The 243,793-nt window shown below is 39.8% G+C and overlaps 1 protein-coding gene across 1 annotated transcript; it reads right to left on the reverse strand.

The window, feature by feature from the left end:
* Positions 1-37,425: 37,425 nt before the first annotated feature.
* LOC126474722 (intermembrane lipid transfer protein VPS13B) lies at positions 37,426-243,407 on the reverse strand. The gene is made up of 26 exons (XM_050102201.1): positions 243,207-243,407; positions 217,301-217,435; positions 213,544-213,721; positions 213,321-213,426; positions 208,889-209,073; positions 202,638-202,741; positions 201,301-201,562; positions 195,516-195,712; positions 170,430-170,636; positions 164,701-164,839; positions 147,944-148,061; positions 147,237-147,379; positions 122,897-123,069; positions 113,780-113,971; positions 108,637-108,793; positions 102,757-102,891; positions 88,310-88,575; positions 85,164-85,433; positions 73,263-73,418; positions 72,790-73,006; positions 69,035-69,242; positions 68,474-68,792; positions 58,379-58,597; positions 55,887-57,728; positions 47,343-47,711; positions 37,426-42,641 (listed from the first exon to the last, which is right to left on the reverse strand). Exons 2-26 carry the CDS (start codon positions 217,385-217,387, stop codon positions 37,566-37,568), a joined length of 11,325 nt encoding a protein of 3,774 aa, XP_049958158.1. The 5' UTR covers positions 217,388-217,435; positions 243,207-243,407; the 3' UTR covers positions 37,426-37,565.
* Between the last annotated feature and the right edge of the window lie 386 nt (positions 243,408-243,793).

Raw genomic sequence — 243,793 nt, forward strand, 5'->3', positions numbered from 1 at the left:
CTGAGCTAGTTCACAGTGCCACCCTCAGATGGCATTCCACCCCCACCTATCGCTCCCTCCCTCTCCACCCCTCCCAGAAAAAATTAGCAGGAAAAAGATTCACTCTATACTGGAGAGGAAGGAGCTCATGATACAAAATTCGAATCAACATCAATACTATATTGGTGAATGTCTTTACTTAATCGATTCACAGGAGACAGGCCTCCACAATTTGAATAGAGCTCATATCTGCACCCCCAACCCCGATTTTCACGATCTAATAACTGTAAGCAACATCTACCTCTCTTTAGAATGCATCATCAGATTACCACTAAATCATGTCTTGTTACAACATCTCCCAACTGATCACTCCATTTACTTTTCACAGATCCATATCAGTTTAGAAGCAGATGGTTCTCTTTTACAGGAAAAGATGATAGATGGCAGTCTGGTTGTATGTACCCCTATTATCTCAATGGACATACAGAATAATGTTGTTGATATTAAGTAGGAACTGTTCTGTAGGATATTTGTTAGCTCACAGCATGGATGTGATTGGTAGAGAGTACAGAGAAGCACATTGTAAATACCGTTTGTTAGGGTTTAGAACACCTAAGCAGTCCTGTAGTTGTATATTGCAGTCCCCCAGCTGGTAATATAATGCTCTTTAGCTAAGAACACTTTATGAAAGTCTGCAAGGTGGCTGCTGATAACTTTGGGGTCACACCTGGGCTTGTGATCCGACATGTATAAATTTATTACTCTACAAACTGATTAAATAAAGAATTTGCATCAATATATTATTGATTTTAATTTTGTGTCATGAGTTCCTTCCTCTACAGCACAGAGTGACTCTTTTTCCTGCCAATTTTTTCTGGGATGGGTGGAGAGGGAGGAGAACTGAATTTTATAAATAAACAGTATGCAACTGACAGTGATTTGAATTCCCTATAGTCAGATCCTTCCTCTCCAGCACACAACCCTTTTTCCAAAAATTTTCAGGTGGGGGAGGGGAGGGGTAGTAGGTGTGGGAGAGGAGGGTTGGGGGATTTCCCAGAGGGGCAGGGGTGTTTAATTTGTTGATTTAATTAATTAGTCAATTAATTTGATATCAAAGATGTTCCTGTATAGATGAGGCGATTTCCCAGAGAGATGGGGGAGGTGGAAGGGGAGGGGAAGGAGTAAAGAGTTTCTCAGAAGAATGGATTATCCCCAATCAAGTTTGCACCTGCACGTATGTTTGCCCCTGAACATATGCAACCCACACAAACAAAATGTCTCAGAAACCCTATTGCCTTACTACTAAAAGTTGGTGAAATTTGGGTTTACTGATATTAGATCGAAACTAAGGTTCAGTCGTTCTAGGGGAAGTATTCTGGATCGACAAGACCAAAACGCTAGCACAGGTGCAGTCGCATGTGAAGATTATGCTCTCTGTGTTCTTCGATTTTAAATGCATAGGGAACCGTACATTTCTGGCAGAAGGTCGAACGGCCCATACGGAGTACACTACACAACTAACAATTAAAAAAAACGGAGTTGTTGGGAAACAGTTCATGGCTTTTCCGCCATGATAATACATCGGCTCACACTTCGTTACAAGTTCACGAAATTTCGGACAAAACGACGACATAGCCTATACGATTTTTTTCTATTCCCAAAAATAAAGCAAACTTTGAAGGGCCATCATTTTACAAGCGCAGACGAAATTAAAACGCACCTGTGAGAGAGCTAAAAGTTATCCAAAAAGAATGAGGTCCTGAAGTTTTTCAGGAACTTGCTTCTTGTAAAACACTAGCATAACTGTGAAGGATGTAATAGGGACTATTTTGAAAGGAACAGCACTCTTGCATTGATGTGCACGTTTAAATAATTTTTTTCCAAGAAATAAAAATTACCATTTTTTCTGAACACGTCTCATAAAGGTGAACATACATAAAGATCGGTAGTTTCTTAAAGGAAGTTACTTTCTGTATCGACCTCTTTTTAATTCTGAAATAATTTTATTTATAATCTAGCTACACTGATGGAAAAGAAACAGAACACCAAGGAGGATTGTGCAACATAAATGAAAGCTACTGAAGAGGCCCGGAGTGATTTTAGATTTATTGCAGTACAAGAGAGATTGCACTCCTGCCACCATTTTTAATGCAGCATTTTCTGCCATTTTATCTGAGCACCACGACTATGTCGCTGTTTTTACGGATGGGTCGAAACAATGGGATTCCGTTGGTTGCTCTGTTGTTTTTCTGGATCGTGTCCTCAAGGTCCGACTGCATCAGACTTTTACTGTACACTCCTGGAAATGGAAAAAAGAACACATTGACACCGGTGTGTCAGACCCACCACACTTGCTCCGGACACTGCGAGAGGGCTGTACAAGCAATGATCACACGCACGGCACAGCGGACACACCAGGAACCGCGGTGTTGGCCGTCGAATGGCGCTAGCTGCGCAGCATTTGTGCACCGCCGCCGTCAGTGTCAGCCAGTTTGCCGTGGCATACGGAGCTCCATCGCAGTCTTTAACACTGGTAGCATGCCGCGACAGCGTGGACGTCAACCGTATGTGCAGTTGACGGACTTTGAGCGAGGGCGTATAGTGGGCATGCGGGAGGCCGGGTGGACGTACCGCCGAATTGCTCAACACGTGGGGCGTGAGGTCTCCACAGTACATCGATGTTGTCGCCAGTCGCCAGTGGTCGGCGGAAGGTGCACGTACCCGTCGACCTGGGACCGGACCGCAGCGACGCACGGATGCACGCCAAGACCGTAGGATCCTACGCAGTGCCGTAGGGGACCGCACCGCCACTTCCCAGCAAATTAGGGACACTGTTGCTCCTGGGGTATCGGCGAGGACCATTCGCAACCGTCTCCATGAAGCTGGGCTACGGTCCCGCACACCGTTAGGCCGTCTTCCGCTCACGCCCCAACATCGTGCAGCCCGCCTCCAGTGGTGTCGCGACAGGCGTGAATGGAGGGACGAATGGAGACGTGTCGTCTTCAGCGATGAGAGTCGCTTCTGCCTTGGTGCCAATGATGGTCGTATGCGTGTTTGGCGCCGTGCAGGTGAGCGCTACAATCAGGACTGCATACGACCGAGGCACACAGGGCCAACACCCGGCATCATGGTGTGGGGAGCGATCTCCTACACTGGCCGTACACCAGTGGTGATCGTCGAGGGGACACTGAATAGTGCACGGTACATCCAAACCGTCATCGAACCCATCGTTCTACCATTCCTAGACCGGCAAGGGAACTTGCTGCTCCAACAGGGCAATTCACGTCCACATGTATCCCGTGCCACCCAACGTGCTCTAGAAGGTGTAAGTCAACTACCCTGGCCAGCAAGATCTCCGGATCTGTCCCCCATTGAGCATGTTTGGGACTGGATGAAGCGTCGTCTCACGCGGTCTGCACGTCCAGCACGAACGCTGGTCCAACTGAGGCGCCAGGTGGAAATGGGATGGCAAGCCGTTCCACAGGACTACATCCAGCATCTCTACGATCGTCTCCATGGGAGAATAGCAGCCTGCATTACTGCGAAAGGTGGATATACACTGTACTAGTGCCGACATTGTGCATGCTCTGTTGCCTGTGTCTATGTGCCTGTGGTTCTGTCAGTGTGATCATGTGATGTATCTGACCCCAGGAATGTGTCAACAAAGTTTCCCCTTCCTGGGACAATGAATTCACGGTGTTCTTATTTCAATTTCCAGGAGTGTATTTGATGCAGAATTTTCTGCGATCTTGCGGGCACTGGAGCAGATGAGATATTCTTCCTGTCCTAAATGTCTTATCTGTTCCGATTCACTAAGTGCCCTTCACTCATTGCAACGTTTGTATCCAGCAGATAAAATAGTCCAGACTATCCAGGATGCCCTCCTCCAACTACAGCGATTGGGGAAGGTGGTGGCTTTCTGCTGGATTCTGGGCATGTCGGCATTGCTGGGAATGAAAGGGCAGATCTCGCAGTGAAGGAGGCGTGTCTCAATCCATAAGTGTCTCAGTGTGGTATATCCCTGCACGCACTCACCTCACCGTTGAGCTCCCGAGTCATGCATCGTGGGAGGATGAGTGGCTGGAAGTGACTGACAATAAGCTCCGTATAGTCAAGCCCACAACGCGTGTGTGGTGTACTTCCTTTCAGCCCCGTCGACGGGACGAGGTTCTCCTCACTCGGCTTCGAATAGGCCACAGCCCTATGACGCATGGCTTCCTGCTCCGGCGGGAGGACACTCCAATGTGTGGTGCTTGTGGCGTCCAGGTCACTGTGCGCCACGTTTTATTGGATTGCGTTTTATTTTCTGACCAGCGAGCCGCGGCTGACTTGCCAGCGGACCTGCCATCTCTTTTAGGCAACACTCGGACGAATGTGGTTAAAGTTTTAAAGTTCTGTGCCATGTCAAATGTTTTTACAAAGATTTTAGGGAGAGGATCTTAATTTGCTCACTGTGTGACAAGCTCGCCCATATTTTATGTAAGTGGCCAGCCAATGACAATTTACTGTGGCATTTTTATTGCTATGTTTTCCCTTTCCTTACGTTTTACTTTCTTATGTAGCATTTTCCTTCTTTTCCTGCTTTCTTTGCGTGTGTGCTTCAGTTTTATTAGGTCTGCCCACATTCGTTCTCCTTAATGTGTGTCAGGGCGCTGATGACCTCGATGTTGAGCGCCCATAAGCTCCAACACACACACACACATACTCTCTCACACACACACACACACACGAAAGTTGACAGACATGTTTCTACAGTTGAAAGATGGTGTCTATTCAAATTTCGCGCCAGTCGCGTAAGAATGGCACTAGTAAAGCCAATATGAGGCTGCATATCGGTTTCCTTCAAATATACGTTGTACCGGTCGTGAGCATTAGCTTCTTTTGAGATTGGATGTGGTGAGTTGATGTTAGTCAAGAATGGCTTTAGGGCCATTATCATCACCTCACTTAGTTTGAATGAAGTCATGTAATAGGGCTACGAAAAGATGGGTGCTCCTTCTATGATACTGCGTAAAGACTTGGCAGGAAAATAGCCAATGTACATGATTGCTGGCAGCGGTGGTCACGAGGATGAATGGTCGCAAGGTGACTGCTCTCTGGATGGACACGTATCATTACTCAGAGGGAAGATCACCTTGTTCGGCATATAGCTCTGGTGCACCATATTGCATCTGCAGCAGCATCTTCAACAGTAGTTGGCACCACAGTGATACAACGAACTATTATAAATCGGTTATGTCAAGGACAGCTCTGAGCCAGACGCCCTGTAGCATACACTCCACTGACCCCCACCACCATTTGTGACTTCAACGTTGTCAAGCAAGAGGACACTGGAGGGCAGGATGGAGGTTTGTTGTGCTTTCTGACGAAAGCTGGTCCTGCCTCTGTGCCACTGATGGACATGTGTTATTAGGAGGAGGCCAGTTGAGGGCCTGCAACCAAGCTTGTCTACATTCTAGACATACTGGACATACATCTGGAGTTATAGCCTGCGATGGGATTTCGTATGACAGCAGCAGTACTCTCGTGGTTATCCCACACAACCTGACTGCAAATTTGTACGTAAGTCTGGTGATTCGACTAGTCGTCCTGCCATTCGTGAACAGATTCCAGGGGGTGTTTTCCAGCAGGATAACTCTCGCCTACATACCGCTGTTGTAGCCCAACAAGCTCTATAGAGTGTCGACATATTGCCTTGGTCTGCTCAATCACAAGATCTGTCTCCAGTCGAGCACATATGGGACATCATTGGGCGACAATTCCACCATCATCCACAAACAGCGCTAACTGTCCTTGTATTGACTGATCGCGTGCAACAGACATGGAATTCCGTCCCACAAACTGACATCCGCCACCCGTACAAACAATCCATGCACGTCTGCATGCTTGCATTCAACATTCTGGCGGTTACACCATTTGTTAGTGTACCAGCATTTCACATTTTCAATGACTTATCTCACATTTACAGTAACCTGTGATCTTGCAATGTTTACCACTTACACCTAGACAAATGTATTCCCAAAATTTCATTACACTACATTAATTACCTTTTGGTGTTGCAATTTTTTTTTCCGCCAGCGTATAAGCTAATTTGCCGTCGTTGGTCGTTGTCAGGTTATATCATACCAAGAGCTTTGTTATGCTTACAGCGTGTTATGAGCCATCTGGCGTTGTGAGAAAACCAATACATGGTGGCGTCACCGATAAGGATGGCTGCACCAACGTCGACTAAAAATTAACCGCGGTGATGTAGGCATTTAATAAAGCGATCAGGCGTCCCGATTTGGAAGAGCCAATTTCGATTTTTGAAGTCCAGTCCCCTTTTCCTCATCGGGCTCCGCCAGGAAACCTAAATGTTCTAGTTTTTTGAAATCGAATCAAATTCTCGGCCATGTGAGGTTTCACGACCTAACTTTTTAGGTTTCTAGCATTGTAAAAATATCTATACTTTACTTCAATATCGTATCTCTAACGTTCCATCATGCTCCTTATTATAAAATGCGTCCACACGATCTACCTGATGATTCGTTCAAATTTAAGTATAGTATAATTATATAGTGACTGGGAATGTGCTTAAGTTTTAGATAATGTTCGTTATTTTATCATTTTTCGTTGTAGCGTTATTGCATTCTGAGCTGTGAGCAGTTACAAAATTAGTCCAAGCTTCGAGTCCCAGAAGTATGGTCATCTTTATATTTAACTCTGGTCAAAGCAAAATTCGACTGCACCAAACTCGGTTAAAGTCGACCGAGATCGAAGGCTCATAACCGATCGCTGTTAAAATAAAGTAAATATGTACTGTATTGAGATGGCGGCGCCTTTTGATGTTTTAAACGACACAGAAGATGAAAAATGTTATGTCCTGACCACAAAAACCGTTTAGTGTACTCGCAGAAAGGGGAAATCCTTTCGAAGATTACAGGGACAGGAAATTTTATTTCGTCTTTTAAAAGAAACAATGTGATGGTTATCAGGTCGAATAAAGAGGTAGTTGCAATTTTCTACTTATCGGACTAACCCTGTCTCGCCCATGAACAAACTTCTCATAGCATCAAGGGCACATGCAACTGGTGCATGTAATGTGTAGTTATTGGTAATAATAGAACAGCACAAAGAATTATCAGTGATGTACTGAAGATCATAACAGCAGTGTTTTCACAATACATAAAGTTACATTCTTGAGCAGAATTACACTCCGTGATATTTGGTTTCAGTGTACTGGATGGATTTCCTACAGTATTGTATAGCGGATTTCACTGCTGCGGCACAGTGATGGTCTATCAAAACCTCGTCGTTTTGATACAATTTGTCGTGGCTAAATATCAAATAATAACATTTGTACTTACAATCTTTACAAATTGAATACCGACTGGGAGAAATAGCTAACGTGCTGATGCTGTAGCTTAATTGAGTGTGTCGTGAGCTGTAGCAAGTTCATATCCACTTCCGTCAAATTTGTTTTCTGGAAGATTCTAGGCCTTTCTTCTTAATTTAATAGAAGCATTACCTGCAGTAGTCGATATTGTGTATTATAAATGATGTATTTACTGCAATTCTTGTTGCAAAGGTCAACGACCCAGTGGTCATAAATCTTAACGTAGCTCTCAGTGTATGTCGCAAAGTAAACACATTTACACATTGGATTTTTTGTTACTATGCAACTTCGTGTAAAATGCATATACCATGGTTTTATGGACTGACTCATGTTTGTGTCTTGTCGGTAAATATCTTTTTCGATGATGAGTAGCTGCGAAAAAAACTCCTCTTCCATTCAAATGAATTACGAAACGCATCTCGATCTTGAAATCTATGTGATAAAATACGTCAGTGCAACAACGGGAATACGGACATAGCGCGTGCGCAAAGTGACATTGGACACTATAGTCAGTTCAAAACCGAAAATCGGATGAAGATTCAATTGAGTTAACGAGTAACTTTGAGTTAACGAGTAACTTCTACTTGCCTGTATGTCAGATCGCTGTACACCATTATTCGCTGTTCAAGCCATTGACGAGTCCTGAATCTTCGTAGTGCCACACCAGTTCACGTTTGCGTTTTTTTTTTTTTTGCATTCTAAAATTTTCTCCTTACAGCTGATCAGTTCTAAAAGGATATCAGTTTCACTGAGAAACTAGACCTCCTTTCCTTGTTCTCCATAGCGCAGTAACAATAGCCACGTTACGATAACAAACTGAGAAGTGTGCGCAAGTTCACAGACAGCGATTAACATTATCTTTGCGTGTATAATGAGCGCTATTCATAGTAACACACGGATTTAACATCGGTTTTGCTAACCGGCATTTAACGTTGGTGCAAGGCATCGAGCTTTAAAATGATCACAGGATCCTCAGTTATCTTGCTTTTTAATCGGTGTTGGTGCAGTCTGCCAATATGTTAATAATTGAAAAAGTTTCACACGAAAAATACGGATAGCGACTGCATTTGTCGTGGGTAAAGAAGCAGAAGACTTACCCACTGTGCAGTAACAGCCAGAACTAGATATTAAAAGACATCTTGCTGTACATCATGAGCTACAAGTAAAATTTGTAACACCCAGACCGCCATTCGGGCATATCAGTGGCATATATTCTATACGTCTATACAAAAATGACATGTATGTCAACTATGGAATCTTTATGATGTTAAAATTGAAGTGGATCTCTGTGGTAAACAGGTTGTCGTGTCTACATATAGCTATCAAAGGCTACACTACCACACTATGATGTGCTCCAAAGCCGTGTCCAATACGACCAAGAACTGTGATCACTTAGTGTTTGAGAGCTATACAGTGAAGTTACAAAAGCCATGGGATACCTTCTAACATCGCGTCGAATCTCCTTTTGACCGGCATAATGCCGCCCTCGACATGGCATGGGCTTAACAAGTCGTTGGAAGCCCCCTGCAGAAATTCTAACCCATGTTGTCCACAATTATGAAAGCAAAAGTGTTGCCGGCGCAGGACTTTTTTCATAAACTGACCTCTAGATTAAGTCCCATAAATGTTCGATAGGATTCATGTTGGGCGATATGGATGACCAAATCATTCAGTCAAACTGTCCAGAATGTTCTTCAAACCAATTGCAAACAACTGTGGCCCAGTGGCATGCTGCATTGCCATCCATACATATTCCATCGTTGTTTGAAAACATGAAGTCCATGAATGGCTGCAAGTGGTCTCCAAGTAGCCGAACGTAACCATAGCCAGTCAAAGATCCGTTTCATTCGGTGTAAACACAGCCCACACCATTATGGAGTCACCACCAGCTTGGTACAAATGGCTCTGAGCACTATGGGACTTAACATCTGAGGTCATCAGTCCCCTAGACCATAGAAGTACTTACACCTAACTAACCTAAGGACATCACACACATCCATGCTCGGTCGCGCGGTTCCAGACTGAAGCGTCTAGAACCGCTCGGGCACTCTGGCGGCTACCACCAGCTTGCACGGTGTGCTGTTGACAACTTCGGTCCATGGATTCGTGGGGTCTGCGCCACACTCGAACCCTACCATCAGCTTTTAATAAATGAAATCGGGACCCATATGACCAGCCCACATTTTCCAGTCGCTTAGGGTCCAACCGTTACGATCATGATCACAGGATAGGCTCTGCAGGCAATGTCGCGCAGTTAGGAGAGGCACTCGCGTCGGTCGTCTGCTGTCATAACCCATTAACGCCAGATTTCGCTGCACTGTCCTAACGGATACGTTTTGTGGTTATTTCACGGATTATTGCTTGTCTGCTAGCACTGATGACTTTACACAAAGGCCACTGCTCTCGGTCGTTTAGTGAAGGCTGTCGGCCATTGCGTTGTCCGTGGTGAGAGGTACTGCCTGAAATTTCATATTCTCAGCACACTCTTGACACTGTAAATCTTGGAATATTGATTTTCCTAATGGCTTCTGAAATGGTTTCTCACGTGTCTAGTTCCACCTAGCTTTCCACGTTCAACGTCTGTTTATTCATGTCGTGCGACCATAACAAGTCGGAAATCTTTTCGCGTGTATCACCTGAGTCAAATGACAGCTTTGCCCTGCACTGTCCTTATATACCTCGTGTACGCGATACTACCACCATCTGTACATGCGCATATTTTTATCCCACGACTCGTCAGCTCAGTGTAACGGCCCGTCCACACGCAGCGACCTGTCTGCGCAGCTATCTGCGCAAATATCTATGCACGCTATAGATTGCTGCGACTGTGTTATGTTCACACGACACAGGTTCCAATCTACTGCTCGCACGTCATTTGTCTCGGTGTAGAAATAAAAAATCTAGTGGCAAGTAACTACTCTCTCGTACCGTAACCTCGAAGTTTCTCTTACTCATAAATGGAGGAAACCATTGTGTTGAAAAACAAATTACCAGAAATAATCCACTCAGTGGCTGCTTAAGAGAAGGTAATTTTGCTCTTAAACCTACATCATGAGTTGCAGGGCGAACTCGCAGACTGGCGTAATTATTTGAGGTAGGATTTAGAAACGTATAATTATCTTTTAACGCTCACAGCCGATAGTATAACATGGAAAAGCTTGTATGGGGAGAGCAGTTTCTCTACATAAGCCGCTGACGGTAATGTCGAGATTCTTGGCAATAAGAGCTACAAGGATCTAAAATTTGCTTCTGCAATTTCGAAACAAGCATTGAGTGAAACCATAGACCCAGTTCTGAAGGATGATTTCATGAAGGCAAGAAAAGTACCGGTACCTCAATTCTGACAAGTTACAGACGATATTTTTACAGTTTTAGACGTGTCTGAGACATAGTATATTCATGCAAGTCACATACGTGGCCAACGGTATACAGGGCGAGTCACCTAACATTACCGCTGGATATATTTCGTAAACCAAATCAAATACTGACGAATCGATTCCACAGACCGAACGTGAGGAGAGGGGCTAGAGTAATTGGTTAATACAAACCATAAAAAAATGCACGGAAGTATGTTTTTTAACACAAACCTACGTTTTTTTAAATGGAACCTCGTTAGTTTTGTTACCACATATGAACATATAAACAAATACGTAATCAGTGCCTTTTGTTGCATTGTAAAATGTTAATTACATCCGTAGATATTGTAACCTAAAGTTGACGCTTGAGTACCACTCCTCCGCTGTTCGATCGTGTGTATCGGAGAGCATCGAATTACGTAGGGATCCAAAGGGAACGGTGATGGACCTTAGATACAGAAGAGACTGGAACAGCACATTACGTCCACATGCTAACACCTTTTTATTGGTCTTTTTCACTGACGCACATGTACATTACCATGAGGGGAGAGGTACACGTACACACGTGGTTTCCGTTTTCAATTACGGAGTGGAATAGAGTGTGTCCCAACATGTCAGGCCAATAGATGTTCAATGTGGTGGCCATCATTTGCTGCACACAATTGCAATCTCTGGCGTAATGAATGTTGTACACGCCGCAGTACATCTGGTGTAATGTCGCCGCAGACTGCCACAATAAGTTGTTTCATATCCTCTGTGGTTGTAGGCACATCACGGTACACATTCTCCTTTAACGTACCCGACAGAAAGAAGTCCAGAGGTGTAAGATCAGGAGAACGGGCTGGCCAATTTATGCGTCCTCCACGTCCTATGAAACGCCAGTCGAACATGTTGTCAAGGGTCAGCCTAGTGTTAATTGCGGAATGTGCAGTTGCACCATCATGCTGATACCACATACGTCGACGCGTTTCCAGTGGGACATTTTCGAGCAACGTTGGCAGATCATTCTGAAGAAACGCGATGTATGTTTCAGCTGTTTGGGCCCCTGCAATGAAGTGAGGACCAATGAGGTGGTCGCCAATGATTCCGCACCATACATTTACAGTCCACGGTCGCTGTCGCTCTACCTGTCTGAGCCAGCGAGGATTGTCCACGGACCAGTAATGCATGTTCCGTAGATTCACTGCCCCGTGGTTTGTGAAACCCGCTGCATCGGTAAAAAGGTAGAACTGCAACGCATTCTCTGTTAATGCCCATTGACAGAATTGCACTCGATGATTAAAGTCATCACCATGTAATTGCTGATGTAGCGACACATGAAACGGGTGAAAGCGGTGACGATGCAGTATGCGCATGACACTACTTTGACTCAGTCCACCGGCTCTCGCAATGTCCCGTGTACTCATGTGTGGGTTCATGGCAACAGCAGCTAACACACCAACTGCACCCGCTTCTCCTGTGACGGGCCTGTTCCGGACCCGTTTGCGTGCTACGACCATACCTGTTGCATACAGTTGGCGGTAGATGTTTTGCAATGTGCGGCAAGTTGGGTGCTCTCTGTCCGGGTACCGTTCTGCATACACCCTGCAGGCTTCAGCTGCATTTCGTAGACACTCGCCATAGATGAGTATCATCTCCGCCTTTTCAGAGTTCGAATACACCATGGTCACAGTTCCTACACAGACGTCTGGTAACACGGTGTACTACAGTTGGTCTGCGTGCGGAGACGAATGCAGAATACACTCCTGGAAATGGAAAAAAGAACACATCGACACCGGTGTGTCAGACCCACCATACTTGCTCCGGACACTGCGAGAGGGCTGTACAAGCAATGATCACACGCACGGCACAGCGGACACACCAGGAACCGCGGTGTTGGCCGTCGAATGGCGCTAGCTGCGCAGCATTTGTGCACCGCCGCCGTCAGTGTCAGCCAGTTTGCCGTGGCGTACGGAGCTCCATCGCAGTCTTTAACACTGGTAGCATGCCGCGACAGCGTGGACGTGAACCGTATGTGCAGTTGACGGACTTTGAGCGAGGGCGTATAGTGGGCATGCGGGAGGCCGGGTGGACGTACCGCCGAATCGCTCAACACGTGGGGCGTGAGGTCTCCACAGTACATCGATGTTGTCGCCAGTGGTCGGCGGAAGGTGCACGTGCCCGTCGACCTGGGACCGGACCGCAGCGACGCACGGATGCACGCCAAGACCGTAGGATCCTACGCAGTGCCCTAGGGGACGGCACCGCCACTTCCCAGCAAATTAGGGACACTGTTGCTCCTGGGGTATCGGCGAGGACCATTCGCAACCGTCTCCATGAAGCTGGACTACGGTCCCGCACACCGTTAGGCCGTCTTCCGCTCACGCCCCAACATCGTGCAGCCCGCCTCCAGTGGTGTCGCGACAGGCGTGAATGGAGGGACGAATGGAGACGTGTCGTCTTCAGCGATGAGAGTCGCTTCTGCCTTGGTGCCAATGATGGTCGTATGCGTGTTTGGCGCCGTGCAGGTGAGCGCCACAATCAGGACTGCATACGACCGAGGCACACAGGGCCAACACCCGGCATCATGGTGTGGGGAGCGATCTCCTACACTGGCCGTACACCACTGGTGATCGTCGAGGGGACGCTGAATAGTGCACGGTACATCCAAACCGTCATCGAACCCATCGTTCTACCATTCCTAGACCGGCAAGGGAACTTGCTGTTCCAACAGGACAATGCACGTCAGCATGTATCCCGTGCCACCCAACGTGCTCTAAAAGGTGTAAGTCAACTACCCTGGCCAGCAAGATCTCCGGATCTGTCCCCCATTGAGCATGTTTGGGACTGGATGAAGCGTCGTCTCACGCGGTCTGCACGTCCAGCACGAACGCTGGTCCAACTGAGGCGCCAGGTGGAAATGGCATGGCAAGCCGTTCCACAGGACTACATCCAGCATCTCTACGATCGTCTCCATGGGAGAATAGCAGCCTGCATTGCTGCGAAAGGTGGATATACACTGTACTAGTGCCGACATTGTGCTTGCTCTGTTGCCTGTGTCTATGTGCCTGTGGTTCTGTCAGTGTGATCATGTGATGTATCTGACCCCAGGAATGTGTCAATAAAGTTTCCCTTTCCTGGGACAATGAATTCACGGTGTTCTTATTTCAATTTCCAGGAGTGTAACAACAGCAGCAAGCGGTACATGCGGACACTGCGACAGCTAGACCAAACCACAACAGTGCACTACAGCCACACTCGTAAACACGGTCGTCATCGTAAACATGTCCCTGCAGATGCTGCTCGCCGACCGTGGCCCGTGTTTGTTAAAACACGCAACTGGACGTCGGAGGTTTCGAGCGTCAACTTTAGGTTACAATATCTCCGGATGTAATTAACATTTTACAATGCAACAAACGGCACTGATTACGTATTTGTTTATATGTTCAGATGTGCTAACAAAACTAACGTGGTTCCATTTAAAAAAACGTAGGTTTGTGTTAAAAAACATACTTCCGTGCATTTTTGTATGGTTTGTATTAAACAATTACACTAGCCCCTCTCCTCACGTTCGGTCTGTGGAATCGGTTCGTCAGTATTTGATGTGGTTTACGAAATATATCCAGCGGTAACGTTGGGTGACTCACCCTGTTTGTTTCTAACAAGGAGACCTTCCGGTCTCGAAAATTCAGTTCACAGGTTGGTAATGCACTTCAAGGGTGTCCACTCATATAAGTCTTACAGCGAACTATCCAGAAAATTCCGAGAAAAAGCGCTCTACAGTTTTAAGTGTAGCTCATACGCACCTCTTATACGGTCAGAAGTAGCACTTTATCGTACAGATGAAACAGCTCGGTCAGCAACGTCTTAGATCATGCGCCTGATCCGGGTTCGAACCTACCTGCTGGCTCAATTTTATTTCGTTTTGTTAATTGTTTTAAAAATTATAAAACTATTAAATGAAGTTAATGATCTAAAGAGTCGTCACATAGATCATAAGTAATTCTATTTTGTTAATGAAATGGCTGTCACAGCTACATAAAATGTGAATTGCACTCGTCAACACTTTCTTTTGAAAAAGTTGAATAACTTCAAATGAATTTTTAATGGAGATAAATTAAAGCCTTAATTACTGTCATTACAATGTTATTACAATATTGAGCCATATTATAAGCTACGGAAACGTTATAAATATTGATTGTAAATTCGAGGAACCGATGTCTTCGTGGAATAGCAGAGTATAGCTGTTGCCCTTTGTATACACAAACAGGCAGACGGTCAGGAAGTGTCAAGGCCCGCACGAAACTAGTCGAGCAATGGGCCTTGCATGCTACAGTGCCGGTTCATTCCTGACTTTCGAAGAGGTTGGAGCGTTCTGTACTGTGAAATATTGTCGGAATCTTTACAATATTGTGAATTAAAGATGTCTGTCAATGAAGACATCACGAAACTGTCAGAAGCTGCAGTTTCATTATACAATGAAGTGTTGAAGGTAATGTTAAAAGACGCGATTGTTTATAACGAAAGCTTGCTTGCTGCAAAAAATTTTATTGCATCAGAATCTTCAGCGTCAATTTCTCGTGAAACAATGTTGATCGATGAAGAAATTTACAGACGTACTATCGAAATGTTGGCTGAAAAAATGCTTGTGACCGATGATGAAATTGCTCACGAACATGAAAACTGTGAAGTTGAACCTTTAGAAAAGTACGAAGACCACAGCTCATCGGATGAAAAAGACATAAAAAAGGAGGCAATCAATTTGATAAGTATGCAGCAATCAATTCGTGGACGTATGATAGTTTTGTTGACGCCCGAGAGAATTATCAGCAAATGACTACGTGGAATTTACAATAGCAGCACATCAGTTAACAGATTTTGAATTTAAAGCTTCTCTCAGCTGGGTTATTAGATTCAAAAATAAGCACGGAATTCGTCAGCGAAAAGTGACAAGATATATTTAAAGCACAGAAACGGTGACGATCGAAAAAATCTTGGCTGCAGCTGGCACTTTTCGAACAGGGACGCTAAAATTGATACTGAATTTCAACAAAGATTTTGTTATCAAAACTAATCAGACAGCAGTTTTCTTCTCAATTTTTACGATTCACTGAGAAAAAAATTAAATTTTGGTTTTTGCTTGGGTTCCAGGATTTCAGTATCTGTCGGGGTACAACAGGACTCTGGCTGTAAAAGGAAGCAATACTATTTTCGTCAAAAGACACGACATGAACAAAGTGACGCATATACATACTGCTCAGTATGCTCTCTGTCTGGAACCATCCTAACTCAAGTGTTTGATTGTTTACAAGAGGCAAACTGTAACTTTGATCCCCCAGTTCAAAAAACAGTAAAAGAATATGAGCAAAATTATAAAGACTTTGTAACAACGTCTTCCAAATCTGTGACGCTAACGACAGAACTTATACTGACTTTCTCAACTGGTATTTGATGGCTTATGTTGGGCAAGAATGGTTTCTGTTGGTTATTGACTCTTGGGTTGGACAAGCAAAGCCTGACTTATACGACGAAATCTTTCAGGATGAGGATAAATCACCTACATGTACAATTAAAGTGGATCTTCCGAAATGAACTCCAATTGCTCAACCATGTGACATGTACACACATCAAAAAAAGTTTTGCATCACCCTGGTTCCGACAGTTGCAGAACCTGCACAGAAAATTGGAACAGAGATCAACATAAATATCATTTCCGCCCTTCTTATTGATCATAAAAACCACACATTGCATGTTGTATCACCATACAGCGAGGCCTTCAGAGGTGGTGGTCCAGATTGCTGTACACACCAGTATCTCTAATACTCAGTAGCACGTCCACTTGCATTGATGCCCGCCTGTATTCGTCACGGCAAACTATCCACAAGTTCATCATGGCACTGTTGGTCCAAATTGTCCCTCTCCTCAACGGCGATTCGGCGTAGATCCCTCAGAGTGGTTGGTGGGTCACGTCGTCCATAAACAGACCTTTTCAATATATCCCAGGCATATTCAAATAAAATGTTCAAATGTGTGTGAAATCTTATGAGACTTAACTGCTAAGGTCATCGGTCCCTAATCTCACACACTACTTAACCTAAATTATCCTAAGGACAAACACACACACCCATGCCCTAGGCCCGGATCAGCCGCACAGTCCATGACTGCAGTGCCTTAGACCGCACGGCTAATCCCGCGCGGCCCAGGCATTTTCGATAGGGATAATGTCTGGAGAACATGCTGGCCACTCCAGTCCAGCGATGTCGTTATCCTGAAGGAAGTCACTCACATGATGCGCACGATGGGGGTGCGAATTGTCGTCCATGAAGACTAATGCCTCGCCAGTATGCTGCCGGTATGGTTGCATTATCGGTCAGAGGATCGCATTCACATATCGTACAGCCGTTACGGCGCATTCCATGACCACAAGCGGCGTACGTCGGCCCCACATAATGCCACCCCAAAACAGCAGGGAACCTCCACCTTGCTGCACTCGCTGGACAGTGTGTCTAAGGCGTTCAGCCTGACTGGGTTGCCTCCAAACACGTCTACGACGATTGCCTGATTGAAGGCATATGCGACATTCATCGGTGAAAAGAACGTGATGCCAATCCTGAGCGGTCCATTCGGCATATTGTTGGGCCCATTTGTACCGCGGTGTATGGTGACGTGGTTGCAAAGATGGACGTCGCCATGGACATTGGGGGTGAAGGTGCGCATCATGCAGGCAATTGCGCACAGTTTGAGTCATAACACGACGTCCTATGGCTGCACGAAAAGCATTATTCAACATGGTGGCGTTGTTGTCAGGATTCCTCCGAGCCATAATCCTGGTGGAATGACTGGAACTGATCGGCTGTCGGACTCCCTCCGTCTAACAGGCGCAGCTCATGCATGGCTGTTTACATCTTTGGGCGGGTTTAGTGACATCTCTGAACAGTCGAAGGGACTGTGTCTGTGATACAATATCCACAGTCAATGACTATCTTCTTGAGGTCTGAGAATGGGGGTGATGCAAAACTTTTTTTGATGTGTGTTTTGACAGACAAGTAACAAATCTGATAAAGTGCATACAAAATTGTGCTTATGTTATTGAAACTAATAGATAAATAAATTCTCGTGAATACTGCATAAAAATACAATCAATAGCCCATCATTAGCTTCTGTCATAACCAATTTTTAAGGCAATAATCCCATATGCCTGGTATGCTTCCAGGTTTTCTGAAGAAAGGGAAGTTTTCAGGTATGCCAACGAAGTATGTTTTTCAACAGATCTAAAAAAAAAAAAAAAAAAAAAAAAAAACCTTGTTACTGTAAACCAGCGTCCTTCATAAATTGTGCAAGACGCCAAAAATGTTTTTTTCCATGTTTTCCTGACAATTATCATTTTGGTGCCAGGTGCTTGTATATAAAATACAAAATTGACAAATGAAAATGATATTGCAAAAAATTTATATAATTGAAACTCCACCCAGAATTTTGTGACAGTCGTAATTAATTTACCCCCATTAAAACGCATTTGAAATTATTCAACTTTCTTTCGAAGTGTTGATGAGTGTAACTCACATTTTAAGTAGCTGTGACAGTCATTTCATAAACAAAATTATTTATGATTAAATAGATAATATTTTATCCCCCCCCCCATGAACCATGGACCTTGCGGTTGGTGAGGAGGCTTGCGTGCCTCAGCGACACAAATAGCCGTACCGTAGGTGCACCCACAACGGAGGGGTATCTGCTGAGAGGCCAGACAAACGTGTGCTTCCTGAAGAGGGGCAGCAGCCTCTTCAGTAGTTTCAAGAGCAACAATCTGGATAATTGACTGATCTTGGTTTGTAACATTAACCAAAATGGCCTTGCTGTGCTGGTACTGCGAACAGCTGAAAGCAAGGGGAAACTACAGCCGTAATTTTTCCCGAGGGCATGCAGCTTTACTGTCGTCCTCTTGGGTAAAATATTCCGGAGGTGAAATTGTCCTCCATTCCGATATCCGGTCGGGGACTACTCAGGAGGACGTCGTTATCAGGCGAAACAAAACTGGCGTTCTGCGGAAGAATTAATAGTAGCTGCCTTCTTATCCCCATCGTTGTATTTCCTACAAGTAGGCCTATGTCTGACTCCTATATATTTCGATAACTTCGGCCATTACCCGTCTAGAACACCGAAGCGTATAAGCCGTTTTAAAATTCACTATGCTCACCGTCTCCCCCTCCCCCCCACCATTTTCTACCCCATCTCTGGCCACCTCCTCTCCCCCCCTTCTCACTGACCTTCAACCTTGTTTATTGTTATTGCAAACTAAACCTCGACTGGAAATTAAAGTCACTTAAAACCAATGAGTAAATCGGTCTGGTATCACAATATACGGGGTATGAGAGAGACCTCTCAGCTACTGGTAGCTTCAACGACAGTATTTCGCATGGTTTTAATCTGAGAACGGGTGAGTTTAAGACGTTTTGGACGATTCGTTCTAATCGTAAGCCGCTAAGCCATAAACACATCTATAGTCTCTTCCGTTAAAACAGTCTGCGAAGAATAATACGAAACAGCAAATTGTTGTGAAATTAAATGATGTAAAAATTTATATTATGATCTGTACTTAAAATTGACTGCGAGAAAGAAGATCTCCACCAAACATTTTGACAGCAGAGCATTTTTTTTCCTCGCAGCCGATTCTAGCAGAAAACCTGCACAAAAGTATGGCTTCGTATTACTGAAAATCGGTGAAGAACTTTTAAAAACTTTTGGTACCGTTGAACTACGACTTGTCTTCATATAGTAGTAAAGATATATCATTGTAATAAAACAGAATAGTATCCTGTCTTTCCTTATACCACTGAATAAAATTCCTGTTTTTCCTTGTAAATAGAATACGAAGATTTACAAAAAATTAATGATTGTGGGTTTGGTAACGTGCTCGTTACCACAGCACCGGCTGCATTAGCTGTATCGCAGAGTGCGTCCGTTTAGTTCGATGAAATTTGAGTTGAGTAATTTTCAGGCAAAGATTGCAAAACCATTTCCATTGTCTCCAACACTGCGGTAGGCATTTCGCAGCTAGGCGCAAAGAAAATGTGTGCTTCTTGCAAAACTACTACAGCGGAGTCGTTTGTTTTGAAGCATTTATCTAAAATTTCTTATTTGGACGCAGGAGATATGGAGTGTAACGTAATGATTCTGAAGGCTACATACCTAGCGACAAAGTAGCGCGCCTTTGTATAGTAGCCTACGTCGTTGGCCCACACCTTCGGAGTCCATTGCACAACGCGAACTCCCGAGAAACTGCTCTCTGTTCGTTTAATTTGTGCCTACTAATTAAATATCATTAAAAAAAGAAAAAATTAAAGGTAAACATTAATGGATGAGAGCTCTATTTTCACAAGCCATTACCGTTGTTTTGACTTTTCTCGAAAAATTAGAACTAGAAGAGGTATGGGTTTCTTTTTCTTTATGAATATCCCTGCAGATTTCGAAACCCTTTGCCTCTGGCTGGAGAAAACGTTTCGAAAGAGTCCACTGTATTTAGGAAAACTATTCCAACCTCGGTCATAGCCTAACAATTACACTCCGAGCTAGCCAGTGGTGACTCTTTCAACAGCCCGAGGAACGTATTTAGAATCTCGAAACAAACGATCTCAAGTGTCGTCCTAGAAACCTCACTTCGTTGAAAGGCTTGGCAAAGGTAAGAATTAATACTACTTTTATTGAAGTACATTTTAATTACGATTTTTAAAAACCACAACTTTATTAGCTATATTTGTGTTTATTACTTGAAACTGTTTAACAACACTTCTACAGTCTGGTTATGGGCGGTCTCTGAACTTCCTTCCGGAGTACTACAACGCTGCGATGTATATAAAAAAAGATGAGTCAGTAGAGAACGAGTGACTGCAACTTGTGCTATAGGATGCTGTTGGCCATCCTTCCATTAATACTGTATCTCCTTTCTAATTTTAGAGAACCATCAATTCCTTGCTGGGCTAATGCAATTTCGATGCAGGTTCTTTCGCAGTTTCGCACTTTACCTGCAATACGCTCTCCGTAAAATGTAACTTAATCTCTGAATCGGACCGCCTCTGATAAACCCCTTCATATAGTTGGGTATTGACAGCCTTCTGGATTGTTCTTCCTGCAGAAGGGGCTCTTCTGCTCCGTCATCTCGATCTTTTCCTGTTTTGGTTTCGTTGTTAACTTTCTAAGGGAAAACAAAACTATTTTTCCAGTTTATTTATTACTACTCTTATGTATTTAATAATGTTTTATTCTACGTTACGGCCTTGTATTTATTTTACTTTCAGATGACGAAATCTAACTCTGAATGGACAGATATGGCAAGACAGTTCTCAGTGAGATGAACCCTCTAGTTGTGTGAGTGTGCAGATATTAACACATGCAAGATTGTGGCCCCAGAAAATAGTGGCAGCATACATTTCACTTATAGAGGACTCTCCATTTATTGTGCTTCCTGGAGTAGGTGCTGATGTAGGATGCCAGGGACGAATATCAAACAGTGATGTTGCCTGACAAGAAAACTGAAGCACCCAGAAGGGTGGGAGGAAAGTAAATGGAACTTCATGGGTCGAGACGGTTTGTCCTGTTATTTCTGTGATTACAAAATAGAGCCAAACACCTTGGCAGTATGACCCCTCTTATCAGTATGATGTTGCATCTCCTCTTGCCTGGATGCACCCATGCACCCACTGATTCAGTTTGGAAGGGTGTAAAGATGGTTGGATCCTGTCCTGGAGCATGGTGACCCACCAATGTCATATATGGTCCTCGAGATCCTAGGTGGGAGTTGGCATATGAGCTAGTGCCATGAGCTGTTTCCACTAGGAAGGGATCTGGGAGTACCTCAACATAATGCAGATAGTTCATAGAGGATAAAGAATGTAGGATGTGGGATGATGTACTGCTGTGCTGTCAGAATTCCATCAATCACAACCAACCGTGACCTGAAGTCATACCCGAAGGCTCCACACACCATGACGCCAGAAGTAACAGCGCTGCACCGCTCCTAAATGCTGGAAGAATGGGTGTAGTAGCGGTAGCAGTAACAGAACTGCATTTTATCGTTGGAAACATTGCGATGCCGGCCGGTGTGGCCGAGCGGTTCTAGGCGCTTCAGTCTGGAACCGCGTGACCACTACGGTCGCAGGTTCGAATCCTGCTTCGGGCATGGATGTTTGTGATGTCCTTAGGTTAGTTAGGTTTAAGTAGTTCTAAGTTCTAGAGGACTGATGACCTCAGCTGTTAAGTCCCATAGTGCTCAGAGCCATTTGATGCCGTCCATGTTCCCCATCATGGCACCACTCTAAACTCTGATGTTTGTATTGTTGTTTCAACAGCAACCTACTCATGGAATGCTAATTCCCTAGTCTTGCTGCTTCTAGTCTCCAACAAATGGTGTGTGATGGCACAGAATGTTGCAGGGATTACGATGTGCTCGTTGTACAATTCGACGACTCCCATTGTAGATGGATGTGGTCGATCACAGCCTTGACAACAATTATTACTGCCATCATGTTCCCATGCAGTCCAAAACTGGGCCGCTGTCACATTCCAGTGCCCCCCACCAAGTGGATATTGCACGATATGACCAGCTGGCTAAATAGAGATGCACAGTGCAGCACCTTGCAAACTCTGTCATTTAATGATTTCATTGTTGTATAAAACATTGTCGGCCTTCTTGCACAGCAATTCAAGGTAAAACCTCAAGCTTTTGACGATTACCTCCATCGTCTTCATCAGGGGCAACTGCGTCAGTAATCACCGAAAGGTTGAGGTTTCACCTTTAACTGACACAACAAGACGTCCAAGAGTGTTTTATACATCAGTGCCGTCGTGAAAGACTTCAATTTCGTATACTGATAACACTCTCTCCACTTTCTTCACAGTGATCACTCTTCATCTGAAGCTTTTCACGTCCTTTACAGAATATACACTACCGGGTCTGGTAACAATATAGCCGCGCGGTTTGAGGCGCCACGTCATGGACTGCACCGTCCCTCCAGGCGGAGGTTCGAGTCCTCCCTCGGGCATGGGTGTGTGTGTGTGTGTGTGTGTGTGTGTGTGTGTTGTTCTTAGCATAAGTTAGTTTAGGCAGTGTGTAAGTCTAGGGACCAATGATCTCAACAGTTTGGTGCCTTAGAAATTCACACACATTTGAACAACAATAAAGATGAAGAACTCTAATGCACTCTGGTGCCCAGTCTACCAATACCTGTTGTACAGAAATGAAACTCTAATGCGGTTGTGATTATAGTGGCTCCATTATTGGTGGATTCCGACGACGACCGACATTGGCCAGAGATAGCCAATCTTTTCAAATCAGTGCGCTATACTGCATGCGATCTCACTATAGCACATCTTATCTCCCGAACGTACAGACTACGGATGACAATTGGTGAAAGTCAGCTCAGTTTGTTTTCTTCGATCGAATTGACCAACATTCTTGCTATGAAATATGGAGCATGAGACACTCATAAATTTAGTCTAAGAAAAAGTTTGTAGCATCCTGAGGATGAAAAATCATCATTGGGAGATAGTTTGGGATCTATGGACTGAAATCACAGGTTTATTTGAACCTCGAATAGGCAAAATCTTTATTGAAAATTTTGGCATAGATTATAACTTCAAAAAATAATTTCTTCAAGTGAAAAGGGTGGCTATCTCATATGCTTACAGCTACGGTACTGATTCTTTTTGTGGAAAGTAGTCATTAGTTGTTTGCAAATTATTATTACTGCTTACTGGTAGTAGGGTCATAATATGAAGTGGTTTGTAAATGTGGTGTATGGTATGTTTTCCAGTTGTAAGTGCTGTAGGTTATTAGAGTATCTTATGCTACATTTTGTGCTTGTCTTCCATTCGTGTGCTAAATGACAGCCATTGAAGGTTAACTGATGTGTGTCTGCACAATTTTAAACAAATACGGCAGACGTATTTATAACTTGCTTTACTAGGTCACCACAAATTGTCTCGAATGTGTAACAGAAAGTTTCTCCCATCATCTCATATATTCATAAAACCTGTCAGGTTATTCCGAGAACTAAGGACAGAGTGTATAGTGCTCACCACATTCTTTACGAGGCAGAAAAGCACATGCATTCAGTGTCTCTTTAACAGCAGAAGTCACTATGCAGCACTCGTACCCCATAACAGTGGCATCATGGTCACCACCCCACCCTAAGTGGTTAAAATCTAACTTACTTCATGTATAGAATAGATTCTAACCTAACCTCCTTTGACCCTGCCAAAAACTGATGGAGGAGATCAAACGCACTATGACCACACTATCAGCCGATGTTATTGGGCGACCTCTGGTGACGATGTCTGACAACCGTTGTTGGTGCCATTATGAACGCAGCCTAATACTCACCGATGCTGTGAATTTGTATGAAGTTACATTAACATCTGATGATGTGTTTTTGGAGCTTAACTTTTTGTCAAGCAATGTATACAAATTTATCTAAAGAAACGGTGGAAAATAAACTAAATATTCTCCCAGAAAAAACTTTGAAAGGCACATCCACAACTGTTCCATATGTATTTGTTAAGATGATGCCTTTGCGCAACCCACCAATATGAAGAAATCTTGTCTAGGCCAATGACTGTTATCTGCAGGAAGAATTTTCAATTGCAGACTGTGTATAATGGAACGAATATTTGAAAACATGTTTGGTATCACATGTTCTAAATTTTGAGTAATCTTGAAATCTATTAATCCCCACCTGGGAAAAGTGGAACCAATGGTTAATATGTGTATTTAATTACACTAACACAACTTCCTAGAAAGAAATTCAGTGTCAAGTAGCTTTTATACTTCTCCAGGATCATTTGATTAGGAAAATGTAGATGGAAATCTGGTAGATGGACAGTGGAGATCTCAATTAGCAAATGGTCTAATAAATTTGAAAACCATTCCTGTCTGAGCACTTACTGACACGCAGAAAATATGAGATGCATTCACAGGTTAACGGTACCTTAACCTCCAACAGGAGTGATCCCTTGGCAAAACGGACAATGAAAGTAATTGGCAATGACAACTATCTATCCTTTTTATTTTCAATTATGAGTTCTCAATTTTCAGTGAGGATACATAAGTAATTGTTATTTAGCTAAAAACAGTTTAATTAATTGTTAATAAATCTATAAATTATTTCATACAGCTCAGATTTAAAAAAATGTCATGTTCTTTCCTAAACATTGAGAACATGGACTATAAAGTATTTTGTGCTTTTCTCATTCTGCAAATGGTTCTTAGAAAACTGTCTAAAGTTATAGTCGAAATGAAGTATTCAGAAGTAAGTTTCAAATGAACTAAATGCAAGGATTAAGTCTGCTATAACATGTCTCTCTTTTTCGGCACAGAATATTGACTAATTATTGGCATCCTTTTTCAATGTTTGGAATGAAGAACGAGAGATACATTCACGCTCAGTGAAAAGGGGAATGCAATGTACGAGTTGGGCTGTAGGAACTAAAGCAAGGGCACCCATGTTCGAGGGCAAGGGTGTGGGATGTGGCCTGCCCCCCTCCCCCCCCCCCCCCCCCCAAACACTCATTCATCTCCCAAAATATTAAAACTACTCCATACCCTCAATGTTACGGTCCCCCCTTCCCACTCCATCCAATAAGCTATCGTATTGACGCACTTAAGCTAAAGAAAACATAAAATTGCATTTTCTGTTTTACACATGTTGTAACAGCGCAATCTAAAGTAATATATTAGACAAGAGGTGTTCAACCTTGCTTACTTGGGTCACATTGGAATAAGATGTGTATTTTTGGGTTGCATGAAATATACTTAACATTAATGTTAACGCAGAGGATAACGGGATGGACCAGTGGAAGAACAGGATTGTGCCTTTAGTTCATTCGCGAGTAAACAAACTGTAGTTTCACATTGTCATCGGCAAAGAAATCAGGTGGCAAAGATTAGATAAACACCACCAATCAGGGTACAAAAGGATTTATTATATAACATGTGGTCTTAATATGTGGATGAAGGAATATTAATTTACTGAAAATATATACATATAATTTTCAATGAATTAGAAACAACATTTACATACCATTTGTAAACATATATAACTAATATTTGTTAATATAGTCACTCAGTATATGGAACTGTACAAATTCCGAAATAAAATAAAATATATTATTTTGATGGCAGTCGTATCAATCTTCATCGCAAACTCTATGCTGGCTTCCCCTGAATTCATGCCTTGTAGTAAAACCTGTGATAGGAGGTGAACAGACCAGTTTGATTTTTTCGGAGAAGCACCACCTTTTTTTTACTCATACAGTTTCTTCTGTTCTCTCCTGAATAGTGAATTGTGTATTTTTTACCATGTACTGTTGTGACACTTCATATTTTTTGCATGAATGCTCCATAAATTCCTCCTTTTTCTTCTCTTTTGTAGTCTTGGGATGTCACATCCCACAGACATGGGTGGGATGAAAAATCTCCCTTTATTTTCATCTCCATGGCAGGCTAGTAAAAACTGACTCAGAAAACATACTTACTACAGTAAGTTCTGCAACATTCTTAAGTGTTCCCCATTTTGATGGGGAATCTCAGATTCGCTTCTTTTATATCATGACAGTCATGGAAAATGAGAAAATGTCTCAGCACAGCCCTGAAACTTGGCCCACGACTGGTTTAAGGATAGTTCAGTTATATAGTATACTTGAAATTCATTACAGTTTGTAATTTTTCAGATACCATTGTTGTGTTCAGAGATCAGGTCTGATATACAATTTCCTTTTGTGTTCTGCAAAATAATGACAAAATAATACACAATGCATAGAATAAAAGCGAGTAACTCTGGAACATCACAAGAAAAAAAGAAAACAGGAAAAAGAAACAAAGGCACAATAAAATGCTGATAACTGATCGGAATAAAGCAATAAACTCCCCACACTGCCTAGCAAACTATGCGAATGAGCATTTTTTGAGTGCTGCCGAGAAGTTACAGCAAAAATTCACCCATGCATAATTAAGCAATAAGTACATTGATGTTACCATCAACCAAAGAGCATCAAGTTAGTACAACTGTACAAAAACTAAAAAGTCAGTAGGCTTAGATGAAGTACTAATATGTGTACTAAATCAATGCATCTAGAGTATACAAGTTCCCTAAAAAAACATAATTCCAGAGTATTTAAAACAGGCAAGAGTTGTACTGCTGCTAAGGGAAAGGTAATGCAAAAGTCAGAGAAAATTGCTGGCCTATTTCCCTGCTTTCATATTTCTCAAAAATAACAGAATCAATTGTGACACACAGATTAATGAATTACTCAAATAATACAACACAGTCTTTTAAGTGACTCAGTTTGATTTCCAAAGTAGTGGAAGTGTGGAATCAGCCACCACAGAATTCACAAAAGTGTTCCTTGCCACTCTTAACAACGATCAGTGTATCACAGGTTTATTTTTTGGCAAGGCTTGATCTATGACAGTATGTGCCAGTAAGCCTTATTGGTACCTCTGACAAAAAAAAAGGCTAAAATAATGTTTTAAGGTATTAAAAAACACGCTCTGGAAGGTTACGGAGCTGAAACCTCTCTCTCTCTCTCTCTCTTTACAAATCAAACAATGTTTGTAAATCTTTCTAAGGCTTTTGGAACTGTTGACCACAAGTTTTTACTAAATAAGCTATAAGCATTAGGAATATGAGAGGTAGTTAATGACTGGTTCTGATCATGGTTCTGAACATACATATAGTACAAAGAGTAGAGATATCACATACCACAAATAAGTCTTAAACCTTTAGTAACACACACTAATATACGAATTCCTCAATGTAGCATTTTAAGACCAATACTGTTCCTGGCATACATGAATGACTTTCCCTACAGTGTTAGCCATGGGGAAGAAGTTCTCCTTGCTGATGACAGTAAATGTTATACCCACTGAGAAAACAGAGAAAGCAAATGAAATCATCAATTAATTTTGCAGTTGGTCAAAAACAAATAAGGTAACATTAATCATAAAGCAAACATATGCCATGAATTTAATTGGAGAAGGTAAATGACAGTTAAATGTAGATAGCATCTCTATCAGTGGTGTGCAGTGACCATACAGATAGCTGAAGTACTTAATATTATAATTATATTATTGTATTATTAATTATATTATCATATACAATTAGATATTAATTATAAATATAATCCCTTCTGATTCCACACTGATGAAACTGGCCCATTAACAAGAAATGACTACTACAACTAAACAACACAGATTTTTTCAATAGAGATTTAAACCATCTAATGCAGTTTATTTAGTTATATTAAAAGCATTTCTTCAAATAGCCATTGTTTTTATCTGCCTCATTTGATTACACCTTCCATGTTATATCGCAAAAAAAAAACAGCAAAGCAGTGCTCCTCTAATTATAGAACACTATTGTGATCTTGAATTTATTAACTAAATTCTCCAGAGCTACCACTTTCCCCAGTTACACACTTAAATGAGACCTAACCACCCTAACATTCCCCCACTCTAGCAGAATGTCATCCTTCCAACTACATCATGTAATTTACAATAATTCTCAGTTATTGCTCCATCCATCTCAGTTGCACATTTTTAATGAGATTACATGTTTCAGTCTCTCTGGATCATCTTCAGATCAAAGTATTTTAGTTGTGACAGGAACCCAGCTTATGTACTCAGAACCTCATATCAAGAGTACTCTGAGATGCAGTTCTGAGAACTGAAGACAGGTTCCTGATGCAACTACGCAGTCCTGAAGATGATCCAGAGTGATCGAAACATGTAATCTAATTAAAAACTTGCAACTGAGATGGAGCAACAAATGAGAATTATTGTAAATCTCTACACAGTTGCTGAATCTCTCAAGATGATTATGTCAACTATAGTATCTCATGTAATCCTTTGCTTCTACTCAGTCCGCTTCTATGTCACATGATTCACCTTTTCATGACTGTTTCCACAGTAAAACTTGTTCAATATGACCACTCCTTACAGCACCACCACCTTTTATAAGACCAACTTGCAAAAACTATCTGATCCACAATTTGTACCATCTGATGTAAAATAACTGTTCGGCTACCCATGTTTGCGTGATGACCACTACAATGCCTGTAAAAAATAGAAAGTTAGTTATATAGTTTCAGAGATAATTTGGATGATTTCTACCAAAATGATGTCAAACAAGTCAGTCTAGAGGCTAAGCAAACATGATTTGCGGGCATTTGTACGTCTGTGTCCCGATCATTTAAATAACATCAAACAACACATTGGTTTAGGTTGGTTCCGGCATTTGCCTGAAGTGATTTAGGGAAATAATGAAAAATCTAAATCAGGATGGCTGGATGCAGGATTGAACCATTGTCCTCCCAAATGTGAGTCCAGTGTGCTAACCACTGTGCCACCTCGCTCAGTACATTGGCTTACATTCAATGAAAATTAATGTAGCCTTTGTTACTACTCATTTATAAGTGAATAAAAACTCTGCCAAAAAAGAAAACATATTTATCTACTATACCGTCATTTGACCAGTGCACAGATTTCTATATGGAGGGGATAGTAATACAAATACCTGGAATAGAGAAGCAACTGAAAGACTTGAAAACAAATTAGTCACTAGATCTAAATGGAAAACCAATTCATTTTTATGAAGTGTAGTCTATGGCATTGGCCACTTACTTAGCTTGCGTTTAGCATGAATCTCTCACCCAGCATAAAGACCTGGGTGACTGGAAAAAAGTACAGGTGACTCCTGTACGTAAGAACTATAAAAGAACTGACCTACAAAATTACAGACCCATTTCCTTAATATTGGTTAGCAGCAGAATGTTTGAACATGTTCTCAGTTCAAATATGATGAAGTTCCTTGAGATGGAAAAGCATCTGTCCACAAATCAGCAAGGTTTTAGAAAGCATCGCTTGTACAAAACTCAGGTTGTCCGTTATTCATACGATATTCTGCAAACTATGGATAAAGAGCAACAGGCAGATTTCATATTCCTAGATTTCTGAAAAGTGTTGGACATAGTGCCCCACTGCAGACTGTTAATAGAGGTATGAGCATATGGAATAAGTTCACAGATATGTGAGTGGCTCAAAGACTTTTTAAGTAATAAGACCCAGTATATTGCTCTCAATAGCGACTCATAACTGAGTGACTGTAGGATGGTACAAGAGGGTTTAGACAAAATTTCTAGTTGATGTTATTCGGCACCTAGCTCTAAACGTAGAAAAACTTAAGTTGATACAGATGAGTAGTCAAAACAGTCCTTTAATGTTTGAATACAGCATTAGCAGTGTGCTACTTGACACAGTCAGGTCAATACCACCAGGAATTTCTCCTAAGAGACATCAGGCACATTTTCTATGGTATTTCAGAAGATATTTGCAGTTTCGTTTTTGCATTGCATAGCTGGAATCATCCCAAACTATTACTGTTCGTCACATCATTTATGACGCCCAGTGACAACAGAGTGTGTCATTTTATTTCCATTGGGTGTCAGTTTGTTTCCCCATTATACCAAATTAAAATTTAAATGTGAATTTCACTTGCCCACTCAATAGAGCACTCCCAAAATAGTCTAGTCCAATGTTCATTTTATCGATATTTATCAATAGGGACAGGAAACACAATGTATATGCAGCTATCCAGCAGCGATCCAGTAGTGCTGAATACTTGGCAACAGGAGACAGTGCAGGCCAGAGCAGTGCTGTCACTGCTGGAGTACTGGTTATTCTTTGTGTTTTACTGTTCCTGTTAATACATATCAATAAAATGAATATCAGACTAGACTAACCAGGTACCACCTTATCAAGGGACCACACAAAACTTCACTTTAAAAATCATTTTGTTTGTAACAAGAAACAAAATGATTCTTTCTGCTTACACTGTGCATCACATGAAAGGTGCAATGAGCACTATTTGCTAGGGCTGACTACAGCTGCACAGAGCAAAAAGGAAATTTCAAATATCTACTGAAACACCGGAGAAAATGTGCCTCACGACTCTTAAGAGAGACACATTGTATGTCTAGGGGTGCCACTGTAAAGGGATATGAAATAGAACAAGTATGTAATGGCTGCAGAGGGGAAGGCAAATGGTTGACTTTGGTTTATTGGGAGAGCTTTGGGCTGGCTGGTTGATTTGGGGGAGGGGACCAAACAGTGAGGTCATCAGTCACATAGTGTTAGGGAAGGATGGAGAAGGAAATCAGCTTTGTTCTTTCGAAGGAACCATTCCGGCATTTACCTGAAGCGATTTAGGGAAATTACAGAAAACCTAAATCAGGATGGCCGGATGAAGGTTTGAACCATCATCATCCTGAATGCAAGCCCAGTGTGCTAACCACTGCGCCACATCGCTCAGTGGAGTGTTTTGGGAAAGCATGGTTCATCTGTAAAGGAGACCACATATAGAATATTAGAGCAACCCATTCTTCAGTACCTCTTCAGAGTACTGGGATCTCCAAAAGGTTGGATTAAAGGAAGCCATTCCAACAATTCAGAGGTGGGCTGTTAAGATCTATTACCAGTTGGTTTGATTAACATGCACATATTACATAGATGCTTAGGGAACTGAAATGGGAATTCCTGGTGGGACGACTACAATCTTTTTGAGGACTACTATTGAGAAAATTTAAGAGAGAACCAGCATTTTCAGCTGAGTGCAGAACAATCCTACTGCGCCAACATACATTTTGCATAACAACCACAAAGATAAGAGAAATTAGGGCTCTTCAGGAGGCATATAGACAGTCATTTTTTCTCTTGCTCTATCTGCAAGTGGGACAGGTTGGGAAATGATTAGTAGTGGTACAACGTAACCTCTGCAATGCACCATATGGTGGCTTGCAGAGTATGTAAATAGATAGAGGTATGACATCTGTTCAATAAATTCTGGAACATTGCTCACAAAATTTTTCTACACTTACCTTTTACTTACTGTACATGATTTCTTTCGAAATACTCTCCTCTACAACTGATAAACTGGTAACCATGCCATTTCCACTTCTGAAGGCAGTCTTGGTACACCTCTTGCTGGACTGCATGAACTGCCATCTGCGAATTTTCTTTCCTCGTCTATCGTTGTAAATCTTTGTTCTTTCAATGGGATTTTCAACTTTGGAAATAAAAAAAAGTCCACAGAGACCACATCTGGAGAGTACGAGGATGAGGCAGCACAATGATTTTGTTTTTTGTTTAACAGTAACACACCAACAGGAATGAATAAGCACATGCATTATTGTAATGCAAAACTCGCAGGCATTGTAACACAACCTGATTATACCACTGATTTACAGTTGGGCACTGTGGCGCAAATTCATGATGAACTAATCCTTCAAAGTGAAAGAAAACTAGCTGCATGGATTTGACATATGGCGTGACCTGATGAGCATTTTTGGTCTTGGAGAACCTTCCTCAACCCACTCTGAAGATTGAACCTTGGTCTCAACATCATAAACATACACCCACCTCTCATCACCAGTTATGAGTCTCTTCTTATCTTGTTGTCATCTGTGCGATCCAAAAGCTCTTCGCAGATTGCAAGGCAAAGGTCTTTCTGGTCTTGACTCATGAGCCGTAGGACAAACATGGTGGCAACATGACACATTCCAGGACGTTGTGTCAGGATTTTATGACATAGTCCAACAAAAACGTTGCATTTTTCTGCAATCTCTCGGACAGTCAGTCTTTGATTGGCATGCACAATTTCGTTAACATTTCTAACATGAGCTTGACATCAAGGGGCATCCTGAATGAGTGTCATCTCTAACTTCCATCCGGCCATTCTGAAACAATGTGAACCATTTGTAACACTGAGTGTTGCTTAAGCACTCATCACCATAGGCTTTCTGCATCATTTGATGTGTCTCTGTAAAGGTTTCCTTGAGTTTCACGCAAAATTTCATGCAGACATGTTGCTCTTCTCAAAACTCATGACACAACATTCTACCTAATACAGATTGAACAATAGTTAACTGACATACAACAATGAAACTTCTGTCAATTACATATTAAGCACAGGTGTGTGCAGAGATGCCAACCGCATTTCGCACCAGCAGACCACTGGCCTGAACTTACGAATGTTTCAGAATGGTTTGAACAGACTGTGAATATTACTCACATGACCAATGGTTAATGAAATATTTGTCTCTGGGATAGTAAGAGTTGATCAAAAGAAATGATTTCACATTAGATTTAAAATTCACTTTGCTACCAGTATGATACTTTTTTGTTATTGGGCAAATGATCAAAGATTTTTGAGGCTGCGCCATGAACTACTCCTGGAAGCAATGAAAGCTTTAGTGATGAGTAACAAAGGCCACTTTTTCAATTAGTCTTGAAGTTGTCAGTATAAGTTTTCTTATCATAATGCAATGGATTACTTATGATGATATTCATTATGAAATACATGTGAGGCATATTTAATTTGAAAGATGTATGGTTTTCTTTTTCACAAAATAATGAAAATTTGAAACTTCTGTCATTTCCCAATGTAAACCCTCTGCAACCATACAAAGTATTCTCAATGTCAACTCGAGATTATATGCTCACTGCAAATACCTTTTTAAGAGTCTGTTTTGACCACTGGCAAATTGCTGACGCAATAACAGTACGACTGATGAATGTGTGATCTTTCACCATTGGATAAAGCCAAAAATTCCTAGAAGCCATGTCAACTGAGTAAGGGTCCTGAGGAGCCACTCCATTTCTTTGTTTTCATGAAGAAACTCCTGTGTTGTGTTCAGCTGATTTGTTGGTACACTGCCTTGGCAAAACAGCACACATTCAGCCTCTTTGAAGTATTTTGCCATTGAATGCACAGTGTTCACATTTATGGCACCATAACCACACATTTCATTCAACTGATGTTTATAATTTCAATGGGTGTCAGTCTCTCAAGCACAGGAAGCCAATGATTACTCACTGTTTGTACAATGAAAACATCACCATTTGTAGCACCAAAATAAATCCTCAGTGTCACTGCATCTGCTGTAGTATTGTGTGCCATACAGTGTTACCACTTGTGTTCTGCTTACAAAAAGAGAGTTTGAGTATTTGAAGTTAAACTGTATGCGCTCACAATCCTGAGAAAGAAAATGAGACCTTAGAACTCAAACACACCTTGTATATTGTGAAGATGCAGTTAGAATGCTAAATTCGTTGAAGAGGCTCCAGTTAGATGGCTGTGAACACCACATATCCTCCCCAACCACTTCCGTGCAATCAGTACTTTCTTCCTAAGTGATGAGGTACTCCAGAAAATTATGTTGTAGATATTAATATGCAGAAATCGATTTTGTTTGTTTTCAACACTAGGAATTGCATAAATACATTACTGAACTTTGCTGTTTAAGAAGCGCAATAAAATGTTACTTCCAGTCAAACTGACATCACTATGTATACTCAAGAAAACTGCAACCTTTTACCCTACTGAATGATTTCTTTTCATCTTTTCATTAACTGTTGGTTCTAGTCTGTTCATTGTTAGGATCTGTATACGCTGTCCCCCCCCTTCCCCCTTCCGCCCAGAATTAGGGGAGAGAACTATTGTAGCAAATTACTTATTAATTCTTTGGAAAGATCATTATTAATGCCTTCTGTTAATTATAGCACATGAATCATCTGCAGGAAGTATCAACTTTGTTTGATGTATGTAAAAAAATAAGAAAGAGCCTACATAAGCAACACTCATTATCGCTTTGTAGAGTGCAATTGTAACAGTATACAAACAATGTACCTACTTCACTCTTTGGAAACTGATGATTCTTCCATCTGGCATGAGTTCCAGAATGTTGCAGTATGCGTTGTTAAACAGTATATTCTTGGTTCCAGTCTACACTCCTAGTGTTCCCATATTGTAACTTCCTCAACTGCTCCCTACCAAAATTCATTTCCACTGTCCTCCCATAAACTATACTTTCTTTGTTTAATCCCTTCGAAATGTCTGTAATTTTTTTACTTATTTTAATTGGTTATACTGTTAATTTCATTCTCCTTCCATTAAAATTGTGCCTCTCACTTTCCATCTCTTTCCTTTCTTCTGTTTCCATTCTTCCCATAAAGTACTAGTTTTCCCTTTAGTTTTAGGTCATGCGTATGAATAAATGAAAAGATCCAATATTGTTTGACTACAGGCACTGGAATCAGTCACAATTGTCAAGTATCTAGGGGACTTTGGAGCAATTCAAGATAGAAGGGAATAAATTGTGCTACAGGAAAGACAGGTTGCCAACTCAGATTGAGTGGGAGAACTCTGAAGAAATGTGTTTCATAATGATAAAAACACTCCACTGATTAATTCCTGAGATGTGCTCAATAGTCTAGGATTCTTTAGTAGGAAGGATTAATAGAACAGATGCAGAATATTGAAAGAAAAGTTTTGCGCTTCATCACATGATAGTTTGGTCGCCACAAGAGTACCAAAGAAACGCTGCATAAATTGTAGTGGGAGAATCTATAAAAAGACATTATGCATTGCAGAAGACCTTACTCACAAAATTCCCAGAACCCAAATTCTGAAATACGTTAAGAAACATTACTACTTTCACTGTACATAATGAGTAATGACAAAACGGTAAAAATAGAGAAATTTGGGCATTACAAAAGCTTACCAACAATCTTTCTTCCCATGTACCATCCATGAACAGCATACAAATGGGAGACATGAATCTGGTACAATGTACAGGATAATAATGAAGGCATGAAACATTTCAAAAAATCGGTACAGATAAATGACTATGTACAATGTAACAAATGATACAGTATGTGGAAGACAAACTCTCCAAGTTTTTTGTGCGAAATGTGTTTTCTGTCTCTATCCTTCATCACATAGCACACATCTAATTGGTAGTCCAATTCTGCCCATACCCACTTCAGTATATCAGGAGTGACAGTAAGAACAGCTGAAGTGAAGCAGTGTCACATGTCTTCGAGTTTCTGTGATAGAGGTGGATCATAAATGTTATCCTTGATGTAGCCTAACAACAAAAAACCTCAAGGAGTAAAGTCCGATGACTATAGAGACTCCCACAGTAACACCAGGTCAGAAGCAGCAACACAACTCATCCAGAAACATGGCAATGTCTCATTCAAGAAATCCCATACACAGCTGTGGACAAGAGGTAACATCTTGCTGAAAGATGAAATCCCTGGTGTCAGCTTCAAGTTGATAAGTGAGCCACAATTGCAGCATGCCGAGATAGGTGAGACCGTTGAAAGTTCTCTCAGAGACGAGGAAGGGTCTCTTCGTATCTTGTAAACTGGTGATGTCTTGTGAAATCTGTCGTGAAAGATCTTTGCACCCTCACTACCAGTCACCAAATAGCAAATTCTAGTAGCACACAAAATGCTTTGTCTGTCTGGCTCCCCGCCATTTTCAACAACTACAGTCAGTGGTGCCCCTGTCGGCAGTTCTCCAGACTAACTTGTCAGCACCAGGTAAAAAGCCCTACAACTACTAACTGTGAGAGTTCATAATTCACATACTGCATTATTTGTTACATTATGTTAAGTCTTTTACCTTTATATTTTAAAATGTTTCTTGGACTTTATAATTACTCTGTGTATCCTCTACCATACATCAACTGGTGGCTTGCGGAGTACAGATGTCAAAGCAGATTTCTGCACAGCAGTTTCCTCATTTGAACTGTTTTAAATCTCTTCCAACATTTGTCTAAGATTTGTCAAATGCACTTGATTTTAAAATCTCTTCTCTTAGTCTTTTTTCACTTATATTTTCTTTTCTATACTGCAAGGAAAATTTTAATAATTTTGTCTCATTACTTAATTTTCTACTACAGTGAATTTTAGATACATACATTTTAGTGCACTCATGTTTCTTACTACACTCCAAATCTATGAGGGTCATCATTTACACCTCTGGGATTCTCTCCTTTGTATTCCCAGAAAGAAAAGAAAGATATAAAATTATAAACAGACGACCAGTTGCAATGGATAAAGAATTCTTTACCTAGGTTTCAACAAATTTAAATTTGTCTTCTTCAGAAGGTGGCAATTTTACATTAGTATGGGCTGATGTATCATCGTCGTTTTTACAAATGTCTGCATAGACCCATTTGTCAAAATTAAAATATAGCCCTAAAAATAGGGTTTGTCACATAAATATAAATTAGTACATGGATGTTGCAGAGCAGTCGGTTGTGAGCTCTATTTTTAGGGCTATATTTTAATTTTGACAAATGGATCTATGCAGAAATTTGTAAAAACGGCGATGATACATCAGCCCATACTAATGTAAAATTGCCACCTTCTGAAGAAGACAAATTTAAATTTGTTGAAACCTAGGTAAAGAATTCTTTATCCATTGCAACTGGTCGGCTGTTTATAATTTTATTACGTGGAACCGTTGCTGTTGTGCAGCTATGTTTAAAATAAAGAAAGATATTTTAATGTTTGACTCAAAGACTTGAACTTCAGTATTTTTCCATCATAAGCAAATAGTTATGACAGGTGCATCCTTACACAATAATGAAATATTCATAGATATATTAATGTGTGGAGAGAAAAGATTTCAAAGCATTGAAAATCTTAAAGTTATTTTCATTAGTAGACTCCTGGTTCCCTTGGCATTACACGTTCTCAAACAAATGAACAAATATAGTATCCATGATGATCAGCACATAATTGCAGAGTTCCAACGGACAAAAATTCTTGTCAATTTAGGAGATTAACTGGGGAATCATGGGCTCCCTTCTATGAAAATAGTCATGCACAACTTATATTTTGTAAAAAAATTGTATTAACAGAAAATTTATGTTACAGTAACAAACAACTGGCAAAATTTAATATCTTATAATACATCACAGTTACAAACTTCTGAGACAAGATGGAAAGCACAGACAATTATTCCAAACTTCTTTCACAATACTGGAAATCCTCTTCCTTGACACTGTCTTTTAATAATAGTCAAAAGTGCTATTAAATAATCTCTTTGCTGTGGATTCACAAAAAAAGTTAAGACAGTCTGGAAGGTCCGAGGTTCTACTTTTACAAAACCACATGAATTACTTGAACCTGAATCTGATGGACTACAATCACTGGCACTTGTCACAAGACCACCACTTTGTCTCACAAAATTCACAACCCTTGCACGAGATGAAGTATCTGTCTCTATGGAAGCAACAGGATGCTGGAAACACAAACTTATGAGAGTCGGATCATCAGATTTCTCAATAGTGGTGAGTTCTGAAAGTGAGAGCACTTTTTGTACATTATCCTGTTCTACATTTATTAAGAAAAGAGCATGGACAGTAAGTAAGAGCGTCACAGCTTCCATGTCAGCATTTTCACTGCGTTGCACAGCTTCAACAACATAGAGGAATGGATGCCTCACATCTGACACTAACTTCCAACTGTATTTAAGATGAGAGTTGACTCTGCCACAAATGGGGTCTACTGAAGGCTGATGCCGAATTTGCAACACTGTTGACCACCCAGTACCATGTAGCAGACCTTGGCCTGCAAGGGCAACAAAATCTGCAGCCCCACTAAGAGGCTTAGTAACAACCCCTACAAGCCCTCTTCCCACACTTGCAGCTATATTTCCACCAAAAATCATAGACTGTAATGGGTGGTGCGCAATCCCTCCTACTGCACCAAGTAAACTTATTCCTAGTCCTGTCAGACCTTGAACTACACCTTGTGTTAGTCCTTGTGGTGGCTGCCTCCGTCGTTCTTCTGTGCGTTCCAAGTGTTCTGCATCCAGGGTAAGTCGATCCAAATTTCGAGCTAAACTTGCAGCCAATTTTGTCACAGAGCTAAGAGTACCTGCTGTGACATGCTTCATAAGAGAGGCTGAGCCATGAGTAACACCTGCAATAAATGCCCAAGGCCCCTGGAAAATGCCTTGATAGGGCATGTTGACAAAGTCCCAAAGACCAGAGCCTACAGTGCGAGCAAAGCCACCTGGAGTTCCCAGCAATTCCAGTGAACCTACAACCCAACCAGCACCAAAAATGGCTCCAGACAGATAGTGCATTGTCAAAGTGTGTCCAAGTCGATATGGTGTAGTAACAAGATAACGGTGTTGAAATGCAGTGAAATGGAGTGGAGAACAATCCAAAGCTACATAAAGTGGAGCTGTCATGTGAACACTTAGTAGCATAGATAAAGGTTCAATAGTGAGAGACTGTAATTGAATTGGAAATGCAATCTGCTGTGCTTGGAATTCAATTGCTTGTGGAATTGGAATTACTGCCAAGTGAGAAGACTGTTGTGTAACCCTATGTTCTTTCTCTGTGAAAAATAAGCCTTTATTAAAAATGGATACTGTTTTATCAATAAGCTTTATTTTAAGGTTGTCTTCAATGTACAGGCTCAGAGGTCCAATGGAAGTTCTTAGACTTTTTGCAGTCAGATCACCAGTGAGTTTCTTTTCGAGAATAGCAAACACTTTTATGAGTGCATACTCTTCAGTCTGCTTAATCAGTACACTAGCTGGGACACGTAAATTTGTAAAGTGGATCATCTTAGGTGCCTGGCCTATCAGTATGACTGGAAAATCAAATCCTCCAGATTTAAACATCTGGTTATCAAGTTGCATATCCCCAATGTTGAAAGAAATATGCCATTCATCTTGTCCTGCAAAGCTTTTTTCTGTTTGGGCTGAGATACATACATTGTCTAAGGTCAGAGAAAGTATTTCAGATGTTATTGTACTTGTACTTGGTAAATCCTCAGTCAATATAATATTCAGTCCTTTTAGAAAGAGTGACAGAAGAAAACTATTTTTAGGGCTAGTATCAGGTTGAACATCTTGTGCATCACTGCATAATGGCTTTAAAGCTTGTTCTGAATTTATACGTCTTAAACATTTTGATTTTTCTTCCAATGGAGTAGATATATTGAAAGTAGTATCAGAAGTACTAACATTTAATCTGTAACTGTCCTCACCTTCACTGTTAGCAGTCGCCACTTGGACAGGAGAGCTGCCATCTGATATACTTCCAGTACCTTTCTCCATGTGTGTTTGTATTAATCTTATGCGTATGTCTCTAGCCGATATTTCAACATGGCTTACAGTATCCACTGTGATATGCAATGTGTGACAGTGAAATTCTGAGTGCACTCTAACATCACCATGGTTGGGGAGATACAAGAACTGTTCCTGTACTTCAATAATATCGAGACCCTGAGACCACTTTGGAAGTCCTTCATTATAGCAAGCAAATACCAGCTGTGGCATAACAGTTGGCTTAACTATGTTTGGAAACTGTTTTGATATGTAAGGAAGACTGTAGAATGAAGATTTGTTTGGGTGGACTTCACATAACCAATCAATGTGTGATGCTTCAAAAACAACACTACCATCATTTCCCACTGTTCCTTGTGCACAGAGAAGTTTGAAATTGCATTTGTTATGAATGATCATCTGAGGATGTGGATCACAGTGTACATGTAGAAATATTTGGTCACTAAGCACCTGAATGGAAAGAACAAAAGCCTCATTCATTTCTTTGCATTTGTCATCTGCTTTCACAGGAACTGTAAAGCTATGACGGCCAAATTGTTTGATTACTTTGATTGGGCAACACCATCCGCCACCCTTGTTGAAAGACACATAGTGATTTATTTCATCTTCTCCACCACCAACGAGTGTCCATTCAGTAACTGGAACACCTCTACTTTGTGGTCCTTGTGGTTCAGGTGGAACAACAATGTAAGATTGAGCAGCATTATGAAATTCTGACATACTGATTTTTTCTTTCAAAAGCAGACAAGACATTTGGAGCTCAAGATTTGTGTGGTTGCATACTATATAGCTGGGTCTTATATGAAGTATCCTTATTTCATCAGTGATGTCAGATTTCAGATTTGCAAAACACATCACTTTGCTTTGTTGAACTGGAATCTGTGCATGACCTACACTGGGTATTACACCAGAAATGTGTGGCATATAGAAACTACTAATTCTTCCTCGTTGTTCAAGTTGAAGAGGACAGGAGCAATGCTCTAGTGTTCTTAAATGGAATGACAGAACAAATGTACTTTCCATTTTAGGGGGAGCTACAACTCCAATGTGTGGAATATTACAAATTACAGAGCCTTCAATTATCAAGCTCACTGTACATCCTAATGTATTTACTATTAGTGCCCATGGTTGAACATCTACTAAAAGTGTACCAGAATATGGACTGTGAAGTTTATATTCCACCTGAACATGTGTCTGTGGCTGCTCTGCAGTTTCCCAAGGAAGTTCTGCATATTCTTCACCAACAAATGGCCAGCAACTGCCCTGTTTATTGTGTACTGTGTCTAAGATGACATCTATATCCACACCTTTTCTAAGGGTGCTATTAGGAAACTGTTGACGATCTACCATAGTGTATGATAATGGTACATAAGGATCAGAAGGCAGAATACTGTTTTCAAGCTGGAATGTTAATTTGTGTGTATGTTCAATAGTACCAGGGCAATATAACTGCTGTTCATCTCCTTTTCCTTTTATAATTGATTCAAGATGAACTTTTAAACCTGGTGTATCAACAAAAACTTTTGCTGGTAGTGGTAAATGAGATCTTATCATGAATAATGGAGAAAGTACTGCTAAAATTTTACCACCATTCCCAATTGGCTGTCTTATAATCCTACACCATACACTGAGAAACTGAGTTTTATCTTGCAAGGGAACTTTAACTAACCAAGGCTGGTTTGTTTTTACATTTTCCTCCAATGGAATATCTCCAGACCATAAACTTTCAAGACCATGAAAACGTATTCGTAAAACAACTCTTTTACCATCTTCTAGTAAAACAGAAGGAGCTGTATCTTTACCACAAACAAGAAGGGATCTAACAGGATGCATGGGTGCATCAGCATCTGCGACTGGCAAAACTTTACATTCAAAATGTTCCACTAAAAGGTTCGTTATTATTAATTGGCCTGATATTACAACCTGTTTTTGAGTAGCTGAAAGTGAGGTTACCTTCACAATCAAGCTGAATTCTCTCTGGCTACTTTCTGTAACACAGCACAAATTAGTACCATCTCTGTCAATTTCAAATGGCTGACTCCACACCCAACCACCATTCTCTGTTCCGACATGCATCATTTGCCTGGCTTTGTGAGTGCGCCAGGCATACATGTGGCACTGTCTGCTCCCAAGCAAAATATCTTCATCTGTCATTGCTTGACCAAATCTTATGGACTGCATCATATCATTACAAATTACATATCGACTAATTATGATACAGTTCTGGCTTTCAGGGTTATCAGCATAATTTCCTGTCCAAAGCTGTGAGGAAATACCTAATGAATGACCTATGGATGGTCCAAGCCTAATATTAATGGGACTCATAACAAGTGATGCTGTATTACTATTTCCAAAATTTATTTGGAAGCTTGTTCTAAAAGGCTCTACAATGCATTGTTGTGTCAGATATGCAAAATCAACTGAATCACAACGAATGCTGCTAGTAAACTCAAGAGAACTATGTTCTGAATTCCAGTGGCAGAAGAATAGAGCTGCAGTGTCTAGTAAGACAGAGAAAAAGCGCTGCGTAGAAGGAAAATTTCCATCCCATGTGAATGCCTGTAGTGGTACTGGCATCATTTGACATGGACTGTCTATCTGGAGGTGATTATATAAAGAAATCTGAATAGAAGTTACATTCACAGCAAGCTGAATATGTGGAACAAGTTCTGGTGAGAAGAAAGAGTCAACTCTCATGCAAGCTGCGAGGGAATGAGGTGAAATAGTGACATTCTTGGCAACTAAACTATCTTCATCACCAGTTTGAAGTATTAGTTGCACTCTCCAAGTGCAGCTAACAACAGGATGTGAATCTTCAGGTAACTTTAGCCGACAAATATCTGATTCAGATAACTGAAACTGTGAATGTTCTTGGTAGCTGTTACGAGCATCACTCCAATATTGTAATGAGCAAAGAACCTGTTCTTTGCAGTTAACACTCTCTTCGTGAGAATTGCTTGCCATCTGTAAATAGAATACAAATATAAATTACCAAAACAATAACAATAATGAACTTCAGAGACTAAAATAAGTACTACACAAACGTATCAGATACACCCAAGTAACAGAAATTGCTGAACATTGTGCATCTCAAAAACTGCGAGGGCATTTTAGTTCCCATTATCAGCCTAAATTGCCAGATGCAAAAAGAGTCCATAATTGTTCATATTTACAGGGTGCCTGGGTATTATAGGTACAAACAAAAGGGACAAGTAGAGAAAAACAAAACAAGCAAATAATCCTAAAAAACATAGTCCAGAAACCAACAGTTTCCTCAATATGAAGTATTATGACTGAATACATGAACACCTTATAACAGAGTCCTCAAGGATACAAACTGCAGATATGTACTTGAAGATAAATACATTACAGTAAGTGTTGCACATGACCGCAATTCATGTGAACACAAGCTTCAGCACATCTCCTTATCAATGTTCGTACAAGTTCAAAAATCCTGGCAGGTTCCAAATGCATTAACAACCACCCACAATATTTTCTTGGTGTTCATGAACACTGTCAACATGGCTGGAATGCTCCAATGCTTTTAAATATCCACTCACAAAAATTACCAATAAGGGAGCTACTGAGAGGCCATGTTGTTAGTGAGCCACAGCCACACTTGCTGTCTAAGGTTTGTGTTACATATTCCTGAACAGACATATGACCATTGCATGGACCACTAATGCTATCTCTCACTATAAGGAGTATTACCCAAGGTCACTTTTTCCCAAAAACAGCTTAGGCATCCTTGTTTCAGAAAATGTTACCCTAAAGTCTTCATGAATGAACACACATTCAGCCTGGGGAAAACATGTTTGTTCACACACAGCTAATTCAACATTGGCTACAAAAGGGTAGGAAACTGTTTGGATATCATGTGCTGTCTTCCCCCCTCCCCCCTACACACACACACACACACACACACACACACACACACACACACACACACACACACACAAATCACCTGTTGCCAACACAAACATTCCTGGTGGTAAGAAACTCAGTTTCCCACTGTACTATTTTTTTTTTTTTTATTTTATTATTTTTTTTTTTTAGTTTAGAAATGTTTACTTTCAAGCTCATCATGGATATTAACTATTGATACCTTTAATAAACAAGTCAACTGACTAGGGGATTTTTCCTAACCTCACAAAAATCACCAAGATATGAACAGAATACTGGCAAGAAGCAATTCAATCCACACCAGTTTAACTGACTCAATACTTGGCAAGAGTATGACTCCATCAAAAGGAATTTTTCTTGTGTCCATGTAACATGCTAAACAACTTACAGCAGGGCTTCCAAAAAGTGAGAGCCACAATAACAACAGTAGCAACTTCTTTTCTATGAAGTGTTGAGGAGAATGGATAGAAGGAAACAAAGTCATTGGGACCTTTCTAGATTTTAAATTTCTGATTCTGTGAATCATTCAACACTTATACAAACATGAACTCATGGTATAAGAGGCATTCCGGTCCAAGCTACTGGAGATGGTGGTCATGTCTGCGTGAGGTGTACTTGCTTTTGTGAATGAATTTGTGTGTGTTTCCCTTCCTGATGAAGGCTGTGGCCGAAGGATAACATACATATGTCTTTTAGTTGTGCCTGTCTGCAACTTAACATGTCATCATTACGATAAGAAGCAATCTAGCTTTTCCTTACATTGCTGATATGTACATTAGTAGTCATAAAAACGTACTTCGTAAATCTGAACTATAATATCTAATGTGTTTTTTTTTTTTCTGTATGTGTTCCACTATATTTGTATTGCAATTTTATTTAACAGAATTTTAAAAAGTTCACAACAGTACATTGTTGACAAGAAGAGAATAATTACACAGTGTCAACTGGAGCAGTGATGAAGTGATATTAATGCACTTAAAACATAAGAAGTCAACTGCAAATTTGTTGTCTTCATTTCTGTATTTATATATTTCTCCTTATGTACTGCTGTAAGTGTAATTGCATTACATTATCTTCTCAACATGTAGATGGATAGCTGCTAGACAGATAGTCATGATGGTGATGATAATAATGATAATGATGATGATGATAATAATAATAATAATAATAATAATAACAATGAGTGGAAGTGTGATTGTTGAAGTTAAGGTATACTGGTTGGTTCAGCCAACTGGATTATATGGCATGTTTCATTCCCAAAAATCTCCTGTACCATACAGAACAGCACACATCCCTACAATGAAATAAGATTTGGTCTTTGGAATAAAAGTGGTAAAAAACAAGATGAAGCATTAACTCTCCTCTCCATTGTGGTCTGGGGTGAGATAATGACTAAGGTGGCAGGAAAAAAAAACTGGAGAAGACAAGATGAAAGCAGTGGTATTCACAGATGACTTGATGATCTAGGGAAATTGGGAGGAGGAGATTCATGAACAGCTGTATGCTTGGGAAGGAACTGTGGGACAGTATGGAATGAAATTTAGTGTTAACAAATGTGACATCCTGTTTACAACTAGAAAGAAAGATAGAACAACTAGGGAATATGGATTGGAGGTGAACAATTTGAAGAAGATAGAAAGCATCAAGTACTTGGAAGTATGACAGAGGAAAATAGAAGAAATGAGAAAGACATCAGTGAACATAGTATACAAGCAGAAGCATTCCTGTGAAGTTTCAAGAGCCTGGTGGTTCCTAAGTCAATAATTCCAATAAAGTCAGTGTTTTCTAGGGGAAAAACTGTAAAATGTCTTGTATAGCCACAAAAAATGCCAATCAGATATATTTTGTTGTTCAATCCTTGCAACATTTGGTGAAGAGGTGTATTAAGTGCATTCTCAAACAAGCAACACTTTTGAAACGGAAACTGTGTTGTACTAAACACATAAAGCATCAACATGGGATACTATTTTAAATATACTACAACCCCAAAAATTTGAACAGCTAATATCAGTGATGATATCTCTCCTATCACATTTCATATAAAGATGATTTACAATGGCATGTTTTGAACTAAAACAAAAAGAATGACACGAGACAGTGATGAAATATACACTGAAGAGCCGAAGAAACTGGTACACCTGTCTAATTTGTGTAATATCTGAAGTATTGCTGGAGGGAACTGACACCTTGAATCCTGAAGGGTTGTCCATAAATTCATAAGAGTTCAAGGGGGTGGAGATCTCTTCTGAACGGCACGTTGCAAGGTATGCCAGATATGCTCAATAATGTTCATGTCCGGGGAGTTTGGTGGCCAGCAGGAGTGTTTAAACTCAGAAGTGTTTCTGGAGCCACTCTGTAACAATTTTGGATGTGTGGGGTTTCACACTGTCCTGCTAGAATGGCCCAACCCGTCAGAATGCACAATGGACATGAATGGATCCAGGTGGATGCTTACGTACATGTTACCTGTCAGAAAAATCCCCACTTCATCGCTACCCCAGAGATAATGTATCCCATCACTCGTGTGCCAAATAAACTCACTTAAATCTTGATAACCTGCCACTGTAGCAGCAGTAACCAATCTAACAACTGTGTCAGACACTTGTTGTCTTATATATGCATTGCCGATCGCAGTACCATATTCTGCCTGCTTACATATCTCTGTGTTTGAATATGCATGCCTGTACCAGTTTCTTTGGCAGTTCAGAGTCGATTTCACTTAATGTTTTACAATACATCTACAAAACATTGGAGTAATTTACAGAGAAACAGTTCCAGCACCACATGAGCTTTTATTTTTGAGAGAATTTAAACTTTTCTTTTTCAGATGGGTTAAAAGGCATGACTTATTATTGATGCACAGCAGGCTACTTGACAATTACTGAACAAATTTTTGGTCTGTGTGTCATTAATCAACCCCACTGATATCCATGAAGATTTCTCTGTGCTGCATGGTAATGCGTCTTTTATTTAAACAAGTTGTCTATTATGATAAGACGGTGTATGACTACACCACAATGTATGCATTTATTTTTTTCTTTGTGTTTCAGCAATGAGGGCATTATAAACCGCATTTCTACTCTCTTTCTAAAGTTTTTTTTAAAATTTGCAATCCACTTTTCAATGATTGTTAAAAATAATGAAAATGCCATTTAAACTCAGTTCTCCATCTCCACACCTTTCATGGGCACACAATATCTCCATTTTCAAAAATGTTTTATTGGTTACTGGCAGAAGGAGCACATCTATCTTGCTCTTCAAATTTCCAATGTTTTGAGGGTATAGATTTGCGTTTGCAGTTCACTCTTAAACATTTTAGGTGTTTTCTATTTTCTTTCAACAGCTGATTGACATCCTTGTATAATGGGCAGATCCTCCTAAAATGACCTGCCTCAACAGTGAATTCTACTGATCCTCTCTGATTCCAGTGTCTTGAGAATCCCATCCCTCAAAAGAGTACAGCAACAGAAATCAGTTGAAGCTGGGTTAGGTTCCATAAAATAAAAATGGTAAATACAACAAATGACTTAAAATCTTTTGCGGCGTACAGTTTAAATTTCACTGCATCCTCATTTCTAAGTTTAGTCTCTGTGAAAATGACACAATAAAATTTCCCTGTGTATAAACTACAGTAACTTTAAACACTACCTTCCCCCTCTCTCTCTCTCTCTCTCTCACACACACACACACACACACACACACACACACACACACACACACACACAATAACAATGACTAGGATGTAAGAAACAGGACACTTACCTTGTAAGGAACTGGAAAAATATCAACTCTAGTCAATGTGCGTGGTTGCGGATAACGCCAAGCCATTGTTGGTGGGTTACTCCAAAATACTATCTGATATGGGAGGGGCAGTTCTTGAGCAGAACGAGAACCTTCAGCTGCTTCTACAAACTGAAAAGCTCCTGCACGCAAATCATCCTTATAGTGTTGACTCGATACTGGTGACATACCAAAATACTGTTCATTGTGTTCACTTCTAGTTGGCACAGGAGAATCTTGTGACATATTTTGTAGTAATGGCTGATATTCATTTATCAACAACTGTAAAATTTGTAGATGTTCAGGCCCAACATCAATTAAAATAGAATCTGAGTTAGCTGTTACCTGAGCCTGAAAAAAGAGAGTGAAATAAAATAGAAAACCATGCCGATCAGTAAATCTTATGGCAACAAAACAAAATGCTACTCTCAGAGCACATATAAAAATTTCCACTTTCATATGTCAACTATCAACATCCTCTATATGGCAAAATAAATTACTTAAGTTCAACAAATGGCAGGATAACTTAACCAAGGCTGTAAGCCCCCAGTAGATTCAAGTAAATCTAAACATAACACAGAGTAATTCTTTGAAACAGCTGATTGACATCCTTGTATCATGGGCAGATCCTCCTAAAATGTAGTTATTATGGACTATAACTGTTGTGATGAAAGACTGTTAGCCAAAACTCAAATCTGGCAGTGTTTCGTATCTCAAAAATGGAGATAGGACTGTTTGTACAAGTAGCACATATTTCAAGGATGAAAAGCCATTCCACTCCATTCCCAAACTCATTGGTAGTGGTACAGCAACCACAGTAATGTTATAGAGAGAATTCTGTTGTGGTAACAATAAAGATGCATTTCTTAGTTCTTCATTTGCACAGCGTTTCTCCTGTATTAAAAGGCACCTTCAGACAATCTCAGAAAATTACAAAATCAAGTACAAATATAATGGCCATATACAATAATTCTGAAACAAGACCATGAAAAATATCAACAATGTAGGAAGAGACAGACTGCTACTTACCTTAAAGAAGACATATCAAGTTGCAGACAGGCACAATTAAAAGGCACTCACTTACAGCTTTCAGCCACAGCCTTTATCATCAAAACACACACATGCAATATCATGTGGGATGTGGGCAGCAATCTGGAAAGGGTGGGGAAGGGGAAGGGATAGTGATGTATGTGTGGGGAGAGAGAAGGATGCTGTCTGGTGGGGTGCACTGGGACTAGACTGCCAACAGGCACAGCATCAGGAAGTTGTTGGGCATGGAGGGTGGGAAAAAGGAACAAAAAAGGAGAGGACTGCACACTCCACCAGACAGCATTCGTCTCTCTCCCCCTTTCCCTTCCCCTTCCACACCCCTGATATTCCTACCTGGAGTTCCCATTGTTTGAAAAGTGTGTAAAAATTCTTAACCCTACAACATAAATGTTACAGATCTTAAATTGCCTCTGGAAGGGGCAGGGGGGAGGGATGGTGGCTAAAGAGCGTACTAGCTCCCATAGTATGCAATATAAAATTTAACACTTACTGGACTATGGGCAATCAATCATCTCTTGAAATGAAGAGGCAATCGCTTAAAATTACACCAAGGAAAGAATGGGCCAAGTGCATGTATACCGCTAAAATAAAAAACAATGCTGATGGTCACAATTTGTACCCAAAACAACATAAGGTCATATACAAGATTATTACCAATAGCCATAACAGAGAAAAAGGCAAAAGGCTACCTTGTTAAGATTTACAGTAATGTAGCTATAACGAAATCTAGACCTTTCGCTGTTTACAGGTGTTGATACACACACCACAAGCCAACAATGGTAATAAAACAGAACTCACATATGGTAAGATAAAACGTGATTTTTTAGAAGTCTAGGTTCTGTCGGCAGCATAAAAAGTCCTATGGAGAAGGAAAACAATGTTGTTAAAATATATAAACCATGACTTTATACAGTAGGAGGTGGCAAACAGTCTGAATGTCAAAAAACCTAAGACAAAGACATAATTTGACTTACCACATGGAGACAATGTCCATTAAACACAAAATAGGGCCTGTTTACATCTGTCATACATGAAAAACCTTACGTGCTAGCATCGGTCTGAATAGATGAGAACTAAGGCCTATGGTGTCATAGTACTGGAAAGCTCACTAGGTGGTGACACTACAATTTCTAACTATGCAAGGCTGTGTGTACATAATTAGGAAAAATACCCAGTGCCTGAACCTTGATGGTTGTCTGTATATTATTACTCCACAGTAGTTGTATGGTTTGAAAGTAATGAACTCTAGAGCCCCTGCATTATAAAAACTCATATAAACGGTAACCCAGGTGGATTAATTGTCAGCAGTATCAGTAGCCTCGCTTATTATGTCTACAGATTTCTTCTTCAAATTTTAAAGGATAACATAACTTCTGAATTAGACTACTCTATACACAATCTTTATGTGTTGACTGCATGTTTGTGTGATCATGTTTTTCCAGAGGTTTGCCATCTTATTTCTCGTGATATCAAACACCTGTATGTGAATGTCCTCCTAAGGGAATCCATAGCTATTATTCGAACATTCTTGTCTGAGAAAGAATCGCTCCTAATGGGAGAAATTAACAATGTCATTACTCTCTTAGAGGTGTTCATATCCCAAAATTACTTTTCATTTAACAACTTTATTTATAAACAAGAGGACAGTTTGGTGATGGGGAGTTGCCTTTCCGGATTCCTCACCGAGGTCTGAATCATGTAGAATCTGAGTTTTTCAAATGGGGGTCTCCTCTTAGCAAGCAGATCATCCCATATAAAAGTTATGTTGATGATATTTTCATTCTCTTCCAGGGTAATGAAGGCGACATAAACCACCTCACCGAAAAGTTTATAGCCTACATCCAAAACTAACATTTATACACAATGTCATGAACTCCGAGGGGATCTTGAACTCTTTAGATCTTTCTTTGCCACTCATGGAAATAGAATTTTCTTCGATATCTTTAGGAAGCCTTCCACCGGTGTGTCTGCTATACCTTCTGCCTCCAATAATCCAAGATGTTACAAGCTTAGTTATTTTTGAACTGCTGTTGTAAGAATTTGTGAGCTCTCCCTTTCTGACAATGATATTTGGAAAGGATTGAACAATCTATGTTACGTAGCCAGAAAAATGGATACAGCCCAACATTCGTGCACCAGTTACATTCCGAAAGCAAAAATGCCTTGCAAACATGGGCCACTCCTCCTCCCCTTACTTCTGAGGCATGTGAGGTTAAACAAGTTGCGATTCTGTATTTAGGTCCTTTTTCTTGTCATTTAGCAAAGCTATTTAAACAGACTAATGTCCAAATTGTTTTTTCGCAGTGTAGCTCGATTCAGTATACTCTCTCCCATAATGAGCAACCCACTAATCATATACTTTGGAAATTGGGAGTTTATAAAATTAGGAGCCTAGAATGCCTGGCTGAATACATCAGACAGGTGGAGAGGTAATTTACCGTTAGATTCAGTGAACAATTGCTAACAAAAAAATTGCAGATTAGAAAATATTCCCCCTTTGCTGAACATCTAAAAGCTTCAGAACATTAGTCATCTAGTTTGAAAAATCTTATAATCCTGCATGTAGAAAATAAAGGATGAAAATTAAATTTGCTTGAGGAATTTGAACTTTAGAAATAAATTCAATTCAAATCATCGAGGCTTTTAAACAAATACTTATTGTCGAAAAATCAGGCATTTTTTGATGCTATGATGCACATATTCAAATGTGTTTTATGAATTTATATTATTTCAGACATTGGGCAATTTTCCTGATTATTTACACATAGCCTTCCATAGTTAAAAGCCTTAGTGTTGCCACCTGGCGAGCTTCCTGGTACTACAACACCACAGCCCTTAGTTTTTGTCTACTCAGACTAGTGCTAGCACATAAAGTTGTGCATATATGACACATGTAAACTGGCCCTATTTTGTGTTTAAGGGGAATTGTCTCCATAAGATAAGTCAAATAATGTGTGTGTCTTAGCTCTTTCAACATGCACACATTTTCCTTCCTCCTGCTGTATAAAGTCGTGGTCTATATATTTTAACAGTGTTGTTTTCCTTCCCCATATGACTTTTCATGCTGTTGACACAATCTGTATTTTTAAAAGTCACATTAGATCTTACCATATGAGAGTTCTCTTTTATTACCACTGTTGGCTTGCAGTGTGTGACCACATCCCATAAACCTTCACAAGGTAGGCTTTTGCCTGTTTCTCTTTTATGGCTATTGCCAATAATTTTGTGTATGGCTTACACAAATATTTCACCACACTCAAAAGGTGTTTCTGTGTTACATTCCTCCGTGAGTGGTTTTGGCAATATGAGCATTTGCAGAAAGAAGGTACTATATCTACACTACTCTGATGCATGCCTCTTTTTTTTTTTTATTTTTTTTTTACCATATGCAGTATTCAAAACTGGAGTGTGCATAAGATTCAGTGGTGCACTATATTCGGATGCAAACCTGAATCCATCATTCACTGGCAACATAAATTGAAATTTAGGTATTGTTCTTTACGGCACAATGCATTGTTTTAATTCTCAACTTTGTTAAATTATTGATGAGGAAGTCCCAAAATGGACGGCAAGCAGAAAACATCATATGATGCTACTTTCAAGCAAAAAATAATTATTGATGCTCAAATTACGGTATCAGGAGGGCGGAAAGAGAGTTCAATGTAGAACCCTCTGCCACGCATTTGAGTGTGAATTACAGGGTATGCATACAGATGTAGATGTAGCTGCAGCTGAGAGAAACATTTGCTTATGGAAGAAAGAAAAATTGGCATTATTTACAACTACTACTACTGGAAAGAAATTCACTGATTATGGCAAAGGAAGGCATCCTGATGTTGAAGTAAAAGTTTTGGAATTCATCCGTGAAAGGAGGAAGAATGAGCAACCTGTGACTAGTGACACCATGAAAAACAAAGCAAAAGAGGAGGCTAAATTTTTAATATACTGAGGCAAGAGTTTAAGACTGGTTGTGGATAGGTTGATCATTTTATGCATTGGCAGATTATCTCTGTGACACTGTATAATAGTATGCCAAAACTTTTACATGTTTTTGAGAAAAAATTTCAAGGATTTCAGTGGTATGTCATCACACTTCGTAAAGAAAAGAACTTTTCGATGGACCAAACAGGCAACATTGATGAGATGCCAATTTGGTTTGATACACCATATAATTACATGATTGATGAGAAGAGGACAAAAAAAGTTACCATAAAAATATCAGGATGCGAAAAACAGTGCATAACTATAATGCTGGCAATTACACAAGATGAGTATGAACTTCCTCTTTCTTAATCTTCAAGTGGAGAACAAGCCCCAAGATCCCTAAAAATGAAAACCTGTTCCCTGATCATGTCATCATTTGAAATCAAGAGAATGGGTGGCTGACTGTAATGCTTGACTGGCTCTGAAATGTAAGGAAACTCCACACTGGTGGGCTTTCCAAACTACCATCAATGCTTTGTCTTGACGTATTTTGTGGTCATCTCACTGATGACATAGAAAAGATCCACAGCCTAGCCACTGAACTTGTTAATATTCCTGGAGGAATGACTTCTGTGTTAGAACCCCTGGACATTAGTAAACCTGTCAAAGGTTGTGTTCAGGAACCATTAGAAAAATTTGTGAATGAAACTGTGAAACGACTGACAGGAAAAATTAAGCACACTGCATCCCACACATGCACACTGGGTTTCTGCTGTGTGGAAAAGCACTGACGCACCAATGATATTAAAATCATTCAAGAAATTTTGCATTTCAAATATTCTGGATGAGAGTGAATCTTTTTATTTTTATTTTCATTTTTATCTTTTTCTCTTTAGCAGAAACAACTAAGGCCATAATCGCCCTTGGTGTGGAACACCAACACTGAAAAGGAGTTAAAAGCAACTACACATTACATCCAATCAACAGAAGGAAAGAGAGCAAAAACTAAGGACTTCCCCTTGGAGAAAGATCAACAAAATATGTCATAGAGACAGCAAAGGTCCCTAACCAAAGATTAAATGTCCTTTGCCATATTGCTAAATGTGATTGACAGCCCGTGCATCATTCACTAAAACGGCCAATAACTCAGATGGCAAACATACACTGGAACATAAGCAATTAAAAAAAGGGCATTGCGTTAGGAAATGGTGAACTGTCATAAGGTGATGACAGTGCACACGAAGTGGTGGGGGATCACCACGTAACAAATAGTGATTGCTAAAATGACAGTGCCCAATATGCGACCAAGCTAAAATGATATCCTTGCGACAAGAGGGCCAAGAGGAGGTTGGCGAAGCCGTTGAGAGAGGTCTAATTTCCCAGAGCTTGTTCCTGCAAAGACAGCAACACAGAGATCATCTGAAGGAATGCAAGAGCTAGCAGGCCGAGGTAGGAGGACTGCAACCTCGGCAACAATGTCAGCAGCCTCATTTCCCATCAGACTGACATGGCCAGATCCCACATGAACATCACGGTGGATTGTTCAACAGTGAGCAAGGTGAAGCCTTCTTGAGCCTGTTGCACTAAAGGATAGACTGTGTACAGCACACAGAGGTTCTGAAGGGCACTGGGAGAACCAAAGCATATGACACAATCAAAAAGCCTGTGTCACCAGATACAGGGCGAAGTGTTCTGCTGTAAAAATTAAGCAGTGTTCTGGAAGCTGATATTGAAAATGGTCAGTATCAATGATGAAGGCACACCTGACACCACAATCGGTCTTAGAGCCATCAGTGTAGATGAAGGTGCCATCGCTAAGTTGGGTGCAAAGCTCCAGGAATTTATGGCGATAGATCAAATCCAGAGTAGTGTCCTTGGGAAGAGAATGAAGTTCAAACCGAATACAGGCTCCTGAATGAAGCCAAGGCAGTGAAGGGTTCACAGCTGTTGGGCATGTGGCAGGGAGTGTGGAATTAAGCTTCCAGAGCAGTAGCTGATAGTGAACTTCAGGAGGTAAAAGAGAAGAAAGGCATGCCCCATACTGGTGGGAAAGGGAGTTATCAAAAACTGGGGCATAGGATTGGTGGCTGGGCATGTAAGACAAACAGCATGCGTATCTGCTGAGGAGGAGATCATGCCAATATGACAGTGGTAGTTTGGCAGTTTCTGCTTAGACACTCTTGAGCAGGCTAGAGTAAAAGGTACCAGTGGCCAAAACGTATTCCACAATGGTAGATTTTGTTATGACGGTGTAAGATGGATGGACATGCAGATGAATAAACAAAACATCCATAGTCTAGTTTTGAATGGACAAGGCTTTGGTATTAACAGAGGAGGGTGGTCCGAACCATTCCCCAGGAAGTACTGCTTAGGACACTTAGGACATTGTTTAAAAATTCCTGAAGGAAATGGTGCAGGCAGCCTTGGAAATTAATTTAAAGGATCTGTCCACTTTTGCTAATATGTCACATCTTTTTAAGTTTTTTTTCTGTTTACTCAATGAACTAATAAAAATGTTCCCAATTTCAAGAGACCAACCAAGAGACAAAATACTAAATGAAGTTTGTAATGGTTCCATCCAGTCACTGCAGATAAAATCCCGTCTCTTGGTTTTCATTTGCATGACAAATTGCTATACAAAAAAGCAGCAACAAGCAATGATATTATAATACTTAAATGCAGTGACTGAAATATTTATGTCATATCAATGTATCGAATGGCTTAAATCTGTATATCACATCAATACTGTGTAACACACTTATCCTGGAAAGAAAGCACACTTATCCTGCATGTCACCTCTTCTGGATGGCACTGTTCTACTGACCAATCTATCTGAGCACACATCCTGAACTCATTTAATGATCCTGTTTGCTACTGCATTTCTCTTATGGCTTCAAATGGCAGTGTGTCCACTGCTGATATAAGCCTAGTACATCTGTGGTTGGGTACTATACAAAACCCTTAGCAAAGCATGAAGAATTGTGTGTCCACTCATATGAAGCCTTGTAACAGACAACATTTTTCATCCGGTGTCTAACCTTAGGGTGCAGCAAATCAAGTCTCTGGACTACAATTTCTCCATAGGTGCTGGTGCTGCGGCACCACACTTGAGAGAGCAAATTGTATAATGTCTTAGCATAATTATTATTTTATTTTATCTCTGAATTGAGCTAAGGTGACTTTTGTAGAAAAATGTCTGCAGAAGAAATAAACCCTGATTTGAATTGTGGTGCTGCTCACAATGTTAACTTGTCATGACAGAACACACTGGAATGCAATCACGTCTTAATGTTCAGAATTAACTACTTTGTATGACATACTGAACAGTAAACAGCAATATGTTCTACTACAAAAGATTCACAGTAATGTTTCTCATTCACTGATCCATTTTCAGAACTGTTGATAAACAGAATGTTCTGCTTACAGTATGTTTCTTTTTCAAAACTGCACATATATTTTTATTCATAATGATGTCTGTTTACTATTAAAACATTTAAGACTACAACTTTTAGGTATTATTTCCTTTATGGTACACACAAAAATAAAGCTTACCTGTGGAAAGGTGGACCACATGTCCCATAAAAGATGACATTCAGCAGTACAACTCCAAGGGTTAAGTAGAACACGAGGAGAGCTACCAAAATGTGAGACTGTCATAACCAGGCTTGTGAGAGCTGTCTTCAGAACAACTTTGTCGCTTTGGAGTCGTGACGTGCAGCTCAGTGCAACTTGCACTCCAGCAATGCTCAATAGCATAGTACCAATCCCAACTTCCAATGATAAAATAATCTGCTGTGTTCTCACATTCATAGTGGATGCTCTTCCTGGCAACTGCCAAGACCTTCGTTCAGCATTCGTCTCTTGCATTTCTGATTCCACCACTTCCACAGTTCTGGAACTTCCCAGTGGTCCTATGACGAGACCTGTAGTTTGTTCATTGATGCTTGGTATTCCATCTGCACTGTCTGTACTTAAGACATTGCTCAGCACTGAAGCCAGTAAAAAGCAGTCTGCAAGTTTCCTTTCAACTCTGGTCAGAAATTCTAAAGTTGGAATGCTCACACAAAATCTTACTGGTCTTCCCAAATCTACTTCAATTTTTGGTGCTCTGTTAATGGGTTTCATCAATTTCACAGTCACAAGGGATGGTGGTATACCTGTATCAGGATGTGGATCACCGCCCTTTGTTTCCACAAGAGTAAAAGGGAAATCATCAACAGATGGCGTTGTCTTACTGACAGCAGTGCCTTCTCTACCCAATTTTACACTCAAGTCAAAACAAGAAACATTCAATTTCTGTGAGTCAAAATTATTTGAAAAGAATGTATGGGGTTGAGCAAAGATTATATGCAGTAATGGATATACTACTGGTTTTTGTTTCATTTTGTCTGCAAATTTATGGGCACCTGAATCTACTTTTGGTTCCCCCTCTTTCTCAGGATCTAATATCTTTCCAGTCACACGACTGATGAAATTTCTCTGCCAGAGTGATGACAGACTTTCTGCCGAGATTCCAGATTCACTGAGGTCATACAAGATCAGGGAAACTGTACCAGATGTCAAAAGTATTTCCAATGGTACAGTATTGCAAATCTTGTCTGTAGAAGGTGAAATATGTCCCTTGTTCCAATTGGAGCTACTGCCTCTATCTGAAACTTCTCTGCCACTTTCTTTAGGATTTGGGCACTTCTGCTGTGAAATATTCATTGAAACATGGGAACTAGATCTATACATTTGGAAACCACTTGCATGTGTATCAAAAGTGTCCTCATGGAATCCACTGCTAGGGGCAGCACTATCTCTAGGAGATACAATATGAGAGTGCTGCTTCACATACTTTGGCGATGACTGTGAGAGAACGTTTCCTTGCTGGCGGCAGTTTTCATGCACTGCACCAGTATTAATAAATGGATAAAACAGGAAAACAATTTCAGCAGCCAGAGCAGACGCCAGCAGCAACTGGCTTGTGCTTAGTGTTACAAGAACATCTGATACAGCATTAACTTCCAGGGCAGCTCCACATACAAGCACATGACCACGATAGACTACTGCAGGTGCAAGAACGATGCATAAGTTCAGTCCAGTGAGAACAGGAGATAATGTTGCACGAGGAACTATTCCATCGTCGCAACCTGTACCTTGGCAATCAAGGCTGTTCCAAGCTAGAGCAGGGTTTTCTGCCATAGTTCGTAATCCTTGGCTGGTAGCACCAGATACAGCACCAAGGCATTTTTCCAATTCATTCCATGGACCTGAACTGGCAGAAAGTCCATGAATATCAATTTGATATTGACGATCCTCAACTTCAGATCCTGGTACTGCTAACATTCTTGACTGTTCAGCTAGCCTCCAGATGTCGGGCCGTAAGGGAGAACGGCCTAATGGGTTCTTCACCTGGTAAAAAAGTTGAGAAACTATTAAGACACTACTTTACAGTTTATTCTGATACAATTGTAAACATGTCTATGAAATATTTTTAACATATACCACATTATTTTTTTCTCTAATGACCACCTTATTGATGGGGGGGTTCCACTACCTCACCTGCGAAAATATGCTACTTATAGCTGTACTGTATTACTCAATATTTTTGAGTAAAATTCATTTCAGACAGAGAAAAGTAAGCACAGCAGTTTATTATAAGTAGCTTGGTGGTCTTGTAGTCACTTTTAACCAAATATGCATGGTGTTACAAACAGTCACAGAATTTAATTTTTAGTTGCAACATGTTACAGACGTTATTTATAAATAATGGTACATGTAATTAAGGTTACTAACATAATTCAAATTATGCTCAATCATGATTTCCACTAACTTTTGTACTGTTTTCAATCTGGATTTTCTGAAGTAACACTTTTCATTTATGTAAATTGTGGATACTAAAGAGTGTCTCCCTTGCAAAACAACCTTCATGTTTGAGCTTGGCACACTGAAATGGCCTATACATGAACTATAAATTTCAGCATATTTATAAAGACATATTGATTATAGCTGTCTCTGTGTGCTAAAAGGGGTTTGTAAATGGAAAAAGAAATTATGCGTACTTGTGGAGAGATATTGATTTCATCTAACTGCACAACCATGACATTATTGGCAGCTCCAGGTATATCACATGCTGGAAGTATAACTCGGATGGCTCGAGTGTCCAAATACAATAATGGTAGTGTGCTGTTGTTCAGATGTTTTAGCCAATTGTTTCCCACGACTTCAGTAGTTTCTGTCGTGCCATGTTCTGCAGGCATTGAGACCATGGGCATTAGAATCTGGAAAAAAGAAGCAAAAAAAGGTGGAGAATGCTGTGTTTTGAAACAATGTTTCGTCTGCATTTGTAATCATATTCATACTCAATTTATATTTGGTTACTTTCAACATGAAGAACTCAAAAACACAGAGCATACAAACCAGAAGCTTTTGTTTCCTTGTGGTCCATAGCCACAGTGGTGGAGCCTTTGTCTGCAGGTAGGATTATAAGGTCATGAAGTTTGATGGAAGAGGTTTTCTGAGGATGTGCCAGATGCAGTAAGTCCACAAGATAGGGTTTGGCAGGTATGAAGAGATGTGGGGGAGATATTAAGGAGGCTCTAGTAGTGGGATAGTGATAGTTGCAGCTCTTTCTGTGGTTGTGAGATTAGGTTTCACACTCAGGGATTTGCGGGATGATGATGATGATGATGATGGTGATGATGATGATGATGATGATGATGATGATGATGATGCAAGGGCTGAGGTTAGGAAGTTGTGGACAGCTATCAGGGTACAATCTGAGGAAAGTAAAGGTGAACCATGGTTAGAACTGAGGACTAAACTGAGTAATGTAGGGCTCAATATCACTTGAGTCTGATTGGCAGAATTGGTGGTGAACAAGTGCTTCCACTGTAGGGGCTTGGAGAATGATAGAATGTCTTTAACAGGCCCAACATGATTAAATTTGGGAGTGCGACAAATGTTAAGATCTTTGGAGAAGACTGATACTGCAGTGTGACTGAGGCTTTAGGAGGACAGGTTCATAAATGTGCTGCACGTCTCTTTCAGCTCTGGATTCTGTAAAGTAATGGAAGGGATTTTCTGAGGGTGCGGCTGATGTAGTAGGTCCACAAGGTGGGGATTGGAAGGTATGATGAGATGTTGGTTAGGTATTATTGAGGCTCTTGAGGTGGGATAGTGATAGCCCAATGAGTCAGTAGAATAGATTAGACAGTTTTTTCCAGAGAAGTTGTGTATACTGCTCTAGTCCCTGGAGGTAGCAATGCTTACAGTCTAGGAAATTGGATGCCTGACAGTGGGATTGCAGTTTTACATATGGGGCAGCAGTAGCGCAAGTATGCTCGGACCTCAGTTATCTGGTATTGCAGGACTAGGCTGGTGAAGCTATGAACTGACAGAATTTGAATAGATACAAGTCATTGTGGAAGAATGTGATGGGCAAATTGATGGCCAGGCCTTTGGTGGGATACTATGAGCTTGGCAACAATGAAAGAACAGTATGTAGGGCTGGGTTCTGGCTAGGGATGAGGAAACTTTTCTGCATTGGCACAAGTGGAAGGAGACGAGTCACAGATGAGGACAAAAACACACATAAAACACAAGGGGATATCTTAAAAACACGAAAAAGATGAAACCACATTAATCATACTGAAGCAAGGATGAAGGCAGATAAATTATAGTCAGTTGTGAACCTGTGTTCCAAAAGCTTAAGTCAGACAGCAGTCTACAGATGAATATCTCAATAGGGACTGTTACACCAAATTATGTAAAAGCGTCTGTTAGATTCCAGTTTTGACAGCACTTAGTGACAACTGTCAAGATTAGGCATTTTGTGTATGATAAATTTATTAAAAGAGCATAACTCCATTTCATTCAGACAGCGTATTAATTCTGTATGTATCAGCAGTTCCATTTCACTGAAATTTATCCACATCAATCTCTTCACAAAAGATCGTGTAAGTGAGTATTGTATTCAAATATTCTACATTTTTCATTTTGTAATTTCTGAAATGTTCCACACCCATGAGAATCACCTCACTTTGGGATCTGTGGAACAAGAACTGAATCTAATCTAATCCAACCTATCAGTCTCCTCCAAAGGCCTCAGCTTTTGTCCCACTCCAAAATCCAATCATGTCCCACTTATTAAAGACTTTTTCCACTTCTCCTGGTCCCTACCACAATACCAATCACGCTCGACCTAGAACCAATACCAAACTGTGCATTACTCAATATAGTCCTCCATCTAACCATGAACCACCACCAACCCCATTCCTCCTGAATCATCGCCTTAGGCCGCGTCCTATGTAAGTGACAGAAGCGACCGACAGTGCGCGACACCTTCAGGCAACAAAACACAACCGCAGGTATAGTTACGGAAGTTCCCTACATGAGCGACATCTGTGGCGCTACCTGTCTCCCGCTTCAACTGGCGGCGACGTTATGTGTTTGAATCTAGTCGCTACAGCACGTGTGACAGAGAGCGGCAGCCACGTGTCTTCTCGACAAAGCAGTGGAGTGGATGCGATGGCAGCTATGAAATACTTATCATCTGATTTTACGAAAACTAATCAGTGAAAAAATTTGATTCTTACACATCTTATAGCTTGATATCTTTGCTCGATAAAGGGCTGAATTTATTTTCGTTATTCATCATAGTTACCGTGCTGCACAAAATTGGGTACATGGCTGTGCAAAATTTTTAAGAATTTGCAGAGGTAAAATCACATTGCATAGACTTTCCGTATAGTTCATTTAAGGCCATACATTACTGCATGTGAAATGTAACCAATATACCTAAATTGTATTTAAAGTTGAGACCGTAATGATACCTCTTTTAATTCTTGAGATATTGGTTGTTATATCCACAGATGGGTCGCTTGCAGTACGTCCGAATCTTTCCTGCGCTTCGGGAATCAAGTGGCCGTAAAAATCGTCATATCTCATAAACAGTTCAAGATAACGGAATGACGATTTTTGGAAATGACAGCATGAAGAAGGGACTATTTTATTGTATGATGAACAATCGACATGTTTTTGTAAATGCATGAGCAGAAGAAAACAAGACTCTCTATATATTGCACCATGAGGTTTCGTCCAAAATTTTTATAGCTGAACAAAGGGAGAGAACAAGTAAACGCGGTATCAAAGTGACCAGCATGAGGTCTAGTTTTCCATGAAAATATTTAACTGCTTGAAACTAATCAGGATAATTAATGAAAACTTAATTAATGAGTTGAGGAAAAATTGAAATATTTCACAAAAAGCTGCTACCAAGCTACGTAAATGAAGTGCCAAAAATTTCATCTGTTCAAGGCCTAGCTATTTTACACATAAAAAAAAATACATTGGTGAGGTATTTAAATGTCGAAAATGCTTCCTTCGAATCAAGTATGTTAGAAAGGCAAACGAGGAGTCAGTAAGATCATGCTTTCTGAATAAAGCTTGAAAATAAAATAAATGAAAGAAATCAGCAAAATATTTTATGAAATGATTTGGGTAAAAGAAATAAGTAGATCAGAGAAACATTCTACGTGCCTTTGAATGATGCTTGAAACCATGAACAGAAAATGAGGTGCACCAAACGTTTCCCTAATATTTTTTATTTCATGCATTTAAACAAATCATCACAGAAAAGTTTGACTTCCTTTTCGAAAATTTTGTATGCTTTACTTTTACAGACTATTTAGATTAATTGAAACATTTGGCCTTAATACCGACTGCTAATGAATTACATTCGCAACATCAAATATCTGTAAAATTTCATGGTTCATTGTAATTTATTAGGAATTTAATGTGTGTGATAAACTGGGATAGGTGTGTATACACTTACAGATCAAGTTATTTGGAAAGGCCTTAAAAATGTACTTAGCGATGAAGTGTAAACAGTACACTTAAAAATTAGTATACATAATTGTAACTGAGTCAGTTAAAATTTAATGAGTGCCCAGAATCGAACCCAGGATCTTTCAGATACACGTAATCACAAACTATAATGCTACTGGTACACCATTTGAATTGGGTATCAATCTGTGTATTTATGAGTGTATTTAGGGTAGTTAGTCATGTAGTTAGTCATTCTTCCGCATTTATTGGCTGTTAAAAGTTGTTGATCATGTGAAAAGCATTCGTTTTTAATTTATCGATGAGATAGTCGAATGCTCCTCTGCTCATTCAAGTGTATTCAAAGAATTTGTCTGGTGATCTTCGTAGTTCATATTTATGAAATTCTCCATGGAGATTCCTTCCTTTGTAAATTTCATGCACAGCATTCCTTTTCGCTTTATTTCTTAAGTAAACCTAATTTTGTAGTCTTACTCTCCAGCTAAAGTATTCTACAGTATAGGGGTGCCATTTTATAGAAACAGCTGGTTGGCTCTAAGCAGCCATCTTGTAGTCCGACATGGTCGCTCGCATGCAGGACACCGAGCATTTCACACGATGCTGCTGCTTGTTGCTCGAGTGTCACGTATCCAGAAGTTGCTCGCTGTCGGTCGCTTCTGTCACTCACATAGGACACGGCCTTATAATCTCTGAGAACTGACATCAAACACTGCTTCACTATCACTCCCAAAATCACTCAAAATGGAAAGTAAACTCACAACCACACAATGAACCTTATAATCCCTCCCTAGTGGTATGCAATATTCCTGTCCTTACTTATTCTACTCTTGTTCCCAACCCCTCATCCCAAGAGCCATATTCCATTAACAGATCTAGATCCAAGACCTGTCACATTACGAACTACTCCCACAATAGGCATCTACTGCCTCCACCTACTATCCCACCAAAGGGATGCCATGTGGTCTAACTGCCACCTGGATTTTTTCCACTACCACCACCTTTTCTGAAATGTGCAGAGCAGAACTCTCCTACAACATACCTTTGTTCCTGTAACCTCACTGCCTTCACTGGACCCCGGCCCCACCTGCTTTTATCCCCTTCCCTGCTCCCATCCCAACCACAAACAATGTGCCTTCTATCCTTCCCCCCCCCCCCCCCTCCCCCTCCAGCATGCTTGTATAGTCCTTTCCCCTTCTCTGCTACCCCCCCCCCCCCCCCACCAAGCACAACATCCCCACACACTACACCTAAAAGCCCTCTATCCTGTCCCCACCACATCCCTGCACACTTTTAGCAGGGAGCAATATAGCATCTTTCCCCACCCCTACACTGTTGTCCCTCCACTTCCTCAGCCCTTGTGCTTTCTGTAACTCCATTAGCCACCCTGCCAAGGTCACGGGTTACTGTATTCAGGCCTTGGTGTCTGGAGACGGCAGTGGCCATGTGTGTGTGTGAAGACTGGTGAAGACTGTGGACTGTGTGTGTGTGTGTGTGTGTGTGTGTGTGTGTGTGTGTGTGTGTGGAGGGGGAGGGGGGGGGGTGCATTGAGGAAGACTTTATCCAATCCAAGAACTTATGGAGAGGTAACAATCTTTACTATTTAATATCATTATTCCATCCTGGATTTTCCATAGCCCTTTTTATATGTCCGCTGAGTCGCTCATCACTCTCCTCCCAAAGTATGTTGTCCTCCCTACCATCCAGGATACTGGACAAGCAGTACTTTTCGAACATTTTGATGATGGAATGTCACGATATTGTATGCCACGAAGAGAGACTCTACTCATACACAAGGCTGGCTGATGGCTTTTTAATCTTCCAAGATGTAGAGAGTGCATGATTGTCTTCTAAAAGCCAATATGAATAGCATTCACAGAGATGGTGTTCAAATGGCTTGTTGAAAATGACGTCAAGCACCAGCTGTTTTGGAGTCACAATTCCATGTTTAACAACTAGATCTATGTTCAGTGAAGCGGCTTTATTCTTTATTTTCTGCCTTCAGCAGCAAATGCCAACATCAGAGTAATTATTTTTCATTTCCAGTTGTTTGTAATACAATACTGTTTGACTCTTTATAGTCTATATCACATTGCTCATCATGCCCCAAAAGATGGGTGACTTGTCGACACTGTTGATGAGGATAAGATTGCCATTGCCACATTTGGTTTATGTGCTTTGGAAGCTGACAAGTTTCTCGGTAGTATCTTCTGGCAGTCTCTGTGCTAGTGAAGTATTTGCTTATTTATTTATTTATTAACTTGATGTGATTAGGGCCATCACTCACTCTCTCACATCAGACCAAGGTTTCACACCTACAGTACTTTTTTACATTAGTTTCCTAAAAAAATAACAATCTTAATAGCAGTAGCAGCAGTAGTAACAATGACAATAATAACAATAATGATAGTGGCACATGTAAGAAGAATTTATAGGTGTACAAGATAGATGTTTTCTGATACAGTGATTTCTGGGGAAAAGAAATTTAAGGCGTCTGTATCAACTAAGAACACTGGGAAATCAAGATCATCATTTTGGAAAGAAGGCTGTACAAGGGTAATGGGTGTGTACAGGGACAATGGTAATCCTTACTGTTGATTTAGTAGATAAGTCATTAAATGTCTTCTGAAGCTGGAAATGTTATTCAGTTCAATAATTTAATGCAGGAGATTATTCACGAAAGTGGCTGAATGATGGAGTGAGAGAGAGAAAGGATTTTGTTATGATTGTGAAATATGATCAAAGAATCAAACATCATAGGTGTAATTAACACAGACATTCAAAACCGGTTTTAGGTGCTGTGAGCATCCTGAGAAAGGCTTTGCAAGATAACATAGCCATAATTGACAATTCGAAGCACACGTGTTTGTACAAGTTGCTGTGAGCATCCTGAGAAAGGCTTTGCAAGATAACATAGCCATAATTGACAATTCAAAGCACACGTGTTTGTACAAGTTGCTGTGAGCATCCTTAGAAAGGCTTTGCAAGATAACATAGCCATAATTGAAAATTCGAAGCACACGTGTTTGTACAAGTTCCTCTTTTAGATCACAAGGAAATAGCTTTTTATATTTTTGTAGGGCATGGGGAGATGCTGATGTATTCTTTCACATTGCTGTTAAGTCCTCAGTCTAATTTTTATATTTTCACCTATTATTGCTCCTAGACTCTTTGCTGAATAAGAAAACCTGATATTTGTCTTAAAGATCAAACAACGAAAAATGCAGCATGGAATGTAACAATACTATGAAAAGGATGGTTGCTACTCATCATACAGTGGAGACGCTGACTCACAGATAGGCACAACAAAAAGACTCAGAATGTGAGCTTTTGGCCAACATGGCCTTTATTGAAAATGGACAAAACACACACACACACACACACACACACACACACACACACACACACAGGTGTGTGTGCGTGTGCAAGTGCAACTCATACACACATGACCACAGTCTCTGGCAGTTGGAGCTAGAGACTACAGTCACCAGTCACATGTGTGAGAGTTGCATTTTTGTGTGTGTGTGTGTGTGTGTGTGTGTGTGTGTGTGTGTGTGGTAGGGATTCCCAATATTTCAAGCTACCAAGCCTAGAATGATCAACCAGTACCGCTTTGGGTTTGGATGAGTTGAACTTTAAACCCTCCTGTGCTCATTTTGCTAGTGTACAAAGGTCACTTCTGAGATTCTCAATAGCTGTCTTCAGGTTTATTGGTTTTGCACTGGGATACACCTGGAGGTCATCAGATAACATGTGGTATTTGCAGTAGGACAAAACTGTTGACATAAGATTTACATACAATGAAAAGAGTATAGGACCAAATACCCTGGGGGATGCCCTGATACTACCTGCCCCCTCTGTGCCTTTACTGTGCCAGAGATGATGCACTGCCGGTGAGACGTCAGGTATGAGCAAAACCAGTGCGCTGCACTTGGCGAGAAATTTGGTCTGCTGAGCTTGGCAAGTAAAACGCCAAAGTTGACAGATCAAAGACTTTGCTGAAGTCTAAAGAGCACACGATAGTTGCCTCCTGTGCATCTATGGTAAGCTTCATCTGTTACCTTTATTAAGGCAAATGTTATGCTGTAATGTTTATGGAAACCTGACTGGTATTCATCTAGTAGGTCATTTGTAGTTAGGTAGTTTGTTACTTGGTCCTGGACTATATATTCTAAGATGTTGGACAGTGCAGGAAGAATGCGAATAAATCAATAATCACAGGGTGCTGTGGCAATGTCCTTTTCAGGTAGTGACTTAATTAATCCCTCTTTGCACAACTCAGGGAAAACACTTGTGGTCAAGGAGTGGTAGAAGGAGTGGTAGAAGACATCTATTGGACTGTGATGCCACCATGTCCAGCAGGTATTGAACCAATACGCATGATGACTTTTTTAACAGTATTGCAAGTAACGTGCTTTAAATAGAATTTTTTGTGGCTACAGTCATTTACCCCCTTGAAGTGCTTCTTCTATGTATAAACCTGTGGCACCAACTGATACTTTAGGGAATTCTTTCTGTTGTACGTTTAAGGTCTTCACTATTTCCAGTGCCTTTAACAGGATTATTTGTTACAAGATATGTATCATGTGCCCCTTTAACTTGAACAAAGGAAATAATCCTAGCTTCAAGTTCATCGTATTTCCCAGCTTTTGGCTCTCTGTAGTATTTCCTCAATGGAATGGCAGTTTGCCATTTATTCTCAAATGTGATGCAACACTGCACATTAGATTCATGCAAACTATACTTTTTGTCAGATTTTCTGCTGTGCTCTTTACACAAGAAATAACTGTACCAAATTCCTAAATCTGTTTCTGGTTTCCATTCAATATTACCACTCAATGGTGATGACTAAATTTTACTCTTTAATCAGAGAAAAACTGAGCCTTTTCTGTCATGTAAAACAGTAGAATTGTGAGCACAATATCAATAACTCCCAAAGAGACATGTAAACAGTCGAAGAAAGTTAAAACTGTTACCTCACATACAAAGATTAATTTCTAGATACTAGCAAACTTGGTACTCTGTTTCTAACTAAAGAATGACCATCAGCAAATTAAGGGGATGAGACCTGGATAAGTTGAAAGAAGTAGAGAATCTTGAGAATTCCGAAGGGAGTAATAGGAAACAACTGACTGAAGTAGGTAAAAAGATAAACCAGAAGAGGAAAGGGTAGTTTTGAGAGGTGAAACAGTAAAAGCAGCGAACAAACAATTAGGTAAAAAAGATTGTAACAGAATACTTTGGCAACACACAAGATGTTGAATTTGTTTGACAAGAGGAGAAGATATAGAAATGTAAAACACAAAGCAACGAAAGATAATACAGATGATCACAAATGAGACTGACAAGGTACAGAATGGTAAAGCAGGAATGGCTAGAGGAGAAATAGAAAACTATAGAAGCTTAGAGGACTACAAGAAATAAAGATGCCATGTAAAGGAAAACTAAAAGAGCTGTTAATGAAAAAAGAAGCAGGTTGCCAGCATCAAGAGCCCAGATGGCTAATCAGTAATAAGTAAGGAAGAAGCTGGAAGGTGGGTGGAATATATCAACGGGCTACATAAAGAAAACAAACTTGAAGACCATCTTATAGAAAGTAAAGAAGTGCAGATAAGATGGGAGGGGGAGGGGAAGGGGCGACGGAACAACACTGCCATATGAATTTGACAGATCATTGGAAGACCTAAGTAAAAAAAAAAAAGACATCTCTCCTCAGAATTATTAAAATCCTTGGGAGAAACAACCACAACAAAACTGTTCAGTCTGGTATGTCGGGTATTTGAGAGAGGTAAAATATTCGTAGACTTTAAGAAGGAAGTAATTGCCTCATCAGCACAGAAGGCAAGTGCTGACAGCCAAATTGTTACAAACCATCAGCTAAATGAGCCATGGTTGAGAAATGCTTATTTGAATTATCTACAGAAGTTTGGAACAACTGGAAGTAGTCGATCTAGAGGAAGATCAAGTTGGATACTGCAGAAATGTTTGCAGGTATATGACAGCAGTCCTGGCATGCAATGAAATGCCTACCCCACAGTACTGAAGCACACTGCTAGAGGAGCCAAAACAAAATGGCTAACCCATTACTACAGTGGAGTAGTACATTTCCTTCTGAGAACCTATAAAACATTTCAGACATTACGGAAAACGTTTAAACTCTGTGGAGAATTATTTGAACATATGAAACATAAATTGCCCAAAAATATATAGTGGTTCAATTTTTACTTTCCAAACATAAAATCACCCTTTGTACAACACAGAGTGTTAATATGTAAATTAGGCCACTTTTTATGTGAACTTTGGAGTCTACAAACCTTTATGAAAATTCCAAGTACTGCTGGTGGTAGTAAAAAATCCACTGCTTGCATTTTGATAACAATTTCTGAAATAGATTTATTTGCCTGCAATGGGAGAACTGTGCGTGTTATTGCTGGTGGCAAATGATTCGTTCCCCACTGTGTATGCACATGTGTGCACTGTGCTCGAGTGAACGTCATACTGAGGAAACCACCACCACCTTCATCAGCTGTGCCCTGATGTGACATGGGTGATGGTGGTGTGCTGATGTCATCCTGACCTCGCATCACTAATCCTAAAAATATACCCGGTTTCCACTGCTCAGATGCAGATGACCTATCAAAACAAGAATATCATAAGACATTAATGGTAACGGTGGCTTATTCAAGAAGGCAAAAGAAAGAACTAAAAACTACAAGTATTTACATTTTTCAATATCCTCTTTCCTCAGCAAACAAGATAAATTAAAAGGAAAAGATATATGCAGGTCTTTTTTTATTTATTGATAAATTAAAAGGAAAAGAGATGTGAGGTCTTTTTCTTATTTATTATGTATAAACATAAATTTATGTAGATACCTCTTGAAATGCAGAACATTGGCAGAAGCCACTTTACATTTCAGTTTTGAGTATATGTGCTGTAAGTCGAGTGATGTCATAATATCTTCCAAATCAATACTAAGTTTGTATTCATTTCCTTCATTTGAATCAGTTTTATCATCAACATATAATGACAAAACTAATTTAGCAAGTGTTGACTGAATCCATGCTGTCATTTTAACACCACCTGGAATAATGTGTGTATATTATTATGTTACACACAAAGATAATACAGAGTAACATAATACTTTTCTTTTCTAGTTATGTAACAGAATCTTGATAAAATACATACATGGTGACTCTAAAATAACACACTGGATACAGGGTATAGATATTAGAAGTATGGAATGGCTGATTGGATGGTTGGCTGGTAGATCTGGAGGAAGGGACCAAACAGCAAGGTCATTGGTCCCATCAGATTACAGAAGGATGGGGAAGGAAGTTGGCCATGCCCTTTAAAAGGAACCATCCCAGCATTTGCCTGAAGTGATTTAGGTAAATCACGGAAAACCTAAATCAGGATGGCCGGATGCGGGATTGAACCGTCGTCCTCCCGAATGTGAGTCCAGTCTGCTAACCACTGCGCCATCTCGCTCAGTAACGGCTCAAATTTAGGTGTGGTGGAGATCAGACAGTCTAATAATTGCTGAAATATTAGCATCAACTCCTTCTTTCCTCCCCTTCAGTCATATATTAGCTATTATTACAAAATTTTGATGATGTTTCAATATTAGTGACAATAAATCACATTGTAATAATTCGACTATCTTACGAATAGTTAAGTCAACTGGTAACATGAGTAACGCAGTACTGACGCACACATTAGAACTACTCATAGCTATGAGCCACTTCTGTAGTGCAGTACATGTATGTTGGGACATAATTGGCAATTGCCACACATAGAAAACACTGGCCTGCTCACGAAATGTGACCACAGTACAGGATTACTATTAGTTCATTTGCATGACTGTAGAAGACTTTAAAGTTAAATCTGGAGAGCAGCTACACTTGCACATTGTCGGCCACTACAGTTTGCTGAAGTTTGTTGCACTGTGGACTGTGTGCACATGACAAAAAACCACAGATGTCTCCAGCAACACTCAGCATATCATCACATACTGTGGGGCATGGATTAGCCACAAATTACCTCTTTCAGTGCATCTCATGTCAGTCTTCATTACAATAAGCAGCACTGCAGTACTACTATTGCACACTGTATACTGCCTGCCACAGTATATTATCCTGCTGCATATGGAGCAAATGGTGATATAGTCTTTGATACTATATAATACTATGAGCTGGAGGTGGATTATACGTGCTAAATTCCAAAAATTATATATATTTCACTTGGTGCTCTATTCTCTGAGAAGAATGATAACACACTCGTTACATGATGTTCAGAACAGCTTCAGTGTGCAAAAGATGACACTTCTTTCCTAATCCATCACCCAATATTTCAACTGTTGAACATTTCATCAGCTGGATATTCACTCAGCTGAACTTTCGACTCTAATAATGCTATGTGGATGCTCCCTCTCTCAAGCCCACATTCAATGTGCATGTGGTGACCTCAGCAAACAATGAATCTGGCCATGGTAAATTCTTCTACCAAAGAGACAATTAGTATAACTAAATGTACCTCATTGTAACCCTCCTCCTGTCGTCCCCCCCCCTCCCCCCCCCCCTCTCCAACAGTATGTTAATGTGGTGATACATATGGTTGGTTTAACTTCCTGTTGTCCCTTTACTCCCTTTTAATCATATTGAAGCTGAATCACTACTACATTAAATTGCTCCAGCTTTCTACACTGAAGTTGGTTTATACTCGAGTGCTCTCCTACCTGCTCTCATCCCGACTGTTTCACAAACTGCCTCATTTTGATGCCTCCACCCCCACAAAATCAGTTCAGCCCCAAAAAAGCTGATCTTGCTGCTATGAGTAACAGATGGTGCACCAACTATTTTACATAATTTAAGCATTTCTCACTGAAACAAATAGGGAGGAAAAACAAAGGAAGAGGACTCCAGAGTTGCAGGTGAGGGCGAGGAGCAGATAAGCCATGAAATTATAGAGTGAAGAATATCAATGAGAATAAGATGATGTAAATACAATTGTGAAAATAAGAAAAACCCATAATATGAATGCTGAATGTTGCTCAAAAGAATTAACAGGTATTAAAATTAGAAGAAGTTAAGCGAAAAATAAGTTCAGATCAAACCTGAAAGAGAGATAGCAGGAAAATAAATGTTAATGGGGACATACACTGCATTAGGCCACAGCGAAGGGTGTAGTTAAGTGGCTCATGTGACTGGGATGTCATTAGACGTTGATACGGCCATAGGTGTAACAGCAGATTACAGTATGATGAAGACACACAATATTAATGCATTAGATTGTGGCCAGATTATGTGAGCTTAATGCATAAGATAGTCTATCCACCGGGTCTTGCAGCTATTGAGTTTTTTACATTTGACCGTTTCAAGAATACATTGCAAGTACCTCAAGATGGGACCCACCACTATCGCCAGAATCAACTGCTGTAGGTAAACGAGCTCTGACCACTATCACTGACTACATAAGGACAGGATGCAGTGCAACGAAATGCTTGCCAATTCAATGGTGGACAACAACTCCTGAACAGCCACACCATTCATGACTGCCTCCTTGCCATTAGATGGTCAAGGCATGGGTAAAAAAGTCATCTGGACTGACGTGTCATGGCAAAGATTGGCACATACTGATTCAGTTATGTGAGTGTGAGTGATAACCACATGAGGCACTGTAATACACTTGCCAACAGAACATAGCTCAGGCAGGAATCACAGATATTTATATATGGTATGAAATAGCTCCGCTGAGGGGCCTATCATTGCCTACCACCTGCCAACAACACAGGACCCACCTACCGTCAGATCATGCACATCCTCTTCTTCACCTACAGTGTCCCAATTTAACCGCACATTCAGCACGTGAATGCACCAGCCCACTATTCCCAAATTGTGTAAGATTTATTTGTGAGACCCTTCATGGATATGCGAGTGCTCACGCAGTTCCTAATGTTCCTACAGTTGTAAAAATTATTTATTAAAGGATGCTTAACTAAGGTTAAAATACATTACAACAGTGCATATTTTAATCTTTGTAATGTTTGTTATGGACTGTGGGCTCATATTTTAATATGCACCTGAAAATGGACATACATTCAGTAACTGGGCAGTGCTTTCACTTTTAGCAACAACTGTAACGATTTTATCACTGCTACTGAATAACTGTTGTGGATGCCCCATCAAGAGAAATGTGTGTCAATCTCCATAAACTGTGATGGTACATGAGATGTCATGGCTGAACATCCTTCTGGTGCCTCTCAGGCTCCATGCCATGACAGGTGAGCACAATCACCAAAGCTATCAAAGTGAAAAAGAGATGCTACAAATTACAGTATATGGGTCTCTAATTCAATTATTCACAAGCTTTTTTTTTATTTGAAACAGATTTGGAAATGTTCCAAAAATCATCTAAAATGATCAGGGCCTTTTTAAACAAACACAAACACAAACACACACACACACACACACACACACACACACACACACACCGAGAGAGAGGGCACACCTGAGCACACTCATCTCCACCTACAACTAGACAAAGACTCCATGACAACAGAGGAACAATTTAAAATGAAATAAATTAATTTAATTCACATGTTAGATGCACATAACTATAATTAAATAACCTGGGTCAGGGGATGTGCCACCGTCTGCATCTGCATGGAGTGATTCATGACTTCCACTGCTTTCACGGAACACAGTGGGGCTAGTAAGACTTTGAGCAGGTACTTCTGGAATTGTTTCAGGTACATGCAGTTGTTGTTGCTGCTGTTTAATACTGCCAAAACTAAAGGCAGATACTACATCCAAGACATCAAAAATTACTCTTGCCATCAGACTCATCTGTAGAAACGAGATAAAAATCAAAACTATATAAGAAAGCAATTATCGGTAAAACTATGTAAGAATCAGTTATCCAGCTTAAATATTTATCATGACTGAAAAAAGTGGGTGAAAATTTCTGTTTCAATCACTATTTTAAAGATATGAAATTACAAATCATAAAAAATGAATGAACTGACAAAATGGAACAATAAACGATTCTGTATGTTCTGGTTTATTCTCAACAGTTTATTACATTTCTAAAAATTATTCTCACCTGAATCTGTGATACTGCTAACTTCACTGGTGTAGTATCAATGTGAACACAGAAATACAATGAAGACAAAGAGGTCTCATCTGGTTTATATTTTGTAGTTATGGCAACAGTTGCTGTAGCAGAAACAGGCTTGAGAAAATGCAACTGTCTTGATTTCTGAAATGTGCAGATACTAAGATCTGACATTGAAATACTCCATGGGAAAGTCATTTTCTCTGGAACAGCAGAACATTTTTCTTTTTCTAATATTTTTTTCTCAAATAGCAATTTAACTTACTTATCTTTAAAAATGTCTTAATCCTGTAATAACATAATTAACATGGTAGAAAGAATGAGCCATAAATATTATTCACTGCACCAAATTACAGTTTTTTTTATTCAAAGTGAATTATTGCACGAACTTAAAAAATTAAATCAGTCTGTTATTTATTTATTAATATTATTCTTGTGTCAAAAACACATGCATTTACATTACGTTACATAAAATTTGACCATAACTTGGTCACTTCTAGTGCATTTCCGAGGCCTGATGCAAACCATCTTCCACGCAGGAATTGGACACAGTCACACTTGATAATGTTTTCTTCCTCATAGTGTCACCTTGCCATATGAACCCCGGATCTGCCCATTCCTCATCTCAACCTATTCCAGGGCTTCAATGTCAGCCATCCCTTGTCATAACCATGTGGTAGGGTTTCAGGCACTGTTTTTCACTCAGGGGGAAAAGGGTCCTTTGCTTCCCACTATTGTAACCTGGCTATTTCATCTGTGGTTGTAAGTATGTCCGATGTTCTCAGAAAACTCTTCCTGGATTTGCACATACATTTCAAGTCCATGTAATAGATGAGTTACTGCCTACACTATTTTCTTACCTTCCTAGTTCACAACTATTTCTCTTTGAACATGGTGGTGCTACTCCTCTCAGGTGGTAAGGCCACACAGTTGGAGTAGATTTTAAACAGCCTGTTGTAAGTCTGCATGTGTCACCAAGGGTTGTACACCACCTGTTTGGTGTGGCTTGAGTTATTCCAAACAGGACATGTAATGTGCAGTGGAATAATACAGTGCAACTGCAGAGGCTCTAACTGTTTTGCCTTCACTAACCCACTGTGCACCAGCCAGTTTTTGAGTTTTCCACTGAATCAAAGTGTTTGTTCTGTGAGGCAAGGTCGAGATCATCAGCATACAAGAAACTCCTGGAACTGGGGGTCATAGGTTGGTCGTTTAGAGTAAACAGGACTGGAGTCAGTAAACTTCCTTGAGGGAGACTGTATCTCTGTAACCTCCATCAGCTGTTCTGAAAGTCAATGTAAAACCAATGATTCTGCAGAAGAATAGTGATGAACCTGGTTAGGTTTAAGTCCTTGGTCAGGATGTGGAACTTAACTGACAGTAGCTGATGGTTAATGGTCTTGTATGCTGTTAACAAATCGAGAAATAATCCAGAAACTGTCCTTTAAGCACAATGAAATTTGCCCAATAATCAAGAAACTTTTTTAAGCCTTTGAACTATGTTAGCTCATCAGTTCTACAAAATAAGAGTTGATTTTGGTCATTACCCCCCCCCCCCCCCCCCCCCCTCTCTCTCTTGCCCCACACCCAGTTACTGAGTGGGGTTGGAGCCTCACATTCAGCTAGTACATTAATTTTCTCTTACTCACCTTTGTTCCAGACAGCAGGTGGGAGCTCAATAGGAAATTTCTGAGATAAACAAGAAGCTTCAAGATGCATGCCACTGGTATTGGCAGGTGAGCTGGTGCGCAACACAATGGAAGGAAAACGCAGTATGAGAGCACAGCAGGTGGGAGACTGCTGCAATGCCTCCTCAACAGAATGTGAACCCACAGCAGAGAGTGTCTCCGTTGGAAGGTACAGAGTGGAATGGCGCAAGTCACCACATATGACTAAGCCTCGCCAAACAGGAAACCATTCCAGTGCCCACTCACGTGACCACCAGGATGTCTGAAATGTTATTTGGCAATATCACTTTTACATTATTTGTCAATATATTTGGACTTCACAATTTACATTTATTTATATAATGTAAGTCAACAGAAAAAAAAAAAATCACTCACCAAGCAGCATCAGGAGAATGCACATATAAAAACTTTTAATGTTGGTAAGCTTTCAAAGCCAGTGGCTCCTCCTTCTGGCAGAAAGGTTGGAGGGGAAGGAAGAGGGTGATGGAAAAGGACTGGTGAGGTGTAGGAAAAACTGTAGAGTTCATAAAATACGCCACCAGAACTCTGCCTCCTAGTGAGTAATTTTTTTCTATCCAGTTACATTATATTTACAAAAACTGATCATTTTCATTGACTTATATTTATTGACATGTTACTGAAATATAATATTTGTGGAGGGATAGTAATTAACTAATAATAATTCATTTACAACAAAAGAAATGTAGTTAACATAATTTTTCCACATATGGAGCAGGACACAAATAGCTAATGACATCACCCTGTACTAGATAACAAAACAGACCATACTTTCCACAGTTAAATATTTAAAAGATCAACATTAACCTATTTGTCTCAAACCTCATGTATTCAAATACACCTGTTAAGCCTTTAACAAAGAAAAAGGGGAAACCGTAGGGACTGATAGAATATTACAATGGTTAACAGGTGGAAAATAAATCATTAATAAATGAAGATCAAGAAATTTATATAAGTTCTTGGCATAGCTCCTTCGCATTGAGCTTTCAAGTGACTAATGGTCTATCTGCTCTTTATATTTTCCTTTTGTTCTGATTTTTTATGACTTGTTACATCCACCAGCCTTTGTTGGCTTTTTTCCTCTCCTGCCACTTTGATGACAATATTAACTGTTAAGGTGCAGAGCTTGGGTTCTTGAACAATTAAGAGTTAACCTCTCTCCACTGAAACATTTAAAAGTCTCTGACATTATAACCTAGACTGTCTACTCCAACTGTCATCTGTTACTTCACCAATAAGGTCAAATCATTCATAAATATTATACCTTTTACAATCATTTATTTAGGTCAGAAATGAGACTAAATGACATATAAAACTTATGGGAAGTCAAAATGTGTTATTTCTGTTTAAGAGTTTTGGTTGACTGCAGTAGTGCAGTCTTTTAATGAATACCGTCATTTTCTGTGATACTAGGTATGTGTCATAAAAACTGTAACATTTTGGTTTCTCTTGTAACATTTTACTACCTACACCTTGGTAAGTTTGTAGAAAAATGTCACTAGTTTTGTATCCGACAGTGACTTGAATTTCCCAACTAGCATGGATGTGGAAATGTCAGAGGTACTATGAGGCTATGAGTGACAATTGTAGGCTGCCACTGTTAAGGAGCGCGACCACCGAGATATATACATCACGCAATGTCACTCAGTGGCAACTGTTTGCACTGAGCCTGTGGCCCTGGGTTGCAGCACTGTTCATTATTTGCTGTACTTTGTAGCTGTTCCTATTGTCCCACTGCACAGCCAAGTTGACTTAGATTGTTTCCTGTCTTGAGTGGCTACTGATTTGGAACTGTTGTATTGTTACGCTGACTTTGCTATGTCCCGGACTTGTTAATACTTCATTCACTTCATGACCTCAGTCTACTGCAGACTTATAAGAACCTGTGTTCGTTTCTGTGTAGATTGGTATACCTGCTGGAGCAAGTGACAATAAAGAGTTTCTACCTACGCCACACAGGATAGAAAGCTGACAACAAGGAACTTTCTCAATGTGCTATTTTGTTTAGTGAACCACGAATCCTGAGTCTGCCAAGTTGTGCTAGCAGCAGCAGCAGGACCAGCACACATTGGTGTTACAGTTTCCCCAAAATCGACAACAGCCAGCAGCTGCTGTTTCTGCACCTGCCACTCTACCATTCGCTTCCTTTGATGAGGCAAGAGAGAGTTGGGAGGTCTATTTACAGTGTTTCAAACTACACTGCAAGGCAAGTCAAACTGACGATCCTGTACACTATTGTGTACTTTGCTGTCATCTAGTAGTAAACTGTATGAAATGGTGCAAAAATTATGCCCACTCTCGGATCCTAGTAGCTTGAAGTTTTCTGAAGTTTACAGTTTGCTGACTTAATACTACAAACACCAACTGCACATCATTGCAGCTAGGTTCAAGTTCAATCAGTGTGTTTAAGAAAGTAAACATGCAGTGTGGGTTGCTGATTTACAGTGCCTAGCTTTCAGGTATGATTCCGAATGTCAGAAGTGTGGTGCGTCTTATGCAGATTCTTTATTTCAAGACGTTACCTGCATGGCTCCATACTGTGAGGTTAGTGCAAAGACTTAACAAATTTTGGATTCTACTTTGAGTGATGTGTTAAAAATTGACAAGGCGAATGAAGTGACTGCCTTAGCACAAGCTCTGTTCAATGATTCTTCTGGTTTTGACACTGTTAATAGTGTTACAGGGTGTATACGTGAACAAGGAAAAAAAATTCCCGGATTTCCCGGTTAAAAATACACTTTCTCCCGGATGGAAATACACTTTCTCCTGGATGAAAATACACTTTTTCCGTGTTAAGTGACAGTATACTTTTCCTCAGAGCTGTAACACTAAACAATCCTTTCAATGCTTGTGGTTTTATACAACGACGTAGAAATTCCCGGCACTTTAGAAAACTAAACTCAGGAGAAAAAACACGTTTTGGAAAGATGTCTGATGCATATTTTCGTATTACGTAAGTATAAATGCGAATTCCACCAAACATCGCATATTACTTTCCGAAGAATTGAAATAGAGATTGCGATGCGCTTTTTTAAGCCAGTCATAGCTCATGTCAAGCGATCTCGCCAGCCGATGTCAGCAGATATTCAGAGCATAGGACACGTGATGTAGTCAGCCAATAGCAACACCACTGTTAAGTAGCGCGAACACACAAATAGGAAAAGGTAATGGCTTAAATTAATGAACATGGTGTTGCTACAAGAAAAGAGAAGCTTTCACGTATAATATTGGCCTCTGGGATTAATAAGCTGCAAGAGAAGCTAAGCTTTCACACATAATGTTGATCTTTTTTGCGCACACAAATGTGCCAGTAAAGTTTTTTACAACGTCAAAAATGTCTGGTCGTCTGGGCTTGAAAATATTCTAAATGGTCGTCCTCAACGATTTGAATTTTGAACGAGAGTCAAATGCTCTGTGATTTAAGAATTCATTGGACATTCGCACACAGAGTTCATCTTGTGCAAAAGGAAATTTAATTTACTTGAAAGTAACGTTTTCCAAACAATCATTCGGAATATTTTCCCGCGACATTTTAGAAACAGATTTGTTTCAGCAGTTGCGCCAGATGACATGTCGCCGCGATTGTGTAGATACGATGACGCAGGGAGCCCGCATGTTCGTACATGTAAAACATTAAAAGATCTTACATTATGTCATAAAAGAAACAAGACATTAGAGGATACTCCAAGAGCATGGGAATTTTGTGAACCATACTAAAATGCATAAATCGGCTTACTGTGCACATTCGTCTGTCCAGATACAGATGTAAATTTTCTTGGAGTACCAGTACCACATTATCTCATGTTCGGTTCTTTATTATGGCATAATGTCATACGCACTAGAAGATGGAAATGTGAACTTGAAATGTAGCGAACAGTTGAAACTAGCCAATAGTGTGGAATTAAACACTTCGTTTCAAATAATTTCTCTCAGCAGAAAAGATTAATAAAAGTCAAATTTCTTTAACAAACCAACAAAAATAACTTCATTGCTCTGCAAGGCAGTTAACGCTTGACTGTCAGAAAGGTGGAAACAAAATAAAATCTGAAACTAATAACATATTTTAGCTTTCCATAATTAAGCAAATGTATTTTAATTCACTTGATATCTCCCGGCCACAGAAATCCATTTTGCTTTCGTTTGATATGAGAGCAATAAATGAAGAGGAAACAGCAAAATCACTTAACGTAAACACGGGTCACGTGGAGACTACCACCTCCCCACTACAACTCAGACTGCTCTGCGCATCATTTCCAGATCTACGATATTTCCGAACCGGGGCAATATTAGATAGTGGCACTCCCCCTCCCTCGAGCGTTTGAGGTAGGACGCCAAAAATTTAAAAAATTGACTTTTCAAAAATATCTTCATTTTGTAGCACACATCTTTCTGATGAGTCTGATACATAAAGCATATATGATCAAGGGAACGTGAGACATGTTATTTGGTCTTAGTGTGCCGAAGTGCAGTGCCACGCCTCTTCACACAGCATTCTTCCATCGCATGTCTCTGTATTTCACTCTGTGGAATTCAAACGTGTAATATTTTGTAATGGGTGCCATCAAACTATATTCAGGCCAGTGGAAATTAAAATGTCCTGTGGTGCCTCTCCTGCTCCCAGTTGGCCGGTTTGACATCCTGCCCCTCTTTAAAAAATCTCGCACTTAATAGTGGATGGGATTATTTGTAACCGGGAGAACAAGAATTCTTCAGAAAATTTGCAGTCTTTACTGCCTATTGGCTAATAACTTGCTGTTTAAAGTGACATAAAATTAAATGTAGAATACATAAAACGAGTAAAGACAAGAGCCAAGCAAGACGGTACACATTTCCTCAATCCTAGCATTTTATTTCTCTCTAATCATGCCACAACTTTATATGGCGTACTTCCCTTTCTGGCAAAGAATCTATTACCTCATCAAAGTTCGTCAACATTTTGATACACAAAAAAACAAAATGTTGTTGTCTACTACCAGAAAAGCTGTTAATACAAATAGAACCAACACTGGTGTGGTTTCTCGATCTGATTATGTGTATTTTGTCACTGAGTGCTAGATAAAATGAAATAGGCCTGCCTAATGTTGCGGCAATTGTTACACACACCAAATAAACGTGACTGTTTTAGCACAAATGGTCATTTTTATAATACGACAGAATATAATTCACGAAGTACCAATATCATTAAATGCCTATTAGGCCTACTACAAGCAAAAAGTTTTATGTTAGGAAATAGTTTCACATTTCATTCATAGTCTCTAGCTACTGAAGCATGAGTTCAAAAAGTAATAGTATGAAATTTTTATATAAATTTGGAATCGTTATATTCTTCGTGATTTGTGAGAGTCTCCGTTTCTTCTACTTCCTCGTTCTAACAAACAATCTTGTCATTACTGATTCTGTAACTATTCCAGTCAGTGTCAAAATTTATTCTCTGGTTAACCTCACTAACTCTGCCACAATCACCGGTTTACTTATTCCGCATTTGTTCTCCGGTCAGGCGTTATTACGTGTTCGTACAACGCGTTTTCCACGCTACTCCCAGAATATAACTTCAGCGGGTGTAAACAACTGGCCCTTAGAAGTGCAGCAGTCTGGCCAAAAATGTTTTGTCAAAATTTCATTTTCTTGGATAAGTGGAGAATACAATACGTAATCTTAGTTGCCTGTTTTTCCTGTTGGTCATTTATTTCCACTCTGGTAGTATGAATCTATGGAATTCGCTAGTAATTATAACAATGCTGATCATTTCCAAACCTAGTCAACCACATAAACAGCGATTGCTTCTCCCTTTCGGCTTTATTCGCTCAGCTCTTATAGACCCGTCCCCTTTTGTCTACAGGAAAGTTTATTTTTAGATGCGACGGATGCTGGGCCCATTGTGAAACAAGATCTTTTTCCTCAATAATATGAATTTGCCCCTGCTCCCCCCCCCCCCCTCCCTCCTCCCGAAACTGCCACATGCGTGAATCTGCCAGCTTAGGGCACCAGCAAAATTTTTCCGGATAGTATCTGGCTGCTTGCTGCTAACTGCCACGCTTCTGTAGCCAGAAGTGGGAGAAGGAACTACTCATACGCGACTCCACTGCACATGCGCATAAGCTCGGTCGCAATGCTCAGACGAATCTATTGTAAACAGTTGTGACGTCACGCTCATTGGAGGTGATTTGTTGTTATGAAACACTGCATAGTCTTCCTAAAGGCTTTGACAGATTTTGCTGTTGGCAGACACTTGTATGAGCACTGTGTTTTGTATATAGTGCATTTCCTTTGCAACTTAAGTTTTATTTTCTCCCGGTTGTCCCGGGTCGTATACACCCTGTGTTAGTTGTTGTCGCACTCTTCCATCAACTGATGACTTCCAGTCAAGGTCATCATTGGGTTCATCGAGTTCTCATGCATCTAGTACTCTGGTGCCACAGCATTCAGCAGTTAGTCCTCCCTTGCCGTCCATGATGGTAGATATGCAAACACAAAAGTGCTTAGTTCGCTGGCAACGTATACCAAAGCAATGGTGTTTCCTGAAGATTTTTCCTCTCTGTTGTTGTATGAGAACCTCAGCAGATGTTGTGCCATCAAATCATGTTCAGAGGGTAGCTCTCATCTTATCTTCACCAGCATCCCTGTCTATACTGCGATATCTGTTTCGTTGCAGTCAGCCAAGACACCTTGCGAGTATCTGTGTTGGTCTGTGGGCATCAGCTTCAACCCCTAGCATGCTGCATGCTATCCTGCTGCTGCCAGGGACAACAGCAGATCAGATCCAGCCTATCATGCTGCAACTGGATGTCAATGTGGTGACGGCAGAATTTCAGTTGGACTCCAGTGTGGCCATACACTTAATTAATGGGAAAACTTATTGATGCAAGAGCTTTTCACTGGCGCATGCACTGTGGCGCAAAGTGATGATGTACAAAGGCCAGTTGATCCCGTAGTCTGGGTGACACTTACGGTTATTGTACAAAAGTGTAACGGGTCACCTCAGATCTGAGGTGATTTTAAGTCTACCAATAATGCCCAAGCAAATTGTCATTTGTACCTGAGGCAAGAGGAACTGTTATCTAAACTGGGTGGGGGGTAGTGTTTTCAAAAGTTGATTTTGCTGACACATATTTTCAGTTACCACCTGATGAGGCCACAAAACAGTGTCTAGTGATTAATAAACCTTTTGACACATACAGATATAGCAAATTGCCATTTGGGGCTGCTAGTGCTTCCGCAATTTTTCATTACTTTCTAAAACAGCTCACCCAGGACATTTCTAATTGTTCCAGTTATTTGGATGATTTGTTACTTACCGGGGGCATGTAGGAGAAGCGCTAGCGCAACTTATGACTGTTGTTTGAGTGGCTGCAAGCCAACGGCTTACATTGTCATCTCGTCAAGTATAGTTTACTGCAGTTAAGAGTCAAGTATTTGGGGCACATATTACGTAAAGATGGGCTCACACCCACACAAGACCACGTGACCGCCATTATTAATTTACCAGTGCCTAAGAATTATAAAACTTGTAATCTTTCCTGGGCAAAGTCAATTTTTATGCTAAGTTCATTAAAAATGCTGCTTGTATGTCCCACTCACTTAATGAGCTACATAAAAAGGGTGCTATAGTTGTGTGGTCAGAGGCATGTTAACAGGCGTTTGTGAAACTTAAAAAGTATCTCATGCCAGCCCCTTGTTTGGCAACGTTCCAGCTGAGAGAACTGTTAACACTTGTCACAGATGGGTCTCACTGTGGTATTGGTGCCGTCCTGTTGCATTATTTTCTGACAGCATGGAACAACCTATTGCATTTGCTTATAAGGTGTTGAACTCAGCACAGTGAATTATTTGCAGAGACTTTGGCCATATGGTTTCTAGAAGTTCCATGTCTACCTCTGTGGTACAAAGTTTCTTCTGATTACAGACCACAAGCCCCTGCTGTCATTCTCTGGCCCCATGCAAAACTTCCAGACAAAATGGCACAATGGCTGCAGTGGTGGGCATTGTTTCTTAATAACTACACTTATGGCATCCATTACAGAACTACCATACAGCACTCTAATGCTGATGCCCGGTCTTGTTCGCCATGTTGCCCTGACACCGATTTTGACAGAAGTGGAACACTGTGTTTTGCCTTGAACACGAACAGCAGCGAACCATGACAAGTTTCCCATTATGGCAGGAGAAGTAGTGGCTGAGAAAAACTCAGAACTGCTCCTTCACAGGGTGTTGACTGCAGTGCAGTGGGGCTGGTCTCAACATTTGCCTACAGATGTGGACCCAGAGTGGCCCACTAATTTTTCCCTCCGGCATAGATTTAATTTTGTGTAAGGAGTCATTTTGTTATCCATGGATGATACAGAATGCTGGGTTGTTGTCCCTCCTGTACTCCACCCCCACACATTGCAACTTCTCCATTCTGCATATCTGGGAATGTGCCAAATGAAAGCAACGGTGCAGCATCGTGTGTATTCGCTGGAATAGGCACTGCCACTGAATGTATTATATGCAACTGCTATGGCTGTGCACATAACCGGTCGGCTCCAGCACAGCGTTTTAACCTGTGGACCTGCCCATCACAAAGAGTACATATACATTTTGCTGGACCTTTCCAGTGAGTGGTGCAGTTGTTGATCAATTTCCTGTATGTAATACAGACATCAACAACATCCTCCAGGGGCACAATCCAAGCCTAATCTACTATCTTCATTATAGAAGAGGCCCCAGCTACATTGGTTTCCAACAATGACCCACGATTTATGGCTATGGTGTCTAGGTATTTTTGTAGATGTAATGATATCGAGCATCCGATCACCACCCTGTTTCACCTGACATCTAATTCTCAAGCCAAGCGGCTGGTTAGGAAGTTCAAATCAGAGATGAAAAAATCTTGACAATGGAAAACTCAAGGGATGCACTCACCAGATTTCTGGCAATAAACCAGTCCACTCCTGTCAATGGACATGGCCCAGCCAAGATTTTGCACACAGATGTTTGAGATGGCGGTCAGCCTGGAGCAGCTGGTCCATCATTGCCACAACTCCACCCACAGCATGACGTACTGCTGGGTTGTTGTTCCTCCTGAATCCTCGTCAGGATTGATGGGGCAGCATTCATGCCAAAACTGTTACCAGCCTCTGGGTCTGCTTCTTCTCCCTTCACCCTCTACTCTAGCACAAGGCATTGATGGGAAGTAGACAAGTAATGGGAGCCAATGGAAGTGGATCCCTTCCCTCCCACCATGCCACATATGGCTCCTGTTCCTACCACCTGTGCCACCCACTCCAGCCAATCGTGGGACTGTGCATGCTGTCAGGATGACACTGGTGCCATCCTTGTAACATGCAATGGCCTCTTCCCCACGGGCCAACTCAAGTTGTGCCCCAGAGGTTGTTACTGGGCTGCAGTCCATACATATGTTGCCACCTCCCACTCTGGCCATGGAGGACATGGCACTCAAGCCACTGGTGGGGACTTTGGTTTGGCTCTCTCCCCGTCCTCAACGCAGTTGGCATAGGTCAGGCCATTTTCGGCCTTACATGCCAATTAAAGGGTGGAAGAGTTTTGCATATGTCAGTGATTCAGATACCCCACCTACGATGGATGTGGACACATCAGAGATATACTACGGCTGCAAGCAGTGGCTGCAGTTTGTCATCGTAAGAGGAGTCACCATTGATATATGCATGTCATGTGGCGCCAGCCGTTCACAACTGTTTGCCGCATAGCGTATGGCCCAGACTCGTGGCATGGCTCATTTCTTACAGTACTTTGTAGCTGTTCATATTGTGTCACTACACAGCCAAGGTAACTAAGTTTGTTTCCAGTGTCAAGTGGTTATTGAACTGGAACTGTTGTACTGGTACGCTGACTTCGCTACGTCCCAGACTTGTTAGTGCTTCGTTCACTTGGCAAACAGAGTCAATTGGTTTCTTATAAGAATGTGTGTTCATTTCCCTGTGCTTCGGTGTAACCCAATGGAGCTAATGACGATAAACAGTTTCTACCTATGCCATGCAGGATGGAGAAACCAGTATATTTTCTCTGGGTTGTATCTGATAACACTTCATTTGAAAAATATGAGACTACTCTTACAGACTAAATTTTGAATCAAACTATTAATCACTGGGTGTTTTGTGCAGGCTTTTGATTTTTACAACAGGACTGGTAAAATATTACAATTCACCAATAACTAATAATATACCTGTATAACAGCTTCATCTGGTACAGTCACTTCCTCAATATTCATAGATGGTGTAGGTACTGGACCCATCTCACGATCAGAACTGCTGTGTACTGATTCTTGTGGTGTTGGTGCTCTGCTACCTTCCGACATTCTGCGGACACGTCGCTGGCCACCAGAAGTAGATGGAGCACTTGTTGTAATACGGTCTACTGAAGGCATCCTGGTGGTCACTGTATGAGGAGTGTACTGTAGCCATCTCCACAAAAGAGGATCAACTGAAATGTTGACCTGTATGGCAAATGAATGTCTCACTAGGGAGAATGTATACATTCAAGAGGAGGTGGAATTCTCATCATGTTTAAGAAGTGGGTATAAATGAATGAAAATAAATTTTAAGTTGAATATTACACTTACGGAAACAGCATGAAGAAATCATACTTAGAAATATCAAAGTAGTGTATTCCTGTCTCTTCTCTCAGGTTATTAAACACTGAATTTTAAGCTCTAAGAACAAAAGATTAGTTTGTAGAAGTTAAGAAAAATATCCAAAAAGGGGAAACATGCAAGCACTTGTTGAAGTAGGATAACTTTGTGAGACTTAAAACACAACACAAATGCAAGGCACAAAACATTAACAAGAATATAAACAAACAAAGATATAACATTCATATACCACAATTTTTGACACTACACAACACATTCGAAGAAATGTATGTGATCAGCAGACAATGATTACAAGCAAAGGGGTCAGGTTTATGCAACACACAATACATATAAATGGCGCATGAAAGATGTGGCAGTGTTACATAATTAAAGAATAACACAGGAAATGTCAGTTAAGTATAGGAAAAAAGGAGAGAAATGAATGGGGTTTACGCTGTGTGAGTTACAATTTTATTTGTACCATGATCTTTCCAGCTACTTTTCCTCAGTTTATGTAGGATAGTTAGCCCTTGTTGGCAATTAATCCAATTGTTTAAGGGGATGGCTTAAATCACATTGGTTCAAAAGAGATTGGTGTTGAAACTTGAAATAGAAAACAGTATTTGTGAAAGAAGTGTTTAATATACCCCATTTTCACCTCTTCACAAAAATCATCTTTTCAATGAATTCATAGATTATTGGAAAAAAGTAGATGTACGAAATTTTCTATTCAATGGCCTTGTGCTAATGAAGTATTGCGTATTAAGTTTCATATTCACCATGTGTTTACTCTATGAAATATAAGAATCCAAAGTTTACTACATTTTTTCATGCCACAATTTTCATGCCCAACTTTGATTTGAATTATCTATCGGTGTTAGCCTGTTAGCTCTTTGCTCTTTGTTTTGTGGTTCACAATCAAACACACTTTGTGTTGCAGTTTAAACCATGGTCTTTCTAATGAGCCCAGTTAGGAGAGTTTTACAGAACACAGCTTTTTGCAAAATCAGATCAAAAATATCACAGTTTTGACCTTTTTACAAAATCTTCAACTTTGCACTTAATTTATTCAATATTGGAAATTGGTACATAAATGAAACTTTACATCTGAGAACCTTGTGTTGCTAGGTTACTCCATTCTGAGTTTCGCATCCACCTTATCTTTAGTTTCTGAGATATAAGAAGTCAAGCTTTGAAATTTTTTCATACACACATTTTTTGATCGATTTGGCCTCAAATTTTCTGGCTGAATATCATTTGTAAAATTCTTTTCATTATTATTCCTAAGAGAATACACAAATTTGTACACAATGACCAATTTTTATTTCTTCCAACAAAATATTGTCCATTATATTGCGGCTCAAAATCACCAGAAATTCACACTTGCTCTGTGCAAAGTCGTGCATGGTGTCGAACAAGTGACTATATCTCAGCTAGTATTGCTTCGACAAATGTTTAACTATATCAGTATTCATTGTAAACATCTGCGAATGTAAATGTAAAATTTCAATGAATCCAAGATGGACAAGTAGGGAGGCCTAGATGAGTCGCCATGGAATGACCCAAACAGAATGTAAAACATTATACTGAATAACTAAAACAATGTTGGTAGGAGAGAAAATTTTAATGACTGGGAAGAAATTGTTAAGAGAATCCCACAAGGTTCAAGTTGGAGTCCACTCCTATGTGAATGACCTTCCATTTACCATTCATCAAACAGAATTGGTACTTTTGCAGATGATAAATCCCATTACATAGAAAGCATCAGTTGACACTGTTACTAATGTTTTCCACAGAATTATTAAGTGGTTCTCAGAAAATGGACACTCTCTAGATTTGGAGAGAACATGCTATAACCAGTTCTGTACAGCAATAGAGTCATCCAAACAACTGGTGTAGCACATGAACAGAAATCAGTAAATGCAGTAGAATGCTACAAATGTCTAGGTGCATGTATTAATAAAAACTTGTACTGGAAGAAGCATATTACATAGCTGCTCAAACAATTAAGTTCATCTACTTTTGCTCTTTGTGTCATTACTATTCTTAGAAACAAATGACACATTTTGCATGTTTCCAATCAATAATGTCTTTCGGAATAATTTTCTGGGATAACTCTTCACTGAATGAAAGTACTGACTGCACAAAAGTGAGCAGTAAGAATAATATAGGGTGTTTAACCACAGCTGCCATGCGTGTAACTGTTCAAGGAATGAGGCATTTTAAATGCACCATACCAATAATACATATATTTGCTAATGAAATTTGAGAAGAATAGTTACGTTCATACCTACTACATTAGAAGAAATTACACAGTGGCTCAGAAATGAGTTTAAAATGCAGCAAGAAATTTTTTTATCATTTACTCAATAACATAAAATTGTCTGACAGGTATCAAAGCAAGTTTTAAATCTAACCTACATTCACTTCTCCTGGACACCTCTTACTCCATGCACAAATTATTTAAGAACAGGTAGCCTATACAAAAAGCATTTACATATCCTGTAAATTGACTTGTTCCACATCATTTCAATAAAAGAATCATTCGAATTATCTATGCAATATGATACGTAATTAAAAGAGAGAGAGAGAGAGAGAGAGAGAGAGAGAGAGAGAGAGAGAGAGAGAGCCTTCTGTCAGTCAATACAACTCTTCATCAAGCAGTAACAGTATGACTCGATTTTCTTTCTGGGTCCAGTACACAATAAATATTTCAATAACAAGTCAAAGCAGTGAATCACCTCTCTCAAATGGAATCCCAGTAATGGAGGGTGAGACTGGATCTTGGGTGAAAGTGGTCGCTGTAATGAGCAACTGAAAAGTGGTAATGTTGCCGAGGCTGTATCTGGTCCAATTAATACAACAGCTTGGTCTGTAGTGCTCTCTGATTTTGGGAGCAATACAAATGCACGGACTGCTCCTACGGTCACAGCATGGCAATCTGTGTGTGGTAGCAGTACCTGATGATATACCACTCCTTCCACACCAATCTCCAAGTATTCCACATCTGGAAAAATAATGTACATCACATTAATTCTGTAAAAAAGAGAGAGAGAGCTTATCAAAATAAAAATCCAAGTCATGAAAAAGGAGATGTAGATCAATGTTGCAGCAACATACAATACACAAGGGTCACTATAGAAGTTGAACCTGTCTGTGTATAGTACTGAAAACCTTTCTTTCTCTGAAATAATTGTGGACCTTGAATGTAAACATACATCTATGCGTTGCAAGCCACCATATGACAGATAGAGAAGAGTAGTTCATATAGCACTACAATTCTCATCTTTCATGTTCCACTCACAAATGATGGATCGTAAGAATGGTTGTTAATATGCTTCTGTAGGAACCCATTACTTTCATGGTCATTCCATGAGCTGTAAGTGTGTGGAAGTAATACATTGCATTATTCTTCTTGGAACATACAGTCTCAAAATTTTAACAGTAAACATCCCCATGACGCAAAGCAGCACTATTGAAGTGTCTACCACAATTGTTGGACAAGGATCTCCATGATGTTACAGTATTTATTAAAAGAATCTATGTCAAAAAATGCCGCTTTTCATTCAATGTTGTCCATCTCTTCTAGTGATCTTACCTGACAGACTACAAAACTGACATATGATAATGAAGAACTAGCGAAATGAGTGCTTTGCAAATTAAACTCTGGCATCAGTGAATTATTATCTCTCTAAACTCTGCCCACAGGCCCTGGCACACCACCAGGGTACCAACCACCGTGTCATCTCTACCAATTGCACCGCTGGATGTGATATGGAGGGACATGGAATCACCATACTGCTCTCCAGGCCATTGTCAGTTTTTGTGAGCCATAGCTACTACTGCTCAGTCAAGTAGTTCTTCAATTGGCTTCACAAGGCTTTGTGTTTTCCATTCCAGTCCTTCCACCAAGGAAAAATCTCTGGCAGCACTGAGAACAAACCCATGTCCACTCACCTAAGGCGGTAGACATCGATGAATTACACTTCATTATAAATCTCCCATTGAATCTTACTCTGTCATCTGTTGTTCTTACAACTAATTTTATGCAGTCACTTCATTTTAGATCTCTCTACACAAACACTCTTAGATATTTAACAGTATTTATTGTTTGCACTGGTTTGTAATCAGTCTTATGATTCAACAATAATGGATCTATAAGCCTATTTATAAGCAACACACAAACATTTGCATGTGTCAAGAACAAAAAAGCAGTTCCTTTTACAAGTGTCAGTCCACTATAGATTAGCATCATCTGTGAACAGCCTCATAGGGCTTCCAATAAAGTTCTGTCTATCAACACACCTTGAAGGGTCATTTCAAGCTTAGATGGTGTGCACATTGTCAGGATGGGAAGTTCCCCATCCAAATGGCTGGCATACTACACAGTGACATCAGTCAAACACTCAAATGTTATCATGAAATACAACACAATGAAGACCTGCCACATAGTGGTCACAAAAGTTTGAAAAAACCAGCTATCTGTGAATTATGGCACACACGTAACCCTAGGAGAACACAACAGAACTCAACACTGCTGTTTTGGAGGCATGTGAAAGGGCTGTGTGAACCCAAACAGTGGGCAACCATCTCCATTTGGATAACCATCTCCATTTGATCAATTTAGCCTCTAGACAATTATTATGAAAAATGGTACAAATACACTAGTATAGTGGTGACTGATGAAGATATATAAAGGAACATCTGGAATGGAACTTGGATCTACAGTATTGCATTCTATTCACCAAATGTACAGTTATGAGAAACCAACTTTCCTAGGGGAGTAGACCTTAAAAGACTCAAAGTCTTCCAGGATGGAGGTTGGGCATGCAGCTAATAACTTCATACTGTGAAAGCACCATATTATGGAACCATATAATAGATGAGATGTACAGAACATAACTTTGGCAAAGGAAAAGGACAAAATATTTGGGAATAGCAACTTGGGGCATACAAACAATGCTGAAACCTGGAAAAATGACAAAAATAGCTTATGAGGTCATGAAATTTAAATGAAATATTGACATCAAAAGAAGTAAGATGGCAAGGGCAAGAACAGATAAACAGACCTCGATAATCTGTGTTGTACAGTGTACCAGAAAGAAGGACAAGTCAATTTGGAGCAGGATTTATAATAACACAAGAGATTAGGAGAAGTCTTTTGGTATTTAAACTTATAAATGACAGACTCACCAAACAGATAACAAGAAGGAAATTCAAGAATATGACAATAACAGCATATGCAACAACAGGGGAAACAGAAGAAGGAATAAAAGAATAATTTTATGAAGACTTTGAAAGTACAGGTAGTAAACTCTAAAACTATGGCCCACTGATAGTTTCGGGAGTGTTTAATGCACCTGTTGGGGCAAATGAATGTAGAAAAGTATAGGGACATAAACTTTACATGAAGAAAGTAATGAGAATTGAGCTATGTTATGTCAGTTTGCTGTCGGAAATAATTTACTCATCAAGAGTCCCAGTTTTCCACACAGAACAATACATCTTGAAACATGGACATCAAGTGTAAGTGGACTGGTTAACCAATCAGACAATGTGTTAATAAAAGCATGATGTGCCATGTTAGTTACAGATCAGAGAGCTGCAGATGTCCAAACTGTGATTCAGATTACTATGGTGCACGTCCATAGTGAGACCGAAATACATAAAAGTAGAATGGGGAAAAAGCTACTTTAATATAGAAAAATGATCCAAAATTGTAAAAACTTACCGCATAAAAATTAAAGATGTCTTCACAACTAGAAAGGTGGTGGAACAGGTCCCACAAAGTGGTAAAAGAGGCAGCAGAAGAAACAACTGGCATAAGAATAAACGAAAGAAATGAGTGAAGACTAGCAGTGAAGCATAAAAATGTAGCAAGACTGCTGAAAATGCTACACACACAGACAGACAGACAGACAGAGAGAGAGAGAGAGAGAGAGAGAGAGAGAGAGAGAATGAGAAATGTGGAGGGATATAAAGATTTGACATCTAATTCTCTTAGAATATGTAAGAAAAAGAAACAGTTGAAAGCAAAATTTCAAGAGATAGAAGAACTAAAGGAATAGAATGAAACAAGCAAATTCAATCAAGCAATAGGAAAGACGAGGAAAAATTTTCATCCAACACATAATACAAGAAAAAATGGAAGTGGTAAGATAAGTAAAGACGAAAATGATATTGCAGAAATGGACAGAATATTTTGAAGATATGCTCAACACCACTTCAAACCAGGCACCGAGATACTTGCAAAAACAAGAGGAGAATATACATGGATTGGATAAAAATATGGAAACACCATCAGAACATGTATGCATACACAAGCCAAGCCTGCAGGTTGCACTGTTGCGTTTGACAGCCAACGGTGCTCTGTGTAGTTGTGAGTGTATTATGTTGGAGCCAATTGTCTTCAAACATGGGAAAATTGTTGGTGCTCGTATGGTGGGGACTCCCATACTCAAGGTAGCCAAAGTGTTTGGTGTTTCAAGAGGTACCATAGTGAAGATTTATACAACATACAGGGAAAGTGGAAAAACATCATCCACCAAGTTGCAACATGGTTAGAAGTATGTGTTGAGTGATAGATGCACAGCCTTTGAAGAGGATTGTGATAAAAAATGAGGGGACGACAGCTGCAGAAGTCACTGCAGAGCTAAAGTCACATTTTCGAACACTGTCAATACTGAAAAACATGATGAAAGCTCCATAAGCAGGCAATTAGAGGGTGAGGTGAAGGTTCAAAACTACTTATCAGTGATACATATGTGCATAACATGAAAACCTGGTGCTAAAGCCATTAAACATGGAGATGGAGTAACAGAAGAAAATCATTAGGTCACATGAGTCACACTGTTTCCAACTTCTAGCCGGATTTACATGCCAAGAGTGAAACATGGAGGGGGTTCAGTGATGATTTAGGCAACAATGTCATCATATTTCGTGGGCCCCATTGGTACCCTGCAAGGTCACATTACTGCCAAGGATTATGTGACCATTTTGGCTGATCAGGTTCACCCCATTGTACAATGTATGCTCCCCAGTGGTGACACTGCATTCCAAGATGACAGTGCCACTGTTCACAAACCCCACTTCATTCAGAATTGGTTTCGTGAGCATGAGGATAAATTGTTGCATCTCCTCTGGACACCGCAGTCACTAGCTCTCAATATTATTGAGCCTTTGTGGTCTATTTTGCAGAGAAGGGTTGTGATCATTAACCAGCTCCATTACCATTACATGAACTTGCTACTATTTACAGGAATAATAGGATAAGATTTATTTGAAAACCATACAGGACTTGCATTTATTCATTCTGAGACAAGAGGAAGTTATTTTGAATGCCAACAGTTACACCATAATAGGCATGGTAATGTGTTGTGTTTTTGGTGTTTCCATATATTTATCCACCTTCTGGGGAGCAAGAGAAGAGGGAAGTAAAGATGCGAAAAGACTAACAACGCAGGAGGTGGATTTGGTTATATATAAACTGCAAAATAACTTTGCGCCTGGTGAAGATAGGGTGGTGTCTGAACTTATAAAATTTGGCGGTCAACCTCTAACATGTCAAGTACATGCACTAATAAATTGCATAAGGGAAAATGAAACCATGTCTGTGCACTGGAAAACTGGAATAATATGCTCTATGTAGTAGAAAACAGAAAAGTCAGCTTGTGAAAATTATGGAGGCATAACTTTATAGAATGCAGTCTACAAGTTATTTTCCATGGTGCTGAATGAAATGTTAAAAAAAAGTTTGCTGAAAATCTCCTCAGAGAATGCCAATGAGGTTAATGGGCAAATGGAGGTCCTCCTGACCAACTATTTTTTATTGGGCAAGTAATGGAGAAATTTCATTAATATAACATGGATCACCACTTTCTGTTAGTTCATTTTAAATGAGCTTTTGACAGTATTAAATGCCAACATTGTACAAATCACAAAAAGAATTGGGCATGTCTGACAAGCTAAGAAAGTTATCTGAGCTAACAATGAAGGATGAAAGACACAAAGGTAATGTACCTACAGGGAGAGTATTGCAATTGTGCCAAGAGGTGTAAACAACCTTAAAGAAATGTATGAACTAATGAATGCAGAAGAAGCAAAAATTGGATTATTGTAAATGAAAAAAGACCAAATACATGGTAATGTCCACTTCTAAGGCTAACAGGACATCCCGCATAACCTGAAGGGCTCTAGTAAATTTTTTAATGCTGTCAGTTGCTTCTGTTATCTAGGTGTCCACTGGACCAGTAATAATAATACAAGACAACATATGAGAGAAAGGATACAAGCACAAAACAGAGCCTATTATGTAAACTTACATGCATTTAAAGATTCTCCTATTACAAGAATAACCAAATTAAGAGTATACCATTCCCTTGTGTAACCAGTTGCTACATATGGATCAGAAATGTGGATGATGGCAGGAGCATATATGAACAATCTAAAGATAACTGAAAAAGCAAATTCTGCAAAAAAGAATTGGCCAGTGAGAGAGGCAAAGGGCTGGAGAGTAAGGTGCCACCTTGAAATACAAGAATTTACATAAGTGCAAGGTATAACACAATGCCCAAATGAATACTTAAAGGTAGACTGTATTCCAGTAGACTGTATTCCACCAGAAGGAAGGACCAACCAAGAGCTAGATGTTCGGATAATGTGTAGGCTGACCTTATCAAGATGGAGATCCAAGGATGGAAGAGAAAAGCAGAAAACAGAGATGCATCAAGGAAGATTGTTGAGGAGGCCAAGACCTATCAAGGGCTGTAGTGCCGAAGGAGAAGAATAATTTTATATAGTCACTGCATTACAGATCTCTAAGGATGAATACTCTAGATATTTTACAGCTTTTATTGTTTCTAGTCGTTGGTGACCGGCCTTATGATTGAACAATAATGGTTCTGTAAGCACATGTATGTGCAATACAAGAACATTTGTTCATGTTCCAGATGAAGAGCCAGTTCACAACCAAGTGTCTGTTCACTTCAGGTCTTCCTACATTGTGCAACAATGTTCTGGCACTGTGACTTCAGTATTACAAGACCATTATCTGTGAACAGCTTCAAGGGGCTTCCAACAAGGTTCTGTCACTCGACAAACAATGAAGGGTCATTTCAAGCTTAGACTGAGTGCACACTGTCACTTTATGGCAAGATGGGTTCTTAGCATGGGAACTTGCCCTCCTAACTAGCTGGTATACAATACAGTGACATCATTTAAATATTCAAACACTATCATGAAATACAACACAGTGAAGATCTGCCATGTAGCAGTAACCCTAGTCGAAAAACACCAGCTACCCACGAATTATGGAGCACAAGAAACATTACGAGAATACAACAGAACTCAATGCTGGCATTTTGGAAACATTTGAGAGGACACTGTCGACCTAGACAGTATGCAACTTTTTCCATTTGATCAATTTAGCCTCTAAACATTTATTATGAAATACAGTATAAATACCCCATAACAGTGGTAAAAAATTTGTACAAAGGAACACAAGGAATGGAATTTAAATCTGCAGCATTGTAGTCTATTCACCAACAAGTATGTGCTATGTCTGACACCAGGTGATTGTTGCAGGGGCAGCAGTGTACCCATGTATATAATGGGCATGGAGTACCACAGCTTCACCAAGGATGAGGGTCAGTTGTGTTCTATGCCAGTACCATTTGTTGTTGTTTGATGTTTCTTATCAATATCAAGGGACTTTGGGCTGGGTAACATCGAGAAAGTGCCCTCTAATATATTGTTCAGCCCTACCGTCAAATTTTGGTGATGGGTTTGTCTTTCAAGATGAGAATGCACAACCACATTCTGAACAACTTGTAAACACCTTCAGGAGTCATGCATCAACTGAATCAGTTGAGTACTCTTGTGTCCTGTTGAAGCTTGAAAAGGGTTGCCATGGCAACCCTTTTCACACCCTGAAAATGACCTCAGGACAGTGTGCCAAGGAGGATGATAACCATGAACCTCACTGAAATGTCTCTGTATTTCAACAATGATAGCCACATGGAAACACAAGAACTTTTCATCATTTGTACTGGATGTCATCCAGCAGCAAATTTTGATGACTTATTCTGTCATTTCCTGCACACCTTGAACCCAGACTCTCATATGCTTGCAGATATGAAAGTTCTACAAAACATTGTTTTTAGTAGTTTGTATAAATACTATGGACAGTAACTGTCCTGTGACACTCCCTTGGTGGACATCTGAAATTACTTTCACATCAGATGAATTCTATCCATTAGGAACAAGCTGAACTGTAATTGCAAGGAAATTCAATCATAAAGCTGGTCCAAAAGTTTGTAAGCTCATATTTTTACACTAGGCAAAAGTGTGGAACTGCACTGAATGCCTTCCAGAGGTCAGAAATACAACATCAATCATGGCACCACTATCTACTGCCTATTGGATGTAAACAGAAATCTGATTTCATAAAACTGTTGATTGCTGAATACAGTCCTATTGATTCCTACAGACAGCCTCCAAGCCGTCAAAATAATTTTTTTTTTTTTTTAAAAAAAAAGTTTTGTAATTCTAAATTACACAAATATCAGCAGTATAACCATCAAATTGTGTAGTACATTAAAGTAAAGAAACAGATGTGCTTGCATTGTTACTTTCCTGTTAACTTACTCATGCAGTAGGATTAGTACTAAATGAACTGTGAGTTAGTTAACACAATCTCCAGTGATCAATCTACAAGTCACATATTGGGATGGTGTGTGTGTGTGTTTGCATGTGTGCATGCATGAGTCTTTTTGCTCATAAAGGACATTTGGCACTTTAAGGAAGGAAGATTTGGGTCTAATGTCCCGTTGACATTGAGGTCATTAGAGATGACACAAAAGCTCGAACTGATTCAAGGATGAAGAAGGAAATTGGCTGGGACCTGTCAAAGGAGCTGTCCCGGCATTTGCCTGGGACAATTTGGGAAAATTACGTTGCAATAATCTGGCTCCCAAGACTGTGCTAGCGTATGATGTTTTATTGAATATCTGTTTATGAACCTGACCAGCTGATGAGTCCAACAAACTCTCTATTGTTTTGATGATAAATTCTGAAATACAGTCAAGTTCCACATTCCATCAGTGAGAGAGATGGGTTTACTCTTTGGTCTGTAGTTGCTCAGTGGATAGAAAAATCTAAATCAAAAAGCAGAGACAGAGGACACGCTGTTATTGTATGTGATTGAGAATAGCCCTGTACAAAACTTGAACATTATTGTAACTCATTGTTGTCTGCCACTAAAGGCAGTTTTATTTTACTTTGCCATTGTGACAAATGTGTTAAAAGTATTGAAGAGAAAAGACCGTAATTTTCTTCAAGGATATAATATAGTGTTGAAAACATATTTAAACAAGTTTCATTTTATAAATGGTGCATTTCCAAGAACGAACACACATGCAAGGCTTCTGTAGGACCTTCAGACATTTGACTCAAGCAGTTTGCTGACAAATCTCCATCAGAGGCTTAGGATACACTGGGAAGTGTTTTTGCTGACATCTGAAGTAATCTGCTGTCTGGCTACACATTGTTGAACTAAATGATAACTGAACTGCATTGGATCAGTTTGCAAAGCTTCTGTACAAAGTCCTAAATATTATCAGCAATTTACAAGTGACCAGTAGAGATCTGCAGCTGCTCCTACATGAGATCGTTGAGCACCATTAATTACTGTATTACAATTCTCAGCAGGAACTATTAAATTTTCAAAAACATACATGAAGGAGTCCAATTAAGAGCATTCAAGACAGCGAAGAGAATCTATAATTTCTCTGTACAGATAATATTGAATGATTTTAACTCAACTGAACTTTAATGAGAACCTTCCCTGCAGCAAAATAATTTAATTTCAAGGAGGCTGCATATTGGTTAACTTCATAATTAGTTACTTCAGTTGATTTTTTTTTCCAGATGTAGGAGTAGTAAACAATGCTTATCTAATACCCCGGCAACATTTGAATGAAAATTAAAGGAAATATTATAATGGAAAACCTAATCAGGATGGCCACACACAAGTTTGAGCTGCCATCCTCCTGAGTGCCAGTCCAATGTGCTAACCACTGCACCCCCTCCCTCACAATCTCAATGAATAAACCAATAACAACATGCTGACTAAAAATCACTATTAACACAATCCTGTACAGCTGAATTAAATATTCTAGAAACAAACAAAAATCTCCCTCATAGTTAATTAGTTACAATATGTTCAGCAGTTCATCAACTCTTTCTATCTATTTATTTATTTATTTTCTCAGGTTCTGTGGGCCATGTAAACCAAAGTTGTTCAGTCCTGTAACAAATTACTTAATAAAAGTGCTGATAAAATAACTTAAATATTTAATCAAATACATAAAAACAAAAGATTTGCAGGAGTAAAGAATCTAATCTATTTAGATTTAAAAATAAATGTACTAAAATTGTGTGCAATGTGTCCATGAATTCCACTGATAAATCTGGAGGGATTATTAAAGAATCAAATTTTGATATAAGAAATTTGCAGTGCCACATAATGTTTTTTATTGGAAACATTCATACTGATTTATCTGTTTCACGATGATCCTGGTTTATTTATAGATAACAACATGAAGAGATACCTAAACATACCCAGAACAGTGCTGCATTCAGCAGAGGTTTTGTAGTATGCATTTTTTCACCATGGATGTGTTATGCAGCTCTTTGCAATAGAAGTGCTCTCTCTGGTGTAGTCCGGCAAGAATTTTTCTGCCAGCAGTGAATCTTTTTCATTGTTGTTCTCCTAGCTTCCGATGAGGGTGGGTATAAGCGCACAATGTGTGACTGTGAAATTTTGATTCTTGCTCATAAAAAACACCACAGAAATAGCTGAAAGCAACTTACAATGATAAGTCACTCATGTGTACATGTGGTTTACTCATTTCAAAAATGGCGATGCGCTTAGTGATGACAAACCTTGCTCTGTGTCCATGAATTGCCCAAACAAATGAAAATGTAGAGAAAATTCGTGAACTTCTACTTGAAGAATGACAGCGAAACATTGAGCACATAGCAGTGTTAACATGATAGTCTTGGAGCTCAGTTCAGTGGATCAAGGAATCAGAAGGATTGCTGTGAAATTATTTGTGATTACAGTTACAATTGACCACCAAAATGAGCATCAAATGGAAACACGCTATGCTTTGAGAGCACAGTTTCAAACTTAATTTTTTTTTTTTCTGAAGACAAGTCATGGTGCTTGGTTATAACTTTAAACACATACAACAACCAAGCCAATGGAAGATGACACTACTGTCTTTGAAAAAAAAATTGCTTCTTGATTTTAGGTGAGAGGGATAGTGCAATATCTTTTCATTCCTGTGCATGAAAAGGGACTTGAAAAGACAGTGATTTGATGACACACAACAGAAGCAAGGGGGGGGGGGGGGGGGCGGGAGTGGAGGACAAGTTGGCTGCTATCATATGAAAAATGCCTACAACATTGAATTCACTGAATGGACAAATGAATTATTTTTAATAAAATGCAGTTTGAAGCTAATAAGATTGCTTTGAAAGGAGAAAATCCTATGATTTTAGAATGCCCCCTCACACACAACCATAACAGATTAAAAATAAGTAAACATAAATGCCACTTACAGATTAGACCTTAGGCCTGTTTTGGCTAGCTGATTGATACCTACAAGTCAGTACAAAGAGGGATCTTTGATTGAGGGACAAGTGATGAGCATGTCACCAAATCCTCCAGCTGTTATTGCCAGTCGATGAATCCAAGCAGCTCCTCCTCTGGCCTCGCAAGGCTGATTGGACGCCGTTTCAAATGTCCCTACTTCAGAAAAGAATCTGTGGCGGTACTGCGTGACCCATTCCAAACTTCCTAGCTTAGAAATGTCTGAGAACTGGGAATCAAATCCAGGTCCTTCTGCACCATAGTCAGTGACACTAACTGTCCAGTTACAGACGCAGTCCTTAAAAATATGTTAATTATTGTTTCTTTAAATACACTGACCACTACAATCTCGACACTTGTGAGGTCTACCAGTAAGGAATGTGACTCAGTGGGAGGTGGGTTGTTACATGAAGAAGGGTCTACAGCAGTTCTCTGTAAGCTTTAAGACCAGCACACACTGTGACCTATTACCACGAATCACGTAAGTCTGCAAAATAAGTTGAAAAAATATCGTCCACAAGATCTCATACAAAAGTTTTTTACTCTACCTAAATCATATACTTTCATCTTTCACCCACTTCAGAAGTAAGATGAAACAAATAGTCTCAGTTCTACTGTTGTTGCAGCCTAAAAAAATCCTAAGGAAACTCAGACTCAGCTGTTCAATACCTGATACCTATTGTCCAAAAATTTCACTGAAATATTAAAAATGATAACCGCTTCCAATTTAGACGTCTCTCTCTTATCTCCTTTTCTGCTCCCAAACTTCTAATAACCCCTGATATGACCACTATCTACGCCAGTGATAGTCAACCTAGTATCACAATGGGCAGTAGGCAGCAGTGCTTACAAAATTATTTTCATTAGGTTTTCATAAAATTTTTACATGATTATTTGGTAAGTAATTATTATTATACATTTTAACTGGCTGTACCTCAGGTTTATAAATTTTATAAAGTTACTTCTCTTCTTTTGTAGAACAGGTTGACGGTTAGAAAATGTTATTACTAACAGTGAAACAAAAGTGGGTGGTAGGTAAAAAAAGGTTAACTATACCTGATCTGCACCACTACTCCCCAATATCCATGACTTAAAGGCTACTGAATAATTCCACCCACAAACAAACCTAAGACCCCTTCGTCCATATTTCTCTCCGTGCGAGTTCCTTCTGCTGAGAACTGGGTTACAAGAATTTTTTTCTGCCAATCTATTATCAAATAAAACCAAATTCTTCAGTTGTATTCTGCTACTTTCCCATATATCTTGTCTACCTCCTCTTGATATTGTCCAATAATTCTTCTTCTCTCCTCCAAGGTATTTTTTTTTTAATTGTTGTCTGCTTTGTCTGTCACACTGCAGTTAGGCAGAAAACTTTGATTGGTCTATTTTGTGGACAATTAACAATCACCAAAAAATGCTAATTTCTTGTCTGGCTTTCAACTGCAGGAATTGGTGGAATAAGCAAATCTGCTAACCACACAACATTTGTGTGAATTCTCCTCCCTCCCATGTATTGTGCGATAAGTCTGTTAAAGGAGATCTGCCAAAGCATGACAAAAAACACGCTAAAAACATTTCGCAACAATGCCTTCACAAACCTGTGTTCAGTTTTTTCTTTCACTGACTTGTTTCTCTATGCAATCAGCATTAATCAGTCACTATACTTTCTTCATATGATTAACTTCTGGTCACTATGCTCTCACCTTCTTCCTAATAAAAATATGTGGTATTCTACTCATGCTTACATTTATTACCATGCAGTCATGTAACTCTCTCTGCTACTATTTTTGCTACTGTGTAAGAAAATTCCTGTTCTGTACAAGTGAGCACATTTGATAATTAACTTGCACTCATTTTACTGTTTCAGGTTGTAGTAGTACACTATCACAGATGGCTGTGAAGCTGTGTTACACCTAGGCTTCGCACACAGCTGTAAACATTATTAGCTGAGTGCACACTTTATATTACACACTAAGATGCATCACAAAGGAATCATCCAAATGGGACTGAAATTGGTACATCTGATGTACATGCACAGACAAACAAATCACTACAGTTTCAGAAAAACTGGGGATTATAGTTTCAGAAAAATTGGATGATTTATTCAAGAGAAACAGCTTCACAAATTGAGCAAGTCAGTAACACGTTGGTCCACATCTGGTCCTTATGCAAGCAGTTTTCGACTTGGCAATGATTGATAGAGTTGTTGGATATCCTCTTGTGGGATATTGTTTCTAATTCTGTCGAACTGGCACATTAGATTGACAAAATCCCAAGATGACTGGAGGGCTCCGCCCATAATGCTCCAGAAGTTCTCAATGGGGAGAGATCTGGCAACCTTGCTGGCCAAGGTATGTTCTGGCAAGCGTGAAGACATGCAGTAGAAATTCTCATCATCTGCAGGCAGACATTACCTTACTGAAACCTATGCCCAAGATGGTTTGCCATGAAAGGCAACAAAATAGGGCATAGAATATCATTGACACACCACTGTGCTGTAAGAGTACTGCAGATGGTAACCAGAGGGGTCCTGCTATGGAAAGAAATGGCACCCCAGACCATCACTACAGGCTGTCGGGCCAAATGGTGGGTGACAATCACTTGGTATCCCACCACGGTCTGGGGTAACTCCAGACATGTCTTCGGCCTGGAATCTCATTGACTGGAGTAGAATTGTCTCTGGAATTTCATTGACTGGAGTAGAATTGTCTTGAGTGATGAGTCCCGCTTCAAACTGAGCCCCAATGACCAGCGAAGATGTGCCTGGAGATGCCCCAGAAAGCAGTAGGATACCAACATGACTGTTGCTGACTGTGCTAGTCAACTCTACCATAGCTCGCAAGGTCACTGGATCTCTCCCAAAATAAGAACATTTTGAGCATTATGGGCAGGGTCCTCCACCATCTTGGAATTTTAAAGATCCAACACACAGTATCACTCAGGACAGCCAACAACTCTATCAATCAATGCCAGTCCGAATAACTGCTTGCATATGGGCCAGAAGTGGACAAAACATGTTACTAGCTTGCTCAATTTGTAAACCTCGTTTTCTTGAATAAACCATCCAATTTTTCTGAAATTGTAATCATTTGTTTGTCTGTACAAGTACATCACATCTACCCATTTCTGTCCTATTGGTATAATTCCTTCATGGTGCAACCCCCCCCCCCCCCCCCCACCCCCCCCCTCCCCAACTTTTCTTTCTTAGCATGTATTTATCTTTTCCACAAGAAACTAATATAGTAATTTAATGTGTAATATAAATAGAATCCAGAGTGACTGATTGAAATATGGTAAAAATAAATCTAAAGTTTTGTGACCTTCTCTCTTTAACTTTGGGTATCAAAAATTATAGAAAATAGAGTTATACTGGTCAGTTCTGGAACATACAGATATAAATCAATTACAATGGTGTAGGGATAGCAGATTATAAACTTTCTGTGTCTTAAAATATCTTGAACAACAACAGTGAACTCAATCCCATCCTTGACTAAGACGGGATCTTCTAACAATGCAATACTGTAATGTACTTACTCATTTCCTTTCTGGCATCCTGCAATAGTGTTGTTGTATTGATAATATTACTAGTATGTGAAGCATTGAAGACCGACTGAACAATACACTCAATAACAAGCATCTTTGCCTTAGTGCACGTCACAGTTACAATTTCTGAAACCAAAACCACAAGGCTTAATCATGAAGGTACACAGTGAAAAGTGAAAAACAATATTCTCCAAAAAATGAATAATACACATGAAGCATGCTAAAAATTAGTCTTGTTTAGACATGCAGTATGTATGTAAGAAATGAAAAACATTTGGCCAGTCCTTTTGTAAATGAACAGTTTGTAATTTTAAGAGCTACCAGCGTAAGAAATGGATTGGAGAAGAAACATTATAATTCAAAGCTCAAAGAATAAGGTACTGTAAACTGCACAAGGCTGGACTACGTAATTTGAACTATATCTGAGAGCCATCCTGATCCATTGTCACATGTAATCCACAAAATCTGAGGAACTGGTTTCAACTAAATGGCATTCTGGATGTGCCCAACGTATGTAAGTAACCTCATAATCATGGAGTGTTCTTCAAATAAATTTTGACACATTTGGGGAACTATGATGTAGTACACTGTCTTGGTGAATGTACAGGTTGTGTGCAGGCTCCTGTAAGTGAGAAAACAATTACACACCATCATCCAGTACATTCTTGTATCACTAACCAGTAAAAGGTGATGAGCTTATGTTATCATGGGGCTCATTCTGCCCCATATGAACATCCCCCATACTATATTATTTCCAGCACTTGCCCCAACTGAAAGCTGTAGGTGGTGGCACACGTGCCAGATGTGGGTTCCAACTTACTTGTATCCTGCCAGCAGCAGATACAAAAATGTCCACATGATTCATCAAACCAGAAAACCTTTTTCCGTGCTTATCTACATGTCCCACGACATACTGTGAGACATGGTGCACAGGGGCATTTACACTGCATAACAAGAAGTTCTGTTCTGGTTTTGAATGGTATGGCTGCTCACCAATAGATCTTTAGCGCTAAACAGGGAAGTCATTTGTTGTAACATGGCTCACCTGAGCTGTTGCAATCCATGCTAGTCAACAGTGACCCAATTATCAACATTTTGCTGGCCACAGCAATTGACTTATTGTGGCAGCATTCCACAAGATGCTCCTGGTACATCCATAAAGTGGGGATATGTGAAAAGCCCGGAGCCTGCACAGTATACTATGTATTAGGCATCCATGATCTCGCCACAAACAAATGAACTGATATCATGCATTTAGTCATTCCTGAGATTGATTATTATTCAAAAGAGCAGTACACGATCTGATGTTATCCCATTCACTTGACAGGTGGAACTGATGCATTTACCAAGGCACTAGAACAACTATCTCTCCAGCTATCTCTTATTCACCTCCTCATGAGTGAATGCCTCCCCCTATGAACCATGGACCTTGCCGTTGGTGGGGAGGCTTGTGTGCCTCAGCGATACAGATAGCCATACCATAGGTGCAACCACAACGGAGGGGTATCTGTTGAGAGGCCAGACAAACGCGTGGTTCATGAAGAGGGACAGCAGCCTTTTCAGTAGTTGCAGGGGCAACAGTCTGGGTGATTGACTGATCTGGCCTTGTAACACTAACCATAAAGGCCTTGCTGTGCTGGTACTGCGAACGGTTGAAAGCAAGGGGAAACTAGAGCCATAATTTTTCCCGAGGGCATGCAGCTTTACTGTATGGTTAATGATGATGGCGTCCTCTTGGGTAAAATATTCCGGAGGTAAAATAGTCGGATCTCCGGGCGGGGACAACTCAAGAGGATATCGTTATCAGGAGAAAGAAAACTGGCATTCTACGGATCGGAGTGTGGAATGTCAGATCCCTTAATCGGACAGGTAGGTTAGAAAATTTAAAAAGGGAAATGGATAGGTTAAAGTTAGATATAGTGGGAATTAATGAAGATCGGTGGCAGGAGGAACAAGATTTTTGGTCAGGCGAATACAGGGTTATAAATACAAAGTCAAATACGGGTAATGCAGGAGTAGATTTAATAATGAATAAAAAAATAGGAATGCGGGTAAGCTACTACAAACAGCATAGTGAACGCATTATTGTGGCCAAGATAGACACGAAGCCCACGCCTACTACAGTAGTACAAGTTTATATGCCAACTAGCTCTGCAGAAGACGAAGAAATTGAAGAAATGTATGATGTAATAAAAGAAATTATTCAGATAGTGAAGGGAGACGAAAATTTAATAGTCATGGATGACTGGAATTCGGTAGTAGGAAAAGGGAGAGAAGGAAACGTAGTAGGTGAATATGGATTGGGGGTAAGAAATGAAAGAGGAAGCCGCCTGGTAAATTTTGTGCAGAGCATAACTTAATCATAGCTAACAGTTAGTTCAAGAATCATGAAAGAAGGTTGTATACATGGAAGAACCCTGGAGATACTAAAAGGTATCAGATAGATTATATAATGGTAAGACAGAGATTTAGGAACCAGGTTTTAAATTGTAAGACATTTCCAGGGGCAGATGTGGACTCTGACCACAATCTGTTGGTTATGAACTGTAGATTAAAACTGAAGAAACTGCAAAAAGGTGGGAATTTAAGGAGATGGGACCTGGATAAACTGACTAAACCAGAGGTTGTACAGAGTTTCAGGGAGAGCATAAGGGAACAAACGGCAGGAATGGGGGAAAGAAATACAGTAGAAGAAGAATGGGTAGCTTTGAGGGATGAAGTAGTGAAGGCAGCAGAGGATCAAGTAGGTAAAAAGACAAGGGCTAGTAGAAATCCTTGGGTAACAGAAGAAATATTGAATTAAATTGATGAAAGGAGAAAATATACAAATGTAGTAAATGGAGCAGGCAAAAAGGAATACAAACATCTCAAAAATGAGATAGACAGGAAGTGCAAAATGGCTAAGCAGGAATGGCTAGAGGATAAATGTAAGGATGTAGAGGCTTATCTCACTAGGGGTAAGATAGATACTGCCTACAGGAAAATTAAAGAGACCTTTGGAGAAAAGAGAACCACTTGTATGAATATCAAGAGCTCAGATGGAAACCCAGTTCTAAGCAAAGAAGGGAAAGCAGAAAGGTGGAAGGAGTATATAGAGGGTCTATACAAGGGTGATGTAGTTGAGGACAATATTATGGAAATGGAAGAGGATGTAGATGAAGATGAAATGGGAGATATGATACTACGTGAAGAGTTTGATAGAGCACTGAAAGACCTGAGTCGAAACAAGGCCCCGGGAGTAGACAACATTCCATTCGAACTACTGACGGCCTTGGGAGAGCCAGTCCTGAAAAAACTCTACCATCTGGTGAGCAAGATGCATGAGACAGGCGAAATACCCTCAGACTTCAAGAAGAATATAATAATCCCAATCCCAAAGAAAGCAGGTGTTGACAGATGTGAAAATTACCAAACTATCAGTTTAATAAGTCACGGCTGCAAAATACTAAAGTGAATTCTTTACAGACGAATGGAAAAACTAGTAGAAGCCGACCTTGGGGAAGATCCGTTTAGATTCCGTAGAAATATTAGAACACATGAGGCAATACTGACCCTATGGCTTATCTTAGAAGCTAGATTACGGAAAGGCAAACCTACATTTCTAGCATTTGTAGACTTAGAGAAAGCTTTTGACAATGTTGCCTGGAATACTCTCTTTCAAATTCTGAAGGTGGCAGGGGTAAAATATAGGGATCAAAAGGCTATTTACAATTTGTATAGAAGCCAAATGGCAGTTATAAGAGCTGAGGGGCATGAAAGGGAAGCAGTGATTGGGAAGTGAGTGAGACAGGGTTGTAGCCTCTCCCCGATGTTATTCAATCTGTATATTGAGCAAGCAGTGAAGGAAACAAAAGAAAAATTCGGTGTAGGTATTAAAATCCATGGAGAAGAAATAAAAACTTTGAGTTTCGCCGATGAAATTGTAATTCTGTCAGAGACAGCAAAGGACTTAGAAGAGCAGTTGAACGGAATGGATGGTATCTTGAAGGGAGGATATAAGATGAACATCAACAAAAGCAAAACGAGGATAATGGAATGTAGTTGAATTAAGTCGGGTGATGTTGAGGGTATTAGATTAGGAAATGAGACACTTAAAGTAGTAAAGGAGTTCTGCTATTTGGGGAGCAAAATAACTGATGATGGTCGAAGTAGAGAGGATATAAAATGTAGACTGGCAATGGGAAGGAAAGCGTTTCTGAAGAAGAGAAATTTGTTAACATGTGTTAGGAAGTCGTTTCTGAAAGTATTTGTATGGAGTGTAGCCATGTTGTTGTTGTTGTTGTGGTCTTCAATCCTGAGACTGGTTTGATGCAGCTCTCCATGCTACTCTATCCTGTGGAAGCTTCTTCATCTCCCAGTACCTACTGCAACCTACATCCTTCTGAATCTGATTAGTGTATTCATCTCTTGGTCTCCCTCTACGATTTTTACCCTCCACACTGCCCTCCAATACTAAACTGGTGATCCCTTGATGCCTCAGAACATGTCCTATCAACTGATCCCTTTTTCTAGTCAAGTTGTGCCACAAACTTCTCTTCTCTCCAATCCTATTCAATACTTCCTCATTAGTTACGTGATCTACCCATCTAATCTTCAGCATTCTTCTGTAGCACCACATTTCGAAAGCTTCTATTCTCTTCTTGTCCAAACTATTTATCGTCCATGTTTCACTTCCATACATGGCTACACTCCATACAAATACTTTCAGAAACGAATTCCTGACACTTAAACCTATACTCGATGTTAACAAATTTCTCTTCTTCAGAAATGCTTTCCTTGCCGTTGCCAGTCTACATTTTATATCCTCTCTACTTCAACCATCATCAGTTATTTTGCTCCCCAAATAGCAGAACTCCTTTACTACTTTAAGTGTCTCATTTCCTAATCTAATTCCCTCAGCATCACCCGACTTAATTTGACTACATTCCATTATCCTTGTTTTGCTTTTGTTCATGTTCATCTTATATCCTCCTTTCAAGACACTATGTATGGAAGTGAAACATGGACGATAAATAGTTTAGACAAGAAGAGAATAGAAGCTTTCGAAATGTGGTGCTACAGAAAATGCTGAAGATTAGATGGGCAGATCACATAACTAATGAGGAGGTATTGAATAGGATTGGGGAGAAGAGAAGTTTGTGGCACAACTTGACTAGAAGAAGGGATCGGTTGGTAGAACATGTTCTGAGGCATCAAGGGATCACCAATTCAGTATTGGAGGGCAGCGTGGAGGGTAAATATCGTAGAGGGAGACCAAGAGATGAATACACCAAGCAGATTCAGAAGGATGTAGGTTGCAGTAGGTACTGGGAGATGAAGAAGCTTGCACACAGGTAGAGTAGCACGGAGAGCTGTATCAAACCAGTCTCAGGACTGAAGACCACAACAACAACAACATGAGTGAATGTTGCTGTATAACTTGACACAAGTTTATAGATTTTGTGAAGCAAACCAAGGAATGACAAATGTTTCTTTGGCACAGTATACACTGAAATTAACATCAAGGAAAAACTAAAATTGTGGTCAGTACCCAAATTTGAAACCAGATCCATGACCTTTGCACAGAAAGTACAACTGATATCGCAGTTCCCCAGAAACGCAGAAATATGAGTGTGAATCTAGGTCCAGCACAACAGTTTAACATATCGCAAATGTACATTTTTTGTTTCATTAATTATCTCTGTGGAAGTTACTTTATTAATATAATACAGTTTTACAGAAAACTGTGACCTACCTGTGCAAATTTGGCAGTTAGATGAATACTACACTTAAATTATTGAATCAATACCGCTAAATAATATTTATAACACACACACACACACACACACACACACACATTTTTACTGAAAGAATATCATGGCTACTACTTGCCTGTTTCTACAGTTTGCTCTATATGAGGTATAGCTGGGTCAACCCAGTACTGTGGAAGGACAATGCTCCGCTGACTGAATGATAAATTGCTTGGTAGCAGAACTGTAGTTCGCTTACAACTGGCATCCAAAATCAAAGAGCTGGCAATGCCCACAAACTGGAAGGGAGCAGAACTGTCAATTTATTTTTTTACATGTCACATTCTCAATGAAAAAAAAAAAAAAAAAAAGATTAGATTATTGCTACCAACAAACACAATCTATTTATTTATTCTGCACAGACAAATATAAGATTTGTTTTGGACTGTGGACAAATGTTACAATTCATGTCATAACTTTCTGGGATGGTTATAAAAGCTCAATATGTCACTATTATTTATAAATAATATGGTGCAAAAGAAAGTAACCTATACCTCTAAGAGTAATTCTTTAATGCTATTAAATCACTCCAGCCATATGCCAGGATGGTTCCTCTGAAAGGGCATGGCCAATTTCCTTCTCCATCCTTAAATAACAATTGATGTCTGTGCTCCACCGTTAATGAACTCAATGTCTAAGGGACATTTAACCCAAATATATCTTCCTTCCTATAAAATCTCTTACTAATAAGATATACCTTCAAGATACATTTTTGAAATCAAAGCAGCTTCCCTTTGGAAGTTTGTTAAAGATTCTGATCCCCACTTCCCATGTGATAGGAGCTGTTGTCTGCACTTACTGTGTTATGCCTTGACATTGAGAGAGAGAGAATCAGTCTTTCCTTATCCCGTCCAGTAAAACTTCCCTGGGCAGGGCTTCTCGGCGACTTTTCCAAAGTACACCCCTTCTCATAAATCTCTCTAGTTTCTTAGTCTTCGCCCCTCTTCCTTCCCCTTCAACACTTCTGTTAGGGGAAGAAGCCATTGGCTCCGACTCCGAGAGCTTGCATAAGTAAAACCTTTTTTTTACATGTGTGTTTTCCTCACTGAGAAAAAAAACAACAGTTCTGAAAACAAGGGTTCTGTTGTCACTTTTACTTTTATTTGTGTCTTAGCAGCAGTACCAAGCACTGATTTCTTCAGTAGAGGTAACTTGCTGGAGTAAAACACTGTACCATCCAAGTTCACAGTCTCAATGTGGGCCCCAAGAAATCAATAACTGTTTAATATTTTTACATTTCTCCATAAGATTTTATACTCTACATCAAGTTGTCCTGGCACAGTACACATCTTAGCTACATGAGTGCTAAATCAATGGACCAAAGTCCATGGACAGCAGAGTCAGAATAAAGAAATAGCACAGCTACCATACACATTCACACCACAAATTTGACATTCACATAAATCTTCTTAATGAAAAAAATATAATATGCAGTGAATCTGGTCTTGGTTTTTGAAACATTTGACAAAAGTGTGCTTGCAGACAGACTTAATTCTAAACTAATCTGAACATAGGATACAGTAGTTATCTTTAGACAGATAGGGAAGCAAGTTGCCAACCATACTAAAATATAAAACTGAAGTAACTGTACAGAAATAAAGATATTCCAAACAGGCAAATTCTGAACACACAGCTACAAGTAGTCAACAGTATCTATCCTAACACAGTGAATGCTACATTAGAGCAAACTGGTATAGTACATAATTAACAACTTACAATCTAAAACATACCATATGAAACAGAAGTCTGAAATCGAGAAAAGAGGGAGCTGGAAAGCATGTAAAAAGCCCACAGATAATCTACAGGGATGTACTTACCAACACAGACATAAGAATAGCAACAATGAATGTAGTGCCACAAAAAAATTTACCGGACTCTGTGCAATCTTCCACCCAAGGAAAACAGGTGAGGCTCATTGTCAAATAATAGTGGTAATTAATACACTGCTATAATTTATGTAAATAATATTTATTAATCTCGTATGGTTTTTCAAGTTACTGATGCAACTGTGTAGTGTGTGCAGATGATATGACAATGTGGCAGCACCATATATCTTCACACATGAGGCTAAGCCAGTCTTATTCTGCACCTCTGCCATCCCCTCTCTCTCTCTCTCTCTCTCTCTCTCTCTCTCTGTGTGTGTGTGTGTGTGTGTGTGTGTGTGTGTGTGTGTGTGTGTGTGTAAAACTACAATGCACAAATATTCAGTCAAATCTTGGTAAGAGTTCAAAGTGGCACAAATATTAGCAACTTATTTGAAATGTTCAATAATGTGCAATTGCGCAATTACTAAAATGAAAAGAATATAGCATCCTAGGACTAAAATAGCAATAAGTTGCAGTTGGAATTGGCAAACTCATACAAATACCTGATTGTTTATACTTTGTAGGGATATGAAATGGAACAACCACATGGTTCAGTCATAGGTAAAGCAAGTGGCAGCCTTTACTTTATCGGTAGAATGCAAGGGGAATGCAAATAGTCTACAATGGAGGTGGGTTACAAATAACCCATGCTTCACATCCTAGAATATTTCTCAAGTGTGTGGGATCTATACCAAATCGGACTAACAGGGGATACTGAGATAAAGGTAGCACACATGGTCACAGGTTTGTTTGACACACGGGAGAGCCCAACAGCGATGCTGAGGAAACTGACCTGACTGACACTTGATGATACACACAAACTATTTCGAGAAAGCCTACCTGCAAAGTCTCAAGAATCAGCTTTATATTACAATCCCCTATATATTGCTCCCATAGTAATCATGAGGACAAGAGTAGATTAGTTGCAGCATGCACAGAGGCATTTAAATAGTCATTTTCCCATGCTCCATACATTTATTTATTTAACCGTATGGCTAGGGCCCCGTCGTGCAGGGCCCCCTGTCAGGCAGACCACTCGCCAGGTGCTGGTCTTTCAATTTGATGCCACTTCGGTGACCTGCAGTCAATGAAGATGAGAGGGTGGTGATGAGGACAGCACAACAGCCAGTCCCTGGGTGGAGAAAATTCCCCGACCCAGCCGGAAATCGAACCCGGGCCCAGAGGATTGACAATCTGTCACGCTGACCATTCAGCTACCAGGGTGGACCTCCATACATGAATGGAAATGGAAAAAGCTCTAATAACTGGTACAATGGACGTACCCTCTGCCATGCACAACTCAGTGGCTTGCTGAGAATGGATTTAGATGTAGATGTTGCAGACACTATTTCAGTATAAAAAGGAAAAGGCACCACACACTGTGTCACATCATTTCAACAATAGATACATACACTGACTACATGCAAATCTTCTTACAAAGCCAATAAACATATCTTTGAACAAGGAGAATAGGCAACAAGAGTGGAACATTATAAAGGTAATTTTAGTAGTCAATGCTTCCCACCTCAGTGATAGATACAGTGTAGTAGAAAATGGGAATAAAGACAGCAAACACTGAACACTGGAAGGAAGAGAGAGAAAAAAATTAAAATAGCCGGAGAAAGAAAAAGAACCTACACTTGTTGCCAGAGGAAGGTTTATGCTATTGTTACCAATGCAGACCAACAACTGCTTGAACATCTTCCCACTGAAAAGAAGATCAATAAAAAATGAGGGAGTACCCAAAAAGTAAAACTAAAATCAGTGGCTGCAGGAGTGTGCATTTGGGTGTCTGTGGTTGTTTGTATGAATGTGTCTACTTACTTCGGTAAAAGAGCAAGAGCCAAAAGGTTAGGGTGATTACTGTTTTCTGATACATGTATCTATGTGTCACACATCAGTCCACTACAAATGAGTGGTTGCCTTCTCCTTATTTTATACTTTATGAATATTGCCCAGCTTTCAGGATGTATTTTCTCACTCTGCAGTGAAGTGTGCATTGATATGAAATACGAAAGCAGCACAATATTTTTCTGAAGATAAAATTGGCATTTAAGGAATATTGGCTTCTGTCTCTGGTTCTTCGGCCGACGTTCATCTAATGATTTTTCTGACGTTTCGCCAGCACGAGTGGCTGGCATTGTCAAAGCTTCACCCTCCATTGCCGGTGGTGAACTGGAGCCGAGCTCGCGGCCGCAGACTATATGTACCTGGCGCGCCAACGTCCGAGAGCTTCTCCGCGGTCATTTCCGGTGCGGTTCTCCTCTTGCTACCTGCGACGGTCGTTTGCTGCAGTACGGGAAGCCAGGATCCGTTTACCTTAAGGCTTTCCTCTTTCTTGTTGAAACTGTTAACGTGCAAAATCACGCAAACAGTTTCAACAAGAAAGAGGAAAGCCTTAAGGTAAACGGATCCTGGCTTCCCATACTGCAGCGAACGACCGTCGCAGGTAGCAAGAGGAGAACCGCACCGGAAATGACCGCAGAGAAGCCCTCGGACGTTGGTGCGCCAGGTACATATAGTCTGCGGCCGCGAGCTCAGCTCCAGTTCACCACCGGCAATGGAGGGTGAAGCTTTGACAATGCCAGCCACTCGTGCTGGCGAAACGTCAGAAAAATCATTAAATGAACGTCGGCCAAAGAACCCGAGACAGAAGGCAATAGGCAGATTGTCAACAAGTGGCCACGAAAGCCTTAACAATTTTGTATTTAAGGAATAGTTTGTATGTATTCTACAGCAGTATCTCCAACTTCTAACTAGTCCTAGGCTTATAAAAGCACTTCTTTATAATTCTTCAATGGTAGCTAAACCTTTTATCACTTTGACATATAAAGAACCATGGGCTCCTGGGTATCTAACAATGGAAAATCCAGGATGGATTCCTGGGTATGTTGAATACACTACTTCATCTCACTGACACATCAAACATCTGGGTACAGAGCAACTGCAACAATTTGTTTGTTTGTTTGTGTATGTGTATGTATGTAGCACTATGTCAGTAAAATCTTTTGATACTTTACAACCTTAGATCAAGAATTTGCATTTTACAATCTCAGATTTTTTGTTTGTTGAGCACCCTACATTTTTATCTCTACATCAGAAATTTTGTTCACATGTCATATAGGACCATTTGTTCTACATAAGTAGCATTATCTAACACCCACAATTTACTGGCTCTTACAAGTGTCATACAAAATTTCAGTTATGGATATAAGACAAAGAACAATCATTCTACCCCTTATTTTTGGCTGCTTTATATGGAGCTCCTTAGAGTAAAGAGATATATCTTGGAGCTATTATTTTATATAGCAGCTTTGTTGAACAAAATGTATTTTATAGGTTCCATCTGTAAAATCATACCTTCACATTAAACATTGAATGGCACATATCAAACATGTGCTGAGGCGGAGATGGTAATTGGCATGTTGTCTTCACTAGCCGCTTAGGATACATAGGTCGCACCATCTTTGCATCCAGGCACTGACATTCCAAAGTTACTTGAGGTAAGGAATTTGGTGCAAGCTGACACAATGGTTGTATTCGTGCTGATCTCTAAAACATACAAAGAATCACCAGTCATCGTGAGCTCCAGAGGTCATTTTATTACTACTACTACTACTACTACTACTGCTACTACTATTATTATTATTAAAAACGACTAAAACTGCATGGATACACATTTATTATGTCACAACCTGTTTTCCTCATCATGTAACATTGCAACTGTTTTCATAATGTTCCCCACAAAGTTGAGCCTATATAGTGACTTAGCAACTCTAATTATGAGATGCAACATTAAATGCAAACTCTGGAACATCATCTTATATATGCTAGTGTACACAGTACGCCAAGTTGCCTGCACTCACTACTCGCCATGCTTCTGACAGACAGCTGATGGAGTGCTTATATGACATTGTGTTCCAGAAATTGCTTTCGACATTGTATAAGATAACTATACTTCTTAAGTCACTATACTGGCACAACTCTATGAGGATTTGTTGTGAAGGCTATTGCAAGTATTCCCAGGTGATGTTCATTCAAAGGAAACCAGACGAGACATAATATGTGGGTATACAGATGTGGTAGTTTTGTATTAATATTAATCTTAACAATCTTTGAGCTGCTTTAATTACAAATAACATTATAATTGTTCCATTGCAATGTGTGTCAACCATGTGACACAATAAATATAAAGAATCTTTAAACTGCTTTAATTACAAATAACATTAGTATTGTTCCATTGTAATGTGTGTCAACTATGTCACACAATAAATTCAAATAACAAATTTTTAAAGTTACACGGCAACTCAATTACACAAAATATTTACTGTAAGTGAAAGAAATCTTTGGTGGTTTTTTTGTGACATGTATGCAAAATGAGAGTCTTTGTGTCTCTTCTTGCTCTGTATCACAGGAACATTTACATACATCTTCCATCCTTAGGGAGATCAATACGCAGATAGAGGTAAAGAATATTCATCAAACTATAACTGCAACTACAAAAGCTTCAACCAACTTGAAGTTTCTGCTTCTTTGTAATAAAATCCAAATTTTAGAAATATTTGTCTCTCAACATTAGAACAAAAATAATAAGATCATAATGGCAGAAATATTAATTCATATCCTCATGATGTCGCCACTGTCCAGTTTCAGCTTAGTATAAAGCAGTTTCTCACCAAATGAAAGCACACAATGTGTCACTCTATTTCACTTCACATTTTTCACGCAAATTCACTCTCAGGCTAAGCAATTGCGAGAATGACATGGCTTTGACTCACTCTACACAGAACCAAACAATTAAGTAGCAAAACTGACAACAATGTAGAAATGCTGCAGGTCTTTGGACCAACAGGTACATGCAGACAGCAGCAGAAAAATAAATCAATGTGAGAAATTTTAATTCAGAATGTTACTAAAATACACAAAGTATTGTCTAGTGATAGTATGGCAAGCATGGGAGGAGAAAACTGCACAACAAGAACAAATGAAATGGTATGTGAGAGAATACAAATGTCAGAGACAAAAAGTGCAGTGGAAAAGAGGAAAGAAGTTGAAAGGACATTGGTTTGGAGACAGAGGAACAGAAAAAAGCAGAAAAATGAGAGCAAAGCAAAGGCAATTAGGCGATAACGTATTGACCCAAGTGTGTTGTTTAAAGAGTGTATCCAAGAAAAAATACATGGTCAGTGAGAATGAGCAATATGGTAGTAATCAGCAACATAGAAAAAAAAGTTGTGGGTAGCAATCTACAGCTAGGCTGACAGAAAAAGCTTTGTATACTCTGAACAATACAAAATAAAATTGTTAGGAGGAGCTGAGCAAAATGCAGTGCCAGTGGGTACAACAAACTAATACTATCAGTCTCTTTCAATGAGTTCTGATTACAACAAAGGCTTACATAAAATAGTAATCACCAGAACATATATTATGTCTAATTATTTGATGTGCCTTTTCACCACCAAATAGATAAAGCTACTCTTCAAGACATCCAATTTCAATGCAGTTTTTAAGAAAAAGTATTTTGGTTACTGGTCATTAGTATAATCCCTCAATGACAAACTGAGATGGAATGTAGATGAGCTCTAGCAGTGCAAAACCACCATACGGTGAGTACACCAAGGGCAAGTGTAACAGCTTCATATTTTTCATCTGACTGCCACATTTTTTTCTGTTTGCTTTTTCTAATCATTGGTGTGGTATTACATTAAAAATTAATTTTGTCTTACCATCCACTGTTGCCACAAACTTCCTTCTTATTTACAACATAAAACTGATGGTATTGGAACTATTATTCCACAATACAAGCAAGAATTAAAATAAATGGAGATTACATTCAGTTTCTTGAATTCCAATGTTATATGCAAACAAATGTCCTATGTCCTACTGTACAACCTTTTTTTTTATCAAATTCAAAACACAAGTTCAGTTCTACTATTTTACAAGTTCGTAATTTTCTCATAAAGCAATTGTTGGATTGTTTCATAAAAGTTAGCACAATGATCCCAAAACAATATCCCCCATCCCTTTTCTGTCACACAAAATTTTGTTTGTCACTCAGTATTATTACTTTACTGTTTAACAATAAAAGGAAAGATTGCTACTCACCATAAAGATAACATTTAAGTTGCAGAAAGACTCAACGAAAAGACTGTTACAAGCTTAGCTTTTTGCCATTGTTGTTGTTGTGGTCTTCAGTCCTGAGACTGGTTTGATGCAGCTCTCCATGCTACCCTATCCTGTGCAAGTTTCTTCATCTCCCAGTACCTACTGCAACCAACATCCTTCTGAATCTGCTTAGTGTATTCATCTCGTGGCCTCCCTCTACAATTTTTACCCTCCACGCTGCCCTCCAATGCTAAATTTGTGATCCCTTGGTGCCTCAGAACATGTCCTACCAAACGGTCCCTTCTTCTCGTCAAGTTGTGCTACAAACTTCTCTTCTCCCCAATTCTATTCAATACCTCCTCATTAAGTACGTGATCTACCCATCTAATCTTCAGCATTCTTCTGTAGCACCACATTTCGAAAGCTTCTATTCTCTTCCTGGCCAAACTATTTATCGTCCATGTTTCACTTCCATACATGGCTACACTCCATACGAACACTTTCAGAAACGACTTCCTGACACTTAAATCTACACTCGATGTTAACAAATTTCTCTTCTTCAGAAACGCTTTCCTTGCCATTGCCAGTCTACATTTTATATCTTCTCTACTTCGACCATCATCAGTTATTTTGCTCCCCAAATAGCAAAACTCCTTTCCTACTTTAAGTGTCCCATTTCCTAATCTAATTTCCTCAGCATCACCCGACTTAATTCGACTACATTCCATTAGCCTCGTTTTGCTTTTGTTGATATTCATCTTACATCCTCTTTTCAAGACACTGTCCATTCTGTTCAACTGCTCTTCCAAGTCCTTTGCTGTCTCTGACAGAATTACAATGTCATCGGCGAGCCTTAAAGTTTTTATTTCTTCTCCATGGATATTAATACCTACACCGAATATTTCTTCTGTTTCCTTTACTGCTTGCTCAATATACAGATTGAATAACATTGGGGAGAGGCTACAACCCTGTCTCACTCCCTTCCCAACCACTGCTTCCCTTTCATGTCCCTCGACTCTTATAACTGCCATCTGGTTTCTGTACAAATTGTAAATAGCCTTTCGCTCTCTGTACTTTACCCCTGCCACCTTTAGAATTTGAAAGAGAGTATTCCAGTCAACATTGTCAAATGTTTGCTCCCAGTCTACAAATGCTAGAAACGTATGTTTGCCTTTCCTTAATCTTTCTTCTAAGATAAGTCGTAAGGTCAGTATTGCCTCACGTGTTCCAATATTTCTACGGAATCCAAACTGATCTTCCCCGATGTCGGCTTCTACCAGTTTTTCCATTCATCTGTAAAGAATTCGTGTTAGTATTTTGCAGCTGTGACTTATTAAACTGATAGTTCGGTAATTTTCACATCTGTCAACACTTGCTTTCTTTGGGATTGGAATTATTATATTCTTCTTGAAGTCTGAGGATACTTTGCCTGTCTCATACATCTTGCTCACCAGATGGTAGAGTTTTTTCAGGACTGGCTCTCCCAAGGCCGTCAGTAGTTCTAATGGAATGTTGTCTAATTCAGGGGCCTTGTTTCGGCTCAGGTCTTTCAGTGCTCTGTCAAACTCTTCACGCAGTATCGTATCTCCCATTTCATCTTCATCTACAGTCTCTTCCATTTCTGTAACATTGTCCTCAAGTACATCGCCCTTGTGTAGACCCTCTATATACTCCTTCCATCTTTCTGCTTTCCCTTCTTTGGTTAGAACTGGGTATCCATCTGAGTTCTTGATATTCATACAAGTGGTTCTCTTTTCTCCAAAGGTCTCTTTAATTTTCCTGTAGGCAGTATCTATCTCACCCCTAGTGAGATAAGCCTCTACATACTTACATTTGTCCTCTAGCCATCCCTGCTTAGCCGTTTTGCACTTCCTGTCAATCTCATTTTTGAGACGTTTGTATTCCTTTTTGCCTGCTCCATTTACTGCATTTTTATATTTTCTCCTTTCATCAATTAAATTCAATATTTTTTCTGTTACCCAAGGATTTCTACTAGCCCTCGTCTTTGTGCCTACTTGATCCTCTGCTGCCTTCACTACTTCATCCCTCAGAGCTACCCATTCTTCTTCTACCGTACTTCTCTCCCCCACTGCTGTCAATTGTTCCCTTATGCTCTCCCTGAAACTCTGTACAACCTCTTGTTTAGTCAGTTTATCCAGGTCCCAACTCCTTAAATTCCCACCTTTTTGCAGTTTCTTCAATTTTAATCTGCAGTTCATAGCCAATAGATTGTGGTCAGAGACCACATCTGCCCCTGGAAATGTCTTACAATTTAAAACCTGGTTCCTAAATCTCTGTCTTACCATTATATAATCTATCTGATACCTTTTAGTATCTCCAGGATTCTTCCATGTATACAACCTCCTTTTATGATTCTTGCCATAGACTGCTTCAAAAAAAGGAACACACACACATTCATTCATTCATTCACACAAACAAGCACACCTCACACACACATGACCGGTGTATCTCTGGCAGCTTGGACTGGAATGCAAGTGTCACATGGAACAAAAGCAAAAGTCTGGAGATGGCGGGGGACAAGAAAGAATAGCAGGATACAGGTGGAGGGAGAGAAGAATGCTGTCTGGTAGACATGGTAGGCATGGTAAGAATGCCTCCAGGTGCACCATTGAGAGACTGTGGAGCAAGGACCCGTGAGGGAGGGTGGGGGTGGGGCTGGGGGTGGGGGCGGATAGGGATGTGGGAGGGGGGGAAGGAAGCAGGGTGCGGAAAAGGAGAGAAGCAAGATGGGGGAAAGAGAGACAGGTGCATTGGCAGAGGGCTACACTCAATAAGGGTGAAGAGACAGTGAAAACTGTTGGGTGGAAGGTGTGGGACAGTAGGTTACCGTAGGCTGAGGCCGGGGTAATTTCAGGAGTGGAGGGTGTGTTGTAAGGATAGTTCCCATCTGCACAGGTCAGAAAATCTGGTGGTGGAGGGGAGGCTCCAGATGACCTGAGTTGTGAAGCATCTATTGAAATCAACCATCTTCTGTTCAGCTGCATGTTGTGCTAAAGAGTGGTGTACTTTGCTCTTCCCCACAGTTTGACAATGAGCATTCATCCTGGTGGACAGCTGGTTGGTAATCATACCAATATAAAAGGCTGTGCAATGATTGAAGCAGAGCTGGTCTATGACATGGTTGCTTTCTCAGACTGTCTGGCCTCTGATGGGGTAGGATAAACCTGTGGCAGGACTGGAATAGGAAGAGCTGGATGGGTGGATTGGGCAAGAACTGACCACTGGGTCTTCCACAGGGATATGATCCCTGTAGCAAGGAGTTGGGATTGCAAGTGGTACAGTGATAGACTAGCATGTTGTGAAGGTTGGGTTTTTGACAGAACACTACTTTAGGGAGAGTGGGAATGAACTTGGGTAGGACGTTCCTCATTTCAGGGCATGACGACTGCTAACCAAACCCCTGATGAAGGATGTGGTTCAATCATGTTAGTCCGAGGTGGTATTGGGTGATGGAGGGGACACTTCTTTGTAGTTGGTGAGATGACTGGGGGGTGTGTGGGGGAAATGGCATGGGAGATATGTTCGCGGACTAGGTCAGGAGGATAGTGCCTGTCTGTGAAGGCCTTGCTGAGAGCTTCAGCATACTGGGCAATGGAGTTCTTGTCCCAGCAAATATGTCGTCCCCAGGTGGTCAGGCCCTATGGGAGAAATTTTTTGGTGTGGAACAGGTGACACCGTTGAAACGTAATACTGTCGGTGGTTGTGTGTTAAATGTAGACAGAGGTGTTACGGCAGCCATCAGAGAGGAGGTGGTCAACGTCCAGGAAGGTGGCACACTGGGATGAGAAAGACAAGGTGAAGCACATGGGGCAGAAGGTACTGAGGTTGAAAAAAAATTGAGGATATTGTACCTTAGCTCTGAGTCCAGATTATGAAGATATCATCGATGAACCTGAACCAGACCAGGGATTTGGGGTTTTGGGAGGTAAGGAAGGTCTCCTCTAGATGGCCCATAAACAGGTTGGCACAGGAGAATGAAATGGGGGTGCCCATCGCTGTACCACAGATCTGTTTGCATACCTTCCCTTCAAAGGTGAAGTAGTTGTCAGTTAGGATAAAGTTAGTAAAATGTATGCAGAATGAGGTAATGGTTTTGGAGCCTGAAGGATGTTGGAAAAAGTAGTGTTCAAAGGTGGCAAGACCAACGAGTATGAGGTATGTTGGTGTTCAGGGAGGTAGCGTCAACAGTGACAGGAAGGGTTCAAGAGGTTAAGTGGTGGGGAGGGTGGAAAGTCAGTGAAGGAATTGGTTGGTATCTTTTGATGTGGGAGGCTACATTATGGGCAACTGGTTGAAGGTATTGGTCACGAGGGCCAAAATTCTTTTGGTGGGGGGCACAATTACGATCTACAGAGGGGAGTCCAGGATTGTTGGATTTGCAGATTTTGGGGAGCATGTAGAAGGTAGATGTGTGGTGTGCCTCTGGGGTGAGGAGGGACATGGATTCTGGGGAGAGGTTCTTGGTAGGGCTTAAGGCCTTAAACAGGATTTGTAGGTTATGTTGGACTTTTGGGATGGGGCCACTCAGGCAGATTTTATTAGTCGAGAAGTGAGACAATTGGCAGTCGCCTTCAGCAAAGTAGTCACTGTGATTCATAATGACAGTGGTGAAAGCTTTGTCTGCAGGTAGGATGATTAGGTCAGGATTTGTTTTGAGGTTGTGTGTGGCTTCCTCTCTTCTTCTGAAAGGACCAGCTACAAAGGAGCATCCCCTTTGTCGCACAATACCGCCCGGGACTGGAACAATTAAACCACATCCTTCGTCAGCGCTCTGATTACCTGAAATGAGGGACATCCTTCCAAAGATCATATCCCAGTTGAAGTACCAGGTACCAGATCTGCCCAATCCACCCACCCAGCACTTCCTATTCCAGTAGTGTCACTGGCTTATCCTACTCCATGAGAGGATGGGCCACCTGTGAAAGCAGCCATGTCATATACCAGTTCCGCTGCAATCATTCTGCAGCCTTTTATATTGGGATGATAACAAACCAATTGTCCACCAGGATGAACGGCCGTCATCAAACTGTGCGCTAGAGCAAAGCAGACGACTGTTACCACAACTTAACATAACACACTTGATTTCAATGGCTGCTTCAACAATAAGTGTCACGAGGATCCTCCCCTCCAACACAAGCTTCTCAGATCTGCACAAATGGGAGTTATCCTTACAACACAATCTCCGCTCCCGAAATTACCCTGGCCTCAACCTATGGCAACCTACTGCTCCACACCTTCCACTGAACAGTTTGAACCCTCTCTGCCCTATCACCTCACATCTTCTCACCCTCACTGTGTGGTGCCTTCTGCCAATGTGCCTTTCCCCTTTCTTGTTCCTCTCCTTTTCCACGTCCCATACCCCTACCTGTCCCAACTTATTACCCCACAGCCTCCTAACATTGCACTTTGTGGCAGTCTTGTCACACCTCCATCCAGAGTCCCTGCATGCTCTGCCAGACACCCCCCACCCCCCCCCCCACCCCCCGCCCCACCTGTATCCTGCTCCTCCGTCCCATTCAGATTGCATCTTTTGTTCCACATGACAGTGCATTCTGGTGCAAGCTGCAGGAGACGATGGTCACATGTGCATGAGGTGTGCTTACTTGTGTGAAGTGTGTGTTTTCTTTTCTGAAAAAGGTTTTGCCCAAAAGCTAACCAAGTAACAGTAGTTTTGTTGTGCCTGTCTGCAATACAACAGGTCCTCTTTAGAGTGAGTAGCAATCTTTTCTTTTATTGATGATATCCCTACCTGGAATTTCCATTGTTTAATTTACTGTATATACTTTTTTCTGTCCTAAAATATAACATTCAAAAAGGAAAGCAAAAAAACAACATTATAGATAGATTCCCTCTATCACTGTTGTGATAGGAAAGAGATACACCATTCTATGGTTAAAAGAGCCTTCCTTGCTTTTGCCTGAACTGATTTAGGAATACAACAGAAATTTTTTGATTAGAAAATGTAAACTGAAGATTGCACTTATCACTTCCAGATTATGGTTCCTATGCTTAGTCATCACGTCACATTACTGAGTTCATATGTGCTACCATTTCTACGTTTTCACCATGGACCACCAAGGGTTTTCTTGTATATCATCTGTCATTTTCAAATGTCTGTCGTCTCTCACATCAATAACATACAAAACAGGCAGACAGTTTTCTAAAAGAACAACAGCATCAGACTAGTCCCACAAAAGGCCAGGTTTCACAAAACATTGTATTCACAACTCAAACATTTACAGTTCACACACAGTAAGCAAAATGCATCAAAGAAACAGATTACATTCTACAAGCAGCTCAGGAATTTAAAAAAAAATCAATGACATTAATGCTATGTTGAATGGAGCTAACCTTGCGTTTCCTGTTTGCCTGCATAACAGAGGGCTCAAAGGGAGGATGAGTCGCCAGCTGCAGTTGTATTTCTGGTTTGAAGAATGTTATTTGAAACACTTGAACAGGTATGTTGGCTTCAAGTGCCTCAAAATCCTCTGCTGAAGCTGGTGGCAGCTGCTCACGGCTAGGCTCTGAACAGTTACTGTTCATTAAATTCAAGATAAAACATTATAGTCGCTACAGGTGTTATATTTCTGAGAGTGTGAAAAGACAGATAATAAACATATATCAAAAAAATATTTTCATCATATTCAAACAGAACAGTCTAAAACATTGGTATCACATACAAATTGTGGCCCATTAAGCACAACAAGCCAGATCTAAGAGAATCTAAATATTTTCTGATGCTAATCAATAACAGGAAAGGAAGTGAAACTGTGAGACATGGTGAGAAATAACTACATCATAAGGCCCCATATGGTCAAATAGCTTTTGTCTGTACACTGTTGTTCAGTGTTTCCAGTTCCCATGGTTTCAAGCATGCAAAATGCATTTACATCCACCGATCTGTACCTTCATATATTTCATTTCATTTTTCTGCTTTAGTTTTCTCATTATTTTTCATTTTAGTCTGTATTACTTTTCCGCTCAAACAGTCCAAGGGTGTACTGCCGGTCCATAGTGTCCAATGGGCACAATATTTCAACGATCAGACATGTCGCCATCATCAGGTGCACTGAATAACTGAGTTCCTGAGGGCGGGCGGCCGTCTTAAATCCCCTCCTCAATTGCACTGACGCCACCACAGACACCAATGCCAGTGTCTCAGTGACCGCAGACGCGTGAGCACGGACAGCGGAGAGAACGCCTCTCAAGGGGAGCTCAGTACTTCAGCACACTTGATGATGGCGACATGTCCGAGTGTCGAAATATTGTGCCTGTTGGACACTATGGATTGGCAGTACACCCATGGACAGTTAGAGCTAGAAATACGCCAGGAGAAACTGAAGAATCACATGCATTACTTTTGGTTTTTATTTTTTTAAATAAGATTTCTAGTATTAAATGTTTGAACACTTCAAGATGGACACTTCAAGATAACTGTTACAGAAACAAGTCTCTTTTTATGAACACTTCATTATATAAACATCTTATTTTTAGAAAGTTCTCATTTCACAAGCGTTTCTTTCATAAACATTTCTTTAATAAAAATTAAGAAATAAGTGCCTTCTTATAAAAAGTCTTATAACAGTCATAAATGTCTCATTCAGCAGCAATCTATTGTAAGTAGACATATTATTTGCACATTTAATAAAATTCTACAAAGGCAACTTTCTGACACAAATTCTAACAAGTTTAGTTTTTTGTTAGTTTTCTTTCATTATGAATACATACACAGAAAGCTAAAAAATAACAAACACGTTTTACTTTGACTAACACATCTGCCTACACAGAGTAATAATGTTGAAATTTTACTCTCATGTTAGAGATAAATGGAAGAACTGGTAATCCACTACAACGGATTAAGATATACTTACAAAATGTCTAAGTGGAACATATCAAATGTGAAAATAAGAAATGACAAAACGTAAGATTTCATTACCAATGTGATCGCAATTTCAACAGCACTACATTGTAATGCAAACAACAGACCAACAAACACAAAGTGAAATACGAATGTGTTCAATGATAATCAGCAACACCATCATTTTACTTATAAATGGCAATGTACGAAGAAGCTGCACTCACCAGAAATCACCAGTGTTTGTCATATGGTTGATAGTAAAATTAGAATGTCAAATAATCCACAAAATCTTGAACATAAAATGATGAGTTAGTACAGAGATCACTGGAGACTGGACCTCACCATATGTGTGTTTACAGAACCATCTTAAAAATCATTTTATTATTTGGGGGTAAACGTGAAAAATGCAAGTTAAGTGTGAACAGGTAGAATATTATATAATAGTATAGAAGTATAGTGCTTTAATCATATTACCACCAGTCTCAATAAGAATTCCTGATTATCTGTATCATCTTAGAGCAGAAGGAAGGGCACACGTCTTGATACCAAGTCAAAAGGGAGCCTTACACATGTACATATTTATGAGGGTCATTTTTAAAGTAAGAACTGATAGCACATTGTGTCCAAGCATCCTGTCACATGACGTCCATTTGTCGCCATGTCAATCAGTAATCCTGCCAATTGTGAAGTGCGCTCATTATTTTGGTTCTTAAATGCAAAACAAATTCGTCCTGTTAAAATTCATTTGCAGCTTGTTGAAGTTTGTGGTGCAGGTATAAAGAATGAGATGGAAATGTGTGTAAATTTTGTAGGCTTTTTAATAAAGGAAAAGCAAACATTCCTGATGAATATCAATCTGAATGGCCTACTGTCATGAATGACAACTTGACACAAAAAGTTGGCAAGGTGATTCACAAAAACAGGCGCTCACTATTGATGAAATGCATCGTAAATTTCCACAAGTTTCAAGACGAGCAGTTTTTCATACTGTTAATGACAAACTTCACTACAAAAAAGTGTGTGGAAGATGGATGCCGAAAATGTTGACAGAAGAACACAAAACAAAGTGAAGGGCACATTCTTTGCCCACTTTCGAGTGCTATAACAAGGTTGGTGATGAGTTCTTGAGTCACACTGTGACTAGTGATGAAGCACGGATTGCGCATTACACCCTATGGATCGTAATCACATAGAGCACCAATTATTGAAAACATCATCTATTAGGGTCATAATGTCTTTATCCACCCATGTTGGAAAGTTCTTCTTCTCCTCTCTCTCTCTCTCTCTCTCTCTCTCATTTCTTTTTTTTTTTTTTTTTTTTGGGGTGGGGTGTGTTTCACCCATGCAGCCATCCTCAGAACCATAAAAAGCATTAATCTGTTACAGCCATTTAACTAGACTTAAGTCAATGATCTCAGCAAATTAACATTTTTACTATGTTATAACACAAAAAATTATTTTTCCTCTATTCTTATTTTGTCCTCTGTTACAAAATCATATAGGAGCTTATACCCTTTTTGGTCTTCTGTTGCTAAAAGAGTTTTAAGGTTTGTTAGTAAAGCATTTCCAGAGGTCATCAGGTCCTGTATCAGTTTCACAGTTTCTGCCATCTGTGGCAGCCAAAGAAAACGTGATTAATATCTTCCTCACAGATACATTAACATGGAGAAAATGGTATCACATTGAGGTGGTAGAGATGTTGCCATAATCTCCCGTGGTTGAATGGAAGTCATGTCATTGTCATTATGAAGTTTCTGTTGTATCTGCAATTTTGGTACCAAGGACATGATGGGGATTTGGTACCACTGCGGCATAGTGTTCTCACTTTAATTTTGTAAGACCATTGGAGGTTTCCAGTCCTTCATGCACTGATTATAGTCCTCATGGTATGAAGAAGATCAGTGGGTGGTATTTTATCATATTTCAACTAACCAATGTACACAGTTTCCTTGGCCAGAATAATTACTTTCTTGTTTCCTTTTATTCTACGGTGAACCTTCAGCATGATGGTTATCTTATTTAAGCGGGAAAGCTCATGAACTGGTTCTATAATGGGATTTGCCAGATAATTTTTGGCACTGCTGTCATTGTATCATTTTAACAGCATCAATGCTGTTAAAATTATAATTGTCTCTTCTAGCATTTCTTTTGTGTATTTAAGTTCCTCTAAATCTGCTATATGTTCCATAGGCAGTATGAACGCAACTTCAGGGTGCTTGAATTTCCTCCTTGATTAATCTTGCCATCTCCAAATGCACCTCCCGCCCTAACTCTTGTTTTTAGACTCATCTGTGTAAAAATATTGTGAGGATGGTCATTGGCTGCGTTGTCACCTAAAATTTTCTCATTCAGTGTACCTTGGATGATTGCATTGTGTGTCTTGATATTCAGCTTCACTAGTGTTGTAATAAGGCGTGCTTGAGCAGCTTAAATTTGAGGAAGAGGCAATGTATTCCGGGAAAGACAAGGCACTGAAGTACAATTCTGCTAAGGGCAGTAGCTTTTTCTTAATCCAATATCTGCCTCCATACCACCTTGCAGTGAGATCTCTAATCTTTGTCCATAAGCTGTCATGTAAGAAGTGGAGACATTTCAAGAATAATTTGACAGGGATTTATTTTGTTCATTTACTTCCACCAGCAAAGCATTAGTCGGACCCAATTTGAATGCTCCAGTACAGACTCTGATACCTTTATACTTGTAGTTATCTAGCTTCTGTAGGCTATTGTGCATTGCTGAACCAAAACAGATGTGTAGTATGATCCAAAGATCCTTTTTTCTACCATAATCTTTTACAAAATCTACACTGCAATCACCACAGACTATTAACTGTTTGCTACTGTCTGACAAATAGCATAGTAAGGAATCCAAATTCCTTACAAGCAATTCGAAATTTCACAGTGGAGATCTACATACAGTTGCCATTGAGAGTGGACTATTTTTCAGTATTAATTCACAGTCACACACACCTATGAGCTGATTACTACAAAATCTGCTTGTCTCAACGTTTTCGAACTTGCGTTAATATATGTAACAACTATTCCTCTTTCCATATTAGTTCTACATGAGTAAGATGCTAGAGTGTAGTCTTTACATTTAACTTCTCTAATTCTTTGGTTATTTGGTGCTCAGATAGGCACAGGACATCTATCTTCTCACAGCTCTCTAAATTTTCTCAACAGACAAGGAGCCCTTCTACCTTATAACTCAGTCCTCTAATATTCTGATGAAATAAGCTAACCTTACTTTTCTGTACATTCATAACCCATTTGTGTGATTCTTCTCTTATTCTGACTTCTTTCATAACAGGGTGCTTGAACACTGATTCAATTCCAAAAAACGTACCTCTTTGACATTAGTAACTACAGGGATCTTACATTTTGTGATGGTGCCCACTTGTACATTTTCTGCTAGAAGCTCAACCAACCAATCTTAGCCTCTTTTATTCAGGTGTAGGCTGGTTCTAGTATAAAACCATTTCCCAATTATAGAAACAGGGACTGTACTCGTGTTCGTGTGCATTTCCATTTCAGTCAGCAGCAGCCTGCTCAACTCTGTGCTCACGTGGCTCGTGTATTTCCTACACCTACTTCATCCAGGTCATCGCTAATGCTGTAATTTTTGACGACACCTCATGCTGTCCCCTGCTCCTCTTACAACTTGATCCTCCTTATCAAAATCTTTGCAAAGATTCCCTATGCCCTCCTCTCAACTGGATAATGCTAGCAATTGCCAAAAGCAAACACTGTTTTTTTTTAGATAAGGATTGGAGCTGATGTTTGAAATGTTGAAAAAACTCCTGAAATATGCAGAGAATATAACTTTAGTCACAGTTTTATGGCTTACAATGATTACACTCTACAGTAGCAGAAAAATTGAATGTATATGAATTCATATTTCACTTGACAGCATTCTGTTTTTCCTTGTGCATAATCATAGTTTAGACTTTACTATTTATATTTTTCACAAAAGTACATTTAAAGTTTTACTAAAAGAGTATTTTCGTAAATCATTATCTTCACTGAAAGCTGTAATTCTATGTAGGCCTATATTAAACAAATGTTTCGCCCTATCACCTATGAAAGCATTAAGTCATTCAATGCAGCTGTTTTGTCATTCAATCTTTTCTAACTGTTTTGTTTCTTCTTCCTTTGAACATGGTCATGTATATTTTTGTGTCGTCTAGTAAATGAACCAAATATTCTAGATGTGTGTGTGTGTGTGTGTGTGTGTGTGTGTGTGTGTGTGTGTGTGTATAAAAATGATAACTATAAAAATGGAATGAAAGAGTTAATAGAGGTAGATAGACGGGCCATAGTGCTCAGAAACAGTGGCCATGTGTGTGTGAGTTGTGCTTGAGTGACTAAATTTTTTACTGTAGAAGAAGGACTTCATCCGAAAGCTTAAATATTTTTGCCATTCTTTCTTTGTGCCTGTCTGCAAATCAGCACATCCTTTATGTGGTGAGAAGCAGTCTATCCTTTCAATATGGTTGAATGAAAGAGTTAATGTTTTTAAGAAAACTTAACAAATTATGTAAAAGATTTTTTAAAATGTAGCCATGACAATCAAACTAAAAAAAAAAAAACTGCCCTCTGTAATCAACTGCAAGGGCCATTCCATAAGACATGGTAACTATGGTATATTTTGTGAACATGTGGCATCACAATAAATACATTCGAAAGTCTGTGGCAATCAGTACTGAAATCAACCAGCAGACTGCGACTGCATGCGAGGATTGCTCACTACTAGTGCTTGAAACATTCAGTGTGGGCTTCGCCATGCTAAAAGATGGGTGTAAACAAAATGGAATAGCGAGCATATGTGGAAACTGCCTTTCTCACTGTCAGAAGTGCTACTCAGTGTCATGCGGAACTATAAGTAACTGTGGGTGACAGGGCATTGCCCTATCTCACAGTTGCATGTTGGCTGGAGGCTTTCTGATGTGGATGTGCAGCTACAACAAACTCCCCATGAAGTGTGCATCCCACAGCTAAGTGCAACAGAATCCATCAGCCATGAAGGTCATGCTCATCTGATGTATGATAGACACAGTATTCTAGAAAATCGCCCTTCATGATAATGCTACAGCCCATACTGCAAACATCATCAAGAATTGTGAACAGAGGTAGGGGTGGGAGAACCTCTCCCGCACATCTTACTCACTAGACATCCGTCCATCTGCCTTTGACCTCCACAACTGAAGAGGAGGCGCTCCGCAAACTGTGTGGATATCCTCACGGCATTTTGGTAACAGATGGCACACTTCGACAGTAATGCCAATGGTATTCAACACCTCCCCTATTGTTGGCAAAACTGTGTGCATGCAGTGTGGGACCATTTTGAAAGACAGTATTTGATTTTCATTAACTTTTGTTCTATTTGTATGCATGTACAATAAATTTACACAGAGTTCCAATGTTCATGTTTCATTTCACCTCCTGCACTGGATCCCTAGTTTATGTTGGCATGCAGATACACTCTGCCTTACTAGCTCAATGTACATCGTGGAATTCCCATGTTGTTGCATTATTGTCAGATATACCACAGATGCCACAACTTATCTAGACTCTCATACTTATCCATGAATTCTGTATTTCCTTTTCATCAAAAGACTGTGGAAGTTATCCGAAGAAAAGAAGAAATACATCTTTGTGGATAAATGTATTCTACTTTAGAAAAATTTTAGACATTTCTGATTATTTGTTATTTTTTTCACTTTGTATTAGATTGACTATTCTTTTACCTTTGGTTAATAAGTGATGTAACGTGTGAGGCCAGATACATGAAGTAACCTTAAATTTCCAGCCTGTCAAGTAACTCCACAAGTTAATGATTAGTTGGCAGCATTATCCAAACTACCCAGCATTCAGCATTCTTCTGTAGCACCATATTTCAAAAGTTTATATTCTATATTGTCCGAACTGCTTGTTGTCCACATTTCATTTCCATAGAAGGCTATGCTCCAGACAAAAATACCTTAAATATCTTCTGGAAAGACATCCCAATAGTTTAAAATTTGTATTTGATCTTAACAAATGTCCCTTCTTCAAAGAGAGTTTTCTTGTCTTCCAAGCCTGTATTTTATATCCTCTCTATTTTTGCCATAGTTAGTAATTTTTCTACCGGGTGATTATGTGGACAAGGAAAAAACATTCCCGGATTCCCTGGTTAAAAATAAATTTTCTCCCAGGTAAAAATACACTTTTTCCATGTTAAGTGACAGTATACTTTCCCTCAGAACTGAAAAAGTTATAAATGCTTTGAATGGCTATGGTTTTATACACTGGTGTAGAATTTCTCGGCACTATAGAAAACGAAACTCAGGAGGGGGGAAAAATACGTTTTAGAAAGATCTTTGATGTGTAGCAACATGTACACTGCATATTTTCATATTACAAAAGTATAAAGGCGAATTCCATCAAACACCGCATATTCAGAGCATAGGACACGTGATGTAGTCAGCCAACAGGAACATAGCTGTTAAGTGGCACGAACACACAAATAGGAAAAGTTAATGGTTTAAATTAATATACACAGTGTTGCTACAAGAAAAGCAAAGTTTTCACGCATAATATTGGTCTCTAAGATTTGTGGCAACATAGAACCACTGGCTCACCCCGCAATAATATCGCTACCCTACCGCAGCGAGAAAACTGAATCTTTACCAGATCAGTGTGCACGGCTCGTGGTCTTGTGGTAGCGTTCTCGCTTCCCACGCACGGGGACCCGGGTTCGATTCCCAGCGGGCCAGGGATTTTCTCTGCCTCGTGAGGACTGGATGTTGTGTGTCTTTCATAATAATTTCATCCTCATTCACTCGCAAGTCGCCGTAGTGGCGTTAAACAACTTGTGGAGCGGCGACCGAACCGCCCGTGAGGGGTCTTCCGGCCACCAATGCCATACGCTCATTATTATTACTATTATTATTATTATTATTATTATTATTATTATTATTATCAGATCAGTTCTCTGTAGTACATGCTCTATACTACACGCACTGTGTATACACTGCGAGAATAAAAGTATCCATGGTAAGTGACGGGAGTGCGAGTGATTATTTATCATCGTAATTACCACACCCGCTCTCCAATGCCTATAGATTAAGAAGCTCCATGAGAAGCTGAGCTTTCACATGTAATGTTGATCTCTTTTGCGCATGTTACACTTTCATCACACAAATGTAATGTTCTGGGCTCAAAATTCTTCTAAATAGCTCGTCCTCAAAGAGTTGATTTTTAAATGAGTGTAAAACACTCTGTGATTTAATAAATCAGTTTCAGGAGTTGCCAGAGAGCACCAGATAACAGGCGTCACCACTCTTGCGCAGCTACGATGACATAGGAAGCCCATATGTTCATACGTGGAAGACATTTAAAGATCTTACATTGTGTCATAAAAGAAACAAGACATCAGAGGATACTCCAAGAGCACTGGAATTTTGTGAACCATATTACAATGCATAATTTGGCTAATAGTGCACATTCGCATGTCCAGATTCCCAATGAAGTAGGCCTCGACCTGACATTAAGCTGTTCAGTGTAAGTTTTCTTCAACTACCAGTACTGTATTATCTCATTATTTGGTTCTTTATTAAGGCATAATGCCATACATGCTAGAAGATGAAAATGTGCACTTGAAATGCAGCGAACAGTTGAAACTAGCCAGTAGTGTGGAATTAAACACTTCATTTCAAATAAATTGACTGTCTCAGCAGAAAAGATTAATAAAAGCCAAATCTCTTTGGCAAACCAACAAAAATAACTTCATTGTTCTGCAAGGCGATTAATCAGGGTGTATACGTGAACAAGGAAAAAAAATTCCCGGATGTTTCCCGGATTTCCCGGTTAAAAATACACTTTCTCCCGGACAAAAACACACTTTTTCTGTATAATTAAGTGACAGTATAGTTTCCCTTGGAACTGTAAAACTTATCAATCCTTTGAATGAATGTTTTTATACACAGGTGTAGAATTTCCCGGCACTTTAGAAAACGAAACTTAGGGAAGAAAACTCCTTTTGGAAAGATTTTTGATGTGCAGCAACATGTACACTGCATATTTTCGTATTGCAAAAGTATAAATTCAAATTCCGCTAAACACATCGTGCTACTTTCCGAACCATTGTAACCGAGATTGTGATGCGCTTTTGTAAGCCAGTCATAACTCTTGTCACGTGATCCCGATGACAGCGGATATTCAGACCACAGGACACGTGATGTTGTCAGCTAATACCAACATCACCGTTAAGTAGCGCGGATACACAAACAGGAAAAGTTAATGTTTTAAATTAATATATGTAGCGTTGCTACAAGAAAAGCAAAGGTTTCACATATAATATTGGTCTCTAATGTCAATAAGCTTCAAGAGAAGCTAAGCTTTCACATATAATGTTGATATTTTTTTGAGCATGTTATGCTTTAAGATATATCATCGCACAAAAGTGCCAGTAAAATTTTTAGCAGAGTCCAGTGATTTGTCCTCAAAGTTTTCCACAAATAAATTAGCTACCGCAGAGGAGAGAGAGCTTCCCGTGACACTACATCAATTTGCTCATAATAACGACATGAATGTCTGATCTTCTGGGCTCGAAATACTTCTAATGGCTCTTCATCAAACGCTCTGTGGTTTAAGAAATTCATCATACATTCTCGCACATAGATCAACTTGCGTAAAAGGAAATTTACTTTGAAAGTAACACTTTTCAAACGACCATTCGCAATATTTTCCCGCAACCTGTTAGAAATAGGTTCGTTTCAGTAGTCGTCAGAGAGGGCCAGATAACGCGCCACCACACTTTGGCAGCGCTATGACGCAGGAAGCCCGCATGTTCGTGCGTGTAAAACAGTAAAAGATCTTACATTATGTCATAAAAGAAGAAATCAGAGGACACTCCAAGGACATATGATTTTCATGAACCATACTAAAATGGCACATTTAAAGTGGATACTTAAAGAGCACATTTGTATGTCCAGATTCCCAATGAAGTAGGCCTCGACCTGATATTAAGCTTTTCAGTGTGGGTTTCGGGATGTCAATTTTCTTGGAGTACCAGTACTATATGAACTCATTTTTGATTCTTTACTATGGCATAATGGCATACACGCTAGAAGATGAAAACGTGCACTTGAAATGCAGCGAGCAGTTGAAATTAGCCAATAGTGTGGAACTAAACACTTTGTTTCAAACACATTGACTGCCTCAGTGTATAAGATTAATAAAAACAAAATTTCTTTAGCAAACCAACAAAAATAACTTCATTGTTGTACAAGGTGATAAAATTTGAAACTAATAACATATATTAGCCTTCCGTAAATATGTGAATGTATTTTCATTCACTTGATAGCTCCCGGCCACAGAAATCCATTTTGTTTTTCATTTGATGTGAGAGCAGTAAACAAAGAGGAAACAGCAAATTCACTAAATGTAAACATCGGTCACGTGGAGACTACCACCTCCCCACTACAACTCGGACTGCTCTGCGCATCATTTCCGGATCTACGATATTTCCGAACCGGGGCAATATTACATAGTGGCACTCCCCCTCCCTCGAGCGTTTGAGGTAGGACGCCAAAAATTTAAAAAATTGACTTTTCAAAAATATCTTCATTTTGTAGCACACATCTTTCTGATGAGTCTGATACATAAAGCATATATGATCAAGGGAACGTGAGACATGTTATTTGGTCTTAGTGTGCCGAAGTGCAGTGCCACGCCTCTTCACACAGCATTCTTCCATCGCATGTCTCTGTATTTCGCTCTGTGGAATTCAAACGTGTAATATTTTGTAATGGGTGCCATCAAACTATATTCAGGCCAGTGGAAATTAAAATGTCCTGTGGTGCCTCTCCTGCTCCCAGTTGGCCGGTTTGACATCTTGCCCCTCTTTAAAAAATCTCGCACTTAATAGTGGATGGGATTATTTGTAACCGGGAGAACAAGAATTCTTCAGAAAATTTGCAGTCTTTACTGCCTATTGGCTAATAACTTGCTGTTTAAAGTGACATAAAATTAAATGTAGAATACATAAAACGAGTAAAGACAAGTGGCAAGCAAGACGGTACACATTTCCTCAATCCTAGCATTTTATTTCTCTCTAATCATGCCACAACTTTATATGGCGTACTTCCCTTTCTGGCAAAGAATCTATTACCTCATCAAAGTTCGTCAACATTTTGATACACAAAAAAACAAAATGTTGTTGTCTACTACCAGAAAAGCTGTTAATACAAATAGAACCAACACTGGTGTGGTTTCTCGATCTGATTACGTGTATTTTGACACTGTGTGCTAGATAAAATGAAATAGGCCTGCCTAATATTGCAGCAATTGTTACACACACCAAATAAACGCGACTGTTTAGCACAAATGGTCATTTTCATAATACGACAGAATATAATTCACGAAGTACCAAAAAATCAAATTTTCAAAAATATGTTCATTTTGTAGCCCATGTCTTTCTGAAGAGTCTGATACATAAAACATATATGTTTGAGGAAATGTAAGGCATGTTATTTGGTTTTAAGTGTGCCAAGGTGCAGTGCCACCCCCTTTCACATAGCATTCTTCTATCACACGTCACTGTATTTCACTTCGTGAAATTGAAATGTGTATATTTTATACTGGATGCCATCAAACTATATTCAGGACAGTGTAAATTAAAATGTCCTGTGGTGCCTCTCCTGCTCCCAGTCGCCCAGTTTGACATCCTGCCCCTCTTTCTTTTAAAAAAAACCTCACAATTAATACTGGAGGGGATTATTTGTAATCGGGAGGACAAGAACTCTTCAGAAAATTTGCACTATTTATTGCTTGTTAGCTAATAACTTGCTGTTTTGTGCGACATAAAATTAAATACAGGATGCATAAAACCAGTAAAGACAAGAGACAAGCATTACAGTACATATTTCTTCAATCATTAGCTCCTAGCACTGTTTTCTCTTTAATCTTGATACAGCTTTACATGGCGTGCTTTCCTTTCTGTGACAGAATCTATTACGTCATCAAAGTTCGTCAATTGTTTTATTACATGAAAAATCGAAATATCGTTGTCTGCTGTTAATACAAATAGTACCCAATACTGGTGTGGTTTCTCGATCTGATTATGTCTATTTTGATGCTGTCTGCTAGATAAAACAAAATAGGTGTTTCTAACACTGCAGAAATTGTAACACACACCAAATAAACGAGACTGTTTTGGCATAAATGGTCATTTTTATAACACGACAGAATATAATTCGTGAAGACCAACATAAAATGCCTATTAGGCCTACTACAAGGAAAAGCTTTACGTTAGAAAAAAATTTCACATTTCATTCATACGCTCCAGTTTCTCGAGCATGAGATCAAAAAGTAGTAGTATGAGATTTTTACATAAATTTGGAATCGTCATATTCTTCCCTAATTTATGTTATGTTCCCGTTTCTTCTCCTTCCTCGTTCTATCGACAATATTTTCATGACTAATTCTGGAACCATTCCTGCCTTTGTCAAAACTGATTCGCTGGTTAACTTCACTAACCCTGCCAGAAACACGGCTTTAGTTATCGCTGATTATTCTCCGGTTAGGCGTTTTTATGTTCGTACAAACTATTTTCCGCGCTACTTCCAGAATAGAACTTAAGAGTCTGCTAGACGGGGATTGTACAACTGGCCCTTACTAGTGTAGCGGTCTGGCCAAAAATTTTCTGACAAAATTTCATTTTCCTGGATACACCGAGAAGATAATACGTAATCTTTCTTACCTGTTATTGCTGTTAGTCGTTCATTTCCACTCTGGTAGTCTGAATCTACGGATTTCCCTAGTAATTATAACAACGCTGATCATTCGCAAACCCAAGCAACAACATAATCAGACAGCGATCGGCATTCACTCGTTCGGCTTTACTCTTCTCAGCTCGTATAGCACGGTCCCCTTTTGCCTGCAGGAAAGTTTATTTCTAGATGTGACGAGGATTCCCCTGACAGACTTCACATACACTATGCACGCATTCAAAAAGCGACTTACAATTATTTTTTTCCCCATGTGACCAAACTGCTGATTTCATCAGTCCTAGGCTTACACACTACTTAATCTACCTTACACTAACTTACGCTAAGGGCAAACACATACACCCATGCCCGAGGGAGGATTCAAACCTCCGACGGGGGGAGCCACGCGAACCGAGACAAGTCCCCCAAGACCGCACAACTACCCCGCGTAGCTTATGATTCATTCAGAAATCAACTTATAGAGTGTGTTCAAAAACCAACAGGGATGCGCATCAAAATCATATGAGTAATCGATCGAACCAACATGCACTGGATGCTAGGCGCTTTGTGAAACGAGGTTTTCTCCTCTCAAGAATATGAATTTGGCGCCCCTCCCAGACCCCTACCCTCGAAGACCAGGGCCCGCTGCACATGCGTGAATCTGGCAGCTTGGGTGCGGCAGTAAAATTTTTCCCGGTTGCATCTGGCTGCTTGCTGCGACTGCTTTCACAGCCAACAGCCCTGTTTCTGTAACCAGAAACGGGAGAAGGTACTACTCATTTGCCACTCAACTGCGCATGCGCATGAGCCCGCTCGTAAATGCTAAAACGAATCTAATGTAAATAGCTGTGACGTCACGCTCATTGGAGGCAATTTGTTGTTATGAAGCACTGCATAGTCTTCCTAAAGCCTTTGATACATTTTGCTGTTGGCAAACGCTTGTATGAGCACTGTGTTTTGTTGTTGTATATGGCACATTTCCCTTGTAATTTATGTTTTATTTTCGTTTATTTCTCATTAATATTTTATTGTTGCAGTATTATTCTGCAGTAGTGGGATTCAGTAATATCCTTTGTTAGAGTATCGATTCTTACCAGTCAAAACTACAAAAATTTAACTGAAGACTAAAACAATGAAAAATACCCAGAATTCTAAAATATTCCCGGGTTTTTCCCGGTTTTCTCCCGGATGAAAAAATTCCCGGGTTTTTCCCGGATCTCTCGGTTGTCCGAGGTCGTATACACCCTGTTAATGATTGACTGTCAGAAAGGTGGAAATAAAATAAGATCTGAAACTAATAACATTTTAGCCCTCGTTAATTATGTGAATGTATTTTAATTCACTTGATAGCTCCTGGCAACAGAAATCCATTTTGTTTTCATTTGACGTGAGAGCAGTAAACGAAGAGGATAAGGCAAAATCACTAAACGTAAACATGGGTCACGTGTAGACTATGCACCTCCCCACAACAACACAGACTGCTCTGCACATCTCCCCCGAATCTACAATATTTCCGAACCACACCTTGCCACCAGCATTTGAGATAGAATGCCAAAAAATGTTCATATTGTAGTGCATATCTTTCTGAACAGTCTGATACATAAAACACACATGTTTGAGGAAATGTAAGACATGATATTTGATCTTCAGCGTGCCAAAGTGAAGTGCCGCCCCTCTTCACACAGCATTCTTCTATTGCATTTCACTGTATTTCGCTCTGTGGAATTCAAACGTGTATATTTTATAATGGATGTTATCAAACCATATCCACGGCAATGGGAATTAAAATGCCCAGTGGTGCCTCTCCTGCTCCCAGTCGGCCTGCTCCTTTTAAAAAAAATAGAAATAAATAAATAAATAAATACAAATAGTACCCAATACTGGTGTGATTTCTCGATCTGATTGTGTCTATTTTGTCACTGTCTGCTACATGAAACGAAATAGGTCTGTCTAATATTGCAGCAGTTGTAACACACACCAAATAAACGAGACTGATTTGGCACAAATTGTCATTTTTATAGCACATTAGAATGTAATTCTAATGGACGATAAATAGTTTAGACAAGAAGAGAATAGAAGCTTTCTAAATGTGGTGCTACAGAAGAATGTACTGTATGATATGGATGAATCGGACCAAGATTTGTTGCTATGGAGATCCGGGATACACCCTGTGGGCACAAGAAGTACAGTTCCAGGAAACTTTAGTGTTTGTTATCATAATATGAAAGAGTTTCTGGATAAGTATTCTTTCCTACAAAGAAGTTGTTTTGATCCATTTCGGATTCATAAGAAGACAGTGAAGTGTAGCCTCAGAGAAATTGATATAAAATCAGTATTGAAAGTGAATCAGTGCATGGGACTTAACATGAAACCAGGATAAAAGTTATGTTCCAGTTGTGTTACACTGCTAAAAAATTAAGAATATTCTGATAATTTACATGACAATGACGAAGAGTATCAGCCACCTTCAACCACAGCGGATGAGCAATTAAATACTTCAGGGTTTGTCTCCCATGAAGTCACACAAAGTTGGGAAAAGAGACAGGCCCAGCTATGGTAGAAGAAAACTACAAGAAGCTCAGATGGAATTAAAACACAAAATAGCTGACACACTAATGGTAGATGTGAGACCCATCAAAATGCTAAGCAGAAGTTTGCTGCTATAAAGGATTCTGGTCTGGATTACAAAGGTGCAATGAAGCTGCTAGTGTGTGACATCAGTTCCTACCAGTGCATGATACACAGGTGTGAAAACTGTCCTAAGTGTCCTGGTAAGGCAAATCTTGCATAACATGTGAATAACAAACTGTATGGTGAACTCCTTATGGATGACGATGAACTTGTTTCTTATGAACAATGGACACACATGGATTGCATAAGTCTTGAAACAAAGCAAAGTACAGTGGAAGATTTTGTTGAAATGTGCTGTCAAAAAATGGACAAACTGACCACAGACAGCAACAGCACAATCGGCTTATCTCCAGTCTTGTAAGGATAATTTGAAACAAGATGAAATTATAGTAACACTAGACTTTTCTGAAAATTATGCATTTATAGTTCAAGATGCCATCCAAGGATATCATTGGGACAACAGTCAAGCAACTCTCCAGCCATTTGCGATTTACTATAGAGGTGAATCAGGTGATGTGTCTGTCATGAACCTGTGCATTTTTAGTGACTGTTTAATTCATGATGCAATTGCAGTTCATGCCCACATTCACACTGTCATGGCATATGTGAAAAACAACTGCCTCATATACATTTTGCGAAATACTTCAGTGATGGGGCAGCTAGTCAGAACAAAAACTGTAAAAATCTCAAAAATTTATGCATGCATTACCATGATTTTCAGATTCACGTAGAATGGAATTTTTTCACAACAAGTCATGGTAAAAATGTATGTGATGGTATTGGTGCTACCATTAAGCGCATGGCAGCACGAGCTAGTCTGCAGCACCCTACAGAAGGTCATATTCTAACACCTCTTCAATTATTTACCTGTGTACAGAAAAATATCTCTGGCATACGATCATTCTATGTTTCAAAAGATGAGGTGAAATCTGTTGAAGAGTTGCTAAAAAGCAGACTAGAACACGTTAAAACTGTTGCAGGCACAAGGAGCCATAATCACTTCTCTCCAGCAGACTCTGACAATGTGCAGATGAGCAAACTGTCCGGTTATAACAATAGGTTCATGCACAACATGTGTCTTCACAATTTGTCTGACTCAGGATTCAGAGGCAAAAGCAGCAACATACAACCAGGTTGCTATGTTATTGCTGTTTATGATGACAAACGGTACTTAATATGTGTTGCAGAGTGCTGTGAAGCAGAAGGTGATGTATTTGTGAACGTCATGGCACCAGCAGCACCAGCAAGATCATTTCATTGGCCACGTTTGGCAGACAGGTGTTGGATTACTTTTGAACATATTCTTATGACAGTTCCAGTTCCTACCACAGTGTCAGGAAGACAATACAATTTGCCACTCAATGTACAGAGTACAGTAACTAAAGTGGGGGAGAACTTCTGTTCAAAGCACAATCGAATGGTTTTTAGCAGTTAAGGTGCAGTAAACATTAATGATAGGTTGTGTTAATCTGTCTATATGTTGTTGCTTGGTGATTAAGCTGTTGTGGGAGAGGATAAGAAGAGGCAGCACATATCTTTTTACAAAATGGTGTTGTGGAACAATGGCCACATCACCAAATACATCTGTCAACTTCCATTGTATACAAATGTCTTGCAATAACATGCTGAAATTTTGAGACATATATCATCATGGTCTACTTATGCAGTGTGTGTAATTTGGTTTGGACACCACATGTCCCTTTTGTCCTACCACACTTCGAAAATCCATGTTTTTCAGGTAAATTTTCAAATTTTTTATTTTCGTGTGCATGTAACTCATTTTTGTGACTGATAAGGGCATGATGAGTTCTGTGTGTGTTTAGGCCACATTAAGCTTACCACAAAAAAATTTATACCCTGTGAATTATATTTGGCATAGAGGGCACCTACAATATGTACCTTTTAATGTATTTCATTTTTTTAATCACATTTTGGAATTTTTTATTTTCCCTCAGAAATATGTTGTTGCTGTTTTGATTCATGGAGTGTGTTCTCTAAATGGATGTTACTGGGTTGTAAAAATTTCACTGGACTGTGTGGAATAGCTCCAAAGTTATTAAGACCTGAAGTTGGGTCTGAAGATAGATTGCCAGATGCGGGCTGCAATTTCCGGGTCACGCCATCTTCTGTCACAAGTCATAATTCTGGAACTAATTGGCAGGGGAAACTAAAACATTGTACACGAGTGTTCCACACGTGGTAGAATTAGTGTACTGAATTTCAGTCAAATCTGAGACTATGAGCTGGAGCCACCGGTTGAACTGACATGGAATGACCCTGTTCCAACTTTTGTGTCAGAACACTCATGCCTGCCAGCCACAGACTTCAGTTCAGTTGGATACTGCTTTGCTCAGGCCCCAAATGGGCATGTGATACATGGACAGCTGCTGAGTATACACAGGATCAGTAGTAGTGACAGCAGGCGACTGCAAATGTGCTTTGATCTTGAAAGCATTTTGCACCATAAGGAGCTGTCACCAGATGGCTAGTGGCAGTTTCCCAGTCTCCACACAGACGTTAGGTATAGGGCTAACACTGTAAGCCCCAGCAGCTAACCTTCTATCCCCATATTACACTGATTTAATAATATTAATGTATAAAGATCATGAAGAAATGTACATATCACAGTTATAGCCCAACTGGGCATGAAAAATACTCCAGTAAAACTGCAAAAGGCATGATCTGTAAGTCCCTCAGTTCTACTCATTCAGATGGGGAGCATATACATTTATCATTGAATACAAGGTCCTGGAATCACAATGACTCTTAAAATTGATATTATCACCTCTCAAGTTGTAGGGAGGTTAAAAACAGGGCAACGACATATAAAGCAAACATCTAATCTCCTACCCAAAGGAGTAATTAAAACCTTTTTCCTCACCCTATCCTCTAGCCTTTTAAATGTCAACTGCAGCTGACAGGTTGTAGCTGCAAGTCCAGATGATGATTAGTAAATCAAAATGGTGCTCACAAATAGGAATTCTGTACTGAGTTTTTAATTGTACACAATATACTATTTTGTTATAGCAAATAGACTGCTACACTCAGTTGAACAACACCTGTCTGCTGGGGAAATTTGTTCGAGAGAGGATTCCAAACTCCGTATCTGTAATAGTACTATTCAAGAAAGGAATCTTGCTAGGCCAGGCAGATGTCGATGGAACACTAATTCAGAAAACAAAACCATGACATGGTGCTTCCAAAATATTAAGGGGACTTTGTCTTCAGTTTCCTCAGAACAAGCAATAAACTCATCATTTTTAAATATGAGAAATTAATGCCACATGCACAATATAGCCATAAAAAAAACCACATGATACATGATTCGCAGCTAAAAAAAAAATCAATATGCTCTGTTCCTACAATCTACCAGTCGTCGGCTGCAGCTGACAAATTACTTTTGATGGAAAAGCAATATAAAACAAATGAAAAATATTTACTGCGAATAGTGATTACTTAACGCCCCTCTCTCTGTGTGGATCACTGAGAACCAATATTCAGGTAATGATTTAAAGGTATTATCCTTCCAAGTAGTGCTGCAGTCCTGGTCAAAAGAACAATATCTGACAACACTCACTGCAGAAGAGGAACAGTGAAAATAATATACTGGTAAAGGAATGACAGGAATGCATAGTTAAAAACACAGATAGGTATCCTGCTTACACCTCTTTCCAAAAATTCATTCATCAGAGAAAGGAACAAGATGGGACAAGAAAGGATAAGATGGGCAGAAGCCTGGCAAAGAAATAATTCACTATGTTACGTTGTTTCAGATAGAACAGTAAGTACAGAAAACAATTTTGAAGTAATATTATTCATTATTTTCAACATTGGATTAGCGGGAAAATAATTTTTTTTAAAAAAATTGCATATTTACAGTTTTTAAGAAGATGTCCAAAAACTAATATAGTTTTTACAATACAGACATTAGCTAAAAGAGAATCAATGGAGTTACTAGTCAGAGATTTGGCAATGACAATACACTATTCAAAAGTCAGTGATGAAATATGTAAGAAGGAACATGGATTTCTTCCAAACAAACTGAAACAACCACAATCCTTAAACAAAACAGGCTAAAATGCACACAAAAGTATAGAAGATACAAAGTAAAAGCAAATAATATGTCAATAACCTATACTGCCCACTCCATCTCCCACATAAAACTAACTGATTTTTAGTAGTGTTGTTTGCCACTTGTTCTCACTAAATACAATTAACAGCAAGAAGCTACTGACCATTTATTCAGAAGTTAGTTCTTTACTAGTAAGATGAAGACTGGATAATTTCATACATGATATCCTAACATCAGCACAACTTGGATGTAATTAAGCAATGTCCAACACAATTCCTTATAAATTCATTGTCCCCATAAAGTAAAGGCTGTCAGTTATTTGATAACTTGGACTCTGTTTTCCTTGCTGACAGCTATGTGTCACGTGCAATGTCTTCCTTCTGTGAAGAAGACACTGATGGTGCTTGTCTGATACATTGTTCATTTTTCTGCACTTTTGGCTGCTACAGAGGAAAAGCAAAAATTGACTGACATCCAGGCCATTTGAGAAGTTTGACGCAAAGACTTTTGTGGTCTGAAGGAGATAAATAGCTTCTCAACCACTTCTGCAGACATCATTTGTCTATTGTAAAATTCCCATTTACACACACACACACACACACACACACACACACACACACATTCGATGAGTCTGAAAATATATTGTATCCCAAAAATGTATTTTATATCAAATAATTGACAGTTTCAGCTTAGTATTTTGTGCATTATGATACTTTTGTGGTATTGATGGCATCTTAGTCTACTGCACCCGACGCACTGCTCACAGCTATGCTAGAGATGGCACTTACAAATCTTCTGCCAGAGTGCTGCTAGGCAAGTTCACTCTTCCAGCACTCGCTGTTCTCCTAGGGGGTGGTACAACGTGTAGACACCATAAGAGGATACTAGATTAACCTGACCTCATAGATTGCGACTTTAGGCTGGCACCTTCTTTTAAGCAGCCACACTCAGAGCTTTGCCCCATATTCAGCGTAGCTATAGACTTATCAACATTAGTATGGAAGACTACAATGAGAACATTACATCAATGTAGCACGATGCTACTAAACATTACTAATATTCAGAGAGTGTCAAAGTGGATCAGTATTCAAGACTATTTGTTACAATAAAGAACTTTATTCTCTTTGTATGTAACTCAGTACCACTGGAGAACCTGCAGCACTTCTGAGTTATGTACATCTCAATTATTAAGCATACATACTGTAAGTAAACTTATTAATGTGTTATCTTTTTGTACATGTCTGACTGTTTTTATTGACCATCTCCACTATCAACACATTAGACATCAACTGATAAGTCTGGTAGGTGATCATCATTCATAACTAATTTCTTAATTTTTGTGTGGAACGCACAAATATGTGAAGTGTCTTTGTGTATGCAATGGCAACTTCTAGAGAGCAATCCTTCAACTGCACATATTCAGTTTCATATCCAACAAATCAGCTCATTACTAGCAGTTATTGACAGATTGATGGATGCACACCAAACCCATCAAACAACAATGACTGAAGCACAGAATGTTATGAGGACAGGTGCTGTCCCCTCCACCCTCCCGTTCATCTGATGCCCAACAAGGGGACTGAAAAAGTGGATCAGCTGCAGCTACAGTAGCATTTTCAGGCATAAAAAATATAAGATGAATCACGGTGCTCTTTCTTTTTTCATGAGTAGTAGTGCATATTTTCTGATTGCATTGCAAGTTGTTCCCTCAATTAGAGCCCCAAAACCTATCATATGAAGACATTGATCAAGCACTAGACGATTACTTCAAAGTCGGATCCATGTAAATGCCACTTGTTTCAAATTGTTTTGTATGTGTCAAGGGCAGATTGCTGAACTCAAGGGCATGACTAGGAACTGTAAATAACTGCTCTTGCAGAGCCTCATTTCAAGATGAAATGCTTTGTGATGCCATTATTAAAAACCTTGCTGATAACAGAATACAGGTAGAGATTCTAAAGCATCAGTGCCCTGGTCTCAATAATGTTCTTAAAGTTACTAAAGTGCAGGAAGTTTATAGCTTCACTTAATTTGACTTTAATATGCCTGTTATTGCAATGCTGACTGTATACACCTTGCAGTGGACCCAGTTTTGCATGGCTCGGGAATGCTGCTGTCACAAAGAACTGCATAAACACAGTGTGATGCGCACAGCCACTTCCTTGACCAGTTCAAACCTTCTGCAGTCTTGTGTGAAATATTATGTAATGCATGACACAAACACTGCCTTCTCCACCATGTGGAATGTTGCCACTGCCATAAATGCCACTCACAGCAAGGGTGCATGCAAAAGAAATGCTAACAGACAGTCTCCGCAAGTTGACTATAGCACGCAATCTTGGGAATGAGTAATGCAGTATGAATTGCATCTTTGTTAACCGCATTCACAGAGTACATGAGAGACATCACTTTTGGATCTCCCATCAGTGTACCACTGGGCAAGCTCACTTTTCCAGCACTTGCTGTTCTCCAAGGGGTGGTGCTTAGCATACACAATGCCAGAGGACGTTAAATCAACATGACCCCACTACTGTGACTGGCCAGTGCATCCTTTTAAGCACCCACATTCAGAGCTTCATGCCAGATTCATTGCATCTATAGACTTATGTATGGAAAACTACAGAGAAGACATTACATCAATGTCTAAACATTACTGATATTCAGGGAATATTGAAGTGAATTGGAATTTGAGACTACTTTTACAATCAAGAACTTTACTCTCTTTGTACACAACTCAGCATCACAGAAGAACCAATAGCACTTCAAAGTTATGTAGGTGTCATTTATTAAATAAACTTACTACTGTGTTATCTTTTTGTAGGTGTTTGATGTCTTTATTAGCCACCTCTACTACTGTAACATCAACCTTGATACTTAAAAGGTAAGCATACTCTCATTAGTATATGCTACAAACATGCTTTTTATTGTTAGTATGAATACAGATGCCACTTTTTCGATTCAACAATCTGGAATTACATCCCAATTATTACATCCAATGTATCCAATAAGTTAAGAAACAAAGCTTGAAAACATTCACAGAAATATTTTTGTTCATACACCAACCATGTAAGGGCTAAAGTTAACAATCTGAAAAACCAAAGTAAAAATGAAAAGAATTTACTTAAGTTGATGAAATCCTGATGGTTATTAATAAAATGATCAGAAAAAATGCCATTGTTTAATTTAAACAGAAAATAAACTTTAAAAACATTTATTCAACTTTGATTCCATCTATAATGCTTTGTTTGCTTACAAAACTTCACATCTGGTAATGTTAATGGATTTAGTGTGCTGTTTTCATCCCATCTATTTCTTAAAGCTGACTGTCATAACTGAAGTTTAACAAACATTCCAAAATAACATCAAATTAGCCAATACAGCTGATTCTTTAACATACTAGGACTGAATTAAGATGGACCTTGTATCACCAGTTGGACGCAGTATTCTGCAGAAATGGCAACTGGAATTTGTAACTCCACGACTGTACATTGCACTATCCCCAGGAATTTGAGAAGGCCCCTACTTCTGGAGAGGAGATCTTTTGACTCGAAATTTCACACTTTTTCCCTCTCGTCTAGAGCATAAAATGATACAGTATCGTCTCTTTCTGACTGATGCATTTGGTTACATATATGACACACATATACGCAAAGTTATGGTATAGAAATGCTGTGTTCTTCAGAGTAAGTGACTGTAACACTGAATGTGGTCTCATCAAGCCATCACAGGTCTTGTTTGGCCACAGACAAATGGTAAACTACTGTTGTGACTAAAGTATGCAACAGAAGGATGAAGCGTCCTTGTGGAAATTTGGGCTGGTATACTGCAACCACGTCGATTTTGAGTTGGGAGCAGGTGCAGGAATCGACATGCTCCTGTGTTGGAATGGTTTCTTTCTGCAGCTCAAGAAGGGATGCACAAGACTCTATTTTGACTATATCACCACATGTGGCTCTATTGCAGAATAGCACCAAAACTGTTGTCACACCAAAGAAAATGCACAATTCTCCATCATCAGCCACACAAAACCAAACAAACTTAAGTTACATGGTGATCGCCAAAAGCCACAAAATTTCCTGTTGCACTCAGTAATGCTATATCTGCAGCTTAGTACAATCATAATCACTCATTTCTACAAATGTGTGTGAATACTGTAATGAATGAAATATCTGGCAACAGATTTCAAAAGGGGGAAAGTGACTCTTCCCACCCCCACCCCCACACCCACCCCCCTTCTCCTCCTTTCCCCACCCACTTCTCAGATTTCTATGCTGTTACCCTATCTTGACCCTTTTTTCCCCTTATTCAATGAAAAATCTCATAGTACTATTAAAATGTGATTATTTATGTGAATGTGACTGCAGTCACAAAAGACACTTACCTGGTTTCGGTACCGAGTATGGACAGTAATCATAAAGCAAAGCAGCACCCTGAACTGCTTGCAGACGATGAAAGAGTCCAGAAGATAACCGCAGTAACATAGGCCCCACAACAACACGACAAAGAGCTCGTTCTGGAAGATTACTGGTGAGCAGAACATATAACAAATTAACTTCATAATATCACATTTTACCTTTTTCCAAAATTGTAGTAACAATGTGCAAAATAAAAATACTATATTTATTTATTTATTTTAATGGAACAGTGTAAGCTCACCTACATTTAAAAAATGAGAATCTAGTTTAGGTTTTCATTTACATGCTTAACACAAAGAAACCGTTAAAATATTAGACAAATGCCATGAGTAGTACAATCGAACAACAAGCAGGAGAGGCCAATGGAAGTATTACTTTTTGGGGTGCAGGGAAAGAAACTTAGGTATGAAACATATTTTATAGTGGTCCTTACTACTGTGGATGCATCAGCAAGTTCGACGTATGTCTTAGCGCAGTCAAGTAAACAAACTTACAATATTATATCACACATATGTCATAGCGCAGTCAAGTAAACAAACTTACAATATTTTAAGACAGAGAAAAATTGTGTTTAATTACATATTTGCACATATGTAAAAACATTACTGGCATATATTATTCAATAAGAACCAATATATTTTCAAATATAATTAGTATAATTAATAGGAGGTACCTGTATTCCAAATCGCTGCCTAGTTCCGAGAGACGCTCTGAATTGAAGTCATCAGGAAGTTCTAACATGTACAAGTAATCAAACGCTAAGGCAGGAGTCTTCTCCAAAAGTAAAGCTTCTGTAAAATGAAAAGTTAACATCACATTATAAACCGATTAACACATTCTGAACATTAAAAACAGAAGTATTTAACTTTCAACAATAGGTGAGAATAATGCACCTCATGGGATGTAAAGCTGTGCCAAACAGAAGCGCAGAACAGCTATTATGGGGCAATTATGGTAGAGTGCACACAAAATACCTTAGCCCATAGCTGCAAAGTGGGCCTGTTAGGGGATTGGACAATGGCAGTGACAACCAGTAATTTGACAAGTTAACCACTTATTATTAAAAGCGCAATAGGACATAGGATTAAGCTGAAATTGTATGAGAAGCAGCAATTTATTTTGGGCTGGCCTGCACACCTTTTTTTCCTTTCAGAGAGACATCATCAGTATTGAGTTGTGAATAATGCATACAATTCCCTAGTGGCCATGCTAAAGTTAGCTTTTTTTTGCCAAACCACAGCAGAGTTTACACAACTTCACCTCACTAACATGCTAATGCAATTGCAACTGTAATAGAATCCTTGAACAGTACATTATAATACAACTGAAGACAAGTCCAGTGAATGGTATATGAAAAGCTCTGACTCACAAAAAATATGTGTAATTTCTTCACTTATACTGTTGTAAACCTACAATTACTCACATTTCGCCAGTCATCAATGGCCCTTAAAAAATTGTAATCCCATTGAAAAAATCTGTAGTTACTCAAATATTGTGTTCATAAGGAAGTCCTGCATGCTAACCACAGACAAAATACTCTCCTCTTCGTGTGCTGTCATTTGCCAAAATCTCATTTCAGTATTTCAAATTGTTTACGAGACAGAAGGGATATTATGAACAGTTCACTTTCACTATCTCATTTGCAAATGCAAAAGAAAGTGAGTTCAGGACACAACAATCTATTTTCTCAAGATGGGTGACAGATGTAGATCTCCTTCCAAGTTTAAAGAAAAATTCATTATGTTAGCTACATTTTGTATGCAGCAATGTATGACCGAACCAAATGAGGATACAATACACAATGTTTTATGGTACAACATATATTTTTATTGTGTTCCCAGTTTGCGTGAATCTGTGATGATTTCAGTCTGAGTAAATGGTTCAAATGGCTCTGAGCACTGTGGGACTTAACAGCTATGGTCATCAGTCCCCTAGAACTTAGAACTACTTAAACCTAACTAACCTAAGGACATCACACAACACCCAGTCATCACGTCAGTCTGAGTAACCCTATGGTATTCCCAGAAGTACCATGAAGCTTGTAACAGATATAACATATTCTGCCACTGCTAGTATTTCCATTCTGTAATTATTTTGGTAATGATTTACTATCCATTTAGTTCCGCTTCAACTGTGTTACAAATAACTATGATTAGTAATTTATTTTCCATTTTCTATCCATATTTGGCCACGTTTATCACAAGTTGAAACTTCCTGGCAGATTAAAACTGTGTGCTGGACCGAGACTCGAACTCGGGACCTTTGCCTTCCGCAGGCAAGTTCTCTACCGACTGAGCTACCCAAGCACGACTCACGTCCTATCCTCACAGCTCTAATTCCACCAGTACCTCGTCTCCTACCTTCCAAACCAAGGCAAAGGTCTCGAGTTCAAGTCTCGGTCTGGCACACAGTTTTAATCTGCCAGGAAGTTTCAGCACACAATCCGCTGTAGAGTGAAAATTTCATTTATCACAAGTTATTTTACAGAGCCTTAGTTACACATTTGTATTACAATGTTGTGTTCACAAATATAAAGCATAAAACTTTTATTGCAAGTGTCTTATGATGCAAACAATGCTAGTGCCACAGATGCTCCATTAACTGAAGGCAATTAGAGAGATATAAGTATTTCAATGGTAACGCAAAATCAGACCACCAAGATCTAAAATAACATTCTAAGTAGATGATAAGATTTGAATATAATTGTCAATCACAATGCAACCCTTTTATGATATGCAGTGAAGGGATTGTCAATGTGAGCTGTTGAAAATTGTTTGACAATTACTGAGTTACCGGAGGTGGCTCCACATTGACATACTTACCAAACAAATCTTTGAAATTTCATGCAAGTGGTGGCAATTTTCTCTGGGGTCTTTCAACTCAATACTGTGAAAAATGTCTGTGTTACTAAATAAATATATCAACATAAAATAGTTTAATTTACTGCAGTAGCCACCAGAAAGAGCGTGGGAGGCACACATCGGCACAGTGCGTCATGGACGGTAGTTGCCGCAAGTAGAGTTCCGTCCACCAGAGGGCACGCGAGAATTTGGCCGCGACCTCTGCCGGCAGAACAATAACAACTCAGGCAGCATGGGCCGGGCCCAGTCAGATCACATCGGGCAGGCCTAGGAGACAGTTCCTGGTCTACGCTATGTAAAGTGCGATGGAAAACGTGAACCGTGTTACTACACAATTGGCAACGAGTAGGGTCGTTCTTTCGCATGTTGCGTCGTTGTTCTGGTTTCGTGGCTGATCCACGGCATGGAGGATTTAGTTCGGGTTTTGGTTGAGCAGTAGACGGAGCTCATGGCAACCATGAAACAAGTGCTTCTGGTGTTGCTCTCCACGCAGTCTGCTCCAGCGCCGTTCCCTCTTCCCTTTCCCCCATATGACGAGACGGCGGAGGATTGGGACGCAAATGAACATCGCCTTCGGCAGCATTTCCAGGCGTTTCATGTTGCCGATGCAGAGGTATGTCGTGCTCTTTTCTTCTCTTGGATATCTCCCTCACTGTATCAAGTTTTGCGGCAGCTAGTACCATTGCAGGAACCCTCATCCTTGTCTTTTGACGCATTGTGTTCATTGCTGTCTTCATATTATCACCGCTGCATGCATGTTGTGACAGCTAGGGTCGAGTTCTATCAATGCAAGAAGCAGCCCCATCAGTCTTACCAAGCGTGGGCCGCTACCCTGCACGGTCTTAGTCGCAAGTGTCATTTTGTCACGGAGCAGTCGCGAGAGTCGTATGCCCACGTTATGGTGCGAGACGTCATTGTTCGTTCGGCCCCTGATAGGGAGGCCCGGCAACGGGCTCTGCAGTTAGAGGACCCTTCCCTTGAGGAAGCCCTGTCCATTGCTCAATCATATGAAGTCTCTCACACCACAGGTCAACAGTTGGAAGCGTGGTGCGACGTCGCGGCAGTTCAGGGCGGCGCAGCCACGTCCACTGCGTCTGGGGTGGATGACGTGCGAGCGGTACAATCCGGCCATTACGGCCGCTCCCGCACAGCACGTAAACAGAGTTTTGGCCGCCGGCCCCTGTTACCGTCCTGTGTGTCGTGCTATATCCATCACGATCGGTCAGAGTGCCCCCAGCGTTGGGCCGTTTGTCGCAAATGTAATAAAAAAGGACACATTGCTAAAGTTTGTCGCTCAGCCTCAAAATAATCGAAGGAAGCAGGTGCTTAGGATATGGACGTTGACATTGAGGAAGTTTCATCGGGCCAGGCTCCCGACGCATCGGCACACAAACTCTTTATCGAGGTGTCGGTTCGGTCGTGCCGATTACAACTGCAAGTAGATACAGGCGCGGCAGTTTCTTTGTTGAATGCACAAACTTACTCCGACCTTGGGTCGCCCCCAATGGCACCAGTTTACTGGCGTCTACGCGGTTATGGTAAACAGTTAATTCCCCTACTGGGTCAATTCACTACCGACTTGACTTACAAATCAGTCACTTGGCCTATTACTTTTATTGTTGTCAGTGATGTGAGCTCCGCTAACCTTTTTGGCTTGGATGCCTTTCAAGCTTTCAGTTTTTCTATCGCTGACACCATACAGTTGGTCTCCGAAGATGTTCCCCATCAATCATTGGAATCTTTGATCTCTGACTTTCCGGATATCTTTGAGGAGGGCCTGGGGCGTGTTTCAGACTTTGATGCTCACTTAAAGTTGAAGGCGTCGGCTCGCCCGCGTTTTCTATGCGCGAGGCAGATCCCCTTAGCTCTCCGCCCTCAGGTAAAAGAAGAGCTAGACCGGCTGACAGCCCTCGGGGTCGTTCTTCCCATTTCTTCTAGTGAGTGGGCTTTGCCCCTCGTTATTGTCAGGAAACCCTTGGGAAAATTACGTCTTTGTGGCGATTTCAAGGCCACCATTAATTCCCAATTGGTGGTGGACACCTATCCTTTGCCTTGTGCTGATGAATTGTTCTCCGCCGTGGCGGGAGGCCAATATTTTTCGAAAATCGATCTTTCGGAGGCTTATCATCAGATACCACTTGATAAGGACTCCAAACAGCTGGCGGTCATCAACACCCCGTTTGGCCTTTACCAATACCTGTGGTTGGCCTTCGGAATATCCAGTGCCCCGGCGATATTCCAGCATTATCTTGAGCATGTCACGTCGACAATCCCTCATTGTATTAATTACCTGGACGACATAATTGGCACAGGCCGCAGCATGAAGGAACACTTGAACAACCTTCGCACCCTCTTTCTCAAATTCAGGTCTGTGGGCTTGCGTTGCAACCTGCGTTAAGTCAAATTTCTTCCAACCGTCCATTGAGTATGTGGGCTACACCATCTCTCAGCATGGTGTCCAGCCGCTAGGAAGTTTGGTCCAAGGTAGCGTCGACCTTCCGCGGCCCACTTCGCTGAAGGAGTTGTAAGCTTTTTTTAGGCAAGATTGCCTATTACCACGGCTTCATTCCCAGGGCTTCCACCATAGCCCGCCCCCTGTACTGCCTTCTGCGCAAGGGTGTTCCTTTTGATTGGTCACCTGCATGCGATCGAGCTTTCACCTCATTGAAGGGCCTCCTCACATCAGTGCCTTGTTTGGTTACTTTTGACTCCCATAAGCCGTTGGTCCTGGCTACAGATGCTTCGCACTATGGGGTGGGGGTGGTCCTGGCCCATCGCAACGCGGATGGTTCCGAGCAGCCACTGGCGTTTGCGTCTAAAACTCTTAGTCCCGCGCAGGCCCATTACTCCCAGGTGGAAAAAGAGGCTTTGGCCATTGTCTACACTGTTACCAAGTTTCACCCTTTCTTGTATGGCACAAAGTTTCAGTTAATCACTGACCATAAGCCGTTAATATCGTTATTTGGCCCCGGCTTTCCGATGGACGTGGAGGTCATCGCTCCTGCACGACGCTCCACCTTCCGATGCAGTGGATCACAGTGGCTTCACCCCCTGAAGGAGGAGCAGTGCAGTAGCCACCAGAAAGATCGCAGGAGGCGCACTCAGCATGGCGCATCACGGACAGTAGTTGCCGCAAATAGAGTTCCGTCCACCAGAGGGCACGCGAGAATTTGGCCGCGACCTCTGCCGGCAGAACAATAACAACAACTCAGGCAGCACGGGCCAGGCCCAGTCAGTTCACATCGGGCAGGCCTAGGAGACAGTTCCTGGTCTACGCTATGCCAAGGCTGAGAACCACCACAGTGCAGCGGAGTCACAGGGGGGAGGGGCGGTAGCGTGCCCTGAGAAACCAACACGGGTGCCGGCAATGGGGAAGCTGGCGCCCGAGGGGTCGGAGGGTGGGTGCCCAAACGTGAACCGTGTTACTACATTTACTTACTCTTTCAGTGAGACCATGCCACTCCAAGAAAACCATGATGAGATTACCCAAACAATTGCAAAACTTCACTATACTTCACAGTTGGAATAAAGTAATCTAAAATGTACACTTGCACTGATATTCTCCATATGTAGACACATTCTGCAGTGAGGAACAATAATAAAGTAGATCCATCAAACTTCATAACATGTTTCCCTTAGTCGAAAGTGTATGTTTTTAGTAACTTGCATCACTGAATCCTGTTGTTTGCACTCATTTGGTTTGCATGAAGTTTGATATTAACAACTCCACACCTTTTGTTTTATTTATGTATTGCCTGTTCCATTGCTAACAGTGACACAGTGTTTTCTAGATGTGTAGCCTCACATTCCTCTCACTGGTGGCACAACTACTACATCACCTAAATCTAGCCATTGGTACATGCCACTGATCAGAGAAGTTTTCTTGCCATTTAGTTGGTTAGACAGCTTGCTGGACTAAAATCTATACACTCATCTGCTGCTTGATTTCTGGTGATATTTGGATTTCTGACTGGATTTAATACAATGACAACCTTTTGCTTCATTCTCATTAATTTTCTCAGTATTGCAAGCAGACGGACAGTTGCGCTGTTGACAACTCTGGTTGTCAAGCTTGCTTGTAAGTAGCACATTTGTGTTGCAATTCTTTGGCATTAATAAAGCCTGTGTACAGATCAACACCAAAGCTGAGATGGGAACTTTCCTGAATTTAGGTATCTTACGGAACAGTTGGACAGCACTATTACAATCATTAATGAGATGCTGGAAGTGCAATGACAAATACAGCAGAAACTAGCAGAGCAGCAAATTCAGTTACAATTGGTGACACTGCTGCAGCAATAATTGGCATTGCTTCAACAGCAATGTTAGCAATCACAGGGCAAGCATTTAAAATCAAGCTCAGCATTGCTCCTGCATTCCTGTCTTTCAGCGAGGAAAATAAAAAATTAGAAATCTATCACAGTTGTTTACGACTAAATTTTCTGGCATGCAATTTCACATATCAACACAGGCGATGTGCACTTCTCTTGTCCACTAGTACTAACTATTTGAGCTTCTTCATAATTTATATCCACTAGCAGACCCCAGTAGTCTGTGACCCCAGTAGTCTGTCATATTCTGCAATTTGTAATATGGTGTCTAGTAATTTTACAAAACAGACTCATATAGCAAGCACTCATTCACAGTTTTTACAATGCAGAAAGTGAGATAATCTTACAGTGTTTGGCAGCAGATCTTGAAGGTCAAAGGGGCTGTTGTTGATTTCACTGTGAAAGAGCAAATTGCAAATGAACCTAAAGCTGAACTGTTAAAAAGTGATGTTATAGTTGGTTTTGCCCCTGAACAGAAGATTTGTACGCAAGCTCTGAAACAGCCTCATATGAGGAAATTGAAACTGCAAAAGAATGTGATGTATTGCAGTAGCACAAAAAGAATAGTGCTATAGATTTCTGTTGCACATCATCATGGTATAATTTTTCTACTTAATAAGAGATAACATGTGACAATCAATCATGCCACCAATCTTCAGTGAAAACATTACCATTTTTCATTACTGCTACCCTCTGCCTATCCTCAATGCTGACAGCATCCTCAACTTTTATCACTGAAAAATCAAATCTATACAGGCATGCCTGGATTGCTTCCACAAACATATGAGATATAACTGCTCCCACCATCATGCAGAGTGCACACAGTGCTACAAGTGGAATCGCCTCACAATTGTTTGTTATGATCAGCTATTGCATTCACCAGTTGCTCCGCCACATTGTCTATGGGGTTGAACAAAAATATGTAAACACTAAAAGCATAAGACCTTACCAAGTTTAAAAAAAACTTTTGCCATTCAGAATAGCTTCCAGTCATCTTGAAATGGACAAATACAAGTCCTGTATGGTTTTCAAGGGAATCTCATACCGTTCTTTCTACAAAACAGTGGCAATATCAGGAAATTATGATAGAGGTGGGTAGCGATCACACACCCTGCTCTCCAAAGTAGACCATAGATGCTCAGTAATTTTGAGATCTGGTGATTGTGGTAGCCAGAAGAGATGCAACAATTCCTCTTCATGCTCACAAAACCAGTCCTGGACAATGCGAGCTGTGTGAACAGGGGCCCTGTTGTTTTGGAACACAGCAAAACCATTTAGAGTACAAAGACAGTACCATGGTATGCATCTGGCCAGCCAAAATGGTCACATAATCCTTGGTAGTAACACGACCTGGCCGAGTAACCATAGGACCCATGGAATACCACCAAACTCCTCCCACATCCCTTTTTTATGCTCTTGGGACAGAAACTCAGCAAAAATTTGGAAACAGTGTGAAACAAGACCCACCCAAACAAATTACTTTCTTGCACTACTCCACAGCCCAGGTATTATGGCTTCAGCACTACATTTTCCTATTATGGGCATTTCCATCACTGGTGAGTGGTTTTGGAATCCCAGCTTGCCCTGCAACTCTGTGCTTCAGAACTCGCTTCATGTTGTTTCACTCCCGAAAGGGTTGGAGAGTGTAACATTCAGTTCTGCAGTGACTTTTACAGCTGTCATCCCCTATTTTTCATCACAGTCCTCTTCAATAGCAGTCAGTTATGACCACTCAAATGCACCCTTTTGTCTGCATTGTGACTCAGCGGATGATGTTTTTTCACTTTCCTTGTATATGGTACAAATCTTCACTATGGTGCCTCTTGAAACACCGAACACTTTGGCCTCCTGGTTTTGGAGTCATCCAGCATACGAGCTCCAACAATTTGTCCATGTCTGGCTTCACTTAGATCCAACATAATGGACTCACAACTACACAGAACACTGTTCTCACCATGTCTAATACTTGTAACATACTAAGGACACTGACAAGTACTGTTCGTGGTCAAACACAACATGCACTGTTGTCTAGAATCTTTATTTATGTTCAAGCATGCACTTATCACATTGTTTCCATATTTTTGTCCAACCCCTGTGCATCATGTAAACATTATGCCCACTCTCAGCCCAGAAACAGCCATGCCAGAAAAGCTGTTGCTCACATACAATAAACATGGCACTTCTTTGTGATTTCAAATTGACACAGGCACATCAGTCTGTGAGCTAACATCACAAAGATGTTTGGGCTCAGATGCGGTTCCTCTTCGTCGAAACACCTTGGCTCAAACTCATTTAGGGGTTGAAATGCACGTGTTGCATTACACGCCCTAAATTACACACTTGTGACCCTTTGGTTAAATTGTCTGGCTGATGGCAAGTTTGCAAAATACAAAATTAATATTACGTATAATAACAGTAATAATAATATCTGGAACTAAATTAATGACCCATAAATGATATAGGCCACACAGTTGTAATTTGGTTAGAATAATGGTTATTCAGAAAGCAAACTAATAGCAAAAACGGTCGTATTTAGAATTACTATTACACTTGAGCACACATCCATTTGATACAGTTCAACCATTCACAATCTCAGTGAATTACAAGTCTAATACTTCACCTAGTTAACCACGTGAAAAGTTAAAAGTTCACACCAGGCACGCAGCTGCTCACCGCTCGGAGACTACGTCCTGCGATACCACAAAATGTGAAATTTTCCAAGGTGTTTCACTTCCTAGCTACCTAAAGACTGACCATCTGCTTTTGCTTCTCCACCAGCACTGTACCCTTTGGTGTCTCCAGCTGAATGGTCCGTTTTCACGTCTCCATCCGAACTGTCCCCTTTGGTGACTCGACCAGACCTGCCCTCTGCCCATCTCCAACCACATTTCCTGCACGTTGAACATCTTCGCTCAACTGACTATCACAGTTCCCTTTCCTGAAGCCATCCATCTGATTGGCAACAGCTTATTCTATGTTACTTTACATTTTAAGGTATTTAAATAATCAAAGCTTGATCACTTTCATGCTCTTAATAAAGTAACAATAATATCCATTACATAATAAACATTAGATTCTTTTACATAAAACCAAAACAATTTTCTTCTTAGCTTTGAATGTCACGGCCAGTAGCCTTGCATCAATGTGCATTATGATAAATAAATAAAGAACAAAAGTGACTATTATGCACTAAACTTTACAACAAATATTCTATTACCTAATGATTCAATAAGGAGTCATGCTGTCATCGTTCAATGTCTTTTGTGTGGAGGAAATGATGATCTGATACTTAACCGAAAATACTGATAATTTAAATTTATTGTATCTTTTAAACAAATAAAGTTACAGAGTTGATATTTACAATGTTTGTCATTTTAATGACGCGCTCCTATATGAAATGTTGATTGTTAAGATCGACCAAAGCATTCAGATTTTAGCATTTAGGTCTCTACTACAAAACTTGTTAATTTCACTTTAACAATAAACCCTAAACTATTATAGATGTGATCAGTATTCAAGTTTTAGTGGGATCACCATGAAAATTTATGGAGAATGGCAGATTAAAATTACTGTGGCTTGATTCCCTGCACTACTACAGAATTTAATGGTTTTCATAAATGTTTCCCTTTATGGTCGATCTTAGGTCTGCCATATTATCACCACTACGTCTCCTTGGCCACAAAAGCCTTCTACTGGGTTTTCCTATGACGTATGTTCTCGTCTGTCAAACTCGCACACTACAGTGCTTAGGCCTCAATAGGCAATAGACACCAGTGAGTTTCCCCATCTCGTGGTGAATCTGTGCCCTTTGTGGCACGCGGTCCTGGACAATAGGGTTCGTTTCACAATTCCTGTAGGCTGACTCTTTTGGCCATATATTTAAATGAGAGCACAATGTTCCTTAACTCACAAGTCTTATTCAATAATGAGAAGACACACAGTTATACGTAGTCCACTCTACTGAAACAGACACACAAAAATCTACTGAATCACAGCACATAAGATTTTTTGTTGCTAGAGCAAGTCACTGTGGCCTTGACAGTGCATACAGAAGTGTTAGCAGAATGCCCCTTGTCATCAAATCCCAATGGTGAGCAACATTTTTGAGCTAAACTCACTGGTTTTCATCCTTTGTTTTCCACATTCACAATTTAATGAACTTAAATATCAGATGCTATTCAACTTCATTATATGAACAACTTATGCAAGGAGTATACGTCCTTGTTTGAACAAACTCTCAGATATGCACTTAAGTATACTGTACACACAACCCTAAAATGATCAGCTAGATTGAAACAGGACAAACTGGTAAACAAAACCACTGCAGCTGCTAAAAATTCTTCATTTTTACTCTTTCAAAACAGCCAGACAGCTGCAGCTCAGAGGAAATTTTTCAGCTTTGTTTGTGAATTAACAGCAATTACGTTTTGAATTTGACATAGTTTTTCCTTGCTAATAGTTGCATGAAGGTTTACATATGCCACATTATGTTGACCTGTTGGAATCTGTAATGGCATAATCTATTAGACCGGATTGACTGTGACCATAATTTCAACACATTTGAATAGCTCACATGCTGTTAAACGTGATATTCACATTTTGTTACATACTTGTTCTGGAAAAGACCCCAGAAAATATCTCTGTGGCCTGAAACTGGCTGGCCGTATTTATGAAAAGTAATAAAGAAGAATTTTGACAGCCTAGATGATTTCCTTTACCCAAATTTCCTGCTTCAGTCCTTAAACAACACCTACACATACAAAAATAAAACATTCTTTTTTTACCATCAGTATCTCTTCTCTCAAGCCTACTCCATCCCATTTGGCCTCCACATGATCTTAAGAGAAAGTCTGATGGCCTCAAAAACCAAATCACCACCACTCCCACCAGTGAGCCACCATTCTGGTTGTCATCCATAAAGCAGGCATAGTTTATCACCGCTGTGTATGCTTTTATGCTACTGTTAATTTGTTAACTAGAGATTAATAACTACTGTACATAAAATATAACTTGGATCTTTCTGGGAGTGAAGTAATCAATGGATATTAGATGTCTTTGGGCCTGTACATCATGTTTCCAACTATTTACAACCTTCACTACTAAATAAGACATGCTGTGGCACAGTAATATGCATTGTGAATGAAATGTTGATCCCAGTGCCTGCCCTGCGAGAATGAGGCAGAGCCTGTTTCCCCTCACCTTTTCTTACCTGACAGCAACCCATAAGCTAGATGGTGATCTCATGTTTATATTCTCAGCAACCCACACAAAAGGGGCTATTTATATTGTGTATATAGTATCCTACTTCACAGCCTGACCTATCAAGAGGTCACCATTTTACAAAAATTGATCTGTCAGATGCCCATCTGCACCTCCATTTAGATGAAGCACAACATGAAGTCATATTTTTTTTTTCCAACTTGTATACCGTATTTACTCAAATCTAAGCCGCACTCTTTTTCCGGTTTTTGTAATCCAAAAAACCACTTGCAGCTTAGAATCGAGTGCAAAGTAAGTGGAAGTTCTGAAAAATGTTGGTAGGTGCCGCCACAACTAACTTCTGCCGTCGAATATATGTAGCGTTACACAGGCATCCTTTGCAGGCACAAAGATAAATACTGGCGCCAAAAATAAATTAAAAAAAGATGGAAGACAAGCTTTCTTTCTCCGCCCCGAGTTTCGACCACTGCATTTTCATACATGGTCCAACAGAGTAAATACAAATTCCGTATTGTTCATCTTCGAATGTAGCAGCATTCCAATGTACTACGAAAATCCGACTGGCAAGACGGTTTGGGATGTTTATCAATATGGCCAACTCTATGTTCTGAATTTTTTCCTATCTGTGAGAAGAGATGGTTCTTAATAGGAACTTTATGAATTGTGAATCACATGCAGTATTCTCTTCACCATAATAATAATACGAATATAAACATTTTGCCATGTATTCTTTCGTGTTTGCTGTTATCTCATTTAAATCCTGTCTGTCTAATAAACTACGAAACTAGAGTTAGACAACAGCAAACGCGGAAGAATATACATATCATGTCATGTTTGTATTCGTATTATTCTTATGCCTAATAGTGATACAGTCAGAAATTAAGCACGGCAATTGACTAGATTTTTAAATCTAAGATGACTCTAATTTCTGTGCAGAATGTAATGTACTGAAGAGGGGTCTGCAAAGATTTTCAAACGGAAAAAAAATTTCGCTAAACTCTCGTTCAGAACATCTTCTATCATACGCAGTCTATTATTTGGTTCTTGTTGATCATTATCAAAGAAAGCAGCAGTGTAAGTAACAACAAATAGCAGTCTCTTACCATTGTTTCGCTAATGAGACGATTCCCCTCGCTCCCTCCCTCCCTCTCTCCCTCTCTCCTCTCTCTCTCTCTCTCTCTCTCTCTCTCTCTCTCTCTCTCTCTCTCTCCACAGTACAATAATGCATTTTCGGCTTAGAGTGACGTAAACACCTATATAAAGAGAACGGCACTTATCAGATCAAAGAAAAATAAGCAATCAATTCAAACCAGATGAAGCACTTGAAAAAGGAAGGGTATCTGTATAAATACGGACGGAGCACCTGACGCATAGCAATGGCTACCTGGTAATGCTTAACTGCTAAGCTTACGACTCGAACCAAGCTACTGTAGCTGTATCGTCATTCATTCGACCTAAATTGTGTCTCATATTACAATGGGCCAACTTTGTTTCAATTTGGAGGTGCGACCAAAAACTTTTCTCTCCCCTTGAATTTCGAGTATCAAATTTCAGGCACGGCTTAGATTCGGCAAAACTTTTTTCCCTTGATTTTGAGTCACATTTTTCAGGTGTGGCTTAGATTCCAGTGCAGCTTAGATTCGAGTAAATACGGTAAGTACACTGTTCTTCCCTTTGGTATAGCTCACAACTTTACACAACGTCCTCCACGAGCAGATGATGAGTGCACATCTGTGAGCAGTGAATACTGTACCCCCTCCACCTCCATCATCGTAGGAAAGAGGCTGGGTGCCATGTGGAGACTTGCACAAATGAGTAAACCAATCCTGAGGGAAATGCCTGAAGAAATTTAGACTGTCTTTATAGTCTCTGTCGCACTGCAGAGCAGTTACTTAAAGCAGCAGATCATCATTCAGCTCCACTTCCAATCCTGAGTTATTTCCCAATTTGACTGGTGGGCAGTCAGTAAATACGAAAAATAATAAATTCTATGATAAACCTAATTTTCTACACTTTCCTCAACACTGCTAACACACACACACACACACACACACACACACACACACACACACACACACACACACAGAGATGACCACAGTCTCCGGTCTCCGGCAGCTGAAGCCATACAGTCTGGCTTCAGCTGCTATAGACTGTGGTGATGTGGTCATGAGTAGCCGATGTCACTAATGTGTTGCAACAAGACACTGGCACTGTTGTCTCCCACAAAAACAATGACAGCATTTAGCAACAAACTCTCTTTGTCTTTGAGATGCTCAACCCACAAACTGAACTTACTACACTGAAAAATTTCAAGAATCAAGTTGTTAATCGCATAATTTGTTTACTGGCTGGAGAAAGACAATCTAGGGCATGCTGTCTGTGCCCATATGGCTTGTGTCCACATTGAAGCAGCTCCTTATAGTTTTTCTCCTAAGCCCCAGCAACTACGAGATTGCACCCATGTTAAGTTTGTCAACCTCCTCCTAAGTGCCACATGGCTTATCAATATTGAGTCTTTGTTGAAGTTTCTATACTTTGTGTATGTGGTACACATTGCATCCACCTCAGTCACATCTACAATTACAGCAGTGGCAAAAATTTTCACCATTAATGGCACACAAAAAACTGTAGTATCAGGCAATGATACTTAGTTTATCTTCTCCATATCTGCAGACCTATGCTACTACAGCAGGATAGCCCCAGACACTACCTGAGTCTTTACTCCTGCTTCTGGAGTGGAGGATGAATGGATGGGACAGACCTTTAAAGTCCAAATGAAGAAAGCCTGAGTGTCATATCCACAGATGACACCATAAACACTTATTAAGGTCCAAAAGATCAACCCCATCCACAGCCACATCCCAGAAGAACTGCTCCATAGCTGGTGTAGCTGGTGGCTTCAGATGAAGCTAGACCTACTCCAGCCGTCGCTACATCTGCCATAGTCATAAGAGCATTCCCACTTCCAAACAAGCTCTTTGGTCAAGACCCACACACATGGAGACACAACGGGACACAATAGGGCATCATGGCCAACAAAATGGATGAAGGTGGGCACACAAACTGCCATAGCAACCAGCTGTAGCCACAATGGTCTGATGACTCAATATTTCCTACATTCCGCCAGCTGCACAGGTCCACAAACAATGCACCTGCCTCCTCCAGCATGAGCAGCGGCAACAGCAGATAATACGTCTAGTCACACTACAGGGTGACATGGCCCTTCATGGAGAACAAACCACTGTCTAGAGCCACAGAGAATATCACTTCAGCTCCACAGGCATAGAAATCTACATGCCACTTGCTCAGTCCAGCCTATATACATCAATTTCTCAGTGCCACCATTTAAATCAACTGACCAAGTGCCTGAGTCAGCAGTCCTGGAGCCCCAGGCAGGGATACCAACTATGACTACATGCCTTTAAGGTTGCTAGGGTGCAATCACCGCTGTGGGTGGGTTAAAATGGGGAGGAACCTAACATCTCTAGTACATGAACAAATGACATCTGTCTCAGGCTATGATGACAACCTTCTGACAGTGCCTCCAGGAAGAGCTTTGCATGTCTTTCACTGGCGCTGCAACGATTGCATCATGTGAACTGCCCAGTGACCATGAGCTGAACATAACGAGCTAACTACTGATGCACTCACTGGTTATTTGTTGTCACTGGCAGTGATAGAAAAATTAATTTGCAACACTTGTTGAATCCAATGCTGAAACAAAAATCAAGTTCTTAACACAGTTTTTAAATGTTCTTTAAGGAAAAAAGTAAAAGAATATTGCTCCCATTTAATTGTGATGCACCAGCCAAAGATTAGTGACACAGATATCAGTTATCTCAGTATAATTCACACCAAAACCCAGTTGAAATCACTAAAACTAAGCAATGTACCAGGGGCCAATGGAATCTCAGCCAAGTTGTACTTGGAAACTGCACCAGTTACAAGAAAAACAACAAAACCCACAGAGCTATCATCCAACGTCACCAACACTTGTCTCTTATAAATTCAGACATAATGACATGTCTTGAGCAAAACGGTCTTTTGCAGAGTAACCACCATGAATTTCAAAACTCATGAATCACACAAAACTCAATTACCTATCCATCCAGACGTAATATACTAAGAATCACAGGCCAAGGTACGAGTTGAATAATGTTCTTTTTATTCTTAAAAAACTTTTCATGGAGCACAATGAAATTCCTACTATATTCTAATAATTATAGCTTTTGGCCATTAAGGTCTTTGTCAACAATAGACACACACACACACACACACACACACACACACACACACACACACACAAGAACTGGAAACTGGCAGCTAGTTTACAAACCTTCATTCTCCTATTATGAATTTTCATTCTCCTACAGAGCACAAAGATAAGCTGTTACAAATTCTTGGTGCTGTGGCCCAAACAGAGACTCCCTCCCTCCCTCCCTCCCTCCCTCCCTCCGTGTGTGTGTGTGTGTGTGTGTGTGTGTGTGTGTGTGTGTAGGGGGGGGGGGGGGGGGGGGGGAAGGTTGCATGTACGGGAACAAAATTTTACAAGTTGAGCTATAATGTTTCAAATCTTGTTTATGGGCTGTTCAGTGACTTCAAAGTTGAGTGATCAGTTATCTTTACTAATGTCATTTTTTGTATTTCAGACCGAATTTTCTATTATTGTATGAAGATGAGATTAGATTAATTATGGATCACATAGAAGCACACAGACACACAGACAGTAATTCGCCCCACATCCTACCTTCATTCGGAAAGAGAAACGAGTATACCCTCTGTCTTGCATTTTCTGGTATTTTCCAGCAAAGAGAAACATATTTATAAATGTAATTAAATTATAAATAAAACTCTGCTAACAACAAAGCATACCTGAATGTCTCTGGCAGTGAGAGATAAATATGGCTTTTCAAATTATTAAAGCATGTAATTCAGATTTGTCCTCTTTGATATGATTTAACTATTAATAACCTCAAATTTTCATTACATTTTAAATTTAGTTTACATAATATATTTACCTGTGATTGTGTCAACATGAAAATCCCACAGTATATTGTAATTTCTCTTCCTTCCCTTGTTTTCAACAGAGTCAACATCAAATAGAGAATCTGCCAGATAATTTTCCTGTTTATGACCGGCAGAGAAGAATTTTGCGTCCTGAAAAATTGTATAACAATAACTATTTAATACATTTTTAATAGTTCCTGAAAAATTATTGCTTATGGACATTAAAACATAAAGAACTCTACAATGAAAATAGAGTTTACTGCACAATTCTATCATCAACAAACAAATGGAACTATGATACTTTTTACTTAGCAAAAGTTTACCACTAAAGAAAATAAGTGTCAGTGAAAGGTACAGGGGTGGAAAATACTGAAGTTGAAACACACGCTGAAATGAATCCTTAACCCAAGGAAGGTAATCCACATTATTTGATTGTATTGGCAATAACTGGTCAAAACTATTAACACCAGAATATATTAAACATTTATGGATGAAATTTATGAAAAAGCAAAACATAAACAGGCAAGATGAACGCCATTTTGGTCCACACAGTTCTGCAGCTCATGTGGTTAAAAGAAAATTACGGACAACTCAGTTACCGGTGTTCAAATATATTGGTCAATTTCCAATGAAAGCAGCACAGGACAGAAAGTTTCTCATTGGTAAGAGATCTCAAGACATGTGGCTAAATGAATTCTTTGTGTCAGGGTACTATTGGCACAAGTTTAAGTAGTATTTCTGGTACTGTGTCCCTGCAGTGCCGCTGGCAATCATCATCTGTGTGTCTCCTGCAGCTAGGCCACATCTACCAAGTATTCATGAAGAATCTTGGATAAGTCTTCACTTTCCCCTTAGCAATGCTATTGAAGGTCAAGTCCACTAGACGACATCCAACTGTGCCAACAATGAGAGTCATATATGTTCACTGGTTACCCACTGTGAGAGGCCCACCAGGAATCAGAAATCCTGCATCTCTATTATTATTATTATTATTATTATTATTATTATTTGCTTTCACGGCCTCATTGGACCACTTTAGCCAATCATTTCCTGGTCCTCTTCTTCAGTAAGCGCACATTTCGTTCTTTCTAAACTGCCCAGTATCTTTTCATTCGATCTGATCTTTCCTGTCTTTCCTCATCTTAAATACACTTTTCATTGTGTGTCATTTGTCTACTTTTGGTTTAAATCTTATTTTCTTGTCTTTCAGTTTCTTAGGATTTTCTGTCTTGTTTTGCAGATCATCCAAGGTTATATCCAGTTCACCCATATCCTCTTTAATTTCCTTGATCCACCCTAATTGTTGCTTCAGATTCCACAGTTTCTGCATGTCTACTGTATCTCATTTTCTACTTTGTATCTAATTTTTATTGTATCTAGTTATCTACTTTGTAAATTTATTTGTGCCTACAACTTTTCTGGGAACTGACACTTAATGTAGCACCATAAAATAAATAAAATTAGTTAGATGACAATTAACACACATCAAAAAAAGTTTTGCATCACCTCGGTTCTGAGAGTTCCAGAACCAGTAAAGAAAATTGGAATAGAAATCAACATAAACATCATTTCCGTCCTTTTTACTGCTCATGGAAACCACACATTGTGTGTTGTACCACCATACAGTGACACCTACAGAGGTGGTGGTCCAGATTCCTGAACACACCAGTACCTCTAATATCCAGTAGCACATCCTCTAGCATTGATGCATGCCTGTATTCATTGTGGCATACTATCCACAAGTTCATCAAGGCACTGTTGGTCCACAATGTCCCACTCCTCAACAGCCATTTGGCGTAGATCCCTCAGCGTGGTTGGTGGGTGTTGTTGTCCATAAACAGCCCTTTTCAATCTATCCTAGGCATGTTCAATAGGGCTTACGTCTGGAGAACATGCTGGCCACTCTAGTCGAGTGATGTCGTTATCCTGAAGGAAGTCGTTCATAAGATGTGCACAATGGAGGCGTGAACTGTCATCCATGACGACGAATGCCTCGCTAATATGCTGCCGATATGGTTGTGCTATTGCTCGGAGGATGGCATTCACGTATCATACAGCCATTACGGCGCCTTCCATGACCACCAACGGCGTACGTCGATCCCACATAATGCTAACCCAAAACAGCAGGGAACCTCCACCTTGCTGCACTCACTGGACAGTGTGAGTAAGATGTTCAGCCTGACCGGGTTGCCTCCAAATACGTCTCCGACAATTGTCTGGTTGAAGGCATATGCGACACTCATCGGTGAAGAGAACATGATGCTGATCCTGAGCAGTCCATTCGGCATGTGTTTGGGCCTATCTGTACAGTGCTGCATCGTGTTGTGGTTGCAAAGATGGACCTTGCCATGGACGTCAGGAGTGAAGGTGCACATCATGCAGACTATTGCGCACAGTTTGAGTCATAACACGATGCCTTTGGCTGCACGAAAAGCGTTATTCAAAATGGTGGCGTTGTTGTCAGGGTTCCTCTGAGCCATAATCCGTAGGCAGCACTCATCCACTGCAGTAGTAGCCCTTGAGTGGCCTGAGCGAGGATTGTCATCGACAGTTCCTGTCTTTCTGTTACCTCCTCCATGTCTGAACAACATCACTTTGGTTCCTCCGAGATGCCTGGACACTTCACTTGTTGAGAGCCCTTCCTGGCACAAAGTAATAATGTGGACGCGATCAAACCAAGGTATTGACCGTCTAGGCATGGTTGGACTACAGACAACAAAAGCCGTGTACCTCCCTGATGGAATGACTGGAAGTGATCGGCTGTCAGGCATCCTCCATCTAATAGACGCTGCTCATGCATGGCTGTTTGCACCTTTGGGCAGCTTTAGTGACATCTCTGAACAGTCAAAGGGACTGTGTCTGTGACACAATATCCACAATCAACGTCTATCTTCTGGAGTTCTGGGAACCGGGGTGATGCAAAACTTTTTTTGATATGTGTATGTTCAAAAATCTAATAGGTGAAAAAATGGAATGACAGACAAAATTACAGTTTTTGCAGAAGAGCTCCAGTGCTGAGATAACATGTGTCAATTATATGTATTCTATGATGACTATGTTATGGCTACAAATGTGTCAGTTTGACATATTCTATTTTATTATGCTAACTGCACTGGGGTGCCAGGCAGATGCACATGGAGTACTTTTTGAAATTTAATTTGAATACATCATGAAGATCCATGTGCGATATGTGAATTTGTTTGAGACCACTGTGTCTATCACTAATAGATCATAGGCATTTTGCAACATGTAGAGGCTACATATTATGATGTGCATCAGCACTTTATGATACAATGCCAAAATAGAGAGGCATCGCCAGGAGAAACTTGATCAACACAAATATTGTGGTATGAATGGCATTCAGAGTGGTGCAGTACATCAAAATGAACACGATAATGCAATTATTTGTGTGTCATCAATCTCATGTGCATACAATGATAATTTCAAGTAAATAATCATGTCACTTAAATGTGCTAAAATTTGCATTAACAATTTTGTTAATAAATTCCACTCAAATGTAACCCCCCCCCCCCCCCTCATTCTCCTCTGAGGATTTTCATACACACTTTCAGGGGAAATGAAAAACTTAAACTCTTAGTCCTCTTATATTCAGATAATTTTTCCTACTAAATAATTTTTCACATAACATGCAGTATTTTTCTATGACAAAAAATTCATAAATATCATAGGTTAATGGTGTTTCTTGCAGAAGGTTCTGCAACCAGTTTATAATACAACTGCAGACAACCTTGTAGGTGGGACAGCCATAGCTATGAGTAGTCATCTCATTCTCCTCTGAGGATTTTCATACACACTTTCAGGGGAAATGAAAAACTTAAACTCTTAGTCCTCTTATATTCAGATAATTTTTCCTACTAAATAATTTTTCACATAACATGCAGTATTTTTCTATGACAAAAAATTCATAAATATCATAGGTTAATGGTGTTTCTTGCAGAAGGTTCTGCAACCAGTTTATAATACAACTGCAGACAACCTTGTAGGTGGGACAGCCATAGCTATGAGTAGTCATCTTGGGTATTAGCTGCTTTATCTGTATTTAATCCATTATTATTGGATTACTACTGGTTATTCTTCTCGATACATTGTTATACAAATGTTCACCTGAAGATGTGGCTTTTAGTGCCAAGAAACCAGTAGTGATCCAATAATAAAGGGCTGAATACAACTGAAGCAGTTATTAATACTCAAGATATAATACAACCAATCAAGTTGCCAAGTGCAATTTGATCAGTTACCTGAAACAATTTAGAGAAGAGACTGATGATGAACTGATGCATCATCATGGTTTCAAGAATTTGTTTGTTTTTAATTTTCAGTCACTGGCCTACACCACCATTAGTGAAAATTTTGACACCGTAAAGAAAAAAATAGAAGTTAATTTAATTAATTGACAAACAACCTGCAGTGCTAAATGAAAATTATTAGAGCAACGAAGGAAAGCGACAACTTTGAAATAATCCTGGTGAATGACATTTCAGTTCAAGATATGTTCAATGATTACAGTGACTGCACAGATAAGAGAGGACAAACTATCTGTCCAGCAAATAAAAACTGTAGAACGTCTTGCTAAATGTGGACAAGCATTGTTCTGTTGTACATTGTTCCAGGAGTGTCACGCAGAAAGGGTACTTAGAGGATTCTATGGTTTTCATGCTATAATGATTTGTGTTCAGTGTACCCAGAGGTTGAGGGAATGGGTGTCACGCAAGACAGCCCATCTTTTTCCATCACGTCAAGTGTTAAACCAGTATGACTGGATAATGCACTTTGGGTGATACCTCTATACTGTGCGATAAACAGCTCAAATCAAAGCATGACTTACTAGAAAAGTCAAATTATTGATGATCAATATACCACTGTCTATAATGAATGACCCCAAAGTACCCAGTTAGATGTCTAGGTGTGTGAACAGAAAGAAGGAAAAGTGAAAGCAATTACTTGATCTTCTATTTTGTTTGCTGTATTGTGCCACAACCAAGTATGGAGAGTGTTAAAACCAGTGTGCTCCAATGTCAAGAGTGAATGGTGTGAAGATTTTTTTGAACAGATCTAAAAAGAAGTGAAAGCAAGAGGTAACAAGTAATATTGTTTCACAGCCAGCAATTCCTACAAGAAAAATGAAATGGTTGACAAAGACAGAGTTATCAAAGGACAGAAAAATTGGAATCTGTTTAAACAAGTCACACAAACTTTATGTCAGGACTTGGACTTAACAAAGGAAACTAAGAGGTGATGCTCAAATTTCAATTTGCCGTAACTGAGCTGCAGGAAGTTTCCAGGTGAAACATGAAAAAAATACAAATGAATCTTGAAACAAATAAAATTATTCTCTCCACCATCATTGAATAAATAACGTGCATTTGATGCTTATAACATAGCTGGGAGTAAAAAGCTTATTTTTGAGGATTACACTATCAAGTGCTAGATATCACCAGCAAAAGACTATACCACTTATGCAGAATTCATGTTGAAACAAAAACAGTAAATTCTCATGGTGTGTGTGTGTGTGTGTGTGTGTGTGTGTGTGCTGTGCACACAAACACGCACACATGCGCACGTACACAAGAGTATGATCTCAACAACAGATCAGGGATACCAATGTGATAGCAAAGTTTGTGGAAAGAAGTTATATATATCTATCAATCAAGTCTAGCTAGTAACTTTCCAGCATTGATAATCACAATAAGAGAATATAAAATCAAGATTCAAGGTTTACCATATCCCCTCCATTCTCTTTCACACCACAGAAGCAGTCACCATGAGGTTCCAAAGAAGCGTAACTGATTCCCATTCGAGCATTAAGCCACCTTGAACCATGCATCATAACATCACCATAGCAGCCTTGGAGCTGAAGAAATAAAAAAGGCACGAACTTCACCTTACGTGGACCATAGTAACTCCTCTCTGATGTGCTTTCTGTTACCTGCAAGAAAAATGGCAGAATATAATAAGTGTTAATGCTAAAAGTTATTGTGAACTTTTGACATGGCAGCTTCAATTGTATTATATGCTATTTATAACATCATTGATGCTAAGCAAATCTCTCACAGTAATAACATTTATATAGGTTGCGACAGCAGAGTAGCAAGATGTGTAACTGGAGTTGAGTGAGTTAAACTTTCAAATTCAATGGCTATCATGACCACAGAATAATTGATTAATCAACATTCATTGCTGATACTGTATGGTTTCATGGGTAGTCCCATTAGTTGGGATGTATGTTAAAGTTAGACCACCTCCCTTACAGCTGAGAAAAGCTACACAGAGGTCAAATCCGAGGCAGAGTGTAAACTATTGGCACTTAAATATTCTTATAATGCAGTAGAAATGGCTGCCAACTGAGAAAGGATACTAATAGTGGTATTAATAATGATAGCACTAGTAGTAATAGTAGTGGTAACACTAGTAAACACTAGAACAACATTTTTTACAGATAAAATATTGAAGCAGGATTTCCAACGACACTGTAGTCTCCATCAGAATAGACTCTGATAATCCAATATGACTACCACTGAGTTATTCACAATGCTTCTTAACTATTCACAATGCTTCTTATCAAGCTCACATGAAAGACATAAAAAGTGTCAGCTGAAACTAGATCTGGACTGTAGGGAGAATATATCACACATTCCTGGTAAAAAAATAAAAATAAATGAAAAACAATGCGGTAATATCATTGGCATCTTCAAACCTACTATTTACTAAGTTACTGCCGCTATTTCCACAAAGAAAGGTCTTCATGTTGAGAAATCATTACATTGCCTTCATACCAGCCACTCTTGCCATTTCACCACAGTGGTTCTAGGGCTTTTTCTTTCTTTGTTGTTTTATGAGTGATTACAGACCTACAATGTGTCTTACCATAACGTAGAAAATTTTACAAAAAATCTCATTCCCATCAATGTTGGTAGAAGTGTTATCAGTTGCCATAGCATAATGTTTATGCCTACATACATATGCAGCAAACCACTGTTAAGTGCATGTCTTTTCCTTTTCTAATCGTGTACAGAGTGTTGGAGCATGAATGCTTAAGTGTTAGACATTTCAGGATTTAAGCTAGCTTCCTACTTCTGCAGAGTAGATATGGATGGAGGAGAAGTTGCCACATTTATTAAAAACTGCCATAAATTCAAGAACATTGACATTAATAAATTCTGTTTAGAGCAGCATCTAGAAGCACGTGCAACAGAAGTAGAGTTCCATAAAAGATCCTATATAACAGTAACTATTTCTGAGCACCTGCAGGAAATTATAATCTATTCATAAATCATCTAGAAGCTCTTTTGGGTTATTTAACAGGAAGAAACAAAGAAATTTTGATTGCTGGTGACATTAATACAGATTTTCTAATGCAATCTTCCAGTAAACGTTTACTGCAGTTATAATGTTGTCTTTCAATCTAACTCACACTGTACACTTTCCAACTAGGATCACTGAATCCTCAAGGACAGCCATTGATTACATTTTTATAGACAAATCAAAGGAACAAAATCATATCATAAAGCCTGTAATAAATGGACTATCAGATCATGACATGCAGCTCCTTGTTTTAGTTGTAAATTCTAAGCAGATTATAAGGCTGCTAAATCTGAGTACAGGAGAGTGGTCAATCAACCAAAACTTGAGTGTTTTAGAAAACTGCTCAAGATATGAACTGGAAAGATGTTTATAGTGCTCATGACATGAATGAAAAATGTAACACATTCATGAACAATATCAGTACCATGTTAGAAAACTGTTTTCCTCTAAAAGTTACTCAAATTAAACAGAAGTCTATAATAAAACCATGGATTACACAAAGAACAAAGATCTCCTGTAAGACCAAAAGGAAAATGTATCTGTCATCCAAGAATAGCTCCAATGCTGATGATTTAGCTAAATATAGGGAATACTGTAAAATATTAAAAAAAAAATAATTCAGACATCTAAACAAATGCACTACGAGAAGAAGATAGCAATGTCAGGGAACAAAATAAAAACAATATGGGATATAGTGAAAGAGGAGACTGGTAAACCAGAAAGGAACAGGAACAAATAGCATTAAGGGTAGATGACACATTAGTAACCAATTGGCATAGTGTGGTAAATCTATTTAACAAGTATTTTATATCCGTTACTGATAGAATGGGATTGTCAGGATCAGTAAATAATGCCCCTGAATATCTGAAACTAGCCTATACAAATACCTCCAGGAACATGAATATGTCACTCACTTCACCAAAAGAAATAACTTACATAATAAAATCTTTAAAAACAAAGCATTCTAGTGGTTACGATGAAATATCAACAAAGTTAATTAAGGCGTGTTCTTGTGAGTTTAGTACAATTCTAAGTTACTTGTGTAACCAGTCAATTACAACTGGGACATTTCCTGATTGGCTAAAATATGCAGATGTTAAGCCTCTATTCAAGAAAGGGGATAAAGAGATACCATCAAACTACAGACTGATTTCACTTTTGCCAGCATTCCCAAAAATTTTAGAAAAAGTAATGTACAGGCAGCTTCTCAACCATCTGACCACAAATAACATATTATCAAGAACATAGTTTGGATTTCTGAAGGGTTCTGATATCAAGAAGGCTATTTACACCTACAGTGAAAATGTACTTAATTCATTAAATAACAAATTACAAGCAGCAGGTATTTTCTGTGATTTGTCAAAGGCATTTGATTGTGTGAACCACAACATCTTTTTAAATAAATTAGAATTCTATGGTGTCAGGGGCAGTGCTGCTAAATGGTTCAAGTCATACCTCGCTAACAGGAAACAAAGGGTGTCAGAGCAAGGGTCTAGTGAATTAAGTCATCAGTCATCATCAGAATGGGAAGAAACTACATGTGGTGCCCCACAAGGATCCATCTTAGGGCCATTGCTTTTTCTTTTGTACATTAATGATCTCTCATCAGTTACACTGCCAGAAGCAGAGTTCGTTTTGTTTGCAGATGACACAAGCATTGCAATAAAAAGTATGTCGAGTGTAGTTCTAGAAAGATCTGCTAATGATATTTTCATGGATATTAATAAACGGTTTAAAGCCAACTCATTGACATTAAACTTTGAAAAGACTCACTACATGCAATTCAGAACCTGTAAGAGGTTTCCACCCAGCATATGCATTAAGTATGAAGAAGAGCAGACAGTCTTAAATTCCTGGGATTGCAACTTGATAATAAATTCAGTTGGGAGGAGCACACCACAGAACTGCAGAAACGCCTTAACAAATCTGTATTTGCAATTCGAGTGTTAGCAGACATAGGCGACATAAAAATGAAAAAGCTTGCATACTTTGCCTACTTTCATTCCATAATGTCATATGGTATAATATTTTGGGGCGACTCTTCAAGTCAAACAAAAGTTTTCAAAGTCCAAAAGCGTGTAATACATATTATTTGTGGAGTAAATTCACAGACATCCTGTAGAAACCTCTTCAAAGAACTGGGTATACTAACTACTGCCTTTCAGTATATCTACTCCTTAATGAAATTTGTCCTAAATAATATATCTCTTTTTCCAACAAACAGCTCAGTTCATACATACAATACCAGGTACAAAAATGATCTGCACAAGGACTTAAAAGCACTTACTTTAGTTCAAAAAGGGGTCCACTACTCAGGAACACTAATCTTCAATAATTTGCCAGCAAACACAAAACATTTAGTTACAAATAAAGATCAGTTTAAAAGGAGCCTGAAAGACTTACTAGTGCCAACTCCTTCTACTCCATTGACGAATTTTTTAATAGAAACAAATGATGTATTGTATATACTCATACTATTAGTATTGTTATTTCAGCTAAAAAAAAATTGACATGTTCCACATCCATGAGGATCTCCTCAGCAGATTAATCTAATCTTTGTACATTTTAAAATTATCTCTACATAATAGGAATGACATCGTCAGCTGCATTTATAGGTTTTAATTTATTTCTGATTAATTTTGGTCTTCCATTACATTATCTTCAGGCCCTAGGTAATCAACATTATACATATCATACATGGTGGAAAAAAAAAATCAAAAGCTCCTGTGCGGAACCTTCTTTCTTGCTGCAGCTAAAAAAGCAAAATATAACACCACACAAAAAAGAGAGACTATATAACATGCTCTGACAACATAGCCCACAACATGTAAGCCAGCAAAAGAAAAGTTACATAAAAGTACTACATCAGAATGTTGAATACACAGAATATTGTCTCAGTACAGATGTGAGAATACCCATAGCTAGAGACTTTGAAATCACTGGTGTAGTGATTGACGACTTTAGATTGTTTTGTGTGTACAGATCACCAAATGCCAACATTAGCATCCTTCTAAAAACAATGCCAACTTACTAAGAATAAATATGAAGAAAAACCTGGCAAGGGGAAAGAATCAAAACCAAGACAAGATTGTGAAGAACTGTTAATACAATACAATACGGACGCAACAATATCTGCACCGACAAGACTGACTTCTCAAAGTCAGGCAGGTATTGATGACACCATTACTAATATTTGTAGGTGTCACTACGAGTGAAATATCTGATCGACACGGACAGCTGATCTGCTTCGTGTCATGGACAGCTGATCTGCTTTCACAGAAATGAGAACATAATATCACAACCAAAAAAAACAAACAACCAAAGATATCAAGAACATCAGTGAACAAAATATTAACATCTTTAGAACAATGTTATGCAGGAAAACCTGGATGAAACCCTACAGCTATAGATGTAAATGAAAAGTATGATTCATTTATTACAATAATTAAACACCATTTTAATACAGTAATCTCCAAAGTAAAGTAATGATCAGACAAAGTGGATTACCAGTGAAATAACAGAACTGCAAAAGGAAGCTGCACGGTCTGAGACAGGGGGGTGAAGTTGAAAATTACAAAATGCTATGAAAGAAATAGAGAAAAATAATAAGAGGGGCAAAAGCAAGAGCAATTAATGCCACCATAATGAACTCAAAAAACAAGATAAAGGCAGGTTGGAATGCAATTAATGCTGAAAGAAAAGAAAAAGCTGTATCGAACAAAGAAACAGATATTGGGTCTATGAAAATAGACAACAAATTGGTTCAAGATGGCAGTGAAATAGCTAACATACTTAATGATAACTATATAAATGTGGTAGGGAACTTAAAATTGGAATGAAATTGTCCACACAAGAAGGTTAATAAAAGTCCAAGAAATCAGCCGGTGATGACAAAATATCGGAACATATAATAAAGTAAGTAAGTGAGCATACAATCTCACCATTGCTGGACAAAGCAAACAGCTCTTTCAGTTATGGAATTTTTCCAGAAAAACTAAAGATAAGCAGGGTGGTACCAGTGTACAAAAGAGGGAAAAGGATGACCCCAATAACCACACACCAATTTCACTGATACCAGGTTTCTCAAAAATACTGGAAATGCTTATGTATAATAGATTAGTTGATTATCTGGACAAATACAACATTCTTATACCATCATCACAGCACAGTTTCTGAAAAAGTAAATCAACGAAATCAGTGACTACCAGTCTCTCAGAATTTATTATATAGTCCTTAGACGAAAAACAAGTTGTATCTACAATGCTTCTGGATCTCTCCAAAGTGTTTGACACAACTGACCATCAAATACTGATAGGAAAATAGGAAAACCAAAGAATTCAAGGCCACACAGATGAGTGGATAGAATCACAATTGTTGTTGTTGTGGTCTTCAGTCCTGAGACTGGTTTGATGCAGCTCTCCATGCTACTCTATTCTGTGCAAGCTTCTTCATTTCCCAGTACCTATTGCAACCTACACCCTTCTGAATCTGCTTAGTGTATTCATCCATTGGTCTCCCTCTACGATTTTTACCCTCCACGCTGCCCTCCAATACTAAACTGGTGATCCCTTGATGCCTCAGAACATGTCCTACCAACCGATCCCTTCTGCTAGTCAAGTTGTGCCACAAACTTCTCTTCTCCCCAATCCTATTCAATACTTCCTCATTAGTTATGTGATCTACCCATCTAATCTTCAGCATTCTTCTGTAGCACCACATTTCGAAAGCTTCTATTCTCTTCTTGTCTAAACTATTTATCGTCCATGTTTCACTTCCATACATGGCTACACTCCATACAAATACTTTCAGAAACGACTTCCTGACACTTAAACCTATACTCGATGTTAACAAATTTCTCTTCTTCAGAAATGCTTCCCTTGCCATTGCCAGTGTACGTTTTATATCATCTCTACTTCGACCATCATCAGTTATTTTGCTCCCCAAATAGCAGAACTCCTTTACTACTTTAAGTGTCTCATTTCCTACTCTAATTCCCTCAGCATCACCCGACTTAATTCGACTACATTCCATTATCCTTGTTTTGCTTTTGTTGATGTTCATCTTATATCCTCCTTTCAAGACACTATCCATTCTGTTCAACTGCTCTTCCAAGTCCTTTGCTGTCTCTGACGGAATTACAATGTCATCGGCGAACCACAAAGTTTTTATTTCTTCTCCATGGATTTTAATACCTACTCCGAATTTTTCTTTTGTTTCCTTTACTGCTTGCTCAATATACAGATTGAACACGATCGGGGAGAGGCTACAACCCTGTCTCACTCCCTTCCCAACCACTGCTTCCCTTTGATGTCCCTTGACTTGTAACTGCCATCTGGTTTCTGTACAAATTGTAAACAGCTTTTTGCTCCCTGTATTTTTCCCCTGCCACCTTTAGAATTTGAAAGAGAGTATTCCAGTCAACATTGTCAAAAGCTTTCTCTAAGTCTACAAATGCTAAAGTGTGCGTCATTTATGTTGGCGGCCAAGTTTAGGTTCGTTCTGCGCATCTGACATCACAAAACACAGTCAGCCAATGAACAGAGAACGACGTTGCCACATCTCGACTGCAGTGCAGAGCATGGACGAGTGTCTTCAGTTTTAGAAACGTTCAGTCATAAAAAGAGTAATAGAACAAAATCAATGTTTGATAGCAGACATTCTTTTATAGAAAGTTTGGAAAAAGCATTCTTTATACCAATTGCTTCATATTCTCTTAATTAATTAAACCAAACAAGCAATAAGACTCCTAATTCAGGCGATAGCAAGGAAAGGTGTTTGTATCACTCTCATGAACCGCTTTTTCGCAATAAAGAACAGTGGTAATTGTTTATTTCCTATTGTACTTCGACGAGGCGTGAGTAATTCATAGTCATACCAACAGTGTTTGTCAGTATTTTGCGTGACGTGTTATAGTCCTCATGGCGTTATGTACTCACTCATGGCGTTATGTACTCAGATGAGGTGCGTTAGCGTAACAGTTAAGGTGTTTGGCTGCTACGCGAAAGGTTATGAGTTCAAACCTCGTGCGCTGCTTAATATTTTCATTATTTAAAAACAATATCGAAGTGCCTTACTTCACGAATTATATTCGTTTGAATGCAATTTTTTGAAATTTCTAGTGCTTTGTCTCTTCATTAACCCTTTCGCTGCTGCAGACACGTGCTCGCCGCATTCCGTGCTGTGCGCAATTTTGTCATCACTACACCGCCCGCCTGTGCAGACACATGGTGTTCCCACTGCTTTGACACACTTATCATTCGATTTCACAAAAACTATTTGGCCCAAAAATTTGATTTTTACACGTCTTCTTGACTGATACCTTCCCCCCCATAAATGACTTAATTTTGTTTCGATGTTCAACGCAGTTATTATGCAGCATTAAATGTAGTAAACCATTGCACGAAATTTTGAAGAGTTTGTAGAGGTAGAAGTCCATAGCGTATACTTTCCGTATGGTCGATTTTAGTTGCCACAATGTTGAGAGTACTGTATAACAATATCTCATTTAATTTAAGCACGACATAGGTGTCGTATGTAATATTGAGAAATATTCCGTCTTTCGCGACTGTAATAAAAGTACTATTTACACCAGACGCGTTTGGCCTTATTTTAAAGCACTTCAATCAAGGAAAGGTATGGCACATACACAATGGTACTCATGTTCTCTTTCTTGTTTTTGTTCCACAGTCGCAGTTTTACCAATGGTACTGACATATATTCCTCTTCTGCAACTGTAATAAGGGACTTATTTACACCAGAAACGTTTCTCTCTTTTGAAGCATCTTCAGTGGACAGTATTTTGTCTCCTCCATTGCCAAGTCACCTTTCGTAGTTTTGTGCTGCGGTAACACAATATTCAACGTTTGTGTTGGCAGATCAGTGTTTTAGCAAATAAATGATGTTTGTGTGTGCCACACACAAAAATTATATTTGACATAGCTCAGAGCACTTCACTGATAGACGGTATATTCAAGTCCTAATGTTTTTGTAAGTCCACAGTTTTGTTTAATGTATTTTGTCTACTTCCTTTTGATTGATTGAAGTGCTTTAAAATAAAGCCAAACGTGCTCGGTGTAAATAAAACTTTTGTTACAGTCGCGAAAGACGGAAGACTAGAAGAAGCATTATCAACTAGATTATTAGGTATTATAGTAGATAACAAGCTGAAATGGGCACAATATATTTGTACTGTCTGTATGAAACTCAGATCCATCACATTCATCATGAAGCAGCTATTACAGTATGCAGACAACCAGCTTCTGTGCACAGTATACCACAGTATACCATGGATTCTTTGAACCATATCTACAGTATGGAGTATAGTGTGGGGAAACTAAAACATTCAAGCAATAAAATGGGTGTTCACATCATAAAAAAAGCAATAATACCTAATAATCTAGTTGATAATGCTTCTTCTAGTCTCATTTCATCCACCTCTAAATCCATGTGCACAGGCTTCTCTTTATTTCCAAACACCACATACCTTCTTTTTTAGGTTTATAACAAGTCAGTTTTCCAGGAGCCACTGATCTGTGGTGTTGACAGATATGTATGCTCTTCTCTCAAGCTGTACCACATTTTGGTCATTTTTCAGTTGTACCATGTCATCTACATACAATATTTTATTTTCCTTCTCTTCAATACTTATGTCATTAACCGACAGATTAGACAGTAATGGTGGCATTACAGATCCCTGTGGCTCTCCATATTGATGGCTTTGGTTTCTGACACTTATACATTCCCTATTGATACATTTTCTTTCCTGTTGCATAAGTGTTGCATAAGAGTAGACCACATTCCATTAGAACTACTGACAGCCTTGGGAGAACCAGTCCTGACAAAACACTACCATCTGGTGAGCAAGATGTATGAGACAGGCGAAATACCCTCAGACTTCAAGAAGAATATAATAATTCCAATCCCAAAGAAAGCAGGTGTTGACAGATGTGAAAATTACCAAACTATCAGTTTAATATGTCACAGCTGCAAAATACTAACACGACTTCTTTACAGACGAATGGAAAAACTAGTAGAAGCCGACCTCGGGGAAGATCAGTTTGGATTCCGTAGAAATATACGCCGGGAAAGCATACATTCACAATAAGGATCATATTAAGAAGAAAGATTTCTGAAACATACAAAAACTGTTTTAAAAGATAAGGCATTTTAAATTTTACACCCTTATACATGTATAAAACTACAATATTTGTCACAAAAGATAGTGCAGAGTGGAGTACATATGCTAGTGTCCACATCCACAACACACAAAGGAAGAATGTCATACAAAGCATATCCCACTGACTGATAATGCTTGGAAAACAACCCCAGTACTCAGTATCAAATTACTAAGTAGTCTGTCTAAAAAACTGCTTGACAATGTACACGACACTTAAGTTTTCAAAGAACCTCAAAGGCTATCTGATGGAAAAGGAATTTTACAATATTGAAGAGTACTTATCACATTAAATTTGTATATATTGTTACTTGTAATCAATTATGTTAGAATGTTATAAAAATGGTTAGGAACTATGTGATAACGAATGTTTTCTATTTTTAATGTGCCCTATATTGCATTTACATTTACTGCACACCATTGTAATCCTACAGGATCATTCAAAATTCAATTCAGTTGGATTCCATTCAATTAATTTCAATTGTTTGTGGTGTCAACGGCAGCACCATCTCAAGTTGTTGTGCTGCCACCATTCACACCACAAGCACGACAGATTGTTATCCATAATCAACTGCAAATAGGGTAAGACCTAAAAATACTGTTAAATGTGTATATCCCTACCACAAAGATGTAGTAAACATTGTCATGCACGATCTACTGGAAGATGGGTGTACAGGGAGACCGAACTGTAATTAATCTAATCTTTTTTTTTTCCACAGTCTTTAGTAGTGGGTGAAGCATATATCTGGATTCTTCACGTAATACTGGTTCTTGAAAATTTGGAAGAAGGTTTTCCTGGGATAAGCATGACCTATCTTCAAACTTCTGCCAATTCATGTTTTTCAACATTTGCATGATGCTCCCTTGTGAGTCAAACAAACCTGTAACAATGTATGGTATATACCCCACAAACTTCAGCAATATTCTAACATGAGATGCAAAAACGCTTCATTGCTGATTGACTGCATTTTCCCATTTTTCTGCCAGTGAACCAAAGACTGACATCTGCCTTGAGCCTACATATTCTCTGGAGCATGCCTGAAGTTACAGCTACTTCTGCTGATGACTTCATCCAAGATAACATGCAGTATCCTCCTCCCTTCTAAGAAGTCCTCAATTCAGACACAAATTTTGTTTGATACTTCATGTAATTGCACATTTATTAATAACCCTTGGTGTGATGCCAAGTGAAATGATTTCCAAGAGTCGAGAAATACTGAATCCATCCAACTGCCCCAACCCATGGCTTTCAAGGATGTCATATGACAAAAACACAATGTACACATGTGTCACACAGAATGATGAATCAATTACCATAGAAAGCATCAGTACTTCTGTCAGATTATCAAATGGCACATGCTAACTTTTGCTTGGAATGGTGACAGCTCAGTCAACCATGATTTTCTTCACTTTGGTAACAAGAGCAAATAGACTGTTTTGTTTTACAGCAAAAACATGGCTTTACTTAAGTACATTAATTAGCAAAATCTAATAATGTCAAAGAATAGCTTCATCATATGCCCACTGCACGATCTTGCGAACTCCAAGCAGATTTCTGCAGCTGAAAACATAGCAGGAACAACAGTGATACATTAGTTTCTGAATTAATAGAATTAAGATTTTTATTCAAATTTAAATTTTATTACACTCCTCATTGTTCTGTAAATAAACTCATAAGACAAAAAGGTTAACAATCTTTGTCCTTTGAGGGACTTAACTGTTATAACTTCAAGTTGAACAAATATATTTCAAGGAAGACGCAATACATGAAAGTCACAGATCAAGTAAACAGAGTAAGATGTGTGTACACTTTAACAGTCAAATCATAACTGAGTCCAAGTGTAGTGGCCGCTGGCTGGCTGGCCGCTTAGGTGGCGCTGCTGCTGCATGGCTGGCATGTAGAGGACACGCGTAACTGCGCGGCAACACTTTGAAAGATCGGCGAGTCACAACACCTTTCCCACCTTTGAATTTTTTGCACTGGTTTTGATGGAGGTGGCCTGTAGATTGCTAACGTCCATAGGTGTTGTTTGACTGGCCTTAAAGTCTCGAGGAGGAGGCTTCCCGTATGGACAGAAGTGTCCCCGATGATATCGGATCGAGATGACAGGAGACGTGGGGGTCGAATCTGCTGGGGCCCCGTGCACCAATCGGCCCGTTGTGGCAAGTCCGGTTGTTATAACGGGAGACATGGGCGATGTGTCCGCGTCCACAGGAGAAGGAGGCGAGTAGAGTTGCTCCGACAGATGATGGTCATCTGGTTCCTGCATGGGCACGTCTCCTGGCAGCGTCAGTTCTTGTGTTAGCACTGATATGATGGGGAGAGGACTGCGTTGTGAGTAATGAGAGATTCCAGTATCCCGAGCATCAGGTAGAGCCAAAGGTGGCATAACGGCATCCAGAACATGCAGTGCCGGCACACGAGGCCGAAGCTGGTATGAAGAATGACGCACTGCAACACCTGTGTCCATCTGGATTTCATACAGGCGTTGGCCAGGTGTCATAAGATGCGGCCAGGACTCCATTTTGGCGCCTGCCATCTCCCCTGTACCCATACAAGGTCGTCGGCGGTGAACCGCCCAAGCGAAGGCACCTGTGGCCATGAGGTGGAAGGCCGCAGAAGATGAAGTAGCGTGCGGGGCTGTCGGCCATGTAAGAGCTCAGCCAGGCTGTGGTCGCCCATGGGGGTGAAACGGTAAGAAGCCAGAAATTGGAGAAGCGCATCATCAGCAGAAGAAGTCAGTAGTTTCGTCATCTGAGCCTTAAATGTGCGGACCAGTCATTCAGCCTCACCGTTTGACTGTGGATGGAACGGAGGGGCCGTACATGCATGACGCCGTGACGGACACAAAAATCCGCAAAATCAGAAGAGGCAAATTGTGGACCATTATATGTAACAAGAGTAGAGGGAACACCTTCCAAAGAGAAACTGCGAACTAGAGCATTGGTGGTTGCCGCGGTGGTAGGCGACGTGCAACGGACAATGAAAGGAAAGTTAGAGTAGACGTCAATAACGAGAAGCCAATAAGTAACTAAAAAAGGTCCCACAAAGTCAGCATGAATACGCTCCCAGGGCTTCTCAGGCGAAGGTCATGGTGACAAAGATGACTTCGGGACGGCAGCCTGTGACGCACAAGGGCCGCAGGCAGCGACCATGTGTGCGATTTCAGAGTCGATGCCGGGCCAGTACACATGACAGCGCGCCAGAGATTTTGTGCGAGAGACACCCCAGTGCCCTTGGTGACGGAGGCGCAAGACTGAAGCACGCAAAGACGCAGGTAACACAACATGCGGCGAAGCATTGTCAGTGGAAAGGAGGATAACACCATCCCTAGCCGTGAGGCGGTAACGCAAAGCATAGTAGTTCCGCAACGGATCAGAAGTCTTAGCGGATGGACGATCTGCCCAAGCCTTCTGAATACAGCGTAAAACCCGGGAGAGGGTAGGGTCAGAACCCGTAGCAGCTGCCAGCCGGTCCCCGGTGATGGGAAACCCGTCCACAACCCGCTACTCGTCAACATCCAGGTGCAAACACAGAAGTTCGTCCCTATCAAATGCCAGATCAGGACCCATGGGACGGCGAGACAGAGCATCAGCATTCGCATGTTGAGCCGGCGGCCAGAAATGGATCTCATAATTGAAACGAGACAAGTAAAGAGCCCAATGCTGGAGGCGGTGTGCAGCCTTGTCGGGAAGTGACGTTGATGGATGTAACAAGGAAACAAGTGGTCGATAAGTAGCCAGGCACGGGGCCTGTTTCAGCGTAATCTTCAATTTCTGGAAAGCTGCATCGCATGATGCGGACCAGTGAAAAGGCACTATTTTATGCAACAGGCGATGCAACGGCTGAGCCACCAAAGCAGCAGATGGTAAAAACTTGTGATAGTATGCTATTTTCCGCAAGAAGGCCTGCAGTTCCTTAACAGATGTAGGGCTAGGAAGGGCATCAATCGCAGCGACAGTTTGCTGAAGCGGATGAATACCATCCCGATAGAGCTGAAACCCCCAAGTACGTGATATATGCCTGAAAAAATTTTGATTTCTGAAGGTTACACTTAAGACCGGCAGTCTGTAAGACATGAAAAAGTGTGCGGAGATTTTGAAGACGTTCGTCAGTGGTGGAGCCAGTGACAACAATGTCGTCCTGGTAATTTATACACCCAGGGAAAGTGAGCAATAATTGTTCCAAGAATCACTGAAAGAGAGCAGGGGCACTGGCAACTCTGAATGGCAATCGTTGGTATTGATAGATGCTAAAAGGCATGTTAAGGACCAGAAATTGCCGGGAAGCAGTGTCAAGAGGAAGTTGATGATGAGCTTCTGACAGGTTAAGTTTAGAAAAATACTGGCCTCCAGCAAGTTTAGTGAACAATTCTCCAGGTCGAGGCATAGGGTAAGTGTTGATAAGGCATTGACCATTTACAGTGGCTCTGAAATTGCCACAGAGACAAATATCACCATTTGGCTTAGCAACAACAACGACAGGAGAGGACCACTCACTGGAAGTGACAGGAAGCAAGACCTCTGAAGCAGTGAGACGATTCAGCTCCCATTTGACCTGATCACGAAGGGTCACAGGAATGGGCTGCGCCCAAAAAAACTTAGGCCGAGTAGTGGGTTTGAGTGTGATATGAGCTTCATAGTCGTTTGCACGGCCTAACCCAACAGAAAAAAAGAGACGAAAATGTCGTCGACAAGGAATCCAATTGGTCGGCCACAAAGATGGGAACAGTGCGAACGACAGACGTGTAAGATACCACAGCATCAACTTGTCCTAAGAGAGAAATCTTATGTTTATTGTAAGTCCATAATTGCCTAGTGACAGGTGACAGGATTGGAGAACCCAACTGAAGATACGTCTGAGAATTGATGATCGTGGCAGCAGAACCAGTATCCACCTGCAAGCGAACATCTCGACCAAGTATTTGGACAGTGAGGAATAACTTCCCTGAAAGGGAAGAAGTACAACTGACAGACAACACAGAATCAGAATCAGCGTCATGTTCATGAACATCATGTATGCGGTCGGATTTGCAAACGGATGATATACGACCCTTTTTTTTTTTTTTTTGTATTTGTGACACACGGCCCAACGTTGTGGACAATCTTCTCATGAATGTTTCGTAAAACACCGCGGACATGAAGGAAGTTGCCGTGGGTTTTGCTGCAGTTTCTTAGAGGTTTGTTTTCGGTTAGGTCGAGGCTGCGCTTGGGAGCGTACAGGGACCACGTCGGCCGGCGGGGACACGCCACACGCTCCATCAACATCGCACAGAGGTTGTATTTCCCCGACATCGCCCCATGCCTCTATTTGCGCTCCAGCAGTGCGAGAAATTTCAAAAGACTGAGCTATGGATAGGACTTCACCTAGAGTCAGATTTGCCAACTGAAGGGCATGCTGCCTAACTTCATTGTCGTGCGCCGATCGGATAATAGCATCCTGTACCATGGAATCGGCGTAGGATTCTTTGTGAACTTCAGTAACAAATTGACACTTTCTACTGAGGCCGTGAAGTTCAGCAGCCCAAGTGCAATAGGATTGATTCGGTTGTTTTTGACAACGATAAAAGGCAACACGAGAGGCTACCACATGCGTTTGCTTTTGAAAATAGACGGACAGAAGTGAGCACATTTCAAAAAAGGACAAAGACGCAGGATCTTTCAAAGGAGCTAATTGCGACAACAACTGACACATTTGAGGTGAAATCCATGAAAGGAGCAGAGACTTACATGTTTGTTCGTCCGCGACATGAAATGCCAAGAAGTGCTGTCGAAGATGTTTTTCGTAATCAGAACAGTCTTCCACCATCTCGTCGTAAGAAGGAAAAGTAGGTAGAGACAACAACATATGCCCCGCACTTGATGCTGCGACGAAATCACGAATCGCATTTGTGAGAAACGTTTGCTGTTCTATGAGACCTTGCAATAGTTGCTCTAAAGTAGCCATGGAATCATGTGGGTCAACGATGGAAAAGAAAAATCACTACCTCGTTGCCAATTGTTATAACTTCAAGTTGAACAAATATATTTCAAGGAAGATGCAATACATGAAAGTCACAGATCAAGTAAACAGAGTAAGATGCGTGTACACTTTAACAGTCAAATCATAATTGAGTCCAAGTCTAGCGGCCACTGGCTGGCTGGCCGCTTAGGTGGCGCTGCTGCTGCATGGCTGGCAGACAGCGCCGCATGTAGAGGACGCGCGTAACTGCGCGGCGGCACTTTGAAAGATCGGCGAGTAACAACATTAACAATTACTGTGATTTACAGCAGTATGACTAAACAAGCTTCTGGACAAATAAGCCATAGGTGTCTAACCAATGGAGTCACAATAAATCACACTGGCCAGATTACTTTGGTTGTTATTGGCATTTAGCATATTGTTCTGCACAGTCCCAGAAACTTTCAGTGTTATTCTAATTCAAGGACACAGAGGGTCTTTACAACTCATTTTCAGCAAACTAGATAAGAGGCAGCAGAGTCATATCTCAGAGAGGAACTTGGAAACATGTAGCTCTGGACAGGAGCATGTACAAGAACACTGGTTAAGGTTTTGATGAATAGTTGACCATACACTTGATAGTATGCACCTATAGAACAATTCATGAAGAGAGGGACCCTCCATGGTATATAGACACTTATAAAGAAGCTTCGAAAGAAACAGACAACAGTGTAATATAAGTAAACAAAGTGTAGGGGTATAGATAGAGAGATGCTGAATTTCACTGTGTTTGGCTGACAAAAGAGCAATATGAGAATTATTCAGTGACTAACATTGTGGAATAGTGTTTAAAGATGTCTCACAAAGCCCGAAGATATTCTGGTTATATGTAAATGCTGTTATTGGTACCATCGACAGCATCCAAATACTCATGAATGAGACAGAAACAAACTGATGTAGCAGAGCAAACACACAAATGGTGAACCCAGTTTTCAAATGTTTCTTTGCAAATGAAGATCCAAGGGTAGAATCTTAGAACATATTTTGAACTCAAATGTAATGAGGTATCTTGAACATCATTCCAACTCCTTTCTCAGCGCAGTTTCCAGTTCTTGCACGGTTCAGCAAGCAGTGTTCATTGAGAAACATTTCTGCCAAGATCATTCCAGCTATGCTCTAGAGGTTTTGGGTATGGTTGGGGGGGGGGGGGGGGGGGGGGGAGGGTATGCAGATCTTTCTTTATGTTCAATATATTCACTTTTCAGTGTGTCTGACACCTCGCCATTTCCGTGTTGGCAGGCAAAGCTTGGACATACCACACCCATAAACAGATGGACATGATCCAGAATAATCTCCCTGCAATACCACTGTGCTGTTACAGTGCCTCGAATATAGATATGCAGCATTGTTTGCCCATTGTGCAACATTCTGAAAGCCATCTTTTCTCAATCCCCTTTGTTTAATAGGACCTGCTAATAGCCTTTCTAATTTCTTTTTAGGCGCATGTGCAACTATCGATCATACAAACACATAGCATGTTGTGTACAAGCTAGCAACTTTGCTCTCCTACACTGGTACCTGTCAATCACACAGAATCTGAAACAGGGTATCACATTATCTCACTTTCCCACACTTCTTGCTAATCACTTGCTTCTGAAGGGTCATGATGAAATTATTCTACCTTCCCTGCTTCTGCTAGAAGTCTGATTTCATGCCTGACACCCTCTGTGTAAGATGACACACCTCATGGCAAGTGAAACAAATCACTATACATTGCGCACATTTCAGTAATGGCCACTTTCCCTAATGCATTTAAATAACTAACATTTATATTCTCTTTTAGAATATTTATTCATACCTTTACTTGTTGCTTGGTCTTAACTGACATAGCACACACTGGATGATTCCTTTTTCCAGCACTGCCTCAGCTACCAGCAATGGGAATTCTGCTGCTACTACCTTATCTGTGGCATTCAGTAAATATGTTACACATATCCCTACTTCCATTTTTACCAACACATTATTATATATTTTGGAACAATAGCCTCTGTCATTCCTTTTACATCCATTTTTATTTGGCACACTCATTCCTCTCGAGGCCCTATTGTCAGCATTCTTTTGACTTGAATGCCTTTCTCATTACCTCATTTTATTTTCACTCTGGCAATCTCTGTTCACTTACAGTCTCTACTAACCACCAGATTCCTACTTGCCTTTTGCTTCAGGTTCAGTCCTGTTTACAAAGAGTTGCCTCTTTTTTCATACCCTCTGTATCAATCTCGCATTCCAATTCCACTGAGCACCAAAAATTCAGGGTAGAGCCCAGCAGATATTCTACATTTCATACGCTTAAGGGCTGCCTCCAGTTCAGTGATCTTATATGGAGCACAAAATCCTGGGTTACACTGAACAGTTTCTTGATCTCACTAATTCTTTATTTCCTTGTCGAACATTTGTTTTATGCTTTGAAACTCTCAGTAAGTGACTGGTGTTGTGTTGCCTGAGACTGTTGACTTCTTTGTGTTGTGGGAAGAGTCTTGTCCCAGTTTCTGAAACAATGTCGAAGCTTTTCTATTGGAATGTGTGAAGCCAGCATCCCTGGTTTCCCTGTGCAAACTTTTCTCCCCTTTGTTCATTCAAGGAATTCATCAGGACATATGTGTTTCTTGGTCCTCACTTTCCTTGAATTTATAATATAGCTGGTTGATCACTTGGGTCCATGCACAGATGTACTCTTTACAGCATCCTACGTGTACACTGTTTTTGGCAGTGAAACTTTGAGTATGGGCTTGGTATGGCAGGAATCTTTTCTACTGACTCATCAATACTTTTGAGAATTTATTCCACTCTGCTTTCTGAAAGTTCCAATGTGATACAGAAGCAGATCACATTGGAGGAATATGTAGGCTATAGGTGGTGAGAATGGGGCAACATTGTCTTCTGGGAAGGAGCGTTCTGATGATAGTACCTGTATTATGCCCAGATGTGTCCACAGTTGACATGCAAAGTGCAGGTGTGCACTCTGTACCCCATCTTCTAGCCTTGAATGTGCCCTTTTCTTTCACATCAAAATGGAGATTGAAGTTGATTACTTCCACACAATTAATTAATTCTTCACATAGGATCATTACTAGCAAAATTTATGAGAGTTTAAGTTATTGTTATACACAATGCCATTTGTGAAAAGTGCAACACCGAGAAGGACTTACCCAAATAGTGCCACACTTGGTGGAAGTGGTGACGGGTGTGCAAGCAATACTTGATACGTTTTGCAGCGAGATGGGGTACATGTAGGCTGAGCAGAGCCCTCTCGTGTCGGTCCGACGGGTTCAGTGATGTGCCTAGTGTAGTCAATACAGAGCTGCCACACAAGGTGGAAACTATAAAGTGAGTGCCAGTGTGCCTTGTCGATATCAAAGGGAGCCATATGGGCATATGAGCAAGTTCGAAAGGGGCGTAATGATTGGTCTTTGGGAAATGGGGTTGTCATACCATGACATTTCAGCTTGCACAGGGCATGCTGCTACGACAGTGAAGCGTGTGTGGAAGCAGTGGATAGAGGAAGGTCGTACACAGTGTCGAGTGGGAACTGGACCATCAAACATGACCATCATTTTGTGCACTCTTTCGGATGAGTCCCACTTCAATGCTTCCAACAGTGATGGCCGCATATGTGTCCGGCTGTACCGTGGTGAGTGCAACCTGAAGGGCTGCACTGTAGAGTGGCATAGCGGACAAACACGATGTGTGATGGTTTGGGGCACCATTGGTTACAACAACCGATCTCGCCTCGTACATACCGCAGGCACAGCAACCGGTACCTAACGGCGGTTGTGGAGCGTGAGGTACTCCCCCTGCTTCAGGCATCTCCACAGGCCATATTTCAACACGACAATGCCCAGCCACAAATTAAGAGGAATGTACAGGCCTTCTTCGAAGAGCGACGGGTGCCACTGCTTCCCTGGCCTGCACATTCGCCAGACATTTTGCCTACCAAACACGTCTGGGATATGGTTGATCGGCACCTGGTGTGTCAAGGTTCTCCAGTAACTGATGCCACAGATTTGTGGGCTCGGATACAAACTATGTGGAGGGAAATCCCTCAGGAACGTATTCAGAACCTTATTGATTCAATACCACAGCATGTAGCAGCTCTAATTCCAGTGCATGGTGGCCACATGACATACTGAATAGTAGCGCTCAAAGGACATGTACTGATTTGAAAAGGTATTAATTTCTTACTTGTAATGTACCTAACCTATGGCGTTAAATTAATTGATTTCATGAATTTCCTTCTTCGTGTTGCAGTTTCCACAAATGGTAGTGTATAAAAAAAAAAAAAAAAAATAAAAAAAAAAATAAAAAAAAAAATAAAAAAAACTGGAAAAGAAGGGGTAGCTGCAGAACACTTTTGCCCAATATCTCTACTTATCTGTGCTTGGGAAGAATTACAAGATCAAATTATTTCCATGGTACCACCTGAACAATATGGGTTTACACCCCGTAGAAGTTGCTGTGCCTGAGTGCTCTCCTTGATTACTAACATAGAAACTGGCTACCAGAAGACACTCAAAACTAGAGTAGTATTTCTTGACCTGTCAGCAGCTTATGGCAAGTGTAGCATAAGAATCTAATCCCGAAATTTCTGGAAACAATACATTGCAAGACTCTGGGTAACCTCTTAAGCAACATGTTGAGCAATTAGCTGTTTGAAGTACAACAAGGTGAAAAGAAGTGCATATGGCATGTACTTAAGGTGGCTCACCTCAAGGCTCTGTTCTCACTCTGATCTCGCTACATAGCAGACATGCTAAACTAGACCTGCCAAAAAAACTCCAGTGTGCAGGTGACCTTGAAATTTCATATCAGAGTGAAGATAATTCTGAATATGATGAGCACCTAATGAATAGCCTCACTAAACTTTATGAATATTTTAAGATGTGGCGACTTAAAGCTCATCTTTCTAAAATGGAAGTAAGCCTTTTCCACCTCTCCACACACCTAGTATCAGCAAAGACCAGCCCACAGCTTGGTCCTTCTTGCATAGTCAAAAACAACAATAAGCCAAAATCTCTCGGTGTCTCATCTCTGCAATTATATTAATGATATCCTGACTCCTAATGCACCTGATTGCATCATACTTTCCAACAGCACTTTAGATACTCCTTTGTGTCAAACATATTTGCACCCCATTATCAATATGGAATTTCATCTGGCTGTGTATGCCTTACCGACACTCCAGCTCTGCAAATTCACTTTTGTTTTTGCAGATGGCTCTCACTATTTTTCCTTGCAAGGCACATCATGCCTGTTTTCTTATGCCCTGCTTAATTTGCGAGCACTTTCTTCTTTTTCTGTGTATATCATGCACACTTCATGCAGTCTATTACATGGTGACTAGTTTGTTACAATGCTTCGATGCACAACTGGACCTCTGTGCCCTGGCAAGTTTCACAGTGAACACCACATCACTAACAAATTTTCAGTTTCTCAATAACTACCCCTAAAAATGGAGGGATCAACATTGGTTTTCCCAACTGGCACTCTTCTATTATTTGCTCCATTCCCCATTACTGCTGGTTCTGCCTTCCCTACTCTTTTATCTGACAGACAGGCCTGCACTACATGGACTGGTCTGCTGCACCTGAAACAATTCATTGCTTTTATTTTGCTATGCAGTGCTGTACCTCTAATTCAGATATTTACCTTTTCATTGCTAAAGCAATCACACTTTCCTCTCTCAAAGCAATCTCTATTATGTCTGCCAATGTCATTCATTATCTACAAGCATGCACTATTGATTTGATCATATCTTCATAAACAAAGTTCTACTTAGTTTCCAAGTGAGCACAAGGCTGCTAGTCAACTCTAATTCTTGCAGTGTGCCTCAAATAGCTTCGCTAAAATGATGTTGCGTTGCATTAAGTTGTAACCACCATTGCTCTATATCTTCTTCATGCTCTTGTCAGTTTGCAAACATTTTGCATGCTTAATGATCTAACATTTTCTTACTCAGGCAAGTCTCCACAAGATTCGCACACAAATCTTATTAAGTGATTCTTAGATCTCTAATTAACCATTTGTTTTGCATAGAACCCATTATCATAGTTTTTAAAAATTTCAACAAAGTTCCATCCCACTCTGTGCTGACAAGCTGGAAAGCTATACCACAATCATTGATATTTTTGTTACCATTAAATGACTGTGGTATTAAGTTAAGTTCTTTCAACAAAGCAGCACGTTTCCCACTGGGTGACTTTGTATGTTAGTGCCGTTGCACAATTACATCTCCCTCACCTGACATGCCTGCTAGGTTGTTTCACTCACTGAGTGAAGACCTGCTTCTACTCATCATCCACTGTTGCATGCTGACTGTGTCCTCACAGCACCATCAGTTGCTGCTGCCAGCTGCCGTCCACAGCGACTACCTTGGCAGCACCAGCTGCTGTCATATTGTTGCGATCTTTATAAGTAATAATCATTTGCAATGAAGCACTTCATACAATTTCACTGTGAGACTATGTTCTCATCATCAGGTTGTTGACACTCGCTTCATCATGTTCTTTAGATAAAATGAAATGAAATAAAAGAAAACAAAACATTACCTATGTGCCCTAGTCTTCTTATCCACTTCACACAATGCAACCATGCAGCGTGCTACGTCCTCCTCTTCAGCTAGTGGGCACTCTTGGTATCCACAGCTGAAGAATAGGGGACAGCCAGCTGCACAGTCACAGTTAGTGAAGTGAACAGTTTTACATAAGATGAGAACCCATAGTTAAATAAGCTTTTTATTTTATTTTATTTCATTTTGTGCATGCCATAAACTGAGTGTCAACACCCTGATTATGAGAGCAGTCTCTCAAAATGTACAGCTGAACTTTATCAAGTACTATTAAATTGGACGAATGCAAATAATCATAATACATAAAGTATAGCAACTGCTGCCTCATATCCAAGAAATGGGCAATAATGAAGTGCTGTGAGCTTTCTGGCTTCTCTCATCTTTCACTTCCAAACTGACAGAACTTTACTTCACATTAGGCTTAGTACGTTTAAAAAGGACTGGTGACCCATTCCACTAATTCATAGTACACAGCTGCTGCTTAACTAAAGTAACTCAACTGCACCTGTAACACCGTAAACATAGTCTATTGCTCGGTCCTGTAAGTGGTCTAGACATTCCTTCAATGTGATTGTGGAGGTCCATCCAACTAGCTACAATGTGGCACTGGCTAACCATACTGTTTTGGAATAAGAGAGCTTGGTGTGGGGAATTTGGACAAAGAGAAGTACGAACAGGTTTAAGGTTTGTCAGAGCAAAAGTTCTGAACATATTGGATCTGATTATAATTTAGAGGAAAAAAGTGCCCTCAGAGGAGATACCCACAGCTAAGAACTGAATGGCAGAAAATGGATGGAAACAACTTCTAGGCCTGAGACTTGTCCAAACTGGAGTTTCTCTACACTGACTGTCCCGCACCCAATTTTTACCCCTTCAGACTCATTCGTCTAGCTGATTAGCTGCTTGCAAACTTGGTCAATCTTACTGCAATCTTCATTCCCAGGGATTGCACTGAGTGCATGTACAACAGTGGGATTATGAGAGCAGTCTCTCGAAATGTACAGCTGAACTGTATCAAGTACTATTAAATTGGATGAATGCAAATAATCATAATATATAAAGTATAGCAACTGCTGCCTCATATCCAAGAAATGGGCAATAATGAAGCACTGCGGATTCATCTAGTCAGGCAAGTGTCTCATGGAAATCCTCATTCAACTCCAGTTGTCACTACAAGAGAGGCATTGTGCATTAAAACAAGGTTAACCATTACAATTCTGAGAAATCATATTCCACAAAGAGTCGAGGTACTTATTACGAGGGTGAGTCAAATGAAAACCTTAAATATTTTTTAAAATATTATTTATTGTGCAGAAGTGGTACAAAGCTGTATCACTTTTCCACATAATCTCCCCCCACGTTTAATGCAAGTCCTCCGGCACTTACAATGTGCATAAATTCCTTTAGAAAAAAATTATTTTGGTAGTCCGCGCAACCACTCATGCACTGCGTGGTGTACCTCTTCATCAGAATGGAACTTCTTTCCTCCCATTGTGTCTTTGAGTGGTCCAAATATGTGGAAATCACTTGGGGCAAAGTCTGGTGAGTATGGTGGATGAGGAAGACACTCAAAATGCAGGTCTGTGATTGTTGCAACTGTTGTACGGGCGGTGTGGGGCCTTGCATTGTCGTGTTGCAAATGGACACCTGCTGACAGCAATCCAGGTCACTTTGATTTGATTGCAGACTGCATATGATTTTTTAGGAGATCTGTGTATGATGCACTGGTGACAGTGGTCCCTCTAGCCATGTAATGCTCCAAAATGACGCCTTTTTCGTCCTAAAAGAGAGTCAGCATAACCTTCCCTGCTGATGGTTCTGTTCGAAACTTCTTTGGTTTTGGTGATGAGGAATGGTGCCATTCTTTACTCACTCTCCTCGTTTTTGGTTGGTGGAAGTGAACCCAGGTTACATCCCCAGTAATGATTCTTGCAAGGAAGCCATCACCTTCTCGTTCAAAGTGCCGAAGAAGTTCTTCACAAGCATCAACACGTCGTTCTCTCATTTCAGGAGTCAGCTGCCATGGCACCCATCTTGCTGACACTTTGTGAAACTGGAGCACATCATGCACAATGTGGTGTGCTGACCCATGACTAATCTGTAAACATGCTGAAATGTCATTGAGTGTCACTCGGCAGTTTTCCTTCACTATGGCTTCAACTGCTGCAATGTTCTGTGGAGTCACAACTCGTTGTGCCTGACCTAGACAAGGAGCATCTTCCACCGAAGTCACACCATTTGCGAACTTCCTACTCCATTCGTAGACTTACTGCTGTGACAAACATGCTTGTACTGAACCTTCATTCGTCGATGAATTTCAATAGGTTTCACACCTTCACTATGCAAAAACCGAATAACAGAACGCTGTTCTTCCCTGGTGCAGGTCTCAAGTGGGGCAGCCATCTTTATACTGATACTGCAACAGTACGTGTGCATCTGCACTATGCTGCCACCTACAGGCCATTCTGCACACTGTTTGTAGCACGTTTACCAACTTAAAGGATAACGGTGTGAAATTACAAATTTAACGTTTTCATTTGACTCACCCTCATACTTCCTCCTACAAACATCTCGCAAAATGACCACAATGGTAAAATCACAAATGTTCCAGGTCATATGTAGACCTACCAGCAGACATTCTTTCTATGTCTTTCTATGTGCCATTAGTGATTGGGAATAAAAGATACTGGTACGCAAAATACCTTCTGTCACAAACCATAACGTAGCTTGCAGAGAGCAGATGCAGATGCAAATTGCACAGTACCTTCAACGAAACTGAAGCCTGCTCCATATAAAAACCAGCGTGCATTGTAGGACCAGGTACTGGAATGTATTGGTCATTTTCCCACTCCTCTGTTCCATGTGCTGGATATAGTGAAGGAACAAAGCTCAAAGCCCAGCCAGCCCATGATTCTTCTGCTTTTTCTTCATCGTCACCTCCATTATCATCTTCATCACCATCTAGAAATATATTCTGAATTAGTATTATCAGCATAGAAAAATCTGCAGCACAATCAATAGCATATCAAAACAAAGGAAAATCCAGGGGGAATAATGACAATATTATGAAAAGGATAGATTGCTATTCACTGTATAGTGGAGATGTTGAGTCACGGAGAGACATAACAAAAAGACTGTTAGATGGTGGTGGTTAGTGTTTAACGTCTCGTCGACAACGAGGTCATTAGAGACGGAGCGCAAGCTCGGGTTAGGGAAGGATTGGGAAGGAAATCGGCCGTGCCCTTTCAAAGGAACCATCCCGGCATTTGCCTGAAACGATTTAGGGAAATCACGGAAAACGTAAATCAGGATGCCTGGAGACGGGATTGAACTGTCGTCCTCCCGAATGCGAGTCCAGTGTGCTAAAAGACTGTTAGACCAGAACCCTTTTGACCAAAGGCCTTCTTCTGAATTAAATAACATGTGCACACATACATTCACGCAAATCCAACTCACACAAACATGACCACTGTTCCGACTTCTGAGGACAGTCTATTCTGGTCTAGTGTAGCCCGACTATTATCCCTTCAGCCTCATCCATTATGGTGTCTAGCCCTGGCAGCCAGAGACAGTGGCCATATGTGTGTCAGTTGCATTTGCGTGGATATGCGCATGCGTGTTGTCTTATTAGGAAGAAGAATTTTTGACCGAAAACTTTCTTGTGCCTATCTGCGACTCTGCATCTCTGCTGTGTGGTGAGTAGCAATCTATCCTTTTTATACTAAAATCAGCATATGGAAACATGTAGATAGCTGTAAAATTGCTATTTATTAGAATCAGGGGCTCCTACCAGTGAAAGGGGGAAATAGCTGGAAATGGTTGGAATCTAAAGGGTATATGAAAAGGCTTAAAGTTCCTTAGAGCAACCCCTCATCTGTGAAGTTCTAGAGGAAAAAATAGATGGCATGTGTAGTAAATTTGGCACTAAGATCACAACTATTTGGATGCTGAGTGAAATCTGCAACATGTAATCATGTATTGCCACAATACATTTTTGTCTATTTGTAGTGTAGCATCTGATCAGTTGCAAAAATTGTTTGGAGGGCTGGAAGTTAGCAGCAGTTAAAGCTAATCAAGACAGTATGTGTAGTGTTTAACGTCTCGTCGACAACGAGGTCATTAGAGACGGAGCGCAAGCTCGGGTTAGGGAAGGAAATAAGTAGAGTGAACACCCTTCAACACAACAGTTGTGAGCCACATGCCTGTTTAGCACATATACCAACTGGACTCCCCTTCCTCAACACTCGTTCCTCAGAATATGAGCTTCCATTTCACCACCAATCTCGCCTCAATATACAGTAATTTTTTTCACTCTTGTTATTCTTCTTTCTTTTATTGTTTGTTTACCTTGCCTTACCTACTCATTTCATTTATTTGATTATTCCTCTTTACAATTGGACTCTACTAAGTGTTCACCTCTTTTGGCTCATTTATGGCTTTCCACTGAACACTGACCTGCTTACAATCTCTCTTCTAGTTTTAAATTCTCATTTTTCAAATTTCATCTAGCAGCATAGTAGAGTTTGGAAGAAAGTTAAATGATATCAAGTGGAACACAGCGGTGAAAGTATATGGTTCCACAGTCCCTTTCAAGTATCAAACATCTATGATGAACACATGCAGACTGAAGCGCAAATGAAAATTTGTACCAAGGTGGGGATTCTAGCCTGGGTCTCTTGCTCATTTGGCAGATGGGCTAACAACTATGTCACCCTGGCACAGTGGCTTTGTACAACCATGCGAACTACCCCAGCATGCCTATCTCCTCAATCCATGCACCACGATGTTCAAGTTAAGGGGGCATACCAAGTGAGCAAAGTCATGAATGGGAATCTGGACTGAGGAAGAAGGCATGCTAGGGTAGACGGTGCAGTTGTATAATGCCACTGTGACAGGGTGGCATAATGATTAGCACATGTGCAAAAGACCTGGGTTCGAATTTTGTCCTTGGTACAAACTTTCATTTGTTGCTTCAGTCTACATATACACATCATACTTTTTTTTTTGTTTTTTTGTTTGTTTTTTTTTTTTTGTTTTTTTTTTTTTTTTTTTTTTCTTAAACTTCGTGAGAGATTAAAACTGAGTGCTGAACTGGGACTCAAAGCCAGAGCCTGGACTTTTGCAGGCATTACTCTTACCAAGTGAACTATTCAGGCAGAACTCACAATCCATCCACAAAGAGTCATTTCTGCTAGTACCTCCCTCCCGTTTCCCAAATTTCAAGGAACGAGAAGAAAGGCACATTCATCCTTAATACAGTCATCATCATCATTATCATCATCATTTAGGCAACTCCTGCTCTACATGTTATTAACAATTTTCTTGATCCAAATGAGGGAAAATTAGTTTGCTTTCCATATTTCCATTCATGAATGTAGAATGGATTAATATGGGGAATTTTTGTTCTTAGACATGAGATACTTACTTCATAATAACAAGTAACAAAAAATTTTATATACCATTCATCCTCAGCCTCCTATAGATAACTATCCATCATTAACAACAGTTTCGCAGTACAGTAGTCCCTTATGAAGTCACTTCTTAATAACCATACAGGAATGAAACCACAAGTGCTATAAATATAACACCAGTAATAAAACTGACCTTCAGACAGTAGTCCCTTATGAAGTCACTTCTTAATAACCATACAGGAATGAAACCACAAGTGTTATAAATATAACACCAGTAATAAAACTGACCTTCATTATTCATGGCTTAGTGTGATACTTAACCAGAAACAGTCAAATAAATATGTACAGCCACTCCCTTGGGATTTTAAAATGCTGATGGACAATAAGAACAAGTTTAAAAGAAATTGAAAGTTCTTTACTTGGCAAATCCTTCTACTCCATTTTATTTGTGTGTATTAGGAGGGGACACACACATAGTGATTTGTAACCTTGTAACCATTCATTCAAACCAGCACAGAGCCATATTTCCATTGCAGAACTATATTATTTTTGTCAATCAGTTTTGACATAAATCACATTATGTTGAGATACAGAGAACACAATCCATGGTATATGAAAGTAAATAAGTAATAATGAAAACAATAAATTACTGACAAAATTATTTAATTGGATAGATAAAAAATCTACTCACCAAGTGGCAGCAGAACATACACATAAAAGACTGTTGTAGTTGGCAAGCTTTCGCAGCCAGTCTTTCCTTCTCATCCCGTATGGTAAGTCTCCTCTGACTTTCCTGAAATCTAACCCTTTTGCTAGACCTCTTAAGTCCTTCACCCTTCTTCCTTCCTTGTCAACCCTTCTGCCTGAAGATGGAGCTGTCACTTAGTGAATAGATTTTTTATCTATCAAATAAAGTAACTAAGTAAGTTGCTCACTCTTATACTCATGGCATATTCATGGGGTACCATTAAATCATAAAACACCTCTAAGTACACCATTCTTCACAGATTTAAAATAATAATAAGAAATGTCATAAAATTTGGTGTAAAGGATGCCGATACTATTATTATTATTATTATTATTATTATTATTATTATTATTACTACTACTACTACTATCAAATTGCTAAAAAAAAGTGTGATACCATACACAGATACATAAGAGAGGTAATCATAAAGATTAAATTACCACTTAAAAAACAGAGTTAAGCAATTAATTTTTGGAGTCTCGGTCGGGCACACAGTTTTAATCTGCCAGGAAGTTTCAATTAATTTTTGCTTTATTTCCAGGTACATGTCTGCAGTTCTGGCACCAACTGAAATCCTCACACCACAGTACCATGGCACATCTTTAGAAGACCTTGAACAAAGCAGCACAGTCAATCTATACTTTTGTAAAAAGGCTGTGCTACTTTGTTTTGCTCCCTGGATTTCAACATGTACCAGAATTGAAGATGAACTTGCAAATAAACTTTTTTGAACTGATCATTTAAATTTCATGACTACTTCTCTTATGTAGGACAAACATATAGCTTGGAACAAAATTCTGCCTGGAGATAAAACTGTGTTTCTTCTAGTACTCTAGTGCAGTTTTCCAAATGTGAACCATGATCTAAGAAGAGTAAATGTAAAAATAAACACACTGTCATGTAAAGATGTGAAGCAGAGTGACACAACAATGTAACACAAAGTGTTTCCTAACATTCCATTTCCCTTACTGATATTTACATCATTTAATATTTCAGCAATTATTTTGTTTAATGAAGAGGTTTAATGAGACTATCTTCCTCTGAGACCTATTATTCTTCACTCAGAATAGAACATTCAAACACCTCTTAAGAGCTGCCTTATACATTCCACTCTTGATACTTATCACCAACATGACATTTTATTCCTTCTCCTTTCTCTGTTTGGCTTCTATTAACTTTTCTTTACTGTGAGACTACTTGTAAACTGTACAGTGGTACAGTGAGGTGACAAAAGTCGTGGGATACCTCCTAATATCATGTCGGACCTCCTTTTGCCCGGGGTAGTGCAGCAACTCAACCTGGCATGGATTCAACAAGTTGTTGGAGGTCCCCCACAAAAATACTGAGCCATGCTGCTGCTATAGCTGTCCACAATTGTGAAAGTGTTGCCAGTGCAGGATTTTGTGCATGAACTGACCTCTCATTTATGTCCCATAAGTGTTCGATAGGATTCATGTCTGCCAATCTGGGTGGCCAAGCCAAAGCTCAAAGTGTTCTTTAAACCAATCACAAACATTTGTGGCACAGTGATATGGTACATTGTCATCCACAAAAATTCCATCACTGTTTGGGAACATGATGTATATGGATGGCTGCAAATGGTTCCTAAGTAGCCAGACATCCAGAGGACCCAGTCTGCTCCATGTAAACACAGCCCACACCATCATGGAGCCACCAACAGCTTGCACAGTGCCTTGTTGACAACTTGAGTCCACAGCTTCGTGATTTGCACCACACTCAAACCCTACCATCAGCTCTTACCAACTGATAACGGGACTCATCTGACCAGGCCATGGTTTTCCAGTTGTCTAGGGTCCAAATGATATGGTCACGAGTCCAGTAGAGATGCTGCACGTGATGTCATACTGTTAGCAAAGGCACTTGTGATGGTTGTCTGCTGTCACAGCTCATTATTGCCACATTTCGCAACACTCTGTCAAGGCCGTCGGCCACTGCATTGTTCATGATGTGATGTAATGCCAGAAATTTGATATTCTCAGCACACTCTTGACACTGTGGATCACAGACTACTGAATTCCTTAACATTTTCCAAAATGGAATGCCCCATGCGTCTAGCTCCCACTACCATTCCCCATTCAAAGTCTGTTAATTCCCATCGTGCAAACATAATCACATTGAAGACCTTTTCAGATGAAACACCTGAGTACAAATGACAGTTCCGCCAATGCATTAGCCTTTTATACCCTGTCCATGCAATACTACCACCATCTGTATATGTGCGTATCGTTATCCCATACTTTTGTCAGCTCAGTGAATGCTGTCACAGTATTGGTAATGTTACTTGTTTAACCCAACTAAGTATTATTCATATCATTTTTCCCTGTTTCATATATTATAAATGATATTGAAACATTGAATTTACTACTAACCTAGATCCTGATCTGTGTCCTCAACAATCGGATGACTTCCAGTACTGCTGTCCTTGCGCATGCTTCTCTGCAACTCTCTACTATGAAGTGCACGAAGTAATAGCACTAAACGCATCAACATTGGCACTTGTTGTTCTGTCAAACTGAAATCCATGCGGCCACAATGCACATCAATTCGTGTCACCTTGGCTCGTTTTGATTTAGGTGACAGATAACTGCAAAGCAGTCGAATATCCAGGGAACATCGATACAGCAGAGGCTCCTGAACATTATCAATAATACACACATAAGTTATTACTTAGTTAATACAAACAAATCTGAATTATTGTCAACAAAATATAATTTTAACATTATTTGGGACAGAAAACCAACATTTATCTACTAGTTGCTGAAGATGGAACAAATATAGCACAACTCACAGAAGAAGAAAAAATAGAAAATTGAATTTCTGGCTTTTAAAACATGAAATAGTTCATTCTGTTGCAATGCAAGAGATTGAAGCTTTTTACATTGTGCATGCGTGTGTGGGCAGGGGGGTGGGGTTAGATATGAGAAATTTGTGAATGACAATAAATGGTACTTGAGCAAGGCTCAAAATTAGAATGGAGTTGTTAGTTGGATAAGGTAAGTTCTGATATGGACATTTGGTCAGTTTTGGTCATCAGTATGGATGGCAGACAAATATTTCCACTGCAGAGAATGGGTGGAGGAGATTGAATTTTCTATTAGTCCCGTATAACACAATTTAGATGTGGAACTGAAGATGAGGGCTTGGATAGGACTGAGACATGAAAGATCAGATATTCATGGCACTGCAACATGTTTTATTGGGACTCATGCTTTTAAAATCAAAAACCTTACATAAAATACTAGGAGGAAAAAATGCTCTGACAGGTTCATTCACACTATTTGAAGTTACTTGTTTTTCATTAATATATGTTTTAAAATATGTAAAATATACATTCAGATATACTACATTGTCCAATATGCATGTTGCACATGTCTGTTCAACACATTTGTGTGCCTTCTACTCTATCTACGTGTGTATTTTGTAGCTTTATGTACAGTTACACTTTGGCAGCATTTTTTGTTGGAAATCATTTGCCTGTCAGTTCTACCATGAACCATTTCTTTACCATGAAACTTTCCTATAGTAATTAAAACAATACAATACACAACAATTACTTTTCTGTTGTGAAGCTACATTGTTTCTAGCACTGAAGTTAAGAGTTCCACATATTTTATACTAACAAATATTAAATCATTTACAAGGTTGTTTCATAAAGAATAGTAATAACAGTATAGAATAGTATAGTATAATATAGTAATGTCATTACCTGGTACATTTCAATCTTCCCTGAAGCATTTCTCTTATCAAGGCATATTGTAAGGTCAGTCAGAGAAACTACTTTCCTGAGTGTAACATCCACAGATGAAACATCTGGAACAAATAAAGCAACAAATGAAATGGTTCACTACACAATTAACACTTTCTTGTATTCCAATGTGGCCATATTTCTATTCCCTTGTATGTAGATAAGTGTCATGGATGTTGAAAGGGATCTACAGTGATAACTAAAACCACAAGGAATACTCATAATAGTGATACTATCTGCCATCTCTTTATAAGAGGAGAAATTGTGTGTTCACATCTGGCTTCAGAACATAAGTGGAACAGCATGTGATTTATCATTATCAACATTGCACAATCATCAGACATAACCTTAAAAAGACATATATAAAGGCAATGGGAGAGCCTGCAATGTCCTACTGAATGTTCTGTACCAAACAGGGGAACACATGGTTCAAAAAAACTGAGAGTACAAGTTTTGCCTCTCATTACTGGACTCGACATAACTACTCACTTACTTATTCTTAACATCAATGTCTGACTGCGATAAACCATTCACTACTACTACTACTACTACTAGCACTACAACAAAGAGAGCCCCACTGCACATGTTTGGTGTTTAAATTGAAAATGATAACTGCTGACAGTTTTAAGAATGCATACAAAATATGGAGGAAGGTTAGAAGCAATATGTTGTCATACTAACAGACACACACTTTCAGTATAGCAACTCAAGAGACAAAATGTAAATATTTAGGCACTGTATTCTATCACACAATGATCCAGAGCAAGATACCAGAAGATAACATTGTGTGCATTGAACCGGGGATCTAGAAACGACAGAGAGGCTTCGTCCCACTGTAGCCCTCAGTGGTTCACAATCCCACAACAGGCTACAGCAGTCCACCCACCCCTACCGCCACCCCACACCAAACCCAGGGTTATAGCATGGTTCAGCCTCCAGTGGACCTCCCCCCCCCCCCCCCCCCAAATGTGTGTCTACCAGACGAGTGTACCCCAAATGTTTGCACAGTAGAGTAACTATGATGTACGCATATGTGGAGACAGTGTTTGCGCAGCAATCGCCGACATAGTGTAACTGAGACGGAAGACAGGGAACCAGACCGGATTTGCTGAGGCAGATGGAAAACCACCTTAAAAACCATTCACAGGCTGGCCAGCACACTGAACCTCGACACTAATCTGCCTTGCGGATTCGTACCAGGGACTGGCATGCCTTCATACTTGGGAAGCAGCACATTAGACCGCACGGCTAGCCAGGTGGGCACAGAATATAACATACTTTAAAAGATAGCATAATGACATTTATGTTGAAGGAAGGCAGAGAGCAGAGCGGGGTAAGTTCTGAGAAGGAAAACAGTACAGTTTTTTTAAAAAAAAGAAAAGAAAATATACATGTGGGAAAACCTTTGGAGCAATCCACAAATGTAATGAAGAAGGAAAAAGTGAAACATACACATGGAAATACGGCCTAAGAATTCAATTCACTATCAGCAGCCCTGATTCTACCATAAGTAACGACACTTGCATCAGAACTGTAGTCACTGGAAAATTTGCTTTCCCACTGAAGCAGTTCAAGTGTTTGAGCTCTATGTAGCTATGATACACAATCGAACAAAGCAGATTAAGCTCAATGGCTTGTCTGGATGCCACAGTGCTTGATCTGTGGGCATGTATACACTTGTATTGTTTTGTTCTGTTGTATTGTATTGTATGTTAACCGGGGACCTAGAAACGACGGAGAGGCTCCGTCCCCGCCGCAGCTGCAGTGGTCCACAACCCCACGATGACTATCGCAGTCCACTTCACTCCTCCACCGCCCCACACCGAACCCAGGGTTATTGTGCAGTTCGGCCCCCGGTGGACCCCTCAGGGAACATCTCACACCAGACGAGTGTAACCCCTATGTTTGCGTGGTAGAGTAATGGTGGTGTACGCGTACGTGGAGAACTTGTTTGCACAGCAATCGCCGGCATAGTGTAACTGAGGTGGATTCATGCCAGGGACCAGGTGCTCCTTCCCACCCAGAAAGCCATGCGTTAGACCGCACGGCCAACTGGGCGCGCTTTTGTTCTGTTACGGAAAGAGCTATAGCATAATTTTTAATCTAAATCATAAGAATGGCTTAACATTCTTCACTTACTGTTGGTACAGACGAACCAGGGACTGTAATCTGCGATCTCTCATTAGTAGTTTAATATCTAACAACTGTGCTACAGGTAAACACAATAATGATTACAATAAAAAGCAACTGGAATGAAATGTTTACTGTGGAATATTGTTACTGTTCTACTCATTTCATTTCTGGAACTGATAATTGAGTGATAATTGTTCTTATTAAAGCATAATTTTGTACAATAATGAAAGTGCAGCAACGTAGTCATGTAACAGTTCATAATCACTTGCAATAAACCACAAATCACAATCATCATTTGTTTCCAACAATCAAGGTAATGCATCAATTTTACACAGTGAACATATTTTAAGAATAGAACAAGAAAAGAAGTAACAATTAGCGTTTTCCTGCATAAGTGTGCTCCATTAAAGCAGACTAACATTCAAGCTCCTAGGAATTCTCATGACCTCCACTATGATGATCATCACTTCTTTGAGAATACAACTAAGAAATTCCTGAAGACTTCTGCTTGTTGCAATAAATATCAGTACATGTGTGTGTATTGCAATGACAACTTACTGTCAATCATTCTAGTAATAGATATATTAAAACATAAAAAATTGCTTATGACTTATAAAGTAGTACCACTTTTCATTTAATATGTCATCCTGACAGAATGATACTCCCTATCATCAACCTTTATTCCTAGCACAACACATTATATAATAAATAATGAGTACAATACCGTTGCAGTGTGTGTGTGTGTGTGTGTGTGTGTGTGTAGTACAAGAGAAACACCTACAAGTATTTATCAAATGCTGAAAACTGATCAGCTACTGCTGGGATGACTGGTAGAGACAACATGTTTTGAAACAGAACAGCCATTATCAAAATGTGAGTTTTGCCATCTACAGTTATGGAAAGGATATTCCAACCTGGACTTTCCACTGTTTAGTTTCACTGTCAGTGAGGTAAACAGTACACAGAATTTATGCATTTAAATTCACAATATTAGGTAAGAAAAAAGAACATAAAGTGTAAAAATAAGTTTTAAAACAAATAGATAAAATCAATAAATATAACACTGCAAAATATGCATTAAATTTTTTATATGTGTCATATAAATGAACTTCCATGCATTAATGAGACAGGGAGAAAGTCAACATTTGGAGAAGAGTACAGATAGACAGTCAAAGACTATCTACCATGGAAGACAAGAACGAGCAAAAGGTCAAGCTTCCAACAAGAGAACAAGCTTGGTATTATAAAAATACAGAAAAAGGAGCTGTTCTAAATTGATATTACAATACAACTTATTGCAAATATGATTTTAGTTGACTCTTAATGATTCTGTAAATCTATGAATACAGTGTTAATTGAAATAAAGCAATGAATAATTGACTAATGCCACTAAAAGTTACCACTTAGTTGAAAAATGAGAAATCCCCCAAGCTTTCATTTAATTTGATTTTTTTTTAACTTAGTGATTCATTTGAGAGAGAGAGAGAGAGAGAGAGAGAGAGAGAGAGAGAGAGAGAGAGAGCATTGGAATAATGGTAAAACACTATGATTGCTCCGTGGATTTTAAACTGATGCTTCATGAATTTCCAGTCATTAAAGTTACAAATATTACAAAAACCTAATAACACGAAACTTGACAAATTTATTAAAGGGAAAAACATCATGAGCAGTTTTCAGTAGTATGTCTTAGTTACACCTGCTCCAGGTATGTTACTTTCAACAGCTGGTACAGAAACTTTCCTCTTCAGCCACATGTAATTTAGTGCTGTGACTGCATGGAGGTAGGAGGCAGATGGAGTGGGGAGGGGGGGGGAGGGGGGTGCATGTGCACAGCTAGTAAAAACATATTTTCAATAAATACTGAACTTCTCACTTTCTAATAAAAATGATGAATCTTGCACTTCATTTCTTACATTTCTTACTTTACTGATAACACAAGTTCACCTTACAACTCTCAGAGTTATTGCAACTGGATGAAATTATTGTAGCTCGTTACCTTGATGGCACAGAGACGTGTGGCTGGCTGATCACTTATAACAAAAAACACTGATGAAACAATGCACCTGAAAAAGGCCTTCCTAACAATTTACAGAGCAAATCAGATATTTTACACAATCTTGAAATTTGTACCAAGTTTCTCTCATTGTCAGGTAAAACGGGCAGCACATCCTGCTTCTCCTCCTCCTACCGCCGCCACCACCACCACCACCATCACCTTAAAGGGTTGGCGATCATGTATTTATACCAGACGTGGCACACATTTTAAAGTGATAGAAAACTGATCACAATTAGCGTAGACATTCTGAACTGGCAGCCAATGAACTAATAAAGCAAGACATCCATCCTGGCAAAAGGATGTCATCAGTATGTTATGCTCTTACACTTCTATCATCAGTTTGTAACAATCTGTTTCTTGTGGTGACATACTACTCCTACTCAGTTCTTCCTATGGGCTGCTATTCTGGGGGTCAAATGCACAAAACATGGACACAATTAATTTAAATTGCAGAAAAGGGCTATAAGAATAACAACTAGAAGTAGTAATTGGGCTCAGTGTAAAGAACTATTTGAAAACCTGGGTATTCTTACTGCACCAAATGAGTAAATTAACATTACTAACTATTTCACAAAGAGTTCTCTGCAAAATCTTGAAACAGGAGCCAGTTTGGACTTACATTTACTGGAGATGTATGGGGGGGAATCAAAACAGCATTTTATATCAGAGATTAGAATTGTACTACACATTGTCTGTGGAGATGAAAAAGATTATTAAAATACATCTATTTAAACAGGCAGCTAAACCATTCTGCATAAATAATGGATATTACACAGTTAAAGATTACTCAGAGGACTCACAGTAGCAGTTAATAAGGAAAGGGGATAACCTCAACAACCTGTCATGTTACAACACACGATAAAAATATAATACTTTTACAAGAAACTCATGTGCCAAAATACATAGCACATAATAGGATTGTTTTGCCATTCTCCTGAGCTCAACATCTCACTCATCAGGGTGGGATGTTGACTCAGTTTTTCAGTTGGAACGAGCATGAAGACTTGCATCAAGCATAGTTGCATGTTTACTGGTCTGCAGTTAGTACAAGAGGCACATCAGCATGTTCATGGTCCAAGAGTCAACAGTAGGTGTCCTTAGTATGTGCAGCCATTAAGTGCTAAACTATGTTTTATATAATAAGTTATGTGGTGCAAATGGTGTGTAGGTCAAAGAACACGGTAGTACAATAAGGGCAAACTGAATGAGGCAGCTCTATCCTGATTTAGGCTTTCTATGGTTTTCTTAAATAATTTCAGGCAAATGCTGGGCTGATTCCTTCATCAAAGCCATGGTGGACCAGCTGTCCTATCCTCATAAAGGCACAGATAGTCTGTGTGTATGTATGTTTGGAGCTATTTATTTTCAATGTATCAATATGACAAATACTCTACCATTAAACAAATATATAAAGATAGAAAATACTACTACTACTACTACTACTACTACTACTACTACCACCACCACCACCACCACCACCACCACAGCTGCTGCCACCGCCGCCGCCACCGCCGTCACCACCACCACCACCACCACCACCACCACCACACAGAAGTATTTTAATGTTAAAATCTATTTTTGAAGGCTTATTACTGTATTACTTTTTGTTGGAATTCACATTGTCATCTACTGTGTTTGATACAAATGCATGTAATAGACAGCAAGAATACAGAATACATAGCAAAACAAAGGTCACTTCTTGTCACACTACTACAACGGTGATCGTAGATACACATGCAAACTTCAGTTTCTCCCAAAACATATGCTACTGAGCACCCACTAATTGATAGCATAGCCCGACCTTTTGTCTTAATCATGGTAATTTCATATTCAAATCCCATATCTATATTCAACACTAACAAGAAAATATTTCCTTTTGTTTAATAGTCATAGTACTATGGCAAAATTAACATTCAGTTTTCGGATGTAGTGCAAAATACTGCTTAATATTCAAAAAACACTAACAACTGTAAGTTTTACAGAGCATTAAAGGTGAAACAAAATATTTAACATTATATCTGACCTGCGAATGATGGCTTCCATTCATTGTTCGCAGACTGAAGAGTCACAGTTTTCACATTTACTGACAAAACAATGTCTTCTTCCACATATTTCAAAATCAAATTGTTACATTGGACATTAATATTACTGACTATCCTATTGACCATACTCTGAACATATCCTGGAGGTGCAGAAATGTTTTCTTGGCTGTAACAGAGCAGAAACTGTAAGAAGTATAAATCCTAAATACACAAGCCCAATACAAACACTTACAATGAAGTAGAAGAAAACCATATACTAATCAAACGCTGAAACTTAAATAAGAAACAGCTAAGAAAAATGCAAAAAGTTAAATATTATACATTTATTTATGAGGTTTTACGAAACTATCTGATTCAGAGGTATTTTAGTTGGTTGCAGAACAAATCGGTACACAGACAGTTCACGGATTGCATATCTTAAGAAACAAAAGATTTGCTGTATTGTATGCATATTCGGTGGAGACTTGTTTATTTGGTTCTATTAATTCAGATCTCTGGTTCATTTAGATTTTCTTTCTTTCTTAATAGTATTGTAGCTGTACATTGCGGTATTTCATACTCCAGAAGTATAGTCACACCCACCAATAATGAACCTAGCAGCACATCTCTGAAATGCTTCAATATCTTCCTTTGATCTGACATGGTGGGGATCCCAGACACTTGATAAGTCTCATAAATGGGTCACTCAAGTGTTCTATACTTGATCTCCCCTATAGACAAGCTATACTTTACTGGACCTCTCCCAATGAACCAAAACCACCGTGCCTTCCCTACAACTGACCTCACGTGCTCATTCCTATTTCATATCATTTTGCAACATTATGTCTAGATATTTCATTGTTGTGATGGTGTCATGCATAATACCACTAATACTGTATTCGAACATTACAGGAGTGTTTTTCCTACTCATCTGCATTAACTTACATTTTTCTACATATTAGAGCAGCTGCCATTCATCACACCATACAGAAATTCTCTTAAGTCATCTGGTATACTCCTAAAGTCACTCAATGATGACACTTCCCTGCGAGCTACAGTGTCATCAACAAACAGTCACAGATTGTTGCTCACCCCATCTATCAGATAGTTTACATGCAGAGAACAAGAGCAGTCCTATCACATTTCCCAAGGACACTCCTGGGAATACCCGTCTCTGATAAATACTCACTAAGACAACATACTGGGTTCTATTACCCAAAAAGTCTTCAAGCCACTCACATATCTGTGAACCTATTCCATATACTAAGATCTTCATCAACTGTTTGCAGTATGCCACTTTGTCAAACACTTTCCATGAAATCTAGGAGTATGGATCTGCCTGTTGCTCATGGTTCACAAGCTATTGTGTGGGCAGAGTACAAGCTGAATTTTGCCCAAGTGATGCTTTCTACATCTGTGCTGATCTGTGGACAGGAGCTTTTCTGTCTCAAGAAAATTTACTATACTCAAAATTAGAATATACTCAAGAATTCTGCAGCACGCTAGCATTAGCGATATTCGTCTGTAATTTTACAGGTCTGTTCTTTTACTCTTTGTATATATGGGATCCACTAGTGTTTTAGTCATTTAGGACTTCATACTGGGTGAGAGATTCGTGATAAATGTGAGGTAAGTATGGCATCTATGCTGAAGAGTACTCTCTATAAAAATGACTTATTTGTTTTCAACTGTTGCAGTTGCTTCTCAATGCCAGGGATGCCTATTTCTGTGTCCTCCACAGAGAAGACTGTGTGATGGCCAAATGATGGTGTCCATATGATCATTCTGTGTGAATGATGTTTTAAATGTGGAATTTAAAATTACAGCTTTCTGTTTGCTGTTTTCTATTGCTACACTAGACTGATCAATGAATGGCTGGATAGAAGCCTTTCACCTTCTTAGCAGATTTATGTAGGACCAGAATTTTCTTGGGTTCTCAGCAAGATCTTTCACTAATGTATGACAGTGTAAGTTGTATGTTTCACAAACCAGCCTTTTTATAGATGTGTGAATTTCTAATAACTTCTGGCTGTCTACACTTCTGAGATTGCAACTATCTCCATTTCCTCAGCATTTTCTGAATTTTATTATTAAACCACAGTGGGTCTTTTGCATCCTTAATATACTTCCTTGGCACATACCATTCTGTAGCACAATTTACGATCAGTTTAAACTTTGCCCAAAATTTCTCCACATCCATCATAATGGAACTAAATGGTGTCCATTCATTATTAATATAGAATTGTACAGTTCCATATTTCTCCTGTTGGCTGTGAACTGACACAGAAGAGAAAGGCAGTGGTAGATAGTGGCAAGAGACAAAAATTTGTATGCACTACATATAGTGGATAACGGGAGTTGTCCAACATTGCTGCTGAATTTGATGATGGAATTTCAACAGTGTCATATTAAATGAATAACTGAAAAGAAAATGAAGACTTTTGTTTCAAACTGATTACAAAGGACAATCTGCTGAGTCAACAATAATCGAGTCCTGGAAAAATTAGGGTAGGCAATTGGTGAGTCCAATGGAGCAGTTAGTACATTGAATAAGAGATATGATGTAAATGTTGACCCATCAGAGTTCGGTGATTCATTTGAATATATTCCAGCAAGAAGCCACCAGAGTTCAATGATGCATCTGCAAACATTCCATGATGCCAGGATGCTTAGACATATGTGTTAATGATGTAAATGACTGGAAGCAAAGTGACAATGATTTCTGATAACGGAATTACTGCTATTTGTTCATCTGCAGAAAACAATGATAGTGATGTTAAATTAGCTGACAATGTTGGTGATCAATCTGAAAACATTATTATGCCACATATACCGTCCAGCCAGATCAACGTGACCACCTGTCAAAGGACTAAATAACTACTTTCTGAAGCACAGCCCACTGTGATAAGTCCAGCAAGATACCAACAGGGATGTGGAGCCATTATGACTCCACTGCTGTAGCCAGCTGTGCTAGGTTTCTCAGTTGAAGATCCATGGTGCAAAAAGCCCAACTGAGATAGTCTCACAGATTCTTGACTGAGTTTAAATCCGAGGAGTTTCGTGGAATGTGGAGTATGGTAAACTCATATTGGTGCTCTTTGAATCACACAAGTTCACTGTGAGCTGTGTGACGTGTTGCCATATTGGTAGAAGACATTGTGCCGAAGAAAAACAAACTGCATGTAGGGATGGACACGGTCTCCTAAGCAGATGCATATTTGTGTTGCTCTACTGTGCCTTCCAGAATGAAAATATCAACCCAGGAACGCCAAGAAACATTGCACACACCATAATGTTTCCTCCTTGTTTGCTTTCAGGCTTTTTCGCTCTACATGTCAGCGATCATCTGTCCGATGGAGCATAAAATGTGATTAATCTGAAAAGGTCGCCTGCTGACACACAGTGGATATCCAGTTTTGGTAATGATGGGCTCTGGCCTTCATCATCAGTAAACAGCAGTCAGGATAGGTTCATGAACCAGGCACCTGCTGTGGAGACCCATACACAGCAATGTTCAGTGAACAGTCATTGAGGAGAAACCTTTGGTTCACCTGGGTAGACACTTACTCAACAGTTGCTCACATATTAGCCTGTACACAGCCATCATTCACCCATCATCTATGGCCTGTGGTGTACCACAGTTGTCTTGGCACTAGATTTGGCTAGTACCATTTGGCCATGCGTGATATACTTTAATCACGGTAGCATACAAAAAGTTTACAAACTTAGTCATTTCAGAAATGCTTCCACCACCCTTGGGTCAGAAGCCAATGATCATGTCCTTTTGTATATCATATAAATCACTCTGTTTCCATATTACGACAATGACTGTGTCATTTTCTGCATCGCCCGATATGCTATATATGCCCTCCACTGCTAGTATTGCCAGCTACTGTCTGTGAGTGGTTATCCCATGCTGACACTAAACATAGGTGGTGGTCACATTATTGTGACTGGACCGTGTAAATAGGCAGTTGCGCAAAACAATGCAGAATGTTAAGTGGAAGCAACGTTGGCTGAAAAAAACACTGGTGAAACTGATGCATGATCTTGTGAGGGGTCAGGATTACAAGATAAAGAGACCATTTTGTGGAGTCAGTCATCATCAAACTAATCACAAACCCTTCTCTTTTCACTCAATAATTCAATCATATTAAACTGCTTTAATTTTTTATGTTTAGTATGTTATTTCATGTGTGTTTGTGTCTACCAAATAAAAACCATGATGCACTAGATGCGTTTAGATAATCTGCACATATGATGAGAAAGCTGTCCCAAAAATTATCTACGCATTTCTCTTTATTTTCTGAGTTTTCTCTCTCACTCATTTATTTGAACAAACAATTATGATTAAAATTAGCAAGGTGCATTTCAGACACTAAAACAACAGCTTAGTTTCGGCACACCAAATTGCAAGAAAATGACAAAACATACTTCCTTGGTTTCCTACGTGATTCCTTTGCGGCAACACTGGTAGTTCCTGAATGACCGGCTGCTTCTGGACACACAGTATCTTCATTTTTTAAGTTCAAAATGCATTCTGAAAAAAAGGGCACACAGATCCAAACTAGTGGAAAATTTTAATCCTGTTACAATCTACGTGAAACTTGAATTACACCCAAAATAAAATTCATTAAGCATTTTTGGAGAAACCAACCAATAGTGTTTATTGTGATGCTTATAGGTTCAGAATTCAACTTCGTCCAAGGTACGTGAATTAGGAGTTCATGTATGTGACCACTTGCAAAGCTGAATGGCAGCTGCAGTTCTTGCTCCAAGACTTCAAGTCGAAGCTCCAGATTGTGAAAGGAAGCATCTCCTCCCCATAAAGAAACCTACAACAGAATAACTATTGGTATACATTTTAATGACAGACTCAACTAAGACAAAATTCAGTATGATAGTCCAACTCTACATCAAGTTCAGCTACTGAATTTTACAGAAACCGTAATCTTCAGGCACAAAGTGTCGCAGTACTTGTCATATATAAATAATGAACAGGCTCACAAGTTCATATTGTATTCACACAAAATCTTTAAAAATATCATTTACCTTTACCAAACATAATCACATAAAGATATTTATACAGTGTACAAGAACTTTAAGGTCACAATCATATGACCAGGACATGATTCTAAACACAGAACTCTGTGATAATGAATTAATGGCTAGGAATGAATCTTTAGCATTTTATTGACAAAAAACTTGAACCTTACAGTAACAATTGAAGGTCACAAAGATTACAAAACGTAGGTAATTCAGCTCTGTGGTACTCCATTGGAAACTCCACTGACACAATTCAACTCTGTGATTAAAATCATATGGTTCCATAGCTTGCTCATGTTGTTTATGATTGGAGGGTACATGCTACTTCATCAGTACTCTCCACATTGTATTCCTCTAAAAGAGTATTTCATAGTTAAGTTGACGTGATCTTATGGATGATTTCTCCTCCACACAATCAAATGTAATCTGCTTAAATTCTACAGTACAAAAAATTCTTTCTTGAGACTCTCGGCAAACTCTCTGATTTTATTGCAACAACTTATATTCCCATTGAGAAACTGCAGTGAAACTTCTTTCTGCACAGTCACTCAATTTTCTGGACACTACATTCAGCTGCACCAGTCTCAACGACCGGTCATGCACTATACACAGTGGCAAACTCCACCTCTGTGTATTTATTACGGTAGCACCGCAACACCGATATGGCAAGCAACTGATTGTTAAGAAATCTAAACAGTTTAGAGACACATGCCTGACACGCAATGTCCCTTACCTCAAACTATTCAATTTCTGATCGTCTACCGTCTGTATACTGTTTGTGATACCCTGTATGTTCACATACCTGCAATTACTATGCAAACAATCTCATAACCCTTCTCCAGCATTCCAGACTTCCCTAACAAGCACTACATGTCGATTAAGAATCAGTTATCAAAGCACGGTGGCCACGTGTTGTCTGATGTCCCCAATGTCTGTGAAGTATAAGGCTTGCAAGGTTAATTTAAGGTGGAGATACATAAAGAAATCTGCCAGTGGCAAATCTGGAGAATAAGGAAGAACAGTCACCATGTATTGAGCAAGAAAGTTGAGCACATGGATTGCAGTGTGCAGACGGTCATTGTCATGAAGGAAATTCCACCATCCACTCACTTACAGTTCTTACCAACCCCCTCCCCCCTCCCAGAAGTGTTGCAGTAGCCATTTCAAAACTTCCATATTGACAGTTTCGCCCTTGGGTAGAAATGAATGATGTATCAAGACCTTCCTATTGAAAAAGACAATCAATATCATCTTAATCTTTGTTTTTATCAGCTGGCTATCTTTGTTTTTATCAGCTGGCTATTTTGGGAGGTGGGGAAGATGATGAACACCATGCCATTGATGGTCACTTGGTCTCCAGATTGTATGGTAGCACCAGGTCTCACTCATCTCCTATGAAGATGGTTTCCAAAAATTGTGGATTCCAGTCAGATATGTCAAAGAAATCTCCACACTTTCATCAGAGTTTGCTTCTGCTAATTTGTTAGTGTGTTTGGTACAAACGGGGCACATAGCTTCCACCTTTTTAAAAGTTCATGAACAGCAGTACTTACACTGTCTTGTTGGATGTCATCTGTGACTGTGCTTATTGATGGTCAACCCAAATGCGGCTCATACTTGACACCTTCCTTTCTGTCTCTACAGCATTTAAAACACTCAAACACACACGTTTTACTCACTGCTTCAACACTGTACTCCTTGAGTCTCCATTTTCATTTTACTTAATTTGAATCAAAATTTCATGTTAATGTATTGTTCCATTTAGCGCTTCATTTTACAACAATACAAGTTCTCACAGTGACTTGGTTGCAGCATACACCACTGCTCCACTTCGGTCATCTGGACAACAGGGAGTGCTTGTTGACATACAGGCCATTCACTGAACTTTTCAGATGCAGCTTGGAATAATAATAATAATAATAATAATAATAATAATAAAAACACTTGCATATTACTACATCAGGCCAACTGAATGTGATTCATGACATTATTTTTTTGTGAGCATGTGATGTCATGTAAGTGAATGTATTTGAAAATTAGTTGTTTAGTATGTTACTATTTCTAATCTAGATCTTGTCATCATCTTTCTCGGGTGTTTATTTGAGATTGGTTTGACAGTTATGAAGAGATGTGCAACATGACATCTACCACAATTTTACTTTAAAAGTACGGAGTGTTCAATAACTGTACAAAATGCCACAAATATGGGAAAGTGATGAAAATGGTTAAAGCTTTTTTTTCTATACTAGGGATGGATTTACATAGCAGTGCTGAGAGGACAGTGTTCGGAGGTCTAATCAGAGAGACACTTGGTATGAAAAATAAATGCTTATCATCTGTGACACTATTATGTTAGCTGTTTTTAAATTTTTCTTTAGCAGTTCTGTTTTCATGGGACTAGGATCACCGAACATGTCATTTTGTTACATTTATTTTTTGAGTTATCTGTTTTGCAAATACAATGGTGTTTTATTTTCTGTAGTTATTTTGTGAAAGTGTTTATCTTTTAAGCGTTTCCTGAAAGTTACATACGTTTTTACTCAGTTTTAAGAACTCTTGAGGAATGTGCTATATTTTGGTTGGTATCAGGTAATTCAGTTAAGTTACATTGGTGAAATGAAGTTATTGATAGGAATGTAGCTCTCCATTTGCTGGTTAGTTAAAGTTTGTGAACTGCTGACCCGTATCCGTTTCATGATAATCACGAAGTTAACTTTGTAGTGAAGATATAACTACCGACTTCACAACAAAATAGACTCTTTTTTTTGTGACAGTTGCTATTAGGTGGTTGTTGGGTATTGTTAAGTTCAATTTAGATGCACAGGTTACTTGAGTATAACAATACCAGCTTTATATCAAAACTGGTTTCCTGTATAGTTTTTGGTATAAATGCTATACCATGGTTGGTTAGAACCATGCAGATTAATTTAGCTGTACATTTTAATTGAAAATAATGATACTAACTTTAGGTTAGAATTTGTAGATATTTTAAGAAAGATAATTTAATTAATTTCTTTGTTTATGGGTTTTCCATTTTGTGCCTGGTCAGAGCTCCCAGTTTCCTGCAGATGATTCATTAATTACATACCAGATATACCTGCTGTCATGTAGTATTTGTGTGCATGTTTTTCATAAATGTCAAGTCATATCTACACAAACTGCTTACATCCACCATTTTGATGTTGTTGTGGATCACAATTGATGCCCAATACTGAAAGGTTCAGTATTTTCATAAGGCCGATGTAATTCTTTGAACTCTGCAGGTATACCAGCAAGTACAAGTTCTTTCCTCAATCACACATTCCCAATTTCAATGAAAGCAAAATAATCAATAAACATATTACAAACACATATTTTACAATGTTTACCTGTGAATCTTCATGTCTGAAATTTTTTATGTATTTATCCACATAACTAAGTAATATAGGTGTGATGTATGATTCCAGTTTGAACATAGCGGACTTTTGTTATCACAGAACATAGTATCTTCAGACAGCAAAGACCTGGAGAAAGAATACATCATTACTACACTAACTGCAATGCAAAAACAGATTACTGAAATTAAAAAATTTCTACAGAAACACTATCATACTGGTGAAAAATTTAAACTGATGTACATCTATTTATTCAAATAATTCACTACAAAAAAGAAGAAGAAAAGGTTTAAAAGGAGAGGATTGAAGGACTAGAGTAAATGGGCCAGCAATGTATTTACATTTGGAATTCATTAACTATGTATTATATAATTACTAATCTTATGGCAAAACATACTGTATGCCTCAGAAAAATTTCAACTCAAGTTTGGGACATCAAAGTAAACACTTTGCGAGGTACTGGTAAATGTTGATCACACGATAGTCAGAATGAAATAGTCATCGAATAAGTATTGTGTCATATGGCAACTTATGACATTTCAAAGATATCTCCCCCCAAGAAGTCATGGGAGACATAGTACAAGTTTAGATTGGACAAAGTTGGAGCAGAAAATCAATCATGAGCATTTGAAAGAAACCATTCCAGCATTAATCTTAAGTGGGTTAGGGAAAGCATGGATGGTGCAAGTCTAGTTGTTCAGATAGGGATTTGACTTTCACTTCTCCAAAACGTAAGTCAAGTAACTTGGTCAGCACATAGTTCAGTGTAAGGTAAAAATATGTGAATGATAATAATCAAGACGAAATGATTTGCCACATTTCTCCAGCCTGCTGACTATCCTGTGCATATGTGTGCTAAGGCAGAAGGCTGAATAGTACATAGAACTGCTGTCAACAAATAAGCAGAATTTGAAATGTATCCTCACTGTAGACACTGTATTTTAAAGGCAACTGCAAAAAAATGATACTTTACTAACCCATGTAACACAATTTTAATAATGCATTCTGAGCCACTAAAGTACTCTGCCAAGAAGAAAAACAGCAGAATGGAGGGCCATCCTGAAATGCCCCCTTCATGGATTTGTGCACAATATATATCCATGGAGTACTATGCAACCTTCCCGAGTCTAAAATGTACTACTATCAAATGTTATTTAAGCTGGAATGGCACTTTTATAAACACATTCGCATAGCTTGCTTGTTGTAGGTGTCTTGCAAATCAACACAGTGGAAAGCAACAAAAAGGATTCCAGAATCCAGGTGAAGTGGAGGTTTTTGGTTTTGGTTTAGGGTGCAAAAACAACTAGGGTCATACATGCCCATGTCAGAACTGTTGAACAAGAAGACAAAGAGAGGAGTTAAAAATGACTACAAATTAATGCCAATTGACGAAAGAGAAGACAGTTAAAAACAAGGACATGCAGAAAGGTCTACAAAATACGTCATACAGAGCCAGAGGTCCTGAACTAAAGATTAAATGTCCTTCACCATATTGCTATGATGGATAAAAAGTAAAACACGGTCGACAGCCTGGGCATTGTTCGCTAAAACAGCGAATAACTCAGATGACAAACACAAATAAGAATGAAGGTGGTTAAAAAAAGGGGCATTCAAACAGGAAATGGCAGACCATCAAAGGTTGAGGGCAATGACCACAAATTGGTGGGGATCATCACTTAACAAATGGCAATGGATGGAAAGACAGTGCCTGATATGCAGTATAGCTAAAATGACCTTCTCACGGCGAGAGGGCTGAGAGGAGATTGTCCAAGCCGCTGGGAGATGCTTAAGAATCTGGAGCTTGTTCTCATGAAGGAAGAACCAGTGGTAATGCCAAAGTGACACCACCTGCTGACAGACAGCAATGCAGAGATCATCATAGGGAATGTAAGAACTTGCAAGCTGAGGTACAAGGACTGCAGCCTTGGCAGCAGCATCAGCGACCACATTTTCTGTCAGACTGACATGCCCGGAAACCCACAAAAACATCATCGTGGCTCCATCAAGAGTGAGTAAGTGACAGCTTTCCTGGACCATTGCAGTAAGGGATGGACAGTGTACAGCACACAGAGGCTTTGAAGGGCACTGAGAGAGTCGGAGCACATGGCGCAATTGAAAAGCCTGTGTCGTCAGATGTACAGCGTGGCCCGATACAGGGCGATGGGCTCTGCTGTAAATACTGAGCAGTGCTCCAGAAGCCAATACTGAAAATCGTCAGTGCCAATATAATGAAGGCACTCCCAACACACTGTCGGTCCATGAGCCATCACTGTACACAAAGGTACTATTGCAAAGTTCTGTGCAAAGGTCATGAAACTGATAGTGGCAGAACAAGGCAGGAGTAGTGTCCTTAGGAAGCAAATGAAGGTCAAGGTGAACACAGACCGCAGCACAAAGCTAAGTTGGTGAACACTTCACATACATCAGGAAAGTGGCAGCTAGCATGAAGTTAAGCTACCAGAGAAAGAGCCGAAAGCACACTCCAGGAGGTAACAGAGAAGAGTGACACACCCCATACTTGGGATCAAAGGAGTCATCAAAGGAGGAGGCATAGGATGGGTGGCCACACATGGCAAACAGCATGCATACCTGCTGAGGAGAAAGTCACAGTGGTAGGACGGCGGTAATTCGGCAGTCTCAGCATACAGACTCTCAACTGGGCTAGTGTGAAAGGTGGCAGTGGCCAAACAGATGCCGTGATGGTGGATAGTATTGAGCCGTGTAAGGAGGACAGACATGCAGATGCATAAATGAAACACCCATAGTCTAGTGTCAAACGGACAAGAGCCGGTGCAAATGGAAGAGGATGGTTCAATCTGCTCCACTAAGGACACGTAGGACACTGACAGACCAGCATACAGCGGGCTGCCAGGTAAGATAGATGGGAGGACCAGGAAAGTTTCCTATCGAGCATGAGCCCCATGAATTTCATATTTTCAATGAATGGAAGACCAACAGGCTCAAGATATAAAGACAATGGAAGAAACCAATTGTGCCGCCAGAAATTCATACAAATGGTTCTGACAGGGGAAAATGAAAGCTATTGTTGATGTTTTGTTAGCAAATATGATCGAGACATCGCTGAAGATGCCCCTCAATGAGACAAGTCTGTGGAGAACTGCAATATATGGCACAATCATCAACGAAAAGGGAGCCAAAGATGCCCGGCAGGAAACAGGCCATTATAGGGTTAATGATGATAGGAAAGAGGACAACACTCAGGACAAAACCCTGGGTCACACCGTTTTTCTGGATAAAGTTGTCCAGCAAGGCAGAACTCACATGCACCTTGAAAACTTGGTTTTTTAAGAATTCCTTAAAGAAATGGGGCAAACAGCCAGTGAAACCCCACGAGTAGAGAGTACGAAGGATACCAGTCCTCCAGCAGGTGTCACAGGCTTCCTCCAAATCAAAAAGCATGGCCACAATCTGGGATTTCTGCAGAAAACCATTCATGACACGGGTTGACAAAGTGAGGAGATGGTCAACTGCAGAATGCCGTGCTCGAAATCCACACTGTGCAGTTGTTAGTAAATTGCTGGACTCGAGCCACCACACCAACCGGACATGAACCATACATTCCATCACCCTGCAAGCACAGCTGGTGAGAGAAATTGGGCGGTAGCTAGAAGGAAGGTGTTTGGCCTTACCGAGCTTAGGTATGGGTATGACAGTGGCTTCACGCCAGTGTCTGGGAAATGTGCCCTCTGCCCAGATGTGGTTGTACATATGAAGGAGAAAGCCCTTGCCAATAAGAGAATGGTGCTGCAACATTTGAATGTGAACATCGTCTGGCCCAGGGGTGGAGGATCAGGATGAAGTGAAAGCATGATCTAGCTCCCTCATAGTAAACGCGGCATTGTAGCACTCATTATTCTGAGAAGGATATCGCCCGAGCCTTCTCCACTCTTTTCCCAATGGAGGAAGGCAGAATGATGGTGGGAGGAGTTCGAAATCTCCACAAAATGGCAGCCTAAGGTGTTGGACATAGAAATAAGGTCCACTATGATATTTTCTGCTACTGTCAGGCCAGAAACTGGGGAATGGATCTCGGACCTGGAGAGCCGTCGGAGGTTGGCCCACATGATAGAAGAGGGAGTGGAACTGCTAAAAGAACTAGTAAATTAAATCCAGCTAGCTTTTTTGCTATCCTGAAGAATGCGACGATACTGTGAACAAAATTGTTTATAATGAAAGCAGTTTGCAACCATGGGATGACGGTTAAAAACGTGGAGAGCACATCATCATGCGCGAACTGCATCACGGCATGCCCACCAAGGGACTGGGACATGGCGCAGGAAAGAGGAAGTGCGAAGAATGGAATGTTCTGTGGTGGTGAGGATAATGTTTGTAAGATATTCTACCTGGTCATCGCAACTGGGGAAATGTTGTTCGCCAAAGGTCGCTAGGGGGGAGTAAAGCCTCCAGTCGACCCTAGTAAGCTGCCATTTGGGAGTGCACAGAGGTGGGGTAGGAGTCAGCAACCAGATAGCACATGGGAAATGGTTGCTTGAACATGTGTCAGAGAGAATGGGCTACTCGAGACAATGGGCAGTGCAGCAGGTTAAGTCCAAATGGGAATACGTGTACGTGGAGTCTGAAAGGAACGTGGTCTGAAAGGAACTGGTAACAGCGCATCAGGACTGGAATGTACGATCGAACTGTGAGAAGTTCATAGCCTGCCTTGATCTTGGACTGAGCACCACTCAACCAAAAGTGAGAAAAAAAGTGTGTGTGGGAATGAAGGATGCATCTACTGTTTTCATCACCCAATGGACTGCAATGACACCCCAATCAAAGAGGTACGTCTGGATTTCTGGCTCAGTCAGACCATCGAGCAGCCTAATGTAAATAACACCATAGGAAGAATTCAGCATTCACTGGGCCTCAACATGAACAGGATAGCAGCGGAGGAGCAAAGCAGCAAGCAGTTTTTGTGCTTGAGAATCAGGAGTAGTTGCAAAAGCAAAACTGCCATTTCATTAATGGCAGTAGGAATTCACAGGACCAGCAATTGCATCAACACCTTACTGAATAATAAACGGATTCACCGTAGTGAATGACTGACTGTCTTCAGTAAGTGAAACAACAAGGGACTGTGGTACAGCTGGGAGGGTATTTGAAACTTTTGCCTCATTCCATTTATGTTTGGCAGACGCTGACAGTGAAAAAGATGATTGGCTCACTGTGAGAAAATCCCCCATTATCACCAGCACCTCCAATGGTGTGCCCCTTCCAACTGGGCACCTCCTCAGAAGGGAGCACACCCACCTTAGGTGATTGTTCACACCTCAGGTCAAACCTGAAAACCTGACAGGGAGACCAATTGGCAATCAGAAGGTATCATCTCAGGCTATCATCCCTCCCTGGACCTGTCCTTTACCAGGGGATATGTGCGAACACTACATGTCAACCCAGGGCTGGGAATTGTGTGTTACCCAGTCACCTGTTACACGTCAGACGCATGGGCTGGCCTTCAGGAGTGCACAGGGAGGAAGAAGAAAAAAGTGGAGGAAAGGCAGGAGAAGGGGAACGAAAAACAGAAAAAAAAGAAAGAATGAAAGACAGTGGAAAGACTGTTCTGACATCGGCAACTGAATATACAGAAAGAATTTCCAACAACATCCCAGACATATTTCCCAAGAGAGGGGAAATAGAATAGCAAGAGGACAGCCATGCAGCACAGAAGGGAAAAGATGCTGCAAAGGATTTTCTCACAGTGAAGCAAGCACAAACCCGTCAAAGAGCAGCGAGCCTATTGGAGGGGAGGGCGGGGGGGGGGGGGGGGGGGGGATGGTTTGATCAACCTCCTTTCTTTCCAGAACTTGTGAGAGCAATAATATTGTGGTATGTTTTCAGGTATGTATGATTGCTTCCAGTTTTATGTGGAGCAATAAGCTGTTTCCATGAACTAGGTAATTCCACAGATTCAAATTTTATTACGAGCTCCAAAAGTAACTTGTCTCTAGTGAATTAGCTGTCACAATATGCTGTACTGGACATTAAGAAAAGGCCTGCTGCTGTCCCTCAGAAGGAATGAAGATTACTGTTTAACATTCCATCAACAGCAATGTCATTAGACATGGAACACAAGCTTGGATTATAAAAGGATGGGGAAGGAAATCAGCTATGGCATTTTCAAAGGAACCATCATGACATTTGTCTGGAGTGATTTAGGGAAATTGTGCAAAACCTAAATCTGGATAGCTGGATCGGGTTTGACCTGTTGTCCTCCCAGATGCAAGTCCAATGTGTTAACGAATGCATCACATCACTCAGTGCTGTCCCTTGGGCTGCAGTAAAAGACTGGCATCCCTACCAGCCACGTCTGTTACTGTCCCGCAGCATCAAAAAGTTAGATCTTGGTAGTGTTAGACATTATAGAGTAAAACTATTTCACAACATTGTGCCCTGGGTCTCTTGCCAAGGTTTAAAGAACATCATTACTTCAGACAGCAGTAGCGAAGGACATATTCCCTTTCCCATTCCCTGATATCACCTACGCCGTTTCCCCACACCTTAGCAGGTGAAATGGAATGATTAAAGGAATTCAGAAAATCTCTCCACTGTTTCCCTCCTAATCTCTTTAATTGTTAATATTGCTCATATCCTTACAATACAGAGACTGGCCAAGTATTTGGTCGCAAATAAGCACTTCAACCTCCACCATACAAATGTTTGCAACTATTGATGGAATTACATGCACTGTTCCACTGTGGCATAACTTTGCTGTAGAGTACTCAGTTGCCTTTACTGAGAAACTACAGTACTTAGAGATGGTTTTATATGACACAATTACATGAGCATTTCACAATGCCATAGTAAGTTTCAACCAGTCATTCACCATCTACAGACAAAAGGCAAGTGTTTTCTCTTGTGTTTTCAACAATACTGAAGGCAACAGCAGGTCTTAAGTATTGTCAAAAAAACAAAACAGAACTGATTTGCAGCAAGTGTCTGAAAATGACCAACAACTGGGTCATAAAAAATAAATACATTGTAAAATTAATCACTGACTCTCCATAGACGATACATCATTTTTTCCAACCATGCAGATGCCTATCTATCTGTCCATCTGAAATATATACCTTTTATAGGGAAACTGCCGAAGCTGAACACTCAAGGACTCAGGAATGAGGTATCAATCAGCACATGGTCGGAGCAATGGAATAGCACTGTTTGGCCAGTATCGGCACAGCTGAGCAATGCAACAGGTGGTGACACACCTCATACTCCCAGCACATCATAAAACCCTAATCTTCCCCAACAAAGTAATTGACTGACCATTTGGTTCCTTTGCACAAGCCACTGATGTCTCTAAGCTTCCTGGCAGAAACAATCAGTCTCTCTTCTCTATCGTTCAGATTTATATTTTGGATTGCTCTTTCGACTGTAATGTTCTTGACAGCCTTACTTCAGACTTCCGAGTAACAATATTTGATCTTTTACACTGTATGTGTAGGTATGTCCACCAACAACTATGGTGATGATGACATTCACACGAGCACACCGTCTATGGATACCAGACAACTTCAGCAGTACTTTCAAGAACAGAAATGGCAGTGAACAAAACATATTACAAACACAGAGGTGGAGTACTTTCATGTCCTGCTTTCACCTATTATGACAATAAGTCACAACATAAAAATGGAAGGTGTATCTGCAAAGACTACAACATGTTTCTACGCATTACAGAATACCTCACCTAAGCTGTAGTGATCACAGCTGCTTGTGTGCTCTCCCCCTGATAATCTGTACGAATCGTGTACTGTCAGCAGACTTCACTGGAATCATCATCTGAGTTGCTAAAACCACTTGGACAATCACAGAGAGCATTTTGCAGTAACAAACTTCAGTCACAATTATATAACGCTTGGGTTATAACTGTAAAAGGTTTGAACTGCCTTCGCCAACTAGATGGTTCAAATTCAAAGAGCCTAGAGTTATACACCAATTTCCCAGTCTGTGACAGTGTGGTTTGTCTCATCCCTGACTCTGAAGTTTGGTCAACAGTATTATATCTGCTAGATTTTTGTGTGAAAGAATAATTTTGTCGTAGCATGAGTTCTGCAGAGAGTTTGACATCCATCCCCAGCTTTATCTGCCTCTTCTAAGACAAGGTAAAATCCAACTGCTCATCAGAAACATCTGTCCTCCAGCTACATTCCCTCCACAGCTGTTTCATATAAGATGGCAGAGCACAGATATTGCCTTACATTCACCAATACTTGTGAAGCATGTCAGGATGCAGCTCATAACAGCCTCTCGGCTTAGGTGCATATGAGAAAAACAGCTTGAAATATTGCATAACAACTCTCTATAGAACGTTTAGATAGCTCTGCTAGTTGAATTGTCAACTATAACAGTCCAGGCTGACAAGTTGATACAACTTCATCATAGTCACTGGTGAAATGGAAAAAATCCTTCCACTTCTCCAGTGTAAAGTGTCCCACAGCACACATCAGCTAGCTGTAATAGGCAGCCATTACAGCTTCTGCTTTCTCTCACCAAGAACATGCAAATTGACTTAGTCAGTGCATATATGTGAATAACACTTGCACACTCACAGCAACAGCTCTTAATTAACATATCATTCAGATTGTAGTGGAAAACTGATTAACTTTTGATACTGTTTGTGCTCAACTGGTTCTTTTATGTGACATTTACTCAGATGATAGTATAATGCAATTTATATAAAAAAATTCAAGTCTGTTAGGTCTCAGGCTTACAGCTGCACTTTTCTGCACCTCAAGTCAGCCTCCAGACTCACACTATGTGCAGTAATGTGATCACATGTACTGCACAGGTGACACTGGGGTCATACTTTCACTCAAAAATTAAAGCACCTCATCTGATTCCAGTGACATACTTTCTCAGTATGACTGATAAGATATTTTTGGGTTTCTAGTTGAGTTGACAACTCCATTTTGGCACACAATATTTTGACAAAACAACTTCTTCAGGTGCTCTGAGCAGTGGTCTTATGTGCTCTTGCTGCCTAGATTATAAACAGATGTATTATTGTGATCACACAACAAGTGGAACATTCTACCAATCATTCAATTTTTTGACGACAGAAATCCACTCCTCAGTTATGGAGTCATTTGAGAATCACTGTTTGAATGTCCTAATTCCTGGATCATTAGATATTCTCTTTCCTCCCCGAAGTTCTTTCAGCTTGCTGAAAAGATAGACATCATATGGTGCAAGATCTTGACTTCCCAATCAGCATCACCCATGTCTGTATGCTCTTGGTCAAATTGTTGGCATCATTTTACCACAAATAGATACAACATTGCATCTGACCCATATACTTCCAGAATTTCATAGTATATCTGTGTGTAATTTAGATATTTTGGCCACTAGAATCATACTGCCCCTGTACTCCAACTTTGGAGTATGTTACCCATTGCCTCACCATATCACACATGCTACAAGGCGTGTTTTTTAAGTAAGTACCATTTTGAAATTAAAAAAAGACATGCTAAGATATCTCAATAATTTTATTTTTACATGAAAGCCTGTACCTTAATCTACTTTTCTACATAATTTCCGTCAATATTGAAGCACTTGTCATAACATTATACCAGTTTTTGACTACCCTCCTCATAGAAGTCTGCCGCCTGACTTGTTAACCACTGCACCACCACTGTTTTGACTTCGTCATCGTCTTGAAGACGCTGTCGGCCCAGGTGTTTTTTCAAATGCAGGAACAGAAGGTAGCCACTGGGCGCAAGATGGGGGCTGTACGGAGGATGATCTAGAGTTTCCCATCGAAGAGATGTGATGAGATCTTTGGTCTGATTCGCCACATGCAGATGAGCGTTGTGTTGCAGCAAAACGATGAACTTGCTCAACTTCCAAGACTGTTGCTTTGATTCCGTTGTGACGCAGGCCACCCATGTTTCATCACCCGTAACAATTTGGATTAAGGAACCATCACCGTCATTGTGGTACTGCTCAAGGAAAGTCAATGCACTGTCTAAACCATCTGTCAACATTTTTGGTACCCAATGTGCGCACAATTTTCAGTAATTCAAGTGCTCGGTCACAATGCCATACAAAGCACTACGAGTAACATTAGGAAAGTCATCCTGCAAGGAGGAAATCGTAAAGTGTCTGTTTTCTCTCACCTTATTGTCCACTTCCTGCACCAAACTTTCATTAACGACCGAAGGACGCCCACTCCCTTGTTCATCATGCACATTTGTGCGGCCATCTTTAAATGCTCTCACCCACTTTCTTACCATTCCATCACTCATAATGTTTTCTGTGTAAACTTCACAGATCTCACGATGAATATCAATCGCTTTTAGGCCTTTAGCACTAAGAAATCTTATAATAGCCCGTACTTCACAGTTGGCGGGACTCACGATTATCGGAGGCATCTTAAACACTAAGTACACAAAGTAAACAAAAAAGAATCAGAATGTAATGGCCTCAGTGCGTAGATTAAGGTACTGGCTTTCATGTAAAAATAAAATTATTGAGATATCTTAGCACATCTTTTTTTAAATTTCACAACGGTACTTACTTAAAAAACACGCCTCGTATGATGCATCTGTTATCCATACAGCAGCAGACAGGTACCAGCACGAAAACTGAAACATGTACTCTCTTCTGATAACACGCCACTCTTGTTGGGCACTGGTATTAGCATGGGACAACATGTGTCACTTATTTTATTAAGTCCCTACATAACTTAAAATACCCTGTTGTTAGAAAATGGGCAAATTGTTTAGCATATTTGAAATAGATGGAAAATGTACCACATCTAGTACAGTGATCTTTCTTCCATCACGAGTCTAAAGTTGTTATCTGTCATTTTCACATCGTTATGGTCTTCTGTGGTAAATCAATTTTGTGAATCCTTGATTAATTTCATGAGAGCTTTTCTGTGAATTGCCTCATGCCATGGCAGATTGTGCGCAAAGTAATCCTATGTGAGGCACAGTGTGTAACACCAGCTCAGAAGCATGCTGCACAATTTGCTACTGATAGGTTTGGTCAACACAGGAGTGTTACTGAGATGCTCCGTGGATTCATATGAGAATCCCCGGAAGAGAGACTGACATTCTTTCTGTAAAACACAACTGAGAAAATTTAGAGAAGAGGTACTTGCAGCTGACTTTAGGATGATCCTACTGCTGCTGACATGCATTTTGCATAAGGGCTGCAAAGACAAGATAAATCAGGGATTGTACAGAGGTGTATAGAAAGTCACTTTTCCCTTGCATCATTTGTGAGTGGAATAGGAAAAGAAATGACAAGTCGTGGTACATGGCACCCTTCATAATTAACCATTTGGTGACTCGAAGAATATATACAGAGGGGCCCATAAAAATTAGGACACTCTTTGATAGTCAATATTAAAGGAGCAAAATGACATACCATTACAATTCTTACATGGGGGAAGGGTTATTTTATGTGTTCAGCACAGCATCCAAACAATATTGATGCCGCTGAAATGCTGACACATCCTTATTTGTTTTACCTCCACTATTCCAGCTTGTCCATGCATAGCTGACACTACCTGCATGTATGGTAATTCATGACCTACTACATTACAGTACTGACAACTCAATGGCTAACACCAATTATAGCAATCATGGTGGTTGTCCACTATGGTAAGTGGTGGAAAGATGTAGGAGGAGGTCACGATGCCGGTAATCCACCACCCAGGCAGATTAGCAGTGCGGTAGTGAATGGATGCCTGGGAGAATCTGACATATTATCGATGTGAAACAGCAGTGATAAATCACACATTTATTACTCCATACTACAATAGCCCCCCCCCCCCATTAACCATAGACCTTGCCATTGGTGGGGAGGCTTGCGTGCCTCAGCGATACAGATAGCCGTACCATACATGCAACCACAACGGAGGGGTATCTGTTGAGAGGCCAGACAAACGTATGGATCCTGAAGAGGGGCAGCAACCTTTTCAGTAGTTGCAGGGGCAACAGTCTGGATGATTGACTGATCTGGTCTTGTAACACTAACCAAAACGGTCTTGCTGTGCTCGTACTGCGAATGGCTGAAAGCAAGGGGAAACTACGGCTGTAAATTTTTCCCAAGGGCATGCAGCTTTACTGTATGGATAAATGATGATGGCATCCTCTTGAGTAAAATATTCCGGAGGTAAAATAGTCCCCCATTCGGATCTCCGGGTGGGGACTACTCAGGAGGACGTAATTATCAGGAGAAAGAAAACTGGAGTTCTACGGATCGGAGCGTGGAATGTCAGATCCCTTAATCGGGCAGGTAGGGTAGAAAATTTAAAAAGGGAAATGGATAAGTTAAAGTTGGATATAGTGGGAATTAGTGAAGTTCGGTGGCAGGAGGAACAACACTTTTGGTCAGGTGAATACAGGGTTATAAATACAAAATCAAATAAGGGTAATGCAGGAGTAGGTTTAATAATGAATAAAGCAATAGGAATGCGGGTAAGCTACTACAAACAGCACAGCAAACGCATTGTTGTGACCAAGATAGACACAAAGCCCACGCCTACGACAGTAGTACAAGTCTATATGCCTACTAGCTCTGCAGATGACGAAGAAATTGAAGAAATGTATGATGAGATAAAAGAAATTATTCAGATAGTAAAGCGAGACGAAAATTTAATAGTCATGGGTGACTGGAATTTGATAGTAGGAAAAGGAAGAGAAGGAAATGTAGTAGGTGAATATGGATTGGGGTTAAGAAATGAAAGAGGAAGCCGCCTGGTGGAATTTTGCACAGTGCACAACTTAATCATAGCTAACACTTGGTTCAAGAATCATAAAAGAAGGTTGTATACATGGAAGAAGCCTGGAGATACTGACAGGTTTCAGATAGATTATATAATGGTAAGACAGAGATTTAGGAACCAGGTTTTAAATTGTAAGACATTTCCAGGGGCAGATGTGGACTCTGACCACAATCTATTGGTTATGACCTGTAGATTAAAACTGAAGAAACTGCAAAAAGGTGGGAATCTAAGGAGATGGGACCTGGATAAACTGACTAAACCAGAGGTTGTACAGAGTTTCAGGGAGAGCATAAGGGAACAATTGACAAGAATGGGGGAAAGAAATACAGTAGAAGAAGAATGGGTAGCTTTGAGGGATGAAGTAGTGAAGGCAGCAGAGGATCAAGTAGGTAAAAAGACGAGGGCTAGTAAAAATCCTTGGGTGACAGAAGAAATATTGAATTAAATTGATGAAAGGAGAAAATATAAAAATGCAGTAAATGAAGCAGGCAAAAAGGAATACAAACGTCTGAAAAATGAGATCGACAGGAAGTGCAAAATGGCTAAGCAGGCATGGCTAGAGGACAAATGTAAGGATGTAGAGGTTTATCTCATGAGGGGTAAGATAGATACTGCCTACAGGAAAATTAAAGAGACCTTTGGAGAAAAGAGAACCACTTGTATGAATATCAAGAGCTCAGATGGAAACCCAGTTCTAAGCAAAGAAGGGAAAGCAGAAAAGTGGAAGGAGTATATAGAGGGTCTATACAAGGGCGATGTACTTGAGGGCAATGTTATAGAAATGAAAGAGGATGCAGATGAAGATGAAATGGGAGATATCATACTGCGTGAAGAGTTTGATAGAGCACTGAAAAACCTAAGTCGAAACAAGGCCCCGGGAGTAGACAACATTCTATTAGAACTACTGACAGCCTTGGGAGAGCCAGTCCTGACAAAACTCTACCATATGGTGAGCAAGCTGTATGAGACAGGCGAAATACCCTCAGACTTCAAGAAGAATATAATAATTCCAATCCCAAAGAAAGCAGGCGTTGACAGGTGTGAAAATTACCGAACTATCAGTTTAATAAATCACGGCTGCAAAATACTAACGCGAATTCTTTACAGACGAATGGAAAAACTGGTAGAAGCCGAACTCGGGGAAGATCAGTTTGGATTCCGTAGAAATTTGGGAACACATGAGGCAATACCGACCCTACGACTTATTTTAGAAGCTAGATTAAGAAAAGGCAAACATACCTTTCTAGCATTTGTACACTTAGAGAAAGCTTTTGACAATGTTGACTGAAATACTCTCTTTCAAATTCTAAAGGTGGCAGGTGTAAAATGCAGGGAGCAAAAGGCTATTTACAATTTGTACAGAAACCAGATAGCAGTTATAAAAGTCGAGGGGCATGAAAGGGAAGCAGTGGTTGGCAAGGGAGTGAGACAGGGTTGTAGCCTCTCCCCGATGTTATTCAATCTGTATATTCAGCAAGCAGTAAAAGAAACAAAAGAAAAATTTTAAATAGGTATTAAAATCCATGGAGAAAAAATAAAAACTTTAAGGTTCGCCGTTGACATTGTAATTCTGTCAGAGACAGCAAAGGACTTGGAAGAGCAGTTGAACGGAATGGACAGTGTCTTGAAAGGAGGGTATGAGATGAACATCAACAAAAGCAAAACAAGGATAATGGAATTTAGTCGAATTAAGTTGGGTGATGCTGAGGGAATTAGGTCAGGAAATGAGACACTTAAAGTAGTAAAGGAGTTTTGCTATTTGGGGAGCAAAATAACTGATGATGCTCGAAGTAGAGAGGATATAAAATGTACACTGGCAATGGCAAGGAAAGCGTTTCTGAAGAAGAGAAATTTGTTAACATCGAGTATAGATTTAAGTTTCAGGAAGTCGTTTCTGAAAGTATTTGTATGGAGTGTAGCCATGTATGGAAGTGAAACATGGATGATAAATAGTTTGGACAAGAAGAGAATAGAAGCTTTTGAAATGTGATGCTACAGAAGAATGCTGAAGATTAGATGGATAGATCACATAACTAATGAGGAGGTACTGAATAGAATTGGGGAGAAGAGGAGTTTGTGGCACAACTTGACTAGAAGAAGGGATCGGTTGGTAAGACATGTTCTGAGGCATCAAGGGATCACCAATTTAGTACTGGAGGACAGAGTGGAGGGTAAAAATCGTAGAGGGAGACCAAGAGATGAATACACTAAGCAGATTCAGAAGGATGTAGGCTGCAGTATGTACTGGGAGATGAAGCTTGCACAGGGTAGAGTAGCATGGAGAGCTGCATCAAACCAGTCTCAGGACTGAAGACCACAACAACAACGACAAGAACTACTACAATAGCTGTCCTGATGCACAGAGAGACTAATGCCTGTTGGGCATAAGCCATGCAGCAGTGTCATGCAGACGAGGAAGCGATTGTGTCAATTGCCAAAGCAAGGTCAGTGAGAGTGATCGATGACAGATTGTTGCAGATCTCACAGCGCTCACATGTGGTCTGGCACTGCCATGCTGAAGCAGTGGGTGCTCCATGTGTGGGCGAACTCTTATGCAATTAGAAACTCAATCACAGCACACTGTTTCTCAAGCACCAACATAGTTATATTACACACTGCCATGTTATATGCTACAATTCAGAGCCCTCCAGTGGCAGAGGGTTGCAACTTGCATCAACAAAATGGGAAAGTCAACCAAGTAATGTGCATAACATGTAATATGTCAGCTGAAGACGTGCTTTGTTGATACTGCAAATTTTGCAATTTTGACTGAGATAAACTGATGCTGCAGTGTTCATCTTCAGCATGCCAGTGCAGAAGTTGCCACAGGATAAGCTGATTAAAAAAATCCATGCAATTTGCACCATTATTTATATGTTAAAGCCGACTTTGGAATTTTCCTTTGTGTGAGGCAATGTGTGCCAGATTCATATGCCGATTTGAAATTCTAGACTCGCATATCTTGCTGTTAACATTGCTTCTGTATAACCTTTCCTTGATTGTGTCAATACTCGTTTGTATTGTTATATAGTGTGGAATTTCGAACATTTGCGAGTGCAAAAACATAACCTGTACTTTTATTGTCAACTGTAGGCTTAAACTTAGTAGTGTTATTTTACAATTTTTGAAACAGCAGGCCTATCCTGCTTCAAAATAATCATTCTTTAATTTCACTGCATAATTATGTGGGAAATATGTTATTTCTGATAATTTTTAGATTCTTACAAAACTATATTTTTGAAAACATTCACAAATTACTGGTACAACTGTTTTGCATAACTTATTTCATAGCAAATCAGGGTTTGTGATTCATGGTTGCTGCGAAAGAATAGATCACCCCAAATTTCAGTATATATAAACATACATTTTTTAGGAAGCTACCATTGTCCTGTGGATACTCTTAATTCGTAGTAATTCGACATTTGTGATTCAATCATCTTCAGCTTGTAGCTCCTTTTTCCATGTTTACTTTAACAATACATGTGTTTTTGGATGGGGTCCGCCTTTAGCAAAACACAATTTTGTTTTTTATCCCAGTTACTGTAGCAAATACAGTATTGTAACCAACATATTAAGTTATGGTACATCTAGTTTTCTCTTCGAGAGGAGTGTATACACTGACAATTTCTAAGGAGCTACTTCCGACAGAACAACTACCAACTGCTATGTAACAATCGACAATTGCTACAGAAGTCCTTACCAATGATACTAAAAGGAAATGTACAGGGTGGAATGTGTTAACTGCAGCGAAACCTGTGCATGAACAATCTGTAGGCATTTGACAGCTGGTGCAGTTATGATGTTTGACGAAGGTGGTTGTTGAACTGATTAGTGTAACATTCAGTGAAGTACGGCAACACCTCTGTGAGACACCGTTTGAGTACTCACGATTGTGGATGAGCAGTTGGACAGCTTGAAGCCAGTCAATGTGTCAATACTTTGCTCACAGTAGTAGGTGTATCCAAAAATGTCATCTCGTAATTGAAAAAGGCCACTAAAGATAGAAATGCTATATGAAGGCATGCCGGTGGTTGTAGATGGATCACCACACCACACTGCAAGAGGGGCATCAATACACAGGCCTAGGCAAGAAGGAACAGACATCTCACTCCTAGGCAGATGACTGTAGACCTCGCAACCGCTACCAGTACACATGTCCTTGCCAGCCATTTCAGGGCGATTTAATGAGACTGGTTTGTATGCTCAGAAGCCTGTTAAATGCACATGCTTGTCAATGAGCACCCTTTCTCTGAACCACGTAAGAACTGAAAACTGCCTTGAAAGGAGAGGGACAATATCCTTCACGGACTCCTCAACGGATTGGTAGCCAGCATGAAAACAGGTGCAAAAATGTGGATTAGAGCCTGAGGAGGGCATATTCCTTACTGACAGTCCAATATTGACCTTTATGTTGAGAGTCGAACTGCGTCAAACATGAATGTTGTTTATGTCTGTTATCCTACTTTCGCATGTGATGGAATTTTAAATATATCACACCAGCTCTCTTACATATGCACTGTGTTTCAAGTTGTCCAACACTGCCTGTGATTATTCCCATCTAACAATGTCTTTGGTCCTTAGCAACTGCCAAGCAGTTTATTATCTGCATGTATTGTAAAATAACTTTATTTTTGAGTTTGTTAATGACTATAAATAACCTCAAACAGTTGGGGAAACCTGCAATTTTTACCACAGGTTTTTCTGTTTCATTTATAGAAATCTTGTTTTGTGTATTTGCTTCAATTCTCAAAGGAAATAAGTAATTTTTTACCTCAACAGATTATAAGGTAGTCAGCAAGATTAGTTTAAAGTTATTTGTTCGCTGTACTGTAATACATTGCACTACCCACAATGCGGCTCCACTGTGAATGGTGTTCTTGAACATGCGATGAGTTGGTTGACATTTGTAAGCAGCTGGAAATTGTCCTGACTACTATCAAATGATTGACAGTTGCTGTGAATCGGTGTGTCTGGAGAGTCATGTACCTGTGGCACCGATACTAAAGGCGCCATTGAGTACTGCCTCTCCTGTGGATTTTGTCTCCTCTACAGGAAGCACAAGTGTCATTACTCAACCTTTTGACTATGAGTGGCCTGTCAGTGGTGGCTCTAGGTGTCCTGTACAGGGTAGATGGGGACTAGGTAGGACTCAGGCTGTTATACCGACCCCCCTAACCAACAAGTTCAAGCTGCTGCCTTTCAGTGAAAGTGAAACTGAGCCAACAGGACTCACCTCACCTGTTTTCGGGAAACCTGCTTTGTCCTGTGTCAAGAGGAGGCAAATGCAAAAGGGTAGGGTCTATTAAGCAATGCCAGTTCAAACATGCGGCAAATAATAGTACCCTTTACGGAAATGGCAGCATGGGGCATGTAAGAACACTCAGTGTGTAAGCCTGGGGCCTCATTCAACCTATTGAAGGCTATACTGGCAGCCACTAACAGAACAGGTTGCAATCAGCTGCAGATTGTGGTGCACATTGGAACAAACCATGCCTATCATCTGGACTCCAAGGTTACACTTGGAACTTGGATTGCCCCAGAGATTGGCAGAGAAGTTTTAAAAGACCAGCTCTGTGAACAGAGTTTCAGAGAAGCTCACAATTTACAGCACTGTCTCCAGAACTGATCGTGGCCCCCTGGGTCTGAACTGAGTGGAATGACTGAAGCAAAGACCTCAAGGGGTCTGTAACAAGCTAGCCAGCAACTTCCTGAACTTGCACCATTGAATTTTGACCTGCAGGCCCCCAAAATGGGTCATGTATGTGCTATACATCAGAGGCTGCTACCCAGGTAGCTGATTGTGTGCAGAGTGCACGCAAGTATTTTTTAGAAGCTGTAAGAAACACAGAGTAAGATCCCTCTTTCCACACACAGGAATATTAAAATCCTGGTAGTTAACTTCAAAGCAGCCATAGTTTGAAGTGCTTCTGAAAAACAATGAAGCTCATGTAACACTAGGAAAAGAAAGCTGGTTGAAATCTGAAATTGATAGCAGTGATATTTTTGTGATAAATTTAAGTGTATATTGAAAAGATAGACTAATGGGAAATGGAGGTGGCGTATTTGTTGCATTAGACAAGAAACTCAAATCTATCGAGATAAAAATTGAAGCTGCATGCAAGATTGACAGGGCAAGTTGTAGTATCAGGGGAGGGCATAAAAAGGTAATTGGATCCTTCTATCATCCACCAGAGTCATCACCTGATGTAATAGAAAACTTTAGAGAAAACCTCATTTTGCTGGTATGTAAGTTCTCCAATCATACTGTAATCATCAGTAGATACTTTAATCATCCAACAATTAATTGGGAAAATTACAGTTTTGTTAGTGGTAGGTGTGATAATGCATTCTGTGAAACTTTACTAAATGCCTTCACTGAAAACTACCTAGAACAAATAGTTAGGAACTCCACTCATGATGGAAATACATTGAATCTAATCGCAACAAATAGACCTGACGTCTTTGAGGATGTCCACATCAAAACTAATATCAGTGACCATAGAGGGTTGTGGTAACAATGATTACCAAAGTACAAAGGACAACTAAAGTAAGCAGGAAGATATATATATTCAGTGAGCTAGAGGAAAAAATCAGTAGTGTCATACTTCAATGAGGAGCTTGAAACTTTCACCACAAGACAGGAGCATCTACAGGAACTATAGCTCAAGTTTAAAAGAGTAGTTGACCATGCACTGGATAGATATGTATCCAGTAGAACAGTTCCTAGTGGGAGGGAAGCTCCATGGTATACAGTCACTGTAATGAAACTTCTAAAGAAACAGAGATTACTGCATGATAGATGTAAAACAAAGCGTCGGACTATAGACAGAGAGATGTTTAATGAAACGCATTTGGCTATCAAGAGAGCAATGCATGATGCCTTCAGTGACTACAGTAGCAGAATAATGTCAAGCAATCTTCTGCAGAACCCAAAGAAATTCTGGTCACATGTAAAGGCTGTTAGCAGCACCAAAGTTAGAGTCCAGTCACTTGCAAATGAGACAGGAGCTTAAATTGAGGGTAGTAAAGCAAAAGCTAAAGTGCTTGACTTTATTTTCAGATGTTCCTTTGCAAAGGAAAATCTATGAGAATTGCCCCAATTTAGTCTTTGTGCCACTGAAAAGACGACAGAAGTAAGCGTTCGTGTCAATGTTATTGAGAAACAGCTGAAATCGTTTACAAAGATCCAAGCCCCAATGGAATCCCTATCAGATTTTGTACTGAGTTTGTGGCTGAATTATCCCTATTACAACCTATGGTAGATACCTCAAACAGAAAACCATGTCCAGTGGTTGCAAGAGGCCACAGGTCACACTCATTTACAAGAAGGGTATTAGAAGTGATCTACAAAACTACTGTCCAATATTCTTGACATCACTTTGTTGTAGAAGCTTAGAAAATATTCTGAGCTCAAACACAGTGAGATGCCTTGAACAGAATGATCTGCTCCATGCCAACCAGCGTGGATTCCGAAAACATCGAGAATGTGAAACCCAACTCACACTTTTCTCATATGACATACTGAAAGCTTTGGATCACGGCAGTTAAGTAGATGCAGTATTTTTGATTTCTGAAAAGCATTTTACTCAGTAACAAATGCTATACAGGGTATCACGTGAAATTTGTGACCGGACTGAGGATTTTTTGCTGGGGAGGATTCAACGTACCATCTTGTGTTAAGAGCCAGCATCAGATGTGGAGGTAGCCTCGGGTGTGTTCCAGGGAAGTGTTTTGGGACTCTTGTTGTTTATGTTGTATATTCATGACATTGAGGACAACATCTGCAGATGATGCAGTTACCTATAATGAAGTACTGTCTAAATTCAGTTGGATATTGATCAGATATCAAATTGGCACAAAACTTGGCAACTTGTTACAAATGCTCAGAAACGTAAAACGGTGCTCTTAACAAAATAAAAAACATAGCATCCTATGCCTTTAATATCATTGAGTCACAGATGGAATCAGCCAGCTCATACAAATATCTGGGTTTAATAATTTGCAGGGGTATGAAATGTAATGATCACATACACTCCGTCACGAGTAAAGCTGGTTGCAGACTTCAGTATATTGGTAGTGCACTTGGGAAATGCATCCAGTCTACAAAGGAGATTGTTTACAAATCACTCGAGCATACCTTTCTAGAATATTGCTCAAAAGTGTGTTGGACCTAACAGGAGATATTGAATGTACACAGAGAAGGGCAGCAGGAATAGGCACATGTTTGTTTGACCCATAGGGGGTGTCACAGTGATGTTGAAGAAACTGAACTGGCAGACTCTTTGAAGATAGACATAAACTGTCCCGAGACAGCCTATTCACAAAGTTTCAAGAACTGGCTTTAAATGATGACTCTAGGAATATACTAATAAGCAGCTCTCCATGCTACCCTATCCTGTGCAAGCTTCTTCATCTCCCAGTACTTACTGCAACCCACATCCTTCTGAATCTGCTTAGTGTATTCATCTCTTGGTCTCCCTCTACGATTTTTACCCTCCACGCTGTCCTCCAGTGCTAAATTTGTGATCACTTGATGCCTCAGAACATGTCCTACCAACCAGTCCCTTCTTTTTGTCAAGTTGCGCCACATACTCCTCTTCTCTCCAATCCTATTCAATACTTCATCATTAGTTATGTGATCTACCCATCTAATCTTCAGCATTCTTCTGTAGCACCACATTTTGAAAGCTTCTATTCTCTTCTTGTCCAAACTATTTATCATCCATGTTTCACTTCCATACATGGCTACACTCCATACAAATACTTTCAGAAACGACTTCCTGACACTTAAATCTATACTCGATGTTAACAAATTTCTCTTCTTCAGAAACGCTTTCCTTGCCATTGCCAGTCTACATTTTATATCCTCTCTACTTCGACCATCATCAGTTATTTTGCTCCCCAAATAGCAAAACACCTTTACTACTTTAAGTGTCTCATTTCCTAATCTAATTCCCTCAGCATCACCCGACTTAATTCGACCACATTCCATTATCCTTGTTTTGCTTTTGTTGATGTTTATCTTATACCCTCCTTTTAAGACACTGTCCGTTCCGTTCAACTGCTCTTCCAAGTCCTTTGCTGTCTCTGATAGAATTACAATGTCATCGGTGAACCTCAAAGTTTTTATTTCTTCTCCATGGATTTCAATACCTACTCCAAATTTTTCTTTTGTTTCCTTTACTGCTTGCTCAATATACAGATTGAATAACATCGGGGAGAGGCTACAACCCTGTCTCACTCCCTTCCCAACCACTGCTTCCCTTTCATGTCCCTCGACTCTTATAACTGCCATCTGGTTTCTGTACAAATTGTAAATAGCCTTTCGCTCCCTGTATTTTACCCCTGCCACCTTTAGAATTTGAAAGAGAGTATTCCAGTCATCATTGTCAAATGCTTTCTCTAAGTCTACAAATGCTAGAAACGTATGTTTGCCTTTCCTTAATCTTTCTTCTAAGATAAGTCGTAAGGTCAGTATTGCCTCACGTGTTCCAACATTTCTACGGAATCCAAACTGATCTTCCCCGAGGTCGGCTTCCACCAGTTTTTCCATTCGTCTGTAAAGAATTCGCGTTAGTATTTTGCAGCTGTGACTTATTAAACTGATAGTTCGGTAATTTTCACACCTGTCAACACCTGCTTTCTTTGGGACTGGAATTATTATATTCTTCTTGAATGTTAGTAACTGCCAAAAGTTCACCGACACTGATATCACTGGCAATTTTAAAATAGCAGATCATTATAATTCATTTTGATCCTACAGATCTGAATCATGTGTAGTCCTGCTTGTCCAAGGAAGACAAATGCAGTAGAGTTTGGACACTACTTGATTGAATCAACAGTTACCATATAAAGTTTTACATAGAATTCAAACCACAGTAGGACTACAAGCAACCACACAAATATGTGAAATGGCAGCAGTTTTATGCACCAAAGTCACACTTCCGCCCACTATAGAAGAACAAGCCATACTAAAACCAATATGTTTTGAAGATATCTTTAATATGGCATATCGCTTAAAGGACATATTTTCATAATATGCAAGTATAAATACGAAAGTGCCAAATACAGCAAGTTAGCTTTGGGAGTGCGTTGAAATCAAAGTGGTAGCTGCTTGACTTGCATCTGTCAGCCAATACAGAACAGACAAGGCAGTCAATCATACAGGACCTCAGGCTAAGTTACACATCAGTCCACCACAACTTTCACATTTTTTGCTTCAACAGCTCTCAATCAAACTGTTACCATCCAACCTAAATCACGCCTCAGGCAAAGCTACATATCAACCCATCACAACAACCAGAGTTTTTTTTTTTTTTTTTTTTTTTTTTTTTTTTTTTTTTTTTTTTGTAAAAGACAACTAAATAATTGTGACAAGCAAGATATAAATGTGTGCTATGAGTGGCTGATGAAATCATGTGTCCAGTGCTGGGACTGGCTGACAGAAGCAAATTGAGCATATAATACCTTTGCCCATGAAGCACTGCCACAAAAACGTACGTACAGAATATTATCAAAGCAATGTATGTTACCCTAAACAACTACCTAAGCATCAAATGAATGAGATAAATGTTTAAAATTCCACCAATGAGGTGGTAATCAGAGACAGATCAGAATATCAACAAACTTCAGATACTGCTACAGGACAGAAATATTGCTAACATCATGGCAATAAATAAATCCCTGAATGTACCATTCTCTCCATCAAGTGGAACGTGAATCGGCATTACTTGGAGGGCCCAAGATATTTAACAAAGTTATTGGAAAAATTAATGAGAGAACCAGAGCACACAGTATGAACCAATGTACTATTTTTTAATCCACTAAATATAGTTTGGTCTTGTGCATATTTATGCTGCATTCAACCACTTTAATATTATGTACTCCAGGCCTGAGTACTTTCTTAAATAAGACTGTGTTTATAATAAACAAAGAGGCAAACAGAAAAATTCTACAACTCTTGGGTCCTTGTCCACATTATTATTATCACTAAATATGTGAAAACACACAGTATGATTCCACAGAAAATCTTAACAAACAGTATTTTGAAAACCAACATAAATTTCACTTATCATCAACAACACTCTAATCACAATTAAGTAACTCAAGAACTGATGAGGGAAGAAAGGTCAAGGTTTATTGCCCTGTTGGTGAAGACATCATCATAAATGTAGCAAAGGTAAGAATGGCATGGCTGTAGAATTTTCATAGGAACCATCATGTCACTTGCCTCACGGCATTCACAGAAAACATAAATTTTGGTAAATGGATTCATGCTGAATGTGAATCCTGTGTCGTATCAACAGGCAACCACACTTGGTGCTAAGCAGCAGCCAAACAATCACAGCTTCTCTATAGCAACACCGCAAATGTTGGCAGCTAACGCAATAATGCATCATGATTTACTTTGTATATCCTCTGCTGTAAGACCCGTATTTGAAATTGTGTGGCAAAATTTTTTGGGAAGAAAGAGTCAGTCCAAAATTGCTCTTCAATAGTGGATATGACTGCCATGTAGAACAACTGAACATCTAAACTCTTTTGACAAGAAACAAGACCATCCAGTAAATCACATTCTCTAAGAAGACACTCTATATCATCCAGCCACGCATCCTGTAGAAATTAATTTTCTGGTAATATGATAAAGTTCACAGATAATATTTTAATAATCTCTACAATCACAAATAATCTGCTGTTCCTTATCCCAAATTTTACAGCCATTAAGGCTAGAATACTATAATACGAGTGACAGGAACAAAATAGTGTGAGCCGATGACATTGCTATCCTGAGTAAAAGTGAGGTAGGATTGCAGGACCAGCTGAATGTAATAAACAGTTCAATGAACACAAACTATGGATGAGGGCAAACCAAAGAAAGACTAAAGTAATGATAGTAATAATGGGAAGCAGAAATGAGATTAGTGATAAACGTAACATCAGAATTGGGAACCACAAAGTAGACAAAGCGAAACATGCGAAGACTGGGAAAGAGGAAAAAGTGTTTGAGATATGATGCTATAGAAGAATACTGAATATTAAGTGGACTGATAAGACAAGAAATGAGGTTTAGAACTGGTGGGGAGAGGAACATGTGGAAAGCATTGACAAGAACAACAGACAGGATGATGGTACATGTGTTATGACATCAAGGATTAACTTAAACAATCTCTGGGGGAGTTGTAGACAGTAAAAGCTGTAGGAGAAGGGGAGAATATAGATTATAAATAAAAAACTGTTCATTGGGCATATCACAGACCAAACTATTTCATCACAACACCAAAAGATACAGCATGCACTATGGTCCAAGTCTCGACAAAATATCTTTCTGCTCTTTAGAAATATCAAACATCTAACACAGAGCACACATCAGTATTTTTTATATGTGATTTGTGGCTTATGGAGAGCTGTTGGAGTCCATTAACTAGTTTATGAACCACACAATGAAATGACATCATGTATGGCATAGATGAGAATGGACAAGAGGACACAATAAAGAATTTATTTTTAATTGCTTTTGACATTATTAGATACAGAAAATCAGTTTAGACAAAGTGGCAAAGCAAACATGACCATTCGTTCAGGATACAATAATGTTGCTGATTATTTTACAGCATTAACACTGTTATTCTGATCAGATTAGTGCACCTACAAGGAACTTTTATATCTACAAATTTTTCAATCAATAGCAGCAGCTATTAATAGAGAATTGGCACAATGAGAAAAAAATATCATAATTTTCGTTTAGGATACATGGATGAAAGGAAAATCACATAAAATATATAACGACAGACTAGCTACACATTATTGAGGGGAAAACCAAAAGTAATTCGACTTCGAAAAACAAACTGCAAGCAACAAAGTGTCAAATTCACGGCTGACAGTGTGCTACGGGTGCCAAGTTCAAACAAAATAATTACAAGGTGAGCGACAATGTACTAGTATTATCTCTAATATGCTATTAAAATTTGGTTAACTTACGATGCGTGGTACTGGCTTTCTGTACATTATTTTACAAACATAATGTTATTTTTGTAAATAAAAGGCACAACAAAACAAAATTTCCTTATTAAAGAACCAATTACAGGAAGTAAAACTTTCTGTTCAATCAATTACTTCTACGAAGCGCAGCATAGTTTATCACCGTACCTTCACTGCTGTCAAGCAGTTACTTGACACGTAACGCCCACATCAACAACCGGCTCCACAACGAATACAGTCTGACGTCTGTATTCGTCCGTCACTATTTTGGAACACGATTAATTTTTTGGGGGGTTGAGTTTGTACATCATGACGCAAATAAAAATATTTTTAAACGCTAGTAAAAGTAAACGGAAAAACATGCTATATGTCACAATCAGCTTATATTGGCCATCTTTGCCGTAACAAAGCCTTTAGTGCTGCCAACGTTGTTGCAGTCGCCAGCAAAACTTGCAATGTTGAGACAAAAGTTAAGGAAGCGAAAAGACATTTTATGCAGCAGTTACGTAATTTTAGCTGTCATAAAAACTTTGCAACATAGTGAATATAACGAATACATAATTTATTGATACAAACTATCAGTAAATCTCACATTTTTAGAGAGTAACGTTCACAGGTCTAAGTGCTATAGAATTTCATAAAGAAACAGGAAAGAAAAATTTATAGGTTAACTCTAATACGGAAGATAATCTTCACCAAAAAAAAAAAAATCCATCACAGCGAAGCTAAATGATGACAGTAAAAAGTATTCCACT

The sequence above is a fragment of the Schistocerca serialis genome, chromosome 4 (genome assembly GCF_023864345.2).
Source record: "Schistocerca serialis cubense isolate TAMUIC-IGC-003099 chromosome 4, iqSchSeri2.2, whole genome shotgun sequence".
In the NCBI taxonomy this organism is placed as follows: domain Eukaryota; kingdom Metazoa; phylum Arthropoda; class Insecta; order Orthoptera; family Acrididae; genus Schistocerca; species Schistocerca serialis.

What these genes read in the sequence shown, in the direction of transcription:
- LOC126474722 (XM_050102201.1), bottom strand. Translation starts at nt 217,387, where the DNA reads ATGTTCAAACTGGAATCATACATCACACCTATATTACTTAGTTATGTG. An exon ending in TCATGTTGACACAATCACAG is followed by an intron (nt 148,062 to 164,700) that starts GTAAATATATTA and finishes TTCATTTTACAG; the next exon opens with AAGCTTTACTTTTGGAGAAG. An exon ending in AGAGCAAACTGTAGAAACAG is followed by an intron (nt 102,892 to 108,636) that starts GCAAGTAGTAGC and finishes TTTTGGTTTCAG; the next exon opens with AAATTGTAACTGTGACGTGC.